This window comes from Rutilus rutilus, assembly GCF_951802725.1.
Source record: "Rutilus rutilus genome assembly, chromosome: 11".
NCBI classification, from domain to species: Eukaryota; Metazoa; Chordata; class Actinopteri; order Cypriniformes; family Leuciscidae; genus Rutilus; species Rutilus rutilus.
In genome coordinates this window covers 9,639,572-9,851,066 of record NC_140216.1, presented here as the reverse complement: position 1 = coordinate 9,851,066, position 211,495 = coordinate 9,639,572, and the positions used below count along the sequence as shown (strand labels likewise).

At 37.7% G+C, this 211,495-nt stretch overlaps 7 protein-coding genes across 12 annotated transcripts; 4 read left to right on the top strand and 3 right to left on the bottom strand.

Annotated features, from left to right (window-relative positions):
- Window positions 1-8,219: 8,219 nt before the first annotated feature.
- zbtb10 (zinc finger and BTB domain containing 10) lies at window positions 8,220-25,249 on the bottom strand. Its single transcript, XM_084424703.1, has 4 exons — window positions 24,217-25,249; window positions 16,038-16,959; window positions 10,934-11,109; window positions 8,220-8,826 (listed from the first exon to the last, which is right to left on the bottom strand). Exons 1-4 carry the CDS (start codon window positions 24,871-24,873, stop codon window positions 8,527-8,529), a joined length of 2,055 nt encoding a protein of 684 aa, XP_084280829.1. The 5' UTR covers window positions 24,874-25,249; the 3' UTR covers window positions 8,220-8,526.
- A 1,680-nt stretch (window positions 25,250-26,929) lies between these two features.
- tpd52 (tumor protein D52) lies at window positions 26,930-48,552 on the top strand. 3 transcript variants are annotated; one of them, XM_084424134.1, is made up of 8 exons: window positions 26,930-27,080; window positions 41,468-41,589; window positions 41,874-42,022; window positions 42,291-42,392; window positions 44,100-44,126; window positions 45,899-45,940; window positions 47,990-48,038; window positions 48,113-48,449. In XM_084424134.1, exons 1-8 carry the CDS (start codon window positions 27,062-27,064, stop codon window positions 48,233-48,235), a joined length of 633 nt encoding a protein of 210 aa, XP_084280260.1. In that variant the 5' UTR covers window positions 26,930-27,061; the 3' UTR covers window positions 48,236-48,449. The 3 variants fall into 3 exon arrangements, with proteins under 3 accessions (XP_084280260.1, XP_084280261.1, XP_084280262.1); XM_084424136.1 differs by lacking the exon at window positions 26,930-27,080 and adding an exon at window positions 34,322-34,532; XM_084424135.1 differs by lacking the exon at window positions 44,100-44,126 and having other exon boundaries at window positions 48,113-48,552.
- Window positions 48,553-58,761: 10,209 nt separating this feature from the next.
- Window positions 58,762-111,869, bottom strand: znf704 (zinc finger protein 704). 3 transcript variants are annotated; one of them, XM_084423685.1, is made up of 9 exons: window positions 111,013-111,869; window positions 105,294-105,523; window positions 77,580-77,683; window positions 73,473-73,714; window positions 68,966-69,066; window positions 64,377-64,635; window positions 62,210-62,320; window positions 61,741-61,838; window positions 58,762-60,743 (listed from the first exon to the last, which is right to left on the bottom strand). In XM_084423685.1, the coding sequence occupies exons 1-9, from the start codon at window positions 111,256-111,258 to the stop codon at window positions 60,629-60,631; spliced, it is 1,506 nt and encodes a 501-aa protein (XP_084279811.1). In that variant the 5' UTR covers window positions 111,259-111,869; the 3' UTR covers window positions 58,762-60,628. The 3 variants fall into 3 exon arrangements, with proteins under 3 accessions (XP_084279811.1, XP_084279812.1, XP_084279813.1); XM_084423686.1 differs by lacking the exon at window positions 62,210-62,320 and having other exon boundaries at window positions 111,013-111,583; XM_084423687.1 differs by lacking the exons at window positions 58,762-60,743; window positions 61,741-61,838; window positions 62,210-62,320 and adding an exon at window positions 64,154-64,235 and having other exon boundaries at window positions 111,013-111,583.
- A 2,030-nt stretch (window positions 111,870-113,899) lies between these two features.
- pag1 (phosphoprotein membrane anchor with glycosphingolipid microdomains 1) lies at window positions 113,900-171,202 on the bottom strand. Of its 2 annotated transcripts, none has more exons than XM_084423607.1 (8): window positions 170,838-171,202; window positions 133,661-133,692; window positions 131,824-132,045; window positions 129,191-129,239; window positions 123,777-123,873; window positions 121,479-122,005; window positions 116,740-116,796; window positions 113,900-116,598 (listed from the first exon to the last, which is right to left on the bottom strand). In XM_084423607.1, the coding sequence occupies exons 3-8, from the start codon at window positions 131,988-131,990 to the stop codon at window positions 116,281-116,283; spliced, it is 1,215 nt and encodes a 404-aa protein (XP_084279733.1). In that variant the 5' UTR covers window positions 131,991-132,045; window positions 133,661-133,692; window positions 170,838-171,202; the 3' UTR covers window positions 113,900-116,280. The 2 variants fall into 2 exon arrangements, with proteins under 2 accessions (XP_084279733.1, XP_084279732.1); XM_084423606.1 differs by having other exon boundaries at window positions 123,762-123,873; window positions 170,838-171,056.
- A 2,855-nt stretch (window positions 171,203-174,057) lies between these two features.
- mrpl53 (mitochondrial ribosomal protein L53) lies at window positions 174,058-175,503 on the top strand. Its single transcript, XM_084424031.1, has 3 exons — window positions 174,058-174,171; window positions 175,122-175,234; window positions 175,315-175,503. The coding sequence occupies exons 1-3, from the start codon at window positions 174,080-174,082 to the stop codon at window positions 175,431-175,433; spliced, it is 324 nt and encodes a 107-aa protein (XP_084280157.1). The 5' UTR covers window positions 174,058-174,079; the 3' UTR covers window positions 175,434-175,503.
- Window positions 175,504-176,618: 1,115 nt separating this feature from the next.
- On the top strand, window positions 176,619-178,354 carry fabp4a (fatty acid binding protein 4a). The gene is made up of 4 exons (XM_084424702.1): window positions 176,619-176,774; window positions 176,951-177,126; window positions 177,391-177,492; window positions 178,116-178,354. The coding sequence occupies exons 1-4, from the start codon at window positions 176,702-176,704 to the stop codon at window positions 178,167-178,169; spliced, it is 405 nt and encodes a 134-aa protein (XP_084280828.1). The 5' UTR covers window positions 176,619-176,701; the 3' UTR covers window positions 178,170-178,354.
- Window positions 178,355-192,430: 14,076 nt separating this feature from the next.
- fam8a1a (family with sequence similarity 8 member A1a) lies at window positions 192,431-197,165 on the top strand. The gene is made up of 5 exons (XM_084423281.1): window positions 192,431-192,863; window positions 194,425-194,545; window positions 195,077-195,200; window positions 195,426-195,565; window positions 195,654-197,165. The coding sequence occupies exons 1-5, from the start codon at window positions 192,524-192,526 to the stop codon at window positions 195,796-195,798; spliced, it is 870 nt and encodes a 289-aa protein (XP_084279407.1). The 5' UTR covers window positions 192,431-192,523; the 3' UTR covers window positions 195,799-197,165.
- Window positions 197,166-211,495: the final 14,330 nt, after the last annotated feature.

Genomic DNA, 211,495 nt, shown 5'->3' with positions numbered 1-211,495 from the left:
CGTCCATATCCCTGAGATTAATAACAATTATTTTTGCTTTTGACAGATATAGTTTAAAGGGATAGTTCACCCAAAAATTAACATTTTGTCATCACTTACCCTCAAGTTTGTATGAGTTTCTTTCTTCTGTTGAACACAAAATAAGATATTTAAAAGAATGTTGGTAATCAAGCAGTTGCCAGTAGCCATTGACTTCCAATGTAGGAAAAAATATATATACTATTTAAGTCAATGGCTACCGTCAACACTCTGGTTACCAACATTCTTTTAAATATCTTCTTTTGTGTTCAACAGAAGAAAGAAACTCATACAAGTTTGGTAAAACTTGAGGGTAAGTAAATGATGAAAGAATGAATGTTTCTCTTTAGGTTTACACATCTAACAGTACACTCCGGTGGGTTAAAAAAAACTGTCAACATTATTTCCCCGACAATATAGTACAAACTCACACACATATATTGTCATATTTGGGGGTCAAATTTGTAAACTTATAGCACTGTGGGCACTGGACTGATTTGGGTTAATATATATGTGTTTACGTGATGAATGCAGGCACAAGAGTCATCTGAAGTGTGTGTGAAGTGTCAGACATCACTCCTGTGCTTGACTTCATGTTGAGTAGGGAAAACAGGGCTGAAATAAAGGGGTGCAGGGGGGGGGGGGGGGGGGGGGCGGTGTGGACTGAGCGAACTTGACAACTTTATTTCCTCCTTTTTCACATGCTAATGCCCCCAGTGTGCCAGGGCAGGGGAGCGACTGGCTCTTCAAAACTGACCCCCGTGATTCACAATACTGAACATCCTTCCAGCGTGTGAACCGAAGCGGCTTTTGTGACACAGGCCAAGAAATTCCTCCCAAACGAATCTATAACGGACAGATCTCTCACATCTATTCTCACAAAAGCAGCAAAGTCCATGGAAAAGGAATGAAACATAGCAGCTTTCTTGATTCCCCATGAGTCACATCACATGGAAGAGATACTGCAGCCGAACACAGCATATTCACTCGTTCAAACAAGACACATTCATAGTGATATGCCACTTTAACAAAATATGCTTTGGTAAATCAAAATAATAAAAAGTTATAATATGACATAAATAGTGAAAATGTTGACATACTAAGTCATGATTATAGGACACAATGTCATAATTAGGAAATACAATTATTTACCCATTATTATTAGTTAATTTAGTTATTTATTAGTTACAATTATGACATAAAACTTATTTTTACAGTAATTAAAACTTTTTATTTTTTTGATTATTTTGCCATAATTTCTACTTTTTATCTCATAATTTCTAAATTGCTTATTACTGTTTAAACTGCAGTTTAAAGTATCACCAGGCAGTTTAATTATAAGTCTAAGAATTATATATATGGGGTGAGTCAAATAAAAATATGGTGGGAAATCTATAACATCCAAACAATCTGCATAAATCCCAATATAACCAATATGATTGATACATTGAAAATGAATCACTTTTTTTTTTATTAAGTAAAATTTCTTTCATTTCTGACCCTTAAAAATTACTTTAATTGGTGTAAGCTATAATATATGTTGATTCAGTCATATTTAATCATATAAAATTCTATTATATTAACTTTATATACATTTGATTTAGTATATTTTCAACTGAAGAAAACGTTAACCTAAAAAACTTGCTTTTCTTCACTAAACCTAAATACATTAAGTTACACCAACAAAACTAAAGGTTAGATCAGGTAAAATGCTAACATTTTTACTCTAGGTTACCTGACAAATCCAAACAGGTAATTCTAACCATGAGTAATTTAAGAAGCAGTAAACCTCCAAAACACTAGTGTTAAAGACTAAGTGTTTTTTACATAAGGAACATGCATAGTGCATAACACCTGAAGTCACAAAACCCCCAGCACCCATGAGCCTAAGCGTTCCAGCTGAGATTGTTCTTCGAGTTAACACCTGCGATCCATCCCACCTGCCTCGTACGGCATGGGAGGTCCAGGGCAATAATCTCCTCACATACCTTCAGAACTGCCTCAATCTCAGCCCCGTCCTCTATCTGACCTCATCAGCTCTTGTGAAACTATGCCGTCACAGAGGACACAACCGCATGCAACAGGAGACACAAAAGAGAGGGAAACCGACCACAGGCATTCACTCCTGGCCTCAATAAACGGCCGCCACAGGCCACCGTCAACAACTGCAGCTATGACCGCACCATTACCTGCTGCTCTTTAATTTGCCCAACCACACTTTAGAATGAAATACGACAGCAGACAATAGCACCAGGAGATAGAGATAGAGAGAGAGAGAGAGAGAGAGAGAGAGAGAACGCAATGCTGCACAGTGGATCCGGTTTCAGGCGCTGATGGGCCAAGCCAGAGGGTCGGAGCATGGGAACAGGCAAAAAGAAGGTCCTGTGTCAATAAGGGACAGTGGTCGGGCACAATGGGGCCAGCTTCACACAACAGCACTGACAGACACCCACACAAAAGCAGCCATCCATTCTCACACAGCCAGCAGAATGAGCCAGTGTGTGGCTGCCCAGGGGCATGTTTGAACAGCACACACACACACACACACACACACACACTCTCTCGCACTCACACCATGCATAAACAAACACACACAGGCATATAGCCTACACAAACATTCCCTCAAATGAATGAACTTGGCCAAACAAACACACTTACACATATTTAAAAACCTTTGGATTTTAGGCCGCGCAACCTATTTATCTTTCATATACCTTTCAAAGGAAGAAAAAGAAAAAAAAACGAGTATATAGTCTTCAACTGAATATACTAAATGAACACAACACACAACGGTAAAACACAGTTATTAAAATTATGATAAAATTTATTAAAATAAAATTATGAGAAAAAACAATGTATCTGAATCATCTTAGATTCATCTAATTGGTTGTTAAAGAAAACATAAGTAATTAACATTTTCAAAACTATAAAGCTCACCTGTGTGATTTAACACCTCGTAGCAGGTCAAATATGAAAAGAGGTTTCAGTTTGATGGCTGACCTTGATATTGTCTGATTTTATAAATGTTTGTTGACAACTGCTGACAAGAGTATTACCTGTCAATATTTGGGTACCAAAATACGGGAGACCTGAGGGGGGTGGATGGGTTGGGGGTTGGGGGGTGCTGGATGGCAGAGGCAGGCTAAATACACATTAATTGCGCAGATATTAAGATAAATAAATACATATTCAATAAAAATAAAGAATAAACATGAATAAGACTTCTTATTTATGTTTATCGAATGCAAAAATTAACTAGATTAACCACACATTTTGTTCTGTGATTAATCACGATTAATCACCATTAAAAAAACGTACGTTTTTAATATATTTTATAATATAATAATTTCACAGTTAATCTCCAAATTAATGTAGAAACAACATAAAGATTAAAATGAAAAAAATTTAAATGTTTGTCTAACAGGTAGGAAATATACAGAAATTGAATAAAGTTAACAAACAGTTTGCACTGCATACATATTAAATTATAGATCAATCCTTATTAAAGTTGTGTGTGTGTGTGTGTGTGTGTGTGTGTGTGTGTGTGTGTGTGTGTGTGAGTGTTTTTCTTTGTTACCTTTGTTCTTTGTTTACCTTTACTGACAGAAAGCTTTATTGGCTGCTGTCCCTTTAAAACCAGCCGCTGCTGACAGAGACCCAGATCTCTCACAACTCTTTACCTTCATTTAAAACTTTATTTCATATATTTAAGACTGCTCAGTCTGATTTTATGAGGATACTCGACAAATCGGACATTTTGTCATAACTGCGTGTTTTAGTGTTAGTTCAACTTCAAGCCGAAATTGAACTCGATTCTGGCGCACGTCTTTCTGTGCGTCGTGTGTGTGTTTTTCTTGGCTTGAATGGTTTAAAAGCATTTGTAACGCCAGCTAAAGGATGACAGAAAAAAGAAAGCTGCGTTAAATATTTACCACTGAGTCTTCTCTTCCCATTTCTACCAGTGATGCTTATTCAACTTCCCGCGTCTACTACCTGCGCAGATATCTACTGCACAACTGGGTTGTAGGTTGCCAGGTTGAGCTCACAAATGGGTTGAAATTTGTATAGTGTTGATTGTGTGAGTAAGATGCGTTTCATACAAGATCTGGCAACTGGACAACCTTGGGTTTGGGCACAAATTACAGTTTCACTGGAGAAATATATTACATATTATGTAATATACAATATACATATTTATGAGTTTAGTTGCATATATATTTTGATCTGTATGAAGTATTGAGGACAGGTGGTTTTAGAGGTAGCCTACTGGGTCATACTGTCAGAATTTTAATCAAGAGAAAATCAACAACAGAGTCAACCGCGGACTTCCTGATAGACGTCAACGAGAAAGTAATTGTCTGCCATCTAGTGGACACTGGGCAGAAGCGGGACTGTATGAAACTTCAAACTCACTGTCGACATATATTGTTGTCATAATTGTGCATGTAAAATAAAGCCTGTGAAATAACACCAAACAGTTTTGACGACTTATTTAAAGCTACAGTTACCAAAATGCTAACAAAGCATAGTAAAATAAATTGAAGTAGCCAGTAGACTTACTATAGTAGCCTAGCCTATCTGTGTGTTTTTTTTCTTTTTTTTTAGCAGGGAACAAACACTGAATGTGAAACTGTCGTAACAACCGACACTCTACTACCCTTCTACTGGACCATATAAGTGCACTTAACTGTAACTGTAACTAACCCATATAGACTATCACTATGGCAAGCCGTTTTAACTTTTATTCATTTCCAGGATATGAATCCTTGATATCAACAATTCAATTTTCACTAGTTAAAACGATAGTTATTGATATCAGGAATTAGATTTCTACTAGTAACAATGGCTATTTTCGATATCAGAAATTACATTTCCACTAGTAACAATGCTACTTCTTGATTTCCACAATTACATTTTTACTAGTTAAAATGATAATTCTTGATATCAACAATTATCAAAAAAAAATTATATCAAAAAATGTAATTGTTGATATCAACAATTCATATCCTGGAAATGAATAAAAGTTATAACGGCTTGCCATATATAGACCTTGACAGCGCCATGACAATCTGAAAGCGAGTCTGTGGGAGATAGACTTACCGTGTTTTCAACGGAATCCGCTGTGAAAACCAGTATATCACTTCTAATTTTACACAGCTCGTGTTTTCTGGACTTTTGTGTCCACTGAATATACTAAATTAAGTAAATAAGCAAGTTGCAAGTAAATAGATAGATAAAGCGTCAAACCATGACAAATAAATTGACTGTAAACTACGATATCGGGGAATGGCCACTAGATGGCAGTGCAGTGCGATACAGAAGTAATAACAGCATGAGGAGAGTATGAAATCACACACACGTCTGTTATATCCTAAAGAGGAACATCCTGGGACTTTCATAAACACCTAATATTTGGGGGGGGTTATGCCATTACAACATCCTCTCTTTGACTGACATCACAGTTCAAAAATATTTATGAGAAGATAAAAAGTATGTGTCATATTTTCCCTTTTGCACAAATTGTTTAATAAAAAAAGGAAGTAAATCTGATATAAAGAAATCATTCTGCAACATCTTTCACAAGATAATTTAGAAACTTTTTAGAAAAGTTTTAGAGGAAGTTGAGATTAGAGAGCCAAAGTGCAGGAAAAACACATTACATTAAATACAAATAATGTAATAAGCATACAATTGTGCTTGTGCAAGTATGGTTTTTTTATTATTATTATTTGGACTGTAACCTATGGCGTTTTTGGTTTATTTCACAAGGCTGAACGCCGTAAAATCCAACAAAACGGCATCAGAAATGCACATATCCACCTTCTTCTTTAAATTTGTAGGTCAACGTTGACAAATACATCAAATTACAAGATTGGTGCAAAAAGACAGTACAGCACAAAGAAATATCAAAGTTTTATTTTAAAATTTATAATAGAGGAACAGTAGTACAATTGAAAGAGAAGGAAAACGTTTTCATTTAAATTCTTGAAAAAAAACATAAAAAGAATAACCTGATTTGATTTGTGTTTGAGGTGAGCCAGTGGCCTCATTTGCATCACTGTAAGAGAGTTGAAAAATACATCTTTGAAACAGCTTTTTATAAAATACAGCTGAAAAAAACCTTCATCTGTAGTGTTTTTTTTTTTTTTTTCCTTTTTTGTCTGTTATCTCCATATACAGCATAAAGTCTAAGGAGTACATTAATGTGATTTGAACAGATACACAGACAAAACAAGAAAAAGTATAAACTGACACGATGGTGAACGTGCACGTGAACATAAAGAGAGGTCGGTGAGAACAGTGAAAGCCAGGCTGTTTTAAACCGGTTAACTGCAGCGGTGTCGCCATCATTTAATTCAAATGATAATTAAATATCTATATAACATCCCTCCCACAGTGATCTGAAGGTAAGTAATACAAACAGGATCTTCTATACAGCTTTTAAAATACACTTTCATCTCGAGTAAAGGGAAAGATAGACGATTTCTGTATCAGTATAGCACTTCAATATATCCACTGCATATGAACAGAAACTCCTGCTCCTAGGATTTAACCCACAAACAATATTTCTTAAAAAATATGTGCTTAAAGCCAAATAAAAAAAACACAACGGATGAACAAAAAAACAAAATAACCTCAAAAGGAAGGACAAATAAAACAATATATGCATCTAAGGGTAAAGTGAATGATTGATTTTAGGATAAAAACATTGAAATTTGACAACATACACAAGCAAGGATCTACACTAGATATTTACCTGGATTTCTTATACATTTTCTTTAACAATTAAACAACGATTTTGGTAAGACAATAAAAATTAACAGTCTTGATTGCATTTTGGAGTCAATACACATATAGCATTAAATAATGAAATGTCAAAAGAAAAAGAGAAAGAAAAAGAAAAGCTCCGCATGGAATAAAACACAACAGTTTCAATTTATTTCCATCCAGACCGGCTTTGGGGAAATAAGAAATTATAGAACGTAGAAGAGTAAGTGCCCGTCTATGCGTTTTCATAGACCTTCCGCTCTACGTCAGCACAAGCAAAAGTGTTTTCCACTCAGCAGACACATGACAAAGTCCAAATAAAACGAAACCGAACTGATCGCAAATGTTAAGGGGGGACCAAAACGAAGTTTGGGAGTCTATTGCAAACCACCTCTTTCCATCTGCATTCTTCAAAAAAAAAAAAAAAAAAAACGGTACACAGGTCGTTCAAGTGATTTAAAGTAAGCTCAGTACCACTAACCAACTCAAGAACATCAGGTCGTTCCATCTATACAAGTACTGCCAGTAGTTTTAACAACAACAAATGGTATGTATGCGTGTGTACGTATGCATGTGCATTTAATAGAAAAGACGTTAAAAACAGAAAAGCATACCTGATAGGCTCCTTAGCACAACAGTGTAAAATACAAAGCTGATTAGTATAACTGAGTTGAGTAGGCTTTACGATCATTAACATCATATACAGCTTGTAGGTCCAGTATTTAAAAATAAGAATAAAAACAAAAGCGTTACAGCACCAAACGTTTCCATCATTTGGCAAAATTCAAGCTTTAAGTGAATGTCAAAATGCTTTATAAAGTGTTACTGTGATGCTGTGATTCAAATAAAGCTAGCAATAATATATTCCCCTTATATTTTATCATTTTCTCTTTTTCTGCTTTTTTTTTTTTCTTCTCCTTCTCTTTCTTATATTTCTCTTGCTTTACGTTCTCTCAGCATTTTCAGTAGTTTTGTGTCCTGCAAAAAAAATCTTGGTGTGCGTTCTGCTTGGCACGATCTAACAGCCCTGTATAATTTAATCATAAATATGGCTGTGGTCAATTAGAGTCACAAAACAGATTTTTGGTTCCAAGATTTGTGCAGGGAAAAGGAAAATATATATATATATATTTATATATATTTATATATTTCATAAAAATTTCATGACAACATTTAACTAGAAAGGAAACGCACATACACACACACAAAAAAAAAGAAAGAAAAAAAATCTTCCTGTAGGCGGAATTTCTATAATGCTCTTTGTCGAGATCCTCCTCTGAGCAATATATGATCAGGTCTGTCAGGAAGCGCAGTTATGAACTGAAAATAAGCAGATGTACATTTTAAAAAAAGAAAAAGAAAATCTAATTCTATCATTTCATAAGACCATAATATCTTTCTTCATAAATTAAATAATTAATATTTCTTTTAATATGATTGGCCTGTTATAACTCAAAAACGCTGTACACCCTCATCCCCTACAAAAGAAAAAATACATCACAGAAAAACCTGATTTTTTCGTTATATATCATTATACCTCTTTCTCTGACAGGCACACGGGCCCAGACTCTGACACATAGACAGTCTTTAAATATTGGAGTCCCTCTCTAACAAAGCTATATATCTCTTTGACATAACTCGACGTGCAACAGAGGTTTGATAGCACTTTGGAATTGTTGATTGTTTCCCAGCTATTTTTTCTTTGCATTTGATTTGTTTCTCTACCAGGTTATGTCTAAGTTAGTCCTTCTCGGGGATGGCACCCGCATCACCCTCGCAGTTGGATTGGTCAATCTCATTGGGCTCCCCCTCTTCCGCCTCCATGTCCTCGTCTCCCTCCACAGCCTCGTCAAAGTCTTCGTCGCGTGCGAATTCCAGGTCCTGCATGCCCTCCAGACCCTCCTGCGTGCCTTGGTGGGAGTCTGCGCACTCCACACACACGCCATAGCGACGGGAACCGTGCCGGATGCCCACGCTGGCCGCCAGCATGAAGATCTTCTTGCATACCATACACTTGTATTTCTTATCCTTTTTGTGAACCTGCAAATGAATGTCATGAACAGGGATATTAGTCAGTGAAGCAAGATATTTTATTATTGAGTATTTTGAGACTGGGTGAAATCAGTCTGTGGGTGAATTTCACAAAAACTATCAAAAATGTCATGTCAAGTATTTTTTTCTGCATGGGGCATTAACATAACAATTAAACATTTCCAGTTCCCAATTCTCATTACCGTAATGCAAATAAGATACAAGCATAATATGGAATATGTAGAAATATTATTTTTTTTAAAACACATATTACACACACACATTTTTTTTTTTTTTTTACACACACATACACTCACCTAAAGGATTATTAGGAATACCATACTAATACTGTGTTTGACCCCCTTTCACCTTCAGAACTGCCTTAATTCTACGTGGCATTGATTCAACAAGGTGCTGAAAGCATTCTTTAGAAATGTTGGCCCATATTGATAGGACAGCATCTTGCAGTTGATGGAGATTTGTGGGATGCACATCCAGGGCACGAAGCTCCCGTTCCACCACATCCCAAAGATGCTCTATTGGGTTGAGATCTGGTGACTGTGGGGGCCATTTTAGTTCAGTGAGCTCATTGTCATGTTCAAGAAACCAATTTGAAATGATTCGAGCTTTGTGACATGGTGCATTATCCTGCTGGAAGTATCCATCAGAGGATGGGTACATGGTGGTCATAAAGGGATGGACATTGTCAGAAACAATGCTCAGGTAGGCAGTAGCATTTAAACGATGCCCAATTGGCACTAAGGGGCCTAAAGTGTGCCAAGAAAACATCCCCCACACCATTACACCACCACCACCAGCCTGCACAGTGGTAACAAGGCATGATGGATCCATGTTCTCAATCTGTTTATGCCATATTCTGACTCTACCATCTGAATGTCTCAACAGAAATCGAGACTCATCAGACCAGGCAACATTTTTCCAGTCTTAAACTGTCCAATTTTGGTGAGCTCGTGCAAATTGTAGCCTCTTTTTCCTATTTGTAGTGGAGATGAGTGGTACCCGGTAGGGTCTTCTGCTGTTGTAGCCCATCCGCCTCAAGGTTGTGCGTGTTGTGGCTTCACAAATGCTTTGCTGCATACCTCGGTTGTAACGAGTGGTTATTTCAGTCAAAGTTGCTCTTCTATCAGCTTGAATCAGTTGGCCCATTCTCCTCTGACCTCTTGCATCAACAAGGCATTTTCGCCCACAGGACTGCCGCATACTGGATGTTTTTCCCTTTTCACACCATTCTTTGTAAACCCTAGAAATGGTTGTGCGTGAAAATCCCAGTAACTGAGCAGATTGTGAAATACTCAGACCGGCCCGTCTGGCACCAACAACCATGCCACGCTCAAAATTGCTTAAATCACCTTTCTTTCCCATTCTGACATTCAGTTTGGAGTTCAGGAGATTGTCTTGACCAGGACCACACCCCTAAATGCATTGAAGCAACTGCCATGTGATTGGTTGATTAGATAATTGCATTAATGAGAAATTGAACAGGTGTTCCTAATAATCCTTTAGGTGAGTGTATACACATACATACAAAAAAAAAAAAAAAACAAAAAAAAAAAAATCACTGCCTGCTCTTGACTGAATAACTTTTGTAACTTTAATAAGGATTAATTAAAAAGGATGTTTAATTTATACAGTAAGATTATGCAGTGTTATTTTATTAAATTTATGTATGTGGAAACTACTGTGTCAGACCTACCAGGAAACCCTGAAAAGCACTGTTTATTTCATTTGTATCTTTGTTATATTGCATTATTTTTGCTTTTGCTTCTAATTTGATTATTTGCTTCAACAGATTATGACTGTTTACTTGTATTTAATAATGTTTTAAATTTATATTTGGTAGGCTAGTAGTTTCAGCTGTGGTATCGAAATTGAATAGAGAACTGTGAATTTTACCTGGTATCTAAAATGTTGGTGTCATTACTGTCTATGTCGGAAAATATGCTCAACTGTCATGAAAATTGAGTCACAATGCACAAATTTGTTGTGGTTTTAAAAATAGGCTTTGTTTTTCATCAAAAGAATCGTTCTTCAGATGTTGGGGTGAAATGTTTCCGTGAGATTCACCCACATACGAGACTTGATGTTTCTGTCTTACCAGGGAATGTCTCTTGACGTGTTCTCTGCGAGTGAACAGCTTTCCGCAGATGTCACAGCTGAAAGAACGCACGCCCGAGTGGATGATCAGGTGCCTCTTTAGTGTTCGCCGGTGCTTGGCAATGTAGTTACAGTGGGGACACTTCAGCTTATTAAGGGCATTTTCAGGAGCTTCACCTAGGAGAAACCACACAAACAAACAGATTTTCAGCACTTTTAACACCGGTTTCTGAGATATAGACAATTCAGCATGAGATTTAGCAGCAGATGTAGGTCGCATTTTCAGCTCTAATGGTCAGTTGCGACATGTAAAGAGTTGCGTTATGTGGCTGAGAGAGAAAATTAGTGCATGTCAGTGATGTGTCTGCATGTACCTTCATGTGTCACCCTTGCAAAGAAAAAAACAATAAAAACACACTGTGAAAGTGTGCCAGTTGCCATGGGAACCTCATGCCAGAGGCCATAACTATATTAGTCTAATGCAATTTTCTACTGATAAACAAGCTGTATAATAAGCAAGAGCTCTTTCCTTCTGGTCACCATTCCTTTCCTCAAAACTAACATGCCTAAAAAGTCTGATTGTTTATCAGCGAGAGACTACTGTATAGTCGGAATTGCAATCGCTGCATTTTGCTGCTGAAAACACTCATCCCAACACTCAAGTTCTCTTGGGAGCGCTGCCTCGTGACAATTAGACTAGAGCTGTCTGTGCAACGTGGTATTTAGGGGGGTGGGATCCAGCTTTGTTTGAGCCAAAATGAGCAAAACAAAAGGGTCGTCAAGCAGGTTGCCATGGGGGTGATGAGAGCCAGATCACCTGGGAATTCAATCGAGGCTCTAAACACCACCTTGCGGACTAAAGGAGGCCCGACAGCAGCTGTGCTGTTCATTGGTGTCGGCAAGCTCAAAATTAAAGTTCAATCTGTTACTATGGGCTTGTCGGTACTTAAAATGGTTAACGATTAACCTGGAATCTCAATGGCCAGGCCCGAGTCATGAGACTGCTCAAAGATTGTGAAAATGCCCAGACTCTCCTTGCTGGGAATCTTACAGTATGCTGGATGAGACCTGCTAGGCCACAACTGAGAGACTGGTGGTAAATGGGCTCAAGGTTTTAACCGACCACACCCTTTATTTGCCAAGACTGATCCCAACCCCCCCCAAGGAAACACCAACAGGCTTGAAAAGGCCCAAAATATACTCAATTACGCAATGACATGAATGCAAACGCTTCTAGCTAGTAACTACACGTTGTTTTCAGAAAAGTATATAAATATAATGCAAGTATGCAAGTACAGTACAGGTCAAAAGTTTGGAAACATTACTTTTTATATATTTTTGAAAGAAGTCTCTAATGCTTATCAAGGCTGCGTTTATTTGATCAAAAATACAGAAAAAAAAAAACTGTAATATTGTGAAATATTATTACAACTTAAAATAATAGTTTTCTATTTGAATATACTTTAAAAAATAATTTATTCCTGTGATGCAAAGCTGAATTTTCAGCATCATTACTCCAGTCTTCAGTGTCACATGTGTCATCCAGTCTATCACATGATCCTTTAGAAATCATTATAATATTCTGATTTATTATGAGTGTTGGAAACAGTTCTGCTGCCTAATATATTTGATGAATAAAAGGTTAAAAAGAACTGCATTTATTTCAAAATAAAAAAATATTTTCTAATAATATAAATCTTCTTTACTATCACTTTTTATCAATTTAACACATCCTTGCTGAATAAAAGTATTGATTTATTTCAAAAAAAGAAAGAAAAAAAATTACTGACCCCAAATTACTGACCAGCAGTGTATATTGTTGTTACAAAAGATTTCTACTTTTAAAAAAATTGCTTCTTTTTTAATTTTTTTTTACTTTTTATTCATCAAAGTATCTTAAAAAAGTATCACAGGTTATGAAAAAATATTAAGCAGCAGAACTGTTTCCAACTTTGATAATGAATCATCATATTAGAATGATTTCTAAAGGATCATGTGATAGACTGGAGTAATGATCCTGAAAATTCAGCTTTGCATCACAGAAATAAATGATCATTTAAAGTATAATAAATTGAAAACCAATTATTTTAAATTGTAATAATATATCACAACAATATTACATTTTTTTTTCTGTATTTTTGATCAAATAAATGCAGGCTTGATGATCAGAAGAAACTTCTTTCAAAAACATTAAAAATAGTAATGTTTCCAAACTTTTGACCTGTACTGTACATTAGCATTAACTAAATAACCACATTTGTAGAAACAATACCGCTCTTTGAGTACTGGATGTTCGTGCTTGCAACATTTCGGTGAGGTATTTTGATGTAGCTGTACTTTCCAGCCTTACTGTTCACTCACACTGTAACACATCAGCGATAAATCCTTAATTTCACATCACTATATGTGGCTATTTGTAAGGATCACGACTTTGCGTAAGGCAGCAACTGTAAATGTGTGTCTGTGTGGGTGTGTGAAGGCGATATGATGTGTAAATAAATGGGTGAAGCCCTAACAGTGGATCATCTTACACACTGTGGATTAGCAGGCTGGCGGGCCAAAGCCATCAGATCCCATTGTAAGTACCTCTGCAGTGGGTCCACTCTGCCTGGGTCAATATTTGGAATGGCAGAGATAGTTGGGCTGCATTAGCAGGATTAGGGCGGGACGGCCCCTGGCAGCGCTGCACCTCAGAAGAGGGAATCGGGGGTAGTGCGTGTGTGTGTGTGTGTGTGTGTGTGTGTGTGTGTGTCACTACCGCAAATGAACAATTCAACCGTCCTGTTTGGAAAGGACTCAAGCATTTATGGTGACGGATCCTGTTGTGTGATGTGTGAGAGAGAACAGACGGGGCTCATTCAGGCGCAACATGAAAAGGTTTTTTTTTTAAACAGTAAATTGCCTGTTCACACCGAAAGTGAAAATGCTACATGATACCAGTGTTATTATTGTTACCTAAAACTTTTAAATCTCGTTTTTTAGTTAACGGATTTTGATTTTGAAAATAATAATAATAATAAAAGCTAATTCAAAATATGAATTAATACTATAATTGTATATAAATAACACTGCAAGACAGCTACAGCCAATTAGAAGATATTTGATGTTTAATATAGAGCTATGTGTATATATACACGCACGGAAGGTTTTTGATTTCTCAGTGGATGAAGCAACCCATAATATTTACAATACAATTATAATAAATGTAACATGTTTTGTAGTGTGTGTATATATATATATATATATATATATATATAAAAAGGCATTAAGCAATAAGCAACATACCCCTCTCACAGGAAAAATGTGTGAAACACATGTGTGAAAAAGGAAGTGGGTAGTCAACGTGGAAGCAAGTACACAGACAAGTACGTAAGCATACGTAGGCATGTGTAGGCAAACACACCGACACACACATGCCTTTCAGGTGCGAGCCGTCAGCTCTGCACATTTAAGTGCCCTCAGGACTACGAGCTAAGTGCATTTGAGAGTGTTTAGGAAGCCTGAGAGTAACGTTTCCTCCGCTTTACTTCATTATCCTGCATTAGAGGAGTCGATGACGGGGAGAGAAAGCCACTCCTCAGAACCGCGTCACTTAAGACATGATACTATACCACACGCTGCTCTGCTTAATGGGGGCAGAGAGTTTGAAGCATGACAGCTTCGGCAGACTGGAGATTACACAGGTTTTTGTGGTATGAGGTGGAGGGAGGGTCGACTCCCTTAATAAGGGCAGAAGAAAACGGACTGGCCACTCTAATTAAAAAGGGAAGATGGTCTTGTGGCCCTGAGCTACACAGGGCCTGAGGAGAAGCAAACATAATGTGAGACCTTGGCTGGATGCCTGCCATAGCTGAAGGTTGGGGCGTGTGTAAGAATGTGCTTTAGAATTACAAGAGATATTCCTGCTTCAAAAGAAAGGATGTGACAACTTATCAAGCTTACGTTTTGAACATCAGCTAACTTATAATAGTATAAATTAATATAATATAATATAAGGCACAGTAAAACCAAAAGAGGTTGATTCAAGGTCTGTTTCTACTACAAGTAATCTACTGCATCAGGCCAAAGTCCCTGAAAATCTCTTCACTTGGTGGCCGCATTTGCAGCGCCTCCTGACAGTGATATCACTCAAGACCAACTACTTGAATGGAAAACACTGAAAACAAAGTGCTTGCCAAACTCACATTTAAATAACATTTTAAATTAGCAATACATGCTTCTTATGCTCAAATAGCATTAAAAAATGTGTACATTTCAGGTTGATTGGGCAGTCCAAAGCATGAGTTTCAGTACACTGACTGTTTCTATAGGAACCGGAGCTTGGCAGCAGCAGTGATGCAACGACTTTACCAATTGCGGCTTGTTGCACTTTCTCCCATTCATAGCAATACCAGTGAACTTTTTTTTTTTTGTCTTAGTAGTATACAGTTTTTGTATCATGCCCACTACAAAATTGCATACTATATATGGAATGCTTTTTTAAATAGAGTACAATGTTAGACCATAACCATATTTAAATTGATGTAAACAACCTAAGATCTAATCGCATCCACAGACACAAGCCATTTTACTATTTCAACTTTGTTTGGAAATTTGTTGAAATGGTAGATCGTAAACCATCTGCATTTTGAAAATGTGTACAGTATGTACTCTACATATCAAATTCTAGTAGTATGATAACATGCTATTTGGAAAAAGGCATGAGCTCTTCCTCAAGGCTGTGTATTCAGCCTTTGATAAACACTGATTATACCATTACCAAAGGCTTTACAGAAATGCATACTGGCCTTTGTGTGAGTGTGAGAGAGGTGTCAAAAACACTATTGTCATACATGACAATCCTAATGACAGCACTGAAGTGCGCTGATGAGTCTACACAATAGGGCGGCAACATTATTCAAATAACCAAACTCCCTTGACCTGAGAGACCTCAATAGACATTTCCAGCAAACAAGGAAACAACTTTTTTTTTTTTATGTAAACTTGCTGGGTGTGTTTTTAATAATCACACATAAATTTGTTGTGCCTGATGATTTGAATAGGACTTGGCTGGAAGAGCCATTGAGGTACCTGAACAGGAGAAAAAGGCATGATGGGTAACGTACCAGCATTCTCTGAGAGGTAAGAGAAGTCCTCTCTGGTGTAGGAGGCAGATGGTTGGATGAACATGCCCTCGTCGAAACCCTCTTCCGGCTCAGGTGGGATGTTGTAGACAAAGCGCTTGGCGGCCTGTTTTTTCCGTTTTCTGCTGCCCGGCTCAGGACGATCCTCCCTCTTGATGGCCACCCCAGTGCCGGGATCTGGACCGTTCCAGATGAACACCGGCCCCGGACCCTGCGGCTCCATCTCCGTGGACTCTGACGAGTTCTCTCCTCCCCAACTGGAGCTTCCCAATGCGCAACCTTCTCCCCCGGACACCTCCACGTCGCTGGGTTCATCCTTCACGTGTCCACTGGCCTTGATGGACAGCTTGGACAGGATGCTGGTGGCCCAGAAGTTGCTGGGCTTCTTGTCGGCACCCTGGCAGTCTTTTGCCACCGTCCGGCGCTTGTTGTAGTCGACCACCACGGAGTCTGGGGCTTCCTGCTTAATGCTTATGTTAAGGGCATCTTTGATGAAGGCGCGACAGGACTGGACCACCTCGGTCATCTGGAGGTAACTCGCCACGGACATCACCTCGATGGCATTCTGGCTGGTGAGGAAGAGGTTGCCGGAGTACAGGAAGTCCAGGATGACGGAGAAGCCCTGCACGGCCGCCACATCCAGGTGCGTGATCGTAGTTTGGTCACAGCTCTCGCTCTTCGTCAGGCAGTAGAGGGTCTTGAAGTAGCGGCTCCCGGCGACCAGGATGTTCTTGTGTGCCCTGAACATCTGGCCGCTCACCATGATGTTGACGTCGCAGAGGATGCCGCTCTTGCGTTGCTTGTCCAGCTCCTGCAGAAGCTGGTAGCAGTACGAGTTCTCGTTGGGCTTGTTCCTGTAGTCCTCCACCTCTGGGCTCTCCACGTCCCCAGGCCTTTCCATCTCCTAGTGGAGTGACAACAAACAAAAATGACAATCAGCATGAGTCTACAGTGTAAACACAACGTGGAGGGCAGGTGTACAGTGACAACTCCGACAATAGAACTGGTTTAACAGGCTGGAAAGCTGCAATACTCTGGGAACTATTGCACTGGTAAAACCCCCGCTTACAGGATGCACGCTCTGTGCCCTTGTTAATGCGCTTTAAGATGAGAAATATTTGCCCATTATCCCATCCCACCATCAATCTCCATCATCTGCTCTCACAATTAAGAGAGAGAGAGAGAGAGAGAGAAAGAGAGAGAACCGGCTGGTACCTACCAATGGGAGTGAATCTACACAATATATTTCTGGACTGCAAAGCAGATATCCTAATCCATGCTGAAATTTATATCACCCTACATTTTCCCCCTCCTACCACACAGCTGGGTTTTTTTTTTTTTTTTTTTTTTTTGCTGGAGTAATTCAGATTAAATCTATTTCTCAGGGCGGAAGCCTTCCAAGCCCCCTCCTCCACACTGCTGGGCTTGTCCTGGTAGATGGCGTTATTACTGTAGCCTGATCCAGCTACAGCAAGCCCAACCAGTAGTCAGAGACCGAGAGAGAGAAAGAAAGAGAGAGAGAGAGCAACCCCATTTCTCCACACAAAGCCAGTCCTTTCCTCCAGGCTCATTGTTCACTACTGCTTAGTGCTACACTGAAGCTTTGTGAAGAAAGCACTTACAATTCCCTAGCACACTGGAACACAACTAAACACAACTGGAATTACAAAAACAGAGCTGGAATAAAATTCTATCATCAACTCCCTCTCATGTTCATCTGTATGATTCATTTCAACACAAAAGATAACTTTGCAAAGTATTTTCACACTGCTCGTCTTGTCTTTACACTATAATTAAATGAAATGTGGTCGGTTCGATTTTTTTTTATGTTGGGGGGGGGGGGGGGGGGGGGTATTATACTCACCAATTCTGCATGTATTTGTTCCAAATCCAATACAGAAAAAACAGCAATAATATCACAATTAAAATGCTATTTATTCCTTGAAAACAGTTGTGCTGCTTAATGTCTCTGTGGAATCTGTGATACATTTTTTTAGGATTCTCTCATAAATAGAATGTAAACATTTGCATTTATTTGAAATAGACATTTTTGTAACATAAATGTGTGATGGTTGAATGGTTATAATTGTTACTGAACCAAACTTCTGAACTGAACTGAACTGTACTGTACTACTGTCTAGTGATCAGGAGCTGTCAAGCTGCCAAAAGACAAAAAAAAAAAAAAAACGTCATAAAAGTAGTCCGTATTACTGCACTGTATTCTAAGTCTTCTGAAGTCATATTATAGTTGTGTGTGAGGAGCAGATTGAAATTTAAAATGTAGTTTTTTTGTGCAAATACTGCGTCTCGGTGTTGATTTCATTACATTTCTCTGTTTGTTTGAGAATCCTGACCAGCAACACAGGCTCAACCAATGGTGTGAGTTTGGGACAGTAATATCTGTTTGACCAAACAATGGCAGATATTTGCGTGTTTGGAAAACCTGTTTGAAAACAGCTTTTTGTGTGCTTTTTTTTTTTTTTTTTTGATAAAGGGGACATGGCAGGCCTGATTGAGAACTGTAGGCTATGCAAAAAGACAATTTTTCAATTCTTCTCTTTTTGGGTTACACTGACAAATATGGGTTTGGAATGACATGAGGGTAAGTAAATGATTTTAATGAGTAAATGATGAGAGAATTTTCATTTTTCTGTAAACTATTTCTTTAAAAATGAAGAAAATAGTCTAAATGGCAGCACTGTTGAGTTCAGAGGGGTCTGGTGGAGAGCAGGTTTGAAGAATGAGGAGGTGGTGGAGGAACGGAGGGGGGGTGTTAGACGAGAATGAACGTTCGTTTGTGGTGTCACAATGTCCTCACTATTGTTCGCCTCTGTCTATCCAGAGAGAGAGCCTGACTGTGCGCCAAGCCAAGCTATGGTGAGAGGACAGATGAGGTGGCAGTCTAGAGTGGGTGTCAGGACATACTAGTCCAGAATTAACCTCCATTTCTTTCTCTCATATATGCTCTCACACACAGTTCATCCTTTCCCCAGATGTGCCACGTGTAAACGCACTACAAGAGAGCAGATGCTTTCTGAGGATTCCCCCCATTAAAATCAGTCAAAATGAGTCTGTGGTAACAGTTTGAAATTCGACATGGTCTTTTTCTTAATTGAATGTTTGTTGTTGTTATTGTCTACAGTTTCGCAACTGGGTCGTTTGCGTTCCACTTTTGTACACCATTAAACTTTGCAAACTGTACAATGAAAGGAAAACACATTACTTTTACAATACCTATAAATACCAAAATTGTGATCTCATACAGTTGATGCTAATTGTGTTTCTCAGACTATTTTTTTTACACTCACAATTGCCTGGATATTACGAGAAACCCTGAGATGTTTGCCTTTCATTGTACAACCGTTTAAAAATCTAGGGTCAGTAAGATTCTTTCTTTTTGAAAGAAAATAATACTTTTTTTCAGCAAGGGTGCATTAAATTGATCAAAAGTGAAAGCAATAATACATTTATAATGTTACAAACGATTTCTATTTCACCTAAATGTTGTTCTTATGAACTTTATATGAACTTTGTATTTATTAAAGAATCCTAAAAAAAAATACATAACAGTGGCTGTTGCCATTCACAGGAATACATCACATTTTAAAACATATTTAAACAGAAAACTGTTGTTTTTAATTGTAATAATATTTTACAATATGTTTAATCAAATAAATGCAGCCTTGGTGAGGATAAGAGACTTCTTTAAAAAACATTTTTTTTTTAATTCTTACCAACCCTCAACTCTTACTAAACGGTGTAAATATATCAAAGAAATAACATCTTCAGAATGAGACACATCAAAAACAAACAAAAAAGGAAACTGGTTTTCTGTTTAAACATGTCGAATACGAAACTCGCTGTGGTTTCTCTTTCTGGTTTCCAACCCCAGACTTTCATTTTGATGTGAAACGGGAACATTTTACAACCACTACCAATACCGCTGCCGTTCTCCTGCGCTACAGTTGAACAGACAGCCGTCTAAAGCTCTTCAGGCGACGAGTTGCCAACACCCATTATTCCATTGTACACTTCCAACATGTTCCATTCACCGGCGTAAACCAACAATAGCTCCCCAAAATTTAAACACATAGCCTTCAGCTACAGCGAGCCGTGCCTTTATCACCTACCAAGGCCGCAGTGAGAATACACTACACAAGTAGCACGTTAGGGGGACATTGTGCCTCAGACAACAGGGACGGCGGTTTTGTTTTCCTTGCGCATAGTCTTCCTGAGCCATCCCAGCCCCTGAGGCCAGCGCCTGGTCCCCTCATCCAGATGCATGAACAATACAGCAGTGTGCTTGACCCAAGGTGTGGGAGGGGAATGCCAGGATCTGGGCCTCCAAACAAAGAGCAGGGCTCATCGATACAAAATTCCTGGGAATTCTCCCCCACCAGCACAACCACAAGCACCAACAACACAACAAGCCTCCCAATACACACATATATCACAGCGGCAGACAGTACAGGGGCGGAGACCCTCGTCTTCACTGGAGCTCACTAATAACGGGAAGAGGGGCCAAATACTTTGAGGGCGAAGTCCAGACTGGAGAGTGAGGCAACCCAGATACCCTTCTTTAGGGGTAATTGAATTACGGGAGTTTGATATGGACCAGTGAAGAAATTTAGCCCATTATGACGGACAGACACTGCACTGAAGAACATAATAGATCACAATTATGAAATTGGCTATTGGAGGATGTGGCCTATCAGAACAGCCTTTCTTTCCCCGGACAGCAGACATCCTAATGTTTTGCCCAATTTGTCTACTTTAAGACAGATACTATTCATCCACGATCTTGTGACCTCCATGTACGCTATCATACTCTTATTTCCTGAGATTTCAATGACAAAATCACAAGTGAACCACAAGTGAACCACAAGTGTGTGTGTGTGTGTGTATATATATATATATATATATATATATATATATATATACACACACACACACACATATATATATATATATATATATATATATATATATATACACATATATATATATATATATATATATATATATATATATATATATACACACAGTAGTCAACATTTGAAGTGGATCAAAAAAGTTCAAACAAACAAACAAAGTGGATCAAACAAATGAATAACTTTGAAGAAAGGTTTTGATCCACTTCAAATGTTGACTACTGTATATCTTCAATATTAGTATCTATTATCAAATGATTCTTCATCAACCTTTGTAAAATACAGGGCTCCAGACTGCGACTAAAACAGTCGCATTTGCGACCAAAAATATTAATTTGCAAGTATCTTCGATCGCATCACATCTTGAGTAGCCCATCACATCTTTTGTTGTGTTGACGTAATAAAATGAGACGACGTGCAGCAAAGTTGCATGTGGAAAAAAAACTCAAGAGTTTTAGCGCCAACATATGCATGTGCACAGCGAGAATCAGCTTTCAGCGTCAGAAACATTTATTATTATTATTACTTTATTATGGTCTGTGACACTGGCTCAGAATCTGAACAATTCCTTGTGACTGTATGTAGTTCTAAAGTTAGAAAAGCAATTCAGTTCCTACTTTAGTGAATCTTAGTTCCCAGGACATCCACAAGATGGATGAAAATGCTGAAGCTGTAAAAGGAGGGCAGACGTGACAACACATGACAAAATTAAAACATGTTTATTCTTTTGTGGCACTTAAATTATTTGGTGCCTATTTGTTCCCCTTATTGGAGCCAATGGCTCCATAATTAAATTTTTTTGTCTGGAGCCCTGAAAATAACTTTTTAGGAAAGCATTCCTGTGCTAGGGGGATACATTTATATAGCAAACTATGATATATCATACAGCCCACCCTATAAATGTACACAAAATGTATGGTAAAGTAATGCATTTGAACTATTTGAAAATGTATAATATATAGGCCAAAAATGTAGTGACCACCATGAAATCAATATGGGCAATTCTTGTTTTTTTTATGGGATATTGCAGTATTTATTATGAATGGTTTATGCGTGCACGTCATAATTATTTTTTATTTTATGTGCCTCCGTAATCTTTCATCAAAATAACTCTTCCTCTCCCTCTTGCAGCGACATCTCTTGTCTGATGACGTGTTTTCTGGCACAAGGCGGGACAACCTGTCACTCGCATGACATCACAGCGATAGCAAACCACAACCATCCAACGACTCGATCAATTCCCGATGGACAAAATGAAGTCCCGCCCTTCATTCTTTCTTGTTTGGGCCGTTTCGCTCAGATATACGTCACAATAGAGTAGAAACTTCCATTTCATGCAGACTTTAATAGGCGTAAATGATGGTCCTACCCACAACCTCAAACAGTCACTGCATTATGAATCACATACTTTTAATTAAAAATGACAAAACATCCCTGGATAAGGATATATAGGTCATTTATATCATGAAACAGTTGCCAAATATTAAATGTTCAGCTACTTCTTACGACACAGTTTTTGACTGTTAATACTTTTACATCGCTTGGCTTTCGTTGAACGTTAAACACCGCCTTCTTTGATTTGATTGACCATTTCAATCATTCTGACTTTGACGAGCGTTGACAGATGATCACGGACCACTGATGCAGCTCAGATGCTATGTCGGCGTTGTAAAATATTTTTGCAGTTCAGTTATTACGCAAACTCTTCCTCTTTTGCTTTTCGGCAGGTTACGCCAATGCCTCTTGCTTGAGTAGCGTACTGAACTCAACACAATTAAACACAAAAGTGTTACCAGCTTTTTGCATAGTTTAGAGTCGCAAATCGTACCAGTGCGCATTGAGGTCAAAACGCAAACAGGTTGCAGGTCTGAGAATGTCCCAGAATTTTGAATTAAAATATATACAAACAATATAAAATCGCAGCTGTGCATGTATGTGTGTTATACACTGTGTCTACTTCAGTGTAATAAACGTAGCACCACATTTACTCCATATATTACGCAGAAACAACAAAAAAAGTATTGTAAAAAAGGTTGACTGTCAGGGGTCACTTGAAAGTGAACAAACAGGAAAGCGTAACAGGGTTCAGATCTGCTGTAGAGTCTTAACCCCTCTGTTGCTAGGGAGGCGGCAGTAATCTCTCCGTTCCTTCCTAATTAGCGAGGGGTATAAATTGAGTTAGTGAAACACTTTGTGTCACCCTGATTAGACTGACTGGACATTATCATACAGCGCAATCCCAAGGGATTCTACTGCAAAACCAGGAACACAGCATCTTTCTGGATGGCAACAGTCATTATGTGACTTGATAAAAGACAGGGAATGAAATGCATTTGATCAAATATCTTAAACGACATGATTGGGGAATATACAATGCATCCAGATCAAATACGAATTATATTTCACTATTGCAGTGCATTGTACTTACAAAAGTGGTTCTCAGATGCTGATATGATTTATTCAATCCTTATCTTATTCTGTTCATTGCAGTGGCCTGCGTGTCGTTACAGATGACATAATTCACTCCAGCCCAAAGTGACACACTATCTATGGATCTTGGGGAGTCACCTAACACAATGCCTCTAATTTAGGTGCACTAAAAGGGGTTGGGTGAGATGTGCCAGAGGTCACTTTTTACAGCGAGGGGGTTGGGAAGGGGTGCGGCTCCCCAAAGGTAGCAGGGTCAGGCCCTTTCCATTGTGTGACCTCTGTGGCAATCAGGTTAGTTACCATGACAACCAGGGTTGATAATTACAGTGCAGTGCAGGAAACAGTCAAGCAAACGAGGACAACATTTTGAGCCACAATCTCTTTTGGTCTATTTAATAAGGGATATCTGACATTACGTTCCACAAAATCACCTAAACAGAAAATTTGAGCATATAAAAGTGGGATTACCCACCTATAATCGGCGGTCCAGTTTCTATAAGGCTTCAAATGACCGTACAAATACCGATTTAAATCACCTAGTAGTGAGTCTTTCAGCTCATCTCACTAACTGACAGCGCTGATCCAGTTAGCTCGCACATGCTAACCTGCTACCTCCGACCTGAGTCTACTGCTAACAGACCTGTTAGCTCGCTAAACAGCTTCGAAAACAGCATTCCCGCACCAAAAAGACACGGAAAAACATTAGCATTCGTTAAGTAAAGAACGAATAGCACAGCCCAGCTCGGCTTCGTCGCCTATCCGAGCGTCCCCGTCCCCATTATATCGCAGTGTAGACGTACCTGTCTGGTCGGGTCATTCCTGCCGTGCTCCGAGGACAGGTGATGTCTCAGCAGCAAGGCCCGCTTGTAATTCCGACTGCCTTTTATCAGCTCGTCGCTGTTTTTGGTGGCGATGTTATGGCACCAGGAGCAAGACATCAGTCCTGTTTCCTGGCTGAATTTGAGCCAGGGAAACTCTAGCAGCCAGGAGTCCTGGAAGAGCGAGTGTTTCTGCAACAGCAGCGTCTGAGGTCTCATCTCCAGCAGCGGCTTTCTAGCGGCCGTTTCCTCCGCCTCTCCCGCGCTACCGTCCTCCCGGTTCACGCCGTTACCGGTCGCCCACTTACAGCCCTCGGTTTTCACCATTACGCTGTTTAAAGCGCCTTTGTCATTATGTTTCCCCGCTGTCCAACTGCCCCCTTCCGGGTCCTCGTCCTCCTCCGGCTCCGTGCTGTCGCTGACGGACCCCCCGCCCTCGACTTTCCCCAGCGATGGTCCTTTCGCCCCTAAATCCCTGTCGTCCTCTTGATCCGGCCTGTTCCCGTTCAAATGTCGGTCTTGACAAGCCGGGGCCTCACAGCTGTTACCGTTGCTGCCTCCTCCGACGGCGCTGGCACCGGTGACGGCTAATCCACCTCCTCGGAAAGCCAGCGACCTGCGGCTTCGCTCTCCGGACATTTTCTTGAAATAAATTATAATCTACACTTTCTCAACAAAACAAAACTCCGATCGCAGCTCTGTTAAATAAAGTATTCCGCATGAAATGAGCCGTTTTCCTGCGCTCCGGCCTCCTGGTGAGAGTATGTAGGTTATGCGGAAATAAATAGGGGTTTTAAAGGCATAATGAATTTCAGGGTTCTGTCTGCGTCCGCGCAGGCCCCGCAGAGGTCGAATGGCAACGACTTCCCCCACAATGCATCTCGGTCAGAGGGAGGAGGAGGAGGAGGCTCGTGTTAAAGGAAGATGGGGGTGACGACGAACAGCCAGGGGTCTTTTGTGTCAATGACTGCACCCATTTTCCGCATGCTTTTTCATCTATAGAGCTACACGTCTCGAACCAATAAGTCCTTGTATCCCTTTCACGCCCTCCGCTGTGCTTGACATTAAAGACGTCGCCCCATGTTTGTCGCGCGCGAGTCGTGATGATCGGGACAGGTGGGCTGGATGGCGTTATAATGAGTGCGTGCATAGGTGTATTTTCCTGGTGGTGACGGAGATGGACTGATAGGGTTTTCGATATCAATATCTTGATTCATCGTTGTAAATGTAGTTTTTGATCCATTGGTTTAATACATTTGAATGAATTCCGTGAAATTCAGAAACTTTAACAACATCGTTTTGTCAAATACTACTTATCTTAGTGAGCTTGATTTAAAGGAAAATTGTTCAATTGATTTACGGTCACTGTTTTATCGAATTGTCTTTTAATTTGTTTTACACAAAAATATATTTTTTGTTTAGTTTTTTCTATTCACGGTAAAAAAAGAAAAAAAATAGCCTAGGTTAAATAAAAAGCGTCAAGTTTAATTACGCTGCTGCTTAAATTAATAAATTAATTGCTACATTAAGTAAAATGTGCCTTTTAAGTAGCCTAAATCAAAGTGATCCAAGGTAGCCTACATCTAGCGAAGTTCATTGCACTTTTTCAATCACTTTAAATGTATAGCCTAAGCCTACTGATGAAGGGCATCGAGTTGAAACCCATATATTTTAGTAAAAACTAGCCTACTAATATTATTTTGATAAAATGGATAGAAACTGAAATGTTCTTACAATGTAATGATGTAAATATCATCAGTTTTAAAGCAATGCACATTAGTTTTAGTCGTATTTTATATAGGAATTATGATGTGGGGGTTCAAAAAACATCCAAAAACAAACAAACAAACATATAGTAAAAAATATACTGTAGGATTAGGCTATTAAATCCTGTCACCCAGTGGGTGGCGTAATTTCCTACAGTACCAACATGATTGACGATTTGCAATAACCGCCTCGCACTGTTTCCTCTGGATTAAAGGCAAAATAGTTTCATTGGGAAAGTAATTTTCTAGGGAAAATAGGTAACTTTGAGCCCACCCTGTGAACATGAAGGACTTATCTCCTCTGCTGATAACTATCGCTATCATGTCGAAATTAGAAGGGTAAAATGCGTGTTATTCACTAACTAAAAGATATCAAATTAATATTAGTTAATGCCTGGTGAAAAAAAATTAACAAAAAATAAATAAAATTAAATTAAATCCTCGTTAATTTAAACTGTTATTTTCTTCTCTTCTCTTTTTCATAAAGAGAAAAGACTACATTTAAAAAATAAATAAAAAAATGCAATAGCAATTGACATGCCTCTAGGTATTTTTATTTTACTATGCAAATTTGTTTATTTAAAATTATTTGTAATAAATTTTAGTTATTTTTGTAATTATACGTAGATCACATTATTTCTTATTTATGTCAACAGAACAATATTTTTTTTTAACCTGCATGGAGGAAAACTAATTTCTAAATTAGCCAATATTTTATAGTGAATTGCCATAAATATGAAATATAAAATGGTTATTTCACATATAGGTCATGTCTAGGTTTTTTTTAAGTTCATGTAATTAACATAATAACTAATAATTTAGAATAAACGATCGTATCTTTAGTCGTCAGTGGGCGCGCCAGGTGGGACCTCGTGCCCGTCTCTGTCTGTTTACATCTCTACGTGCTGTGCGTCATGACGTCACTCGACCCCACCCCACCTCGCGCATCAGCAGCCTAGAATGCAGTGGCAGCTTTGAGCTCAAATTTGCAAGATTGAAGTGGGAAAGCGGGACCGCAAGGATCAGAACAATTCACAACATAAAGAATCCGCAAAGACAGGATGGAGGAAGCCGACCAAGGTAGATGAATTCTTTTGACAACGTGACATGACATGTCGCCACAGATCAGAAATGCAACAAAACTCAACTTTCAGAAGTTAGCTAGCTTGTTTGTTAGCACAGCCAACAGCTGGTAATGGAATAGAGGTTGTTTAATTATTATGAATATTGGTTATGTGACAGTCAGCCATGATATATATTTACCGGGGTTTTACTCGGGTTGTAGCATTTGTGCACATTTTCAATAGTTCGTTTTCTAATACTTACCTGTGTTTATAAATACTGTTAAAACTTATTATGGACCTACCAGAACCATAGTCTCCCACTATCCAACTGCAAAACTTGATTTATTTTTGAAAAAATGAGGATGTTTGTGACTATTTATTTAACTTGGGTGGGCTTAACTTGCTTGCAGCATCATTGAAACATATGTTAGCTTTAAACACCTGCTGTAAATATGCTGCTACTGATGAACCTTCTCTTTTCATCTCTGTATTAGCCTGCTATTTCCAATCTTCTATCGTGCCAATTCCGTTAATTGAGTTAGTCTTTGAATGTCTTGCAGATAAACCATCTTTCTATTTTAAGTTATAACAATATGACCAGGGAAGTATACAATAAAGCATAGAACACAGTTTATGGTATCACTAATTTTGATAGCTTTCTTCCTCTTCTTTATCATGTTTCTTATTCCCTTTATGTGATGTCATTCATATGCAGATTATGGACCTAGAAATTAGAATTTATGTTATGATGGTTAAGGTCAGAGGATCATACTGTGTGTGTATGCATCATATACCTGATCATTATAAAGTAAGTTTTTTGGCAGTGTGTTCCTTCTGATATGATCTGGCTAACGATCTGGGTTCCTTTTCGGCCACTGCATTATTGCGTAAATAGTCGGCTAAGATGACATAGTTTTTCTGCCGTGTGCTATTTTTCCAACTCAAAGTGTTCTCAAATTGTGTTCAGATGCCTGGTGTTGAGGTTATCATCTGGCAGGAAATGCATTGGCCTACATTCTATTGACTAGTTTAGTCTAGTCTTTGGTATTTAGTGTAGTCCTAGACTAGATGTCGGAATGTCCTCTGTTTTGATGTAATGTTTTACTGAAAAAAAATGTTAAACAAATATAGTCTATATATGCAAGTACATACAATTTTGGGGAGAGACTGTTTTTCCAATTTTACTATTTATGATCCTGTTTTTGATCAGCATTGATACTTATTATTATGAATGCAAAATCTTTGCTGCCTCACTGAAAATATAAAAATATATAATATAATATAGCTATCTAATCTCTGTACAGCTTTTCCTCTGTAGGGGCGTGGAGATGCTTGAGCCGCTTCTCAGGCCATATAATGCTATAATACAAATGTTTCTCAAATCTTGTTCATATGAGGATGACCACAAGTCTATTCATTTAGGCAAAAAACAGATTCGAGACATTGCCCTTGTTTAACAATATAATAAAGGCCTAGCAGATACAGTCGTGGACGTCACTAAAGGTCACACCGTGCTTTGTTTTCATGGTCCTTTCTGGCCTCCTGACCATCTTCTTGTCTTCTTCCTGGTCCCCGCCCCGCTCGGCCTGTTCTCTCTCATCCCTCCTGGGCTGCAGTGTGTCGGTGAGCAGCCTCCCCGGGAGCCAGAGCCTTCCTGTCTGAATCTTCTGCTCCCCTCATCTCATCTCTCTCACGCAGGGCAGCCATCTGCTCATTCCTTTTTTTCTGCGTGCCCATGTCTTTTTTGCAGCTGGTGCCGTTGTGCAATGGGACAAGCAAAGTGCTTGACAAATACTGAGATGATTGTTTGTTTACCCTAGGTATACTGACCTTATGACCCATGTCATCTTATGAATCCTATCAAGTGCCAAGAACTCAAGTTAGTAAATGTGTCTATGCTTTGCAGAGTGATTTAGCATTGTTGCATCAGTGAGTGAGTCATCAATGGAAGACCTTTCGCCCAAGCTATGGGTAATCCTGTGGATTAGGACATCTGATCTAACGCTGTCATAATCAGAATATGTTTTTAATTCATAGTTTGCCTCTGCAGTCACCAGTTGCTAGTTAGTAGATCCGCACGCTGTTCTCCTTTTGCTGTCATGGCAACATAGGAAAATAAAAAAGATGAAAGACTAACAGAACTACAGGGATGGATGAGGAAGCTGCAATCAAATCTTCTATAGCCAGTGTTGTTGCATTTGTTCTGTTATGAATTGCAGATTTTGCCTGAATCCGTTGGGTGGACTATTCAGCCACTCAAGGTTGAAAGTTTACTTGATCGCCAAAAGCTAGCAGAGAATTCTTTTGATCTCATTGGTGGAAATTTCCACTCCTGGAGTTTGTTGGTGGCCTGCAGTTTTTAACTCCGTCCAGTCTGCATGTTATAACAGTTATGCTGGTACTTCTTCATCTTTTTGATGTCAGTTCGCTGAAAACATCAGAACTGAAGCGGAATGTTAGATTCGTGATGGCTTGAGGCGGGTCATTTCCAGGGTTTTCATGTGAAGTTGAAGTAACAGACAGGAATTTTTTTTTTTTTTTTTTTTAAAGAAGATATTTCAGATATTGCTCCAAATACTTTCCTTGTTCTCTAAGGCTTATAGCTACATATTTGTCATTCTTTTCTCTGTCTTGGTCTGTCCGTGTACAGATCCATTACACTACTGTTCAAAGTAAGATTTTTTTTTTTTAAGAATTTTTTTTTTTTTTTTTTAATTGATCAAAAGTAACAATAGAGACTTTTACATTTTTTTTTTTTTTTTTTTTTTTTTTCAAATAAATGCTGCTCTTTGGACCTTCTATTCATCAAAGAATCCTAAAAAAAAACAAAAATAAGTTGTATGTTTCCACAAAAATAAACAACTGTTTTCAACATTGATAATAAGAAATGTTTCTTGAGCACCAAATCAGTATATTAGAATGATTTGTGAAGGATCATGAGACTGAAGATCGGAGTAATGCACTGTAAAACCCAACAAGTTAACTCAACTCAAACCGATTGAGGAAACTGATTGCGGCAAACCATTTAAGTTTAAAAATGAATACATATGAGTATTGTGAACTTATATATATTGAGTCATCAATATATATAAGTTCACAATACTCATATGTATTTATTTTTAAACTTAAATGGTTTGCTGCAATCAGTTTCCTCAATCGGTTTGAGTTGAGTTAACTTGTTGGGTTTTACAGTGTGATGTTGAAAATTCAGCTTTGCCATCATAGGAATAATACTGTGATTTAAATGACTAGTTCATGTTCAAATAGTTCACCTGAAATTTCTGTCATCATTGAAGGCTGGAATACACTAGGCTAGATTATTAAAAAAAGCTTTCTTCTGTCAAACACACACACAACTTAATATTACAGAATGTTCTGGTTGATCTTTTCTAAAATTGGGACAAATGCTATTTATTGTTGAGCTCTAAAAATGAAAAAGCCCCTTAAAGTACTTTAAATGCTTGAGCTCATTACAGCTGGATGGATTCTGATTGGCTGTCAATGGTTTTATCATTCATCAGCAGGATGGATTCTGATTGGCTGTCAATGTTTTTATCATTCATCAGCTGGATGGATTCGTTTTGAAAGTTATCCCAACAATATTGTTTCTCTGTGCCGCTATTGTAATAATATAGATTGTGTGTGTGTGTGTGTGTGTGTGTGTGTGTGTGTGTGTGTGTGTGTGTGTGTGTGTGTGTGTGTGTGCGTGCGTGCACACTGTGCACGGCGCAAAAACCCACAGAACAGTGGCTTATGTTTTTCTGAGTGTCTGTGGGCCTGAATATTGGCTCTTACTCTTTAAGACCGCCAAACCAATGTAATATATTAATATCATATACATTAATTGTAAACGTGTTGTGTTGTGGTTGTAATATTACAAAATAAACTAACTTATCATACAATTCTTTACTGAAATAACACACATTTGTTTCACTGATAGACTGTGTTATCCGATTATGCAATATCTTCCTGAAGCAACTGTGTGAATGGCTCACAATTCCCTTTAATCACCTTTCACTTATAGTTTGATTGTAGCAGTAGAACCGCTTTCTCACCGTTTCCAAAAGATGGTTTAGATAATTAAATCAGCAAGATCTTTTTTTCTTTCTTTTTTTTTTATGACATTAAACTGAATAACAGTTTTGTCCTTATTTTAAATGTGTAATTTGTCTTATTTATTGTATTTTTCACATGACTGAGAGTTTTGGCCTAATAAAGGTGTGGACTAACATTGCACTGAGGGGAGAAAGTTAAGGCCTCGCTGTGACCCTCCAACCCTCTGAACTGATCCTCTTTCAGTCATGTGAACACAGACAATTTTGAACAGCCAACCTTAAGATTGTGTGTTTTCGTTGGTAGAAAATAATGCCTCTCACACACCATGTCAGTAACGTGTTAAGCTAAAAATGTCCTCCATTTTCCCATTAGTCATGCTTTTGACAATTCTTACACCCTTTGAAGAAATCAAGTTGCCCTTTTCTACCGCCATATAGGCTGCTAAACCTTTTCCATTTGCCGCCTCTTATTCCCCAATGTCTGTCCAGGCTCCTAGAGTCGCACTCTGTCTGTCCCATGATTCTCGTTTGTCCCAATCACGAGATGCAATGTGCTTGGAATAACCCAGTAATTGATTAGAAGCTGTGGTTTATTAGGTGCTTCAAATGTCCTCTTTGTTTCTTTACTGGGGTGTTCATGTTCTTGTGCTCTCTGAGCTTAAATGCGAGTCATACGAGAGCCGGTTCAGAAGGGTTCCTGATGTTGAAGTGGCACGAGCCCATTGAAAGGCTTTTCCAGCTCTATATGAAGTCATGGGATTCCATGTCCATCCTATTATTGGCATTGTAAAGATCACTGCCACTCCATGTGGGGGTCATGGATATGTTACTGGGCCAGAGGAAGAAGTTGGCATTAAATTTGTGTTGTTTAACAAAGAGTTTAGTCAAAGCAAATTGTGTGATTATTGCTTATTTCCTCTTTTTAAACAATACTTCTCGTCCGTTTTTTAAAATGGGAAGTCAAGCACCTTCTTTCATTGAATATCTCTGTTCTATTTCCGCTGTTTGTTTTACATTGTCATAGACAGGTCCTCCTAACGTGAAGGTTGGGGCTTGTCACGTGATCTGAAACTCTCCCACAATGGACCAGGCCCCTGTAAAGCACATGAAAAAAGGCTTTGTCTGAACTTGCCAACATGTGCTGAAGTGTTAATGAAAATTTATTGTATTGGGTTCGTGTGAAAATGATTTGGCATGCAAAGGAACATAAATTAATTTTTTTCTATGGTTGCAGATTACATTCAAGTCTCTATTTGAACATCTGCAGGCTTTTGTTGTGCAATTTAGTCTGGATGGGAGCCAACAAGGACTTTGGTGAAAGGCAAATATCCGGGTACTAACCTGCAGACAGCAGTGCGGAGGCGTCAAGGTTCTGCCGTCCTAGACGTGCGAGGTGAATGTAGTTAGTGTGTTAATTGACGTGCACGTGTGTTTGTCACTGCTTGGCTCTTGTATATGAATACAGCTGAATAGAGTCGCCGTGACTCTTAGAACCTGATTCTTTGTGTATTTGACTGTTCTTGTTGATCTCTGGGGAGAGCAGACCTGTTTCACGTAAGAAAGCAACTGCAGTCTGGCATCTATGTAATTCCAGCTCCTCAGGGACAGTGCTGTATAGAGGGTGTGTCATACATTGCATGTGCGTGTATTTTAAAACCAGGGGAAATGAAAACTGGATTGGCAACGAAACAGCGCTGTGCTTGTGTCAGGTGTTTCCGCACCAGTAGTGGCAGTGGCACCAAATGGAATTCCAATGATTTTGTTGGGAATATTAGGAATACTGTGATGATTTGAGCGTTCTTTTTATTTTACTATTTTGTATTGTGATTTTTGTGAGTTCATTTAACCACATCTGAGTTCAACTTAAGTAGCAAAATCAGCGTTAGATTTAGTCCTGTCCCAGAGTGGGATTATTGGTTGAGCAGGTGTTGCTATATCAATCTGTTTAAACAAACAGGGCCATGTAGAAAGTGTTTACACTCTTTGTAGGCATATGCTAATAGTGAAATTCTGGCAATGCCAATAAATATTACAATATTTACAACAACAATAAACATTTTTGCATCAATTGTGTATTATTTATATATATATATTAGTAAAAGTATTAGTTAAAGTATTAGTTATTAGTAAAAGTATTTATTATTGTAAATTATTTAAAGTAACCATGAAATAAAAATGGACAATTCATTTTTTTTTGTGATTATTGATTATTTTTAATTTAATTTAAGTTTAAATTAATGTTTATTATATATTTTCTTTAATTCATGTGACCTTGTCATCTTTAATTAAAAAAACATTTATTTCCTTTTCCCCTCGCAATGACATCTCTGATGTTGTGTGCACCAGTGCTAGTACGGGACAGTAATCTATCCTCTCCAACAATCTGTCGCTCACATGAGATCGCAGCAGTTAGTAAACGACAACGATCCAATGATCCTTTCAATTCCCAATGGACAAAACCAAGTTCTAATCTTCATTCTTTTCTTGTTCGAGAAGCCTTTTCACTCTGACATTATAGACACACACACACACACACACGCATGCATGCCTTTGCGGTTATGTTTTGATAATATTAATAATGATCTTCCACAGTTTCATAAAACCTATAAAATCTGCATTCCTCAATATAATGCAGCATGGATGGAATATGTTTGCAGTATAATGGTGCCGAAGACTCACGAGTGTGTGTTGGCCTGTATGAATCAAACCATAAAGGTTGAATCTACTGCGCTTGGCTGAATCCATTTCAGCCTGTAATGGTTTGTGCAGCTGGTGTGTATCTGAAGCGGTGCGGAGGCCCTTTGTGATGGATTAGGGCTGTAATCTGGGCCACCACAGATTACAGCTTCCTTTCGTGGGCTTGCCCCAGTGCCATGTGACCAGGGGACAAATGGATCTTCATTCTCAGTGGATGTGGATAAATGGAGGGGGCTGAGCATGAGAAAGCTGAAGACGATGGCGATTGCTTTTTTCAGACCTTGAGAATCTGGCATTTTTACAGGATTGTCTACAATCCCTATAAGGACAGTTAAGATTACAGCTGGGAGTGTCGGCTCGTGACGGAAATAGATCACTCAGGAGAGGTAACTTATTAACGCGCTGCCGTCGTCGTCTTGTGCTGGACATCATGTGAGCCTGCGGCTTCCCTGCTAGCGCTGCAGGATCCGCAATAAACACTTGTACTCGCAACCGTAGCTAGCAAATAGGACAATCGGCACAGTGATCCTAACACGCTCAGTCACATGCAATCACTTAGTGTCCAGGGAGCTTCCTGTTCATGGGCAGCATGGAGGAACCTGTCGAGGAGTACACGTCTCCGTTCAACTTTGAGCAGGGAGTGAACACTAGCTACTTCTACCTGTCACCCAAAGAGAGTTTCACTCCCCCTGGCTCACCCGTACCATCGCTCAGAGGTAACTGTGTTTGTTCAGGTGCTGAGTGGATGTGTGTGTGTGTGTGTGTTTAGGTGTGGACTGGTGTTTGTCAGTGTAACAGTGAGAGACAAAGAATGTTATTAAAAGTACGTAAGAGCCCTCTTCCTGTCAATTGCCGATGTTTTGGAGAAGCTCAGCCATCAGGAGCAGATGCTGTTCATGTGGGCTGTCGGGTTGCAGAATAACTCCCAAACACCGGGATAGTGCCATCTCTACTAGACATCCACTCTATTATTTTTTATTATTTTTTTGTTTCTTCCCTGAGATCCACTTATAGTGGTTGTAATGTGTTTAAAACACATTTTAGTCATATTTAGTTTTTCATGCCATTTTATATCTCTTTGGCTGTTGTTAGAATAATAAAATAAAAAAAACTTGTGTGTATGTTTGAAATTTGAATTTTGATATGCTAGGCTGGGACGATACACTTATCTCCCGATTCGATACTATCACGATACTTGGGTGCCGATACGATATGTATTGCGATGAATTTTTATTTTTTTATTTTTAAGATTAAGAATTGCGATTCTACAAGTATTGTGATTCGATATTGCAATATATTAAAAAATAATTAACACTAGACCGTCGGGAAAAGTTAAATCATACACTTATACAGACTGTACATGATGTATAAGATGAGTCATATTTACAAAAACAAATCCTCACATCTTTCTGACTTTTATTTCAGGAGCATCATACAATACTACATTCTCTTGAATAAATGATTCAATAACAAAAACGTTTTAACAGTCACTTGTCGCCACTTAGTGGCTAAACAATGTAATCGATAAATGCGTTATTTTAAGCACCAAGTTTCTAGCGCTATCGTAGACATCAGTGTTCATAATTTGAACTTTAAACTTTTATCCAAGTACTTCTATGATCATTTGAACTATTGCATCACAGAAATAATGATACTATGAAGTTGAAAAGACTGTTTGTGAAGCTGTTTCATGACAACTCTCTCTCCGGGTCAGCGGCAGCGCCAGCGCCATCACAGCTTTGAATGTTGCGATATGATTTTGTCAAAGTTTAATAGACAGACGAATTGAAAGATCGCGTGGGTGTTTGAATCGAGATCACAGTCTTTTAAAGATGAATCGTGCTGCTCTATTGTCTTATCTCTCTCTTAGCATATGAGTAGCACGAGGACTTTTCAGTGCTTTCAGTCTCACGTCTCTTCCACGCGTCTACTTGGAACATTACGACACTCAACACTCATAGATAACGACACATTTCATCCTCTGTTGGAACGAAAGTGGCTAACTTCTGTCAACCTCATCTACAAGCAAGGATAAAAAAATAAAGCAATTGAACTTGAATTAATATCGATTCTGGAATAAAAAAATCTATTTTAGAATCATTAAAAAAAATCGCTATTTATGAATCTATTTTTTTTCTTTCTTTCTCCCAGATAAGGAAATATCAGGCTGCATAAACCAGGGAACTTGTTCAAAATAAAACCAGTTCCTCCTTTTAATCATTGGGGTCCTGTAGGAGGATATGCAGAGCTGTAGGTGCTACACACATCCAGGAACGGCACAGAGTTTGGCGAACTTGCTTACACATTATAGTCCGTTTTTCTGGTGCTTAAAGGGATATTTCACACAAAAATGAAAATTCTGTCATTAATTACTCACCCTCATGTCATTCCAAACCCGTAAGACCTTTGTTCATCTTCGGAACACAAATTAAGATATTTTTGAAGCTTTCTGATCCCCCATAGACAGAAACGCAATTACCACTTTCAAGACCCAGAAAGGTAGTAAAGACATCGTTAAAAAAAGTCAGTGGTTATGAAGCGACGAGAATTTATATTTTTTGTGTGACTTTATTCAAAAATGACTTCTCTTCCATGTCAGTCTCTGACGCTGTTCATGTTGTAAACGCAGTGCAGCGCTTCCGGGTTCTACGCTCGAATGAGCCACAGATGTTGTTTGCATTAAACCTGTTTATGCTGCAAACAACTCTATAGATGAACCATGCTTTCAGGCAGTGCTCATCCCGGCTCAAGTTCAGTATGAAGTTCAGCCATGGGATATAGTCATAATTACTGTGCAAGTGATGTCATGTGAGTCCTCCGGTAAACCACTCAACTGTCTCAAATCGACCGTTGAACTTGGATGACACTGTCAGTGTTCCTTTCCCATGATGAATGTACGTGACACCAGTGTCGGTGCGCTAGTGTGTAACTCAGAGCGTACTATAACAGTCAGCAGGTGTAGTTTCAAAAGAATTGTGTTTTTGAGAGATGATGGTGTATTTAATAGACATTGTGAAAGTGAACATAGAAGGTGGGAAAAGACTTTAATTTATTCAAACTGAAAATTACTGCTACTAATTTAGGAACGTTCACCCTCCCACTTAGCCAAAGCTTGTATGATCTGTATTTAATTCATCCTGTTCGTATTAGTAAGAAAGTAACCAGTTCATATAATCATTGTTCAGTGCATTTCAGTAACTTTCTGTTAATAATTGTATTATATTATTTCAAAGTATATCAAAGCAGGGCTCGCAAAATTTCAAAATTGCTGGTAGCCCTTCGGGCAGGCACTCTTCAGATTTTGGTAGCCCGAAATGAATTTTACTATCCCAAATAAAAAGACAATTTTTAATGTAGAATATTGGTTAGGAGTCAGAACATGAATCAAAAACTTTTTCAAAACACAAATATCAACAATTGGATATAAAATAATCAAATTAGAATCATCATTACAAATATGCATCTGGTTCTAACTGAACTGAAATGTGTGTGACCAGTATGAACATGAATCAGTCTGTGTCTGTGGCTCAGCCCCCAATGAGGGTATGATAAAAAAAAAAAAAAAAGTAACACTTTAGTTTAGGGTCTAATGCTCACTATTAACTAGTTTCATTAACATGCAGATGGCAGCATTATCATCATCACTGAGGTCCCGAATGTGATGTAGGCTAGTTAGGGGGGTTCGGGGAAATTTTGATTTCTCTGATCTACATATGTGCATTTTAAGACTGATATAGGCTTTTCATTTTTGTCTGTCAGTGAAGTAAGTAAACATAGGGTCAACTGATAGGTTGATTTTATGAATCATTTTCTCAGACGCGTTCATTTACTGAAAGCTACTAGGAAAGCTAGGTAGCCTAACTAGTTTATTAAATTCATTCACAATATGTCCACATTCATTATTGATCTTATTCCTAATACAGGGCCGTAGACAGGGCTTTATAATCAAAGAGGTCCTACATTTAAGGTTGTTAGGGGGTTAAACATTTTTATTTCTCTGATATGTGCATTTCAAGACGTTCGAAGGACAAAAAAAGGATAAGAAATAGCTTTAAAACCATGTCAGTGGGCAGTAGGTTTTTTGTCAATACCTGCTCTCACTTCTTATCCATCACTCTTTCTTTTTCTCTCAGTCTCCTCCCCTCCTAAAGCTGAACTTTTTTTAATTTACTGAAGGCTACAAATTGTACAATATTAATTCTCAACATGTACACATTCATTATTAAAGGTCCCATTCCATGGATTATTTTTATTATTTTATAATGTTTCCAGGGGTGCCCTTATAATGTTAGTATGTTTTTTAGATAATTTTTTTTTATAATTTAGAAATAAAAGGCATATTTCCTAGCCTGATTTCATTCCCTGGTTTGAACACTCTGTTTGAAGGGGCGTGTCTGCTGTGAGACTTCAGTGTAAACGCCCTCTGCTGTGATTGGCTGAAATGCTTGCATATGAAATATCTGGCATTACATGTGGAACTATCTGGAAAACTTTTACTATTACAGCTATTATACATTTTTACTATTACAGCTATCGGGATTAACGAATCGTGAGACGTTTTTTAAGTATTTAGATCTATTCCCATCACATAAAAGGTTGCAGTGAAGAGCATTGAGCAGATGACAGTCTGTTGATCGCGTGAAAAAAGATCTTATCATTGCAACGCAGTTTCTGCACTCTCACTAATGATTTCACCAATGCAAACATGATGTAGGATATAAATACAGTAAGAGCTTCGTTGTGCAGTGTAACAGCGTCATTGATTTCATAACGAGTTTTGGCAAGTGTCCAGATAAACTCGCGCTGTGTGATTGACAGCTTGGGCGATTGGAAAGGGATTGTTCTTTGATCGCTTTCTGTATATTAATCACAGTTTAAGTAAGATTATTTTCCATCCTACTAAGAGAAACGATGTGAAGTTGATCGCTACTTCCATATTAAATCACTACTTACCGCTTTCTGGAATATAGTTGAAATTGCCCCCTTCGTCAGTATGAGACGCTGAGAGAAGCCTGCTTGATATTATCCCAGGTTAGAAAAACAGTCCGTGGTGAAATGGACAGAGCAAACTAACAACTTCGAATTAAACTTTTGCGGTATCCGATTATAGATAAACATCAACCACGTCTGTTGACATTTCGCCATCAATACGCCTGTGTTCCTGTGGGCGGAGGTTACGGTTCTAGTGACATCATTAAAGCAGGAAGTAGAGGGGTGTAGTCCAATCGAGCCGTTCATTGTAGTCAACTTCTGTTAAATAAAATATCTCGCTTGGCATTGAACTTTGAGCTTTATAATTTTACAGATATTATTTATACTCTAACTACAACATTACACACTAACTAAAGTTTGAAACATGGGATCACGTAGAACGGGACCTTTAATCTTGTGCCTAACATGATGAAAAACGGCTTTGTTAATGTTTCTTGTCCCCTCACAATGACAGTAAACTAATTATTAGGCTACATTACATGAGTCACGTTACATAGGCCTATTTTCAGTTCAAAATGGCGAAATTAGACAAAAGTATGTTCGTTTGCCTGATTATTTTTGTCATTCGTTTAACATTTATGACCTAAAAAAACCCTGTTTAGCTACTTACATCTTATCTCGCACTTGACTGTAAACTGAAGCGTCAGTCGCTCTGATCAAATTCGCGTTTAGCAGCTTCTTGTGAACATAAAGCCCGCCTACTTTGATTTGATTGGTCATCTCAAATATTCTGACATTGACGAGCAGTGACAGACCAATGAGGCTCAGATGAACACACACACCCTGTCCTCTGTTTCTGACGTGCTCGGCGCCGCTGCGGAATGAAGAACGCGCTGAATCTGATTATAACAAGACTGAAGCGAACACTATTTCAGATAGCCCGTCGGGCAGGCCAGTTATGCAGTTTGGTAGCCCGACTGGAAAACATAATAGCCCCGGGACGTCGGGCGAGCGATTTTTGCGAGCCCTGCAAAGTGTGGTTAAGAATACTTTCCTACTCGCATCAAGTTGCAAAAGTCTTGTCAAGAGACTTTAAACACACACACACGCACATATATATATATAGATATATATATATAGATAGATAGATAGATAGATATAAAATGGGGTGGGGGAATTTGTTGTGAAACAACCTCCTCACTTCTGTTTCTAATTACCTTTGTGGTAAGTTAAAGTGGGAGGTCAGCCTACCAGTTTTTCCAGAAATACCAAACAAGCTGCTTACAAATGAGTTGCACACCTTCCTCATGTGATGCAACTTTAACTGCAGCTTCTTCCTCAAAACACGTTTCAAACCTCCCAGCTGCAAGCTGAGACCTGAATCTCTGACTTGACCTTTATACATACAATTAGGTCCATCAAATGGACATGAGCAAGCTTTGATTTTTATTATCATTTAAATGTTGTTTTTTTTTTGGCCAACTAACACAGAAAATACTTATTATTTTAAAGCTCTGGGATCAGTGTTTAACAAAGTGAATGGTCTTATCAGGTCGTTTTGTTAATCCAATAATTATGTAAAGCCCAAAAACACTGATTTGACTAAATGAGAACAAGAACATCAGCTGATAACATTACAGTGCACTATACAGTGTAGTACAGATCTATTCATTCAGGGCTGTCATATTTTTGTCAGTTTGATTGACAGTGTTGAATTTTTAGCCTTTCTTTGTAGTTATCAGCCCACTGAATAGTGTCATCCAGGAGTTTTATTATTTATTTTGTATTTCCATTGCATGGGCTGTCAGTGGAGGCATCAAAGTACATCTTCCAGACATGCGTGAGCCCTTGGGTGGGTGTCCATCATGTGACAAGCACCTTATAAAGTTTTAAAGTTCTTTGGCACATGACTTCTCTCTGCCCTCCTCATCTTCCTTTATGTTTTTCTTTCGCCTCCTGGTCTGATGTCTGACTCTACACAATGGCTAAATCAGAACCAGTATCTTCCTACTACTCAAAACTGAGCTAACAGGACTTCCGGACACTGAGACAGTTCAACTTGAAGTGAACTTAAACTTACTTGATGCTAAAATTCATAGCACAAAGAATCAGTTGAATTAGTTTTCAGGAACTTCTAATTGTTTTACCATAAGAAAGCCCGTTTCTGCATCAGAATACAAAAGTACAAAGGTGATTGCCACTCACAATGTAACTTTTTATATTAATTTGAAAATAATAATATATATAATGTGACTTTATTTCTTGTAATTGTTTGTAACTTAATATCTCACAATGTGACTAATTGCGACTTTTTTCTCGGAATTGTAAATTCATATTTTATTTCCTGTAATGTGACTCTCATGATTGTAACTAAATATCACATTATGACTTTCTCGTAACTGCAACATAAGAACTATATCTCAGTGTGGTTTTATTTCTTGTAAAATGACTTTTTCTCATTATTGTAACTAAATATGACTCGTAATTGTGATTTAATTAGAGCTATATCTCAGTGTGATTGGGACTTCTGTTGTAATTGTAATTTTATCCCACAGTGTGACTTTCTTGTAACTGCAACTTTTTTTTCTAATGTATTTACAGTGTGACATATAAAGTAGTGTCTCACCTTTCCATTGCTCTTTGTGGGGTTAAAACCTGCAGCCTTTTCTTAGGCCAACAATTTTCAAATATTTCATAGCGCATGTCTTTGTTTTTGTAGGGACCCAGAGGCCAGACTTCATCCCAGAAGTAGGCGAAGATGCAGTGGATGCAGTACCCTCTTCACCCTGCACAACCCTAACTGAGAAAGAGCAAGCAGATCTCTGCAGTGAACTAGCTAAGGTCGACATCATTCAGTCTAATTATATTTCAGATTCCAGCCTGTCTCAACAACATCTCTGAGATTCTCTCAGGACCAAGTGTGGTTGATTCTCAAGGCTAAACTCATTTTGCAATGCCCACTTTCTTCACTATTTTGACATATGCTGTATGTTACATCTTGTAGCTGGACCAGTCTCTAATAGATGAGCTATATCAGTGATTTGAATTTTTTGGAGTCTTACCACATTTTTATTTTGACCATATTTTCAATGTCAGATGAATTCTTCTGTCCGGTTTCCCTACAGGTGGAAGATGAGATCCAGACTCTTTCTCAGGTGCTGGCAGCCAAGGAGAAGCAGGTGGCGGAGATCAAGCGGAAGCTAGGCATCACTCCACTCAACGAGTTTAAACAGAACCTGAGCAAAGGCTGGCAGGAAGTCACCACCTCCACTGCGTACGTGCCCTCACTCGCCTAAGGCATCTGCGTGCCGCCCTGCCGCCTCTCGCACTGCTGCTGCGGAGCGGCTCCATCTGTCAATGCTTCTGCTGTGCATTCACACTTGCTATTTGACTGAATTACATTAAAGAAGTACAGTTGTGAACATTATGACTTTACTAGCTCGCTCCAGCTGTTAGAATGACATGATCTGGTGTTTTATGGTTATGTTGTGCTGTTGTTAACATTTTCTCTATTCATCTGCCCCCCCATTTGTGCTGGACAGGTATAAGAAGACCTCAGAGACACTGTCCCAAGTGGGTCAGAAGGCAACGACAGCGTTCTCCAGCGTGGGCTCAGCCATTACCAGAAAGCTGGAGGACGTAAGGTGAGAAGGGAAATTGAAGTCCTTGTCCAAGTTATCATCCTTTGATTTAACTATCCCTTGTACCCTTTTGACCTAGTAACACATGAATGAATACTCACTAATAACTACTAATGTCTGTCCTAAACCACTTTGGTTACGTTCACACAGCATCAGATAATAGGGGTGTAACGGTTCACAAAATTCACGGTTCGGTTCGATACGATAAACTGGTGTCACGGTTCGGTACATTTTGGACACAGCAAAAAGAAAGAAATGCCAGAGAAATATTTGTTTATTATACTTGACTCTATACTTGACTCTTCTTAGGAGCATATAAAACAAAAACAGAAAAATTAAATGTAGCCTAACATTGTAGTAGTTATAAACAAAGGTTTATTTTATTTCAGATTAACATTTGAGGGCAGCAATTTTATTCATAATGTCAAAATAAAACCGACGTACTTGAAAGCATTGCACTATTCCTGCCAAACTTCCATAGTTACAGTTAGTGTTACTACAGTAAATCCATGGTGAATGTTGCTGATCTGTGGATTTAAAGCCTATAACTAGTTTGTTGTTAACAAGCTGTTTGATCCGTTAATAACGGAGAAATTTGAATGTTTCTCACCAGATCTCGCAGCGATGTTATTACTTCAGTGGCGAATTCAAATGCTTTCTTTACTGGATCTCGTAGCGCTGTGTATTAACAGTGTCGCGTGATCAAGATCGGCTCGCGCTGCATTGGTCCAAACTGATAAACGGTCCGTGAAGCACAAAATAATGAGTAGCGCAGTTTCGTTCCGCTTTCATTACGTTTGCCATTTGATGTTGGGCAGCGTTGTGTCGGTCGTGCCAGCGAGACTGCTAACAAAATTTTGGTCGCACCGGCAGAAAAAATGGTCCAACAAATTGTTTGGTTTGTAATGCGTGTACCGAACCGAAAGGCTCGTACCGAACGGTTCAATACAAATACGTGTATTGTTACACCCCTATCAGATAATGTTTATCACTCCTGTTTGGAGTTCTAAGTTCACACAGAGTTATTTTATGAGAAAAAGTGAAGGTGACTACTTGAAGGAGTCACAAGTGCAATTTGGGAGGTCATGTGGTCAGAGAATGGGACAAAAATGCTGGGTGAAGTTTTTGAGCGGAAGATAAGTTGTAGGAGTTTTCAAAAATGTCACTAAATTAAATCTTTAAGGGATAGGTCCCCACATAATATATATTGAAAGTCCATGTAACCAAAACCTTGATACTTTTATTCAAATATAAACATTTATCAATACTCATACATGTACTGAGCTTCCATTCTCTTTAAGGACTCAATTTAACATTTTAATATGTGCTTTATGTATCTGCCAGTGTGTTTAACAGGCATTATTTGAGACAATTGAGACTTGAATTCAATGATCGGAATCGGATTTTACAGACAGTATTCAGTCTGCTTCATCTGTGTGAACGTAGCCATTGTGATAAGCACTTATACACACATGTGGCTTTAGCATAACACTACTGGACAAAATGGCAAAGGACTGAATTTTGCACCCACACACAGTGGAATTACCAAAATTGAGGTAGAATAAAACCATTAACCATAGACACCCACATCATACACTAAAGTCAAAGGAATTGATATATATGCTCAATTTCACCATCTTACGACACTCTTGCTGCAACGCTGGCAACATTGTTAACTGTTTTCGCTAATGACACCTCTGCCATTTACAGATTACAGTCATTTTCCAATTCTTTTGGGTAAGACTGTTTACAGAGGCTTCAAACAAAAGCCGGTTATTTTGGCTGCTACACCTCTCCGTAGTGTGATGAATGGTTTTATAGTGTGGCATGCACTTGGAGGTAGTGTTAGTCTCCCATTTCTTCCCCTGCATGTTTCAACATTGCATGCATACTTTTTCTTCTCAAACCTTTACTTAAAAGGGTTAGTTCACCTAAAAATAAAAAACATGTCATTAATTACTCACCCTCATGTCGTTCCAAACCCGTTAGACTTTGGTTCATCTTCGAAACACAAATGAAGATATTTAAAGTTAAATCTGAGAGATTGACAGTCCACACAACTGCCATTTTTGTCACTTCATAAAGAGATTATAAACCGAATCTAAATGAATCGAGTGGTTTATTCCAAATGTTCTGAAGAGGCTTGGTTGCTTTATATGATTAACAGATTGAACTTAGGCTTTTATTCACATGTAAACGGATCAGCGGACATAAACAGAAGCTCAACCGTACTTGCACGATGCGTAAAAACAAACCTCATTGGTTCTTGCGGAAGCTCAAATGTGCTGCGTGACATTATGAACAAGCATGAACCTCATTGGTTCTCGCACGTCAAGCAAGCATGCTTGAGCTTCCGTTTATCATAACTGATGTGTGCGTTAATGAATGTTTATATGTGAATAAAAGCCTAAATTCAATCTGTTCGTCATATTAATGACTCTTCAGAAAATTTGGACTAAACCACTCTGTTCATCATCTATTTATGAACTTTTTGTGGCATCAAAGTGGTAGTTGCTTGGACTGTCAATGGAGGGACAGAAATCATTAAGATTTATTAAAAATATCTTCATTTATGTTTCGAAGATGAACAAAAGTGTAATGGGTTTGGAACGACATGAGGGTGAGTAAATTACCATAGTGTATGAAAATTTGCTATATAAAATAAACTTGCCTTGCCTAAATGATGACAGAATTTAATTTTTTTTGGTGAACTAACCCTTTAATGTATAAATGTATCATTTACATCATCCCATATTACTGTTTTTCTTCCGCTGAACACAAAAGGATACATTTTGAAGAACTGTTTTTTGTCCATACAATGAAATTCACTAGGTCCATAAGATCATTTTTCAAAATATCTCAAATCTCGAAAAACAGTCAAGTTTGGAGTAAATAAATGACAGTTTTCACTTTTAGGTGAACTATTCCTGTAACTAACTTAAAAAAAAAAAGGATTATGCTTTTAAAATTGATCTTGTCATCAAAGAATGAATGAATAGAAGTCAATAATATGATTTCCCATCAGTCTTATGCAAAGACTTGTTTTCTGATTTGTCTCCTGCTTTCGCTCTTAAAAAATCAGCATCATCTCTCATTGTTTCTCAGCATTCTTCATAGTGTACGTGCTCATACCCCACACGAATCTATCGCTCTTCTGGCTGTCGCTCTGCTAAACAAATCATCCCCTCTGACAGTGATGCAGACATGTTTAAACCCTGTTTATTCCCTGCTAATTCTCTCACACACCCTGTTCATCCAAACTGGGCGTCCCAGCTGTGGTGTGAATCCGAGTCAATGATAGCGGTAATAAAGTCTTAAACCCCTCATGGATTAAAGCCTTATACTCATACTCAATTTCACGCAGCATGAAGGGCTGAGGTGTTTTTTCATGCTGATTATGAACTCATAGACATGTGTAGGTGCATGACTTTATTTCCCCTCTTGTAATGCGTCTAATACTCACAGCTTTAGCTAACTCCTGTTTGCTCTTCTTTGCTGCTGACGGATAGTATACGCTCCATACAGCACTCGGCTAGCATGCCAGTGATGAGGTAAGGAACAGTTCTGGCAGACCCACATAATCCTCTGTACTTCACAGGAATACCTGATTCTGATTGCTCAGTTGTGGCATTTTGTGGTCAGATATTGTTTTATAATGACGTTTCATTGTATAATAGAGTGCAACACTTTTTAAGCAGCGCTAATTCTGGAAGTTTTTTTTTTTTTTTATTCATTTCTCCCATAGAGATTTTTTAAAAAGTCTTTGTTAAAGAGTTATAAGCCATGAATCAAGCCAACCAGCTACGAGGTGAATCATAACTCTACAGACTTTGATTTGAAGCAAAAAAGTAATTGAAAATTGGTCAAAAATGTATTTAATGACTTTAGTGATAGAAAGAACTACAATCCCATGAAGCATTGCAAACAGAATTAAAAACGATGAAGAAATGTAAAACTACTCATATAAAAGCAATATATTTTAAGTTTATTGCAAAATATGCATAAATGTTCAAATATAATTATTTAGAGAGCGTAGAGAAACCGACTTGATTACGTCATTTCTGGTGCTTCATGGGAGTGGGCGGAGCTAACAAGATAATTTGGTGGATTTTGCTTGTTTCGACACTGATTGGTGAATTTTTTTCTGTACAGCATCATGGGTAATGTAGTTTTTCACCATGAATTTAGCTGTTAAACGATCATTTTAAAACTAAGTTGAAATAAACAATAAGTTGAGATTCATAAACACCCACAGGTCATTGTAATAATCTCACATTTAGCATGTTGTTTAGCTAATTCTATTCTATTGCCATCTTGGATTATAATTTTCAATTTCCAAACTATAGAGTTGTGAATTGATGGAAAAGCTAATAATTACTTAAATTAAAGTAACTTAATAGTGGCACAATAATTGAAATGGCAAAAGACTGCAATTCAGTCTGATATACCACGTTTCAATACACAGTAAATGCTAATCCACTCAAACTCCATATCTACATGTTGTTAACAACTTTTTTAACATTAAAACCAGACCATTCTCAGTAGTAACTGAGTTATGGTCTGGCAAAGCTTCATTAATAACTCATTTCCAGAGGGGCGTCACCAACGGACGTCGCTCAAATGCCTCTGGGCGCAATTGGATAGACCTAAAACCAATCAGAGCGATCGTCATCGTGTAAAGCCCGCCTCAACGTTTCTGATTGGTGCCTCGATTTGGACGGATTAGAAATCGGCTTGAATGGGCTCTTTGCCAGACTACTTGCAGAGCAAATCTAAATTTGCGGAAGTTTGTCTGGGTTTTCCCAGGCTAATAATTTCCCAAATTTTTGTGGACATAAATTTAACCAACTTTGTAACAAGAAGCATTTCTAAACCTGTCGTCAACTAAACCCAGATTTAAAGGTCTCCCTTCAGTTTTCCAAAATATAAGCTCAAAGGTTCAACATTTGAAAGTAAAGAATTTAAGATTTTGTAACTGTAGTGTAAAATAAAATGATTTTGCGTTACAAATATCCCTTTTTTTAGTTTATAGTACAATTGTATTCTTACAAACATATTTCAGTCTTCATTTTTATCCATCCATGTTTTATAATTAGTATAAAAAAAACAGAATATAAAAGCATTGTGCATTAATTGTGCAGCACTGTACTGTAAATGAATCATTTTAAAACAAAAACAATCAAAATAAACACTCACTAAAAAAAAGAGGAAATATTTGAGCTGTTTTCCTGCATGTCATGTGACCATTAACCAACAACCAGAACCGTGAACATGCATATTTGTTGTTAAATTGTAGAAAATATTAACCTAAACATTAACCTTGGCATAATGAACTCCTTATCTATAGAAAGTATGTGCTGTTAGCTCAGATTGTGGCCAGAATGAATCTTATAAAGCATCATTTTGTTCTCCTACTGTTTGGAAAGACCTCAGGATTGTGTCTGATAACTGTTGCCTACATATGCAGCTCTTTAGGATTTAGAGCACAGCCATAGTGGATTAAAGGCTGCAAAATATTTGATATACTGATAAACTTCTTTTCCATTTTGATTTTAAAGTGTGAAGATTCAGTCTGTTTTAAATCATCTCATCTCTTGCAGGAACACACCCACCTTCAAGTCATTTGAGGAGAAAGTGGAAACCTTAAAGGTGAAGGATAATATCAGCACACTGTATGTGAGTTGAAAATGTGGAAAATCCCAGTCTCATTTCTGACTTTGCAGACTAAGATGAGCCCGACACCGTCGACAGGCGATATCGAAGAGGTTTCAGACTCCACACCTGACGGAGAGCCCGTGGTCGAACAGCCAGAGGGAACGTTTCTACCAGATCAACAACCGCACTGAGAATCCAGCCTCAAACGCTCCTCTCTTGTTCTCCTTCTACTTCACAGCATAGTTACAGTGAGCTTTGCTTTGTGGCCATTTTTTTTGTCTACTGGAGTCTGGGTCATCTCCAGACGGGACGTGGTAGTCCTACACTGGAGCAGATGTGTCGGAGATGTATGTTCAGGCTGTCCTTCAAAGGTCCCTTTTGAAGAAAATATCCTGAAGTCATTATAAAAAAAAAAAATTGAAATATATAATTGAATTAGATTTTCCTTATTTGTGTACATTTTCTGTAGAACATCCAACTACTTAAAATCACCAACCAAATTGACCAGATGTCGTTGTCTGTGTGTATAGTTATTTTTCCATTTTAAAACAAATGCCAAAAATGCAGAACATGAGTTATGTCTCTAAGTGTGTACTTTAAACTTAAAGATTTTGCTTTAGTTAAGTATGTGTATTACTTTAATACAAAATATGATCAAACTGTAATGACGTTACAATACTTTTCTTTAGTTGGTGTTATAAAATGAGCATACTTGTGTGCTGTTTGACTTTATTTTCGTAGCGCTAGGATAGTCGCACCACTGAGACCCCAGTGCCTTTTGTTGCTAAAGATGAGGTGATTTAAAGGGATAGTTAGCCCAGAAATTAAAATCATTTACTCCCCCTTTAAGTTGCTCCATACCTTTCTGTTGGACACAAAAGATATTTTGAAGAACATGAGTAACCAAACACTGATTCCATAGTATAGGGGGGTAAAAGATACTATAGAAGTCAATGGGGTCCATCCTGACATTCTTCAAAATATCTTCTTTTGTGGTTTACTATCCCTTTAAACTCACTTTGAGGGTCTGTTTCTGACGGCTCTGTGATTGGACCACTGCTGTTTTTTTTTTTTTTGTTTTTTTCAGACGACAGGACATACTACGAGAGGGATAGACATCATAGTCTCCTAGACTATATGACACCTCTTCCCTGTTGATTTAAACTGAATGCAGCCAAAAATCAGTGTTGATATAAAATGATTAGCTTTAGATCCAGCACAACTACAGTAGGCTACATAATATTTCCAAGCACACTAATTCTAGTATTATTAATGGATCCGCTTACACTAATGCCTGCTGTCAAATTCTTAAACTACAAATTAAGTTGATGTTATAGGTTAAATAAAGGTATATTTTTATTGATATCGTTTGAGTTTGTAGATATTTAGTCAAATTTATGATTATGGTAATGTGCAGGGGCTTCTGCATGTGGTACTTAACTGGTTGTTGCGTTCAAAGCAGATGCATTAATATCATTCTGGACTCTTCATTTGAGTGTACTTTTATGTCTTGCATTTTGCTTTGATATACAAAGACAAAGCAAATGTTTTATGCTTGCTGCTATGCTGTTGTTATATATATATATATATATATATATATATATATATATATAGGAATACAGAGGTTTAAGTTTTCGATCTATCAGTCTAGATCTGATAGTGATATCCTCTCTCTCTCTCTCTCTCTCTCTATATATATAAAATACTAATATGAAAAATAGTCAACAGTAATCTGTTTAAAACAACGTTTGTGTGTTTTGTGTTGCAACCAAAAATGTTTTAATGCATCCCCCTTCTGCCTCACTGATGTCATCCTGTAGCTCAGGTGTTGTTTCCTCTTTCCTCACATCGTCTTTTGAATATGAATGTTGCTTTTCACTGAATGTCGCTAATTGGCTTTTGTTTTGGGTAGCAGTTGTATTTGAATATGCTGTTGTTCATTTATAATTAGCACCCTGAAAGACTAGAACTACTTTAATATAAGCATTTGTTCCTTATGTCCGATGCATAATAAAGCACATCACACACTGTCTTTGTCCAAGCAGTCATTCTTTGAAATGTTGCAGCAACTCAATGCAGCTGTACTACCGCTACAGAACACCAGATGGCACCATAACGTTTACTTTCTCAAGGTGACTTTAATATGTCAAAAGATTATACATCCTGCATTTTTTTAACGGGTTAATGTAATCATTTTTACGGCTGTGAAGATTTTGTATTAATTAACGCTGTACTGTATGTAACTGAGTCGCATTTATAATTGACAGTTGGCAGCTAAATGACAATTCAGACGTTACATTTTTGTCATTTTATCTTTGAAGAGGCCTTACACTTGTAAAAAGTCTCTAAAAAACAGTATGTTTTATCTTCATACTATTTTCAAGCCCATCACTGGCCTACAGTCCACATGAATGCAACCGAGTTCACACAGGTCGTGTCTTTGTAGTCTATAAACATACACTAAATCGACATCTTTACCATTTTTACAGGGACGAAATCTATTAGGCGATTAATCTCAAACATTTCCCCAGTCAGTATTTCGAAATGGTTATATTTCATACATAATATCCTAGAGACTATTTTAATTAGTCGTCTACCATGCGGTCTGCAAAAACTTGAAAGCTTTGTGTGCCTGACCGAAGGCTGCTAATTAAGTAACAATTCAGTCTGCAACCTATTATAATCAAGCCCAGTTTCTGAAATAAGCACATTAGGCCATGTTATTTTTAGATTAATAAACACACACCAGCAGACATCGTATAGTAAACAGCTGCCGGGAAAAAAAAAAAAAAACTTTTTATTTTTTCATAACCAATAACCAGGAGCTCATATGAACACAGGCACCTTCGAAAGGTCTTTACACCAAAGAAAACAACAACAGCGGCACTGACGAGCACCAGAACATTGTCACCGTAGCACAAATACAATGGCAGTTTCTATTTACACACAGCTCAGAGTAAAAACTAGTACAGCCAGCAAGTGAGATAGATAATAATAACAGTCACCAAGTGTTTTCTCCCTCGGGGAAGAGGGAGATGAAAATCTATTCAACTTTGGGGAAAGGAAAAGAAACAAAACGATGCATTTAGATAAACATTGTTAGACATTGTACATATAGCAAGTGCTTTCAGTTAATGTATTGCGATATTTTATCAACTTCCAGATAATGAAATATCATCAGTTCCATCTATGGTCCTATATCCACAGACGAGACTATAGTGCGCGTAAATGCGAGCGGAGTAAAAAATAATTTATTTCCGTCTATTACGAGTTATATTTGTCAGGTGTTGCTGCGCGACCCTGTGCACTAAAGCGTTAAATTGCATAATTGTATCGAGTGAACACAGACTAGACACTCACAATGACAAAATAGTGGCATGAAGCCTTAAAAATATCCTCTAATTAAGGCGCTCGTTTCTGCTGAAACTTGACACCGTTTAACAATAGGGCTACATTTTTTTTTTCCATCCCATTAGAATTAATTGTTGCCTAACAGCCTTCAGCAGCAATCGTCATCATTAAGAAAAGCCTTGAACCTTTGAAACCTGCGCCTCGAATCTTTCTGCACTGCATTATGACGGGTTTACAGAGATGAAAAGCTTGAGGGAGTGTGTTAAAGAGGAGTCCGTGATGTCAAACCCCCGCTGGGATTACGCACGTGAGCCCGGACAAGCGGCGGCGCGAAGTCGTGTTTACGTTCAAGTCACTTTCGTCGGAGTAAGATGGCGGAGTACTTTCTCTTAATTAATTACACAAAAATACAGTAAGGTTCTTAAACTCTTGTTCTAGAAAATGAAGAACAAAGAAATGGGCATCAGGTGTAGGCTATACTTTGTTTTAATGTTTTTAATTAATTTATGAAGCCACTGCCAACTTTATCGTTACATGTTGCATTGTTATATTACAATGCCATCATATTCTGTGCTGGCAATTAGCTTACTGCGCTGTAAAAAGAAAAGCCTGCTAAATAGGCTACCTTTAAATATTGTGGTATTCCGCCATGTTTCTCAGTGACACGCCCACAACTCGTAAAGATCGGGGCTTGGAGAAAATCCCGAGCTCCCACTGGTATTTACGACATTGTGGTGTCGTTCATGTGCGTTCAACTCGTTAATACGATCTAGAGATGACCTGAACGCACCATAACACGAGACGTAACGTTGAGGAATAGCCAATAGAATATAACGCTTTTAAAAAATGAAGGGCGATGACTTTGTTTCGTTTTCCCATTGAAATATTTGCTACACTTAGGCCTTTGACCTTTCCAGCACGTTTTTAAAACGTGTCTCAAGACGCTGCTCTGCGCTGTTCTTAAAGCAACAACCCGTTTATTGTTTTATGGAATTTAAAGGTGCAGTATGTATTATAGCGAAATGTCTCTGGTGAAATGCAGTCATCTCAATAGGAATCCTTGCAATCACAGAACTATTTTTTCCACTCCACAGTGCTACTTATCCATTGTTTTTTAATAAACACCTGCTAGACTGAAGTCTTTAACTGTTGCGTTCCCTTCTTTTGCAGCGTCTCTGACATGACACACTTGCGCTCAAGTTAAAATGAATTAAACTTTTAAGAAAACCACTTTTTATACCTTGCGCTTTTAACAGCAAAAACGCGTTTTGTGTGAACCGTCCTTTAAAGGGATACTCCACTTTTTTCGGAAATAAGCTCATTTTACAACTCCCCCAGAGTTAAACAGTTGAGTTTTACCGTTTTAGAATCCATTCAGCCGAACTCCGGGTCTGACGGTACCACTTTTAGCATAGCTTAGCACAGATCATTGATTCTGATGAGTCCAGTAGCATTTCTTTCAAAATGACCAAAGAGTTTAAATATTTTTCCTATTTAAAACTTGACTCCTCTGTAGTTAAACCGTGTACTAAGATCGACGGAAAATGAAAAGTTGCGATTTTCTAAGCCTATATGGCTAGGAACTACTCTCATTCCAGCGTAATAATCAAGGAACTGTGTGGCTGTACCATGGGTGCAGCAGGCGTAATGATATGACGCAGCGCCTGAAAATAGTCCCCAGCTCGGTAACTTCTTCCAACGTGACCGGGACTAAGTTTGTCTAACCTATTAGACCTATTTTCAGGCGCTGCGTCATATCATTACGCCTGCTGCACTCATGGTACAGCCGCACAGTTCCTTGATTATTACGCCGGAATGAGAGTAGTTCCTAGCCATATAGGCTTAGAAAATCGCAACTTTTCATTTTCCGTCGATCTTAGTACACGGTTTAACTACAGAAGAGTCAAGTTTTAAATAGGAAAAATATTGAAACTCTTTGGTCATTTTGAAAGAAATGCTACTGGACTCATCAGAATCAATGATCTGTGCTAAGCTATGCTAAAAGTGGTACCGTCAGACCCGGAGTTCGGCTGAATGGATTCTAAAACGGTAAAACTCAACTGTTTAACTCTGGGGGAGATGTAAAATGAGCATATTTCCGAAAAAAGTGGAGTATCCCTTTAACACTCGATTTTGTCAAAAAAAAATTATTTTGCATTTATGAATAGGCTATAGTAGGCCTACACAGTCAATGGAGGCCTGTTTAAGTTTAACTTATTTTAACTTGAGCACCGCGTTTTTAAAATGCTGTGTCAGAGCATAAGCAAACGCAATGGTTAAAGACACATCTTGCGCATGTTTACGTTAAAATACAATGGAAAAGTAGTGCCGTGGAATGGAAAAGCTCGTTCTGTGTGACCTGGCCATAAGAGTGGAGTAATAAAACTTTAATTGTACACATTAGGGGGCATTTACACAGAACGCGTATTGCGATTAAAAACGCGAAATGCAGGTTAGTGGAGTAAAAAAATTAAATTATTATTAAATTATTAAAACGATTTTTAAAAGTTGAACTTATTTTAACTTGAGCGCGCATTTTTAGAACGTGGTGTCATGCACGAGACGCTGCAAAAGATGCGTTCTGTGTGAACCGGCCCTTATTGGGTCTTAATTTGACGTAAAATTTAAGTGACATTTATACCGCTTAGTTGCTATTAACTGTGTTATATCATGTCAAATTTGAGAGATAATCTTTGGGTTTCTTGATTTTTGAACGTTAGTAACAATTTCAACTGTAATCCTCGGTTAGTTAGTGTTTATGTCACAAAGTTATATGAATAATATGGTACAAATCAAGTTGAATTCATTTTTTTGAAAACCCAACAATTTCAAGGGTGTCCCTCATCTGGATAACATCATTTTCTTTTATAAGCATATAAATAAACCATCCGTTTATTCATAGCTACATTCATAGCTATTGCATCTACAATAAAATCTGTCCCCAATCAATGACTTTATAAATCACATTGGCATAGAGACATCAAGTACCTTCTTCAATGAACAGCTTCAATATACATATAGTCAATGTGCAATAATGGATAATACACAGTTATTGAATATAGTCTAGACATTGCTTACTGGTCAAAACAATAATTTTGGTAAATGGCATGGATCACCCAAGCACACCTCTTTTCCTTTATGGCTTTACAACTCAACTGCGGCATCTTTTTTTCCTGCTAGCAGTGGCATGCAAAGATGATGACATCCTGAGTTTTCCCTTTTTCTCTTTACACAGTAGACTTCCATAATGTGCAAAGGGCGTCAGACGTCCGTCCTTAACATCAAACAATACTTGTAAAATCAGGAATGTCAAAAGAACAGACAAAGGGACAGAATGTGTGAATAAAAAAAGAAATAAAAAAAGCACAGTTTGGGCTGACTACATTGGTCCTTGAGATGAACTGGTCCTCTGATTTGGATCATTTCGAAGTGCTTATGTAGTATCCGTCAGGCGTTTGTTTTTATAGCCTCTACTACGGCGGTCAGAAGCTGGTTATTTTATTGTCAGCATCTGTTGATTTTAATGGCAGTCCATTCACTAGATGTGAGCACATGGCGCTAAGTATAGAACAGGTCTAAGAAGAAGCCACACATATTTGGCTTTCGCAGTGGAAAGACTAAAGAATGTGGCAGTTTCTATCAGCGCTTCAGCCAATCAGTTTCGAGCATTCTCTCTTAAAGGGATAGGTCACCAAAAAATAAATCAATAAATCAATATAAATAGTCATATACTCACTTTTTTAAGTTGTTCCAAATCGTTATGACACATTTTCTCATGTGGAACACAAAAGAAGTTGTTTTGAAGAATGTTCACGTGGCTTTTTTTCCCATACAAAAAAAAAAAAAAAAACATAAAAGTAGCCAAGGACTTTTGAGCTGTATAAGTGTTCTGAAGTCATGTGAATTTGTTTGGGGAATAAAAAAAATTTAAAATAAAAATCTTAATTGCACATCTGCATGTTCAAACATGACCTGTTGCATTTGGTTATGAGACTGAAAATATTCAAAACATCTCCTTTGTGTTTCACAGAAAAAAGAAAATCATATGGGTTTGGAAAGACATGAGGGTTAAGTTTTATTAATTTTTTTTGGGGGTTGGGGTGTTTAACTGTCCCTTTAAGGAATACGCATGGGAGAAGCCCTTTGTGGTCAACATACCATGAAATTGTGTGACTTAAAAAGTGGTGAAATCGCATGATGAAGTCAGAGGAAGTGGTTTTTGCAAGTAATTCCTATAGTAACAGCAGCCTGCCTGCCCTGTGCCTGTTTTTACAGATAAAACATCACAAACAACATATTCATAAATTCAGATCATATATTTTTTTGTGTTTGTTTTCTTCGGCATGCACATGCAGTATTACAAAATACAGTTAGATAAGTAAATACTTGAAAAAGTGTAAAAATCCAGTGCGACAGTCTTTGAGTTCTTGAGGTTAACATGGTTCTTGATTGACAATGGTCAGCAGTGAGATAATCCATTCAGAGCGCTTAAGCCTACTTTCCCATGCAGTCCTTTTTGGATGGGTTATTGTTTTTTCTTTCAAAATACATGTGCTGCGTGTTTCATAGGGAAGCGCGGCACTGTGTTTGTTTACATGCAAGCAGCTCCGCAACATGCGCCAATCGTTTTCTCAAAAATGGCTGTTGTCTAAAAATGTTATGGTTTAACACTTTAAAATTAAGAAATAAAATGGTGTAATATAGTATTCCCAGACAGAAACAGTGTCGGCCCAGATCCGGCCCACATCTGGTACACATGGATTCCACACGGCCCAGATGTGGGCATAATCTGGGCCGACACTACGTTGCTGTCTGGGCTGCATCATATTATTTTTCTTAAATACTTGATTTAAAAAAAAAAATGAAGTCATGTAATATTAAAAAAAAAAAAAAAAAAAAAACCCACAAATCACGCAGCCCTACTTTGAAAGACCCGACCAAACTTGTGATTCATAACCCTAAGATCTTCTGGGCATGGACTGAAGTTTGTCTCTGACAATAATGGATGATCTCACTGTTTAAGCATCTTGTAAGAAAAACGTCCCCCCCGGTTTTTAAAACGCAGCCGTATTCAACAAACCCCTGCTTGAAATGTTGATTAAATGTTTCCCGCTGCGTTTCCAAAACCGGAGATGAAAACAACAAGACAAGAACAACTACAATATTGTAGCAAAAATCGTTTTACAAAGCACAACCAGGAAAAGACACCCCCACCCCAAGCTTCAAATGCATCAAAAAACACTTTGAGCAGGGGGAAAAAAGCAAGATCTAGTCCTTAAATCAGTAAAAAAAAAAGGGGGCCTCAACTCCCACAAGTTTAAATCCAGACAAAATTATGAACTCAGACAAGCCGACACCAGAAACATTCCTTTGCTTTTCTGTGCATCTCCACGCACAATATCAGACCTCACCAAGGCACAGTCAGACTCCTATAAATCCTCATACAAATACATTCCTGAAAGCAGTCAGAGGGACTGTCCCCCTCCACAGAAAATAAAAGCAAAACCTCTCAGGCCCCCTGAACTAGGATAGACATGACCTGATCATGCACGACGGGGACCCCAGCATCTATTTGACCGGTACTATGCATTGCAGAATGCCAATGACGTCCAATGACAGCTAAGATTATAAGCCCTCAAAGAGAGAGCAAGTTCTATCCTGATGACCGTTTCATAATAAAATTAAAATGTGCAGTCTGGAATGTTCCTTTCGACTACCTTTTTTTCCCCTTCTCGGCACTATCTACAGCCTGCGCTCTTTCTTGCTGTTTGCGGTTCGACACAAACATGCAAGTTATGTAAGTAGACTACTGAGTGGCCCATCTGCCATCTGGCTGTATAGCGGAGTGGCGGTTTGGAGTTACACAAACAATTCAGTCTACGCAAAGACTGCCAGATTGGGTCAGTCTGACATAGGATACACCCACCCTAAACATCTGCACAAATCCAACACTAATACCAACAAAATCCATATGGGTATCCGATTAACATCCCATTTTTGATGTGTGGGAAAAGAGACGGCGAGAAATGGCTAGCTAGCATGTTAAACTTCTGAAAGTTCAGGAAGCATCTTATTCTGTTCCCTGGTGTGTTAAAGTAGCTTAACATATGGATCAGAACATTTACACATTTTGAGTAATATAACAGTATTATTAGTTACCTTGGTTATTTCCTATACGGTGTGTTAACACAGAACCAGAAAAGACTACTTATAGGTTAAAGACAGCGAACACCTCGGTGTCCCGCTGGATCTGAACAATAAAAGCTTGGTACTGGATTACTATGAGACAGGAATTCATGAGCAGTGTCCTAAATACTGGTTACCAGGTAGCTTATACATGTATTAATGTAGGTTCATTATATACTGTTTAACTTGTGAACAAAGTTGGCCATAAACAAAGAAAATAGTGAAAACACGACCTACTCGTTGCAGCTTGATATGCACCGTGTGTTTGTTAAATTTCATGCTGTACACCAAAACAAAGGCCAGTGCAGAAGAAAACTAGCACCCCTGATGAACACGAGTAATGCGCCGTGGCTAGCTAATAAAACCGAAGCCGAAGCACCATGGTGAAACATCATTAGAAATCAAACGCACCGTGATGTTACGTACAATAACTTCACACAACAGCTTATCCGAGGCAAGAGCATTTAGAAATATATCACCAAAACTTGCTCTTAAAAGTGACTTCAATCTCATTTGTAGGAAACATGATGAAAAGAGTTTCCCCAAGTATATACTGAGTGTAAACAGTTGAAGAAATCAACTTGCCCTCTTACGTAAAACGCCCCATGAGATCTCGCAGACCCTTTGATCTATTATAGCACCAGGAAGGGAATGGAGGGACAAGCAGAAGCCTCTGAGATGTTCCTCACACCAGCTGAGGGGCCAAAATATGCAGCTATTAATTATTGAAACTCGTCTCCATCTCTGGCATAAGATCACAAAGCGTTTTGAAGGGTATTGGAGTCGAATTGGAGTGCTAGAGCCTTTGGGTGCTGGTGTGTGGTTTCACAAACAGGTTGCCTCCGGTCATACGGAAAGACGCAAGAACCTTTTTGATGCGAGATCTGTTGAATCGTGTCAACAGAACGTGAAAATAAAAAGAAAAAAAAAGGAAAATTATAGATCAGAAACCATCATGTATATCAAGTTTGATAAACATGAACTCTATAAACAAGACTCAAAGCCCATGAAACCAATGGCAGTTTTAAAGTGTTTTTGTTTCGGAGACGCTATTTAAATATTTAAATGCATATTGATTTTAATTATAGATTCACATTCAAAATGTTCTTTTATTAGCCTAGTCTATGGCTTTATTCAGATAAGCAGCAAAAATCTGAACCATTGAATTTTTTTTAGTTTTGTAGATCAGGTGTGAAATCAGATTGAATGCATCTCAGTGTAAACAAACACTAGCTTTTCCAAGTAGTCTAACCATACTTTAAGATGTCTGACTGTGAGTCTCTTGTCGTCATCCTGATCACTCCTAAATTAACCAATTAACAAATGGAGCTAACTTGAAAGTGGATTTGAAACCAAATCGGATTTATGTGCAGTGTGAGCAAAGCCTTAATGCATGTTCTACCAATAAAACCAAGCATTACTCTGGGCGTAAAACATTTCGTTTTGGAGAACTGAATACTGTATACCTTATCTATATACAAATATCGACAGCAAGTAAGAGGGGAACCATGTGATGAACAAAACAGACAATTGTGCTGAACACAATAAACACTGTTTGCATGCATATGATGAGTTAACTAGCTTGTGTTGATGTTATGTAGATTATATCATGTTAGACTGTATCAGAGCCACCGAAACAGTGCCAGATTACGATTGCCGTATTCCTTGAAAGCCAAACTAAGTGTCGACATCATGTGGAACTCAACAGACAACTTTTTTTTATTCTATCCTGGTCATCTTTTGCAAAGAAGCCCATCGTGAAAAGACGTCCGTCCTCCTGCAACCATGTTACGCGATGCTGTACCAATTACGGAGGAATAACACCATCACATCTGAGTGCTTCCAGCATGAGCTCCTGTGCAGGAGTAGATGTGGCATTTGCTATTTTTATTACTTCCTACTTGAACCTGTGAGGTCAGGAAAAAGGTGAGAGGAAAAGAGCTCTACACCTTTCAGAGGTAAAATGAACCACTTTGCAGAGTTTTCATACTCTTTACTCAGTCAGGCATGTTGGTCAAACCTCTCTAGGCATCAGACAGTGGTGTAAAACCACCGCGGGCTCATTTATGGCTCTAATATGAATGCAGTTCATTCCTGCTGATGGGAAGGAGAGGTTGCGTTGCCTGAATGGCTGGTTCTTGCCACTGCTAACTTTGATGCAAGTCTGTGCTGTCGGATTTTAATGATTGCAGTCTTTGTACTTCATTCAGTTGAAGTTACACAAGAGGGAAAACAAGGAAAGAAAATGGCACGTAAAAACCCTTTTTGGTAGCAAGAAGATATTCCTGTGACAAAAAGCACTGAGTTCTCTGCTGTTAAACCTAACCGTTGGTTTTGCTTTTACTGATCGCATCCCTGAAAGAAATGTCCTATTGGTAAACGCAAATATAAAACCAGAGATATAAAATCCGTCCTTTGTAGGTGCAATTGCTTGTGACAGCACGGCTGAAAGGGGGAGCTAAAAGTCCTCTTCCCATACTTTTTTTCTTCTTTTTTTTTTTTTTGCATTGATGAATTCAATGGAGTTATCCAGTCAACATCCCAAAACTAACCCCCAGTGATGGTACATTCTTGAGAAGACAGGGTTTTCTGGCTGTCCAACCCTTAACCTTTAGTAAAATAGGCAGGAGAAATGCGGAAAAAGTGCCCGTGGAAAAAGAAACACTTTCTCCGGTTCTGTTTTATAGCACTCTCCCACTGTCTGAAAGAGAGCTTTCTTCTCTTTTAAAAAGAGCTTGGACAGAGTCCGGTCTTGCCTTAACTGGTCCTTTAGGAACGGACAAGAATGTTTTTCAGGAGTCTATCGAACACAAACGCTGTATAAAGCAACTCGCCTTGAAGGGAGAGTTGTGAGTCTTCAAAGATTGAGTGCGCGTCCGTTGTTTTTGGAGGAAATGCATAAGGGTTTGACCCCTGAAGTCCACATGGGTTTATAAGGTGAGGCAGGGTGGGTCTGTGGTCAGTAACAAAGAGAAGGAACGTTTTTCATTATGCTATGCATGCAAAAGGAAGCCCACCCTGTTTTCGTGTCTCAGCCATCAGCTGTTTCAGTCAACAAATCTCTGGCAGGCTTTCTTCCAGCGGCAGGCCGTGCACCACATGTCTCTGTTTTCCATGCCGTACACCTTACGACACTTCTTCCCCTCGCCTCGTGACTTCCTACTGCACAGCACAGCACATAAAAACAAAACACAAAAACAGTTTCACAAAAATTCAGTACTTGCTTGATTCAAATTTGGAGCTCAAGCCAAGTTCATCTGAAGGTTTTGATTATTAACTAAACTAGATGTGTGTGAACTGCATGAGTGCGAATAAAATGTCTTAAATATATTAAATGGTATAACAAACATCTTCATTATCATTTTAAGAGGTCAATTTGTGCGTGGAAAACAGTGATGCATCCTAATGTGATTATTAAACTTCCAATATAAACTTCAACTTTAAATTCAAGGGTGTAGAGTTACATTCAAGCTATTTTAAGGCATGAAAAAAAAAAAAAAAAACGTTTAAATACGTCATTTTGGTGATCAAAGTTGAGTTTTAAGGGAATGTTTCTTTGAATATCTCCCCTACTGTCAAATAGTATATATAATAATATAATATAATATACTGAAGAAAACAGATTTTCAATGTCACTGATATGACTGGAGTTTTTATCTCAAGTGAGTGTTCATCATTTTAATCATATTTGTTCAAATTATGATGTTTATTTTATATATATATATATATATATATATATATATATACAAGCAATGTAAAAACAATAAAATTAAGGAAACAAAATTCTGGACGATAATTTAAAAAAAAAAAAAAAGAAAAAACCTGAAATCACTCATTTTTAACAAGTGAATTTAGACATCACAAGATGATAATGTAGAGTATGAAAAATGGATATTCATTTTGTGATTTGCTTCTGGCATCATAGAGAGCGGAACATATTGTTAACTGTAGTTTTCTACACTACTTACAGATTTTATGATGTGCTGATAGATTTGGACGCTCGTAAAACGTGCAAGAATGTCCCTTATGGCCGTCACACTTCCAGCATTCATCAGGTCTAACTATTTCACACAGCCGTTTTAAAGTACAATATTCATTTCTTCAGGTGTAAGGCTCTGTGTATTTAAATACAGTGTTTAAAGTGTATTTAAGACTGTACCTGAGTGAGCCTGCAGCTCTCGGGGGAGACGAGAGCACTGCGATGGTCTGAGAGCGCTGCTCCCCAAAGCCCTGCGTCCGGCTGTGAGTGGGAGAAGCCTGGAGAAAGAGAGAGAGAGAGAGAGTTCAAATCCTTCACACACGGCCAAACACATCATTCATCCATTTCCTGTCGTAAAAACCTCAAAGTGTAATTTACAGAAACACTCAGCATAAAACGGTGTCTGTTTAGCTTGATTTGTGAGAGTTTTGGTATTTGACTCACATCTCAGAGATGTGTCTGACAGTGATGTCAGGTAACTCAAATGTGCAATCAAATGAAGGGCCAAACCGTGGTAGATCAGTGGGTGGTTATGAGAGACAATCGATGTGTATAAGGGGACAGTCTAACGCAAGGCACACTGGAGTTCAGTGTGTGCATGTGTATGATGGGCACAGGAGTGTGCGTGTGTGTATGTGTGTTTACTCACAGAGGTGCCAGTGAAAGTGACAGGTGGGGACTGCCAGGAGATACTGAAACTGCTGCTGGAGGGGGTGAAGCCAGTGGAGCTGGTGGAGGGGATGGTAACAGGGGCTGTGGCCTGTGGGGTGACAGTCACACTGATATAGAGTCTCTACGGGCCCGGGATTATGACTCGGCTGCATGTATATAATGTGATAACATCTAGCATTCAAGCAGTGGGCTTTCCTTTATTGGTCACCCTATTATTGGTCATTTAAAGCTATGTAACAGTTCAGCAGATGTATGATTACATTCATTGTTTAACAGGGTTATCATTATGTAACGGTTTTCATTATTTTGTCTTGTGCCTTGGTTTTCAGTTTCAGTGTTTAGTAGTGGTTCTCAAATCCCGTCCTGGATTGGCATTGGCAAGAATGCAGTTGTGAGTCCTGAAAATGTGCTGGTGTCAGTTCGGTTCTAGAATGGTGTTGTCAAGCTCCTAAAAAACTAAAACTCTGTATGAACGCAACCGTTTTAAGTGGCACTGCCATACTAGTCGTTAACATCTGCTCTAGAGTTTTATTTTGTGTGAAACATGACAAGGTATTAGGGATGCCCATACACAAAAGAAATATATTTGAAATATATATATTTTCTGAATATATTTTGGAATATATGCAAATATTTGAAATTGGCCCAATAAATATATTTTAGTTAAATACATTTTTTATTTTTTTGAAAATATATTTGAGCTAAATATGTGAATATATATATATTTATTATGTCAATTTATTTACTAACAACATATATGTTCATATATGTTTTAAATTTTGCAAATTTTTCATTTGAAATATATTTTGAAATTTAAAAAGTTAACATTTTCACAAACAACAACACATTTTCAATTTATTTTTTAGATAGACCACTTCAGCTGTGGATGTGGGCATGGGAGAGCAGTGCTCTACCACTTCCCCCGCCCACATTTTTCCTACTGGTCAGGGATCAAACCAGCAACCCTTCGGTTACAAGCCCGAAGCCCTAACCAGTAGGCCACAGCTGCCCCTTCACTGACTTTATTGGCCTAAAATGAAAATTTTATGTAGGAAATAACACACAGAATGCAGAGTTTTTTCCCCCCCTATTTTTACAGAATTGAATACAGTTATTTAATAGTGTGTGTATGCAGTGTTAGACACTGAGTTCTATCTATTGTTTAAGTGCACTTCACTGTTGGAGTGTCACTGTTATACTTGCATCATAAATATTGTGCATATTTTCAATATTTAAATGACTTCAGGAAAGATGTCAATAAAACACAACAATAAATCTAATAATTGCACTTAGTGTTAGGTACGTGCCACCTAATATGGCCTAATAGTCCTAGGAAAGCAACTATCTGTCATTTTACATTGCAGTCATTTAAATGCAAGTACAGTATTTATTATAGCTGTGTGTCATAATACAGTAGTGAAATATGGTAGCCTACTGTTGTGTATAGGGGAAAAGGTAGAGGAATTACTATGATCAAAATACATTTTCGACCCTTCTTTAGCAAGCTAAACATTTTATGACCATATATTTTGTCATATATTTTACATTACATGTTATAAATGTAAATATATTTCACACTTAACATCATATATTTTTGTTATATTTCAGAATATATTTCAAAATGATAAATATAAGTGATTAACAATGCAAATATATTTCAATGTATTTAGAATATATGCCACATATATTTTTGACACTTTGAACATTGTCACTATATATATTTCACAATATTTCTGTTATAACTATTTTTTTATCAAATAAATGAAGCCTTGGTGAGCATAAGAGACTTCTTTCAAAAACATTAAAAAATCCTACCGACCCTAAACTTTTGAACAGCTGTGTATGTGATCAAGAAAAACGTGGCTTCTCATCTTAATCTCCTCGTGTTGTGACCTTACCATCCTCCATATTGAAATTGAGTGGTGTCTTTATGCACAGCTTGGCCTGTTGATACTTCAATCATATTGAGGCTGTCATCTGATATTAAATGTTTTTCTTTCTTTCTGTAATTGCATAGAACTACTAGGTCATATTCATATTACTTCTGTCAAGAGGTTGTGTACTGAGAGCATCAGACTGGATCTCTCAAGTGATGTAATGTTATGTAAATGTATGTAAACTCCTTGTGATTGGATGGGCTGTACCTGGTAGGCGTGGTCTGTGTGCACTAGGTAGAGTGCGCTTGGAGCGGAGCGACTGAGAGGGGTGGTGGTGCTGTTCTCATTCTTCGCCCCGTTAGTGCCATCCGGCTGTCTCTGGTCCAAACCCGGCGGGGGAGACAGAACAGACGGGGACACAGGAGACAGACTGCTCAAACCGTCCGCCACAGAGTCTGTGTTCAGCTTAATCTCAGTGTAGTAGAAATCCTCCTCACCGTCACTACACTCTGAGTCACAATTCCTCCTGAAGAGAGACAGATCATTGAAACATTGTTATATCAACACTATGACTTGCTTTCATTTAACATTTCTAATGTACACCACTAATATAACTGCTTTAAAGGTACTATACTATACAGCACTATACTTTTCTGTCATACTGTAAAGCCCTATAAAGGCAAATCACAGTACTTCCACACTGAAGCTGAAAAAATGGCTGCAAAGTTTTTTAATTGCCTGATTTAATATGAATTCATTTTTACATTTGATATAAACATTTTTACTCTGAATCTGAGCATTTAGTAGTTAAGCCAAATCTGTCATTGTGAAACTATAGTAGTAAACATTTGTACTACTTTATACTTTACGTAACTTAAGTACTTCTTTGATACCAATAAAATAAGAACAAATACACAAATACAAGAGCAAAGTTACAAATAAAAGGAAGGGTTACACTTTATTTTAAGGCGATGTAGTTAGATTGTACCGAGTAATATTAATTAACTACATATACTTACTATTAGGGCTGCACGATTTGGGGAAAATGTCATATTGCGATAATTGAGGTCAATATTGCAATTGCGATATACGATATAATAAACAAATGGTTTCATGAGTCAACTTGCTTGGTTCTCAAGGAAAATAAATGCACACACAGATTAGTGATAATCTGCCTAAAGAAAAAAGTTCTTTAGTCAAGAGCAGTGAGTGTTTTTCTCTGTTCCCTTTGTTCTTTGATTAACTTTAGCGACAGATATAATTAGTGGCTACTGTGTACTGTCCCTTTAAGACCAGCTGCTGCTGTCAGAGACGCGGATCTCACACGCGCCTCATTCTCTCACGAGTCACAACTCTTCACGTTCATCATAAGACTACTCATATGTTATGAAGATACTCGACAAAAAGACATTTTGGCATAATTGTGTGTGTTATTGTTCGTTCAAACTCGAAAGAGAACTGTATTCTGGCATGCTGTTTTGTGCGCATGCACGATATTAGCGCGAGTCTTTCTGTGTGTCACAGTCAGGACATTCACAGGCCGCGCGTTCTTTTTTGTCTTATCGCGCATGAATGGTTTAAAAGCATTTGCATGAATAAGAGCAGGATCATGTAACACTAGCCAAAGGATGCCAAAAATTAACAGATGCTGCGTTAATTGCGTTAACAGCGCTAATTTGTTTATTTAATATAAAATCGCAGCATTTTGCGTCATATAATCGCGTAGGCTTGACATCGCGATTGCGATTGCGATATGATTAATCGTGCAGCACTACTTACTATAGAGTTACGGTCAGGGTTAGGGTTAGGGTTAGTTACTTGAAATTATGCATAATTTACTGTTATTACCATAGTAAGTACATGTAGTTACGTGTAACTACGTCACCTTAAAATAAAATGTTACCAAAGTAAGGTCTAACAGTAGTATTCAGGTACAGAAATGTAATAATTAAGTGTAAAGTAACTCCATAGTGTTCACTGTACAAATTAAATATACATTAAAAGATTTAAAATTGCGTTTTGTTGTTTGATTAACATTAATGACACAGACATCTGAGGGTATTTATAGGCAGCGGTCACTTTAAGACCTAATGCACGGATCCAATATAATGATATACATCTGATTTCTTTCTCAACTGTTTACGTTCACTAAAGACATAACCGACTGTTTACACAATAATACATGCCGAGACGGTATTTTGAGATCGTTTTGTGTGTGTGTGTGTCCGTTCAAGCACAAGGAGACGCGAAAGAGGACTACATTCTGTGTTTGCACGCTGTCTGAAACGCGAGTATGCACAGAAAACAGTGCGCAAGTACCGAATGAAGTTCTCTTTCACCTCTTCTTGTACTTGAATGGTAAAATCGATTAAAAATGTTTAAAATGGCAAGACTTAGAAACACATGCAAATGATAAACCTTCACTCTAAGATGGATCAACTTAACAACTAATCCACGAATTACATGCATGCCGAACCGTCCATACAGATAAACTATGATCAATTACATTATATTGCATTGTATAATATGCTTTGGTATTTTATGGTGTAGTGTTGTAGATTACGGTGTAATGCAATGTGTAATATGAATTCCATAGTAAAATGCCTCATGGTCCTTCAGAAATAATTCTAATATGCTGATTTGGTGCTCAAAAAACATTTCTTAGTATCATCAACGTTGAAAACTGTTGTGCTGATTAATGTTGTGGAAACTTGTGATACATAATTTTTTGTCAGGATTTTTTGATGAAAGTTAAAATACAGCATTTATTTGAAATAGAAATTGACTGTAACTGTATTGTCCAACTATTGTAAATGCACTGTAACAAAATGTCTTTACTGTCACTTTAGATCAATTTATTACATCTTTAAAAGTATTTATTTAAAAAGTATGGTATGGTAAAGGTATAGTGTAGCATTCTGTGTTACAGTATGATATAGTATATTATAGTGTAGCGTTCTACAGTATGGTATGATGTAGTATAGTATAGTTTGCTATGGTATATCGTACAATACTTTCAACCGTTTCAACAGTTACTTGATGCATAAAACCGTCAGTTTCTCATGTCCTTCCATTGAACCATAGCTCTGAAAATGAGATTTTCTCAGAAATCCTCCCGGTCTGTGGTTTAATCAGACTTCAGCAGAGAGAAACATAAACCTTGCTTCACAATCATCTGGCCTTGGCTGTCATTACTTTGTGCCCCGCAGTAATAGTGTAAGCGTGGTGATAATCCTGCTGGAATTAGTCTCATGTTTTGACATTTTGACATTGAACCAGGAGCAGTCTGTTGTCTCTTATCTCCCACTATATGCTATCCAGAGATCACTGTGATAAATTTCAGCCAAGAGATTTTATAACAGCATAAAAATGTACATTATGTACATTAAACGTTTTGAAAATGACATGAAACGTTTTTTTGGTAATAAATGTAAAACTTTTTTTTTTTGTATGCTTGTGTTGATGTACTGGGTTAGTTTCCTTCCTTGTTAAGTGTAACCTCGATTATAAAATGATCAGGGTGAATACACAGGAAAATGCACTGAATGTGCTAAAAATCTGCCATAATTAAATGATTTTCCCACAATGGACTTATTTTACACATGTACACTACCATTATAAAGTCTGGGGTCAGTAAAGGTCTCTGCACACTGAGTCCGAAATTCTCGTCCGAAAATTTCGCACGTTAAAAAATAAATACGACCTCACGTTATGTCAATCACGTTTACACACTACCTCCGAAACTTTCGTCCGTCATAAAAAAAATATTTTTTGCATCCGTAGCAAGCATTTTGAGAGGTGTTTTGACAATTGAGAGCCACTGAATGACGAATACGAAAAAACACATACGAGAATTTCGGACTCAAGGTTACTTAGATTTTCTGCGTTTTCCGCATTTGTAGCAAGCATTTTGAGAAGTGTTTTGACATTTCAGAGCCACCGTAAAAGCGAAGGCCAAAATCTAGAACTGATCAATTGGTTCAAGTAAATTGGTGGTCTTGTTTTTAACATGTGGCTTCAGTATCGCTAACAATGCATCAAACTGGGCCAGTGACATCCTGAAGTAAATTTTAAATTGCTCGGGATAATCCCGCAGCTCCTTGATAAGGAGGTGGAACTCCCTTTCCTTTCATACGTAATCTCAGGATTGGATGGACCCAATATTTCCTCTTAATTTTTTCTCTTTTTAAGAAAAGAGAGGACAACAAAATCATCCTCACTGCTTGAAGACTTCATTTTGTATTGTTTGCGAATTAATTAATACGCATCGGACTTAGTGTCCAAGGTTTCTGTACGTGACGAATTCTTAGGATGACGAAAATGAAAAAACGCAAATGAAAATTTCGGACTATTTCATGTAATGGCAAAGATGAATTTTCAGCAGCCATTACTCCAGTCTTCAGTCACATGATTCTTCAGAAACCATTCTAATATGCTGATTCGGTGTTCAAGAAACATTTCATATTATCAATGTTCAAAACAGTTGTGCTGATTAATATTTTTTGTGGAAACTTATGTTCAGGATTCTTTGATGAATAGCACTTATTTGAAAAATGTATTTGAAATCATTGTAAATGTCTTCATTGTCACTTTTGATCAAAACTCACTGACCCTAAACTTTAATACGGTAATGAACCAAACACCCCTCTCATTAACAATTTGTATTACCGTTAAAGGCACAATCTATAACAAGCCTAACTGTCATAAAATGAGGCGTGTTTGCGCAGAAAAAAATGACAATGACTTCATTTAAATATGACGCAGTGCTATTTCAGCGCATTTAACACCTGTTTAAAATGTATTGTGGGTGGTTATTGAATACGACACAATTTTTTGTGATACCACAGATGGCTTACCCCAGGTGGACGGTTCGAATGTGCCTCTGGATCCCGGCGGCTGTGCTCAAGACCTTCCCGCAGTTCTTCCACAGACACTTGAACATCACCTTCATGGAGTTCTGTCAAGGACACAGGTGCACAGTGAGTACACTAATCAACATCAATTGGCAGACCTCTTGTATCCAGTATTCAGATGCTCCCAAAAGACTGACACGGGGCGGGGGGGACCCAGGGCCTCAGCAGGACGCCCACCTTAGATGTCTCTCTTGCTCTATTCCGAGGCTGGTAATTGGTCGGCATTGAGAGTGACACTATAGCGCAGGTCTTTCAAAGCTCATGTCATTTTTCACACAATGTGTCTGCACTAATTACACAATTGTCATTTGAGAGCGGCGGCTCCCGTGTCAAAACTGCACTCGAGTTGAAAGTACAAGTGAGCGGCAAGTGAAGATGAAAGTCTTAATACTTCGATCTCTCGACATGAGGTTTTATGTCAGGTGGCGTGCGGTAGTTTGTTTACCATTGTTATGACGCTAATTTAATTTTCTCAAGATGGCCATTGTGTTGGTCTGGCAAACAAAGCAGCTCATTCCCACATAATCGGTTCACCATGTCCCTGGATGACAACAGCGGCGCAATTCCCAGTGCTATAAACCAGCTACTAATTAACAACAGTTGAAGACCGGCTGGTGTCCTCATGACTCGTGTTGAAGTCAACTCTCTAGAAGGCAGCTGAAGGTCAAAGCAGGAAGCTTGGCCATTTTTCTTCTTTTAGGAAAGACTCTTTTGAAGCTGCTGCCAGGAAAGACACTGAGAAATGACAGATTGATGTGTTTTGAGGCTGAACGTGATTCCTAGAACAGCAATTCCTAGAAATGAATCTAAAAGGAATTTAACTTCTTCATCAACAGCATTATTAATTAGATATATTTGTAGGAATTGGTGTGAAATCATTACTTTAAATGTACCATGGTGGTACTACCAAGGTTTTTAGGTCATGGTACCAAGGTAATGTACCATGGTAGTTCCAGGGTATTATTTTAGGTAGCATTGAGTGTGTAAATGCCATACAGGTAATACATAAATATGGTAATCATTCATTTATTAAAGTACTACGGTATTACCATGTTTTATGGACATAATATTCGCTAAAGTACTTTGGAGAATCACCACCTATCAGCACACAAAAAGTGCCAAACAGTACCATGGCATTTTTTGAACATTTATTCCTTTTTTTTTTTAAGTATCTAAACATCATGAAGAGTACCATAATATTATTACATGATACCATCAATGTACCATGGTACTATCACAGTAATTTTTGTAAAGGTTGTGAGTACCATTGTACATGAATATGGTAAATATTTAGTATACTCAGTATAATAGTACTACCACAGTTTATTTTTTATTATGGCCTTTTACGAAGTCTTGATTTTGTTTTTTGGGGTGTACTATAATATTTTTTCAAGCTTGATTGTTCAAAAAACGCATAATTTTTTCACATATTTTACATTATTACAGCTCCTCTCTCGTAGGGCTGTGAAACGATTAATCGTGATTAATCGCATCCAAAATAAAAGTTTGTTTACACATAATGTGTGTGTACTGTGTATAATTATTTTGCATATATAAATACACACATGCATGTATATATTTTTAAGAAAAATTTGTTATTTATATATAATATTCAATTTTTTAGGGGGGTTTTATATGTTGATTTAGTTATTCTTTTTTTTTTTTTTTACATAAAGTTTAACTTAATGAAAATTACAAATGTTTCTTTGGCAAGTAGCTGAAATAAAAAGAATAAATAAAAGTTCTTATAATACAAAATGTAACAAAAAATGTTATACAGTATATTTATGTCCATGGCATGAAATGCAAGGATAATAGTAGTGATAATGAAAACAAGGCACTGACAAACACTGGTATTGCTGTTGTCCTGGAGTCCTGAGCTAGAGAGACAATAACTAAGATTAAGGAGGTCTATTCATTCCCACAAATGAGGGAAGACTGACAGAATCTGGGATGCACCTGACACGAGCCTGATGAACTGGAAGATAAAGTAGATTGGTGCCTGTGAGCAGCCTAGTGCATTGGTAACATATCTTCGTAAAAGACAAGTAAATTGCCTCTCTACACAGCATCATCATGTCTAGTAATGGCACCTCCAAATGAGCCACATCCCAGAGAGGACGGTGTGTTATTAAAAGTAAAGAAATATGTACCCACGACTTCTCAAATAATCTGTCTGCAATGCTAGAATGAGTCCAGATATAAATCACTTTTACAAGCCTTCCTCTAAAATTCAGGAGTCATGTCACATGCAGGAATAAAATACAAAGTACAAGGTCTGTCAATCATATAAAATAATATAATCATTATTTATTTAGCTCAAGTTGCATATTTCTGAATCTGCATTGAAATACATAGGGAAATGCACTGAACACAATGTAGAAATCATGATTTTTGCGCTAGGTCTTTGATTAGGGCTTTTTTTTATTAATATTTTTGTAATACCATGTTGGAATGTTCCCTTAACCATTTATATTCCACTTGAATCACATACATTAACTAACATCCCTAAAAAAAAGAAGGCATAATGGCATTAACTAGTGGTTGACTGATACTAGATTGTGCAGACACCCATAACTTAAGAGTTTACAAACCTGATTTCTGATTGGCCTGATTTGAAATTTGTAAAATAAATATGCTGAATGTCAAAAAATGTACAAACATTTCCAGTCTCCAAAATATATGAAATCCCAGGAGCAGTTTATTGTGCAACCAAAACTAGAAAAATGATTAGGCCTATTCGGTAACACTTTACTTGAAGGGGTGTGCATAAGACTGACATGACACCGTCATAATCATGACATGGCAGATGTCATAAATATGAAGGAGGTCTTATGCATGTTTATGACAACTGTCATTAAGGCCGCGTGTCCACCAAAGCGTTATTAGCCAGCTGAAAACGCTAGGCGCTCTGCTAAAAATGCTTGAGATCGTTTTGGCAGCGCAGCGTTTTTTCAGTTGAGACGGTTGAGACCGAGACACTTTGCTTGTTATGATACGGAATATCCGCGAAAGTCTTACTAGTATCTCATTTCACACATATTTTGTTTCTGTGTTGATTCTATATTAAAATGTCAATACAATGTAATGTATTTTCTCTGGCTCTTGTTTTAAATGATTTTGTTCCGTTATTATGCTTGTTGTTGTCATCTGTTGACGTTGTACAAGCAGAATCATGTGGCGGACGCGGTTGGTCGGTGTGGTATTAGTCCCGCCCCTCCTCCACTGTGATTGGATGGTTGGGTAAAAAGTGACAGTGATGAGCGCTGCGTTTTACCCAAAGTTGAACATTCTTCAACTCTCGGCGACCTGTAAAAAACGCCGAGCGCTCGGCGCTTCGGCGTGAAAAAAACGCTCAGCGCCTCGCTACGCTCATGGCGTTTTAAAAACGCGGCGCTCCCATTGAAAACAATTGAAAAAACAAGCCAGCCGCGAGTAAAAACGCTTTGGTGGACACACGGCCTAAGTGTCATTTGCTCAATTATGACATTTTTAATGCAAATATGGCATTGTTTGAGATGTCTTTGTTATGACAACTTGACATAAACCAATACATCATAAGCTGTTAGTGTCTTTGTCATGACAACTTGACATTACCAAGACAACATAAATTGTCATAAATATATCATAAACATGACATAGCAGATTAACTATCAAACTTAGCTTTATGGGTTAACATTTCATTAAACTGTCAGGTGGTTGGTTTTGACATTGGCTGTCATGAGGCCATTATAACTGTGTCATGAATGTTTTTCTTGACCTCAACTACAGTGGTACACATTTAATTTGTCATTAAAATGTTATAATGGCTTCATGACAGCCAATGTCAAAACCAACCACATGACAGTTTAATGAAATGTTAACCCATAAAGCTAAGTGGTTTCTTAAGTTTGATAATTAATCTGCTGTCATGTTTATGACATATTTATGACAGGTTGTGTTGTCTTAGTAAAGTCAAGTTGCCATAACAAAGACATCTCACACAATGTCATATTTGCATTAAAAATGTCATAATTGAGCAAATGACACTTAATGACATTTGTCATAAACATGCATAAAACCTCCTTCATATTCATGACATGTGTCATGTCATGATTATGACGGTGGCATGTCAGTCTTATGCACACCCCTTCAAGTAAAGTGTTACCCAGATGTTCAATATTTGCAAAAGCCATTTTTGGTGCCGATGAATATGCAAATCGACCTCTAGCATAAACATGAAGTATTCAGCACTCACATAAGGGTCTTTGTCTCATTCTAAATTGCATTTGAATTTCACTTCAAGGATCACAAACCGTGCCAGGGACACGGGCGGCAGGGTGGCTGCGGATTTTTGTGCCGCTCATTGTAAATCTATTATCTTCCTTTATCCATTATTCCTATAGTAGCGTTTAACTAAGTTACGCCTGATCAAATCTCCATAAGTGAAGGTGAGATGACAGTGGCTCACCTTGCGTTTGCGGGGGATGGGTTCGTCGAACAGCAAGCTGTTGCCGTCATGCTCATCGATGTTGTCGTCTGTCGGCCCGTTGAGGCTGGGCATTCGGAAGGGTTTGAAGCTGTCAGCGGACAGGGGCGGGGATGGCGTGGACGGGTTGGACTGGTCACTGGGCGCGCTCCAGCTCCAGTATCCACTGCTGCTGTAGCTTGATGGAGTGAAACCTCCATCCTTCCAGGAGCCATTTAGACCCTCTGTATGGAAAGAACAGAATACAGTGAGGACATAAAGACACGTTAAGTGCATAAAGTAATTATAATAACCATCATCCCGACATACATACTGCTTTATAATACACTAAACTTTCAATTAAGTGTAATGAGGAGTGTAAAGCATTAACGTCATGTTAGTTTATGAAACTCTCAGTGTGCAGTTGTGCTTTAATGCAATGTCATAACAGAAAGTTAAGTCCTATTATATCACATAAAAGCTACAATTATAGTACTCCATTAAAGGCCTTCAAAAGTTATAACACGTCTTCATCAAGGGCTTGCGCGCGTTTCACACATGGTCCATTTGCAGTGTGTATGCAGTCCAGAAGCAGCACAGGCTCATTGTGCTTTCAAACTAGACGCATTTGCACTTTGCAGTGCGCAGCTGTGTGCCACAAATACAACTATTAGTTACCCATGTAATCCATGTATTCAAATATAAATCTTTTGTAACAATACACACTACCGTTCAAAAGTTTGGGGTCACACTTTTTGAAAGAAATTAATACTTTTATTAGCAACGATGTGTTAAATTGATTAAAAGTTATAGTAAAGATTTATTTTGTTAGAAAATATTTCTCTTTGAATAAATGCTATTCTTTTTTACGTTTTATTCATCAATGAATCCAGAACAAAGTATCACATTTTCCAGAAAAATATTAAGCAGTACTACTGTTTCCAACATTGATAATAACTAAGTAGCAAAACAGCATATTAGAATGATTTCTGAAGGATCATGTGACACTGAAGACTGGAGTAATGGCTGATAAAAAAGAAAATGTATCACAGAAATAAATTATATTTTAAAGCAATTAAAATAAAATAAAACTATTTTAAACTGTAATAATATTTCACAATATTGCAGTTTTTTCTGTATTTTTGATTAAATAAATGCATGCTTAATTAGCATAAGAGACTTCTTTCAAAAACATAAAAAAATAGTTATGTGTCCAAACTTTTGACCAGTACTGTATGTATGTGTATGTGTGTGTGTGTGATATATATATATATATATATATATATATATATATATATACAGAGTTCAGATGCAAAAACCTCTAAGTGCCATCTGAAATTTTCTTCTAGAATGATCATTTTGATCAAGCTCGTATATTTAAGTTCAGTAATTTCACTTAAATGGCAATGAAAATTACCTATGAATTGTCATTTAAATGAAATTACTGAACTTAAATATACAAGCTTGATCAAAATGATCATTCAGAAAATTTCAGACGGCACTTATAGGTTTTTGCATCTGAACTCTTCATATTATATATATATATATATATATACACACGGCACATACAGAATAAACATATGGTACTTCTCTCACATTAAAAGGTAATATCATTTTAAAGTGTCCCTATTATGCTTTTTCGAATTTTACCTTTAATGCAGTGTGTAATTTGCAATGTGGCTGTTGGCAAATGTACAATGTCTGCAAAGGTTAAAAGATCAAAGTGCACAACAAATAAAGTTATTGTCTCCTAAAAGAAAGACCTATTCTGAACTGCCGAAACGAGTAGTCAGAAATTGCTTCCTGTTACATACTGTTTTGGATATTGACATTGCTATTTACCCATTTCCAAGAAATGTTATTTTGCTTGCTTTTAAAGGTAATGCCATATATGCTTAAATATATAAAAATGCTTGAATGCTATTTGAGTACCTAAAATACTTAGTGATATGTAGGGTGTAAACAAATACATTTGGCTTCCTTTGTTTATTATGTAAGAGGTGTGAAAATAAAGTTCCTTGAACCAACCACAAAGGTTAACGAGAGGGCACGCGGTGATGAAAAGAAGGTGTTAAAACCACAAGCGGAGGTGAAATTAATGTAGGCTAATGTGAAGAAGGGGAGAAGAGCTACAAGAAGACAACAGCGTAGGCGACAGCAGAAGGACATCCGGATGATTAAACAGGATTTACAGAGGTAAAACTGACGCCTTTGTTACTGTTTGTATTACTGTGTATCAAGTGCTAAGGAAGCCTCCGGAGCTGAAATTCAGATATGGTAATAGCCATTTTGTTTCCAACACGCCCTATAAGAAGTAGACCGATCACAACAGACTGGGCTGTCTGACCAATCAGGGCAGAGTAGGCTCGTGGAAAGTAGGGGTTTAGAGAGACGGAAGAATCTTCGAACAAACCGTTTTCAAACGCTTTGAGAAATGAGCTGATGTGTATTTTCTTTTTTTTTTACTTTGGATGGATGTAAATTTATTGTAGGAGACCTCCTAAACAAAATTAGGAACTGTTAAAATAGCACAATTGGGGCACTTTCAATAAAACTCACCATTTATGGGTGGACACTTTTCTTTTGCATTTAAATCTTGCGGGTCATACAGAACTTTGTTTTCCCACCTCCACGATGAGATGAGTGCGATCCAATACGTTGCCTTGTTTTTCTAAATGTGAGGTAAGATGTAGTTTTACATCATGCAGCCCTTTTAATGCCCATTTCCCACATGATCTGTTTGCTGTGGTACATATTTATTTCAGTGCTCATCTTAACAGGTTAGAGCATTCACACTGCACATGAATGCAGTCCAGCAATGCGTTCCAGGAGCGGCAGCGGTACAGACGCAGTAATCGTTTCTACACAGTCTATTTTTGCTCTGCTGCACGTGCAGAATTAAAGTGATAGCACATTGTTAGTGGTGAACTAAATGAACAGTGATTTCACCAGAAATCCATATAATTAAAGTCTACTGTCAACATATAACTTTCTGCCCTTGGTAAAGCAAAGAAAACATGATTGTTTTTCCAGAATTGAGCAATTATAGCAAACGACCAGCCATGTTTACATATTAACACATGATTTATTAACTTATCATTCTGAGCAGTGTTGCTGTTGTCAACTAAAAAACTATTCAAATAGTTTTTGTTAACTTAAATACAAAAATAAATAATAGACTAAAAACTTTAAAATTTGAAATGTTGCCTTAACAGAAAAAATATATATATTTTGAAGTACTAAAATCGACATGAACTAAAACTAAGGAAAACAACAAAAGCACATAACATAATTAATTAAAATTAAAAATTTTAATGAAAACTGAAATACTGTAGTACATACAGTAAAGAAAAATGTTTCAGAATGGGAATCAGCAGGAAACTGCTATATTATATTTACTGTATAATATTTGTGAAACTGTGATCTGTCATATATTTTTTGTGATCTTTTACTTGTTTCTCTGGCACTTTGTTTCTTTCTTTGTGTAAATATATTGTTAGCTTCTTTTTTTCTCTTTCTCTTTAGCCAAGTCTCTTTTTCCCCCAAATAATATTTATGTGAAAAATAAACAAACATTTTGTGAAAATATTGATACAGTATTGAAAGGTAAAATAACTCAGTAAAATATTTGTTGTTTTTTTGTACCCACCCCAGCATATCATATGCAAAGAGATTAGCCAATCATAACAGGTCATTTACACATAGAAGTCTTAATTTGTTATGTCATGTCAGCACAAAAGGAGATATGTAGATGTATATTAAGTAGATAAGTGAAAGATCAGAGAGAGGGTATAGAATTTTAACTAATTTATGACAGTTTTGGTGCAAGACATGTTTACTAACATTAAATAAGATTTCAGGGAATAAAATGCAATGCTCCAGAAGTATAGAATATGGCCTCTTTATGTTATTAGTAGATGACAGCTTTAAGACAGCAAAAGCTAGTCTCATGATGGCTGAACTAATGCACTTCCATCTCATGTGACACTTTTTCATGTGCATGTGACATTGAAAACAGGAAATAGCTGAGTGAAAAGCAAGTCGTTTCTGCAGCTCACAGCAGGCAGTGTGAAAATGACTTCACGAGGACTGAGATCTAATGTTACTTACCGCTGACTTTTACAGGAGGGCTCCGCACCAGAGGACTAGTGGACAGGCTGGTCAACACCATGGCAGCCGTCACTTTGTCCATGTCCACCTCCTCCTCGGATTTCCTGTAAGAGCAAGAAACATTACTTAAACTCACCATGAAATAAAAAAAATCAGCTTCCTTAAAATAAACCTGGAAATAGTGTTGTCAAAGGTACCGACTTGGGTATTTAAAAATTTTCTCTGATTGGCTACAATGATCAACGCTTCCAAAACATGTTGTAAATAGACATCTTCACCGAGGCTCTTCACCGAGCGCTTACACAGGTACACACGGGAGCATTTGAAAGCAGGCGTCTATCAGCGAATCCCTAATATATCCACTGATAGACGCCTGCTTTCAAACACTCCCGTGTGTATCTGTGTAAGTGCTCAGTGAAGAGCGTCAAAGATGTTTATTTACAACAATCAATGGTATAAAAGCCGAAGTGCATCCAGACTTTGGCTGGGGCATCTTATTATTTTACTCACACTGCTGTCCGCCATCCCGTTAAAAACTTTTTTTTTTAGGCCAGTTAACTTATGTTCCCGTTTCCCTCATTCATGTGTTGAGTGCCACCTCGAGGAGCCATGAAGTAGCGTTGCTTGGAGCAGGGAAATCTATTTAGAGAGCCTTATTTTATTAATAAAAAAAAAAAAAAAAAAAAAAATTATTCTCGTATCGCACGGAGAAGGGACAACGATATATATCGCCCTATCGATATTTTGTCCCACCCCTACTCTTGAGGGTGGGACAATAAAAGCGGGACAATATTCCAAGAGAAACTGAAGAACAAACTTATGTCACATCATTCCGACTTGACCTCATTTCGACATCGCTTTGATCAGAATGCCGTTTTCTCACTGCTGTCCTGTTTCTGCTCAGGTATTTCAAACTTGTTTTTACCTCTTAAGTGAAGAAAAAGGACTTTGCCTTGAACATATTAGGGCCTTAATGGTTAGGTATTACAAACCTCCCTAAAATGCTATTACATACATGTTGCTCCGAGCTTCCACGCCAGCTGCTGCGTTCATTGTTCTGGGATCTCCAAAGCTGCACTGCACAGCGCTCCTATGATGGACAGAACAGGAACATCTGTACTGACAGATGACTCTCATCACTCACAGATGCAGTGTAACATGTCTCTTTACGATAGCATGATGGCGAATGATGATATCTCAACGCAGCCCGTTTCTGCTTTGGGAACGGACCAGCCGATCTTGCGCCGTTTACAGGTCTTTAAACAACAAAAAAGGGCTGCGTGAAATACGTCACTTGTTTTTATATAGCAAAGGACATCTGTAAAATCTCAGATGAGTATTTCATGCCTGTGATTGAAGGACGGACAATGAATGCGTTGACGTGTGGAAGGAGTAATAAATCTTCTCACCTGTCAGCTCACAGGAGCACATTCTCTCTTGGGAAAACCTGAGCTGCCCTGCCAAAGGCACAGCATGAAATCTCAGATATGAGAGAGAGAGAGAGAGAGAGAGAGAGAGAGAGAGAGAGAGAGAGAGAGAGAGAGAGAGAGAGAGAGAGAGAGAGAGAGAGAGAGAGAGAAGCCTGGGACCTCCATTAGAGATAGGCCTAATTTATGTTTCTCGTGCGGCGAGAATGATGTCATTACGGCTTTCGGATAAATCACGGTAGGCTGCCACCGATGCCGCTTTCCCCAGGACCACATCATTACGGCTACTTCCTGGTCACCTTGGGAGAGCACACTGGGAGTGATGGAGCTTTCCAGATAATGCCACGCTGGTGCTCCTGGATGACTGCTAATTAAGAGCTTTAATATCTCTCATCCAATGGAATATTGTAAATTTCAAGAAATGCATTAGATCCTGTGTAATTAGCATGTGATATATTGCCACACTTGAACAAAAAATGATCTCTGAAGTCCCAAATCACATGAGTCATTAGTGTCCTTATCAAGCCACGGGAGTGAAGCCGGCCACACATTTTTGAATAGTAATTAAAAGAGAAGGTGAGCAATACATTCAGCTGTAAAACACGGATATGATGGGAGACTAAGGGAGCTTTCACATCGCTGCGGTCCAAATCCGAGCGCGATCGTTCCCGGCTCCCCCCCGCAGCGGTGGTCTGCTTTCACACTCAACTTGATTCTATCTGACCCTGGTGTTCATCTTACGTCATCACAAACGTGCACGGTGCATGGTAGAAAACAGGGCACGGGTCAATATATTGTGTTTTCTACTAATTTGGTGCTATTATGCACAGCAGAGTGAACGACACAGTTATTTACACCGGACTTCCAACAAGTACATTATGAAAAGATGTAATTTTGCACATCCCTATCCCATCATCACTAGAAAAACACATTATGTGAGTTACTGTTCTCAAATAGAGAAAAAGAACAGACAAACAGACGCTGGTCTGTGAACTGAGCCTGCGCTGTATCTGATGTTGGCTTACTCTCACTGGCTTACTTTGACGTCTTTGGTTTTCTCAATGGGAGTGGGACAATATGATCATGCTCTTTCTGCTCATTTACAATCAGGCAGATATAAATTAATGACCATGTTGTAGAAATGAGCTTGGGTATGAATTATCCAGATTTAAGAGTCATTAATACGCGATAATTCTTCCAGTGGCTTCCCTCATTTGCAGGAAAACAAACGTCAATGGGGTTTTTTTGGTCATGGGGGTAAATGCATGAGATGGCCGCCAGCCAGGAGGGGGAGGCAGTCCGCAGACATCTGTTGCGATTCAATGGACAGATGTGCCAACTTTTGTAGCCGTCCAAACTCGTAAGACAAATGATAGAGCGGGTGGCTAGAGAAAGGCTATCCTACGTACCTTCAGACATCTGGACCTTTGTATTTAATTAGTCCATTGAGGAGGCCTGTGCCCACAGTGGCGGAAAACTGGAAAGATTTAAAAAAATAACGGTGGTTTAGGAGGATATAATAACAACTGATTGGATTACAGTCCCAATATCAGTCTTCCTGCATTTAATCACTGTGGACTCATTCAAGCCATTGTTCCTTGCAACAAAAAATCTTTGACAAAATAACAGTGCTACTTCAACATACCAAAACGATCGAAAACAAATTGCACTCCATTCAGAATTCAGAGAGCACTTCAGTGTCAGCAGACACTGATAACACTGAAATAGCACGGGGGAAATCAGGGGAATTCCCCCGAAAAACCAGAGCACTTAGCTCCTCCCCTGCAGCCATCCCCTTCCTGTTCGGTTTTGAGCTAGAACAGGAGGGAGCAGAGAGGTGCCTTTGAAGTAGTTCGAGCTGGGCCGTCCATCGTTTATTACAGTCACTAGTGTATGACGCTCGTTCCCTTCTAAATAACGGGTAATAAATCAGACACCTCAAGCCTCCTGGCATGAGCTCATATGTTCTGTTATCACTGCCATCCACGTAAAAATCTGCATACGACATGGGACAAATATGCATGAGAGACATTGAGGCATTATAAAACTTTAACCTGCTATAAACATGTAGCATTGTGACTGTGACCTCTGACTGTCAGATACTAATCAGATACGGTCAGGGACCGAGCCTTCCGCGTTTTTTCCACGGCCGTGTGCAGATCCAATCAACATCAAAATGGTGGAGGCATATATGGGCTGATATCTATCAATTTCCTGTGCAATATCATTACAGTGCAGCTCTGGTTGGTATGACTGTACTGTATATATCGTATGGCAGTTCAAATAAAAAATTTGAGCCGGGGTAGTTTCTGAAATTTGGTTGATTTGACCTGGAATGACCTGGAAAGTAATGTCAAATCTCTAAATTATCAGCTGGTATGGTTCAGACCCTAACAAAGCAAAATCTCAGCTTTAGATGAAACATCCATGGACCTCTGGATGCATTAGTACACAAAAAAGGAAATAATCACTGGATTTACGTTACCTATACGCCGCTCCTAAACAGAACATTTGAGTTTTCCGCGTACAGACGATTGTCAAAACGATCCCCAATGACACGGATCCGCGAAAACGAATTAAAACGCTGTATTCTGCTACCAGGCCATTAGATTGTGATGAAACACTATAGACTGAGCACGTAATACGCATGCGCATGATGTCATCGTCTTCAGAGATTCGCGTTTTTGTTGTTTACAAGGGGACCGTTTTCAAAAGTTCGCGTTTTCAGGCACCCAAAACGCCGTTGTCGTGTAAATAAACGGCCAAAAAGCATAAAAAGTTGAACGTCTATAGTTTAAAACGGTGTCGTGTAAACAGCCCCTAGGTTAACAGCTCTTGGACAGAATAAGCTGCAAAAAAGAAACAAACTGTATTTTTAGTCAAAAGTCTAACTAAAAAAAAACCCTGTCTATAATAGAAACTTTAGAAAATCTCTTGAGTCTGCTCTACCCAGAGGACCAGTCCAGGACAGTTTCCAGTTTTGATAATGATTGAATCTACTGCACGCTCTACCACCCAACTGTTCTGGAAATCTCCCCCTTTCTCTCTCTTTGGAAGTTGCAAAGCGCTCGGGAGCGAGAGACATTAACCTTGGCAACCTGAAATACATACGCACTTTTTTAATTTGATTAAAGAAAAGATTAATCCATTCATCATCTATTACTTTGTCTCATTACAGGTCGAGCGTGTGGTTGACACAGGGCACAAACACGCGCACGTTCTTTGTTCTCAATGCCACGCTCGTTTCATCTCGCCCCCTCCACCCCGGCTCCAGAAGTGCTCTCCTCACGCCCGTAGGCTGAGCGCTCGCACAGGATACGCTGAATGTGTGGGCTGCACCGGTCTCAGGGGCCCGAGGGGGGTACTGTCGGTCAACACAGGGATGCTCAAGGCGGTCCAGAAATCACAGTGGTTGGCACCGGACCAAAGCCAGCCTCCTCTTACCTCACACACACACACGGCCCAGCTCCCTGTAGTATGGATAAACATTGTGCCTGTGAAACCTGGCCCGCGGCCAGACGCAAAGCTGGAGTCGAACAATGATTTCCCTTAATACTGGACAGCCTTGTTTACTTGCTAATCTGAGAACAGACAAAATACAGTGCTGCGTTTCGGCTACACTGGCCACTCGTACGGCATTTATAGCCACCCCTGCCCCCACCCCGCACGGCTGGGTCGAGTTTTTACAGTTCTCCGCAGTGTTTATGAGCGTTCCTCAATGTGAGGAGGGTAAACACACTCACAAAGAGGGAGGTTTCCACATTCCTGCTAAACATGGGCAGTGTAAGAGCTGCGGTATTAAGGGTTAACATCGACCTCGGGAAGAAAAAGAGAAAACAAGGCTGTATCTGACTCCATCACACAGTGCCTACAACATTAAAGAAAAAAGAAAAATCCCAGTCATTCATGCTATTGGGTAAAACCATATGACAAGTATGCTTGAAATGACAAGCATGTCGAAGAAAAATGCCACACAGGCTGCAGTTGCAGGTGAACATCTTTGTTCTGAACCTTTTATATTAATTTTTACTAAATATAATTTTTCATTATCATTAGTTATGGCTGTCACAATCATGAAATTTTGACTGATGATAAAATGTCATTTAAATAATTTTTATGAATGATGTAATTCCCTGTTTTGTTCACTTTAGACCTGGAATTCAATCCAATAATGTTTTATTTCCTTTGTAAACAAATATTGCACAGAAGTAGAATGACATGAATTATATTTGAAATATGAAAATATTCAAAATTATTTTTGATACATATCTGCTATTATGCTATGTTATTAAAATATTTAGAATGACTATTGTTTTTATTATAAACATTAGAATATTATAAACAAATAATGAAAACAACAAAACCATTTGTCATAAATCAATCATAAATCACAACCTTTTATATTAGTTTTTTACTAAATATCATTAAACAAATATTGCACAGAAGTAGAATGACACGAATTATATTTGAAATATGAAAATATTCAAAATTATTTTTGTTTCATTATAAATATGATACATATCTGCTATTATGCTATGTTATTAAAATATTTAGAATGACTATTGTTTTTATTATAAACATTAGAATATTATAAACAAATAATGAAAACAACAAAACGATTTGTCATAAATCAATCATAAATCACAACAAAGCCATTTGTCATAAATCAATTTTCATACATCATTTAAAGATGATGTCCAAAAATATTTACAAAAATGCAACTATATATAAATATTTACAATTATTATTGTTTCATTATGAATATCATAAATGACAACAATGATAATTAAAAAAAAAAAAAATTAATATGGCATTTAAAGATGGTCTAGCCTGTAATGGCCAAAATATTCGCTATTATGCAAACAAATTTATATATATATATATATATATATATATATATATATATATATATATAGTACTGTGCAAAAGTCTAAGGCATGTTAATACCCCCACCCCCATCCCAGGCTTAGTTATGCCAGGTTGGGAATCAGTGATGAATATTAACCTATATACTTCAAACCTCAAACATTGTCCCACCTCAGGAGACATGAATGTGAAATATGGTGTGCATCAATGAGACGTGGCATCGGCGCCCTACATTTCAGTCTACATCCCACAGTATAGTTCACACAAAGATATGACCCACAAAAGGAACCGGCAAAAGACAAACCGTAGACTTTGCGTCACCTTCCCCAGAGATGCGCCATGATAGAGTACCTGAACTGCATTCACAAAAGCCAGCGCTGGGATGTTTAAGAGCCGCCCGTTCAGCGGGCATAGCAACTGCTTTGACGGACTCGGAGAATTGATGTTTCTGTCTGACGTAATGAGCGATGGGAATACAGAGCTTGTTGCTGCTGCAAGCCATTCATTTAGCCGACCCTTTTGTCAGGAAAAAGAGCGAGGTGATAGTGAAAGGAAGAGGCAACCACGTGAAAAGGGAGTCTTTATAAAGTCAACAATGACTGCTGATCACACTTGGTCCTGTTCTATTCCCTGAATACTGAACTCACATCAATGCCAGTGTGTTCCTGCTGGCTACCTGCCAGATTCACATGTTGTCTTCAAGTCACGTCGGAATGATCAAATTTATGAGATGGGACACTTCAATGTCATATCAACCAGCTGGTTTTCTTTATAGGGTTAGTTAAACCAAAAATTTAAATTCGGTCATTTACTCACCATGTTTTTTTTTTGTTTGTTCCTTCATTGAAATTAAAAGGGGTTTAATGTTGTTTTAAACAGATGAAACATTCTTCAAAATATCTCTCTTTGTTCTTCAAGAAAGAAAAGTCAGAGTGGTTTGGATTGACATGAAGGCGAGTAAATGATTGTATTTTTGGGTGAACTTTCCCTTTAAGGTTACTTTCTGAATCATTGTGGAGTGCTAACTGGAATTCTTAATAATAATAAGTACATTTCATTTGTTATGTATAGCACCATTCACAATGCATACAGTATTATTTCAAAGCAGATTTACAGAAAATCGTGCCTTAATTCTCCCAGCGAGCGAGCCATAATGACATAATGAGACATAATAACTGTAAGGGCCAAATTCACTAAACAGTTACAGCACTTTAGTGCAAATTGTGCTGATTTTCCACTAAGATAACCTTCTCTAGCTGGCTAACTTTGACATTGATAAGGTTTTGAAGAAATGTACTTGTTATAGTGTTAGATGCATGTTAAAAACTACAAACCAATCAGCAAAGATTTGCATCGCATGTCAACGGTTTCCAGCAAAAGACTGTTTATAAAATGTACGAGTTACATTAAAGCTATTTTTGTGAAGAAAAAAATGAAGAAAACAAATGTAAAAAAAAAAGCTTAAGTAATAAATAAAAGAAGTATTTATACAGCTAATATAAAAATACTACAGTTCAAAAGTTTTTTTTTTTAATGTGTTTGAAAGAAATGCTTATAAAGGCTCCATTTATTTGATCAAAAATACAGTAAATATTACAAATTAAAGTTACTTTTCTATTTTCAAATGTTAATTATTCCTGTGACGGTAAATCCGAATTTTCAGCATCATTACTCCAGTCTTCAGTGTCACATGATCCTTCAGAAATCATTCTAATATGCTGATTTTCTGCTCAAGAAACATTTCTGATTAATATTACCAATATATATATTAAAGACAGTTAATATTTTTAAAACTGCTTAATAATTTTGGACAATTTTTTGTCATTCATTTGTGGTGGGGCCAGTGAAAATGTTGTCAGGGCAAGTTAAATCGCGATATGAAATATCAAAAAGAAACATGTCTATATTGCCTAAAATGTCTAATAGTGTTATGACCAAAATCACTTATCTTCTGAACAACTTCTAAACTCCTAAGTAGGAACTTCCCTAGAGGAAGGCAGCTGTCTTTGGTAACAATAGTGATACGCACAAAGCCGAGGTCAATAGTACAAATGTCACACTGGAATTCACTAGTGACAATGTGATTCTTATTGAGTGCAAGTCCACAAAGCACCTGTGCTTCGTCCCGTGAGAGACATTCCTTGTTCCCTCCACATTAGATAAACAACAGAGCGGAAGCAGACTGCCTACAAAACTTTGATTTGTGGGTAATGATGTACCTTTTAAAGTCTATGCTTCAATGTCAAAGCCAAAGTGTCCCTTTCTCTCGTAGATTCCCATGCCCACAATCCCTCACGCCGGCACGTGACCCCCTCCATCCCCCCGCCGGCATCACCCTCATCACCCATCTCCCCCAGGGAGCCATTACTACGACAGAGACGCTCCCAATTACACAGTGTGAGGGGTATTGGAGTGCCTCATAAAACTCCATACTTCATGAGATAGGGCTGATGGGTAAGAAAGCGCATGTGTGGTGGGGGTAGACGTCTTCCCCTGAACATCATGTCCTAACTGCCTCAGGCCAGGACAAAGACCCTGTCACTTACGAGCGTGTTATGGACACTTATTAGGGGATTTGTTGTGGTTTCCACCACTTTAATTCCTCGACGGAGCCGCCTAAAGGGTGTAATAAAAATGGCAGATGTGCATTTTTGTGCAAATGGTTAAGAGTGAGAAGTTGACTGTGGTAAGAAGCTCAAAGGAACGCTGCTTCCATTAATGTGTGATCTGTTTATCAACATTACGCATAGAGAGAGCAGGACGAGCTGTAGAACAACAATACACAAACAACAAATTCAATAGAAAGGTGTGCTTAAAGGAATAGTTCACTTCAAAACGAAAATTTACTCACCCTCAAGTTCAAACCTGTATGAATTTCTTTCTTGTGCTGAAAAAAAAAAATTGGATTGGACCCCATTGACTTCCATAGTAGGAAAAAAATACTATGGAAGTCAATGGGGTCCATTAAATGTTTGGTTACCGACATTCTTCAAAATATCGTCCTTTGTTTTCAGCAAAAGAAAGAAATTCATACAGGTTTGAAACAACTTGAGGGTGAGTAAACGAGGACAGAATTGTCCTTTTGAAGTGAACTATTCCTTTAAAGTATATAAAGTGGTGAATGCTAAGGCAACGTCAATGTTACTATTGCCAATATTTACAGTAAGATTAGGGATTTGAACAAACCCCTAGCAATAAGTATTATTTTCACATAATTCATGTAACTCATGAATGATATCGCCTTGTGGTAGTGTTATTTAGTTATTTTTAGTAATTGTTACATGCTTTTGTCATTTTTATTGAAAGATATAGCTTTATTTTACTTAAGTTTTAGTAATTTCAGGACTTCAACTTAGACTTTTCAACTTTTTTTTTTTTCCATCTAATATTTATATTTTTATGCATTTATTTTTTCAGCTTTATTTCAATTACAAAAACAAAAAAAAGAACAAGCAATATATAGAGACCAGAATAGTCAACGTTTTCAACCAATAACCGATAATTGGCTGGTATTCAAATTCTATTCTGTTCTGCCTAAAAAAACTAAATATAAAAATAAATAAAAATAAAACAAATACTTCAAAATCACAAGCATTTCTATAGCACCTTTAGAAAGAACTAATTTTGACCAAAGTACTTTATCCAATAAAATAGTGTTGGGCGATATGGCAAAAAAGTATGATCTTGATATTCTTTCTCGATTTATAATTTGATAATTCTGTTAGCTTGAAGAGTATCCTGACAATGTCTGAAGCCTGGAAAAACCAGAGGGTTCAATAATTATAGATTATAGTTTATTAGCAAAAATAGAACAACATAAACCTTTAACTGTGCAAACATGCTTTTCTGCCTTAAAACAACAGAAGTTAGGTTGCCTTGTAGTTTAAAATAGTGGCAGCAACCATCTCAAATACGAAAAAAGCTTGCTGTTAGATAAAATAAAGAAAAATATTAACTATACTGGTTTTACAAGTATATTTACAGTGCCTTTTCAGGTGATGGAAAAGGTTTGTTGCGTTTCCCGACATATTTTGCAGACCGTCTGGGCCGGTTCACACAGAACACATTTTGGCATTACATTGCGCTACTTTTCCATTGTTTTTCTATGTAAATGTACTAGACATGTTTGACCGGTGCAGGACATGTCGTTCTAAAAACGTTGCAATCAAATTAAAAAGTCTCATCTCAAAAGCCTGCGTTCCCCGTCATAAAGACAAATGAGTATACACAATTACTATCTACTCTCAGCCAACATCTGATAAGTGTCCAAAATATGGTGCATCCCTAAAAACATTCAGAAGACCTTAGCAACTCCACAGGATTTTTTTCTTTGTACATGCATATATATATATATATATTTATTTATTTATTTATGCATATGCAGTCACATTGTTATGAAATAGGTGCGTCTCCAAAACAGTAAACAAGTTATACTGTAACAGCACGTAAACTAATTTTCCTTTGTTTCCGTCGAGGCATGTTGATTCTGTGCATGCACACTTGGTAAACAGCAGCAGATGCCCTGTTTAAGGTAGAGCTGGCGCCAGGCTACTGTTCCTTATGTAAATGTGAAAGCCAGAGAAGGCGTAGCTCAATCCCCTGCACAGTGGTGGACGAGCAGCTCTCTTTCACCGCAGAAAAACACCAGCCACAGAGACAAAGGGGGAGAGCGAGGGAGCGAGAGAGCCAGGGTACAAACAGAAAAGAGAAGGTAAGAGAGAAAGATAGTGATAGTGAGATGGAGAGGGGTCTCTGCCACACTCAGCACCTGAGAGTGAAGGAAGGAAAGAGGGAGAAACGGGACAGAGCTCTGGTTGTTTTTAAGTGGCTGTGGGAGGGCCACTGCTGTATTTATGACCGTCACGTAGCGCTCTACCCTCGCCGGGAATGACAGCAAGCTGCTGAAAGGGGGGTTAAGTTAGCCACAGGGGTCTCAAGAGGGCTTCAGCCTCATTTTATCAGCGGTGAATCACATTACGGGGGATTTTCACGCCAGTGCAGCGAAATATCTGGAAAATACAACAAGACAGAGAGTCAACTAGTTTATCCCGTTTCTTTTTCCATGACATTTTTTTTGTAGCTGCAGCACTTTAAAGAAATAGTTCAGCCAACTAGAGATTGGGTTTTCTGAATGATTACCGAGTTAACATTCAGGCTAGATCGACCAATAGTAGATTTTGCCAATACCAATATCTAACCAATTATCAGATGATAGATTTAAAAAAAATTAAATAAAAAAAATTATAAGAATTAAAACTTCCCACTCAAATGTAAAATAGTGCTGAACTTTTGTTACAAAACGAACAATAATGACAATGACATGAAAATACGTTGCGATTATAAAAAAAAAGCATTATAAATGAAATATTGCCGTTTCTTCACTACCACAATTCTTATTTATTGTATTATTTTATTAATTAGAAATAAAATCAACTTGTCTTTTTAGAAAACAACTGTACAGTATATAATATTATAGATTGCATATTGTGCTAACAAAAAAACAACTATATAGCCTAATATTTTTTTTTTTTATTACAATTTGTATTATTTTATTAATTAGAATTAGATTTGTATTTAAAATATCTTTTTAGAAAGGCATTATACAGTATATATATAATTATATATTTAATTCCATATTGTGCTGATAACCAAAAAAAAAAAAAAACTATTAGATAATTATATATATATTTTAAATGTTTCAAACTGTTTTTATTCTTTTTGTTTAATTATTCTTTTATTATTTCAAAATAAAAATAAACTTTTTTAGAAAGGCAATGTACAGACATTATATATATTTTTTTGAGTATATATTTTTTAGCTGACAACCAAAAAGCAACTATATGCACACACACACACACACACGTATATGATATACAACTTCACGACAAGTTGTATTTTTAATATGTTGTTTTGCAAATGCCTAATAGGCAGACAGCTGTGAAGCAGCAAGCAACAGTGTATGTGTAAAGAACGACTGAGACAAAGAATGAAAAAGGAGGGGGGGAGTTGGCCGAGTCATTTGTGCAGTGTTTCTTGTCACTATGTGCTGTGAGGTAGTGCCAAAGCTCTACCCCCTCGCTTTCACAGTTCCTCGAGTTACACAAGAGACTTCAAAACGCGCACAAGCCCCCGAGCGCAGAGAGGAGGAGCAGCCTCTCGGGTTTGGCAGGGCCGATCGCCGCTCTTCCAAACAGAGCAAAGTTCAGCGCCCGTAAGAGGAGCGCAGTCGCTCCCACAGATGCTGCAGACCCGCTGCTGCTGCCCCTCACGTGACCGCCTTATTGTTTACTCCAGCACACAGGCTTTTCAGAGGAGACTGGGGAAACACAACACGACCCACATGTTTCTTGAAGGAGGCGTCGTGGGGAGACTTTACCTGTTGTCACAGCCACAAAGAGGAAAAAAAAGGATCTGAGCCGTTCTCCACATGCTTCTCAGACCACAAGATGTGAAGATCAGCAATAGCAGCTCTTCAGAAGAGCTTGGGATCAAAATATTTCGCTCGTATTGCAGTACTGTTTGCTAAGCATTGTTTTAATCACGTCAAAAGTACTTTGGCACCAAGTCAATGCTAAAATACATTAAAAAAAGTATAAAAATGATAAATATTATGTCATTAATTAACCTACAATCTGTCAAGAAAAAGAGAAAAATGTATTTCTTGGTTCCATTTTACTGATTGTTTACTTGAATAATTACATGACAACTTGAAGTGGATTAATTCACTTAGATAATTGAAAGCTACAGGTGACCTTTGACCTGACGTGTGATGTAGGACGTAGGTGTAGCGTAAACTTAGGTGAGAATTGGTGATCGTGGAAGCGCAGAGGATAGAGGGGAAAAAACTAAAAGTCTAAAACGAGAAGTTTTCAAGAAAAATGTCGGTGGATTCATACGTCGGGTCAAAGGTCACTCTTTTGCAGAACTCGACCCTCTCATACGGCCGTTGCCGGAAGCCGGTTATAGTTTATAAGGCTTCAGAAGGCATTTATTAACCCACTGGAGTCGTATGGATTACTTTTATGATGGATGGATTACTTTTATGATGGATGGATGCGCTTTTATGATGGATGGATGTGCTTTTATGATGGATGGATGTGCTTTTATGATGGATGGATGTGCTTTTATGATGGATGGATGCGCTTTTATGATGGATGGATGTGCTTTTATGATGGATGGATGCGCTTTTATGATGGATGGATGCGCTTTTATGATGGATGGATGCGCTTTTATGATGGATGGATGCGCTTTTATGATGGATGGATGTGCTTTTATGATGGATGGATGCGCTTTTATGATGGATGGATGTGCTTTTATGATGGATGGATGTGCTTTTATGATGGATGGATGCGCTTTTATGATGGATGGATGCGTTTTTATGATGGATGGATGTGCTTTTATGATGGATGGATGCGCTTTTATGATGGATGGATGCGCTTTTAGGATGGATGGATTTGCTTTTATGATGGATGGATGCGCTTTTATGATGGATGGATGCGCTTTTATGATGGATGGATGCGCTTCAAAAACTCGGACACTATTCAAAGCCATTACAAAGCTGGGAAGAGTCAGGATATTAATTAATGCAACTCATATACACAAAGTCATATACATGGCTCGAGGGTAAATGATCAAATAATTAACATTTTTGGGTGAACTATTCCTTTAAATACTTTGGTCAGTTCAAGAATAATTTAAGCAATTTCATATTATTATCTGAAAGAATTCATGCCTATTTCATGAGCAGTTTCATGCCTATCCTTGTATTGGTCAAGTGATCAGGGTTGAGATGGGATTTAGAAAGTAATTAGTATAAGTAACATAATACTTTTTAGAGAGGGTAATTAGTACAGTAGTCTAATTACACTGCTGAATATGTAATTAGTAGCTAGCAATTAATTACGTTTTAGAGTAACTTACCCAACACTGATTACGACTTCAGACTAAATTTCACTGGTAATGGTATCAACATCTGTCATTCATATTTAAAAACAATATTCAGAGTATCAGAGTGCCAGTGGATAAAAATCAAAATGTGAAAACTGCAGTATCAAAGTCCTCAAAATTTGAGAACCTCGAATTATGCATATAACAGGAACGGTCTGACAGTAATTGTCTTGAAATGTATTGTTGAAGCTGAATAATTGGTTTAAAAGTGCTGCTTTGATGACTGCAGTAGCGGTGGAGGGGATGGATTTGGAGATGCTTCATGGAGAGAGTTTTAGCCCTAACAGTCAACAGTTATTGTAATCATGTTCTCTGAGCAGTTGCGTCTCTAAATTCATAAAAAAAAAAAAAAAGAAGTAATATTAGTTTCACAGAGCAAAGGGGAAGTTGCAGTGCCTCTGTGCAACAGGCATAATACTACCGAGTCTGAATGATGGAGCTGAGAGCTATAGCGATCACAATGAAACTCCATCCCTTGGGCAATATAATGAAACCTCAGTGCAAAAGCTCTGCAACATGCAATACATATGGTGTTTCAGAAGACCTTCTTTAAACATCTGGAACATAGTGTACTGAACTGCTGAAAGATCAAGCAAGAGACCAAGAATAGTATGAGCTAACCTCAACTTGAGTAGCCCTTTAAAGTGGTTAGTCTACTAAAATGTCTGTGGTCAGTAAAGACCTTCCATATAAAAAATGTGTTATGCAAGTATGGGAATTAGGAAGCTGTATTACAGCATGCAGGAGTAAATCAAAATCATAACATCTAATCTATACAGTGTTGTTTTGGCTTAAGCTTGGCTTTATAAGCCTTAAACCTGTGGGAGAGGATATAGATTTAGCAACAAAAAAAAAAAAAAAATTCACATTAATCATAAACTGTTTTTTTTTTCTTCCTCCCTCAGAGGAATAGCAATTCATTTCCTTCCCTTATACTGTGTGTGTGTGTGTGTGTGTGTGTGTGTGTGTGTGTGTGTGTGTGTACATACACAGACTGTCTATAAGACTGCAGGAATAGTCCAAGAAACACCATATATAACTGGATAGTTTTAAAATCAAATCTTAGAGCCAATATAATAATAATAAAATAATAATAAAATAATGATATATATATATATATATATATATATATATATATATATATATCATATTCATTTTCAAATTAATATTTAATATAAATTTCAGATTAAGTTTTAATTTAATTTTATGTGCTTTTGTGCTTTTTATTTGTTTTTTTTATATATTTATATTTAGCTTATAGAGTTTTAGTACTCACAGTACTTCAACTTATTTCAGATAGTTGCCGATGCAACATTTCTAACTGTTGTTTAATCTAATATTTATATTTTTAAGTCATATTATATTTTATTTCTGCTTCAGTTCAATTAACGAAAATTATTTCTAATAGGTTTAGTTTTAATTAACAATAACAGTAAATCTTGTCCATTTAATCTTAATGAACCTATTAGCCTAAATGTGTAGATTTAAAGGTGATCACCAGCATCTGTTGTGGCCCCGTCACACATTGTTTAGACAAACAGGAAGTCCCGCCTGCCTCAAATTCATGCCATTGAGCCATACAGTGAAATGTCAAACCTCAATTTTTTAAAACACCACAGAGCCACAATGTTCCTGCTCTTCCAGGAACTGGGATAGGAGAAAGTTATGTATTTTAATAGTGAAAAAAAAAAAAAAAAAATCTCTGTGCTTCTGTTCGCCTGCTGATTACTCTTTCCTACTGTCACATCTCTAGCCAAGAGTCTCCCTCCATTTTCATTTCTCAGCCACAATTGGTGAGCGACACCCCCATGCTGAGAGCTTAATTAGTACATATCCATTTTAATTAATAAAGTCTTTCAGCTCGACAGAGATCGATAATTTATGTTACTAACTACACTATCAAAAACTGAAAGGTATAATTAGAAATGCAGATCATTTTACGCAGGTTTATTATTTTAATAGGACACACTTGAGTAACTCAACAGCATGATGCCCCCCTGCCAGACAATCTTTGCCCCAAACTACAACTCAAACTGAATTAGTTCCTCTCAGTAGCCACAAGAGACGACGCACATAAACTAGGCTGCACTTACCTTTACGAAACAGAGTAACAGAGAAATTTATATCCAGACTTGAATCTATAATCAACCATTTTTGTCAGGTGAACTCCTATGGCATCAACTATTTAATTGGAATGAACTGTGATTTTATGTAATATTTAAACTACTTCTTCATATTATAAATATTTTCTCAATACATTTACTTCAGATTTTATATTTAATTACTTATATATTATTAGGGTTAATTGTTAGTTTAGTTTAAAAATTTCATAATAAGAATTACATAATTAAAAATCATGTATTATTTTATATAAATATATCATTTGTAGGCAAATATATAAAAAATTAGACTAATGTTTTCAGTCAAAAAATGTGTTAACCAATTTCAAAATAATTAATATAATAAAGTTATAAATATATTTTATTTCAATTTTTTTTTTTTATCTTCGTAAACACTTTACCACAAGTTCATTCATTAATATTAATTTACTACATATAAATAAAATGTAGTACACATGAAATAACAATGAAAAATTAATGCAAACATTAATTGCATTTATTAATTAATCATTTAATGAATAGTTAATGTTAATATCAACAAATTTACTAATTCATTATTAAAATGAATTTAATAAACCTAAGTTTTTATTGTTCATTTTTATATATAGTTGTATTTTTATTGACTAATGTTAACAAAGATTAATAACCACGGTAACAAATGTATTGCTCAATCTTAATGCAACTTACATTAACTAATGGGACCTTATTGTAAAACATTATCAAATCATCTTCGACATTTCTATTGAAATCTCACAAACCCCCCTAGTGTCATTATGACTCGTCGTTTGTGAAACTCTGACAGAGAACACTAAATTACAGTCCATTTGACTTTCAAAAAAACGGAAAACCGTGATATTAGTCCTTTTGATTATTGCTACAGCACATAATATATCAATTCACACATGCAATCAATTCATCCTCACACACTCATCAAAGTTGCAGCCTCTTAAAATAATGAGACAGCCCAACAACCCTCCATCAATGATTTAAACAAAGCACTGCATATGATCCCAGTATTGATGTAATATCTTTTCTTGAGAATGCCACAGGCTCTCTTAACACACCTTCAAATTGCCGGCATGCAATGAAGGCAATTCCATTTAAAGTAGTCCCTCCACCGCTGACTGATTTACAATGTGATTTACAGTAACATGACTGTCAGAGTTACACAGCTGGAACATTTGTTTCTACTCCCATGACTGCAGTATAGAAGTGTTCAACACATAAAACAAGGCGATACTTCATTATTTACAACATTAATAAATGTAAATAGACCTGTCCATTTAAAGCTCTCAACACATCAGGCATTGTTCATAACTGAATGCAGCGTATTACACTTGCACACACATTATCGTAACTAGAAAGGCTGATGGAATCATTCTTTGATCTTTTAAACAAATGACTCTCTTCAGACGGGCATCTTTAGGGAGGTTGGATGTTAATGGGAAGCCAATTCTGATCTGGGCCCGTATTCACAAAGAATTTTAAGGCTAAAAGTAGCTCCTAACTGGCGAATTTAGGAGCAACTCCTAAAAATAATGGGCGTGTCACTCCTAACTTTAGGACTCCTAATTTTTTTGACTAAGCGTAATTCACGAAGCATTTTAGCCCTAAAAGTAGCACCTAAGTCTGGGACAGCTTAAAAGAAGTCGAGAGGACTCCTAACTCACTAAGACCGATTCACAAACCGCTTTTTGTGGCATTTCACGTTGCGATGTTTTGAAATGCGTACGCGGCGACTACAGGAGCTTCCAATCGCGAGGGAACAATTTTGCATTGTAGGCATAACTATAGGGATGCAATAACGCCACCAACAACAACCAAAACTAGGCTACTCATTGCATGTAAACTAATTGTAACGTTTCATTGTGAATCAAATTAAAATGTTCTTCTCTTTGCAAACGTAGGCAGAGGCATATAGTGACAGATTAATTCAATAATGTTGCAAAGATATTGCATCAATCCATATGTTTCATTAGGCTACTAGGCTATTTGTTTTGCCTTACTCTTTATTCATTTAGGCTATTTATTCAGTTATTCATCATCTTCCGTCCTTCGCACTACTTGTGAAGCGCACGCATTCTCAGACCTGTCACCTGTCACTCATCATCGTAGGGGAGGTGTTTGGAATCATTCCCGCGTTATAATCATCAGCCAATCAAGGTGGTCACTTCAGTCAAGCTCGTGCATGAGTAATGACGTCATCCATAGCAACGAAGACTCACTCTTAGTTTAGGAGTTGTCATTTTTCTTTACTAAGAGTAGGTCTGAAAGGCGTTGTGAATAACTTTTAAGAGAAAACTCCTAGCTACAATCTTTTAGTGCGATTTAGGAGTACTCCTAGTGGTAAGATAAAATGCTTTGTGAATACGGCCCCTGGTACGTTTGGTATCGAGCTACGGCAAACATCTGAGCCCTTTATGTTGGTGACTTCAATCAGCTAGTGAGGACAACCAAACCTGTATTATTGCTGAGAAAGACCAAATCCATTCTCGGCCACTCCCCCTCACTGATATACAGGGATTTTTAATTAAACCACTAATTTGCATAAAAATTCCAGCACATTTCATTCCAAACCATCGCAGGTGGCCGCGACACGCAAGCGTCCGGTGATTTAAAGCTTCTAATGGAAAAGGCTGTTATTGCTTAGCAATGAAAGAGAAACTATTCACGGATGGCCTTTTTGAACACAATTTCCAGATGACTGATTTTATAGTCATCTACATTCAACCAAAACCAATCATATTTTTGCATGCATTTTACCATTAAATTGCCACCTAACTTTCATTTTTAAACAGAAAACACAACTATAATGTATTTTTAATGGCTTAAGCAAATCACTAAGGGGGAAACAGTTGCACCACTTTTGCACAATTTTTTTTTTTTCAAGCTTACAAAGTGTGTTAGTCACTGACCACCAGCTACTAAGTTTAACCAGGTGCATATGGATTGTGTAGTCATCTTGCTGCATGTCGAGCCAATCAGATATAGGAACTATTTCAAAACTATTCCAATCATCGTGAGGTTCAGGGAAGTCTGAAAAAAGGAAAAAACATGCAGTGTCCAGTCTGATAAGACAGCCAGGATCAACACCAGGCACTGTGTTGTTTGCTGGAAAGAATCCAGCATCGCAGAACTCCAGCTTTTGCAAAGAGAGGCGCTTTTCAGATGGTAATCACATGCTCTCTAAAGTTGCAGCCCAACCACCACCCGCTTACTGAAGGAACTTGTTTTCTTTGGCAGCCACTAAAGCTGCTCTACTGAGAAAGCATACTGTTTGACCAGAGCAGTCCCATTCCCAGTTTATTCACCCAGCACATACGGACACTGGATCAACAGGGGGGGGGGGAGAGGAAGGAAAAAACTTGTTGTTAAAAGAAAAAAGCATCAACAAAGGTCACGCCCATATTTCAAGCAATATGGCTATGTGAGAGATTGTAGGAAACCTAGTAATTTGGTTGCATTCATTTCCGTAGGTTTACCACTGTAATGCAAATGCTTATTTTGATGGTACTGAGATCTCAGAGCAATGAGTTCATTTGGAGAATCCTCCCATGTGGTTTTCTGACCACTGTCTCTGCTACAGTCTCGGTCTCCCACAGGTGAATGAGCTATAATTCAGGAATCATAAATAATGATTCAGGATCACAGATGTCTTCTTTTAATGGTTTAAAGATGTATGTACATGTTATTATAACACTCTAAACTCTGTTTATTGTGCAGAGACAACTACTGTATAAGTGAGGCAAGATTTAAGTCACATTCACTAATAATCTTCCTCTCCGCTGAAGCTCTTAAACGGACTACAAAGGTCATATAAACTATAAAAATGCAGCAAATGATGACATTCGGGACGGGGTCTCAGATCTCTTGTGACTGAAGATCATAATTTGGCACCATATGTTATTTGAGAGTACTGAGGAATGGGGGGGGGATGACAACTCAAATGAACAACTTAAATTTCCATCATTTTGTTTGACAGAACCAGTTCCCATTAAAAATAAATGTATGGGGGGAAAAAAGACTGCGCCAAAATTTCAGCCACTGAAAAACATTTATAGAGTTTTTAAAAAATATCATCAATATTTTAAATGTTGTGAAATCAATTTGGAAAAAAATAATATTTAGAATTAGTTTAATCATTCCAAACAAAGTTTAATTTAAAATAATTATTTTCTGTTTTGGTTTTTCAGCCCAGTGTGTCCAGAACTTTCATTTCGGAGTATCACCAGTGGAAACGAGTGGGCAGGACATTCTTTAAAAATTCACATTTTCTTCTTCATAGAAGTTAAAAAGTCATATGGTTTTGGTTCATCATTTTAAGGGTGAGTAAATAATGCCCAAATTTTAAACTAAAAAACTTTTTTAGTCCAACTATTCTTTTAAAGTGGCTACTGTTGATTTTACACAATTCTGAACGAACACACACACACACACACACACACACACACACCATCATTCATTTCCTGCTTGCAATTAGTCTAGTGAAGGCTATTTGTCAGGCCTGCAACTTTACAGTCTGACTGCTCTTGTTCAAATAGGTTATTTCCTGCTATAGAAAAAAAAAAAAAACTGCTGTAGATTCTTGTTGTACACTAGTGAAAAGATGAACCAAAAACGGTTTCCACATTCCAGCATTCCATCTTTTAACAAACCTCTCTTTTAGCAAAGCAGCCGGGGCGGGGATTAGGGAGGTCAATAATCATGTTCGGTCAACTAATACAAGACATAATGCTTGTGTTGTAATTCTGTAAACAAATATGATGAACTAAGCTATTCGGTATCCAATAACAAACATAAAACAGCTGACGTGAGGTGGGAAACGTGTGGCTCCATTCACCCCCCCTAGACCTGCAGGTCACCAAACAAACTCCACCACACTCTCCATTGAACGCTGATTGAAAAGAAACCAAGTGGCTACTTAAGCTCCAGCCTTGTGATATTAAATTGAGTTACTGCATCTAGGTCACTGCTATTTGCAATCACAACTTCAAGAGTGTGTAGCCTGGTCTCCAATAACACACTGAACAAAACGATAAACGCAACACTTTTGTTTTTGCCCCCATTTTTCATGAGCTGAACTCAAAGATCTAAGTCTTTTTCTATGTACACAAAAGGCCTATTTGTCTCAAATATTGTTCACAAATCTGTCTAAATCTGTGTTAGTGAGCACTTCTCCTTTGCCGAGATCCGAAAACCAGTCAGTATCTGGTGTGACCACCATTTGCCTCATGCCGTGCAACACATCTCCTTCGCATAGAGTTGATCAGGTTGTTGATTGTGGCCTGTGGAATGTTGGTCCACTCCTCTTCAATGGCTGTGCAAAGTTGCTGGATATTGGCAGGACCTGGAACACGCTGTCATATACGCATATCCAGAGTATCCCAAAGATCCTTGGAACATGGGGCCGTGCATTATCATGCTGCAACATGAGGTGATGGACGTGGATGAATGACACAATGGGCCTCAGGATCTCGTCACAGTATCTTTTTGCATTCAAAATGCCCTCAATAAAATGCACCTGTGTTCGTTGTCCATAACATACGCCTGCCCATACAATAACCCCACCGCCACCATGGGCCACTTGATCCATAACGTTGACATCAGCAAACCGTTCACCCACACAGCGCCATACACGCTGTCTGCCATCTGCCCTGTACAGTGAAAACCGGGATTCATCCGTGAAGAGAACACCTCTCAAAATTGCCAGACGCCATCGAATGTGAGCATTTACCCACTCAAGACGAACTGCAGTCAGGTCGAGACCCCGATTAGGACGACGAGCATGCAGATGAGCTTCCCTGAGACGGTTTCTGACAGTTTGTGCAAAAATTCTTTGGTTATGCAAAACGATTGTTGCAGCAACTGTCCGGGTGGCTGGACTCAGACGACCTTTGAGGTGAAGATGCTGGATGTGGAGGTCCTGGGCTGGTGTGGTTACACGTGGTCTGCGGTTGTGAGGCCGGTTGGATGTACTGCCAAATTCTCTGAAACGCCTTTGGAAACGGCTTATGTTAGAGAAATTAAATTTCTATTCAAGAGCAACAGCTCTGGTGGACATTCCTGTTGTCAGTATGCCAATTGCACACTCCCTCAAAACTTGCGACATCTGTGGCATTGTGCTGTGTGATGAAACTGCACATTTTAGAGTGGCCTTTTACTGTGGCCAGCCTAAGGCACACCTGTGCAATAATCATGCTATCTAATCAGCATCTTGACATGTCACACCTGTGAGGTGGATGAATTATCTCGGCAAAGGAGAAGTGCTCACTAACACAGATTTAGACAGATTTGTGAACAATATTTGAGACAAATAGGCCTTTTGTGTACATAGAAAAAGTCTTAGATCTTTGAGTTCAGCTCATGAAAAATGGGGGCAAAAACAAAAGTTTATAATTTTGTTCAGTGTATGTGCTCGGATCACCTTCCTCACAACGATTTACTCTTAAACCCTCCATTCCATTCCCATGTCACCCGTTCCCATTTAGGTAGAACCAATGACTGTTTCAAAGCAATGAGTCACAATTTCAGAGTAATCACACCAATAACCACTAGGCCTACCGAATTTTAAGGAAGCTGGTGAACCAATATCTGATCTTTTCTTTTGTCAAAGGGCTTTCTGTGTTCATCAACTTAAGTGCTTGGTGCTCACATGATTTCATACAATACACTCTTGGGCCATGGGATCTAATGATCTTCTCAAGCGCACAATAAAATCATTTGTTGCAAGGCTCCATATATTGATTTTGACACTTTACACAATAACATAGTGAAGCTAATCCTCATGTTACTTTGGCTTAAGGGATCTAAGAAATGAAAAAAATAAAATAATGAAAAATCTATCCAGAACTTTTTCTGTTTGTCTAAACTGACCAGCCCTGCCAACAAAAAGGCAATTATTTTTGTCTTAACGTGTGGCTGCTTCTTGTCCAAAGTCGTGACTAATAAACCTCAAAGCTTAACATACACATGCTTTGAGGTTTGTGTTGTCCAAAAGAAACACAGAAAATATATGAGCAAACATGGTTACACACACTGAGACTGAATCAATTCAAGCACGCAAATCTAAAAATTGTTTCGATATGGTGATGATGAATTGCTCAGTATAGAGGCGCATGATACACTATCATTCAGAAGTTTCAGTAAGATTCTTTAATATTTTCAAAGAAGTCTCTGCTCACCAAGGCTGAATTTATTTGATAAAAAAAATACAGGAAAAACATTAATATTGTTACATACAGTGTTACATGATCCTTCAGAAATCATTCTAATATGCTGATTTGGTGTTCAAGAATTTTTTTTTATTATTATCATATATGTTGATAACAGTTGTGCTGGTTTATTTGATGAAAGTTCAAAAGAACAGCATTTATTTGAAATAGAAATCTAATAAAAGTTTTCTTTTTTTTTAAGGGGGGGGCAAAACTGACCCCAACTGCCTACTGACCCCAAACTTTTTAACAGTAATCTATATTAATGGCCGATTTAATATTTACAGATAACTGGGAAAATGTAATTATTATCGATACTGATAATGGAATTATAGCCAGTTTTAACTGCTCATTTATTACAGTAATTATCTCATGTATTATATATAATCTGTTCAGAAAACTATTTGTATATGACCACAGTACAACTGAAAATCTGTCAGGATGGAGCCGTAGCAAAACAAACTACATCACAATGTTGTACATGGAGGAGTAATCGCAGTTTTCTATAAGCATTAAAAATAATGAGCTTCATAAATGGAGCACCACTCAGGCAATCAATATAAACACCCGGAGATATCAGTAGTCAACCTATAGCGAATCAAACATGCAAGGCCAATTAACACAGACAGAAATAATAAACATTTTTGTCTGCCATAAAATAAATTCAGTGCTCAATGAGAATTTTTTTTTTCCTGAATGGATAAATAGAATGTAGGCACCTAAAGGATTATTAGGAACACCTGTTCAATTTCTCATTAATGCAATTATCTAATCAACCAATCACATGGCAGTTGCTTCAATGCATTTAGGGGTGTGGTCCTGGTCAAGACAATCTCCTGAACTCCAAACTGAATGTCAGAATGGGAAAGAAAGGTGATTTAAGCAATTTTGAGCGTGGCATGGTTGTTGGTGCCAGACGGGCCGGTCTGAGTATTTCACAATCTGCTCAGTTACTGGGATTTTCACGCACAACCATTTCTAGGGTTTACAAAGAATGGTGTGAAAAGGGAAAAACATCCAGTATGCGGCAGTCCTGTGGGCGAAAATGCCTTGTTGATGCTAGAGGTCAGAGGAGAATGGGCCGACTGATTCAAGCTGATAGAAGAGCAACTTTGACTGAAATAACCACTCGTTACAACCGAGGTATGCAGCAAAGCATTTGTGAAGCCACAACACGCACAACCTTGAGGCGGATGGGCTACAACAGCAGAAGACCCCACCGGGTACCACTCATCTCCACTACAAATAGGAAAAAGAGGCTACAATTTGCACGAGCTCACCAAAATTGGACAGTTGAAGACTGGAAAAATGTTGCCTGGTCTGATGAGTCTCGATTTCTGTTGAGACATTCAGATGGTAGAGTCAGAATTTGGCGTAAACAGAATGAGAACATGGATCCATCATGCCTTGTTACCACTGTGCAGGCTGGTGGTGGTGGTGTAATGGTGTGGGGGATGTTTTCTTGGCACACTTTAGGCCCCTTAGTGCCAATTGGGCATCGTTTAAATGCCACGGCCTACCTGAGCATTGTTTCTGATCATGTCCATCCCTTTATGACCACCATGTACCCATCCTCTGATGGCTACTTCCAGCAGGATAATGCACCATGTCACAAAGCTCGAATCATTTCAAATTGGTTTCTTGAACATGACAATGAGTTCACTGTACTAAAATGGCCCCCACAGTCACCAGATCTCAACCCAATAGAGCATCTTTGGGATGTGGTGGAACGGGAGCTTCGTGCCTTGGATGTGCATCCCACAAATCTCCATCAACTGCAAGATGCTATCCTATCAATATGGGCCAACATTTCTAAAGAATGCTTTCAGCACCTTGTTGAATCAATGCCACGTAGAATTAAGGCAGTTCTGAAGGCGAAAGGGGGTCAAACACAGTATTAGTATGGTGTTCCTAATAATCCTTTAGGTGAGTGTAAATTGATCTAGGAGATCAATAATTCGTCAACAAATAAGTCAATATCAGGTCTGAGTGTAGTAATAGAGCTATCAGATGGCAGATGTTTTATGTTGTGCTTCACACAAAGCTGGAAGTCAATTGATTTTTGATATTTAAAAAGTAAAAAGTCACACTAAAAACAGTGTGTGTCAGTTATGTTACAAATTGCATGTGACAAACAAAAGGAAAGAGCCGTTAACTATGTTTTTGTAGTTCTACAACTTGCTGCAAGCTAGAGGTGTCAGAAAAGAAAGTACAAATGCTGTAAAGCGTTCAGACCACAAGATTCACAAACCACAAACAAGCTTGTATCAATATACCAGTGGTCTGCACTTCACTTAGAGTGCTAAATAAATATAACTATCATACACACTTCACTTTATTTAGTGAATATATAACCGTAAATCATAAAATTAAAGGGGTCATGACATGAGAAATCAACTTTGCATTGATCTTTTGACATATAAGAGGTCTTTGTACCATTAAAACATCCTGCAAGTTTCATAGCTTAAAATGTCCTCCTTATTATAAATAAAGCATTATTTAATCAAGCTCCAAAAAGGCTCTTTCGATATGACTCCTTTAAAGGACAAAGACATATACTGTGAAGGTACCATACTACAGTCAGTGGAGTCAGTAATTTTCATTTTGTTTGAGAAATTAATACTTTTATTGAGCAAGGACACATTAAATTGAGCAAAAGTGAAAGTACAGACATTTATAATGTTACAACAGTTATGTTTTAAATAAATGCTGTACTTTTGACCTTTCTATTCATGACAAAATCCTGAAAAAAAAAAATTTAACAAAAAAGATCACCGTTTCCACACAAAAGAAAAACACTGATAATCAGAAATGTTTATTGAGCAGCAAATAAGAATATTAGAATGATTTCTGAAGGATCATGTGACACTGAAGACTGGAGTAATTATGCTGGCAATCAGCTTTGCCATCACAGGAATACATTACATTTGAAAATAAATTAAAATATGAAACTTTTGTACTATTGTAATATTCTGGTTTGTACTGTATTTTTGAACAAATAAATGCACCATTGGTTAAAGACACTTCTTAAAAAAAAAACATTAAAATCTTACTGAATGGTAGTGTATTTACTACAGTATTTTCCAGTACTGCAAAGAATACCATGGTGTTACCATGCTAAAAAAACTGCACCGATGTTGTTGATGCTTATATGGATTTAGATCAAAACAATATAAAATGTTTAAATAATATATAATACAATCTAATCTAATCTAATATAATATAATATAAGAGGGAAAAGCTTCAAGTTCTTGGAATCAATAACTTCTGAAAATTAAATTAAATATCCGGTGTAAACATCACTTTTACAGAAAGAAAATATCTATAATTATAAAAGATAAGATCAAACCATTTACAGGACTTGTTAATGTCCTTAGGGATTCTGATGTTAGTTTCTATGGAGACTGGCGGCACTTATAAATAACGTGAAACCAACATCTCACCAGCACTTCAGTCCAGGGGTACATTTATTAAACATCTTACTTACTAAAAGTGTGCGTGCGCCCAAAAGCCAAAAAATATTCAGACTTACAAAACCATGCATACGCCAGAACCTGCGCAACATTCCCTTTACAAATTGTGCGTACATGCATCTTCACCCCGTCTCCGTAGTTAAAACATTAAAACACAGCATGCCACAGGTAAAAAGTGTTCAAAAGCATCGCATCCACTACAAATGTTTCTATTTATTATAATATAACATTTTTGTAACTTCTCGGTAATGATTTCATGTAATTTAAGTGCTTACCTCCATTAATGAGAATGGCATATATTAATTCAAACTGTTATTGTGAACATGCTCTGTATTTATTAGGACTCATAATGAAGATTTAAACTGGTTTTCCTTCATCTGCCGTCAGTCCCTCAGCTCGCCAAACTGCTTTGTCTCCAAAATGTGCATACGCATGGCTCAGAGTTTACTTACAGGTGCGCACATTCTCCCGTCAAGTTTGTTTTTAATAGATCACAACCTTTGCTTGGGAAGTGGCGTACGCACGTTTCCAGCTTCGTTGATAAATGAGACCCCAGCTCTTGTTATTCAGTGCATACAACGCGAAAGCAAAAAACTAAGTAAACAATGCCATTCATAATTCCTTCAGTTCTCATCAGTGCCTGTAGGGGGTGCTCATCCTGTAGCCTTACCTGACTTGTGGTACATCGATGCTGGAAGAGACCACCTTGCGTTTCTGTTCCAGCAGAGAAATGGAGCGAGTATGATCCTTCTCTGGCTCCAGCGCCCGGCCCGTTCGCTTGTGCTCCAGCACCCGTGGCTCCTCTATGCTCTCCGGGCTGAGGGAGGGCGCCTCTCCTCTCGGCACACCCCCATTCTGGCCCTGAGTGGGCCCGTCCCGCTGGCCACCGTTACAGGTGCTCTGCAGAGGGAAACATATTCAAGTTTTTTCAGTCTTAATCTCTCCACGTGCCTCCCGTCAATGAAGCCCCATTTACACCTACGGGGCTGTTAATGCAATAGACCCCAACTGTGAGGCTTGTTTGCTTGCAATCACAGTGCATTAGGCTGTATTTAAACTGTTTGTAATTTATACATCGGTCCATACAAACACCTCACCAATGTTTGGGATCAAGAAATCATATTCACTGATCTGCAGGCTTGTTTGTTTTATATCTTTGCGCAGCTGAAAAAAAAGAAAAATAAATCCCCCTCACTCTGCCATTTCCCCCTTAGCACAACAAGCCACCATCCGTGACCACACCAATGCAAAGACGAGCAGCTTTTCCTCTTGCACGTCTCATCTGCACAGCTGCCGTAGACTTTTCTATTTATTGCGACTAAAGCTGCGGTATACACTAAACCTCAAGCTACAGAGCGGACAAACAGGGGCCAAGACAACGCACATCACCAGCGGAGAGCATGATCTAACAGTGAGCGGCGTGCAATACAGGTCATTATCTTACCGGAACATGATAAGCTTGACTGAAGAGAGAGTAAACGCCTATCATGCTGAGCTTTGAGCATCTGGGAGTTTACATACTTCAATGGAGTTAAAAATAAAATGGATTACCTGCCTCAATACCCATTTCATCACTAGTGAAGTGTGGTTATCCTAATAAACCCTATTGAATTAATAACAATTTTATTTATTTACCATTTGTCATCATTTACTCAAGCTCATGTCGTTCCAAAGCTAAATGGGTTTCTTTCTTCCGTAGAACACAAAGGGAGAAACTTTGAAGAATGTGCTGGCTGCTCTATTCTATGCAAAAACTGTGAATTAGGACTGGAGCTTTTAAGCTTCAAAAAAGAATACAGATGCATCATAAAATGTTCACAAACATGAACTATATGGTGCAATATTCCAAATCTTCATATAATAGCTTTGGGAGAAATATTTGGGGTGCACAACAAGATTTTATTATTTATTTATTTACTGGATGTTATTGAATATAAAATTAGCTAGGTAATTGTGAATATAATTGCCCTTAGTTTTACATTGTGCTGTTATCTAATGCTCACTTAATCTTTAAAAATGCCAATAATTGAACAACAATGTTAAAGGGGTGGTATAATGCCAGTTTTGGTCAATGTCTGTCCCTTTAAATGCAAATGAGCTGCTGCTCCCGGCACAGGGGGCGGAGCTTCAACAGCTTGTGTCCCTTTACCTTACACAGACATGCACTGAAAATTTCAAAAACTTTTAGCCTTTTATGTTCAAACTAGAGTCAGAAAGATGGAGAAGAAGAAGTGACAACATGTAGACAACATTTCTGAATGGTTAGTTGGTGAATTTATGTAGCTTATGTGTAGTTATCTTCTAGTCAATGATTAGCATATTCTGTCTTGATAATCTATAAATCATGTTCCGGGGGCGGGGTTTATGTAAATTTTAGGGTTAGTGATGTCACGGACCTTAAAATCAATTTCTGTAAAAGAAAATATCTTCCTTTGTTTTGAACTTTAAGCGTTGTAACTTTGCAGATGTTGTTTATGCTCAAACAGCAACATTACACACTAATTAAAGCTAGAAAAGTGAAATCATATTCAGCCACCCCTTTAAATACAGTATGTAGTTCAAATTAAATATAAAATATTCCCACTGTAATGCTGTGATGTGTAAATTCATTTTCAATTTGGGATTTAAAAATGTGTTTGTGTTTTATTTTAGACAAATTAAATTATTGATAAATGGCAGATATTACAATTCTATTATCAGCTATAGCATGAAAATAATTATCAGCTCATCTCTATTAGCCATAATTCTAGCCCTTGTGCGCTACTGACCCCAAATTACGTTTGCTGAAAAGAAAAAAATGTTCCCTTCATCTAAATGGCATGAGACTAGATGTTGTGACACTTGCTAGCAATACAAACAATAAAATAAATTGGAATGATATCCGAGAAAAAAAAAAAAAAGTCCCTCTCAGGATGTTCGGGGTCTCCCGAGACCCCAGACAATACAATGGAATTTTGTAACAAAATAATGTAATTTTTTTAAACAAATGTAATGTCACTCACTGTATTAATGTTTTTACTCTACATTTCTGCAGTGTTGGGGGGGATTTAAGGCATTTTTTTATTTTATATGAACAAATAAAAAAAAAAAATTTAAATAGGATTAATGGGTAAATTAAAAAAGTGATACTTTAAAAAAAAAAAGATTTGTCAAATATAAAAAACTAAATCAGTCAAAACAATTACAGACCACAATTACATCGAAGTGAACTGGCAACCCTATTGCACATCCACAATGTTAAACGCTCTGCTCACACACACCGCCACCAAAAAAAGAAAAAAAAGAAGAAATTCACCAATAGACATCAATGGGAGACTATAAAAAATAGACTTTTGTTACATGATTTGTCAAAAATTCAGTTACAATACACAAAACACAAAAAATGAAGGGTCGATACCACAACACATCCCTGATGGGGTAAACACTCGCAACATGCTATTCCATGAAGAAGATAAATGCCAGGCTTTGCCGTATTTTCACGAGATGAACAGATTTGTTAAAGCGGCATCATGTTGTGCAAGACTTTCAAGCGTCAAATCAAAAATGCACAGTTGACAAGTTCAAATTTAAATTTCACACGCTATTAAGTTCTGTCTTTCTCTCTCAAAACACACCCTTGCTTTGTGCATTTTAATGGCCACAGCTTTCTCACATCATGTGGAGCACAGCCTCCAAAATGATCCAAACTATTCATAAATATGTTCTTGTTTTTGCTAAAGAGTTAGAGGGTTTTAATCAATTTAAACAGATCTCGGCTGATCTAATAAGAGAATTAATTAGATTTGAGAGCAGGATGCACACAGATGAGCACTCGAAATTAATTATCTACAAATTATTTATTTATTTATATTTGAATATTCCTGAGGAAAATAAACACACGCACTTACGCACGTTCACGTGCCAGATGCTGCACTCAAGGTTTGAAATATCTACTGCCTTCATTTAATGTGAATGAAGTGTAAACCAGCAACAAAGCCTTGGTGCGTAAAGAGTTAAGACTGGTAGCCTGAGTGGGTTAATTACATTTTGATATTAAGCAGTGGAAACAACAGGGGAACGAAAAACAATCCAGTCCGCCTTTGTCTGGAAATGCCACACTGTAACACACTTAACGTGAAGCCCCTCCTTAGTCTTACTATACCAGTCAACAAGTGGCATTCCCCCAAGCCGAATGGCTCTCGTTTGGGATCCAGGCGCCTTGCCAAAGCCCCAGATCCTATGAGCATGACCTCTGTAGAGCTCCGTTTTGCACTGTTACGGAGCAGCTGCTCCGGGACCATTAGCCCCCACCCTAGTTTCACATCCCTCCCTGCTTGCATTGCTTACATCTTAACCTTTTTCCCCGACATGCGTCACCAGAGAAAATGTCACCATGTCTTGTATATAATAGTTGCTCGTGTTGCATTTGAAAAGTGCAACACTTTATTATCTCTAATTGCAAATTAAATGGATGTCTGTTTGGGAGTCCAGATGTATGTTACACAAACATTAAGGTGTAGCATACTTGCCAAAAACAAACACATGTAAATCATTGCATACAGCAGCATCCAAATAAAAACTGATTGCAAATATCGCATGCACATTGTATATAATAGTTGCTTGTGTTGCATTTGAAAAGTGTCACTTTATTATCTCTAATTGCAAATTAAATGGATGTCTGTTTGGGAGTGCAGATGTAAGTTACACAAACATTAAGGTGTAGCATACTTGCCAAAAACAAACACATGCAAATCATTACATACAGCAGCATCCAAATAAAAATTGATTGCAAATATTGCATGCACGTTTCAGTTATTACATTATTAACCTTACAGTCTTACAGCTCTGATTATAAGAGAATGAAATAGAAGAACTGGTGCCATTCTTGTAATTTTGACCCTCTTTGTTTTGATATGGCACCTCAGGCTGTTTAACTTGATGACTGCAATTAGGTCATTATAAAAAACCCTTTGTATTTTGCAATTACGCGCAAGCGACTCAGCCTGGTGTGCAATCACACAGAGTTCAGTTGAATAAAATTAACATGATCTAAAGCATAATCATTAACTAAATATCAAATGGCATATTTACAAAAACGCGATCACTGTTAAAGCAATTAATGTCGAAAACACTATAAAAAAAAAATCACTAAAGAGAAGGTTTCAGCGGAGAGATGTACGCGCGCGCACAGATGCTTCTGCTGGCGCGTGAATGAATGAATGCTGCAGAGTGTGTTTGTTTGCCACCGTTATCCACCCACTGAAGTCAGATCATCAGCGGCTTACACGGGCCCTACAGGGCTACAGACCGCGACTAAAACGACCCCAAATGCAACTAAACAACACTATTTTACGACAATCGTTTAGAATCTAGTCAGTCGGCAAAATTTTGTGTTTGTTTACCACAGGGGTTTCATCAGATTTCATCTCGTGATTGGGCATTCATATTTAGTCAAGGCTAATTTGCGTTGTATTCGCAAAAGGCATTAAACACAACAGCGCGAGATGTCTAGTTCGCGAACAAATGACTCTTATGAACATGTTCTTTTTAATAAATTAGTACAAAAGGTTCAAAAACAAGCATTTCCAAGCTTTGAGCTCTCGCGATTTGAATCATACAGAGAATCATTCGGAACAAATGACTCCCTCACTGAACTTGCGAGTCATTTTCTTTTTTTCGTTTATGTTCTAAATCGAAATATGTTTGCACAGTCGAGTTATATTGTAATAGATTTATGAATTAAAAAAATAAAAACAAGTTAAATGTCGAATGAGATCCACTTGTAAGATGGATTCGTGCTGAAAGGAGAACTTGGGTTAGACTGTAAGATGAGAGATTTTTCTCCAAATATTCTCACAAAATATTTATATTGCACAAATACAGTCTGAATCACTAACATCATCATTTTAGTTTTAAATCGTTTTAGCCCCGTTTTTATAACTAACAATTGCATAGTTTCATTCATAGTGAAGGTTAAAAAGTAAGCTATATGAGCTCAAATTGCATATTCAATTCATACGCCACTTCAATATGCAGCCTAACGTTACTTAGTCATTTGCAACTATTCCCATCTAACAATGAAAATTGTCCACATATATATAAAATAAAAAAAGTTTAATGTAATGGATTGTGAGCATGGACACCGGCGCTTCTGAACTACCATCTATATCGAGCAATTCTATAATTTGGAAAGCTAAAAAGTAATTGGCCCCTAAATGTTTCATTTGAGGGACCAATGACTCAGTAGTCATTTTAATACGTAGCTTCGTCCTCAGCATGATTACTGCAATATCCACTCTCACACATTATTTGGATCATCAAACAAACAATATCTCAATGCACTGTAAACAATACTGTGTGCGACAAGCAGCACAACAACAACAACAACAAGCCCATCTGACCACACACACCTTCAAGCTCGACTTCAGCGGTGCTTTCGCAGTCATCTGTGCAATCTCTTCCTCCGAGTACTCTTTCAAGCTCCCGTCTTGCATGAGCACCGTGTACACGTTGCGCCGATGGCCGGTTGAAGCATCTCTGTTGTCTTGTTTGACTGCCTGGATCACTCCCGTCAGCGGAGCCGCGTCTCCCGTTAAACCCGGCGCGTACACGCGGCTCCCAATGACAGAGCGCTTCACCAGCCGCCGCGTATGCATAGTTGATATATCAATGAAATGCGCAAATATAAGTACTTCGGTCGTTGCACAGCAATGTCGCTTTAAAAACAAGAAATGTCACGTTGACAAAACCCGAACGGACCGACCGTCATCATGGGCCGTACATGCGAATAATACGACAACATCACCACAGATCTGGACCGCATCCACATATTTCACCGGCGTGAGCGCGCATGTTCGGGACACGAAACCAATGAACCGTTACAATATGCAAATGAGCTACGCTTAATAACCTCTCCGTCCGACCGACCGGCAACCGATATCTTTCTTCTGTCGACCTGTTTGTTTTGCTTGCCGTTCCCTTAAAGCTGGCGGGTTGTGGTAAAACATGGAGCGGAGCACCCGTGTTGACTCGACAAACACGATGTATTTTTCACAATACACACCACGAACATTTATGTCATAAATCACCGAAGAGCGGCCAAACAGATATCGAATTAATATTATGATATTAATAAACGTCTCCAGTGCCGACTGTGCTGTTGTAATAACCCGTTTTTACCCCCCAGATTAGCGTAAATCCGGTTTCATGTGAGAAAGATTCCATTCCATAAAATCCATCCGGGTTTTCAAGAGCCACTGGCTGTACCGGCGGAATGTCGCCTGTAAACATGTGCACTCGCGCAGCCAGTGTGCGTTCTCATTGGCTCACGGCACACACGCCTCCACTCATTCGCGCTCGCTTTCTTCTGCAGTTTCCCTCCAAATACAAGCAACGGCCCGGGCGCTGCGATTAAAACAATGACCCAAGGATGGAGAGAAGACAGTCTTTGAGTAGTTATTAGTTAGGTAGGTTGGTCAGTGTGCATAACATTAATAATAGTGATGATGATAAAAACCTGTCAAAACCGGGTTATGAGTGTAATGTGAGGGTGTGTGACCCGGCGAGAATGATTGACAGGCGGTGGGGATTCCTGAGGGCCCTCAATGTTGTGACCTGTCATTAGTAACTTAGTCAATACAGTAGAATGACTGTTTAAATGCAAAATCAGTCACACTTGCCACATACCAAAACATAAACTTCTGTGACTCTTACCATAATGCAAATATTTAAAAGATTTGCTATGCTGAGGAAGGAAACGCTGTGGACATATTTCTATTTTTGACGTCTTAAAGGGAAAGATCACCCAAAAATGAGGATCTTATCATCAGTTAGTCTCATGTTGTTACAGATCTCTATGAATTCTTTTCTTCCATTGAACACAAAATGAGATGAGATGACAAAATAACAGCCTCTGTCACCATTCACTTGGTAAAGGATAAATTATGACAGAATGTTAATTTCTGGATGGACTATCTATCCCTCTATAATACATTCCTAAATGAAATGTAATGACATTTGATAAGTGACACTACTCTTTTCACATAACGTTTTTTGAGGAAGTGAGCATATTCGGAAACAGGGAATGACTTTAGGCTACCATTCAGACTAAATTCAGGATACTCCCTTAAAATGTAATGTCAGTGTAATACTATCAGCCACAAACTTCACAAACTTGAATTGAGGTGTTTACACTGAAATGAACTGCATTTCCCAAACAGGTATAGGCCTACTATACTAGCACTATATACTTACAATAAAGAGAGTCCTGTCTCTGTTCTCATTTGAACACATACTGATATAACTTTCCTTCAGACACATGGAAAATACCACTATCCCTCAATCCTTTTATTTCCAGTTCAAAAGGCTGTAATTTAATAGTTTATTCAAATGTTTACATTTAACTTTTATGCCATTTATGCATTTGCATTTACAGAGCATTCAGACTATATCAGCACATGATAAAAAAATTAAACTAGCAGTAATACAGATATTTAGATTTTCATTTAAAACATGTGGTAATAAACTATTATGTAAGTCTCTTTCTGTTCTTGATAACAGTGTAGTTTAAGGAATATGCTCCTCGTTGTCGTTTTTTGTCAAAATAGTAGAATTATTACAATGCCATCTCAACAAAGATTCTTACAGTTTTAGTTGTGCAATTTGTACCGATTACACTTCAGAAGTTATCCACCCTCTTTTGTGCACTATATTGCCTTAATTGGACATTTTTACCTTCGTGTCCCGTTAAACACGAACATGTACATGTTATTGCATGTGCTTGTCAGTGTGAGTTCTGAATTGATGGTAGCATTGATCATTTCTCAGTGTATATAATTACTGTGTGCTTGTGGGCATGATTCGTATATAACAAACTGTCTATAGGAATAACCCCTTAAGGAATGGCTGAAAAGATTTAATCTTTTAAGAAACAATTTATCCTTATGAAGAGAAAATAAAAAATCTATTCAGTGCTCTTGTTTGCCACCGCTCCCTTACTTGCATTGAAAATGAATGTTGCTTTGACCACAGATTCAATCAATAGCAGGCTGTGCAGTGAAATATGTTCCCTAATACCAGTGCACTGACACATTGCCTTATTGCACATTGTTTTTCTACACTTGAGAATTTAGTAGGATGTATCGACAGATTAAATATCAACAGATTATACTGTGTTTTTGCACTCTAAGGCAATATAAATGTCCTTGTCTTATTGAGATTGCATGTAAATATAGGGACAAATTATGTTAATGTTTATAGAAATCATTTGATGTGGATAAACAACCACATGCACACACATTTTATCAGTCCAGCATGACTATATTGTTTAAGAAGCAAATACCACCATACAAAGATTATGATGAAATAAACAAATGCAAAATTCATTCTTATTTACAACTAAATACACAGAACTTGGTTAAAGGGAGAAACAAAACATACAATGTTTCACCATGATATTAACTATAACAAGGATCTTCTCAATATGGAACCTGTACCAACACAATGTACCATTACAAGCAAACACGGACAACATCGGGACTCAATCCAGTCCTTATTTAAACCTCACATTAAAATAAGAATTCCAAACCAATACATATTCCTGCTATTAGCCTTTTGAATGTTAATAAACCTTGGCAGTCTTTCAATTTTCAAATTACAAATGTATCTAACACCATGTATTCCACTGACTCTTAAAGTTTCATTAGTTCCTCAATACAAACTATAAAATGTCCTCGTGCTGTCATATGAGAGCTGTTGCCAATTATTACAGAAGCATACTTAAACTGATATAATTTAACAGATCAAAATAGTCATTTGAATATGTACAAGTGTCTCTTGGCATGAAGTTGTCCCATGCGCTGTCTGGACACGCTATGCTTTTTGATTATACTGCTACATGAATGTAAAAGCAGATAAATGCATACCTGATCATAAAGTACATTTACTAAGCTGCCAGGCAAAGCTGCAGTGTGGCAGTACCATGATGTCTCTTTCCCCCTGTGCTTTTCATCCTTTTGAAATGTTGCGTACCTATTACATGTAAAAACCAAACAATATCTGAAATATATAATGTATCTGATACACTTAATCAATACAGCTGCGTCAATAAAACAAAAAATAATCACACACACATATTGATGCAACATAGCTCAATTACATCACAAATGGCAATTAGTGAACAACTGAACACCAGCAATAGATAATGGTCAACTTTTCATTAATACCCTTTTAGTACACTCATAAATGAGTGCTTAACTTTGCGTACCTTAAAGATCACTTCCTCACCTGAGCCTGTCAGTTGACACATTAATTATAAAACATGTTAAGCGGCTCAGAATGGTGGCTACATTTAAATGTTCTTCTTTTATATTTTGATATGCGTTACGTGAACGTCACTTGCATACTAGTAAAAACTAAATGCTCCAGCCGTTCTGAATGATTCAAATGAGTGTACTTCCTTAATGGACTGAGCTGAGAGGTCTGCAGTTGACTGTATCTGATTGGTTCTCTTTTTGGGGTTATATAAGGACACAACCCCGTCAGTTGCTCAACTAGTATCACGTGATAACGGGCAGGCAGAGTGCAGCTTACAGCAGGTGCGCTGTGCAAAAGCATGGAAACTACTAGTACACAATGAATAAAATATTTCTCATAAGACAACAGCCACTGGTGTGACTTTGCTTTGAAAAGTGGTGGGGATATGTGGGAAGGGGGTTACACAGATGTGCTGTTATGTCACAAAATAGTGAAAGCTTAGCTTCTGAATATTAATTAGGATATGCAAACATGATATTTGACTTTTCTAATAAGTAGTCTGTAATTTACTGATCAAGTGTGTAGTAGCGAATTTTTGAGTCAAATTTGAAAAGTCATTACCATTATAAGTGTCTTAAAATCATTTAAACTAATACATTTTACACATTGTTGCTAAGTTCTTGATGCAGCAGTCATTCTCGCTGTATATTCCTACATATGAATTCTGAATCTTTGGTCTAGCAAAAATGATTTCTTTCTATATGAGGGGTTTGGGGTTCTAATCCGCCCTAATGGAACTCTAACCATAATTACAGCTTTACATCAGTGGATATCAGGAGTGGGAACAAAATTGTTCGCAGTTTGTTTTGTGATTTCACTAGAACAGGAACGAGCCATAGAAAAATGATAGATTAGAGCACATATACTGGTATCTGAGCAGGCGTGTGTGCTGGAGAGAACATTGCTATCCTTGCTTTCAGGGACATTATTATAACAACACACTGAAAATCCCGCTTAACAACTGGAGATGCCACCTCTGTATTAGATACATCCCTATTGCAAGCTATTTCAGAAAGTGGTGTGGACAAAACTGGCCATGGCAAAAAGTGGTGGAGACATGTATGCCAATGAACACAGCCTCTATAGGGGCATCTCGGGTTTGTGGTACCCAATTATTCGCATGAATAGCATAACAAACCCTCTTCTGAGCGACTCTAGAGTGTTTCATTTCCTATGCTGGGTCACAGGTCTGAATGAACCCTTTCATTAATAATGTTCAAAAACAATGGGGTGCATAAAAGCTACACTGAAAAACATTCAATCAGGAAAGGTTAAGTGCATTATTCTCATGATACCACCCCAAATTCCACTTCTAAACCTCAGAGAAGTGAGTTCTCATTGTCTACGGTCCCTTAGATGGGTGGTCAGAGACGGGAGATGTCCCCGTTCAGACCCAGTTCCCCCAGGCTCTCATAGTCAGGTTCCCCGATCCCGTTGCCCTGATGAGCCTCTTCAGCCGATTTGGAGATCTTGATGGTCTCGTACGCAGGGTCTGCATTCTCTGTGAGCCCCTCTGGAGGCTGGGAGCCAAGAGCCATTGGGTAATCATCCCCAACTGTGGCATAAAGATCACTGGAAGTCGACTCCGGCACCATTCCCTTGATGTCTCCGATGCTGCTGTAGTCACTCTCTGTTTCCTTTACAGTATTCTTCACTACCACCTTGGAGTACATGTCTGATATCTGAAAATGGAAATGTAACACAGAATGAGACATCTTTACTTGGTTCAGGGTGATTTTAAAATGCAAATATTATTAATTGTTGGTAAAACCTAAGACTTCAAGTTGGTCTTTACAAGGCTTTGAGATGTTGATAGACCTTACCTCACTGTCCGGAGACACACTGTCCTGAAGCTCTGGAGTCATCACCGGGGAGTGTAACTGTAGGACAATGATTGAAACGAGACCATTAGTTAAAAACATATTTAATCAATTTTAACACACAGGAAATGCCTCACTTCAACTGACACATGCTAGTGTCAAGGACTGATTGATGCAAAAATGAAGCCACTCATTCATTACTTAAGAGTTACTGATTGAAATCAAATGTACAGTTCCTCTCCAAGCAAGAGCGGTTGTATATTTACAAAAGGAATCAATAACTGAGTCATTAATTAACAAAGTAAATCCTACAGAAGGTCAATAACGGACACCTTGGCTGTCGGAGAAGAATATCAATCCCTGTCTCAGTCACCTCACTGACAGAGAGACAACAGTCAAGTGGGACAATTTTGCTATAACCCCTCCAAGATTAATCCTAAACAATTTTAGCACCAATATTTCAAGCCTGTTTTGATGAAGCCACCTCAACCAGTGAACCTGAAGTATGTTTTGCTTTGATTATGATCATGCAAAATGAGCATCAGGAGCTAGCCAGATGTGCTTTGATATTGGTTTAATTAGCAAAGCAATTCATTTAATAGCCCATCCAAGTAGCTCTGCAAAGACCACCCTGACCTCATCACAACTAACAAATGTCTCTTACAATAAAGCGTATCTGCTAATTCACTCATGCCTTTGTCTCTGTCCAGCCTTCTATATTAATTAAAGTGCCTCTTCCATTGATTTGCACATATAACAAATTAACAATCATCAGCATTTAAAAACACTGCAACGTCATCACACATGAATGGATATCAATGGACTGCACATGCACATTTGCTGGACCAAACTTAAAATATTTGCTTTTAAGAAAACATTTATGGGACAGTTCATACCAGATTTTGTTGCTGATTTGAAGTTTAGCAAGCAGTTTCAATACTTCCCTATTCAGGCAGATTGGAGTTAGATTTGCTTGACTGAAATAGCTGCCTGGAGGCGTTGCAAATATGGCTGCCAAGTGAACTGGCTTTCCTTGAAAGGGACTATATCCATAAACACCTGCGTAGATACCTGAGGTGGATCAAACCTTAGCCAAATTTTGTATAGTTCTGAGGTGATATGCAATGACTTGTGGGTAACTTCCCTATTGATCTCCATTTGTAGTGCCCTTCAGACTGAACACATACGTTCCACTGAATACCCCAATGGTCAAACACCATGTGAAGTTCACATTGGAAGATACCCTGAGTGTGACAGGATGCTGACAGTACAGCCAGGGCATGAGGCAACGGCCTGTAGCGCTGCACTCAATGGTGTCCATTATTATTTACTGTCACGCAAATGTCAGCATGTGCCCACGCATCCTTTGACAGGCAACAGCACTAACAATAAAAGTCCTTCCCTTCAGCAGGAGACTTCTGAGTGTTGATGTGCTGAAATCACAGTTTATCAAAGACAGCTGCCCTCAGTCCATCACGCTAGCATAGTGATAGTGGTACCAATGCATAATGACACAAATGGCGCTCCGCTCAAGCCAGGTTTGCGTGCTTCACTCAAATAACCAAGCATGCTGTCCACACCGTAAACTAATGAGGCAACGTGTCCGATGTGCGTACATGTGTTACAGCATGCGCTTGTCAGTTTGGGCATCCCAGCATTAACTGACTGATTTTCTTTTCAAACACAGACTGATGTACCTGTAAACACATGCTTTGCCGTCTCATTCATCATGGGGGTGAGCTGTCAGGTAGTGGACATCTGGAACGCTCTGATCCCTATACGCATATGTTAGCACAAACGTGACCGATAAGACGAATCACTGCTACCCCATTACATGTCTACATCAAGCCACGGCAAATGGGATATGGAATGACAGGTGTCAAGTTTAAACCCCCAGTGTAGTAGGAGAAGGGTACAAACAGTTTCTCGAAATGATCAAGAGGATAATAGAGTAAACCACTTATTTTACTGAGTATTGGAGAGGACACTTTACCACAAACGGTTCAGGTAAGTGACTCACCATCTGACATCTACAGATTCACTAAAGCCCCTTTCCACTGCCAGAGGGCCAGTGCCAGATCCAGTGGCCAATCTGGAACCATTACACACATTTCTGCTGCAGAAAGGTTGGGAAAAATTGGCTCTGCACTGGCCCCGGCCCCTACAATCTGCTGGTTTCGAATCAGGAACCAGAAGCCAGAAGCCCGAGGGCTGGAAAGTTTTTGAAACAACTCACTTTTGGCAAGTCTGATGCAAAGCAAAACTTGATTGCTCACTGTTAGCATTGGTTCAGTTGGTGAACATCCCGTTCCTATATAAGTCACGTCGCATCTGACACTTTATTTCTCAATCCGACATTGACTAAAATGATTTCGTTTACAAATATCAAATGTGAGTACTGATTGCTTGATTGGAGTTTTATTCATTATAAAATCGGATCGAAGCAGTTTTGATGTTAAAGTATGTTCTCAAATATTGTAAACGAAGACTCATAATGCATTCATAAACAAAGAAGTCATAATGTAGCTCAGCTCAAGTCAGTGGAAGCGTGGGTCAGTTTAGGTTGGAGTTTTCCAGATCTCTGGCCGAGCATGAGCACCATTAGCTCATGAGAACAACCAACTAGCACCATTTTTGGTGGAAAAGACATACAATTGATATTGTACAAGTACAAAGGAAGCAGAAATACAGGGCAAAAAAAAAAAAAGCTTGAAATGAGAACAACAAAAGGAGAGAGAGAGAGCAAAAGAGAGAGACTGACAGAGCGAGAGTGCATGAGGGAGTGATGAACAAAAGAGGTGCGGAGCGTCCTCGACTGGCGACAGTGGCGTGTGGCTGTAGTGGATGCTTACGTCGTGTGCAGACATTGACTGCAGGCACAACAGCAGCCTCTCTGCTCACCTCTACAGATGGCTTCATTTGTATGCTACAGGCGCATGTACACATATCACTGTCAACCAGAGCACATATCCTAAAAGATTGTAATTAAACTGGAAACACACTGTTCTCTATTGTTCTCTTGTGGTCTCTAAGTTTAGCTTGCACTAGAGAATGTTAGTGCAGTCCTTTTTGGTCTGTTTCTGAGAATATTCTTCTTTGTTCTCATGTTATACTTCTTTGTTATACGTGTGAAGGGTTGCATCATTCCTGAGTGAGAAAGAAAAGCTCTTGCTAAAGGAAGTGATTACTGCAGGAGAGCAACTGATGCTGTTAACTCGCTATTTAACACCTTAGTGAAACTTACAACAATAGCCTACTGTGGTGGTACCATGGTAATCCCATGATACTATGGTACTGTAAAATGTATCATGTACTGAATAATTGCCATATTCATTTACCATGAGATTTACATGCTACACCAGGGATGTCCAATCATGCTCCTGGAAGGCCATTAGTTCTTAGCATCAACCCTTATTAAACACCTAAGCCAGCTAATCAAGATTATCTTCATCTTTTTACCATTTACAACCAGCGATAAGGTGCAATACCGCCAACTACTATGTTGGAATGTCGACCAGTTAACCTGTTGCAAGAGTATTTACAATATTTTTATCTGGGTAGTATTAACACAATATCAATATTTCAATTTTTTAAAATCAAGGTTATCGTCAACACCAGTATATTGTGACTATTCCCTACCATATACTGTAGTAAGCAAAATGTGGTACTGAAAAAGGTATCCAATGGATTCTTTATTATTCATAAAAGGCGGGGAAGTGACATAACTGAAGTTGTAGTCACATGTCAATGGTGGGCGTAGTACAGCAGGACGTCGCAAAGTAAGTTTTTCATGCTATGTAGTACATAGTCTGACACTACGTAATTTTGGACGCAGTGACTAGAAACTTCTAAGCAAGTATGTTAGAGCTAAACCCAACAGGAAGGTCCCCTTTGAGAAGGATTGGACACTCCTAAGCTACCCCCAAGGTACCAGGGGTACCAAATTACTGGTACTTTGGTAAGTTGATACCCATAGACTGTAAAAAAATATGGACGTTGTGTCCGTGACGTCAACCGGAGGTTTCTGAAGAGCATTTTTTAAAGCCCAAAGTGGGCGGAGCCGGCCGTCGCCATCTTGGCAACATGTCATCGCCTGTCACTCCTGGATAACAGAAAATCGGCAAAGAGGCGGGATTAGCTGAGGTGACGTGATGGCTAAAAGACAGCAGGCAAACAGCTAGTAGTGTCAGCAGTGGCAATCCACCTGTCACTCAAGTGGCCATGCCCTTAATTATGCAGAACTTTAAGGCTTAATATAATTAGTTATAAAAAAATTCACCCCCCTCACAGTTGTCACGAAGGGCAAAATTAGCTATATAGACCAAAACCACTTTTTCTACCAGGCTGTAAACATATTTTTTCTGCTGTAAAGTTGGGCATATTAACATGGGGGGTATATGGGATTGACACTCTTTTGGAGCCTGTCTCTAGCGGCCAGTCGATGAATTGCAGTTTAAGTCACTTCCGTGTTAGTCTTCAAGAGAGAGATTGGAAGGTTGCCGCGTGGTTGATACTAAAATGTAAAAAATGTTATGATAACATTCTTGAAATACTGGTAGTAGAGTTTCAAAACCGGTAAATCCAGTACCAGTACAGTTTCTGCCAGGCAAAACAGGTGCAGGTACGTTATACATTGCAGTAATGTGGATGCATGCATTGAACTTTTTGTTACTTTTTTGTTAGAATGAACTCTACAGGACAACAATGGTACTTTTATAAGAAAAACGGTTTGGTAGCCCCACCTGTCCATTTGGAATCTGCTGGTTGTCATTCTCATCCAGTACTTTATTTGGTATGGGAGGTGGTTTTTCTTCCTCAGGATCTGCGTACGCCACAATGGTGGCAGAGCGCCTGGCCTCCAGGTCAGTGCTGTAGCGGCTCTTCTTGCTGAGGTTGACGGAGGCGTACTCGACACCATTGGGCAGCATGGTGTGGTCTGGTGTAGCAGGGCTTGGGTGGCCGTTGAAAAGAGGCGCAGGCGGTTCCTCTGGGCTTAGTGTACCGTTGGGTAGGCCAATGTCCTTGAGCTCTTTCACTGTCTCGTACAGACAGTCCTCGACACTGACATCACGGGAGGCGCATTCCTTCACCACCTCATATGTGCCCTCTCCTGAGGCAACTTGAGCATCGACCACAGCTGCTGCGTTATCGGTGGGTGGAATGCTGGGTAATTCACGATCCTGGTGATACTTAGAGGATCTGAGCTCTGATTGGCTGGACAGCATGTCTTCTGAAGGCTGGGGACTTGTGTCCATTGTGTCCGTGAGTACTGAGGAAAAAGGTAAGGGGAAAGAGTGTGAATATCTGTTACACAGGGGTTCCTATGCAGTTTGGAAAAGTATGGAATTTAATTTGAGTAATTTCCAGGTCTGGAAAAGTATGGATAAAACAGCTTGTGAACCAGGGGTGCCCAATCCGGTTCCTGGAGATCTACCTTCCAGCAAAGTTCAGCTTCAGTCTTGATCAAACACAACTGAAGCATTAATTAACAAAATTAAAGACAGGCGTGTTGGATTGGATCTGAAATCTTTATGTCGGTAGATCTCCTGGAATGGGATTGTGCACCCCTGTTGTAAATAATATACCATGTAATGTTATATTTACCTCAGAAAAGCCATTCAATGACCATAAACTTGATAGGTAGTTAGAAAAATGTAACTCTAGAGAGGAGCATTTTGCTAAATATATGCACTATTTTGCATATTTATTGTGTTTTTACTTTACATGTTCTGTAATATTTAATGTATGTAAAAATATAGAATTTTCGATACATATCGATACTGAAATATCTGAAACGCTTCCAACACTGTATCTATTTCCCACAGAATAGATACAGGATACCAGCTGCTCTTTCTCTCTCTCTCATCTCTCCGACAGCGAGTTACACATAAACCTGCCTTCCTTCACTCTCTCGCTTCATTTGCTCCGGATGAATATTGTTGCTGTTACAGAGCTTGAATTTCGGCGTGGGATTGCGTTAATTGCACATAATTTAACTAATTCCCTCAGATTTTATGCTCACACCCAAAATACACATAAAGCCGCCTCTCAGTACTAAATTGAGTTCTTTATCGCTGCTCTTTGTGTTTAAAAAGACAAATACACACAAAATAATGTCAAATTGGCGAGTAAACAGTCAGTTATGTTTTAAGTGTACGTAAACAGTTGAGAAAGAAAACGCATATTTAACAGTATAATAGATCCGTGCGTGAGGTCTTAAAGTGACAGCAGCCTAATATATCTGATGCCAAATTATGAGATGATATTTAAAATATCTATATGGCAGTTTTTTGCTGGGGGGCGAAAATGCTGAGTGACTAACTTTGGAAAACCACCATAACCTGTACTATTATAGTAATGTACTGGGGTTCCCATAGTATACAAATCAAATTTTCTTCCTTGAAAATTTGCCATGTACTGTATCTGATACATATCGCAATTAATCAATGTGGAATGGAACTTGATCAAAATCAGAGTTGAATTGAATCGCATGCTTGAGAATCTAAATCAAATTGTGAAATTTGTCAATACACAACCCTACATGTGGAGTGTTTTCATGGTAAAGGTTTAGTGATTGTTTTATTGTCGAATATGACTGACTGAATCATACCATAAGCAAGTCTCTTTTGAACTTAACTAATTGAATGTGCGTGTGCCACTCAAACAATCAACAGATAAAGAGGCAAACGATCATCTACTGTAAATCAGACTGTATTTTGCTGTTTGGTGATCGTGCAACATCAACCCACATTTACAGTATCAAAGTCATGTGTCAGAGGTACATATATGCAAGCTTTTTAGGTTTCTTCTCATCATGCAAGCGCACGTTATCACTTTGAGAAAACAATGAAAAACAGAGAAGATAAAAATATTTACAGATGACTGTCCTATTTACCGAAAATAATGCTGTGTGAACCATTTAAGTTAAATACGGTCTAAGAATCGTTTGGAAGGAGGTCTGGAAAAGTATGGAATTTTGATATGGAAAATGTGTAGGAACCCTGGTTATAGTCAGTGAGACGTACATGGAGAACTGTTACCTGTACCACTTGTAAGAGGCCCATTATGGGAGCTGCTGACTGCCAAGTCAGTTCCATGACTTTCTATTGACTGACTACATGTTTCCTTTTCTGACACCTGTAGAGAAACAGGATAGAAATGTTAATATGCACTATTTGTGAAATAAACAGTATTCATTGATGCAATCACTATTCAGACAGCATGCAAAAGCAGGGTCGTCACATATGCACATTCTGATTTTAATTCTGTCACAGAATCAGTTCTAATAATATTGCCTGAATGTAAAATGTGTTATATCCGTGTAACATAATTTGTCGCGTATGATATGCTAACGTACATAGCTTAACTCTGTGAAACTGGTAGGGGTGCAAGGATTTAAATTGTAAAATTGGGTCATGGACCAAAAAACATTATCTGAAAACCCCTGCTATAAAGAGACAAGAGACAAAGACACTTGGATTGGGCTCTTTGTTTTCATCTTTTAACCCATAGCAAAAACACCATGCAGTAGCTCTGTGGGACCACCTAGTGGCAGCCCATTGAAAATGCCTGTTGCCAGGGCAATGAAGTCCTTCAGATACAGAAGGTTAAAGCTGAGAGCCACTCAGATTGTCACAGCAAGACAAAGACCCCATTTAACCTGTCAGGCTGTGACAGACACCGCCATTTAAATGAAGCCTTACTCAATATATCGACAGGCAAGATGTGCATTATCATGCAAAGGTTAGCCTTCAGATATCCATCAAAACTAAAGAGGTTTACAGTGTTAACAGAGAGATAATGTCAGGCAATTGCTTAAGCATTTCACAATCGTTAATACTCACTTTATATTATACAGAGGATCTCAACCTTGAGGTCACAACCCCATTTGTTTTTTATTAATTTTAGTTTATTGACGACACCCATATCTGACCACCCGTAGCTCCTCTTGAGCGTAAAATATAATTTCAACTACATTGTGAACTAGATGAAATGTTTATTAAAAATTTAGTTTTTACAGTTAATTAAACTATTAACTGCTCACATTTAACTTAAAATAAATAAATTACAATTAATTAAATGGCATTTGTCTGATTAAAGGTTAAGAGTCGGTAAGATTTTTTTGTGTTCTTTAGAGCTGTCTCTTTCGCTCACCAGGGATGCATGTAATTGATCAAAAATACAGTAAAAACAGTAATACTGTGAAATATAATTACAATGTAAAATAACATTTTATATTTGAATACATTTAAAAACGCTCTAAAAAAAACATTTTTCAAGATTTACGAATTTCAATTAATAGTAAAATTCCACCAATCCTTACATAGGATTCATATTATGAATTAAAAATTGAGTAAAAAACTAGAGCTTAATAAAACATTTTGTGTGAATCTTAAACTTAAATTTAAACATATTTTCATATATACAGTGGGTACGGAAAGTATTCAGACCCCCTTACATTTTTCACTCTTTGTTATATTGCAGCCATTTGCTAAAATCATTTAAGTTCATTTTTTTTCCTCATTATTGTACACACAGCACCCCATATTGACAGAAAAACACAGAATTGTTGACATTTTTGCACATTTATTAAAAAAGAAAAACTGAAATATCACATGGTCCTAAGTATTCAGACCCTTTGCTCAGTATTTAGTAGAAGCACCCTTTTGATCTAATACAGCCATGAGTCTTTTTGGGAAAGATGCAACAAGTTTTTCACACCTGGATTTGGGTATCCTCTGCCATTCCTCCTTGCAGATCCTCTCCAGTTCTGTCAGTTTGGATGGTAAACGTTGGTGGACAGCCATTTTCAGGTCTCTCCAGAGATGCTCAATTGGGTTTAAGTCAGGGCTCTGGCTGGGCCATTCAAGAACAGTCACGGAGTTGTTGTGAAGACACTCCTTCGTTATTTTAGCTGTGTGCTTAGGGTCATTGTCTTGTTGGAAGGTGAACCTTCGGCCCAGTCTGAGGTCCAGAGCACTCTGGAGAAGGTTTTCGTCCAGGATCTCCCAGTACTTGGCCGGATTCATCTTTAAGTATTCAGACCCTTTGTTGTGACACTCGTATATTTAACTCAGGTGCTGTCCATTTCTTCTGATCATCCTTGAGATGGTTCTACACCTTCATTTGAGTCCAGCTGTGTTTGATTATACTGATTGGACTTGATTAGGAAAGCCACACACCTGTCTATATAAGACCTTACAGCTCACAGTGCATGTCAGAGCAAATGAGAATCATGAGGTCAAAGGAACTGCCTGAAGAGCTCAGAGACAGAATTGTGGCAAGGCACAGATCTGGCCAAGGTTACAAAAAAAATTCTGCTGCACTTAAGGTTCCTAAGAGCACAGCGGCCTTCATAATCCTTAAATGGAAGACGTTTGGGACGACCAGAACCCTTCCTAGAGCTGGCCGTCCGGCCAAACTGAGCTATCGGGGGAGAAGAGCCTTGGTGAGAGAGGTAAAGAAGAACCCAAAGATCACTGTGGCTGAGCTCCAGAGATGCAGTCAGGAGATGGGAGAAAGTTGTAGTAAGTCAACCATCACTGCAGCCATCCACCAGTCAGGGCTTTATGGCAGAGTGGCCCGACGGAAGCCTCTCCTCAGTGCAAGACACATGAAAGCACACCTGAAGGACTCCAAGATGGTGATAAATAAGATTCTCTGGTCTGATGAGACCAAGATAGAACTTTTTGGCCTTAATTCTAAGCGGTATGTGTGGAGAAAACCAGGCACTGCTCATCACCTGTCCAATACAGTCTCAACAGTGAAGCATGGTGGTGGAAGCATCATGCTGTGGGGGTGTTTTTCAGCTGCAGGGACAGGACGACTGGTTGCAATCGAGGGAAAGATAAATGCAGCCAAGTACAGGGATATCCTGGACGAAAACCTTCTCCAGAGTGCTCTGGACCTCAGACTGGGCCGAAGGTTCACCTTCCAACAAGACAATGACCCTAAGCACACAGCTAAAATAACGAAGGAGTGGCTTCACAACAACTCCGTGACTGTTCTTGAATGGCCCAGCCAGAGCCCTGACTTAAACCCAATTGAGCATCTCTGGAGAGACCTGAAAATGGCTGTCCACCAATGTTTACCATCCAAACTGACAGAACTGGAGAGGATCTGCAAGGAGGAATGGCAGAGGATACCCAAATCCAGGTGTGAATAACTTGTTGCATCTTTCCCAAAAAGACTCATGGCTGTATTAGATCAAAAGGGTGCTTCTACTAAATACTGAGCAAAGGGTCTGAATACTTAGGACCATGTGATATTTCAGTTTTTCCTTTTTAATAAATGTGCAAAAATGTCAACAATTCTGTGTTTTTCTGTCAATATGGGGTGCTGTGTGTACAATAATGAGGAAAAAAAATGAACTTAAATGATTTTAGCAAATGGCTGCAATATAACAAAGAGTGAAAAATTTAAGGGGGTCTGAATACTTTCCGTACCCACTGTATATATATATATATATATTAAATTTCATGAATACGAATCACATAAACGAAATGGTCCATTCCCTTGTTCCATTAAGATTTATACAAAATGTTTTATTAAGCTCTAGTTTTTTTTTTTTTTGCTCATTTAAAATTCTTAATATGAATAATATGTAAAGATTTTTCAATTCAATTTGATGGGATTTTACTTAATTTAAATGCATAAATCTTTTTTTGAGTGTGTAATTTATTCCTGTGATGGCAAAGCTGAATTTTCAGCATCATTACTCCAGTCTTCATTCAGTGTCACATGATCCTTCAGAAATCATTCTAATATTCTGATTTGCTGCTCAGGTGACGACTGTTTAAAACTGTTTGTGCTGCTTAATATTTTTGTGAAAACTGTGATACTTTCCCCCGCCAATATCATTAAAAAGAATATAATTTATTTGAAACTTAAATTAAATTTATTTGAATTTAAATGTACCCTTGCTAAGTAAAAGTAATAATTCATCTTTACAAAAACTGACCCCAAAGTTTTGAATGGCAGTGTATATTTACCATTTCTAACCCTTGGGACATTTGTAAAACTTAAAACTTTATTTAACTATCTTGATTAAAACAAAACAAAAATTTAATTTATTTTGCAATTTCTGTTTAAGGCAGTACAATTGTTTGCACTCAGCTATTTGACATCCAAAGTATCTAAAAGACGACATGCTTTGGTTGCTGCAAGTGGTGGTTTATCTCTTTTCCAATGCGTGGCAGGTTGCCCATTGAGTTTTATAGTTCGCCCACCTCTTTTCACAACTACAACCCAGTTCCCAAATGATTTGTTAAAGTTCTTGTCAGTCAACAACAATTAAACTGACTAAGTAGTAAAATGTGTTGTTATTCCTCATGTAAGGTCTTGGGTCAAATAGACCCCAAAGCAACTTCGGCATCTCTGAAAAATATGCTAATTGCATTTTTTAGAAGAATTCAAAAACATGCAAATCTTGTTACAGAGCCTGTACACATTTTCACCCAATCGGTGATGTCTGGGGGCCTTTTGATCCCACACAAAAACATTGATGAAATATACACATAACAGGAGGGTTAAGAACATAATTGCACCTGTGAAATCCAAAATGAGTAAAAAAGGTTGCGAACCCCTGATATACAGTAGTTTCTGTTGTACTGTGCGCATTATCAATGGCTGTCATTAATCATTTGCATGAAGGCCACAAAGTTTAGATATTTTTACAGCTTTCATGGTTCTGATATTCTAGTGCACAGCATGCAAATGTAGCAGTTAATGATAAAGTTGAGGTAAACACAACCTGATGAACATTATAATAAACATAAATCAACATCTGGCTGTGAAGTGGCCCCATGATCCATGTGTTCATTGAATGTATGTGCTTCAGAAGCCTTCACAGTCAGTCAACAAGCCATGAACACATGCTTGCCCCTCATTTAATGACAGTTACAATGAACAATTCAAGCATAACACAATCCCACAGACCCTGCCTATACAGCTGTTTATGTGTAAATGCATGTGTGTGTGTGTTTTAGCAGTCAATTATGCCCTCAGTAGGTCACACTAATCTTCTGATTGCTAAACATCTCCTGAACTCTTGAACTCTTTCCTCGGATGATAATTTCACACAAGACACCCAGTCAGACGCAACAGAGCCAGAGATAAAGGCGACTCATGCATGAAGTTTCTCATCTCCCTGCGGTCAAACAAAAATGTTAATCTGTCTGCTTCATGCTTTTCCTCCCACAAAACCCAGGCCTCACAATGACCGTCCATTCTCCTCTCCGTTCTCCCGACTTTACCAGGCCCTCAAGCACAGCGGTCACACATTCTCATGGCTTAAACACTCTAAAGATGGTTCGCGTAATCACGGGACTCTGTGTAATTGAAAACGCCTTTTGAAATTAAAAACGGGGACATTGTATGGCTCTGTTTGAGCCGCAGTGAGGCAGCACAGGCTAAAATCTCTTGGATGAAAAGGATCGTGGTAGCACATGCTTACCCCATTCATCAGGTTTTCATGGTCTCCTGGCGGCCCCCCTTTTTTCTGCCTGTGGAGTCAGAGGGAGAGCATTACTGAGAAATTTTGATTAAGTCTGTAGATTTGGCTGTGTTCTCTGAATCATTCAACATCGAATTCCAAGATGCAAACTAAGCCTTGTTCTAGACAACAAAGCATTTAAAATCACATTTAATATAGTACCGAATCAAGGATTAAGGTTTATCTGTTGCAAGGGAAACCACCACTGGGAGTTTGCTGCTGGTTAAAATAAAATAGAAAAATATTTAATAGGAAAATATTTATACATTTTATATCTTACTATTATATTAAAATATTTATTAATAATAAATATTATTATTATCGTTCAGACTGATCTTGTCAAGAAATGCATGACCAGGCCAATTTTTAATTCACTATTTTATTTTACTTTTTGAGATAATACTTAAAATACAAATCCATATATATATATATATATATATATATACATATATATATACTGTATATATATATATATATATACATACATATATATATATATATATATACATATATATATACATATATATACATATATATATATATATATATATATCAAAACACGTTTTCAGTAAATATTGTGTAAAATTGGTTAATTTGCATATTTTTGCACAACTCATTTGCAGGTCCAAATGAACTTTTGTTAACATTGTCCATGCTGATTTGGGGAACAGAATGAGTGGAATCCTGCAGAATGAATTTATGGTCAGATTAGTTCAAATATGTTCAATGGAGATGAGCGCATGACTCTCATGTTAGTAGCTGAAAACATAAAAATTAGGAAGCATAATTAAATTAGACAAAATATATAATAAGGGTGAAGGGGTGAGGGGATGTGTTGAATTTTGTGATTGATGGCATTCCAGTTCTTTGGAACTCTGGAACTTTCTGAAGGAAATGTGATTTTGCTCATTTATCATGAAATTGTTTCGTATCAGCCTGTTCTATAGTTCTATAATAAATAAAGGTTATTTCAAGAAAAATCTGAATTGATATTCTTTGATATTCTGCCTTTTTTTCCCTCAGAATATCGAGTTTATATCCTGCAATTCTGACTTTTTTTCTCAATTGCGAGTTATTAAAGGTGGTATCAGCGATTTCAGGCCCAAAAATAAATGTTCAAATTCATCTAATCTTTTCTAACGATCCGATAGCTCCCTATTCTGGAGGGAATACCATCGTGTTTATTCAACGACACGAATAGTTATCGGGAAGGCTATGGAAAGGTGGAGAGAACTTAAAGAACTAAAAAAAATTAAATCGAATGCCGAGGTTGCATTGTTTCTTCTGGACAGGTGAGTAGCTGCTAGTGCTGACTTGTCTGGATGTGAACTGTGTGTGAAAATATCCTTCTTGAAAAAATATAAGCGAAGCTCGACTAAACTTGGGTAGCTCTAGCTAACGTAGGCGACATTATGCTGAACAGAATCAATCGTTTTTTTCATGATGCACGAAACGGGAGGGAGGGCCGAGCTAACTGGGTTTGTTTGGGATCTCACTTCAAACACAAACAGAAGTGACGTCACCCACAATTGCTGATACCACCTTTAAGTCAGAATTGAGAATTGTGAGATAAAAATGTTATAGGTTTAAAGGTATAGCGGAGGATTTTCCCGAATTTTAGAAAAGAACCGCCCTCTTCACTTGTTGAAAAAATGCACATGCGCAACACTCTACCTGCTCCCGAGAGGGAACGCCTATTAAACGTATGCACGAGCTAATCATAGCTTACATTAACTTTTACTAGCAGTAATTTTAAATGGATTTCTCCAAATATCATGCCAAACTTTACCTGTCAAGTAGAAACTTTGCGACTGAGGCATCAGTGGGAAGCCCAACCTGTGTTTTGAGCGCACGCCATCGTGTGAATCGTGTGCACGAGCATGGACGACGGCCTTACGTAAATATATCACCAGAATGATTGACACTTAGGAGGACCAATAGTCTTGATGATCCACCCGGAAAAAGAAAATCCTCCGCTATACCTTTAAATTTGATCTATTTAAAATGTTATAGGTTTAAATATTATTTAACTGCAATAGATTATGCCCCCTATTAACTGCACATGTGAATATTATGTAGATGTATTGTTTACATCAAATTCATGCTTTAATAGTAGGGTAATCATTGTAGGTTTCATCAGTCCAGTCTATTCATTTAATGGCTTGCAACCATAAATGTCTGTGTTAAGCTTCAAAGGGCGTCTTCGACAACGGTATTCTGTAAAAATGAAGACCATCTTTTCATCTGACATCCGAAGGCACAACAGGTCATATTTTCTGATATTCCGTGGATCTCCCCATTTTCCTCCACTTTTTACCACAGTTTTTATGCCACCGCAATGTGCGCGCAACTGCAGTGACGTAACCAGGGCCGTAGCTGGGATATCGGGGGTTGTGTGGGGGCCCCTAGAATCCTAAAGATGGGGGCCCCTAGAATCATCACCACCTTTCTACCTGCTAGCGACGGCCCTGGACGTAACTGTGACATCTGCTGTGACAAATGGTCTATAGGTTCGGAACAACGATACAATATTCATGAAAAAAACATGTTTGTACAATACATTTTCTAAAGACGTTTCAAAGAATGTTACTCACCCCTGGCAGCTCGCACACAGCAGCAGGAGGACAGACAGCAGCAGGAAAGCCGTGAGTCCCGTGAGCGTGCCTACAAGTGCCAGCTCCCCTTTAGCCAGCCACGCCACCCCCGCGACCTCTGACCCCACGGCCCCTGACCCCAACATAGCACTCAGAGCAGGAGCCATTATACATCACAATGATGAGTCGCCTTCATCGACCAAATGCACCTCACTGCAGAGGCTGGACACAAAAAAATGGATAGAGCCAGAGAGAAAGAATGGGAGAAGAGAGAAGAATAAAAACAGTTTCAAGGTTTACCAAAAGACCTTTGCACTTGATAGAATCAGCAGGTCAAATCAGCTTAATAAGAAAATCTGAAACCTTATTCTAATCAGAAACATTTTTGCTCCAGATCCTGAGTCAGATCGTTGATATATGTAAGTGAAATAACTGAAATAACTTGATAGATAATCTCAGATTCAAATGACGTCATGTAAGAAACATGCCATCATCCCTCACTGAGGTAGAACTCTTTGTCTACATGAGCTTTGCGAGTCAACATCCACAAGGGGGCAGACTAGTGCAGATGCACAATCCTGTCATGCGGTACTGCAGTGAACTCGGCTCCTTCAGAACAAACGGCTCTTGGACTTTTCACTCAGTAAGCTAAACATGTAGGCTAGTTTTATTTGACAGCAGTCCAAAAAGCCAAGCCAGATTAAACAGAGCCCTGGTCCAGGATGATGTGTGATGGTGGGCCCCACCTCCACAAGCTGAATAGACAGATAACAATCAAATGGCTGGCATCCCAGCGGAGACTGAGGCCCGGGCAGCGCTTCTGATCTTTTGTGTGAGAGGAGATGGACAGCTCAGCTGGCTCTGCGAGGGGTGAGTCTTTCCTCTCAACTTGCTCAAACTCTCCGATAAGAAACAGAAGAATGGAAAGCCACCCAAATTCACCAAGAGCATAACGTTGGCATTCATTCTGAACCGAGGCAAAGTTTTTAATGTTGGAATTATTCAGTCTTTTGGCTTAAAAAAAAAAAATGCTAATACAATCATCCTACTCGTAAAATGAATAGTTAATGCATACCAGAAGAAGTACTGTAGGTTTGTATGAGATGAAAAAGCCAATTGTGCAACTCGAGAAAATATGCAAATGTGACTGAAGCGTAGGCATTTACATAGTAACTGATTCTTAAACTAATTTCGTAAATAATGACTGACAGTGCACAACATCTCCTGCGCATTAGTTTCAGTAGTCTAGGATTCATTTAAATGAAATATAACAATAATGAAAAAAAATGACCTATAACAATTAAAATTTCAATAATTTAACAATTCTCTGATGCTAGCTAATTGCCACATGGCATGCAGGTAAACAACTAAAATATTTAATCTTTTTAGTAAGTGTTTTTAATTGTAATTGTGTTTATTTAAATTGAGCTTTTATTTATTTTAATTTTTATTTTTTTTATTTAATTAATTATTAGCTTTTCATCAACTCACAAACTGCGAACCCCAGTTTGGGAAACCTTGATCTATATCCCTGCTGATAATAATAATAATAATAATAATAAATGTTATTTATTATTTTATTGTTTTATAATTAATGATCACTTATTTATTTAAGAAATAATCAAATACTTGCTCTGGGTCTTCTACGTGTGCCTTAGACTTAGAGGATATCCTAAGACAACATTCGTAACGGATCTTTTTCAAATAAAACTACCACAAAAACCTTGCATACGTAAAATCCATTTGGAGAAAAAAAAAAAAAAACATTTCCCAAAAAGCTGTAAAAACCAAGCCTTGCACAGTTCTCAGTCCCAAATAAAAGACAAACGGGTCCTACCTGAAGATTTGTTTGGCTCCGGTGACTGTTGCCTGCAGGAAAACAGAGAGAGAAGACGATTAGATTCAGGAAGGGAGCTCTGTACCAGACAACCCTAGTGAAAAATGTTTTCAAATACATTTTGGTTAAGGTGTTTTTCACTAGGGAACACATTGTGCAGAACATCTTGACATGTGCAATCCTGAATGATCATAGTCAAACTTACAAACGACTGACTATAAATCACAATCTGTTACATAAAGCATCATATTATAAAAAAAAAAAAAAAACTAGCAAGACGAAGTGACTCTTGTATGCAATGATAAATTCTGCATTCTGGGTCTATTGAAGTCTATGGATCATTGAGCACTTATGAGTCTCACAGCATGACTAAGAGTCTCACAGCATGAGCACATATCATACATCGGCTAAAATGCATGCGAGAACATGAAGAACATGCACCAAGAACCTTTTCTTGATCCTCATAAACACGCTCCAGAGTAACTATAGCAACCATGATCTGAAGATAGTTTGCAATGATTTGCTCTAATGAATGTATTTCAGGGAGTATAACATGCAGATGAAGATACATGGAAACCATAAAAGGAGATTTTGATGTTACTGCCACAGTCCTGTGATTGTCTTAATGTTGCACTTGCTAAAGTGTTCTGAGTGGTTTTTATCATGTTGTTACGTGGTTGCTAAAGGCTGGAAAGCACTATGTGACTGTTTGACTGCATGACCCCTGATTTACAGTCTTAACACTAGTTGCCAAAAGTAGCAGATTTCACAGAAAATCGTGATGTGTATGATGGGTTTTAGCTTGAAAGTTTGATTCCATCCGGTCGGAGGATATCAATCATGTTGAGTATTTTGAGCCGATATTAGAACACAGTCTAAAAGCAACAAGACATGAGTTTGTTCTGTTGTAATGACTTGTAATGACTCAGTCATTTAGTGTATGATGCCCAGTTTTCCCACTGTATCTTTACAAACTCGGAAAGTGCATGATGCCTAGTATTTTCAAATCTGTTCAGATTTTAAAAGTCATGTTTGTGCTGCTTTTTGGTGGTTGCTTACAAGCCCAAGTCCAAAGTACCTATCCCAAAGTCTCTACAATATTTGTCTATGGGATTTTGGTTCCCATTTCATTGTCCATCATCGATCATTCAAATATATAACCCTCTAAATAAAATACCTAAATCAAGCACCAGTAATAAACAACTATAGCTTATGAAATACGGGGTCCATTCTCACTGAAATGTTAGACTGAAAAGTTCTTTGCATGGAATGTTAGGATTGTGTGTTTCATGCCATATAAAATAAGGTACTGGAAAAGCCATTTAATGGGGGAATGTGTTTGGAAAGGCTGCAGTCCCAGCCCGAGGTGAGCAACTGTGGTCCTTGGCAAACACACTTTGTGCAGGCCATTGGTGGATTCTTTGCCAGAATCACTAAGAATCTTCAAGATCCAGATCATGTTTAAGAACTACCTCTTTAGAGCCTTTAATATACCATCAAATAAGATCCCATGTATCTGTGACCGTAAATACGCAGTATCTGGCTGCCAAGGGTCAGAATAGGAAAAAAAGTGTGACAAATACCATACTGTACCTGCCTACAGATATCTGGCATATAGTTACTTTATAGTTACAGAAAACCATACAGCAAAGACTGTCCTCCCCAGGGGTCACAGAGAGGGCTGGATTTTGTGTAAAAGCACAGCTGGATTGCTGCTGAGAACGCATCCGGTAAAGGATTCTCATGCGAACGCCAGCGGCAGCTCTTGAATAAATAATTGCACTGGAGCAGGAGTAATGCAATAAGGAATTTTGTGGATGCTTTGTTATTATAAGTTTTTCTGCTGACAGAAGCTTTGATAATAACTCATCTCCAGCAGGGGAAGGAGCTCGCTCTAAAAAAAGAACATTGCAGCATTTGTAACCCCTAATGGAAATCGTCTGCATTCTGTGTAGCCTAAATTGACGAAATATTTGCAGCAGGAGGTGGTGAGAATAATACAGTTTCCATAGGTGTCAATCAAGAGGCTATTAGCTTATAAAGCACCAACGGTTTCACAGCTTCTCTCTGGCCATGTTAGAGGAGAATGACACATTCGACATATGTCGCATTCTGGCTCTCAGCTGGACACGGGGGTGCATGTCGTCTGTCGTTACATTGCACTCGCTGTGACAGGAAGCTCAGTCTGCTTCAGGGCACTTTTAAGTGATTTAAAGGAAGAAGAGTTCACCCAAAATCAAGAATCGTGTCATCTTTACTCACCTTTATGTCGTTCCAGACACATATGGCTTTATTTGGAACACATAAGGTGATTTTTTTATTATATTCTAGCCTTTATTTCTATGTAATGAAGGTGAATGAGGAATGAAGTTGTCAAAATGCTCCAAAACGTGCACTACATTTCAAGTTTTTCATCTGAAGTCATGTGATAGCTTTATGTAAGGAACAGACCACTGTTTACTGAAAATCTTGACATTTGCCCAAGATCACGAATTTATGAAAGCAGTGGCAAGTTCTTTTGAATAAAATCTTTTCAATGAATTGCGTGATCCAGTTCACAAATCGAGTCTCAACGATTAACGCTTTTATACAGCAAGGACGCATTAAATTGTTCAAAAGTGACAGTAAAGAAGACATATATGGTACAAAAGATTTCTATTTCAAATAAACACTGCCCTTTTGAACTTTCTATTCAATAAATGTAATTTAAAACGACATTTTAAAATATACATGAATTGTAATAATATTTTACATTATCGCTGTATTTTTGATCAAATAAATGCAGCCATTATGAGCATTTTGACCCCAATCTTTTGAACGGTATTTTAGACAACTTTTGTATCCTTTTTGAAGCTTGAAAGCTCCAGTCCCCATTCGTTATAACTGAACAGAAAATTGAAATAAAAAATAAAACAGGTCTGGAATGGCATGAGGGGTTAGTAAATGATCACACTATGTTACATTTTGGCTTAGCTAGCCCTTTAAGACCCAACACAGCTCTTTTTTAAAACGCAACACTGCAGCTTATGTGCAACAACATACTGCAACATCCTCAGTTTCACAAAATGACCAATATGACAACAGGCAGGACACAGTTGTCCGCCCAACCCCCTCCTCATCACCAGACTGAGGCCAATTCACAGTGAGAGAAGGAGAGAACACTGGCCATCTTGAGTCTGGATGCAACAAGGCCACGTGTCTGGGTGAAAACAGAGGGATGAGCGAAAAGGACAGCCTGTTTTGAAGAATAAATCTGATCCTCACTGTATCCACATATACCCTTTACAGACAGCTAATGAACTGTGTAAGGTTTCATTAAGACGAGTCTTGGGGGCAGATGAACAGGAAGCAATTTCCTTGGGTCAATGGTTTGTCATCTGTGCCTTACAGCAACCGACCATCCAATCAGCGAGCTCGTAGTCGAGCGCGAGCCAGAGGGCCCTTCCAATTAAAATGGCCACATTTGATCAACTGACTTTGTGTCTCTATGGCAACCGCACTCATCCCATGGGTTAATCAGCTGGCATGGAAATCGATCCCCTGATGGTTTGCATATAAAGAGAACTTGCAGCGGCATGTACTAATGACGCGGCTAATAACAATCTGCGCGAAGGTCAGACGGCCTAGAATTGCTGCATCACCACAGAGAGACTATAAAACACAGATCAGAGGAAGTGATTGTTTGCTGAACACTATTACATTTCACAGATAGGTTGAAAGTGTGTGTTTGGATTGATGTCCTTCTCTGAAATGTGACAGATGTTTAAAGAGGGCACGTTTCTCTCGGAAAGCCCATGAGTTATGAAACCACAGTTTCAGCTTCCCGTGCTGTGTGTGTTGGAGTGTGTACGCAACAGCTGTGCCTCTCTGTTCTCCCACAGACAGACCGATGTACCATTAAAGCCCGTCTCCGGAGACACTGTCATTTCCTACTGCACGTACCACGAGTCTGCCTTGACCTCCCGCAAATCTACACTCAGTAACCACACACAGAGATGCATCGACACAGGGTATGATGGGAATGGAATAATAATTTACTGATCATTGAGTTTTATGTACTAGGATACTGCCTGCTGAAATAAGCATACTATATGCTGGTTTGCTGGTCTTAGCTGGTTTAAGGGTGTGTTCACACTTGTAGTTTGGTTCTCTTGGTTGTTTTGGTCAGGACCAAAAAATAAAATGATACATTTAGGGTGTGTTCACACCATAGACTGTAAAAATATATGGGCGTAGTGTCCGTGACGTCACCCGTAGGTTTCTGAAGAGCATTTTTGAAGCCAAAAGTGGGCGGAGCCGGTCGACGCCATCTTGGCGCGTCACTCCCGGATAACCGAAAATGGGCAAAGAGGCGGGATTAGCTGAGGTGACGTGATGGCTAACAGACGGCTAGTAGTGACATCAGCGGCAATCCACATGTCACTCAAGTGACCACGCCCTTAATTATGCAGAACTTTAAGCCTTAATATAATTTAAACGGATGAGTTATAAAAAATAAATAAAAAACCACTCATCTCCACTACAAATAGGAAAAAGAGGCTACAATTTGCATGAGCTCACCAAAATTGGACAGTTGAAGACTGGAAAAATGTTGCCTGGTCTGATGAGTCTCGATTTCTGTTGAGACATTCAGATGGTAGAGTCAGAATTTGGCGTAAACAGAATGAGAACATGGATCCATCATGCCTTGTTACCACTGTGCAGGCTGGTGGTGGTGGTGTAATGGTGTGGGGGATGTTTTCTTGGCACACTTTAGGCCCCTTAGTGCTAATTGGGCATCGTTTAAATGCCACGGCCTACCTGAGCATTGTTTCTGACCATGTCCATCCCTTTATGACCACCATGTACCCATCCTCTGATGGCTACTTCCAGCAGGATAATGCACCATGTCACAAAGCTCGAATCATTTCAAATTGGTTTCTTGAACATGACAATGAGTTCACTGTACTAAAATGGCCTCAGACCCAATAGATCTCAACCAATCAATGCCACGTAGAATTAAGGCAGTTCTGAAGGCAAAAGGGGGTCAAACACAGTATTAGTATGGTGTTCCTAATAATCCTTTAGGTGAGTGTAGACCAAAACCACTTTTTCTACCAGGCTGTAAACATTTTATTTATTTATTTTTTCGCTGTAAAGTTGGGTATTTAAACATGGGGGTTCTATGGCATTGACACTCTTTTGGAGCCTGTCTCTAGCGGCCAGTAGATGAATTGCAGTTTAAGTCACTTCCGTGTTGGATTCAAGAGAGAGATCAGAAGGTTGCCGCTTGGTTCACACTTGGCATGTTTAGTTCAATTAAAACGAACCCCTGGTGTGATTGCTCTGTTAGCGCGGTTCATTTCAATAAGTGTAAACGCTACCATCCAAACCCTGGTGCGCACACCAGTGCACAAACAAGCAAAACGAAACCACTGAAAAGATGGGTCTCGGTCCGCTTCCAAACAAACTCTGCAGTTCGAATGAAATATGAACGCAACACGGACAAAAGACATGTAAACAAACCAAAAACAGGACATGATGTCACAAGATGCGAGCCTAAAAAGGACAGAGTGCTCAACATACCGTTTTTTTATCGTAGTCACAATGTTGCTCATTACAGTTTGGTACAGGCATCAGAACTGCGTCTCCTCACAGCAGATCTTCGTTTGTGTGTGTAACGGATAAATTCCTGTTGCTGTTTTGACTCCTTCACATATTTTATAAACTCAGCTGGTCAAAATACCATTATATGTAGGCAAAGCACATACAACAAGCGCATTTAGCCCTGCACACAGTATTGTTTTGGATGTTAGATAAGTAGACTTAAGTAATCTTAAATCTCATTAATATTATATTATCTACATAATACATATTATATACAAGTACAGTTTATTCAATTACTTAGATTTTAAATCACACTGCAAGTGCGCATTCAATAAAATTAAATACACTTCTTTTTCACAAGGGTTTAGCACAATACAAATGAGGAACGATGTTGCCAATTTATCATAAGAGCCACAATATTTACAGTACACATTGCCAAGTGTTAAGTGTAAGCAATAGTGCACAAGCTAAAGCAAGAATAACAAGATGCATTACCTAGATTAACATTAACCTATGAATCTTTTTAAATAGAATGAATGCTAAACTGTATAACTATTAAACCAGGCATGACGTTTATTTTGTAATGAACAACTCGGACTGAGTGTTACTGTTCCACTAGAAGTTGTGAAGATTATTTAAACACAAAAAACACTCTAAACCACAGCAAAAACAAGACTAAACCTATAAAAAACAGTGTTTTAACCACCTGAAAGTGGTTAAAAATGCAGTAAATGATGCAAGTGTAGGGTTTTTGTGAGGGTGGGTGAGGGGTGCATGTGAAAGTGATCCTGTATTTGGGATTTGGTGTATTTGGCCGTTTGGTACAGACCCCTTATTCCCTTTTCCTCTCTGATTTAGCTTCTTTTTCTAGTATCCTCTGCTTTTGACCAAATTAAATGAGCAAAGCCTTGGTTCACTTGGCTGTCGGTCCAAATCAGCTTGTGTAAACCTATTCCACTCACTTTTCTGCTTTCTCTCTCACACTTTAGTAAACACTGGAGAAAAAAGCAGGCTATGCCAGTTCGAGTAAATAAATTTGACACTGCTTATTTAGAGGAGAAAGAGAAATCAGCTGAAAGCAAAGCACTCTGGGGCAATTTGTGCTATTTTTGCACAAACTGTCTGTACAAATTGAGTTCAGCACAGATTTTGTAGGCTTGTTTGCACGTTACCTGATTAGCAAATTCCTTTAGTGAACTGGACACTAAAGCATGAGCAAATAAATGACGCTACCAGTGGGCGCAATTCATTCTTATTGAATTCCCCTTCTCTGTATTCAGCACAAACAAAGAGGAATCAAATTTCCCTGCCATTGTGGTGGAGATAATGCTCAGGTGCTAATCAAGCTGAGCAAGAAAATGATAACAGTGCTGTGGATAGTAGATGCAAAGATTTGCCAGAGAGACTGCATCATTTTAAAATGCTAAGCACATTCAGCGCTGACAGATGAACAGTGACATGTTATAGGGAGCGTCCCAGATTATTCTTGACCTTTATCTCATTCCTCAACAAATTTAGACTAGATCAGAACCACTGAACTGTGTTGACAACGGCCAAACAATGCTTGCACTCTGCAAAAAGAGGCCCACCCTACTGTAAATGTGTGTGTGACTGTCAGAACTCAGTCAAGTGTATTTCCACACACTTGTAGTGAGACTTCAAGTAATCATGAATGCAAAATGTCTGCCAAACTACCACTTTATCAAAACAAGATTTACAAAATATTAGGTAATAAAAAATACCTGATAACCAGACTACCTGATCCACTCGCTCAACTTTACTGTAGTAAACGCTGCACAATGTCAAGTGGAAATACTGGTTTAATTCAGCCATACAGTATGTTTGAACCAGAAACTGATTCATAAAAAGTGGAAGAGTGAATTATACAGGGTCGTCTACAAGTCGATGTATCAGAATGGTAATGGGTTTAATGTATCGCTCTCTAACGCCAGACACACAACGGTAATTAATATGATTAGCCTTTTGTTTGACTACGTTAAGCAAACAGCTAATAACGTGTTGCTAATGTTACACAAACCATGTTCCCGTTCGCCATCTCAGTCTGCCTTCTAAAAATCAATATCCTTAGAAATGCTTTGAACAACTTAGTCAGTAGAGAAAGGCATATAGTTCATCATAACATTGTATTATGCTATATTGCTAAATGTACACAATTTTTCATATCAACAGAAAAACATACCAGGATGGCCTGGCTTCTCTTGAGACTCCCCTGCTTCAGATCATAGTTAATGATATCCTAAAGCCTGCCCACATGTTGACGGGATTGGTTACAACATTTTTGTGACCGAGAACAACAGCGATTTCAAACCGCGTTTTTGAGACTGTCTTTGGTTCACTGCAGTTTTAAGAAGAAAATACACAGCAATGATGAATTTGGACATGGTTTGTCTTAAAGCATATTAAAAACACCACATAGACATATAAACAGCATTAAACAGGGAGTCTTCAATTTTGTGAGGGGTAGAACTGATCCAAAGCGACTTACATTGTTCAAGGTATACATTTTAATATACATTCTCTATAAGAATTTAATCCTGATGTTGCGAGCACCAAATCTGTAGAGACAGAGTGATCTGTCTCTATTGTTATATGCAGATTCAGAATACCACAAATATTGTCCTATTTGGTCTTATTTTTCAACTTCTAATTCTGAAATTGATAATTATTTATCAAAATGAATTAAAAAAAATTAATTAATTTTAAAATAATTTTAAAATAAATATTTAAAAATATTTTTTGAATAAATATTTTAAAATAATTGTCAAATAAATATTTTAAAATAATTTCTAAAATATTTTTTTTAATTGTATTTTCTAAAACTATACAAATAAAGCATTTTCATGCCAATAAAGCACACTAAATTGAAACAGACAGAGAAAGAGAGAGAGGGGGGAGGAGGAGAAAGGGTTGTCTTGGTGAGACAATGTTTATTAGATTAACAGGCTGAACATGCCTCTCAATGAGAACCCATATAACTTTGATTGATAGAGATGCCGATAACTTTGCTGCCTGACACTGGAGCTCCGGTGAGAGGCATCGCTGTGCAGATAAAGGGATTAGCACACAGTATGAGAATAACTCCTGCCCTGCTCTCTGTCTGCTCTGCAGGGAAGGTACAAGTGTAACACCTTTCAAGGGATTAATCACAATACAGAGCATCAGAGCTTCCTTCCTGTGAATATCCCATCATCATCATCATCATCATCATCATCATCATCATCTTCTTAGTCACATATTAAAACCTTTGAACCGAGCACGACCACGCCCAATCACCAGTCCAGTTTATACACATCTCAGCCTACCAGAGAAGCTCCTGCTGGGCAATGAGCTTTTAATGCAGCAAATAAGGAATGCACTGGACACATGACATGGGAGTATCATATTTCTTAATAAGGGCTCTTAAGTTCAACAACGGCAAAATGGATTTATTAAAAGCTATCTGTAAACGCCTAAACGAAACCCCACCCCATCCTTTTAACATGCACTTATTCACCACAACTGATGACTTGTCTGATTTCATGTTGAAAGGAAGATATGAAACTGTCCAACAACTGACAAGTGGTTTGTTCCACCCTTATAGGAGTATAGCTAACAATTAATAACAATTCTTTCAGAAATCAAATATTCTAAAGATACATCTCATGATTATATATATATCCACGTGTATATATGTATACACTCTGTGTGCGTGTGCGTGTGTGTGTGTGTGTAAACCTTTACTCTCAAATAAGTGTTCATCTCTTAATTCTTGCAACACACACATGTTCTAAATACTTGTTTATCTTTTTAGGGAGTTTTTTCTTGGCACTGTAATTCAGAGCTAACTAGATGTATGACACTATAATCGACCTTTGACTTGAAATGAAATAAGCAATAATAATCTTTTGGGGGGGGGGGGGGGGGGGGGGGGACTGACTATTAACTTAAAGACAATGTTAACTTAATAGAAAGTAAATGCTTATCCTGTCAAAGATCCTAGAGGGGCGGTCACAGTAATCTATAATTCTTTACTCAGTAGTGTTCATAAGCCTTTAAAGATACTATCAACGTGGGATTTGGAACTTTCTTGGTGGTTTTGAACAGTGTGGTCAAACCTGGGCCTTACTTCTAAAAACCTTAGTCACGTACTTATTCATTTTAAGACTATCCGTCGTTTCTACTACACACCTTATAAGCGATATCGCATGAAACTTATACCCTATCCATACTGCAGTTTCTGTAACACTGACGCCACTGGTACATTTCTACATATGTTTTGGGACTGTCCAACTATTCTGGAAGTATGTGGTTGTTATGTTACATGATCTAACAGGTCTATATTTGGATTTGGACCCCTGTTTACTATTATTGAATGATGATTCAAAGTACCAATTTTCTTTACGTGACAAAAAAAGTGTTGATGGCAGGGTTCACAGCTGCAAAAAAAGCTATTTTACAGCAGTGGATAACCCCAGATACAAACTTGAAGCAATTTTGGATAGTCTCATTTCATTACATAGTTTGCCTTGAGTGTACAACTGCAAAGATCAATAAGGCAAAGACAACCACTGTAAACACCTGGATGAATATAGCCTCTGCCCTTAAAGAGCTTCTTTGAATATTCTACAGTCAATGTGAGTTTGCTGCCAGTGTTTGTTAAGTGTGTTGTGTTCTGTGCGGATGTGTGTTTTTTATTTTACTTTTATTTTCATTTTATTTCCATTCTCATCCGAATGCTCTCTGTATGATATGTATTGTTTACTGATTGAAAATAAAAAATCATAATCACAAAAAAAAAGAAAGTAAATGCTTTCCAGATAGAATATTAATATTTAAGATAAATAAAAGACAAATTATTTGTCTTCATAATATCATTATACTATTAGAACACTAAATAGGCCATCAAATCGTTGTAGGCCTATTTGGGGGTCCTTGAAATCAAAGCTTCAAAATCCCTGTTTTATAACAATGTGTTCATACCCGGGATTCATAATGAATAATATTTCACCATCAAGTCATCAAAGTAACCGGAAAAATGCTTTCGCCCCTCCACCCTTCCTTGTGGTCGTCTTGAAATGCGAGCAGAGAGGGTTTCTGCAGAATTGGGCTGCACCTCCATGTGATTTATTTGAAGGCGGGGGAGGGGAAGCTCCTCATAACAGTATCACCCCTCCTCCGTCTGATTTATTTGATTTAGTACACGTGGAGTGGGGGTGCTGGTCAAACAAGTGTGTGTCTGTTGCGTGTTTGTGTATGTATGTATGTGTGTGAAGACGGGGGGTTTAGCACATAGCTCTCCTGGCGATTACACTGACCTTTCCAACACACCATTTTTCAGCAGAGCCACCACAGGGTATGAATCCATATTGCTTTTGTTAGGATGTCTCTTTCTCTCTATATCTCTATATCTCATCACATCCTCTGCTTACACAATATGTATCATCAAGCAATATCAGCCTGTAAAGATGGGAAATATGGAAGCTGTACGACCTCAGCGTGAAATGAAGGGTCATTTGAATGACAATAAAGATTATAATGGTGGAAATGCACCAACACAGCCTGTTTGGTATCATACTGTACATGCAATATACAAGACTTTATCAAACTAGCTATTATCTGATTTAAGTTTGTATTTAGGTAATTTTAACACATTCATTTAGTACAGGTGACCCAAAAATGAAAATTCCATCATCATTTACTCTTCATGTTGTTCCAAATCCAAACCTGAATTACTTGTTTTCTTCGGGAACAAAAAAGAAGATTTTTTTTGTCTTTGTTGTTTTTGGTCGTCACCACTTTTGAATAAGAAACAATCAAGACTATAAAACTCGTCAAAAAACGCGCACACACTCAATCACCATGTGATGAAGCACATCACATTTTTGACTTTATTGATTCTGCTTTTATTCGTAATGCAATGGACCGGTCAACGGGACATAAATTAATCCTTAAAGGATGGGACTTTATGGGACATTTGCACAAAAAGAATAAATAACTTACCGTAGCCTATTTTATAAGTCGCTCCAGAGTCGCATATCAGTCAAAAAATGCGCCACGAGGAAGAAAAAAAACATATATAGCCTAATTCGCACTGGACTAAGTCGCATTTTTTTTAAAAATTTATTTCACAAAAAATGTTACAGACAGTTCTCCGCTACGGACGTGAGCGCTCTAAAGCGGCACTAAAAGAATGTTTTAAAACTTTCACAGAGACCTCAAACTGAAAGCAGAAAGCCTGTCTTTAAAGGAGTCATAACCTGCAATTTCACTTTTCCACGAGAATCAATGTATGTTATGATCGACTAACGATTATACACTGGCCGGGAAGCCGATATTTAAAAGTGAAGCGTTTGTTTACCTCAGGGTAAATAAACCAGCGCGCGTGCACGCGCACTCAAATACGAGATTTTGATTTCAGCTCCCTCTTGACGTCATGAGGTAGTAGGATATACCATATATGGACACCGCAGCAGGAAGCCCCCGTTCCCCTCTCACCCTCATATTCAGTTCAGTCGAGAAAGATGGAGAAACCGAGTGCACACCGGACTTGCTCTGTGGTTGATTGCCATAAAAAACATGTAAATGTGTTTTATCTCCCAAAATCGGACGAAACTATCAGGGACCAGTGGATGAAATTCATTTTTAATGACGCTGTCCTAACAACCCTTTCAACTGGCGTGCAGAGCCATATAGAGCGTCCACGACAGCCAAAACATCGCATTGATCTCGCGAGACAATAATGCCTTCAGAAATAAGGGTAAAAGTAGGTCTGTGTTTATTTTTTTTTCCACTTTTCTTTTTTAGAAGGGCCTGAAAGACTATAATACAGCAGTAGGTATCCAATGTAATACTAGGTTATGACTCCTTTAAATTTAATTTCGTTTTGTATTAATTGTATCTTAATTTTAATCGATGTTTCATCAACCAATTGTCTGGATTTAATAAATAAGAATATAGGCTATTAGAAAATAGATAATCAGGACACGGAGGCGCTGGCGAACCTGGAGCTCGTCTCATAAATGAACCGAAACTCAGCGTAGGCCTATAAGGTAGCCTATTACCCCACAGACCGAAGACATATAGATAGCTTGAAATGTCTACTTTTAAGCAAAACAATTCAAAACGAAAGAAAACAGACTGCGCTGCTTATGTAATTCGTATGAAATGTGCATTTCTCTCTGGTGCTGCGAAGATCGCGAGTCGTCAACTTCATCTGTCTAGCCGACACTGACATAAAAAATAACTGTTTTATTAGTAAACAATTAAAATGTCTCCTGCTATATTTTACATATTTGCCTGTTCCTTACAAAACACTGACAGTGGGGTTTTTGACTGGGTTTTTTTTTTTTTTTTGAGCAGCTGCGGACAAATTCTTTCGACACACACACACACACACAATATTACATAACACTCTGCGCTTATGTTTTAAAAAGATAATTTAACATATAAATAACTATTTTTAAATAGCCCACTTAAAGTGTTTATTACAAATAAATGACTAAATGCTAAAAATTAATAAATTTTAATGAACAAACATATGCGTTGCATTTACAATTCTGTGAAAACAGGGGGTGCTGCACCCCCACTTCCCGCGGCCCTGTTTAATGGGTTATTCAATTTTTTTCTAGTAATGAAGTATGTTTACACGCTGTCTATAAAAAATCAATTACAACAAAATGTATTTAAATTAAATCCATAAGATGATCCCATTATGGGAACCCCTAAGGTTCTATATGAAGCGCCTAAAAGAACCCTTAAAGATTCTATATAGATCTTCTTTCTGAGGGCCCTCTTCTGGTCTACCACAACAATATATTGTATTAGAACTATTTTCATTAAAGGAATTTTCTCAGCAAATATTGATTAATTAGCATATCATGTAATTAGCTCCATTATTTTTTTCATTTTTGATCTATAGTAATTTTTTATTTTCCAAAAAAGGGTTTGAATCCATAATACGGAGTGATTCAGCTGAGCTGAGTCGACTGAGATGTCTGCTAATGCTAACAGAATAGAAATGAAGCAGTTCAAGCGACTGCCTGCCCAACAGAGCTCAGTCTGAGCAGGAGAATACATTAGCAAGCTGTGAAGCTGGATCTGCAGATGTGTTTGACACTTTTAGGTGCTTAGTTGGCTGTAGTCAACACCACAGATTTGAAAGCAGTCGATTATAGCAGAAAGCATGAAGGGGAGGGTCTTTACCAGTCGTTTCTCGTGCTACAAAGTGTACATGAATGTTGATGTAAACTGGTACAATCAGCTACAAAAAGCCTTTAATTAGGAGTTTGCAGACCCTTGCTAATATATGAATTTAAATATTTTTAGAGATTAATAAAGGCATTTCTGCACGTTTCGTTTGTTTGTATAGTAAATAATGATAAATAAATATGCATGCAATGTGTAATTGCATTCTCTTGAGAGCTTCTGCTGCTTTCATGTCATGCCAAAATTACCATAATTACAGATTCCAACTTGTGATAACCATTAAAGTCCTAATTACAAGTTTGAAATACTGAATTTATTAAAAGCTCTTTATGCAACCTCTATACTGTACATATTTTCTTAAGACGTTTTTTTTTAATGTTTGTTCTTATATTTTAGCAATAGCATCAAGGTGAATTTATAGTTTTTAAAAGTGTTTTGCAGTCATCAATAATAAAGCTGCACTTCCTCATTGCCATAGAAACAAAGAATTCAAGGATGTGAACAGCTCTCAGTAGAATCTCAGTAGAGTTGCCATCTATTAATTACAGTAATTTCGACAACATGAACATATTCGTGCAGTGTGCCGCATGTCATAAGATCAATTCCGATTCGAAGCTTGCGACATATAAACGCGCACATCAACCCGATCACTTTATTTAGCGTTCAAGTAAACAGCATGTTCGGATTCATCAATCGGAATGATTTCTTTCAAACAAAAGGTGTCCATGTAGCTAAATTCAGCTTCAGATTTTTCAAAAATGTAAGTGACAACAATGACATCATAAAAGGCTATTGAATTCTGAATCTCCTCTCTTAGTGTTTGTACTGAAATCTGGCTTAAAAGGTTTTGAAAAACCACCTTCCATTAGCAACAATTACATCGCAATTAACTGCCTTAATTTCTCCTATCAGAGCATTAATTCCCTAGATACTTAAAGCCGAAGAAGTAAAGCTCACACACACACACACACACACACACATCCATACACACCATTCTTCAGTGCTGACATATTGCCCATCATGTCTGTCTGGCTTTCTGCCTGATCACTCTATCAGGATGTAATTTGAGCAGCCGTTCAAAGCCCACGTTGTTAGCATGAAATATGATGAAGCACTGAGTCCCAGCGCACTGTCCGGCAGCTCGCTTTTCATATTTCCCTCAAACCTACGGGGTCATTAATAATTCTGTTAAAATGGTTCTATAATGGCTATCATATTTTTTTCCCTCACAAGCTGGAAAACCTTATATCCGCTGAGGGGCCCTGACCTCAATCCTGTATAAACAATAACCATCCGAATGATGGCTCTCATTATATTATATTATATTATATTATATTATATTATATTATATTATATTATATTATATTATATTATATTATATTATATTATATTATATTATATTATATTATATTATAAAAAGGAATAATATATACTTTTGGGTGAAGTATAACACATTTCCCACCCTTTAAATATTTTATATCTTATATTTTTCAGATAGAGAGACAGTATTTATTTTTCCTTTTATAAATATTCATATATAAAATTAAAATAAACATAAACATAAACATAAACATAATATAATATAATATAATATAATATAATATAATATAATATAATATAATATAATATAATATAATATAATATAATATAATATAATATAATATAATATAATATAACATAATATAATATAATATTTAAAGGGTGGGAAATTTGTAAATAAAGGGATAGTTCACCCAAAACTTTTCAGAGACAGTATATATTTTTCCTTTTATAAATATTATATTATATTTATAGGCTACCATAATACAACATTATATATGATAATTAATATAATTATTATATTGGGTATTGGTATTAATATTGGGACAGTAATTAATAATATAATATAATATAATATAATATAATATAATATAATATAATATAATATAATATAATATAATATAATATAATATAATAATTTTGTAATGGGTGGGAATTTCTGTACTTTTTGGGTACATTTTCCTTTTGAGAGCACATGCAGTAAGAATTAGGAAGAGATCGTATTTCTTTTCCACTGCCTGAAATGCTAGAAAAGAGATATTTGTAATCCTCTGTGAGCAAATGCAGTATTTCTACCTGTGACAGAGGACTTTATGCCGTTGCCTGGTGTACACTCAGGACCGTATTTCTCTCTCCACATATCAGGCGGTTTGAGACTCCCGCTGGAGTTGACAAACAGGATGATGGATTAGTTCCTCTCTGAGCCTTTGCAGTAAACAGAGTACAGCCCCTCATAATTAAAGAGAGAGCAAATCCAGTCCTAATGCCACACCACCAGGAGGTATTTCTAGGGACTCTTCAAGGCTATAGGCCTCGGCCCTAGGACCCTCAAGGGCCTTAAATAAACCAGACAGAGCACAAGGCCACAGGAAACATAAATTCAGCGGCATAGAAAGCACCCAGCCTAAAAATACACCGGCATTAGGATTAACAAAGGAATATGGATCAACGTTTTCAATGGCATTAAAGGAATGTGGCCCTGTGGAGACCTTGGAAGATGAACTGGAGGTTTATGATCTCAGATGTATGTATGTGAGCTAAACATAAATCATGATTAACATTCTGTTGCATCTGCTTGAACACAGAAACAAGTAATAGTACAAGTGAGGTGAAAAAAGTACTCAAGCCTGCTTCCGCTTTCCGTCGAAGGCCTCGCTAAACATCTGGATTGTGAGACGAATGGTATCATTTTACTTGTACTTGACATTCTGCTTGGGACAATGAATTTTCTAGGTCAATAAGAGATTAGGACAGTGTCTCAGAGCAGGGATGAATGCCTCTCAAACGGATCAAACTCTTAAAAACACTGTCACCAAAAGAAAAAGAAAAAGTGACATGGTATGTTGAGAACATGAGCTGCAAATTAGAAAGAAAGAACTACAACTTCCCCTTTTCTTATGTGGTTTAAAACTGCTTTGCGGTTCATTTGAAAAGTTTTGGTTTCTAATATTGTCCCATGCAATCATAAGCAATCATCTGTAAAAGCAAGTTTTTACTTCAAAAATAATGTATTAACCTTCTTTTTCTTTTAGGACTTTTAATTGAACAAAAAGGTACACCCCAAAGGTACACCCCACTGCTTTATGAGCGCACAAATCAGGACCATGTGAGGTTTGCTTTTGACAGAAAATCATTATGCAGTCCTAAAAACCCTACACCTGCCAACCAGCAATAAACGGGTGCTTTGATGTGGGCTCCTTTAAGATGACAGAGAGTATATGACAAGAAAGAATGAGAGAGAGAAGAAAGAGAGAATGAGGAAGGTAGAGTGAAACTCCCTTCTGCTGAGCAAGTCGTCTTCAGACATTCGGAAGTGGCCTAGTATTTTTGTTTAAAGACAAAAATGAAAATGCAATTTCTCAGAAGTTGCTCTATCTTTGCTCAAGATACTAAAAGTCCTTAGGAGAAATAAAAATAGACACAATGAGGCAGTCGCTGACATAAGAGTGCAGAGATATCTTCTGAAACTCTCAGTATGAAAGGTGTGAGGGATCTGTTTTCTCAGGAGAAAAAAAATCTGAGAAGCGGATCAATCTGAAAATTGACTTTTTGCCTACAGGGAGAGACTGAGTCACACCATGATCTCAGTCTGAAAGACATAACACTCAAAAGTTTGGGGTCAGTAAAATGTTTAATTTTGGAAAGGAATGAATATACTTTTATTAAGCAAGGATGCATCAAATTGATAAAAACTAACAGCATTTATAAATATTTCTATTTCAAATAAATACTGTTCTTTGGAACTTTCTATTCATCAAAGAACTAAAATTAAAAATATTTCATCAGAAATATTAACTCTTTCCCTGCCAGAGTAAAAAAAAAAAAAAGTTGTCAGTCAGCGCCAGCATTTTTGATAATTTTCACAAAACGTTCATGGCCAACAGAATATTTTTTGCACACATATCTGAACACACAATTAATCAAAAGAAATTGTATCGGATTTAGAACGATGATCAAAACATACATGCACAGTTCTTATACCTCGTCCTGGGTCGACATTTCATTCGGTAACATTGCGCCGTTTTGATTTATATGCTGTTTAATGTTTGATGATTGCATTATTTTACATGTGCATAAACAATGCCTCTATCGCTTGTTTCTGCTTTTTCTCTGCCTGTGTTTTGATCCTGAGATTCTATACTCTTTCAGAAAATGCGTAATAGCGCCCCCTATCGTATAACGGGATTTCAATGGCAGGGAAGGGTTGTGTCGTAAAAAATCCGAAAAATCCGTCAATAGCAAGGAAAGAGTTAGCAGCACAACTGTTTTAAACATTGATAATAATAAGAAATGTTTCTTGAGCCCCAAAATCAGCATATTAGAATGATTTCTGAAGGATCTTGTGACACTGAAGACTGGAGGGATGATGCTGAAAATTACACTTTCAATATTACTGTATTGCTGTATAAAGCATCTACTGAAAGAAACCATGCACACAATAACCATAGTATAGTTGACATTAAATCCACTAAAAAACAGCTAACTTTAAACCCCACACTTGCAAATATTTAAGCGGTGTCATCTCTAAATTTGCATTCCATTCTATTCTATTCACATTCCAGAGTCTAAGACTCTATTTTAAAACCTAGCAAGCTGCATTGCTGTCTTAATGAATTCATAGACAGCTGTCTTCTCAGGCAATATGAATATCCTAACTAAAACTTTGAAACACCCTGATTCCACAATCACAACTGATTCCAACAGAGTTTGATGGGTGTTAGCATGTTGCTAAGCTAACACAATGTTGCTACTGTAAGCAAACACAGTGCTTTAATGTGTATAAAAATACACAGCACATAAAAAATATTGAGCAAAATCATCAATTTTTAATATCATTTGTTCCTTTTCAGTAAATGCTTTAGTGAAGGCAACAAGTTATCTTAGAAGCATCACAATTACTGCTCATTAGAACAGCTTCTTTTTAATGTGCTCCTTTCTTTTTACAATCTTGTATCTGTTCAGACAGTCCATCTCTTTCGCTCTCTCTCTGTGAATGGTTGGTTTGTAAAGATGACAGCACACAAAGGACCTTTAATGGAGTTACGACACAGGGCATCAAAGCCGTGATACTATAATCACTAGTGATGGAGTCCAGCTGCCGATGTAATTCTCGCTCCCGTCTGTCCTGTCCTCAGAGGGGACGGGCTGTTTCGTATGATAGCCACTTTATCTCTCATATACACTACACGGTAAATTAAGCTTCAAGTAAAACAGTTTGACTGAGCCTTGAATGGATGTTGCAACACAACATACCTCTGTGAAATGGACGAGTGAGAATACACTAAACTGTTTTCAACGTTGATAATAAGAAATGTTTCTTGAGCAGCAAACCAGCATATTAGAATGATTTCTGAAGGATAATGCGACACATATTTCACCATATTACTGTTTTACTGTAGCCTGGGTTTCCCAATACTGCCTTGCTCGCAGCGCGATTTTATTCACGCTGCTAGGCAGTCTGGACACCATGGACCAGATTTTCCCCTGAAAAAGGGAACCAATCACAGAACGGGGAGGGAGCAGCAAGACGATGACGACACCGAAGCAGTTTGTTTATATCTATGAATCCAACATGGCATCAGACTCGACGTTACCTTCTACCCTCATGTTTATCTTGCACAAACGGTAATATTCGCTAAACGCCATCGTGCACAAATAAATTTTTGACCCATCGTCTTTTTCCTCGTTGAATTTCTGTCACTCTACATACGTCATCTGGTATAATTGAAGCGATTGGTTATGAGCTACGTACAGGCGCATTTGATAGACATTCATAGCGCCCAATAAACGGCTCTGGGCATTCGTAAACCACGCCTCAAATACGAGAAAATTAACACTTGGTTCCCAGACCAAGTCTCAAATGAGACTTAGTCTGACGTTAGCCAGGCTAGTTTTACTGTATTTTTGATCAAATAAACGCATCCCAGGTAACCATAAGATACTTATTTTATAAACTTTACAAAATCTCACCAACTCCAGACTTTTGAACAGTAGTAAATGTAGGTGGTTACACTTTATTTTAAGGTGATGTTGTAACATTGTACTTACTCAGATAAGTAGGTGAGTAATATTAATTACGGTAACTACATGTAGGCCTACTTATAGAGTTATGGATAGGGTTGGGTTTTGATGTAGGATTAGTTACTTGTAATTATGCATAATTTAGGTTATTACTATAGTAAGTACATGTAGTAACATGTAACTACGTCACCTTAATATAAAGTGTTACCTATAGTGATGACCGTTTCCAATAATTGTGGTTGGCATGTGGAAGTACATATACTGTATGGCCACAGTCCATTTCAAGAATCCACATCTGTGTCCAATCACAACATCAGACAAACATGTAGCACACTATGGGTGGGCAACTCTGCTCATTTCTTATTATTCTCCCATAATCCATAGCTTTACATTCGTCACAGCTGCCAGCATTATCCCTAGTGACGGCAAAAAGAAAACTTCAGAGAGACCAAATCAACACATGTGGCCTGATTCCCGCGCACATCATAATTTAAAATATTTCCCTTTTCATGTCAATGTAAACTTGTCTTCTCATTTAAATGCTAAAGTGGATATGGAAACTTCCTCTAGCCACAAAAAAAGAGAAGATTGCTTTACAGTGCTTGCCAAATATTCTAAAATATGTAACATTTCCAGCCTACAATAACATAATATTTCAAATGATGGTTTATTTAGGTAAAAATTTACCAAAATTTCCCTCCCGCCTTTGGCTGAAATCCTGAACATGGGCAGTTTTTCTGGGAGACGACTACTGTCGGGAATGCTAACTGTGGGATTGAGGGCCAATGAAGACTCTAAGTGCAGATCTGGCAGACGACAGGCACCTCTCTGCCCACTCCACTGCTCTGTATTAAAAAACAGAACGTCCGGGTCATGGCACCAAAAAATGCTGCATCCTCCCTAAATCCCAGCACAGGCAGGCTAAGTAATTAGTGAGATCTATAAATAAACAGACAATGGATCAAGCATATTAGTGTGAGACATTAGCAACCGATGAATCACACTCAAATATTCTCAAAGCGAATGCAAAAGCAAACTTTATAGCATCTGAGTCACCTTGAAGTAACACATACTTATTTTACCGCCCATATTGAAAGGTAACAGCATTCACACAGTCCGCCCAAGCAAAACAGTGTTGCGGATAAGAAGCATACAGGGGCTTTGGGGTTGAATTTAGCAGAGTATATAGTGAAAATGTACTATAAAACTATTTGTCAGCATAATGTTTAGCAAGCGAAGTTGGATTACTGGCGTGCAAATACTGGAGGGAACTACTCACCCATTATGTGGAAAAATATGTCAGTCAGCCTTCATGGAAGTTAAACAGTTTCTATTCAGTAAATCTGACTGAATTCAGATGAGTTAAGCAGTTTGTGGTTAAGCCATGGGGTTTGGGTTCCATTTTAGGTAGATTAAATATGAACTGGGTGTAAATGGGCCACTCCTTTATATGTGTAAATTAGATTTCACTATTATCAAGTTTGTAATAATTCACCATGGCCAACTTTTGATGAACAATTTTATCATTTTCTGGCCGTTATTAAAGGAAATAATCAATATTGAATAAGTACATTTTATTTAAATTTCTATTACATTTCTGTATGACGATGCAATTCAGTTACTAACCCAAAACACCATTAGTGTGAAACTACAAGGCGTTCCTGCTGTTAGTTTCTCGGATGCTTTGCTTTCGTGCCGCTTGAGTATGTGGTGTGAAATGGCTTTAGTATATTTCTGATGGAGAACTGTGTGTGAAGTGAAGAGACAAAGCAAGTGTAATGTGAGAATTCTTAGCACCAGTCCAAACCATAAAGGCTCATTCACAGTTTTGGAGGGAACATGAAGCATCTGTTTTGATGGTCTGTGCCTCTCTCTGGCCTCTCGGCTCTCACTGAGATTCGGTCGCAAAGTCACTCTCCGGAACGTTCTGTAGCAATTATTTCTGCTCAGTGGTGGTTAAACGGCAGCAACAGCTGGGGTGGAAGTTTGATGTCTTGGGGGAGTGTGTGTTTTATCGTATGTATGCATGTGATTTAGGGTCCTGTTAGTTCACAGTCCCAACCAATGACAAATGAGGGTCAGGATGGAAAAATTACATTTACGACTTTTACAGGTCTGACAGAAACCATGGCAGACGGGTTAGCTAAAGATTTACTTGCCTGTGTTCTTTAAGTACTTTTTCTTCACTTACAAACCACAAGTTCTTATAGTACTGGCATCCAGCCTAGAAGGAGCTCGGGCGATGAAAAGAGACACTCTCAAATGACCCGTCACATATTTGGAGGGATGAGATTGAAAATGAGGGGCAAATGAAAGAGAAACACTTTCAACCCCATCAGCAGGAATCTGTTGAAATTTGAGGGATGCTTGAAGTCAACATGAAATCAAAATGAACCCTAATTACGTTCTTAATAAGCGTTCCTGGTCTTACTATGCACAATCCATCAGTGTATGTTCTTCCAAAGAAAAGAAAAAAGCATGTGTTTGAATGTTGGTAACCAAAGAGTTGATGGACCCCATTGACTTCCATAGTATTTTTTTTTTTTCTTAAAAAGTCAATGGGCATACTGACATTCTTCAAAATATCTTCCTTTGTGTTCAGCAGAAGAAAGAAATTCATACAGGTTTGAAACAACTATTCTTTTAAATATTATTTTTTTTCACTGGTTTATGCTTAAAACTTGCCGATGCAGTAAGATAAAATACTATTGTATTAAAGATACATGACACAACATGTCTCTTACTAAATAACCCTCGGGTCTCTCTCGGTCATCTCCTGGTGTGTGATTATCGTTAGGATTTCCCCTTCATACATCCTGAATCACCCTCAGCACAAGAGTCCGCTCCTTTTTTTTTTAACTTGCCCTTGATTTCTTCCTGCCACCACCATTTGTTCTCCATTTGCTGCCACATATTCAAAAAAAAAAGAAGCCCTGAGTCACACGCCTCTCCCTCCCCCCATTCTTCCTTTCTCTGCCTCTAAATGTTTATTTTAAATTACCTGTCAAATATCAAACTTCACATATGATTACAAGAAGGCCAGGGACATCCTGATTTGAAGATCTCATTAGATTAGGACAAACAAACAGTTCTCAGGTTTTCTTCTGCTTTTTCTTCTGTTCTGCATGAGCGTTTGCTAAAGTGCTCAGTCCTCTGCGGGACTCAGTTGCTTTTAAAAGGGTGCTTTCATAGGATTCCATTAGTAAAAGGTTTACTGAGTCTGGTGTGGAAGATCTTGACTGGCCTACATGAAGCACGGTCATGATATGAGACACATCTATATATACTATCCAAAAAGAAAATCTTTAAAATTAGTATTTCATTTGATTGCTTTGGAAATTTCTTCACTTCTTTTTAACTTATTCATAAAACAAGTAACCAAATCTGCCAGTTCAGTAATAAATACACATGTTCTGAAAGTTACAAATTATCTTGTTTTAAGAATTTGTATATTTTAACTGGGAAAAGACTAGTCAAAGACTAAATAAAAATCTTTTTGTCATTGTCTGTTTTCGATATAATATCTTTATAGTGTACTGAATGTTTCATTTTGTGTCCATTTTTATTTCACCCAGGGAATTTTAAGAAAAGTCTTAAAAAGAAGGGAAGAGAAGAGAAGAGAAGGGAGAGAAGGGAAGTCTCTTGACCCATGAAAACGCATTCAAATTTTCCTCTAGGCACAACTGCTCAACTTTAAAGCTTGTTTTTAGCAATAAACAACAAAATATAGTGATAATCATTATCCAATAAAATACATGATCAATAAGTTATGACAACATATGTTTTTACTAGGGCTGGTCCAAATGCCATTTTTTGAGCTTCGAGGCTTCGGTATTAATCAACACCGAATATTCGAAGCTTCGGAGGGAAATTAAAAATAAACAAATAAACGAGGCTCAAACATTCAGACATGCGTGTTTATTTGAACACTTCCGTCAATGAAAAAAAACACACTAACCCCTCATTTACACTGCACACGCCCGCGGCGCATTACAGCTGCGACAAGGTTTTATTCCGTCCTCCACGCGGTGCGTGAGACCACGTGATAGCCTGTCCGACGTGTTTTTCTGATTTTGGGGTTTCTCCTACCAAGGATATATTGCCAATATACATGCAATACGTTTGGGAGTCTGCACAGGGTGTTTATTTTGAAATTGACAGGTTTTTTTTTTACTTTTATTTTGTATTTCCGGTGCGACTTGGACGCGCGTCCGTCAAAAATAGGCGTAGGCGCCTATATTTAGCGAAGCAGCGCCGAGAGCTCCGGATCAGCTCCGGTAGCCGTGTCGTAGCCGTAATGCGCCGCAGACGTGTGCAGTGTAAATGAGGGGTAAAGCCTGTAAAGCATTGAAATAAATATCAGTAAATAATGGTATTGGTAACTTAATATAATAAAGTTAAATATTTAAAAAACATTTGTTTTATATTTCCACACAAAGACGCATGATAGTATAACGAGGTTGGGTTTCTTCAACTGTCCATCCTCATAAAAACGGCTAGGCTATATAAGATAATTGTAAAAAAGAGTAGGCTATTGTATTTCGCCAGCTGTTATAGGGTAAACATATTCAAGCACGAATGAAAACCATTTCAAAGGGGATGCCAGGTGTAAAAAAAAACAAACAAAAAAAAACGAATATTCAAATCCCAAAATTGAAAATCGAATACCAACCCACCGACCGAATATTTGAATATTCGGGTCCAGTCCTAGTTTTTACATTGATTTAACTCATCAAAATAAGTTAAGCAATTTTCTGGGTTTTTTATGTTATTTAAAATTCCCTAGTTATCATGTAATTAGTTGAAATGACTTAAATATCAAAGTTAATTACTTAAAAAATGAAAGGCAGCAACTTTTGTTTTTACAGTGACATCATTTTTTTTATATTGTTTTGAGGAGGTTTTGATTATTATTATTTTTTACTAGAAAACAATTTAGAATTTTGAAAGAACGCTGATCAAATTTGACCAAACCATAACCATATATCTTTGGCTTTATTAGGCTTTCTCACTTCTAAATGATGATCTCCAAGCTTAAAATAGAGAATTCCAATAGCTGTGGAATATGAGAAACCATAGATCAAAAATTCAGTACTGGGGTGTTCCTGCAGTGAAACTCTAAAAACGGCATTTTTTTTAGCAGCTCTGACACATTGATTAAAGATAACAGGGAGACAGACCACAGAAACGAGCCTTAAACTAGTCTGGTCTGCTGAAAGATGCATCATTAATTCAAAGGGAGGCAACTGCAGCTCTTTCAGGCCATATGTGTCTATGAGAGAGGGCTGCTCCATTTAGGCAATTGCTGACAAACACTGGTATCATTTGGACAGATTATCCTGCCATACAAGCATGCAGGACCCACAGAGAGAGAGAGAGAGAGATTAATTGAAGAGCTCATTCACATAATCACATTGGTATGAATTAGCATAATCCCCAGCACTATTCCTTTAGCATGACCGGTAATTATTTTGGTGAGCGGATACTATGAAGGCATCAAAAACGGGGGCCATTATCATCGTAATAATAATGTCTGTAGACCAATGGTTGTCACACTAATCAGCGCTCTCTCACACACACACAAAAAAAAACTGACAATGAAAAACCCTTTTCCCTGGAGGGAATCCCCCCACTCACAAAACATGCACATTCCTAGGAACCTCAAGACTGAAAAGTGGGACTGGGAACATGTTTCTGATAATAATACAACGATTTAAGAAAGCATTCCTTCAGGTCGTACCAAAACCAATGCATGACAGCATGCTTTCAGTCACATGGTCTTTCAGAGGGGTCTCTTATGGCAAAGCCTGATTCACAATGGAGTCCCAAGCTATTGTCCGGGACTGAGTGAAAGACATTTCCATATTGTCTTGGCCTGGCAAGCCACCAGCCGCTGTTTTTTCTACTGCTTACAAACACTTTCTTGAATGGACTAAATGTATACTTGCTTTGTCGGAAAACAGCCCCAGAGATGGGCACAGTGGCAACAAATAATGTAATAACATGGGTAATGGCCCTAATCGCATCATTTTACCATGCTGTTGTGCTCCCATTACTGATTTGCTTTGACATACACTGCTGAAAGCAAAGAGATGAGGGAAATTCAATGATGTGGCCTATTCATATTACAGGACCATTAGAGCAAATGACGTTATTGTGCTGTCTGGTTTCATCCCGGTAAGGATTCAGGCAACTCACAAGAACTCTTATTGCTTAACTTACAAGAAGTTTTAGGCATCGTTGGCATGTTACCAATCAATAAGCAGCATAATTATGCCTCCTTTTGTCTATATTCTAAAGCAGTGGTTCCCAATTCCAGTCCTCGTGACCCACTGCTCTGCACATTTTGTATGTCTCCCTTATTTAACACACCTGAACCAGATCATCAGCTCATTAGGAGAGACTCCATGAACTGAACTGAGTGTGTCAGATAAGAGAGACCTACAAAATGTGCAGAGCAGTGGGTCACGAGGACTGGAATTGGGAACCACTGTTCTAAAGCAGCATTACATGTATCCTTTGAGGAGAAGACAATCCCAGAATGCATTGCAATTGTGGCCTGATGAAATGTACTCATATTTTATTCAATACTGAAAAACATTGATAAAAAGCCTCATCGAATTTAAAAATGGACCATGTCACGCAATATTTCAGTGATTTTTTGTGCTCATCTGTGTATTGTTAAAGTCCTAATAAGGGAAGTCAGTTCACCCTGTGACCATCTTATCAGGCAGCTATTTTCTTTTCTACACTGCCGTTAAAAGTTTGGGGTAATGTTTATGAAAGTCTCTTGTGCTCACAAAGACTGCATTTATTTGATCAGTAAAAATTGTGCAGTTATAATGTGAAGTATAATTACAATTTGAAATCATCGTTTTCTATTTTAATATATATATATATTTCAAAACATAACTTATGATGACTTGTGATGTCAAAGCTGAATTCCAGTCTTCAATGTCACATGATCCTTCAGAAATCATTCTAATATGCTAATTTGCTGCTCAAGAGACATTTATTATTGTTATGAACAGTGCTGCTTAATATTTTTGTGGGAACCAGGATTTTTTTTAAGGATTCTTTTATGAATAGAAAATTCTAAATAACAGCATTAATTTGAAAATATAATAAATGTCTTTATACTGTCACATTTGATCAATTTAATTTGTCCTTGTTGAATAGATATATTTTTTAAAATATATATTACTGACATCAAACTTTTGAACACTAGTTTGCTTGAATGAGGAAAGACCAAAGTCACCTAATCCGTTTGTCAATATAACATATTTCAAATTTGCATTTATTATTTTCATTCTTCCTCAAATTGTAGAAAAACTGTTATATTCGATGTGAAAATTATCCTTAAAGGCGGAACTTCCACTCATACATCTAGAGTATTGTGCGTTTTTGTGGTTCATACTCCCTCAGGTACTTTTAGCTTAGCGACATGCTAACACCAAATTCTAATGTAATGAATTGTGAGCACTATAGTTGAGGAGCAATGTTTGTGATTTCTATTTCAGAAACTTCCTGTCTGTGTAGAGCTATCCAAATCAGTCCAACTTGAGGTTGTATTTCAGTTGTGAGGCTGCCTATGCAGTGAGGCACTGGGTTTTTAGAACGGAGCTACTTTCTCTGTCTATATGACAAGAGTACAATAAAAAAAACATAACAGACCTCACACTTATGACCTCTATCTCCTGCAATTAACCATGACAAGTACTTGTATGCATCTATTCTGCGTTTTTTTCATTTTGTCTTTATCACACATGTACACAAACATCTCACAGCATCACTAACCACTGGAGAATACTTTTAGTTTCACTTCTGCAAGTCATTTCAGAAATGCAAAAAAACTCAACCAGTCATACTACCCAGTGCAACGTTTACAGATCAATTCCAGCAATAAGGTATTCACCCAGCAGACAGCACTACTGCCAAACTCTCATGCACTTCCTGTTCTCTTGTTGATCCAATGTCCAGTAATCCACATGCACGCACGCACACACACACACACTAGTTCTTTGAAGTTTTTTGGGCACAGATGTGGCTAGGGCAGCTCTCTATTAGCTAGCCATTGTTTTTCAAGGCCTGTTATTAATACAGTATGCCCTCTGTTGATAACGGCACATTTCCGAAAGGAAGGGAAATGGGGAGGGTTAGTTAATAAGAAAAGTCTAGTCTGCAAGCAGGTTATTTCAATATAACATTTCAGATATGGTCTCCCCTTTCACCCCCACCTACCCACGCAGGATGGCGGCCACCAGATCAGAGTGATCAGGAAGTTTACGTCCACTGGGACAAAGAAATGAATTGAGCGCAAATCATGCAAATAGGGTATGGCCAGCCGTCTGCACAGAGCTGTCCGTATAGGAACAGATTTGTGTGCCCTATTAAATCCATACAGAACACAGTTTGTCCCTTATTTTGGCAACTTACTGTAAACTCAAACATCTGAGGGAGCTTCACGATTTTTCACATTTGAATTGGTTTTGCATACATCTAGTGTTGTCACTCACTATACTGGAATTTTTAACTTCAATACACTCAATACACCATTTTCGATACCACAGAGAGGGATTATAGAATAATAATATCAATAATAATAATTCTAACATAGCACAATATATTACTATTGTAATACAACTGCAACGTAAAATAAAAAATGAATTTTTATTACTTATGTCAAAACTTATTACAATGCTTAATATCTTCTCTTACAAGAGTTAAACCCTCACACTTTTATTTTGGTGGAAAACTGCAGTAAGACCGTTTAAGTTTGTGACAACAGGTTTACAAATACATCTAGGGTTGCAATATTCCCAATCATTTTCAAAGTTGGAAACTTTCCATGGGAATGAATGGAAATATAAGGGAATGAATGGGAATTGATGGGAATGAACTTACAATTTGAAAAAAATTGCAGGATAGCCTATAACAGGGAACTTAAATGTAGTTGAACAAACATATTGCAGCATAATCTTGGTTAAAACAACCAGATTTAAAATAAATCAATAAAAAAAAATATTTTGCATGCATGTCTGCTGATTACCAAACAAAATGTTTATATTTGAATATGATACAGTTTCTATAAGTGGCCCCAAATTTTAAATTAATTCGTAAATTATCCAACTTGTAATATTACCAAAATTCCCTACCTTGACTTCCCGTGGAAAGTTTCTGGAAATTTCCTGGAAAGTTCAGCCCTTTGCAACCCTACACACATCTCATTACAAATATAGTGAAATTATGTAATCATCTATCCACAAAAAACTTCGCAGCATTAACTGTGAACCGAGCCGCTCTGACACGATGAAAACATTGGGTCATGAGCTGATCGCATGTAAATGATCACAGTGTGCTCTTGAATGCACAACATACACTAAAATACATACACTGTGGTTTCAACTCGCTGTCAGCCGGGAAAGCGCAACTTGTCAGTGCTAAACATTACAGATGAGTAAAAAATAATATTTGTGTATATTCACAATCAATCCCTTGTCAAGCCCCGCCTTAAAATGTTACTGAATCTCTTTTGTAATGCAAGTCTATAAAGGATCTGTGTGTTTAAAGTGCAATTTGACAGAAATTATCCATAAATATGATTGTTGTCGGGTCACTTTAAGGAGAGTTACTGAGTATGTAAAAGCGAGGCCATCAAAAGTTTACTTAATTCTCAAATGGCATATGTGATATAAAAAAAATAATAAGAAGAAATTTTAATTTTCCCCAAAAGATTTTTCTCTGCTGATCCTGGTAACCCTAGTCACAAACCTTGCTCGATAAATGAGCTTAATTCGCTTGTCATAGCAGTTTTCCTTAATTCCCATTCTTGCTATTTCAGCAGCACATCAGAAACCTGACTTCACACATTTCTGTTTAACAACACAAACATTGTCTGAATGCAGCCAGTGAGTAAATATGCCTCCCTTCATTTTCTTCTGAAGACGACTAAACAGAAGAACATTTGTACGGCTCGGTCATGAGCCACATCCCGCAGGACAGACGCTGTAATCTTTGCATCGCAGTGTCTACATGGCATGACATTTCACCTAAAATGAAAACATAAGCAAAAGAGGGAAAACCATAAACCATCATTTTTCATTTCTCATAAACAAATCAGCTTCACTCTAAAGTCTGTTCTCAAACCGGCAGCACTGGACGGCAGTGTTTGGCTCTCTGTATGGCTGAATGGTTAGAAGCAGAGAGCCTGAAAACCCTCCGTGTGCCATATAAACCCACGGGCAGCAAGCCAAACTAACCCCGGTCGGTCTACAGCTCTTCAGACATTCCCACAGACCCAACATTCAGTTGAAAACTCTCTCAATGAAATCAATCATAAACATGAAGGTAGACACACTGTTTAAAACCTTTCACAGCAGTTGTTGCAAGAACATAATTGAATGACAATAACACTAGTACTACATGAGCATCAGTGTTTAGGTCCTTCGCTACATGCAAATGTGTATCTTTAACTACAATGATGTCATATAAACACCTAGTCAGTAATGATACTGATATAGATCTCACAAACCTCAAGTACACAAAACTTGCTTCATTTAAAGATACGATAATAATAGTTTACAGCTCAGTAAGCAAGTCAAATATAGATTTTTTTTTGACTGATTCAAACCAGAACCCAGTATGGAAGCTTGTTTGTCAAAAAATAAAAAAATGTATGATAATTGCTGACTTTATTTCTCAGAATTGCGAGACACAAAGTCAGAATTGCGTGAAATAAAGTCGCAATTGCGTGTTATAAAGTCAGAATTGCGAGATATAAAGTCAGAATTGCGTGATATAAAGTCAGAATTGCGAGATATAAAGTCAGAATTGCGTGAAATAAAGTCAGAATTGCGTATTAATTGCGTGTTATAAAGTCAGAATTCTTTATATCACGCAATTCTGACTTTATAACACGCAATTGCGAGTTTATATCTCGCAATTCTGACATATTTTCTCAGTCCAATTCTAAGGGGGGGAAAAAAGACGGACTTTTTTTTTTTTTTTTTACCTCAGAATAGTTTATCTCACAATTCTGACTTTATAACATGCAATTGCGACTTTATATCATGCAATTCTGACTTTATATCTCCCAATTGCGTATTATAGTCAGAATTGCGTGATATAAAGTCGCAATTGCGAGAAAAAAAGTCAGAATTCTGACTTTATAACACGCAATTGCGAGTTTATATCTCACAATTCTGACTTTTTTTCTCAGAATTCTGACTTTATATCTCGCAATTCTGACTTTATATCTCACAATTCTGACTTTATATCTCACAATTCTGACTTTATATCTCAGAATTCTGACTTTATATCTCGCAATTGCGACTTTATTTCTCATAATCGCGACTTTATATCTCGCAATTGCGACTTTATTTCTCACAATTCTGACTTTATATCTCACAATTCTGAGAAAAAAAGTCACAATTCTGACCTGATATATCGCAATTGTGAGAAAAAAAGTCCGAATTGTGAGATAAAAAGTCGCAATTATTATTATTATTTTTTTTTTTTCTGTGGCGGAAACAAGCTTCCATAACCCAGAGCCTTTGAGCCTTTTTGTATGATACTTTTTGATTCTGACTTTTGTTGCACTGTATGCAATTCTTTTGAAGTACTGAAGTACTTTTTATGCACTTCAGACTGCATACTCACACTCACAACTTCATTTATTTAGCCGTAAGAAGCAGCGGCACAGATTCAGCAGTGCAGGAAACACTGAACTATGATTAATCTATTCATTTTTAGCAAACCCTAAAACCCAAAAGACAATTAGCATTTCCTGTTTTGCTGTACAACAGAAATTACAGCCATACCTCAAATGTAAATTTGATATCATTGTGTGCCCCATGCAGGCCATACATACTGTAAATGTTATTTTCTACGCAAGGGCTACAGCTACTACAAGAATGTGAAATGATATACTTGATAAATCAGAAAACCATTGCAGTTCTACTTAGCAACTGTCAGCAACTTGGTTTTGAAACCATGTTCGAGGTATGACCGTGTGTAATTTATGAAGCAGAACGAAGTTTCTTCAAGTAATAATAACCACAGATCTTATTTCACTCATAAATCCAAAACCACTATTCGAAAAACCCATTGGAAATTCCCCAAGGGAACTATGCTCAAATAAATAACCAGGTTGGCTTACAAATTGATGCAATTATGATTATTATTTCTAAAATAGTTATACCTCTTGCAGGGCTCCTGTTTGTTTATACTGTCTCTGTGAAATGTTAATCATAACAAAATAATATAATCCATGATTGTCTGTGGCTTTGTAGTAGCTCACTGAAGTCATGATAGGATATCACATTACTGTAATAGTCCAGTTATCTGCAGCATGACCACCCATTGAGGACAGAAGCGAATGACACACAGGGTGAGCTTGATGTGGCACATTATGTACGCTCTCAAGAAGCCTTAGATTTCCCAGCACCACTCTGATAATTTGGTTTGATTAAATTTGCTCTGTTTTTACATGAAGGAGTCACACACTTCCTCAGCAGGAAGCAATTTCTATTTGAGCGGCGTGGAGCGAGTGAGTGCAGTCAACAAAACAGCAATCAAACATACCTCCCTGTTATCCGGAGAAAATTGCAATTGGCCCCTCATTCGATAACAGAGTGCGACAAGATCAGGCAAGCCCTGTTGTGTCTGAGACCGGCCAAACATGTCTGATGGCAGTTTTACGAAAAAAAAAGAAAAAAAACTGATCGAAGCAGAGAATCAACATTCCAGCGTTACATTTTGTCGACACAACATGTGAGAGAAATTGTTCACATTCATTTTGTGACTCAGGAGTGAAACAGCTGACTGCAGCGGCTTCCCATCATTTAACATTTGATGTGTCATTAATGAGTTCTACGCTGGTGTGTCATGCAGATATTGTAGTTCTTCTCATGTCAAATCATACAAAGTCACTATAGTATATATCACACCTATAATGAAAAGTTTGTATCTTGTAACAAAAAAACAAAAAAAGTGCAATGGCCTACATTTAAAGAATAGAACACAGCGTGTCTGGAACACAGCATGATCTACAAACGAGTATTACATCTAGACAGCATTGTAATGACAATTACAGGACTATATCAAAAAGTAACTCAATAACCTGTCACTTATCTCACATGTGTCTTGGGTCAATTATTAATGCGTGTTCAACACATCGTGTTCAACACATTTTTTGGTTTGCTGTGCAGTTTTCTGCAGTTGGGTGATTCTCCAATTAGAAACACTTTTAACTTCTTTTTTTATTTTTTTTACTCCTTAAGATCAAATAAATCATTTATCAATGAAATTAAGATCTCATCGTGCAATTTCATTTTGATAATAAATCCAAACTATCACAAAGTATACTAAAACAATTTGTAATAGTGTGGATTTGTGATGAAAATGCCATGATGTTTAAGGGATAGTTCACCCAAAAATGAAAATGTTGTCATCGTTTACACACCCTCATGTTGTTCCAAACCTGTACGAGTTTCTTTCTTCTGTTGAACACAAAAGAAGATATTTGAAAGAATTTTGGTAAACAGACAGTTGACAGTAGCCATTGACTTCCATAGTATGTTTCCACACTATAGAAGTCAATGGCTTCCGTCAATTGTTTGATTACCAACTTTCTGAGTGATTTTCAAGAAACTCAATATAGCTCTCTAAAATGCTTATTGTGATTAATAAGTGATAGTTTTTGGGACAGTTATTATTTTTGTTATTTAAAAAAAAACAATTCGGTTTAGTTTCTATTTTCTGAAGAGACACAATCACTTTGTATGATGTACAGATTTAATGTAGGCTTTAATTCACATATAAACATTGATCAGCGAACATTAAAGGTATAGCGGATGATCTTTCCGAATTTTAGATAAGACCCGCCCTCTCCACTTTTTGAATAAGTTTGATTGATTCACCAGAATGATTGACAATTAGGAGGACCAATAGTATAGGTGATCCACCCGGAAGTAAAAAAATCCTCCGCTATACCTTTAACAGAAGCTCAACCGAACCTCCTTCACGTTCGAGAACAAACCTCTTGCGGAAGCTCAAACGTGCTGCGTAACACGAGAATGAACCTCATTGGTTCTCGCAAATCAAGCGAACTTGCTTGAGCTTCCGTTTACCACAACTGATGTGTGAGTTGATGAATGTTTATATGTGAATAATAGCCTAAATTCAATCTGTTCATCATATAAAGAGATCGTGTCTCTTCAGAAAAATTGGACTAAACCAACTTTTTGAAGCGTCAATGTGGTAGTAGCATGGAATGTCAATGGAGGCACAGATATCTCTCAGATTTCATTAAAAACTTTATATGTGTTCAGAAGATAATCAAAAGTCGGTTTGGAATGGCATGACATAACATAAGTAAAAGATGACAGAATTAAAATTTTTGGGTGAACTAATAACCCTTTAAAGTGCACTTTTTCTTTTTTGGAATTTTCACACTCTTTATTTTACAAAACAGCAAAGAAGTGTTCATAAGTATGTGAATTGGGACGCTCATCATGAATGTTCTACTCTTTATTTAGCGTGTTTCCCCATTACTGTTTGGTAATCGAGAATGCAAAACTGTTTCATCAAACCATTTCATCAAGGACATCTTGGAACTCGAGGAATAAATTGAGCTCTTGTTCATATTCTGTTCTCAGAAACATTATCATCATCAGGAAGCTATCTCAGCTAATGGTGGATTCCATCATTTGCATAGACATGTGTACACTGTACAGTTTAGTCAAATTAACATTAGTATTACATAACATTTGCAATCTATCTGCCATGATTATTTACAGATTTTCTGTCGAAAATATTTGAAAATATTAAGACACTCCAAAGTCTAACTTCAGACACATTAAACACACTGTCCTCAAGTTCAACCAACAGTTTTAATGAGAATGAATCAACAAAAGCTCAGTCGTTTTGAGAGAAATTCAACAAATGTTTTCTTGAGTCTTTCATGTGTGAAAAGCTGAATTCTAGTGCTCCCTGTTCCCTTGACTACAGATATACTTGGGTCACTGACCCACTGTACCTGCAATGTTCTACTCCTACTGAATCAAAGCAGCTCAGATTTTTGCATCCTGGTTGTTTGTTCTTTAATGATCATTAGCAGAACATCTGGTTTTATTCAGTTTACTCACATTGAACATCTCATCTACTGCTGTGTATCTTAGCAACAAGCGCTGAACAACAATAAAATTAAGTTCAATGATAATGTAGAGAATATCCATTTATGCATTGAGGATTATATACCAGATTACGGTATCCCCATTATGTCCCATTTGAGAGGATTTAGCGCACCCCCCCCATAGAACAGATTCCAGAAACATCCATGGATCCAATCAGACGTTTCTCGATAGCAAAAACAGCTTCAGACTTCACAGTTCAAACTAGTTCTGTTTCATTAAAGATTCAAACCCTTTGAAGGAAACTTCACTTTCTTTCACTTCCACCTTTTTGACATTTATGAGTAAAACTCCATGAAGCACCAGAGCCGTGCTAACCGACATATACTGAATTCAAAAGCCTTCTTCCACTGGTGCTCATTTGCATCGGTTTTGAGAAACAGCTCCAAGGCCAGAACAGAGTCCAAAGTTCCAACAATAAAAACCATTTCTGACAATGCTTTGTTGTACCAAAGCATGAAATCTGGATTCTGCTATACTAGAATCAGTGGGGGGAAACTCAAGTGTAATGGACAGGTGCAGACACAGAGCAAAACCTGCACTGCTGCAGAGTCGAGAGTGCCAGCAGTGGAACGGAGCCTGAATCTCTGCTCTGCCAACCAGAAAAACACTATCTGCCTAATAAACATGTGAGGCAGAGCTTCTGTCCCGAGTGTTTGACCTCAATCCAACTGTTTTGATGCTTCTTAGACGTGGGAAAACCGATGGATTTAAGACAATAGCCTGTATCGTGATCCTTCTTTAAAACCTGCTATGTTGTCTGCGTTTATGTCGCAATAGGCTTTATTTTGTGCTGAGAGGGTACATTTACAGTGAACTGATATTTACACACTTTGCTGACTTGCAGATAACCATTTGGCAGATCTATGTAATGAGGAGTTATGTGTGATATGCATTTAGCCTTTATCACGCAACTAGTGCACGAACGGCATTACCCTTAGCCCTATTCTGACCAGGAAATGTTAAGGTTTAAGATCGGCTCTATAAAATGAGCATGCGGAAAATAGATCTGTCTATTTGTTTAAGATAAAGTTGGAGAAGACAAGAATGTTCAATGCTGTTTCAAAGGCACTGTATGTGTGTGACGTTTTCTTTTTTCTTAGTACTTAGTAATGTTACGCAAATTAAAGGTCTTCATTTGCCTTTGATCAAATCATAGAAGCATAAATGTGACGTGATGCTCCTTTGTTTTGATTAATTACGTCACTAGCCTATACTTCTGATGAAAAATTAACGTGTTCGATTATATTTTTTGTGCATATTGTGGGGCTTAAAGTAAAACATAATGTAACTGTCCAGAGATTGTAAAACAAACACTCATTAAAAAGCTAAAATATTTGAAAAAAGAAATGTTGACATTTAGCAGTTTGGTATAATTATTAATTATTATTATTAATATATATACCTATATATATATATATATATATATATATATATATATATATGATGTAAAAATAACCTAAAATGATTTAATGACTGCTTTAGACCCTCAGTGTCAAGATATATATATATATATATATATATATATATATATATATATATATATATATACACACATATAAATGCTCATTTATTGAAAGTGCATGAAGCATTTAGGCTACTTTTTACTGGATAATTACTCCACTGGACATTTTTAGACACAATCCAAATAACTGTGGAAAGTCTGCTCATATCCAATAAATTATATGAACTCACTGTCTTGAAATGGTTGTTTACACGTTGGAATAATTCTTGTTTAAGGCAAATCACATGTAGGCTAGTTGTATTTAAACACCCCATGTCTCTCATACAGGAACAGAACTAAGAAATCAACAGATGACTCCCATCGATAGTCTATGCGTAGAATCTTTGACACCTAATCATCCAGACTTACTCATTCCGTCTCATTCCGTTACATTCCACTTTTCCCTCAATCGGTATGCAGGGAATTCTGTCGTATAAATAAATAGCACTGGGATACAGTGTCCGTGTGTCCGTCTGTCTCTCACGCGCGCGCCATGCAAACTACATGAGAGAAGTTCAGTGTACATGTAGTCACAGTCTTGACGGGATCATTCTCACTACAGGTATTTCTCCCTCCGCGCAACTTTTCCAGTCATGGTGTTCGGGTGGGCTGATATTAAAGGAGCACTTACCCCAGACGAGCATCCGTGGATCAGCTGTTTCTCCGGTCTCGAGTTTATACGATCAGCGCAGGTTCCGCGAGCTCAGGGCAGCACTCAAACAACATGCTGTATTTACAGATGATCACAGAGGAAAGTGCCAGTGAGGCTGGAGAGCTGCAGTGCGCACTGAGGTGTGTGTCACTGACACACACACACACCATTACCGGTCCGCTGCTGTGACTCTGTGCTTGCGATCCTCCGCTACACTTCACAGATGCAGAGGGGTGGAGTGACAGATCCCAGCCGCGCAATGTGTCACGGGAGGTGTAGTTCTGCTCATATGGACACTGCAACAAAGCGGGTGTGTTCTGAGGCGGCTGCCTTCAGTTTGTGGTGTGGATGATGTGAAAATGAAAAAAAGTAACGACAGTTTATGTCGTGAGGAAAAGTAACTGAGTGCTGCATTTTAAGCGAGGCCTTTAATAATGTGTGTAGTTCCATATGAAAGTATTTTCATATTATATTATGACGTTTTGCAAAGCCATATACATTTAAGTCAATTAAATATTTTTTTATTGATATACAAATTATATCAAGCTTAGCCTATACATTTTATTTTAACTCCACATATGCCAGTGTGGGAGGGACAATGAAACATTTAGCTGAACTTGATATTGTATTTTAGTTTTTTTCTTCTTCAAATTGTGTTTTATTGTTTGTATTTATATATATATTTATATTGCTGCTTTTTTCAAAAGTTAGTTTAGTCATATTGTTGGAACAATTCAATAGAATACGAAGCTACAGGATTGCTAAGGGAAATTTTATCATAAAAATATTAATAATAGTAAAAAAATATAATCTTCAGTTTATCCAGTGATGAGTTAAAGCAATGTAAAAACATATGTTGTCATAACTTATTGACCATATACATTTTTACGTGTGTGTAAATTTTCAATTATACAATACACAATATAATATACAATGACAATATACTACAGTGATTTACTTCGTAACAATACCATCAGCATGGAAGAACCTTGAATGTCACTAATGGAAAGACATCTCTGTATCAGGTCCTGCAAAATTATAATTAGAACAAAAAGCAATGACAGCAATACTAAAATAACTTTTAACATGCATTATAAAAGGTTAACCGCTCCCGGGGGTTCTGCCTTTGCTGCTTATAGCTTTCTTTATTTTGGATTTAATGGTGGCAGGAGCATTCACTGTCATTGTTTTAGTAAGGAAAAGAGAAACTTGTTTTTAGAAAGGGCTTGATAGGAAGTTCAGCCTTCAAGCTCGTGTCTAAATATAGTTCTAATGTGTGACCAAACTGTGCACTTAGTTTTTCAGGAAAGAAACCCTTTGGTCACCACAAGCATGAGAGTGGGGCCTTAGTAAAACACTTGTGTATACTGTATACGTAAGGGGCAACGTTTTTGGTGTAATGAGAAATAGTCAACTTGTTAGTTCCTCAAAACAGAAAAACTAAACGCAGTGTTGACGATTGCACATTTATAGTGTGCACATTTATTAGCTGCAGAAGTGTCACAATAAGGCAGAGGCACAAATAATGCATGATAATGCTCAAGCTACATTTTATATAATACTGAGTTATGTAGGCCTGTGCAATAGTTTGATTAATATGTTTCAAAATTATCTCTGTTCAAAGAGTTTTATAAATATATCTGCATTTGTTAAAAAATTGCTAATTTAACTGTTCAAATTGAATTCATATATGAGCATATTAATATGTCTTGAGGGCTTATACATTATATGTCTGTCTATACTTCTGAAATATCAGTTCAGATGTTGTTCAGCGTGATATAACTCATTCACTTCTTATTTAAAATGTAAGACTGACCCCTCATCTGTGGCAGAAATAGCTTCACGAATTTTGAAGTGCTTGTCTGTTTAAATATTCAAACTTCCTATAAATCAATTTAAAAGGACAGGGCAGAGTCTCCATTTCAACTCTTGCATAATTCTGTTATAACATCTCAAATTTAGGGACTCTATAAAATGTCACAATGGGAGTATCAAAAGCACTTTATTGGTGACACATAATTGCAAACTGATGTAGAAAGTTATTAAAAAGTCATCTTGATACTATATTAGAAGGATAGTGTTTTGGCTGGTTATTTGGTACAAAATGACATGATCAACATGATTTCTTGTTGAAAGTGCATTTTAAACAAATTAAATTTGAGGGCTATCCAACAGATTATGGACGGGCGTGTGAAGGATGATACGCCAAAATTAAACTATTAAAAAATGAACTCAATGAACTGAACATAAAATGATGTGGAGGATAAATCGTGGGGTCCTAAAGAATAATACACTATCCACTTGCGCCATCTACTGGATGTGCTTCCTGGTTTGTCAATAACATGCTGTAAACATTTTATATTTTTTACTTATACATTTCAAAATTTTTACATTTAGCTAGTAGGCTACAATTTGAAACGCGGTAACTAAGTAAAATACAATAAAATAGAAATTAAAATATATTAAATTAATTCAACAGAGACACAGTTCTTTTTAAAAGCTTTATAGATTTTAAATAAACCTTTAAAAGGCTGTTTGAAAATGAGCAAAATTGGGTTTTGAGTTACTCCTTTTAGTCTGATGAATAAAAAAGTTCCTAATAACAAAAACACATCAATATTTATTAATATATATATATATATATATATATATATATATATACTTACAAAATGTAAGTATGACCTTTCATCTGCTGATGATGACGTAAGCACCCGGACTCGCCAACACAAGAAGCATATTAATTTAACATGTTATATATATAACATGTTAACATGTTATATATATAACATATATATATATATAATATTATATTGATCTATTTTTAATGAAGTAAAACAGATGATATATTTAAGACTAGGTTGCAGTTCACTTAGAATTTGTGATGCTTTCATATTTTTATTTTATTTATTTATTTATTTATTGAATTAAAAAAATTCAATATCAAGTTCTTGACACATTACTTTTACACATTTTCACATTTTGTAAGTATAACTTGAAACACAACAATAATAACAAATAAATAAATAATAATAAATAAATATATATATATATATATATATATATATATATATATATATATATATATATATATATATATATAAAGAAACCTAAAAATAAAGGGCATCACAAACATATGTTAAATTAATATGCTTTCATATTTTGTGTTGGCGAGTCCGGGTGCTTACGTCATCATCAGCAGGTGAAAGGTCATGTAGAGAAAGATGGCGGCGTCCAGGGGAGCTGTAGTGTTAAAGGCGGTTAAGAAAGTTATTGTACAGTTTTGCCCCTTTGAAACTAATGTTCGCTCCACAAGGTAAGTATACTGTACATGCATCGATTTACCTTAAATGAGCGTGGTTAAAGTTAAAGAACAGGTCTGTCTATTACAGTAAAATCGTATGAATGAGAATGACTTCATGAGCTCTGCTGGGTTTTTTTTTGTTTGTTTTTTTGTCGTCCCGTAATAGCGGTCATAGGGACGAAAATAAGATGCCAGTTATAATAATTTAGATGTCACCGTGTGTTTCTCAGTTTATATACGTTTGATTTTAGCGTTCTTAAAGCAGCAGTCGCCACTGTTGAACTGCTCTCCACCCGACATTTCACTTTAGAGGACCAAAGTGCACTAGTATATGCCGATTATGTGCGATAATACGCGAATTTATTGTTAAACGTCGTTACATGAACATGCTTATGATACCGAATGGATCATAATGCTTGAGTTGTGTTATATTATCTCAGTGAGGTCTCTGGCGCCCCTCTCAGCCTAAACGCAGTAATTACAGCAGGCTGTCAAACTGTTTTGAACTTGAACTATTAGAACTATTGCTATGTTCGAACGAATTAGTAATTTCATACTATTTCCCCTACTATGTATACAGTTTTTTTCATTACTTTCCAGCCTCATACCAAATTTCTGTTTCTCTTTTTCATGGCAGTTGATTCTTCAGACAAATTTCCTTATGTCCATAGAATCAGCTGCTATGAAATTATTCTCAAAATCTGGGAAAAGCGTGATGACAAACTGCCCACTCTGTATAGATGACATATTTAGTGTGAGCTGTTTACTTCAAGAGCCACTTTAGGTTTATCATCCCACAGTCCTCAAGCGTTTGTTGCAGAAATTAAAATTGCTTTTAATTATTGCTTTTAAATTACCTTCATAAATTCATAAGTCAGTCGCAACGCATAGCTGTCAAGTCCCAAAAAACACTTCATTCCATCACATCTCATGCATATCTTATGTCCCTTTCCTTCCCGCAGAGAGTTTCTCATCATGGTCGGGTCCGAAAAAGTCAGAGCCACAAATATGAACTGTGAAGTTATCACAGAAGTAAAGCATGACCGATCAGAGCCTACGGTTGACATCACATTCTGTGAGTGACCTCAGTGTGCATCTGAGTTACTCCAATATTGTAAATATGCATTCAGTTAACATAGTTGTGGTCTTTTGCAGTGGATGGAGAGAGGCTGGTGATGAAGGGATCCAAACTCACCACTGAAGAAATGCTCTCAGCCTTACAGACCCGCTGCAGTGCTAAAGACCCTCAGGCTAAAGCAGGAGACAAGAAGTAGTTTATTCTAGATTATGTATTTATATGTGCGTAGATGTGTAATAAAATTGGTATTTGTCATGTCTTTGTGAGTTGAAGTCACTTTGTCCTTTGTATATCAACAGGCCTCAATAATCTAGCACACAACTGTTTCTAATCATCTAATGTTCCACTCTGACAAACATTTTGTGGAAATGTGAATCTGATTTGACCAAACAAATGTGTGTGTGTTTTACATCACATCCAGGTAAATAATGTATTTAGTGTTGAAGAATTTCTGGTGTGGTATCATATTCTAAAACCTTTAAAATCACAAAAGGAGATGTTATTACATACCATTCCTATTAGAGAAAGGAATGCAGTATAAAGTGTATTCTGCACAGTAAATAGTATGTCAGCATTCCCTTCTGAACATAGTCAAATATGAACAGTAGCAGGACTCATAACCATTCATTTGGTAGAGTCTGGTTTTCTCGTTCTATATCTGAATGATTATTTATGTGTAATGTCAGGGACATAATTAGCTTTTGTCTGTGAAATAATTATTCTTGAATGCTTAGAAAAATAGTTGTCTATATTCATTGTAATAAGCTTGTTATTATGTACGTAGTTGTTAGAGTACAATGGTAACATTTTTTGTACAATAAGGTCTAATTAGTTAATTCACAATTCTTAACTAACAATTAGCAATACATTTTTACAACATGTATTAACCTTGGTTAATGTTAGTTAATAAAAAATGTTCATGTTTATGTTAGATCGGGGTGCATTAACTAGGCTGTTATAGTGAACTTTTGTAGGTTATCAGTAAATATTGAGGTTAACACTAAGATTAATAAATGCTAGAAGTGTTTCATTTGTTCATGTAAACTAATGTAGTTACAATCTATAATGTTAACAAATGAGACCTTGTCAGGCACTGTGAGGGAAGGCCATATTTTCAGTCAGGAAAGGTTTCGTCTTATAGTTGGTTAAACACGCAATTGTAAAACTATTCAGCCTTTTCATGTGAATGATCTTTGTGATTGTTATCCTCTGACCCAGTGAATGTTATTTGACCGTTTTTGTGGTCCCAAAAAAAATGCGAACCCTTCCCCAGTTCTGAGTTGCGTTTGCGGGTGGGAGGTTGAGGAACTCCGCTCAATGACGCCGGGTGATCTGATTGGCTAGTGTGATCATGCACGTGCTGGAGGAGCTGTTCAAAAACCCTGCAGTCATTCGATCACATCAGACCCAATCTGAGCTTTTGAGCTGTTGTTTGAGTGACAGGGAACATCATCATCCAGAAAAATGGTTGACAAATTCGTGGGAACATGGAAGATGACCACCAGCGACAACTTTGACGAGTACATGAAGGCTATAGGTATTATTCTTCATCATTTAATAATTTATTAAGAAATCAAATGCATGTTATTTAGCAAATCTCTCCATTTTGTTAAATGCAAAAAGAAAAGTTCAAAGCAAAATTGTCAGTGCATTATTAATTTTCTGTTGATGGTCAAGGTGTCTCGTGAATGAGAGGTACGTTTCCCTTTTCAGGTGTCGGTTTCGCTACTCGTCAGGTGGGGAACCGGACCAAACCCAACCTGGTCGTGTGTGTGGATGATCAAGGGCTCATTTGCATGAAGTCGCAGAGCACCTTCAAAACTACTGAGGTCAAATTTAAACTGAACGAGTCATTCGAGGAGACCACCGCAGATGATAGAAAGACTACGGTTTGTAATGGAATAGTCGGAATATTTTCAGTGGTTTGAAGCTATCTACACTGTAAAAAAAAAAATTGTTGGTTTAACCGGTTGCCTTAAAAATTTGAGTTCATTGAAATTATAATTTTTAGTTAATACAACAAAGGAGATTGGTTTAATATATAGAAACTCAAAATATTGTGTTATCTGAACCACATTAATTATCTAAGTTGATTCGACAAAAGATAAACAGTTGTGAAAGTTAACGGGCTCCTCTCTCTTTTTTTTCTGCAGACTGTCGTGACTCTTGAGAACGGCAAACTTGTGCAGAAACAGACCTGGGATGGCAAGGAGTCGACGATAGAGAGGGAGGTGACGGATGGGAAATTAATAGCTGTAAGAATGCTCTTTTATTTATTATAAACACGTCATATGACATTAACAAATGGTAGGCTATTACATTATATAATGCTTATAACTCACATTTAAAAATGTTGTTAAACTTTTTATATATATTGTAAACTTAAAGAATGTTATTTGCATTTTGAAAATAAATCTGAAGAAATTATGGATTTTTATGCAACTTAATGAAAAATATTCAGAGTTCCCATAGAAAACTGGAACTATCAGGAAATTTTAAAATGGTCAAGGAAGCTGCTGTATTGAATAACCGATTTTATAATTTATAATATTTAAAAATATATATATATTCTGCTATAGTTTGCTCTTTGTGAGTGCAATCTTTATAAAAATGTATTAAAATCCTTATCCAGTAACCATGGACAGCTATTAGTTTAACAGCTAAGTTATTTTAAAATGTTATACCTAATTATTCCATTCTCAGATGTTCAATTTTTAAAGATGATAGAGTTGTGCAATATAAATGTAAAGAGTCTAGAATAGCCTAATGCTTAACAACTATTGTACAGAACAGTTGCAGATAGACCGAGTACATTTTTCCCATTTACTTTCTCTGTTGAATCTTTTGAGGTATTTATAACCATATCTTCTTTTTGCAGAAATGCACTATGGGTGATGTGGTGGCTGTAAGGACTTATGTGAAGGAGGCATGAAGTTATCCAATCTGGATTTGAAGATGCCAGGCTCAGTTCAATGAGCAAAAAAGCCAAAGTGAAACGTTATTTCTCTACTGAAAAATTATTTTTGACACCAAAGCAAATGCGTGCTGACCCTTTTAAAATGCATTTATTATCAGTCTTTATGGTGCTTTGAATAAAGTTGTTTTTATTTGCCTTCAGCTGAGTTGTGGTTTGTTGATCCCTGCTGTTTTAACATAGGCTTAGTCAAAATGCATGTGTCAACGTTTTCCAAAAATCTAGGCCAGAGACTTAGCGTTGACTCACAGTAAGGAATAAACTTCTCATTTGTGCATACTTTGAAAGATTTGGCATAATACAAGGCGTGAGAGATGTTTCCTCATGAGAATCAAGGATTATGCAATTATATTGTAAGGATGATCTACTATAATTATAAGGATTATCTCACTAATTACATAATGAGTTTTTTTTAACTGTCAAATACTACATATCTGTTTCACATCCATATATCCAAAAAATCCCTAAATTAACCACTTTAACTGCCCTATTGTTCTAGTCTTCCATCTTTTGAAACCCTTACATATAGGTTAACATCTCAGAAAATGTGTTAAAGTGTTTAATAGGTCATTATTAATTATTAAATTATTCAATATCTAAAATATGACAAAACCCTCCTTAAAAGGATAGTTCACCCAAAAATGAAAATGTTTGTTAACTAAAAGAGTGTTAACTTGTAAATCTTATGATGTTTTAAAATGGAATTACTCAATTTAATTTTAAATGCTGTGAGAAAATACATTCTTTATTGCTCCTTAAAGGGATAGTTCACCCAAAAAAGAACATTTTGTCATCATTTACTCACCCTCAAGTTGTTCCAAACTTCTATGAGTTTCTTTTTTTACAAAAGAAAGGTGCCATCAATTGTGGTTACCAATTTTCTTCTTTTGTGTTCAACAGAACAGGTTTGGAACAACTTGAGGGTGAGTAAGTGATGACAAAATGTTCTTTTTTGGGTGAACTATCCCTTTAAGGAGCAACAAAGAATGTATTTTCTCACAGCATTTAAAATTTAATTGAGTAATGCCATTTTAAAACATAAGATTTACAAGTTAACTCTCTTTTAGCTTTACGCAGTTGAGTCTTGCTTCAGGACATGATGTTCAGATCATGTTTATGTATGGAAATATCTGGATATTAATAAGTGATATTTAACTGTAGGCTACTGTACTTCTGAATAAAAAGGGCTAGTGATTTGAAATTTCACCTATTGAAATATTACAATCGTATGCTCCAGTAAAAATGCTCCTTGCTGTCATCTATTATAATGTACATTATTTCCACATATCAAATCATTGTGATAAAGTCATTTACTGTTTTTATAGCTTCTGTCTGAGATATTCTTCACTAAAAATGAAAGTTACCGTCCTGATGCACTGATGTGATTTATCTTCATTAAACTATATGTAGATCCATATGGTTCTTGCGTTCCCATGTCTTTTTTTGCCCCTTCACCTCAGTTGGATGAAGACAACAACAAGAGAGTTACTGTAACAGTGGACTGTGTCCAAGGGTACAGAGGATATGTATTTCTTTCCTCCTTTTAGTCGAACATTTCCCTTTTTGAACATAGTTTTAGCATGCGTAACGAAACTGGAACACAACGAGTCCCCAGAGTCATTCCTTTTGACCTACACAAAGAGCAGAGAATGTTCCACCAGTGGCTACTTTCCCAGGACAGGAAAGTGTAGAGATACCACTGATTGTAATTGACAGCAAAAACAGCTGAAACAGGTGGGTTATGAGCCAGCTCTCTCTGTACAGCCTATTCAATAAAAACAATGCATTTTCCTATTACCCAACCTGTACAAAGTTTAAAAGGTGGAAGGTACTGGAAATGTGTTTTGAATGTTTGAAGATCACATATTTGCAGACACATTATTACGCTCTAATTCTAACATAGTGATTCCTGTCTCATTGGGTTTGGCCTGATGCACCACTCTTCGCCATGCTGAGATCAGAAGAGCTGAGCATATGGAATGATTTACTTCATAAAAAGATGTTTGTTGTCATAACTGAGCCAAGGCTCAGAGAAGTTAGATTACAAGCAATAGGTTTCATGTTTGTTGTTACAGAATTAAGGGAAAGTGCTGTTGCCCCAGTTGTATGTTAAAGTTATAATATTAGACATTTAAGAAGACAATATGCAATACTGATTTTTTTTTTTTAATGGAAAGACAATCATGGGTAACATTATATTTTAGTGTCCTTGTTACACGTGTGTTACTAAAGTAATGACTTTTAATTATGCATAATTACATGCAAATAACCCTACAACACACCTAATTCTAATCCTAACCCTATAGTAATTACACGTAATGGTAAACGTGTTGAAGATTAGCCAATATGCTGTCGACTCATTAAATAAACTGTTTTCCTATAAACATTAAAATATTTTTTGTGCTAATCTTGCAGGCTTGCCTTCAAGCGGCTTTGCTTGCACACTCTTGTTTCGCGAACAAGCGCAACTTCTGCCATTTTGCGTCAGTTATTGATTGTAGTTAAAATGAGGTCGGAAAACTTCAGTGTTAAAATTACTATAATGTTTTTACAATGTTCATGCGATTGTTTTGTACATCATAAAGGTGCATGTCTTCTGTCAGTAATGTAGCAATGACTGAAAAACAAGCCTGAAGTCCCTTGAAAGAAGCTTTCTAATTTTCAGGGCGGCGAATTCGCGAGACTAACTTGAACATGAACGGAATCAATGTGGGAAACGTTTTCTCACTCATGCAAAATTCCCGAAATTGTGGATTATTAGAACCACTGGATTTCACCCGCAAATTTTTGCCGCGCAACGGTAAATGTGACCGCACCTTAAAGTCACCATGAAATCAAAATGGACAATTCTTATTTTTGTTTATGGAATATTGCAGCGACATCTCTTTTCTGATGATGACGTGTTTATTGGCGCGAGGGTGGAACAACCTGTCACTCAGACGTCACAACAATCGAAAACCACAACAATCCAACGATCCAACAAATTCCCGATGGACAAAAACAATCCCTGCCCTACAATTTCTCTGGCTTGAGAAGCCATTTCACTCAGATACATGTCACAATGGGGAAGACAAGACTATAGCAATGGCCATTTCATGGCGATTTTAATAGACTATTTTGTTTAATTGTGGATGCATTACAATAATATACAGGTAAAGTTATAGCCTATATAAAAAATATTTAAACTTTAAAAACATTGATTATTTTGGTGAATCTCCATGTAACAAGGTAGGTTACGTACAGTAAGCTAGTCATTATTGACTGCATGGATCAGATCTTGTGAGCGTCTGTGTATTGCATTATGGGTGTGTGCACAGCTTGCGGGATGTCTCAGTATTGTGTGTCGGATTCACAGGGGTCCTGTCTTCGTGTGTTGACCCGCAGACTGTTTTGCTTGTGCAGATAACACTACAGGAATGAAATCATATCCTTTGAGTAACATCTGGAAAGCTGCACCGCAGGAGAGCGATCGCACCCTTCCGCTCACTTTCCTTACATTGGAACGGACAATCATATCGGCCTCGGATACAGTCCCTCACACTGCCATAAAACAGCTTCCTCTGTTATTGACACATCAACAGAGCCTCTTCCACAGACAGCGAAGGTCATAAAACCAATAGAGACCCGCAGGCTTATCCGATAATAGTCACTTCGCATTTCTAGCATGTTTGTAACATTCCCTAGTTTTTCAATGTTAATCTTCCTGAGGCCTACCATGACCTCTGTGTTTTAATTGGTCAATACGTGCCTTCACAACAGTAGCTGATATGTTGTAAAATGCTTTGATTTGCAAATCAATCTGTCGACATAGCTGCTGAAAAGGGTTTTGGGTTCACTTCAGTTGCCTGGTGGGAATCAGGGTTGCTATGCGTCAATTGAGTCAGGGCTGATATCAGCAGGGGCTTCTGGGAAGCTTGTTGCTACGCAACTAGCCTGTTGGACTCCAAATCCAGCTCAGAACACAAAGAGCTGCAATGGTCACTGAAGGAGGGACGTCTGTGGCCAAAGAACCCATACCTGCAAGAAACTGGGCTGAAAGATTTGAGTGCACAGCTGACCTCATGCTTTAACAGTCTTGAGAAATGGCTGTAAATGCAAGGAATCTTTTATCTTACAGTTACTTTTATCTTAATACTTGACAGACATATAGTTCACTCATTTTTTCTGTTTGAAACTGTATGCGTTTGTTTGTTTGTTTTTGTGCAACACAAAATGAGATATTTTGTTTTGCACAATGTCTGAAATCTTTTTTTTTTGAAATGGTTATTCACTAAAATCTGCTTTTGTGTTCCATGATTTTTTTTTTTTTTTTTTTACAGTTTTGCAATGGAACATGTTTCAGTAAATAGACTAACTAATTTAATAGAAATTAACTAACTAACTAACTAACTAACTAGGAACATGTTTCGGTAAATAGACTAACTAATTTAAGAAAAATGATTAACTAACAACTAAATAAATACATTTTATTTTACAGTCCTGTTCCCTATGTACATACTATATACTTTTTATAGTAATTGCAATAACTGGGTTATAACTAAAACCTGAAACCTAACCTTAATCCATTTAGTTAATATGTTAACCAGTACTTTCTTAGGTAAGTACACTGTAAGTACACATAAGTACATACTGTAAAATAAAGTCCAACCAACCAACCGTCCAACCAACCGACCCACCAACCGTCCAACCATCCAACCAACCAACCGTCCAACCAACCAACCAACCAACCAACCGACCCACCAACCGACCAACCAAACGACCAACCAACCGTCCAACCATCCAACCAACCAACCGTCCAACCAACCAACCAACCAACCAACCAACCAACCGACCCACCAACCGTCCAACCATCCAACCAACCAACCGTCCAACCAACCAACCAACCAACCAACCAACCAACCGTCCAACCATCCAACCAACCAACCGTCCAACCAACCAACCAACCAACCAACCGACCCACCAACCGTCCAACCAACCGACCCACCAACCGTCCAACCATCCAACCAACCAACCAACCAACCAACCAACCGTCCAACCATCCAACCAACCAACCGTCCAACCAACCAACCAACCAACCAACCAACCAACCGACCCACCAACCGTCCAACCAACCGACCCACCAACCGTCCAACCATCCAACCAACCAACCAACCAACCAACCAACCAACCATCCAACCAACCAACCGTCCAACCAACCAACCAACCAACCAACCGACCCACCAACCGACCAACCAACCGACCAACCAACGATTTTTTTAAAAATGAAATCGTTCAACTGTTCTTTTAATGCATTACTGTTATTCAATATTTTAAATCAAACAGATAATTTTATATACCACATATTTCTTGGTTTTGTATTCATTACTCAAGACTGCTAAACATGAGGTCAGCTTTGTTTAAGAACACTCCAATCTGTCCAAACTCTCCCTTTAACCTCGATAAGGTGGGATGAGCCATGAATGAGTGTATTTAGCTGATTTCCTTCCTCATCCTTTGGATTCACTGAGGACATGTGATCTGTAATCCCATACAGAGAACTGCTCAGTATGGAGCCTCTGTACAACATCAAAAAAAGGGGCCAGTCAAAACAGTCACAGATGTTCATCCTACATAATTGTAGAGGAGTTTCTCAAGGGCACAATGGTAACAGAACACAATTGTGAACTTGAAACTTTTAACTATGGAATGCTGAATCCACAAAGTAACCATTAGGCTTCCCCTTCCCAATTTCAGTCCAGCATGCAAACACTCACTTGTAAATCAGCTGTCTTTAATGCTAGGAAGCTTGAGGACTACATGTGCTTGATACCCGATTTTCTGGAACACTGAATCTTCCCATTTGGGACCAGATAAAGAATGAAAGGAAGATCTTTGGAATTCTGTTTAGAATTCCTGTTAGATATAGTTTGCGAAACACAGTACTCATCTCAGATAAGAGAATGTGCAAGTGGGAGTTAAATCTCATTCCCATAACCCATCCTAAGGCGGTGAATTTTTGGGGATATTTAATTTTATCAATCAATAAATTCCACTAGAAACAAACCTTGTTGTATTATTTTAATTTAATACTGTGAAGCTGCTTTGATACAATCTGTATTGTGAAAAGCGCTATACAAATATACTTGACTTGACTTGAATATGGCATGTTGCACAAATAAGGTACAGAATAGGCCTTAGAAAAACTTTAGAATTAAAAAAAGCTTCTTTTTTTTTTTTAAACATGGTCAGTGAAAAGAGGGTTTTATTGAATGCAAAAATGAACTATACAAATATATAGTTGTAACCACACTGTAGCCTATACGGCAGGTTTAGAGAAGACTCAAACAGGTGAGTAAATATAAACGGTGTTTATTGAGAACAGAAGCATGGAACCAGCAGATGTAATGGTGAGTAGGTCATGCAAACTTGAGATGAAGATAGAACTGCTGAATAGTCTTTGCAGGTGGAGTGGAAACCAGAGTGGAGAACGGATGATGAAGATGATCAACAGAGAAGGCAGATGGGAATGAAGACTGAAGATGAGTATCTCAGGTTGGTAGATCAGGTAAAGGCGGGCATACACTGTGCGATTTCAGCAAAGTACCTACTCACACTGAACGAGTAGATCGCATGATGCGATGTAAAGCCAAAGCTCAGGATTTCTGTGCTCACACTATACGGCCCGAACGTCGAGCTGCGACTTCACTGCTCACACTATACGTGTGAAATATGCGCGAATCAGCGCGATAAACCTTCGTGACGGGTTGCGCCTATACAGACGATATCATATCCAGAGATATTGTCAAAACAAGCATCAGCTATCAATATCAAGATGATTTAGCATTTCCAATTTATGTATTACATTATTATTAGTATTATTGTATATTATTATTATGGAAGGCCTTAGGCTACTTTTATTATTAAAGTGATAGGCTGTTAAATTGCCACGCAATAATTTCATAGCGCATCATCGCAAAACCAACGGGCTGTGAGGATAATAAAATATCACACAGAAGCTTATCCTCCTCATTGAAAATTGTCTTAAAGGAACACTCCGACTTTTTGGGACTTTAGCTTATTCACAGTACCCCCCAGAGTTAGATAAGTCCATACATACCTTTTTCATTTCTGTGCGTTCTGTAAGTGTTATTTGACGCACACACCGCTAGCCTAGCTTAGCACAAAGACTGGATGTAAATGGATAATGGTAGCATACTAATCCCAATAAGTGACAAAATAATGCAAACATTTTCCTATTTACATGTTGTGATCTGTATAGTCACAGCGTGTACAAATAACAAGGCTATATGAGACAGAGACCATTTTTAATCGTATAAATACTGGGAACTATATTCTCACTAGGCGTAGGAGCACAGCTAACGTTACTTGGGCGGAGTGATTAGCGCAGCACACGAGACGCCCTGTTGATGGTTCCGTAAACAAAACAAACGTGACTAACTAGCTAGTAGCGAACATGACTCGTGATCATGGCTGACTTTTAGGAATTGTCAGAGGAATTTTACTGTGTATCAAACCAAGATCCCGAACCATATAGTTTTGAGCCAGAATACACAGACGAGGAGTTACAAACTTTGGAAGCTGTTCATTAGCAAGTTGAATGTTACAGTCCTGAGAGTTACATTTAGCGCCGCTCATTTGTAATTGAGCGATACAGTGTGTTCATGACAACACAATAATAACAATAAAGGGGATACACGGAGCCCCTATTCACGTAATAGTGTCACTACTAAGGTTACATTACATCAGCATGGCACTGTTACAGTATGGCTAATGTTAGTCATCTCAAAACATAACGGAACACTTACCGCAGCAACAGGTGATCCAATTTGTCCTGTCTTTACTATCGATGGGATGGCTGTATCCTTTAGCACACGTTTCATGGTCCGTGTGGCAACTTGCATTTTTTCAAAATAGTCGTCTATAGTAAAATGTTCAGAGCAAACGAAATACTTCGTAATGCTGTTTACTGGTGTGTTTGTAGCCATCGATTCATCAGGTCAGCGTTTTTGGTTGGAATTCTATGAAACATCATAGTATTACCTGGTCTCCCCTGTTTATTGTCGCAGCTCTTTACAATACAGCGAACGCCCATGATTGTAAACTATAAATTTACTATCTAGTAATTGCTGACTCTATTACTCCAACTCTGAGCGAACTCTCTGCTCCTCACCACAGGGGCGACAGGGCGTCTCGTGTGCTGCGCTAATCACTCCGCCCAAGTAACGTTAGCTGTGCTCCTACGGCTAGTGAGAATATAGTTCCCAGTATTTATACGATTAAAAATGGTCTCTGTCTCATATAGCCTTGTTATTTGTACACGCTGTGACTATACAGATCACAACATGTAAATAGGAAAATGTTTGCATTATTTTGTCACTTATTGGGATTAGTATGCTACCATTATCCATTTACATCCAGTCTTTGTGCTAAGCTAGGCTAGCGGTGGGTGCGTCAAATAACACTTACAGAACGCACAGAAATGAAAAAGGAATGTATGGACTTATCTAACTCTGGGGGATACTGTGAATAAGCTAAAGTCCCAAAAAGTCGGAGTGTTCCTTTAAACATTTAGGTCGATTACAATGAATTATAGGCATGTAATTAATTATTAACCGTATATAATATGTCCGAACACAAACAGCTTTATTTCAAAAACATTGTTTAACAAATTAATAAGAGGCAAAGTAGGCTACATGTACATCGCAGGTGGCTTGGAAGAAGTGGGTAATGGTTAATCCATTTTGCAACACGAACTGGAGGCAAGCAACAATAATTTGTTGCTAATTTGAACTACAGAACTTAAAGAGCTTTTCGATATTTTCGATATATATATTTTTTTTTTGCTGCAGATGAAATGGTTAAACTTCTGTTTTCGCGCAGGCGCAGTGAGGGAAAAACACTGAGTTTCGGGCAATCGGTTCGTATCTCTGCTTCAACTGCGCGATATAGTCACGAGGAGCGACCAAAATTTCTAACATGCCAGAAATTCATCCGACCATCCGATTGCCGGTCGGGAGAGGTTAATCGCCTCTCGTTTCCCCCTGTACACTGCACGAACACTGCATGACAAAAGACAAAGCTGAAAATCGGCCCGACCCGAAAAAGAGTCGCACGAGTCAGAATTCGGCTCAAAATCGGACGAAAATCGCACAGTGTATGCCCGCCTAGTAACAGGTAGTGAGTCTTGTGCATCCACGACCAGACCAGAAGGTGAAGGGTTGTATAAAGGGAGTGAATGATGAGGTGATGATGAGGTGCAGGTGTGGTGAATCAGTATTCCGGGGAGCGTGAACGAGTGGGTGGAGTGTGCAGATCTGGTGGATCCCTGACAGTATATTTCTGATAAATCAAAGAACAATAGTTGTTTGATAATCTTTCCAAAAATTAATGGTTGAGCTTGATAAACACAGTCAACAATAAAATTTGCGTACAATTTGAGAAATTGAAATTATGTACAGTCCAAAAGATCTTATGTCCTGATTGCCACAATTCTATGGATTTTTTAAATAATATATATATATATATATATTTTTTTTTTTATGACATAATAAATACAATCAAATAAATGAAGCTGAATATGCCATAGTCAAGAAGGTCTTCTGAGGTGGGACAGGCCCACCTCTCGTGGCAAATCATAACTATTTTATGTTTAGGTGAACTGATATGATATCACTCATACAATCTGTTATGCCCCACTGACAGTTAGATTTAGGGGTGGGGTTAAGGCTGGACCTTCATGCTTATGTTTTTCTAAATTTTTTAAATGTTTCTATATGAATCACATCATACAAAGTCATGCAAAATTGCCTCCTCATAAAATAGTTAGGGTTAGGGTTAGGGTTAGGGTTATAAACTGGACAGGCCAAAATCAAAAGGGACTTTAATGTGTTCCAAACAATATACTTTTTATAGAGCCATTTTAATTGTAAGTTAGGTAATAATTTATCCAGTAACAAAACAAAAAAATATGATTTGTCTAATGCTTTGAATTTGTACCCAATTTGTGGGCAGTACCCTATAAATCCACTCAGGTCCTCTTACCCTTATGATCATGTCAATGAAATCATGTGATGTCAGCACCCATACTGAGATTTAACCTCAGAGTACACATTATATTGTAACTCAGATTCATATCATTACTCTTGTAATTCAGAAATGTCTACTAAAATCATTGTATAACGTTTTATTAGGGTAAATTACACTATTATATCCTGATAAACACTTTATTGTTAAATCTAGGTATAGGTTATGGGTAGGCTAATGGATGCATAAGCCTTTACAAGTTTAAAACTGTAAAGTTTAAACTGTTTAAAACTGCATGATAAATAAGAAATCAAAAATAAAATTGGTCATGACATTATTTTAAGCCTTCCTTATTTAATTTGAAATAGTCTAGTAGTGTGACTAAAGTATATCATGACATACCCATATATCAAAAAAAGAAAAAAACGAGGCGAAGTTCCTTTACTGCTTCCGTATACGTCGGCTGCTTACGTATTTTGTTCCTTAACTGAGAACTAAGAGCATACAAATCCCTTTTCATATGATTTGTTGCCATTATTTGACACATAGACCCCATTAAGTTAATTATGTCACATTTCAGAGGTGAGCGCTACTGTGAAGGGCTTGGCGTCATGCGGTCAGAGCTCATATACCTCCCACCACCTCCCTTTCTGTGGTCCATTCAGAGTACCTCTCAGCCCTATATGTGGCTCTGTCTGTCTGATCACATGAGCCACTTCCCCCTCGGCTTTTCTAGATCAAAAGTTAACCGTGGGAAAAGCCATAAAGCGTTCCAGAACATCTGACATTTGAAAATGTTTGTTTGCCATACGCTACTTGCAGCTGTGTGCAGACAAAGCCAAAGACAAGCAGCCATCACTTCAAAGTTGCTTTGTATTCCACATTTAGAGCACTGGGCAACAATGTAATGGGTTAAATTTATCATTCTTGAAATAGCATTGATCTGAAGGTATGACTATAGTGATATATTGGTGATTCTGAGCTAAATTACACCAAATCCTGTTTGGTGTTTCAAATAAATCTCAATCCGTGATGATTCTGGGGTTAAATTCAAGTACAACCGTAAGTGTTTTGTTTACAAGCAGTAAGAAGAAAGGTCAGTGAATGACTTATAGCTTCCTTTTCCTCTGAGCTATCACAGACCCACGTTATCTCCCCCCTACAGCGTGTGGAAGTACGTGTTTGAAAGTAATTAAAGGGTGTTCACAGAGCTATTGTTCTCTAGACTCTTAAAAATAAAAACACATAGATATATCTCTTTTTATATAAACTATACAGGCAAAGTATTATGACGCTCAAACGTCAGTTGCTCCTCTCCAACAGGAAAAAAGTACTTTTTCATTGCTTGACATGTATTGAAATTGATCAGCGGAAAACAAGGAGTTGATGGAAAAGGTTTGGAGAACATTTTCTGCACTGTCACCACAATTTCTTATTAAACTCCCTTAACATTATCGCTGAAATAAGGGCATTTAACTCACAAACATTGAGACTTTGCAGAGATAGGAGTTCATAAGAAACCAAGTCAGCAAAGAAAAGATGTATCACCGACTGCATGAAGGAATTGTAGGCCTACAGCTTGAAATAGTTTTGAAATCATTCACGTTTTCAAGGTCAAGCCGTAAAGAATGAATAAAAACCTTTCATTTAAACCAAAATACCTTTTTAGCTCAAATGCGAAACCGCAAATGCAAACATTATCTGCTGAGTAACATACAAGCTACAGGCCTGCTACAGAGTTTGTCTTTACCCCAATTATTAATCAAAAGAGGCGAGTTTTGAATCTGCAGCAGATTGGGACGGCTTGTGCTGTTCTTGCAAGCAGGGAAGTTGATTGCCCAGTTTATTTTGGGTGTGTGAGGGTGAGGACAGCAAAGCTCTTAACTTGTATGAGCTACAGGCTGTAACAAGTCCCGTTCACACCAAGAACGATAACTATAGTGTCCAGAGCAACGAACGATTTTGTTTATTTAAGCGCGCTGCAGTTTTTTTTGTCTGCCGCTTTAAATGCTCGAGCTCGAGTCTTGCGGTTTCTGATTGGCTGTCATTCTTTTTTATTTTTCATCAACTTGATTTTTTTTTTTTCTGAGAGTGCTTCCCAAGAGATCGTTTCTCTGTGACCTTATCCTTATAGTTGTGGTGTGGACTCTATTCTTTTTATATTTAAAATGATTTTTATAACAATATCAAGCTATCGTCCTTTGTGTGAACAGGCATAATAAATGCTTTGAATATACCATGAAATGATGAAGGAAAACAGGTGTTTAACATTTAAATGTTTTTTTAATTGTGCAGATCATCTGTTAACATATGACAGAGTTCAGCAAAGGTTTCGAGTCACTTATTGCTTCAGATATTGCACAGCTATTCACAACTCTTGACACAATAACAAAGTTCAAGTAGGCTATAACACAATAAATTCCAGTGTAAAATGTCCTCCTCTGCGTTTACTGTGTGATTTTATTTGGAATACTTTAACCCATCGCGGTTCTTCGCTTTAAACCGTGCAGGTATGGTTATCTGTGTATGGACAGCAGACAGACACGCTCACACACCTCGCTCGTAATCCTCAGCCGGTGGCAGGTTCCATGCAGGTCAGCGTTTGCTGGACACAGCTTTTATTTGCCCCTGATTATTTCTGTGCAAGTCACCTCACATCCTGTCAGGGGTGATCATCCTCACATGGGCAGATTCTGTTCCGCCTGGGGGCCTCCATTCAGGGACCAGCACAGTCACTAGGCCGGCCAGACCTTACTCACAGGCCCAGGGCAGCCCAGTCAGCAAATACACCACCAACAGAGAATGAGAGCAACACACAGACATAAATACATCCCGGTCTTTTAACAGCTGGCCACCATAACAAGCATCCAAAGACAAAACCGGCGGATAGTTTTTGAAGCCGTCTACATTTGACCCTTTTGCATTGTCATGCGGATGTCTAAATAAGCACAATTAATCTCATTTAGTCAGTACACTTTCTAACCGCAGAAACTCAATTTAGGAATGCTCGCAAGTAGAGTTTACAATTCATCCCCTCTCTGTCTTTCTCGCTCCCCTTTTTAAAATGAAATAACTTTTAAGTTTGAGAATCTGAATTATTGAGAATTGACCAGTTCACTTTCATAACTGCAAAATCATATGAATGACATTGTCGCCACCTAGCGGTGATGAGTCTAGACAAGTCTCACTTCTATTTGAGGACTTTTTTATTATCAAGAAAATGTAATTATTTTATGAATGTATAAACGAAATTGTAATTTTTTGGTTGTATTTTTTTATTTTCTAGTTCATTTTACATGGTCATTCAGTGTGACTAATTATTTTATAAAAATACAAACATGATATTCTAAGTAAATACGAGGAAATGAACACCGCGTGGATAATAATTGTAAAATAATTAGAAAAAAAATATTTAAAATAGTTTATATAGCGAGTGTTGAAAATACCCAACTTACAAATATAGACAATTATTTTAGCAATTTATACTGCTGTATTAATTTTCCAAAAGTTTCAGAATTTTTTGTAGTACTTTTAATAATAATAATAAAAGTTAAATGAGAAAATAGGAAGTTTTCATCAGACATGTAAATGCACTATTGGGTTTGGATGTGTATTGTCAAGCATAAATGAAAAGAATGATTTTATTGTGTAATTATACTTAATTATTTTACCATAATTCCAGAAGCTCAAACAGTAGAGTGTGGTGACCGATTCCTAAGGAATACATTAACTAATAAAATGTAGCAGCCTATAACTTTACTTCCTGCAATGTCAGTCACTTTAGAATAACAAAGGCCAGCCAAATGCATAAATGTAGGCCTAAATAATTATTTTACTATAAATATATTAAAAATATTGTAATAATCAGTTTAAAATTATATGATCACCGTATTAATATTTTAAATAACCGAGTTTCTGATTAATCATGACTGTATGATTAACCGTGACTGTCTTTCTTTACATCCTGGTATAGTAATGTTCATCGCATAATGAATGGTCTTTGCAGCCTGCACCACTATAGGATATCACAGGGGTGCACAAACAGTTGGTGCAGTTTAATTTTGAGTTATTTGCACAATTTGTATCTTTTGTAGCAGACAAGTCTTTTTGCTATGATAAATAAAATTACAGAAACGGTCTAAGGCAGTTGAAGCGAAAAACACCAACTACAAATGTATTAGCATAGTGGTATATTCCGGCTCGAATGAGCGGTTGTCATGGCCGCTGCCTGAGCAGATTAGCCTATTTACTGAGTTGAAGTCTGAATAAGATTAACAAAAGGAGTCAACATGACAGCGGATAGTGCGGAAGAAACGGCCAAAAACGGTCAGAAATCCGATGACAGTGACAACATGACAACGACTGAATACTGCGCGCAGCTGCAGCAGTGGATGTGGCGATATTACTGTGGCTATGCGAGCTGGCAGAGCTGGGTGTTGATGTCCGCGCCGCTGTTTCCTCCGCCTCAGTTCGGTTGCCAGGCACCCGGCAGCTCCACATCTGCATATGCCGCGACGCCCGCTGACATCGCCGCCTGGTATAACCAGACGAGCCCACCGTCCAGCCGTCCAGCAGCCACTGCCACATCCAGCACTGCTGACAGAGGACCAGCACAGCCCCAGCCCGCAGGTAACGTTACTGTAGCTGTCAACCCAATGCTCGGAGGAGACGGAGTAATCAGTTGCATCATTAAACACACGTTAACTTACGTTAATGAAGAATTGAACTATTTACATTTTATCTAGCTATAGTATATCTCCATAATCCCCAGCTGGATAAACTTTTAGCATTATATAAACCATTTCCATGTTGTTTTGACTTGAGTAGGCTACTTTAAATGTGTTTTACACAGTCAAGTTAAAGGGTTAGTTCACCCAAAAAGTTAGTTTACCCACCTTCAAGCCATCCTAGGTGTATATGACTTGCTTCTTTCAGCCAAACACAATCAGAGTTATATTAAAAAATATCCTGGCTCTTCCAAGCTTTATAATGGGAGTGAATGGTACCTTAGATGTTAAAGCCCAAAAAAGCACATCCATCCATCATAAAAGTAATCAACACGGCTCCAGGGGGTTAATAAAGGCCTTCAGAAGCAAAGCAATGCATTTTGTAAGAAACATTTATTATAATTAATCACTGGTTTCCCGTAACGTCCGTACGCGAGTCAAGTTCCGGCAGAAGAGTAACCTCTGACCCGACGTATTGACGAAAGTGGAAGCAAAACAAAACACCGGTCACGAATTAAAAGTAAAATGAGAATTTTTAAAGAGAAATGTTGGAGGAGCTTGAGTTTTTTGCCCAGTCGTATTTGTTTGCACTACCAGTGTTCTCTCACCGAAGATTACACTACGACTAGATCCTACGTCATGCGTCGGGTCAGAGGTCACTCTTCTGCCAGAACTAGACTTGTGTACGGCAGTTACCGGAAGCCAGTGATTATAGTTTATGAAGTTATAAATATGAGTATTTTTCTTACAAAAATGCATCGCTTCAAAAGGCCTTTATTAACCCCCTGGAGCCGTGTTGATTACTTTCATGATGGATGGATGCAATTTTTGGAGCTTCAAAAACTAAGGCTTTATTCACTCCCATTATAAAACTTGGAAGAGCCAGGATATTTTGTAATATAACTCTGATTGTGTTTGTCTGAAAGAAGAAAGTCATACACCTAGGAATGCTTGAGGCTGAGTAAATTATGGGATAATTGTAATTTTTGGGTGAACTAACCCTGTTAGACTACACTGTGCCTACTCAAAATTTAGTGTAAAGACAGAATGTTGTATAAAAAACAGATTAAATTATACCTGCTCCGATCTACCTCAACCTCTAGTTACAAAGTATGCAGTTGAAATAGCTGTGTAAATGCATTTATGCCACCTCTAAGCAGCAGTAAACAGTCTGTGTAGACACTTAAAATCCACGTCTGAAGCGCGTCTGTGCCACCTTTTCACTAAGGTGTATGACGTGGGGTACAAAAGTCTCACACCACCACATATAAATGACATAAATGCACAGAACCAATCTTAGTGCACATGTCACATATGATCTGTTAGTGGAAGAATTAAATAAACTACATTGAGAATGCACACTGAGGTTTGTTGAATTTCATGTGAAAATCATATTATTTGATACATTTATGTCTGCCTATATGATGGCACTCTCTGTCCTAACGTTATCTTTTTTCTTTCAGGTAGAGAGTACACCATCCCCTCCCCTCTACGTAGATTTCTGGCTGAAACTGTGGATTTCTTCCTTCTCTTCTGTGTGAAGGCAACCATAGTGTTGTGGATCATGCATCTCAGTGGAATGAAGTGAGTTGAGAAGTTGTTCAAAATACTGTCATAATTATTTCCTTCTGGATCACTGGACAGTTATAGATTTATTTATATTTCTAAAAAAGTAAAAATTCGGTGTCAGTAAGATTTCTTAAAGAAATATGAATACTTTTATTCAGCAAGGATGCATTAAATAGAAAATGACATTAAAGTCATTAAAATTATTTGTTTTTTTAACTTTCTGTTCATCAAAGAATCCTATAAAGAGTTTTAAGTTAATTTTTATTGCAGTTTAAACATTGATAATAATAATGATGTTTCATGTGCAGCAAATCAGTATATTAGAATGAGTAATGGCTGCTGAAAATTCAGATTTGCCATCACAGGAATAAATATATTAAAATAGAAAAAAAAGTTATTTTAAATTGTAATAGTATTTCACAGTATTACTGTTTTACTGTATCTTTGAGCAAATAAATGCTGCCTTGGTGAGCATAAGAGACATCTTTCATAACCGACTCGTATGTCGTATAATGACAGTTCACGTGTCTTTAATCTTCTGAACAGAGATATTTCCAAATTCATGATGCAGTTTATCGTGGAAGAGATTGATGAGACCACATCATTGGAGGACCTGCAGAAGATGATGGTTGTGGCTTTAGCATACAGAGTCCTAGTGTGCGTCTATGAAGTGAGTGAGTCTCCGCAAGCTTCTGGCATCATTTGTCTTCCATTTTACAAGCCTTGTCTCTCAGTCTGTTTTTAATTTACATTTTTCCTTGTTTTCTTTTTTCTTTGATTATTAATTCCATCTTTAGTATCTGGTGCAAAGCCTCTGTAGTCTAGAAATGATTTGAATGTGTGGTTTTAGACAGCTCACACATTCCTTCAGTCTGTGTTCTGTCTTTATCTGCAGATCATCTGTATTTGGGGAGCTGGAGGTGCCACTCCAGGAAAGTTCCTGCTGGGTCTTCGAGTCGTCACATGTGACACGACAGTCCTGGTGCAGCCTAATCGGGTTTTGGTGGTACCGGCATCCAATGTCAGCTTATCTGCGTGAGTTATGCGTGTATTTATAATGCACGTGTATTTATTATAATGCAATAAAATTATACATTAGAAGTATTATTTTTTCATCTTGCAGGTCCACAGTACGGGCCTTAAACAAAAACTTCTCCATCGCCTTCCTGTTCCCGATCTTCATCACGCTACTCTTTTTCCAACACAACAGAACTGTTTATGACGTTGTGGCTGGAACCATCGTGGTTCGTCGGAGAAGAGCCAGATGACAGGTCTGTTTGTGTCAAAGTCATGTGAAAACGGCCCCTGTCAAACATCAAATGCTTACAGATGTTCTCAGTATTTTATTTTAATATATCATAATAGTATGTACTGCAGATTTGCACTAATGATCCCAGTATCAATGTCTGATCACATAGCTATTGTTTACAACACTGGGAAATATCTGCTTTCTTAGAGAAGTTACTGATCTTGCAACAAACAGTTTTTCATGTTGAAGAATGATGAGTGATATTAAGCTCAAGACACATGTTTTATGTAGACATGCTTGGAAATTTCATCCGGGTGGAATGTTTTACTCTAAACACCAGCTTAATCCACAAGGTTTTCATGACTTCTCCCCAGATTCGAGCTTTATGGCCCAGACGAGTCTGTTATTAATCTTACCAAAGGCAAGGAATTGAGCTCATGTCCTTCCACACATGCATGCAGCTGTCCGGAATGTTCCGTTCCTGTTGTAAATTCAGTCGGTGGCTGATATGCCTCACAACATTTCTCAGGGTTTCTTAAAAACCTAATGTGTTTCAGTTATGATCTTTTATATGTAAAGAATTAAGTATTACATTTTGAAATTCACATTATCTGCCCCTACAGTATTCAGCATGCCAAACACATCAGCTGTTTTGATTTATCATTGTGCATGGTTCATATATAAAAAATTATTAAAATCCTTGAAGAAGATACTCTAGTCTATGGGATACATTATCTTTCTCGTGTCACAGTATCATTGAGATACTAATATAGTTTTTATTTATATATATTTTTTACCCATACGTTTTCCGTTTTAATTGAAATGGCAAGTTTTAGTCATTTTGTTATTATATTTTTTTATATGTCCATAGTTTTAATTAATTTTTATTTCAGTTTTAGTTTTACTTAAGTATATCAAGTTAAAACTGAAATATTAAATGAAAATGAGAAATGCTGCCTAGCAACTAGCTAAAATAAAGTAAGTTTAAGCTTTTTATATTTTTATTTCAGGTAACATTTATTTTATTTTAAGTTACGGATAGGTTTTTAATGGTTTTGGTTTTAGTTAACCATATAAGTACAAGGTTAATGAATGATGATGATATTGATTACTAGTGTAGAGAATTAAAACAGTGCTTCTTGATAACCACTAGGTGGTGATATTTGTTCATAAACACAACCCTGAGAACTTTGAAATTCAAAGCCAATGTCCTTTGGCATTGTTCAATTACACAGTCGCATTCCATAGATAGTGGCAGTCCACATTCTCACAAGCAGAAAACGTTTCCTAATGATCACGTGCCAATCATGCAAAAAACTGTGAAATTGCTTTGTTCTGGTAAGACTCCCTGATGATTTAGATCTTTGAAATACATATCTCATCCATAACTATAAAGCCTTTTTGTTTTGATTTTTCTTTCTGTTTGCCCATTCTGGTCTCTCTGGAGGTCTTGGAGTTCCAGGGGTAATTCCTCATAATCCAAACCTTGTGGAGCAAATGAAGAAAACAGACACACAGGTCTTAGCTAGGACAAATGTGCGCACCAACATGCACACACAAACACGTACTATTAAGTCTAATAAGCAAGGTTTTGAACAAACATCACAAGATGATACAACTTATATCATCTTGTGATGCTTGTTCAATATGCATTATCAGATAAACTTGGATCATTCAAGTTCATCTGATAATACATAGGCCTATTGAATTTGTAGTCTTGCGCAGCACGAGTTTCTTTTATAAGCATTAACGGCACTTAAAAGTTCCTCTTAAAAAATAAATGCTAAATGTTTAAAGTACAGTCACATGAGATGTACTCCAGTCATATAGCATCACCTAATAAAAGTTGTTTAATTTCACATGGAGAAGACCGTCTCATAGAGGCAGCCATTTTGAGATCACATGATGAATACTAACCTTTTCCTGGAAACCCCCTTATTATTGGACACTTTCACTCCCAGAATAAATGAATCACGGCCAACTGCGTATAGCACATTTCTACAATAGAATCACTAATCACAAACGTTTGCTGTGATTCGTTTTTACTGCATCCAAACCCCTGTTAGTCCAAAGATAACGATACAGATATAGTTCTAAAAATCATTCTCAATATTAAAGAATAGCAGAGTTCACACCACAGCTAAAAACACAGAGAAACGATATCGTTGGAATCACTTTCAGAGCGATTTAATCCAGCTGATGAACAATAAAAACATTAACAGCCAATCAAGTCTGCATCTGAAATCGCATACTCTCTTGAATAGGTTCTTATTTTGAGTAAGTAATTACAGGAACTTCATGGCCGCTAAACAAGTAAGTTCTATATAGTATAAATGTGTGTAGTGAATGTAATCTGGACGTAATAAATTAGCCATGTTGTCATAATCAATTGACCAACCATGTGTCAGTTGCGTCACTAAAGTGTTAAAATCGTATGCAACCTTCAGAATCTCGCTGGAAGTACTATGTCATACGGATGCTGTTGAATATAGTACTGTGAATTCAGACATACTTCTATTGTCACATTCTGTTTTTTCACCTACTATAGGCGATTTCGGATGTAACCCAAGTGCATTTTTAACATAGAAACTGTGCCTCAGGCACACACAACTTGCATACATTTCCAGTTAAAAATAAAAACGTAACATTGTTTTATTCTTACTTTCAAGCAAACTTAAATGTCATTGAGAGCATAGTGTTCAGTGTTTTCATTTTAGAGAGTCTTGCTCTCTTTTTGTGAGGTCTGCCAGTTTGCTTCAGAGACAACGTATCTTTACTCACCCACAGCCCCACCAATGTCTGCCCGTCATTTCTAATATGAATTTTTACTGGGTTGCACATCTGGTTTGGCTGGCCAGCGGTGCTTGGCAAGGCCACTGGGTTCACAGCTGCTGGCTCTTCCCACATCCTCTTCATCCGGGATTCTGGTAAAGCCGTCCCCATGGATAGTACTTCACCCTGCTGAGAGGACTGATTGGCAGGCTCAAGACAACTTGATATGGTAGGTTTGTTTGCCACTGAACCGCAGTGCAGCCCAACCTGGAACCGACAGCATGCTGAAATTATTAGTCGGATTAGTCTTGATTTCCAATGTGAAAACAGACATTATGTTTAATAATATTGTGCCATATGAGCATCATCTGAGTGGTTAAAGTATTGGACTTCAACCAGCGGTGTTTCCCATGCAGATTTGAATCTTGCTTGTAACATATGATATGTTCAAAAGCTGATTTCTCAATGATAATTTAGTCACATCATCATAGGAATCTAATAAAGAGTTTGTTTGTGGGCTAATGTTAATCATGGGTCTGTTTTGGTTTTCCACGATTCTTCAGATGTAATTATATCCTAATGATTAAAAAAACATTAAAGGCTCTGGTGAGTTTTATTATACACTACTATTCAAAAGTTAAAGTTCAGAAATCATTCTAACATGCTGATTTGGTGCTCAAGAAACATTTCTTATTATTATCAATGTTGAAAACAGGTTAAAGGAACACGCCGACTTTTTGGGACTTTAGCTTATTCACCGTATCCCCCAGAGTTAGATAAGTCCATACATACCCTTTTCATCTCCATGCGTGCCGTAACTCTGTCTGACGCACCCACCGCTAGCCTAGCTTAGCACAATGACTGGAAGTAAACAGCTCCAGCTAGCATACTGCTCCCAATAAGTGACAAAATAACGCCAACATTTTCCTATTTACATGTTGTGATTTGTATAGTCACAGCGTGTACAAATAACAAGGTCACATGAGACAGCCATCTTCTAATCGTATACATACTGGGAACTATATTCTCAGAAGGCGAAACACTGCTACTTCTGCGGAGTGATTTACTCCAACTCTGAGCGAACTCTCTGCTCCTCACCACGGGCTTCTCAGGTGCTGCGATCAAATCACTCCGCCCAAGTAGCAGTGCTTCACCTTCTGAGAATATAGTATGCTAGCTGGAGCCGTTTACCTCCAGTCATTGTGCTAAGCTAGGCTAGCGGTGGGTGCGTCAGACAGAGTTACGGCACGCACGGAGATGAAAAGTATGTATGGACTTATCTAACTCTGGGGGATACGGTGAATAAGCTAAAGTCCCAAAAAGTCAGCGTGTTACTTTAACATTTTTGTGGAAAATGTGAAACATCCTTTTTCAGGATTCTTTGCGTGAACTCAAAAGAACAGCATTTATTTGAAACGGAAAACTTTCGTAATATTATAAATGTAATTACTGTCATCTTTCGATCAATTTAATGCATGAATAAAAAAATACATAAAATCTTAGTGACCCCAAACTTTGAACAGATTTTTTAGATCATTTTTAGATAATTTGCTTTATAATGATAATTAGGCCCTGTTATGACTACTGCATTTAATACATGTGTGATGTGCAAAATATGGTTATTTTGACAACGCCAATGATTTTCTGGTTGACAAGAAAAAAAAATCTCACTTCAGTTTGAAACACTAGCTAACCTGAATGACCTACTAATCAATATTTCTAATAAATATTTGGCGTGTAATTGTTGTATCTGATGGTGTTCTGTCTGTATTGAACACACATTTTGTGAGAAAAAGGAAAACGCAGACGAGGCACACAAACAAATGCGAAGGACTGAAACGAGCAATCCAAAAAAAAATCCGACATAAACTTGAATTATTCAGTTATTTTTGCTTTCAGTGTTTTTGCATGTGACCCACTACCTGTGAAACAAAATTCCCTTTGCATTTTTTATCTCTAGTAGACCTGAAAACACGGCCTCATTAAAATGACTCTTTTTATGTTTTGTGTATTGTGTGCCGCTCACTGTGAATCAGGAGAGACGAGGTGACTAATTAGGGAACTTCACAGCGAGAGGAGCTGGTGAGGATGCTTGTGACAATAACAAGCCCCGTCGACAGGAAGGATCTCTCCTGAGCTGATCCCACAGCGATCCACAGCACTGAAAACAGAGCGCAGTATTAACGTCTCGACTTAATGAGGCCTGTTTGGAGAGTAATACTGTTTACAACAGGTTACATTTGGCTGACCTATTTTTTATTTATTTTTTCTGATGCAAAAAGTACAGGAATGGTTTAAATATCAATGTTATTGAGACTAAAGTGCACACCAGACCTTCAAAGTATAAAGCGGTCTACATATTTCACAAGTCATCATGACCTAGGTATAAATCTTTTGCCTTATGAAAAATGATTTTGTATCTATCTTACTGGAATAACAAGCCAGTGAAATTGCATACATTTTACTTTTATTTGGCCACAGATACGTCATCATAGCAGTGATACATTTTCTTCAGGATTCTAGACAGCAACATAGTGTCGGCTCATATCCGGCACACATTTGGAACGCATTGAATCCACACGTACCGGATCTGGGCCGACACTATGTTGCTGTCTGGGGAATATAAAGTTCAAAAGAACAGCATTTATTTGAAATAGAAAGAAATGACTGCGCTGCATAAAAGTGCTAATATTTCTAACTTACTGCCCCCAAACTTTTAATCATAAACATATAATTAGGTTGATTGTTAAAAGGGTACATTTGAAATGAAATGCATTTTATAACAGTACAAAGCAAAAAGATGTGTGACCCTGGTTGCATCTGGTTCATTCTGGTTCACCACCACTGGTTACTGCCAACCAACCAATCAATACAACAAACACAGTGGCGTAAAAAGCTTCATCTGGTATCAGAACTATGGCATAACTGCAAGTCTGAAGATTGAACTACACAGCAAAGTCATTTTGGGGATAATCCATGGATTTTCCACTTCCTTTCAGAAGGGAAAAATGTGTCTCTGTCTTCTCTCCTCTGTGTAGAGTCTTTAAATAGCCTCCATTAATCCTTATGCATTCATAATCACTATAGCTCTCTGCCATTTTTATCACTCTTAAGAGCTGAAATCACCAATGAAGCCAAAGCTATATATTACAAGCAGCCCATCTTACAGATCCCTGTACTCCCCTTCCGAAACTGAAAGGCAGAGTTGTTAAGACGTGGTCTAATCGGGTTTCCTACAGTGGGACAGAAGGAGAATTAGTGCCTTTCAAACAAGAGTCACGCTGTGCACGAATAACCACACTGCTGCTGTATGCTGATACCACTGTGGTGAAGTCTGAACCGAGTGACCTTATTTAGTGTGACTGGATTTCCGGACAGGCGAGAGTCAGTATTTTCCTCATAGCCTACACAAGAAAAGCACATGTGGTGCTCTAAACAGGGTTACTAAAGTTTGATATTCACTCGCATTCTACTCAAGCATCTTATGCAGAGCATTCGCAGCAGAATTGAAGATTGTGATAGTGATAGACTGTGATAGTCACGCACGGGTCAGGCTTCGCTGAGGTCCCGCTGAGATCCAGAGAGTTCTGTGAAGTTTCTGGAGAGGAGGCTTGTCAGTTGTTGTCTTCCACGCAATAAAATAGGTAAAGATTTTTAGCTATAATTGCATCTCAAGTGGGCCAAATGCAAAGTGAATGGAGAACAGGAGAATGAGAAGTGTAGCGATTGTATATTCTGTCTGATGTTTAGACATGGAGTCTGCTAAGTGAAAATTCCCTGCAGGAATCCATTAAGATTCAGATTCTAACAATGCCTGGAGTTACATAGGATATTCAACACTATCTGCTCTACAAGGGTCATAAATCCAGTGTTGACACAAAGTTCCTGATGTCATTTGTAGCATGGATACTGAAAGCTTATATTTTTGTAGTAGCCAATTATATTATATTATATTATATTAAAGGAGAACTCCGGTCAATTTTAACATTGAGCTAATTTTTTTGTAAATTTGGAGTGCTGTCAATACAGAGAACAACGACAAAAATCGGTGTTGCCTACACCATGTTATCCTCTTTTTAAAATTTGCACCCTGTTGACTTCAATGGGGCAAGTTTTAAACCTGCTTTTAGCCTCTTAACATCCTTGATGTGTCATTACAAGTGCACAGCTAATGTGAGTGATTCCTTCAGAGTTATCACGGGTGAATCTGACTGCAGTCGACGTGAAAGATATTAATAAATATGATGTTATTTCAGCCAGCGCACATACCTGTATTTTCTTCCTGTTTTCGGTCGAAGTCCATAGTAATCGATTGTCGAGTTCACGCGCGTGATCATAGGTAACTAAACCTATGCGTGTGAACTCGACAATCGATTACTATGGGCTTCGACCGAAAACAGGATGTAAATACAGGTATGTGCGCTGGCTGAAATAATATCGTTTTTATTAATATCTTTCACATCTACTGCAGTCAGATTCACCCGTGATCACTCTGAAGGAATCACTCACATGGCTGGGCACTTGTAATGACACATCAAGGATGTTAAGAGGCTAAAAGCAGGTTTAAAACTTGCCCCATTGAAGTCAACAGGGTGCAAATTTTAAAAAGAGGATAACATATTATGTTAGGATATTGACAGCACTCCAAATTTACAAAAAAATGAGCTCAATGTTAAAATTGACCGGAGTTCTCCTTTAATACAACAGCTAGTTCCGGATATAACAGTACAAAAACACTGATTTACTACCTTTGTATCACTTGCTAGTCTGTGTTTGGTGCCGATTTTTTAGTGACTCTATAGGTTAAATCATTATGTCAGTGCCAGTAGGTGGCGACAAGTGACTATTTCAATGTTATGTTTACAAGTGAGTCACTGAATCATTTACTCAAAACGATTTGTTCAAAACACTGATTCATTCAGGAATAGATTGGCTGTCGAGTCATTGAATCACTCACTCAACCTATTCGTTAAAAACACTAATTCATTCAGAGAGGAGCTCGGAGGTGCAACGGCTCTGCTGTGGATTTTCGTTGGTGGAACAAAACAGACAAACTGTAACTGTCAGTATTGTGTCTAAAATGTAAGTTACTCAACATTAATTTCTTGTTTACTGAACTTTAATATCATATATTGTATCAACTGTGTTGTCTGAATATTTACCTGCAGCTGTTGAGAAAAAACATAATTTTCTTGCTAGCGTGGTATTGTTATATTTGCCCATACAGATCAGAGAGTGCTTGCTTGCAGACCTGTTATCTAGATTTATGACATTTGCAATGTTTACATTACACAAGGTGAGCCCACCTAATTGATGCTTGAAGTACTCTATAGAGTGGAAAGCCTAACTATACATATACACACACTACACCCTGAAGTATAGGCTAAAGTGTGTAGTCTGAGTGTATAGGTTATCTTCTTCCTCATGATGTTACAAAAACCCACATGACTCCAGCACAAAGATAAAGGTTTTCTTGGTTTGGACCAGTTCTGGTAGGGGCTGCAAGGGTACCATAAGGCCCCTCTGAGGAGCTGGGTCTGCAAGAACCTTGTAAAACTTCAGAAATATGTCCTTTTATCTACTAGCCTGCAGTATAATGCTAATCAGCCAACAGAGAACAGATGGTAACTGGAGGTAGATTTGTAGCTCCCAGGCAGCCCTAGCACATTCTGCCTGATGATAACTAAGGTCAGCTCACTTGACAGATATATAGGGAACATATTATCTGCTCATATGCATGCATGATACACACGGCTGTTTGTTTAAAAGGATCACCCTTTTGTTCTGGAAAGAAGGCAAACATGCCAATCAATGTAAAGGCCTCACAAAGCAGACATATTGTTTTGTAATTTCAGGTCATAACCTCAGAATGCTTTTAATATTTTTAATATTTAACTGATGGTTGCATTTCAAAAGACCAACAAGTGGCGCCATTCAGATGGTTTAGTACTGTAGTATAGGCTACAGATATTTTACAAAGACTTTTTCGTAACACTTTAGTTTAGGGAGTACAGTTCTCAATATTAACTAGTTGCTTTTTAGCATGCATATTACTAGGATATTGGCTGTACTTATAAAGCACATATTAATGCCTGATTCTGCTTGAGCATATTCTATATCCCTTAATTCATTCCTACCCCATACCTAAACTTAACTACCTTACTAACTGATAAGCAGTAATTAGGCGTTTATTGAGTCAAAGTTATAGTTAATAGTGAGAATTGGACCATAAACTAAACTTGCCGTCAAGTTGTTTTAAACAAAATTAAGAGTTATGCTTTACGCTAAAAAAAGCGATCCATTGGATGGTTGGATCACTGTGGTTTGCTATTGCTGTGATGTCATGTGAGAGACAGGTTGTCCCGCCCTCACGCCAGTAAACACGTCATCAGAGAAGAGAAGAGATGTCGCTGCAATTCAATTCAAATCACATTTATTTGTAAAATGCTTTTCACAATGCACATTGTTTCAAAGCAGTTTTACAGAAAATGCATGTTTCTACCGTACAATTTAGAGTATAATCTTTTATCAAAGGTGACTGTCAAAATAATGTCCATGTTAGAAATGTACAGTTTAAAGATAATACAAATCATGCAGTTAGCAAACATGTATTAATTTTAGGCAGAAACAATGAGCTCATTAAAGCAATTATTACAAGTTGGGATCATAATGATTACAATATTGTTGCAAGGCTTAAAGTTTAGAGAAGCAGGAGGCGGGAACCGCCGAACGTTCAACAAACACAAAACGAAAGTAAAGCGGCAGCCCCTCATGGAAGACTGCCGCACAAACATAGACAAAACACAATGTAAAGTCCCAGGCCTGGTCCTCTCTCGTCCTTCAGTGTCATCACTCCTCCTTTTATCATTCCGGATCTTCATCCATGTCCAGAGACAGAGACAAGTTAATAATACTGAGTAGAGGCTCTTCTGCTACAGGTAACCACTCTTTCAGTAATTTAATGAGTATTGGATCTAATGGACATGTTGTTGGTGAAAAAAAGCTCTTCCTGTCATTTAGCTGTTAAGCATTACAATTGTTCTTGAGGGGTGACATTGAGGCTGAATCATAAAATGCTGTCAAAGGTTGTAAATTTACAATTATTGTATTGTATTTCTGATGCTTTCAATTATCTCAGTGAAGAAATTCATAAAGTCATTGCTACTAAACGGTGATGGAATATTCAGTTCAGCTGATGTCTTTTTATTTGTTAATCCAGCCACTACTAAATAAAAAGCTTGGAATGTTTGGGTTATTTCCTACGAGTTTGCGGAGATGCTCGGCCCTGGCAGCTTTTAGAACCTTTTTATAACAGGACATACTGTCTTTCCACGTGACTCTAAAGACTCTAAATGAGTTTGTTTCCATTTGCCCTCTAGGTTACGAGTTTTACTGTTGTACCATGGTGCAGTACTTTTCTTTCTAACCTTTTTTAATCTGATGGTTGCAACAGTTTCTAATGTACTACAGCAGATAGTGCCCACACCGCTAGTCATTTCATCAAGTTCATTTGTGTTTATGAGTACACTCAGCCACTGAGGCAGATCAGGCAGATTATTTGTGAATCTTTAGTGGTAAGGATAATTGTTCACACACATTCACATTTATTTGTATATTAATTGTTCTATCTGGTCGATAACGTGCTGTGGTATGGCAAATATTAGCAGTATGCTATGCACGTTACAAGGTAGTGATCAGTAACATCATTAACGCAAGGGGAAGGGGAAATTATCTTGTTAACAGAGGTGGACAAAGTACACAACTTCCTTACTTGAGTGAAAGATACTACCGGTCAAATATTACTCCATTACAAGTAAAAGTTGTAAAGACCGGTTTTTACTTAAGTTAAAGTAAAGAAGTACTCGTTTTTAAAAGTACTTAAGTATCAGAAGTAAAAAGTAAATGTCAATGCATTGTTTTATTATTGTTGCATTGTTGTATGTAATACTTACAGTACCTTATGCCTCTGAATCTATGCCTACCTACCTACCCTCATATCAATATCAAATTTATTTCTAGAACACAGTTCCAGTAGTGGGATTGAATGTGAGAATGAATAAGTGCACTCAATAACGTCCAGAATGGTTCCGGACCCCCAAATGGCTGTTCCCTCAAATAGTGCCCTATTTAAAGTTTTTAAGCTATCTATAAGCTAGTGTGCTCCAAAACAATGACAAAATTCGCATTTAGAAGACCAAACCCAATTATGAAAATAAAAATCAGGTTGATGTCAGAATCCAACGCCAGATTGACATTGATCTCCAAATCTGGACAGACGTTGTATTGTGGTTGAAAATGAAAATCGGGTTCTGACGTCAACCCGACTTTTATTTCCAGCCAAAATGCAACCCCTGCAACCAAAATCATCCCCTGACTGACTGACTGAGTAAAAAGTACGATATTAGTCTTTCAAATGTAGTGAAGTTAAAATAAAAAGTTTCCAGAAAAAATAAGTACAGAGACTCAAAAAGTGTATACTTAAGTATACAGTACTCAAGTAAATGTACTCTGTCACTCTCCACCTCTGCTTAAAGGCTTGTGGAAAAAAAGAATTATGTTGTGCACAGATAAATAATTTAATATTCCATAAAAAAAGAGTGGCATCATGGAAAGCAAAGCTTCATTACATCAGTCAGCATCCTCACACTGGTTAATTCATTCTCTTTGCATACTGATAACAGTTTTTCACAAGCACCAGATCCAATTTTCCCTCAGCTTAGTGGATGTCTTCCATTGTATCTGATCCAGAGTCTTTGAAAATGTCTTTGAGAGGAGATGTGAGGCATTAGGGGGCTGGCTGCGGAAGAATGAAGGCTCAGTGGATCTTTGTTAAAACTATTTACTAATGTTTCATGGTTTGACATAGTCTGAATAAATGAGTAAGCGTATGCCCATAACAACCAGGGCTTCAGCTGTCAGGCCCCATGGCATTAACCATAAGGTGCCCTCTGAAATGGGCCTGAGGGCTGTCTGGCATTCTTTCATTCCTTCACAGATGTTTTTTCACATGTCTGGGTGAGATTAGTATAAAACAGACAAAAGAACAGCAGGATAGTCAAAAATGTTTCATGTTGTGTAATGTGTAAAGTGACAGAACAGTCTCCACTAAATCTAAAGCGTTCAGAGCTGAATAGGCACCCGACTGTGTGTTTTCAGCAGTCTGCAGTGACTGTGTGTGTCAGCACTGCCCCGTACACCAGATGCCATTGATTTACTACCTTCCTCATGGCACTCTGGAGCAGGAACCTCATTGGCTGTCTGCGTCTCCAGTGTCAGAGGCTCCTCCACCAATCAGAGGTCTTCTGGGCCACAAGTATCTAAAGTAGTAATAATGTGGAATGTGCTGCCTCAACATGTGCTGTCAGCTGTAAAGTGTAGTACTAAAAGCTCTTGGGTTTTGCTGGAGGGAGCATAGAGTGGTGGAGGAGACAGAGCGTGGGAGGAAGAGAGAGAGAGAGAAAAAAAAAGAGTTAGGGGAAGGACTAAACACTTGATGACAGGACTACAATATATGTAAAGTGAGGTTGTAGCTGATGTGCACTATTTGTCAGTCAATTCAGTATGTACATATGCACAAAGCATTCTAGTCAGTTGGAATTGTGTCTATCTATCTATCTATCTATCTATCTATCTATCTATCTATCTATCTATCTATCTATCTATCTATCTATCTATCTGTTTAGTTTAGTTTTGTTTTGTTGTGGTTGTATTTACTTGTTTGAAGGTGGTTGTGAGTCAATGGAAAATTTCCAGTTGTGTATGCAGTGCTTTATGTAAGTGTCATGTTTTTCACCATCAGTGATATTGATGTAACGCATTAAGGGACACCTGTTGCTCTAGACCAGCTAAATGAGACACTTAGATGGTAGACAGTGACCTGACTCTGAGGTGTGTGTCATGGGTTCAAACGCATATGTTTAAGACATAAAACAGGCATTTCAGTGTGTATTTACATTTGTCTGACCAAGCATGACCTGTTGCTATTGCTTTATGCGTGTATTTGAAACAGTGCATGTATGTATGAGCTCTTGCATTGAGTACTATCTGTATGTGTGCGTAGGTGTGTGGTAACTGGTATCATATTACTGGAACAAGCTCAGCTACCGATAATCTTGTTTACACAGCCATTAGAGCCCCTCACTCAAAGCCTCTCTGCTGGCTTGGCTGGCCTCTCCTTCACTCCCTATAAAAGTATGGGCTGCAGCCCAACTTCTCGTGGTTGTGTCTCTGCGCAAACACAGCGCTCTCTGTGTGGGAAAAGACAAGCGCTGGTGACTCACGGGCCATGTTTCCATGCACATGACGCCCTCAGTAAGGCTTTAGTGACCCTGGGAAATACTAAACATCACAGCAGAGGCTGTTCAAAATCTCCCCACCTGTGTAACACTTGCTGAACTTCCCTTTTGGGAAAATCCAACATAAGATGGTATAATGGTTGGAACAAGGCAGCTGGTTTCTAGATGGTCCAAGATGGTCTAAATTAATTTAATTATTTGCACTAATTTAATTAGTTAATTTAACTAATCTTTAAATAATTTAATTATACTATTTAAAAAAAGTCATTTTAGTTTCAGTTTTTGATAAATGGTAAAAATGAAAATGCCACACAATAGCTAAAACACTAGATCATTATAAAACTTAACGTAATAAAACATTTAAATGACAAAACACAACTAAAATTAAAATGAATTAAAAAATATGAACACAAAAATCAGTATATCAATGGTACTAAAATATCACTGGATCTTGCCGAGAAATTGAATGCCATCAAACTATTAAATGATACCAGTTAATACATTAACTTTGGCAGCCCTAAAATATTAAAACTAAAATAGCATTGAAATAAACTGAAATTCTTTGGGGGAAATTGATACAAATGGAAAATAAATAGAAATGAAAATCCAAACTACAGTATACTTACTCTTGGGCTTGGACCAGTTAATAACCAGTTTTGACCAGCTACCAACTTAAGTTGGATTTTCCAGCAAGGTTATTATATCTATATTCATAAAATACATGTGCTGCTTTGTAAAACTTGTTTTAGCTGAGATCAGGCACCTGCTTAGTGCTTACCTCTCATGGCCTAGTTCTGCTGCTGACAGGGCCAGACAGGCAGGCGACGTGTACAAATGCGAATAGTGTAGCGTGTGCCCCTGGCGACCCAGGCTCAGAGAAACAGATTCTCCTGCAATACCCCAGGACAAGTGCCTACAATGGGGCCTCAGCAGGCGGTGCACCTAGTTCACCCGGACAAGGTATGTACTCTATGCCGAGAGGCCTGTGGCTCATACCTCCAAAATAATCATGAGCAGGAGCAGGGGTTAAAGAGACACACTTCAGATACACAACATTATTGCAGCTGACCTTCAGTAGCTCCGTCTGGTGGTCATACATTCCTGTGTAACTCAGTTTTTATGTGTTTTGCATGTTTAGTGTGCGTGTATGTGTGTGTGTGGTCCTGGTAAATGTCCCCCAGAGATGGCAATATCCAAAATCATTGTCCTTGTGGGGACAATGTTTGGTCCCCATGAGGAAAACAGCTTATAAATCACACTGTTATGTTTTTTTAAAATGTTCTCTGTGATGGCTATAGGTTAAGGGTTAGGGGATAGAATATACAGTATGTACAGTATACAAATCCTTATATATATGGAATGACCCCATAAAACATGAAAACCCAACATGTGTGTGTGTGTGTGTAGTGGGGTCCAAAAGCTAGAAGTCTGATACCTCTAGTAAAAATGCTTCTGGTTTGCATTTTTCTATATTCATTACAAATTATATGAAATGCATAACATTTTGAGTGAAAAGTGTAATTGAAAAATAATTTCACAAATTAGCCTGTCACAAATGTGCTTATTTGACTAGTGACCTAGAGATGCAGAATTAAAAAAGATTTATTTTTACTTATTTTCTAAATGGCTAAACAGTCTCTTTATTTGTAGATTTAAAGCTGCATTATGCAGCTTTTCGATTTTTGCTCGCGGGTTTCTCTATAGAGCTCCCCCTACAGCTTCGGAATAGATATTTGACAACACTGTCGTCAAAACTCGTTGGCTCGTCCCATCTTCTCCCGCTGGTCATGTGCATTTGTTTTCAAAGAACCCGGCGAACGCACGGAACCATGTCCACTGAGGTATGTATAATACACAGAAGGCTAGCATATCAATGTTTATATAGTATATGTGTGCAGTGCCGTAAAGCAGTTTGTTACATCGCGAGACCTGATATCACGCGATACTTCCTGATGCTGCGGCCGGCGGCCTGCCGGCCCAAAGTTGCAAGGGTGGTTCGTCTCACAGGTGCTCGAGGGGTGCGAGAAGACCACCATTCAACCCGAAAACAGTCATATAACCATTCCAATGACTCCGAAGCTGTTCGGTTAAGATAAAAAAGTTACTTAGTTCACCTTTAAAGGGACAAGATGAAACGTATATAATGAGTCAATACACCATCCATCCTTCTTCCAAAATGTGTTTTTGTCGTACCCCGATTCACTATAATAAGCAAGCCTATTATAAGTGTTTATATTTTAGACCTGTCGGGATGGATTTCGCTGGAAATTGCGCATACGTCACTCGCCCGTGTGTGTCTCGTCATATCCGCAAATCGAGAAAAGTAGAAAATGGTATCCGGGGCCCTGGTGCAGGTTGTTGTTGTGGGTCTACCTCGGTTGAAATCGATTTGAAATCGTCACCACCTTTCGCCCCTCTAGTAACGGCCCCGAGTTGTGGGAGTGGCATGGGTTAATTCGAGTGAAAAAGGTTGCTAAATCTTGAACCTCCAAGCAAGGAATCACCCATTAAAAAAAAAAAAACAGAACAGAGGAGAGTCTGCTTGCAAAAAGAGAATGCAACAGAACTTGTAATAAAACCAGAATCAACATTGGCTTGGCTTTAAGAACTGAGGGATTTGAAATGTAAAAGCTACGTGGAAATGGCGTT

Coding starts and splice junctions, on each gene's coding strand:
- zbtb10 (XM_084424703.1), bottom strand. CDS start 24,873: ATGTCCGGAGAGCGAAGCCGCAGGTCGCTGGCTTTCCGAGGAGGTGGA. Junction 11,110..16,037: donor TTACCTCTCAGAGAATGCTG/GTACGTTACCCA, acceptor GGTTTCTCCTAG/GTGAAGCTCCTGAAAATGCC. Junction 8,827..10,933: donor ACGTCAAGAGACATTCCCTG/GTAAGACAGAAA, acceptor ATTCATTTGCAG/GTTCACAAAAAGGATAAGAA.
- tpd52 (XM_084424136.1), top strand. CDS start 34,397: ATGGGCAGCATGGAGGAACCTGTCGAGGAGTACACGTCTCCGTTCAAC. Junction 41,590..41,873: donor TCTGCAGTGAACTAGCTAAG/GTCGACATCATT, acceptor GTTTCCCTACAG/GTGGAAGATGAGATCCAGAC. Junction 44,127..45,898: donor TCATTTTCCAATTCTTTTGG/GTAAGACTGTTT, acceptor GCTGACGGATAG/TATACGCTCCATACAGCACT.
- znf704 (XM_084423685.1), bottom strand. CDS start 111,258: ATGCATACGCGGCGGCTGGTGAAGCGCTCTGTCATTGGGAGCCGCGTG. Junction 69,067..73,472: donor CCATCCCCCGCAAACGCAAG/GTGAGCCACTGT, acceptor TGTCCTTGACAG/AACTCCATGAAGGTGATGTT. Junction 62,321..64,376: donor ACACAGACCACGCCTACCAG/GTACAGCCCATC, acceptor GTCACCCCACAG/GCCACAGCCCCTGTTACCAT.
- pag1 (XM_084423606.1), bottom strand. CDS start 131,990: ATGGCTCCTGCTCTGAGTGCTATGTTGGGGTCAGGGGCCGTGGGGTCA. Junction 129,240..131,823: donor CTGTGTGCGAGCTGCCAGGG/GTGAGTAACATT, acceptor CTGACTCCACAG/GCAGAAAAAAGGGGGGCCGC. Junction 116,599..116,739: donor GTGTGTCTCCGGACAGTGAG/GTAAGGTCTATC, acceptor TTCCATTTTCAG/ATATCAGACATGTACTCCAA.
- mrpl53 (XM_084424031.1), top strand. CDS start 174,080: ATGGCGGCGTCCAGGGGAGCTGTAGTGTTAAAGGCGGTTAAGAAAGTT. Junction 174,172..175,121: donor ACTAATGTTCGCTCCACAAG/GTAAGTATACTG, acceptor TCCTTCCCGCAG/AGAGTTTCTCATCATGGTCG. Junction 175,235..175,314: donor TACGGTTGACATCACATTCT/GTGAGTGACCTC, acceptor GGTCTTTTGCAG/TGGATGGAGAGAGGCTGGTG.
- fabp4a (XM_084424702.1), top strand. CDS start 176,702: ATGGTTGACAAATTCGTGGGAACATGGAAGATGACCACCAGCGACAAC. Junction 176,775..176,950: donor CGAGTACATGAAGGCTATAG/GTATTATTCTTC, acceptor TTCCCTTTTCAG/GTGTCGGTTTCGCTACTCGT. Junction 177,493..178,115: donor CGGATGGGAAATTAATAGCT/GTAAGAATGCTC, acceptor TTCTTTTTGCAG/AAATGCACTATGGGTGATGT.
- fam8a1a (XM_084423281.1), top strand. CDS start 192,524: ATGACAGCGGATAGTGCGGAAGAAACGGCCAAAAACGGTCAGAAATCC. Junction 192,864..194,424: donor AGCACAGCCCCAGCCCGCAG/GTAACGTTACTG, acceptor TTTTTCTTTCAG/GTAGAGAGTACACCATCCCC. Junction 195,201..195,425: donor TCCTAGTGTGCGTCTATGAA/GTGAGTGAGTCT, acceptor CTTTATCTGCAG/ATCATCTGTATTTGGGGAGC.